This window comes from Pelobates fuscus, chromosome 1 (genome assembly GCF_036172605.1).
Source record: "Pelobates fuscus isolate aPelFus1 chromosome 1, aPelFus1.pri, whole genome shotgun sequence".
Lineage (NCBI taxonomy): Eukaryota > Metazoa > Chordata > Amphibia > Anura > Pelobatidae > Pelobates > Pelobates fuscus.
This window is the reverse complement of record NC_086317.1, coordinates 399,389,286-399,677,643: the sequence shown is the minus strand read 5'-3', so window position 1 is coordinate 399,677,643 and position 288,358 is coordinate 399,389,286. Positions and strand designations below refer to the sequence as shown.

Genomic DNA, 288,358 nt, shown 5'->3' with positions numbered 1-288,358 from the left:
TTTGAATATTCCATTGACTACAACCCTCTGTTGCCGGTCACTCAGCCACTGCCTTACCCATTCAACAATATTGGAATCCAAACTTAAAGATTGCCGTTTATTGATAAGCCTTCTATGTGCAAGTGTCAAAAGCCTTACTGAAATCTAGGTAAACAATGTCTACTGCACCACCCTTATCTATAATTTTAGTTGTCCAATCAAAAAAATCAATACGATTACTTTGGCATGATCTCCCTGAAGTAAACCCATGTTGTCTCTGATTTTGAAATCCATGTAATTTTAGATGTTGAAGAATCCTATCCTTTAACATGGTTTCCATTACTTTTCCCACTGAAGTAAGGCTTACTGGCCTATAGTTGCCCAACTCCTCCCTACTACCTTTCTTGTGAATGGGCACAACATCCACTAACTTCCAGTCTTCTAGGACTACTCCTGTTAACAATGATTGGTTAAATAAATCTGTTAATGGTTTTGCTAGTACACCACTAAGCTATTTTAATAAATTTGGGTGTATTCCATCAGGTCCCATTGACCTATTTGTCTTTACTTTTGACAGTTGAAATAGAACCTCTTCCTCGGTAAACTCACATGTAACAAATGACTAATTTGTCTTTTTTCCTAACTGAGGCCCCTTTCCTTCATTTTCATCTGTAAATACTGAACAAAAAAATTTATCAATGCAATCAGCTAGATCTTTATCCTCTTCTACATACCTTCCTTCTTGTTTTTAATCTAACTAATGCTTGTTTTACTTTCCTTTTCTCATTTATGTATCTAAAAATGTTTTGTCCCCCTTTTTTGACTGGGCAATTTTCTCTTCTGTGTGTGATTTGGAAGCTCTTAACTTGCTTAGCCTCTTTCTGCCTAATCTTATAGATCTGTCTATCTTCCTCACTCTGGGTTTTTTAGAATTACTAACTTTTAGTGTTTTACTATTTTGGCCATATATGCGCAGTACCACAGTGGTTTCTTGAATTTTTTGCTTTTACTGAAAAGCCTTATGCAATTTTCTTTTGTCTTCAGCAGTGCAACTTTTAAATAATCCCATTTCTCTTGGACTGGACGGGCGGGCGCAAGCCGGCGGTACCCCTGCGACTGGGTACCGCCATCACCATTTGCAGCCCCGGCAGCCACCGTCCAAGGAGTCCATCGGGTGGCCCATGCTGTCAGGGCCACCCGATGGATGTGGATTGTAAGGGGGCCCGGTCAGCGCTGGGCGCTTTAAAAGCGCGACCGGCCCCCTGTGATTACATCACAGAGCTGGAAGGAAGTGACTGCACATCACTCCTCCCAGCTAACACACAGACCTCACATGAGGAAGCAGAGGGAGTCAGAGTGGGAAATCTGACTCCCATCCACCTGAGCCACCACTGGACCCCAGGGAATGTCACCCTCCTGCACCTAGAAGGTAGGAAACAGGAGGGTGACTAAAATATTTTGTGTGTGTGTGTGTGTCTTTGTATGTATGTCTTGTGTGTGTGTCTTATTATTATTATTATATTATTTATAGAGCGCCGTCAAATTCCGCAGCGCTTTACAATGGGTGGACGAACAGACATGTAGTTGTAACCAGACAAGTTGGACACACAGGAACAGAGGGGTTGAGGGCCCTGCTCAATGAGCTTACATGCTAGAGGGAGTGGGGTAAAATGACACAAAAGGTAAGGATAGTATTAGACTAGTGACAGTTGCAGAATAGGAATCAGTTGGGAGCTATTAAGAGTTTAATTGATACGCTTTTATGAAGAAGTGGGTTTTTAATGATTTTTTGAAGGAGTGGAGACTGGGTGAGCATCTAACGGAGGAGAGAAGCGAGTTCCACAGGAACAGCGTATGTGTATGTGTCTATGTATGTCTTATGTGTGTGTGTGTGTGTGTATGTATGTGTGCCTGTCTGTTTGCATGTATGTTTCTTGTGTGTATGTGTCTGTATGTATGTGTGCCTGTCTGTTTATATGTATGTGTCTTGTGTCTGTATGTATAGATGTGTGCCTGTATGTGTGTCTGTATGTGTCTTTATATCTGGTCTTGTGTTTGTGTCTGTATGTGTGTGTCTTGTGTGCCTGTCTTTTATAGTGGGCTATAGCAAGTGGGCTACCTAGCTCAGCCTTCCTACTGGGCATTGCTATAAGGAAGGTTAAAAAATAGAAAAAAGGGGGGGGGGGGGGGGAGGTGGGGAGGGGAATTGAGGAGGGAGAGGAGATGAGCTGACGCACAGAGAAGTCGTCTGAATATCACGAAAGAGGAGACCTCTTCCTTACAAAAATCAAACCAGATATCAAATATTTAGTCTCGCAGCATCAGCCTCAAGGATCTCATTAATCACTAGTAATGGTAATTTCAATTTACTTTATAGTTTTCTCATTAAACTTTATAAAGTTAAAAACATTATAAACATGAATTAAGTTGAAATAAAAAGATAAATCTACGTACAGTTATTTTTTCTTTAAAACACCCTCATTTCTAAAAAAAATTATTCTGCACTTATGTGAAAACTGGTGGGTGGTAAGGACATTTTTCCATCAAAAAAGATGCATTAGTGGGCGGTAGGTAGACAAAGGTTGACTACCACTGACCTACAGTAATATCGGATACCAAATCTCCATTTGTTAACACTACATCTAGTATGGCCACTTTACGAGTTGGCACCTCAACGACTTGTTTTAGAGACAATCCCAGTAAGGAGTTTAGAATATGTGTGCTCCTGGCACAAGCAGCTATTTTGGCTTTCCAGTTCACATCAGGAAGATTAGTCACCCATAATGATAGCTAAAATGACAATGAAGGAGGAAGTTATTTCTTGAACTAGTAGATTATCTAACTCTTCTATTTGTCCTGGGGGCCTATAAATCAAACCTACAAGAGTTACTGTGTGATTACCAAACACTAACGTAACCCAAACTGACTATGTTCGCCTCACTAACTTTTATTAGGCTAGATTTTATGCAATCCTTCACATACAGGGCCACCCCTCCGCACTTCTTGCCTTCTTTGTCTCTTCTATATAAAGAGTACCCTGGTATTGCTATGTCCCAGTAATTTTTTTTCATTATACCATGACTCTAAGCATATCTTTTTTTAAGCACACTTGCTACAGGCACCTTCTGTCCTTGTTTTGAGACCTCATATGGAGTACCTATGTTTTCGGATCACCTGATAAGGCTGTATACAGCTAAGTCTACTGTCCCCCATATACTTGCTGTAGTAAACAATACACTTCAGTGTTCCAACTACTCAGTTCTTCCTCTGACAAACACTGACACTGTACTTTTTTTGTGCATTGTAGACCGCATATACACATCTTTCTTATCTGTGAACTGAAGAACAAGCACCTCATCCTGGCATAGAGCTGAGGAGGAGCATCTACTGATTCTGCTGCTTGTCAAGCTTTGGAGGGAAAACTCTGCATATTTTATGCACGTACCACATGCTAGGGTTTTGAAACAAATACATATTTTAAAAAAATCAATACTGGTATAATATTTATCAACCCAAAGATTATTATTATTTTAATTGTTATTTATATAGCACCATCAAATTCTGCAGCGCTTTACAATGGGTGGACGAACAGACATGTAGTTGTAACCAGACAAGTTGTACACACAGGAACAGAGGGGTTGAGGGCCCTGCTCAATGAGCTTTCATGCTAGAGGGAGTGGGGTAAAATGACATAAAAAGGTAAGGATAGTATTAGACTAGTGACAGTTGCAGAAGAGGAATCAGTCAGGAGCTACTAACAGTTTAACTGATACGCTTTTATGAAGAAGTGGGTTTTTAAAGGAGTGGAGACTGGGTGAGCATCTAACGGAGGAGGGAAGCGAGTTCCACAGGAACAGTGCAGCCCTCGAGAAATCTTGAAGGCGAGCATCAGAGGTGGGAGTACGGACAGAAGATAGACGTAAGTCTTCAGCAGATCGTAAGGGCCTAGACGGGACATACTTGTGTATAAGAGAGGATAGATAGGTGGGAGCAGCATTATGTAGCGATTTGAAAGCAAGAACCAGAATTTTAAATCGAGCTCTGTATTTTATAGGAAGCCCATGTAGGGACTGACAGAAGGGTGAGGCATGGGAGGTGCGGGCAGACAGGAAGATGAGCCTCGCTGCCGCATTCATTATGGACTGTAACGGCGCAAGTTGGGAGCACGTAAGACCACTGAGAAGCGGATTACAGTAGTCAAGGCGAGAAAGGACAGTGGAATGGACCAACAGCTTAGTCGCAACTGGCGTTAAGTACGGGCGGATGCACGCAATGTTTTTGAGATGGAAATGACAGGATTTGGCGATAGATTGAACATGAGGCTTGAAGGTGAGGTCAGAGTCAAAGAGAACACCTAAGCAGCGAGCCTGCGTGGTGGAGCTGATGGTAGCACCGTTGACTTGGAGGGAGACAGACACAGGAGTAACAACACTTGAGGGAGGAAAGACCAGAATTTCAGTTTTGGTCAAGTTTAGTTTAACGAAGTGGGCAGCCATCCAGTTAGAAATAGCAGAGAGGCAGTCAGAGACACTAGTCAAGAGGGATGGGGAGAGATCAGGAGAGGACAGGTAGATTTGCGTGTCATCTGCATAGAAATGATATTGGAAGCCAAAGGAGCTAATGAGTTTAACAAGGGAAGGATCAGATCCCACCCAATCTTGCCATTTGTGCCCACAAATCCCAGTGAATCAAGATGGCTTTCCTTCCCTTGATAAATCCAAAACGTCTATGTATAGCCAGTAGTGACTTTGCATTTTTTTATTGACTTTAATGCCATATTGTGACAATTTTGATAAGATATATTGTTTGAAAAGCAGTCTAAATTAAAATTTCATAAGGGTTTAATCGATGCAAATGTTTGGTGTCGCATATAATTTGGGAAAAAATTGTCACAAATAAGATGAAAAAGAGGGCCGAATTTTGTAGAGGCTCTCAAACAATGGATACACTGCATTATTGTTAAAATAGAGAAATTGGCAGGGTGGAGCTAGCGTGACCTGTCGATGGATATTACTTCCTGACAGCATGTGTGGGGGGGGGAGGGGAGGGAGAGTGAGTCATAAGCCTCAGCTGGACAGAAGCAAGGGATCTAGTGATGTCTCAAATCTGCTCCACACTAGGCCACAAACTAGGATGGAAGCCACTCCGCAGAGACGCTCCAGACCTGAGCAGGGTCTTCTTCAACCTATTGTTCCTGTAAGTTTTTGTTTTTATTGTTAAATCTTCACCTCCTATAATATTGCAAAGCACTATAGGTGTGCACTATATAAATGCCTATAATAATAATGATGGATAATAAATCCCTACAGTCCAGAAACCAACGGTTTATATTATATTAATATATTTGAGGCCAATACAAACCATTGTGTGGAAATCTATTCACAAACCGGACTTTACATAGGACACGAGGTCATGCGTTTAGACTAGAAGAAAGAAGATTTCGTATAAGCCAAAGGAAAGATTTTTTTACTGTAAGAACAATCAGGATGTGGAATTCTCTGCCTGAAGAAGTGGTTTTATCAGAGAAAAAGATGTATCATCCATACAGATGTTCAAACAGCTACTAGATGCATACTTGCAAAAACAGAATATTCAAGGATATAATCTTTCAATGCAGGGTAATAACTGCTTGATCCAAGGATAAATCTGACTGCCATTCTTGGGTCAAGAAGGATTTTTCCTAGCTTGTTGCAAAATTGGAAGTGCTTCAAACTGAGTTTTTTGCCTTCTTTTGGATCAACAGCAAAAAACATATGTGAGGAAGGCTGAACTTGATGGACGCAAGTCTCTTTTCAGCTATGTAACTATGTGACGGTGGTGGCTGAGGAAAGGCCTGCAATAGGAGAGGAAAATGCCCTAGTGATGATAGCAGATCTTAGAAGCCTCCTGCATGACGTTCCAAGGAAGGAAATGCACACCATCGGTTGGATAAAAGGCTGTGAAGGACGTTCCAAGGAAGGAAATGCACACCCTCATCGGTTGGATAAAAGGCTGTGGATGCCTGCCAGGCACAGCTCAATAATGCCTTACTTACCCAGCAATTAACGGAGCAGCATGTCAGTCTCACTCACCGCTAGCCTGGAGGATGCTATGAGCACAACATGAAGATCATGGGTGTGGAGGTCACTGTTGGCACTGAGGAACTGCCCCAGTTTGTTTGTTACTTGCTTTCCACACTGGTACCACCTAAACAGGTGAAATCAGTACAGCTGGATTGAGTGTTCATAGTAGGCAGGTAACAGGGATTTATGGCTGCTCAGTTGAAATCTCCAGCCTGTCCTTTTTTTGAAGATCTTAGCATAGCATCTCTTTGGCCTGTCACACATCTACAAGCAGCAAGAATCAAGTACATGTGGGACTTGCCTTACACACTTTTTGTATCCAGAGAGGGCAAGGGACATAAGATGGACACACTCTCCCTCAAGCCTAAACCTCATCTTTTGAGTGGTACATTGCCAATGTTGTGGCATTCACATCCAGAAGTGCAATTGGAAATACCTGAAGAGTACATTTGATGCCCTGCGACACCGTGCAGGCAATCAAACTGCTCCCGCAGTTCATTGTTTTTGCCTTAATCCGTTGGCTCTCATATATTATAAAAACAAAAGTAAAAAGGAGCTCTGCCTCCTTTGCAATCTCAGCCAATCCAATACAGACTAGATGGGCCGAATGGTTCTTATTTGCCTTCACATTCTGTTTCTTTCCTACAGGAATTCACCATTTCTGATGTCAGCCAAGAAGGCAGATCGGGGGCTGAGCCAGAAGTCTGGAATAAAAGGTAAGAGTTCACTATATTTAAGGGGACATGGTAATGTGTTTAACACTATAGGTTCAGGAATAGGTTTGTCTTCCTGAACCTGTAGTGTTCCTTTAAAGGTGGGTGTTCCACTGTTATGTCATATATAGACACTATGAACGGTTGTGCAATATGCGCTGCATTCGGTGTACACGGCTTGCTCTTTGCCACAAGGATGGTACAAGCGGGAGCTTTAAAATGTGAATACCCGTACTTGATCCCAATTGTATTTGTTTTTATACTTGTGTTTTGGTATGGTTTTTTGCTTTTTGTTGCAGCAGGCTACTATAGTAAACAACATCAGAGTCGGCAATCATGTGACACCATACTCATGTTTGAGCTACTGTTTGCAATCAGTCCAGCCTAGGTGTCCTCTGAGCAGCTAGTGTTACCATGGGCGGAGAGTACATGTACATGTTTTGTGTTATAAATTGTCTGTGTTGCACTGTATTAGCTTGGGCAGAGGGAAAGGGGAGAGAGAGATATTTTAGTCTCCCCTTGTCCTGTATCTATACACCAAAATGATTCATCTTTAGGCTAGTAGTACCCAATGCATTGCCTTAGTGCCTGTCCCTCTAGTGGTAATTTTTAAATAGCATGAGTTAGTTTATTGTGATTTTTACAGTCTTGAGATCTTTACTGTACTATTTGCAACCCTAGTGAACTTGTACAGAGATTTTAACTAGACTGATAAGGAAGTTATTTTGTAAATATCAAGGTTTCCTTTTCTTTATATTATTAACGCACAAAAATTATTTCCACCTTTTTTTTAGCACCCAACTTCTGTGTATCACAATAAAATGTTAGTTTTAATTAGCATGCATTTTTCAGTTTTAAAGCAATAAACATCATTGCACATGCTGAATAAAGTAAGACCAATCCTTTTGATTGTTTCTAGACTGATTTGTTCCAAAATGGATGCACCTCAATAGATGAAAATAAGGGAAACGCATACCAGCTAGGGAACCAGGTTGACTGCAGTAAAGGCCTACATCCATCTTTCACAGTTTTCCCCAACTTGCATTACCTTTTCATGGACCCTAAACTACACAAAATGTCAAGCACTTTCCGTTCTTTCAGCAACTATACCATGTACTATTGTTAGGGATTTTGTTAAGGAATAAGAAAGATACAAATAAATAAATAAAACGGTACAATTGATACAAAAGATTTAAGCCGTTTACTCTTTCAATAATTCCTGAGCTATACAATAGCAAAATTAACATTTGAAGATATCCAAATTCTAAAGAAAATTTGTAAAATGTACATTATAAGGAATTAAGTGCAAGGGGAAAAGGAAACATTATTTCATGTAAAGGGAACGATAGATAGACAGCATTTGTTTTACATGAAGGTTTCCCTCTCACTGTGCTCTTAAAATTAATTTTAACTTTACATTTTATTTTTTTATTTTTTGGAAACTCCAACCATATTAAACACATTCAGAATGAACACTTCCAACATTTTTCACATAAAGCTTTTTGAATTAACTTTTAACATGGCTAGTGCACACAGGATAAGAGGAGCAAGGGAAAGAGAAATAGAGGAAAAACACAACCTCAATTAGCCTTAAAGTAAGACCTTTCAAACAATAGGAGAGGCTTTTTCGTGCATAGTTAACAGTTTGATGGACACATTGTACAAGCAAATGTAGAGAAGAAATGTTTGGGAAGGGAGAGGCGGGTTAATATACACTCACAAAACATTTGTAACATTAAGGTCACTTTAGTGGTTATGTTGCCATCATGCTTGATACAATCCTCAGACTTCTTTGTCAAACTATATGAAACAAAGTTTTTCCGCACAAACCTTTAGGGTCCTTCCTGCCATTGTGAAGGAACCAGTGGACAGCAGCAGAAGCATGTTGGCACAACAACCACTACAGCAGACAAGAGTCGTTATAATGCCTATTTAACAGAACTTTCACCATCATATATTATATACAAACAGCACTACATGAATGCAATGCAAAACACCTACAAAAACGTGTTGATAAATGGGCAAGAACAATGAGTGATCAAGGGTTTTACTCACTTTAAAATGTGAACTGAAAAACTGAGGCCAAACTGAAGACTTTCCAAGTAAGCATTGGGAATTTATTAACACCACAATGAATTCTATAAGACGTCAACACAACCTTTGCTGTACAGTCATGTTTCTTGAACTAGTATTATATAACCTGTCCATGTTTTTTTGGAGGCCCAAACATAAGTGGTGGGCCTAGATTGTCCTTAGCAAGCTGCAAGGAATATTTCACACAGCATTCTTGCAGCCCACTTCATGGCTGAATAGTGGGCAGAGCACAAAATTATGATAGTTTAACTCTGTCATAAGGTGTGTGTAGCTCACTTGCCAGGAACCTAGGGCCTTCTTCCTAGAAGAAAGGTAGACAACTGAAGGGAGGTTCTGGAGGGTGCCATATTTCAATCCTCCCATGAAGCCACATTTTCCATATTACCAGTGTGGTGTCTAACCGTGTGAGATTCTGTCTTAGACTGTGCTTTTAATGATAAAGTGGTATGTTTTATTTTTCTAATGTTTGCCAAAGGGTTTAAGCAGTTGTCAGCCCTCCTCAGGTACCACCAAGATAATGCAGAAGTTCCTCTTAGCTCAGTGCTTGTTATCATTGCTATCTAAACACAATTCGACTTGTACAGATAACAAGCAAGTGTAAGGTCTGCTGAGAGGCAGTGCTCAGGGAGTGAGAAGAGCCTGGTTTGTTTTTTCCCCCCCAAAAGTGCTAAAAAAACTGATTAACCTGGGGAAACAGGATCCAAATAATACTGCTACATTACTACAGTAAGCTGTAATGGCAACAGTGCCTAAAATACCCCTTTAACTCTTTGACAGTCTTGACCATTTTACTGACCATTTCAATTTGATCACACCATCATCAAAATGCTTCCTATGAGAAATCAAAACAAACAAAAAAAAAAAAAAAAACAACACACACACACATTTGTACATAAAAACCTACCAATATTGCTAGGCAACATCCAGCACGCCTTTTGTGTTTAAAAAGACTGCAGACAAAACTGTGCCACAATTTTCAAAATGCAGGATTTTAAAAATTTGTTATGAAGCACAAGATCAAGGGAGCGCGGGGGGAGTCATCTGCTGTCTTTTAAGGAACAGTCTAGAACTTAATGTTAAAATTCCACATCATCAGAGTCTGTAGCAGCACTTGTGCTTTTCGAATCATCTTGATCTTGTTTCCACACAAAACGGTAGTTGTCCTCCAGTTGCTGTTGTCGTTTCTGTTCTTTATGGGCCTCTTCTGAACCTTGAACCTGGAAAAATTTAATTCAGATGCACGTATACTGAAAATAAGTAACTTGGTTAAACAATGTATTAGTATCATGTGTGATTATTTTGTAAATGCAGCTGTTAATAGTCAGTAACAGGTACAACCCCTCATTTCCACTTTTTCAATGTTGGTCTAAAATTGCTCTTTATCAACAAAACACCTGATTGCCTTATTGTTACCTGCTGCTTATGAGTAGAACAGACAACTTTGAAGTCTGATCTTTTCCTGTCCTCTGCTCGTACCCATACTTCTAACTTGCATATGTAGGACTTCTCTCAGGCATCTCTACTCCATTGGAACAGCCTGCCTATTCCCATCAGACTCTCCCCTAGTCTTCAATCATTTAATAAGTCCCGCTAAAACCTCTCTCTTCAAAATTGCCAAAGGTCTCCCAGGCAAACTAATCTCACAAAAAAATTTCTTGCTTGCTCTTATTATACCAAACTCTACTCTAACGTTCCAATTCTGCGACATTCCCATCCCATCACGTGGTTGCTATCCCCCACGATACCCTTCCTATTGTGTTTTTATGGACTACCTCCTCTAGGTTTTAAGCGCTTTTTTTCAGGGTCCTCGTCAACTTATTGTTCCTGTAAATTGTCTCATGTATGGTTAGATTTTTTCCCCTCTTTCCATTATTGTAAATCACGGTGGAATAAGTTGGAGCTATATAAATAATAATCATCATCATCATCACTTCTTCACAAGGAGGATTACGTTGCACTGCGGCAAATAGCAAGAGGCTATATATTATAGGGACATACCAGTATATTGAAGACAATATCTTTCAAGGTTTTGGTATCCTCGTCTGAGAGTAAATGTCCACCATCCTCCCCAAACGCATTAGTTGTAAGTATCTTTATTTCAATTTTACCTTAAAAGAAAAAAACAAAAACTATATTAAACCATATGAATACATTTGCTATGCAGCTTGACAAATATTTCAGGTGAAAAACCTAGTGCTTTTAGCTGGGATTACATTTTCATCCTATATCAAAACCATATACACCATATATACACACACATCAATACATACTTTTTTCATTTGTTTCCCCTAAGACGCCTACTGCCTTTAGCAGGACTAGGTTTAATTGTGTATATTTGTACTTTGCAGATCACACCAAAGGCTTCATATGGAGAATTATAAGAAAATGTCCCCCCATGCAGGACTGCATAACATGTGTGTGCCATAAGCAACATGACATTCCTTGCTACTAAACCAATCCCTTACTGTACAGTGGGGATCATTAAAAACTGCAATGCATGGTGTAAGATACTGCAGTGACACTCCTCTCCAGGACATACATTTCTACCTGCCCAATATTAGCAACTGTTAAAACTACAGGGCAGATGTTGCCATTAGCAGCTACCATAATAATTCACTCTCCCAAAAACAATGCACTTACCTCAGCACTAAATTTAAATAAATAAAAACTATACAGGGAAGTGTGTATAAAATAAAATAATGGCAATCCTGGAGATATAAATCATTCTTCAGCCTTGTGATTTATTAAATTCTAAATATTTACAACTGCATAGAGACAGACAGTATTATTGCTGCATATATCTGGTTTACTCATACAAATGTTTTAAGATCCGTGAAAAGTGACATCAGAGGCACACCGAGATTTGATTCTGAAGAATAACACTTTGTGCTATGGCAGGATTCTCTGTAAAAATTACATTTTATGAGCACAATGGCATTTTTTCCCAGTTAAAGAGAAGAAAAAATTAAAATAAATAAAAGTACAATAAAAGTGCCATTTGATTGTTTCAGCGTCAGACAGAAGCACCTTATAGGACTATAGATTTTAAAGGAAAGCACAACCCAAATACGCAACTATAAAAGGGAAATTATGATTACTAGCAAGTCAGCAAAGTAATAGGTAATATGTTAAAAGAAAGAAAGGGTTTTTTTTTTTTTTTAAATAAATTGACTACACAGAAATAAATGTATTGATTGCTTAACACCCCTTGCCACATACAGAATTAAAGCACCTTTAGAAACACAAACACACAAGGGAGTTAAGAGTGCTCCTACAACAAGGTGCAGAAAAAAGTAAAGGTAGTTTAAGCACATGGATCCACAATGCATGTATTAGTAGTGTGAGAATTGATCTCAAGAATAAGGAATCATAGTAGAACCATAACCAAGTGGACGGTGGACATCAACCTGTACGTGGGGGCATACCTTCTGCCTTTAGTCCTTCCTTTTCAAGCAGGTCTTTAATAACATTTTCAATGTGTTTCAGTTGTGAGTTCTCGCTGCTCACTTCGCTCACCTTCCTCTCATTCTGCTCAGGACTGCCCCGTTGTATCCTAGTGACCCTGACTTTAACACGACCATCAGCTTGTTCATCTAATGTGAAAAGGTCATAGCAAAAATTAACCCATCAGTCAAGATGTCTATTTCTTTCTTTATTATTTGAATTATGAACATGTGGATCACTAGTCAGCCCGTTCTGAATGTCCATGTGAGAACAGATTATTAAAAGCTTTCACAGTTAAGAATGGCATTGGACAGTAGGAAGTGAATCATTCAGTTAAGGTCACTGTGCCGGAGGAGTTATGCCTATGTTTATTACCACCCATATGAATCCTTAAGGAAAGATTAAAGAGGCTCTGTCCCCCTCCCGTGCACCCCTCCAAAATGAATATTTAAATTAACATAAAATCTTTATGAAATACTCACATTGACTGTGTCGGTATCTAACTGAAATGCCAACACAGTCCAAAGATAGGAACAAGTTTGTCTTTATATTTCCTACAGCTGACAAGACAGATATTAGTGATGGCTATAAGGAAAAAGGCGCTGTATATGGAGGATCCCGCTGTCACGGTGATGTAGGCTCCTGGGAGATGAAGCTTCAGGAGCGGAGGAGGACTGAACAGATTAAGATGGAGGCAGCCGTGAGTGACAGGTTCAGGAAAGGAAAAAAAAAAAAACTCACCTTCCCAGTGTCTATTGGATACTAAACGCAGCAGTCATCATTGGGGATCTTTGCAAAATATGCTAAGATCACAGACTGTGACAGAACGCTTTATAGTTTACAATCCTGTGGAAGTCTAGCATGTTCAGTTATACTAATAAAAATAAATTATAAAAAAATGTAAAGTAAATATTGGCTTCCATTCTGTTTGACACTGAAACAGCTTCCATCAATGGCAGAAATGAAGGTAGTGTATGGTAAGCATCAACACTTACTAGTATTCATTTCAAAGACAACTGTTCGCTTTTAATATTGGCGTGGTTTATTGATATGAAAAAGTTTACACTTACACTTTTAGCAGCAGTTCCCAAGTAAAGTAACCAACACTTACAAATATGCATGAATTCAGCTACCAAACCTTTTCTATGGTAACAAAGGAAGAAATAAAAGTATGATAAATCAGTGGTTCTTATATGAAGTGGCACAACATCGAAATCAATGAACTACCATCAAGATTATTATTTTTATTTTTTTAAGTTCAACAGTAGAATATTTACTATAAATCAATCTGAATAAAACGTTTAAATTTTCTAGAGAAAATTGGAGATGGAATTTGTCAGGGGCTCTTTTCCCACCATTTAAAGTGGGAGTGAACGTGGGCAGTGCCAATGTCAGAAAACCATATACATACCAGGTGTTTTATCACTTGGTTCTGTGTCACTTTGTGTCATTTCTTTTTCACTCTCCAGAGTTTCATCATCATCTTTTTCATTTACCGCATGGTCTAGTTTGTCTATTAATTTGTTCAGTGTAGTCACTAGGGACTTTGATGCATGTTTCCTATCAAATTCTCCTTTTAAACCTTCAGTTTCCATCTCTTCTTGAGCCTGTGGTAAAAAAAAAAAAAAATGTCAGCATAACAAAATAAAAAAAATTGAGAATAAAGGTTTGTACAAGATAAAGGGACACTAAACAAGAGAACAACTTTAACATAATTGAACAAATTGGTTGTATAAATCATACCCCTGCAGTCTCACCACTCAATTATCTGTCATTTAAAAGTAAAAATCATTTTGTTTATGTCGACCCAGCCAAACCTCCCCTGACTGTGACCCACACAATCTCCATTTAAAAAAAAAAACAAAAAACTTTTTTTATGGAGGCTATTCAAGTCTCAGTCAAAGAGGTGTGGCTAGGGCTACATAAACACAACACAAAGGCAAACCGTCTGAGGCAGTGTTATGCTCTGGGCAAAGTTCTGTTGGGAAACCTTTGTTGGGCTCCAGGCATTTATGTGGGTGTTACTTTTACACATACCACCTATCTAGAGATTGTTGCAGACCATATACACTGCTTCATGGCAACTGGTGCATCTTATAGCAGGATAATGCACCCTGCCTCACTGCAAAAATTGTTTAGGAATGGTTTGAGGGACAGGACAAAGAGTTCAAGATGATTCCTTGGCCTCCATATTCCTCAGATTTCAATCACATTGAGCATCTGTTGGATGTGCTGGAACAACAAATCTGATCCATGGAGGTCCCACCTCACAACTTGCAGGACTTAAAAGATTGTCTGCTAAAGTCTTAGTTCCAGATACTACAGGACATGTTTAGAGGTCTTGGAGTCCAATTGCATCTGAGATGTTTTGGCAGCACGAAGTGGACCTACATGATATTAGGCAAGTTGTTTTAGCCCTTTAAGGATGGAGGCAATTGTAAAAGTTCTGACCAAAACCTGGAATTTGAGCTATATGTCTGTTCAACCATAAACGTACCTCTTTCATATTAACGGATCACTATAGGGTCAGGAACACAAACATGTATTCCTGACCCCTATAGTGCTAAACCCACTATTTAGGTGGCTTGCCATCCCCTTAGTCCCCCCTATAAAAAAAAAAAAAAAAAGAAAAAAAAAAAAAAAAAAGTTTAAAACTCACCTTATTTCCAGCGCCGCGCAGGGCAGATGGCTCCCCCCCCTTTGTGAAATCAAAATGGCTGATTTTTAGCCAATCCAATGCTTTCCCATAGGAAAAGCATTAGATTGGCTAAAACTGGCATGGGGCGGGGCCAAATGCAGTTTTGATCAATTAGGACCTCCTCATTGAGATGCATTGAATCAATGCATCTCTATAAGGAAAATTCAGTGTCTCCATGCAGAGCGTGAAAATGCCTGCAGTGAGCCATTATACTCACCAGAACAACTACATTAAGCTGTAGTTGTTCTGGTGGCTATAGGGTCCCTTTAAGCGCGCCCACACTTATATATAAAATTTGTTTGCAATAAAGCTTTCATTTCACATCAAATATGTATACAGTGGGACCTCGGTTTACAAACGCCTCGGTTAACATAATTTTCAGTTTACAAATGAAAATCCATTGAAAATAATGCCTCGGTTTACAAATTTGTTTCGCAATACACAATTGCACCTGGGAGGTTTATAGCACCGCCCCCTGCATGCTGGAGCCTGTGGGTAGCACGTGGCGTCGAGTGTGGAGGTGTTGGAGCGGCTTTTGCATCGAGTTTTGGTGCCATTGTGGAAATTGTTTGCAGTGGTTTTGGGACTTTTTGGAACTTTTTTGGTGCATTTCTCAAGCTGTGGAAAGGTAGGGAGCTGAGCTTCATTGTTTGCATGCCTTTTATTGTGTGTTCTGCATTGTGGGTTGGTTTCCATGCCAGCTCATTTTGACTTATTTCAGACCTCCAGAATGGATTAATTGGTTTTCAATGCATTCCTATGGGAAACCGCGTTTCGGTTTACAAATGTTTCGCAATAAGAAACATCCCGGAGAACGCATTAAACTCGTAAACCGAGGTCCCACTGTATATGAAAAATTATTTAATCAGAATAAAATATGAAAGAGTGTGTGAAAGAAATGTAAAAGTTCTGAATGGTATTTAGCTGTACATTTCATAAAACGGTTAGCTTTTTCTGCAAGAAAACATTTGTATGCCGTGATGACCATGAGTACAACTATGCCCATCTTGTGCAGGTTTTATGGGACTTTAGAAAGTTACAGGGTCATATAAAGGGCTTTAATTTATATTTATTTCAAGCGCATTTTTATATATTTCATATGATTTTAATGATTCTATATTGGGGTACCTGTCAGACAACCCGTAACAGATATTTTAACTTCTGGAATTAAAGGGAATCATGACATGTCACACGTCATGTGTCAAGGGGTTAAAGTCACATTCATTTACAGGCAGACTACAGTAGAAAGAGGAGTACCATATTTGGAATATTTTACAAAAGAAGAGCATTTAGTTATAAGGACAGTATCAGCACCAAATCAACTTCAGCTTAATGAATCAATTTTGGTGTATACAAGACACTCCGCTAGTGGAGTTACAAAGTTTTTCTTGTTTTATTTTGGTTTGTATATTTGCTTAAAAATGTGTTTGCTTGCTGGTTAAAAAATAAATAAAATAATTAAGTAAATAATGGCAAGTGATGAACGTCCCTTTAAATTTACAAAAGGCATAAGAAATTATAAAATTTTAACTGAGAAAAAAATAAAAAGCAAAGCTGCAAAACAGAGCTCATTTATCCAGCGCAATAATTCTGTCCTAATTAGATAAGTTTTACAACGACTTCGATCAAATCATGCACAAGGCATTGAAAACCTTTTTTCTCCTTTTCTTACTTAAAATCATCTTAAAAAATGTGCCACCATTTTCAAACATAGCTATTTGGCACACATTCTGCAGTAGTTCTAATTAGAAATATATCAAAAATATAAACAGCATGTTAGATTTGAAAAGGCAGTAGGAGTACAATTCATTGATTATAAAAGTGAAATATATATATTTTTTAAAATTATACAATGTTTCATTAGTGGACAGATATCGAAAGCTTCTAAAGTACATCAATAAGCTCGGAGACGCAATAACTAAAAAATTGGAAACACTTCAATGAAGTTCTGCTTCACATCAACCCTGAAGTAGATGGACTACATGTATTGTGGCTAGAATGCGAAAAGGCATGTACAAGCCGAAAGGGCTTGATCAAGATATACACCTCTTTCCAGTAGGTGAACTATATATTCCAAATGTATCTGTACCTCATCAATAATGTTTTCAAATTCTTTCTCCATCTCCGTTTTCACATTTTCTTTTATCTGAGGCAAGTCAGACTTTGGTAGCAGGATGTTTTCTAGCTCTTTTTCGAACTCTTGCAAGAGAGTTTGTTCATCTTCTACCTCCTCTGTTTGTGTTTCTGATGCAGAGGTGGAATCTTGTTCACTATGCAAACTTTGCACATCTTTGTCCTTATCCTTGTCCTTATCTTTCTCCTGTTATGAACGAATACAAGCAACATTGTAAACATATTTTAACAAAAAATATGTATAGTACTTGCTAAAAGATGTAAAATTAAATTAACAGGGAATTAGAAGTTATAAGACTCCTTTTAGTATGCTCTATGCTATAATTAGAGAAGGCCTGAAATATAACATCGTGGTCTGAAATATAAGAAATGAGTCAAAAGCAAACGGTTATATGCAGTTCACCCAAAATAAATCACTCCCTTTGTTAAAACTTGCCACCTCCAAGGCAAACAGATTTGCTTTTGACTCCTGGTCTGTGTGACATGGCATTGCATGTATCACAAATGTACATATTTAGGGGCTGTGGTAATGAATGCAGTGAGTGAAGGGTGTGAATACAGATATATGCATGTGGAGCGTCCATGTGTGTATGTTGGCTGGCAGTCCATATGAACACAGGGATATATTTGCATGGATAGTCAGTTTATTTTGGAATGTGCTGGTGGTTTTGCATAAACTTGTCTGTAAAATGTCCCCTTATTTCACTAGTCTACTCTCTGTTCCATGTCACCTCCAACCAACTGCCCCATGTCACATCAACAAACTTTCCTTCCCCTGTCATGGTCACATCCAAAAATTATTTCTCTTGCCACATCCAGCACCCCCTTTTTCCTCCATTTCATTAGGTCAGTTACACCCACTCAGATATTCTTCTTTGATATCCAACAACTTTTCTCCACGTCATTTAACAACCCATATTTCTCCCACTTCGCTTAAAATTCCCTTTTGCATCCCTGTCACATCCAACAACCCCTACCCATGTCAACCCCACAAATCCCTAGCTGTCCCTGTCTCACGTCTCCCCACTTCTAACTCCTCAGTAGCTTGGGTTGGGAGGATGACATTTCACATCTTAGAAAGCATTAAGCTGCACATTTTTTATGTAGGCAGCTTCTGTTGTCTGTGTCTTTAGGATACGCAAAGTTACCTTTGATGCTACACTAGGAGACCGCAGGTGAAGTCAGACAGAGGCAGGGCCTGACTCATGCTGATCAGTCACATCAAGAGTGTCCTGGGAGAAAAAGCAGTTTTCTGCCCATTTAGAAGTTTTTTGTTTTTTTTTTATCTAAAGATACCGCACATTCAAACGGCAGGGGCTACTCTTTTTCTCTGTAAGTCTGTTGCGGGACACATTTCTGAATATTTGGGGCATATTTTGCCAAGAGACCTGCCTGGGGCCGGTCCAACAATATCAGTGTGGGAGAAGTGGTCAGTTTCTCCTCACATTTGCCCTGAAGCTAGAAGACACAGCACATATCCAGTTTCCCCCTCCTGTCAATAAGGATCTCTAGGCATATTATACTTTACTTTTCTCAAGAATTATTGGCAACGTTTAAGCCTACTTGACAACTAAGCAATGCAGGTACACAGACCTGCCTAAGATGACGGACGCCACAAGCTGCTTTAAACCTATAGGACAATTACATAATGTAATGGCTTGCCGGGACAAGCAAATCAACACTTTTTGGCTGAAATCAAGCGGAAGACTGCATGTCAGAGAACAGGAACTGGTTCATGATTCCTAAGAAGTCACTGCAGAGTGTTCCTTGTACGTTGGATGGTCTTGTTTATTAAATAAAGGCATTTGCTCTGAGTCCTGGTAAGACTACTATGCAGTCTTTTTTCAACTAGATCTCTGGGAGGTTCATTGCCCACTACCACATACTGGGGTTGGAAGCACAAACTTCCCAAACATGGGTATGCAGGAGAAGCGTGTCTTAAAGCAAGTGAAACACCCACTGAAGTATTTACTGAACTTTTAATAGTATGAACATTTAATTATATAACCTGAGTCAAACCAGATGGTTAAAAACTACATGCCCATATCTATTATAAGAGGTTCACTTGACACCGCCCCCATCCTTCCATTTGGCAATGTCAGTATAACCATGATTTGTTGCATAAGAACTCTACCTTCCTGGAAGATTTTAGTTCTGTAATAAACTTCACTAGATCTTCTGGATTCCTTATTATCTTATAACGAAGAGAATTCGGTAAATCTGAGAGAAAAAATATAAATAAAATTAAAATTAAACAAAAAACAAACATGCATTATCCTATAATTAATTGGTAAGAAATTAGTTGAATGGTGACCTAGCAATTTCCAAAATTCATTATTAAAAAGGAACACCAATGCCTTCTCACCTTCAAATGTTAAACCGTTTCTGACCAATTCTTCCTCACAAAACACATGAGAATGTGTAGGAGCTGAAGTGATGGGCTGAGAGCGTTAGCGGACACTCTCAGCTTATCACTGGCACCTGTAGCGAGTAATGCTTCAAAAATGTACACACAGTTTGTGCCAAGCAAAAAAGGTGCAGACCAGTTTACATGCAGAAGCAAAAAACTTCAGATGGATGTATTTACAGAAAACCTACCTTTTGGTGGCTCTGGTGGGTTGTTCGAATTTGGAAATGTATCCTACAGGAAAGAAATGTATTTTCTTATTTTTTTGGTTAACAAAGTATCAACATTTCAAATGCCTTTAAAAACTAAAACTATACAATACCATTAAAAACTTAACTATACATTTTCACCACAAGTAAAAAAAAAACAAAAAACTATTTTACATATTTTTCAAATATTTATCATATATCGTTGGGGTGGCGTGGATATAATCATAATTTTCATAACTCCTGGTTTAGTGAATGAACAAGGATATTATAGGAGGTCAAAATACCCCCCCTCTTCCCAAAAATAAATAAATAGAGGAATTATGCAACAATTTACCTGTTGAGGTCAAGTACACCTTTCAGCCCAATTCACCTCCAGTGACATCACTACCCTTAATTGAAGGTGAAGGGATGTCAGGGAGAAGAGTATTAGGGAGAAGACTAGGGCAGCCATTTGTTACGGTCACTAGCATGCTGCATGTGCAGACAACAGATGTCCAACATGCATTGATGTAACATAATTCTGGGCTGGCCAATGACACCCTAATCATGTAGCTAGAAGTTGAACAAGGGAAAAGTTATTTATTTCAAACAACTGTGCAGATTCAGTTCTAAGCAGACTGCAAGCAACATGACCACTTCAAATAACTGAAGTAGTCATGGTGATTAGAGCAACCATTTATAGTAAAGTAACCTGCAGATATCCGACTGCACTCGTTAGGCATACAATGTTTCTTGCAGCCATGTAAACCTGCACAAATAAATAATTTTAAAATGCTTTGGGACTGAATGAGAATCTTCTGGAAAATGAGGCATTAAAAGTCACACTGCATTTTGCAAAGTTACATACTACCCTGTCATTTATTACTTTTTCATAAAACGTAAACCCCTCAATCATATTTCAATAGAATTCAAACTGAAAAGATATACATAATACAAAGTATGGACCACTGAGTTTTCTATGCACAGCTTTTACTTGGCGCACTTTGTGATTTCCCAATTTCCCATTAACAATTAATCACAATGTGATTTTCATAGGCTCCATTTTTCCCAGGTAAAATAATCAGGATAGCAAAAACAAAAACCAAAGCAAAAATAAAATAAAAACACAAAACCAAAAACATTTCTTAAACCTTTCTATACCATTTTATCAACATCTGCAGTTTCAGTTTCTCCATTTCGCTGTCCTAGAATTTTATTCCAGAAATCTGTCTCTGTATGCTCTTCATCAAGAACGACATTCTCCCCATCTTCCTCTGTGGTTATATCGCCCAAAGATGCTTCAGATCCTAAAATGTAGAACATATGATGCATATAAAACTCAAGGTAAAAAAACAAAAACAAAAAAAACCTACGAACTACAAAATAATCACCACTTATGTATACCTATAATGTTTCTTTAGGTATATTTATATCTAAGACATAATGAAATACACACACACCCGACAAGTATACCACTGCAGCAACTACACACAGCTCACAGAATGTAATAGAATAGAATGTAACCTAGGCAAAAATAATGTGAGTTTAGTTACAGTATATAGAAATACATACATTAATAAGAAAATAAAAAGATTACATCCTGGTAGCTTCGAAATTGAGGTTTAGCGATCGAGTGCGTGTTATGGATCTAATATGTTGTGTACATGACCCTAGTGGCACCCTTGTGGGGTGTGCATGTTCAGATGAGTGCAGCCCTCTTGATTGGATATTGCATTCCTGTTTCCATAAAATCAGATCACATGGATTCATAGGACAATTTTTTTATGTGAGTATATGTATGACAACATGCATTTGTTTTTCTTTCTGTAAAGCTGTAAAAGACAGGAAACTGGGTGAGCATTCTCAGCATTTTCATGATTAACTAGAAAGTCATGAGTTTACATTCCTGTAACACCTGTGAATTTATTTATTTTCCAATAAATATGTGTATGTATACTTTTTACTGCATCTATATAGTGTCCCAAAACACATGTTGGAAATTCGATATGAAGCACCAAAACAACTTTAGCTTGATGAAGCACTTTTTGTGTGTAGATCATGCCTCTGACATTTCACTGCGCAATTCTCTGACATTTAGAAGTGAAATCACGGTTTCTGTTTAGGCAGCACTAGCCACATCTCACCTGGCTGTGACTGACACAGCCTGCATGAAAACAAAATGGTTTCATTTTCAATTAGATGTAACTTATTTTAAAAGTTTTTATCTCCTGCTCTGTAAATTGATCTTTAATTACATAGAGGATGCTCCTGCAGGATCTAGCAAGCTAGTAAGAGAGCAAGAGATAGGAAATACTAAAATTAAACAGAATTTGCAATAAAGGAAGTGTAGACATTAGATGACTCTTTACAGGAAGTGTTTAGGAAGACTGGGTAAGTCACATGCAGAAAGGTGTGCATATGGCTGCATAAACAAAGTGATTTAACTCCAAAATGGCAGAGAATTGAGCAGAGAGACTGCAGGAGCATGCTCTATACACTATAACTGCTTCATTAAACTAAAGTTGTTTTGGTGACTATAGTTTCCCTTTAAATAAATTTTTCATGTTCATTCGTATACACAGATTGTTTTACCAAGAATTTTTGGATTTACTGTCTATCAGTACAAAGGGCTTTTGTGGATTTTCTTGTTTACATATCTTACCAATCTCATCTTTTTGCTGTTCTTGCTCTGTAGATATTGACTCTTCAAAATCATTTCTATTCAAGACGTGATTTAAAGAAGACATTTTATTTGATGATGTTCTCAAGTCCAGGGTCTTGAGTTCCTCTGACAGTTCCTCCACTATCCTCTTTGTGTCAGCTGTAAAACACAACCATGACTAAAAATGGTACACAAACATTTGTAGGAGTTATGGTGCTAGGAACCATACCATAAATACTTTAAAAATTAACCCTGAGATTTTAAACTTCTCTTGTGCCCAGGCTACATTCAGTTAACAATGATTACATAAAGAGAAGTCTACTTTTCACCACTAAGTTGTTTGACTAAATATGTAGCATAAGCCTGCAAGGGCTTTCCTGTGAGCCTGTGTCCAGCAGTTCATTTTTTTTTTTTTTTTTTTTACAACTTTATATTCAAATTTTTTTCTTATCAGATTATTGTATTATCTATGAGACAGAGTAATTACATGACAGGGAGAGAAGACTTCTAATCTTTTGTGTCCAGCAGTTGCCTGGCTGGCTCAGAGTGCTGTGCAATGAAGCAAGCAGGTAACTGATGTATGTGCTCTCACACATCAAATCTGGAAAGCAAAAGAGGCTGATCTGGTGTGAGCAGGCTCTGCGAGTTCAGGACGTGCAAATACATGAATGACACACTGGTAAACCAGACTGTCTTTTTTATTTTATTCCAATGCAAATTGCAGGTGAGATTTCTTGCTTTAAGCAACATAATACATTATGTACAACATAATACATACAGAACATTTAAAGTTGCTGACCAGACTGACTATATGCTAGAGCATGATATGAAGGCATAGGGGTATAGTTACCAAAGTGTCATCAACACGTATGTCTAGTTTTCTCTGAATTTTAGCATCCTTTATTAAAATCTTTTGTATGCCATAACTAATTTTTTAAATGTACGTTCATTTTCTGGCTGTGCAACAGAATTATGAATTTTACTGCCTGCTGTAATGCCTGCTGCTATGAAATGGAAACTTCTACGAAAACTGACAGAATTCACAATAAAGAAAGCGATCACTATTTATATCACTTTGATAAAACTCCCTTTGTCTTGATTTTCCAGTATCTCATCTAGAAGAAGATTTAGTTCGAGTAGTTTTACCTTGAATTTGAAATTCCCTTCTAAATCACTTTAAATTCTCACTTTAGTAAGCAAGTCTGTTAGTTTTCCAAATTATGTAATACCACTACTAAGCAGATATCTGAAAATGGATACTACTTCTGATCACTCATACCAACCATGTATTTGCTGTGGCCTAAAAGATGTGCAGTAGACTGGTTAAAGATATTTTTATTTGTTTACCACCAACTGTACATCAAGTAATGGACAAGTAACTTTTTAAGATATTAGTAATTTCATTTATTTTGCATATGCAGAGGTCACAAATTGATAAAGCCATTTCACCCTCTCTGCTTAGCTAGATCTGTAAAAGCAGTGTCTAGTGTGTGTGCACACTGTACAAAACAGACTGTCCTGTTAAAGCAGCACTGTCATGCCGAACTTGCCTTTCTTTAATCTATTCCTTTTTCAGGATCTGTTTTCTTTATTTCTTCCTGTCTGCTCTAGTTTTCTTTAAAACATTAGACAAAGTAGGGACTACTTGTCTTATGGAAGTTTCCTACGACTGACCATCTCTGACCAGCGCAGAAGCAAAGTGTGCTTCATTTCCGGTGGTCAGAGCAATTTTCCCACAACTCTCACCTTTCCTCCGTGTTCCCGCGAAGCCTCCTTTCACTTTTCTCAAACATCCTTTCGCGACTTTGTTCGGATCGGAATTTCATTAGAATGAATGAAACTCCGATCCTATTCGTGCTGCGGCTGCATCTTGCAGTCGCTTAGTAGATCACTCTCTAATTCCCACGGTATTAGGGAGCAATCTACCAAAAGGCTGAAAAATGTAATTGGTCTTCCAGCCAAATTTACTAATTCTAAGTAAAGATTAAAAGATTACTTAGGGGGGCGGAGCCTAGCATCTGGACGGCACCTAGCATGCTGGGGAAACTCGGGGGTACCGTCCGGTACCACACTCTGACCCGTCACCTCTTGGAAACCGGGCAGAACACTCGGAGGCCTACCGGAGACCGGGCAGCAGGGAGACGGCCGCTCCCCAGTCTGTCCGACCCGGTCAAGGATCCCTCGCAACAGTCATCTCCTACCCCCCCCCCCCCTCTGGACCGATGGGGGACATCTCGGTCCAATCCCAACGACAGGCACCACAAGCATATCACGCAGTCCTGTACTCTGCAACTCCAGACCAGCCTAACGCATGGGGAACCCAAAATGGCGGCGGCAAGCGACCCCCGCAGTTCAAACAGCATGCCTGACACAGGGGAGCCCTGCGATATACACCAACGTATAAACGCAGCATTTGCAAGATTCTGGCACAAGCTGGAGCAGAGGCTTAAAGCCCAGAGGACAAGCAGGCTATCCCAGCCGGCAGCTAACCAGCAGAACCGACCTAGCAGCATGCAGACAAAGGCGAAACCGCAACCAAGGCCAGACCGCAAACTTGAGGTGAGAGACACGAGGCAGAGGCGCCCCACTCCGGGCACAGCAGCTACCCACAAGAAAACCGCGCAACCACGCAGCCCACCCAGCCCGGGTGCCAGGAGGGATATACCTCCACAGCATCAACCACCCTGCAGGAGGAATGCCCGCCGCTGGCGGCGAAAGAGATCCGGCACCAACTGCACCCACAACGGGATTGCCTCGACCTCACAGAGCCATCGAGCCAGTGGTCAGAAGATGCCACCCCCCGAATGGGCCTGGGGCAGGAGGGGGCCCGCGCCCTGTGCCGATCGCTCCAATGCATGGGACTGTTCAGCATGTGCCTTACCAATGCCGACTGAAGGTATAGGATGACTCCCAGCAACTACCACTGCCGCACCGCGGCCTAGACTGCTGCCACGCCACCACAGCAACGCAGCTATAATGGACTATGTCCTGATAGACTTTTGGACCCCTATTTTATCACACATCTAAACGGGACTGAAACTAACGTTTTCGCTACTAGCCTAGCATGCTTAATGTCATGTCGTTAATCTTGATTTAATAGCCTGATTTAATAGCCTGATTTAATAGCCTGACTTAATAGCCTGACTTAATAGCCTGACTTAATAGCCTGACTTAATAGCCTGACTTAATAGCATGATTTAATAGCCTGACTTAATAGCCTGACTTAATAGCTTGATTTCATAGCCTGATTTCCTAGTCCGATTCATAGCTTGATCTACTAGCCTGATCTAATAGCCTGATTTACTAACTTGATTTCAGAGCCTGATTTAACTGCCTGTACTAAAATCCTGTTTTCTATGATTGATTTATGAACCTGTTTTCTCAACCTGATTTATGTAATAGCCTGAATTAATAGCCTGACTTAATTGCTTGATCTCATAGCCTGATCTCCTAGTCAGATTTCATAGCTTGATCTACTAGCCTGATTTAATAGCCTGATTTACTACCTTGATTTCAAAGCCTGATTTAAACGCCTGTACTAAAATCCTGTTCTCTATGACTGATTTATGAACCGGTTTTCCCAACCTGATTTACGAAAAAAATCAAAAAACGAAGCATCGTTGATTCCAGAAATGTAATAGTATCAGGCCGACAATGTTTAAACCCTCTACTGTACTCGAACTATGCGTTTCCCCCCCCTTCTCTTCTGTACCCTATCAAAAATGCTTCAATAAAAGAAAGATTGACAAAAAAAAAAAAAAGATTATTAGTATTAGTAAATTCTGCCCCTACTCGCTATACCGCGAGAAGGGGCATGTCTAGTAAACAGTGAGCAGCCTGTACCTCGCGTGACACGGGTGGGGGGGATATATTATTTTTTTTCTTTTGTGTTTAACAGTGAGCAGCCACAAGCTTCTCACTGTTTAGTAGACATGCCCTGACTCACAGCATAGTGAGTAGGGGCAGCATTTACTAATACTAAGTAATCTTTACTTAGTATTAGTAAATTTTGCTGAAAGACCAATTTAGGTCTTTCAGCCTTTTGGTAGATGGCTCACTGATACCGTGGGAATTAGGAAGCTATCTACTAAGCCGCTGCAAGATGCAGCCACGAGACGAGTTGTGGTGACATTCTGTCAAACTAACATGGTGACCAGGGGTCATGTGATCAAGTTCATGTAGATCTTTCTTACAGGGGGATAAGCTTTACTTGGATGTGGTAATTGATATGGTAATTTACAAGTCAGGAAAGAGATAACCACTCCCCCCACTATCCTCATTTCTCTCTGTTCCTTCTTGGCTCTGCTGCTGAGCAGATGTGCAGACGCCATGTGCTATCTTGGTGAACCATGTTATACTCTGTTGCTTCCTTTTCTTCTTTGGTGGATGTGATGTTGGACTTGCAGCAGTGAGCCATTACTAGATGTGAAGGCCTAACCGTGGGTGAGATCAAACGTGTGGGGAAGGGGATTACTATATAGATAGATAGATTTAAAAGGGTTGTTGCTTCGTGGGTCTGGGCTGTGTGTTTGTGATACATTTATAGTATTGTGTTGTTGCCTTCTAAATAAATACCTTTTAATGTAGACGAACCTTGTGTAATATTTATATTAATTTGGTGATACACCACACGAGTAGGATCGGAGTTTCATACATCCGATCCTAACAAAGTCCAGAAATGCGTCCTAACACGAACGGAGAAACTGTTCTCATTCTGTTAAGACGCAATTTGGTAGTTTTGCCGGCGTTCTGTCTAAATGACAGGACGTTCGGGAAAAGTGAAAGGAGGTTTTGCAGTAACATGGAGGAAAGGTGAGAATTGTGGGAAAATTGCCTTGACCACCAGAAATTAACCACACTTAGCTGCTTCGCAGGTCAGAGATGGTCAAGCGTAGGAAAGCTCCATAAGACAAGTAGTCCCTACTTTGTCTTATGTTTTAAAGAAAACTAGAGCAGACAGGAAGAAATCAAGAACAGATCCTGAGAGAGGGAGAGAAGAGGAATCGATTGGGGAAAGGTAAGTTCGGCATGACAGTGCTGCTTTAAGCTAGGCCAACTTACATCTTTTTAAAATGTAGACTACAATACAATGAAAACCTTTAGTATCCTTTGCGGTTGTATGCCTAAACCGGTTTCAATAATTACTTGTTTTTTTTACTTTGTCGTCTTCTGTATGTGGTTGAAACATAGAAAAGACTATTTTAACCCAATACTTATATGCAAGTCACATTAACAAGTAAATACAACCAGCAATTGCTGCACACTCATAAAATTGCTACTTTCTATGTACATCATTTCAGTTTCCAAACGCCCACAATCCATGGTTTTTAAAAAAAATACAGCAAGACAGGAGAAATAACCTAGAAATATTTAATTCACTTACAGACTTGAGCCTTCACATATTCAACATATTGTTCTGGGGTGAGGGCTGGATGGCACCTTATGGACTGAGGTATCCCAGTGGAAGGCATGCGAAGAAAAGGATGATGGCAAATGCGGGTGGTGTGCACAGTGAGGACATAAGTGCAAGACTGTGGTTCATCAACACGTGCTATATAATCACCAGAGCCTTCTTCACACATGAACTACAAGGGGGATACAAAAAAAAAAAACCTATACATTTATATTGAGAAGGAGTACATACGGTATACAAACAGTGCCACAATACTATAGACACCAGAACAACTGTGCATGGAGACGCTGAACTTTCCTCATAGAGATGCATTGATTCAATACATCTCTTTGAGAAGATGCGGATTGGGATAGTCGGCTTTGGCCGCGCCTCCTTGGCGATTCCTAATCTTTCAAAAGTCATATACAAGTACTTACCCTAACTTCAGTTTCCCTGGACTTTCCATTCAGATCACATTTGGAACCATTAACATATAGCTGACTATGATAACGCTTTAATCTGTGATGCTTTGAAGCCTGGAAAATAAAAATTCAATATTTAGTACAGTTATAGTTTTCAGTGATGTAAAAAGTCATTAGATTCTTCTACTGATTTCATAACCTCAGTCCTATGCAATCTGTACCATTTCTTAAAGAAGTGTGCAAGGAATGTAAATATATATACACACATACACAGGGTTAGTGTAATGTTGCAAGTGGAGCCCTATGCAGAACAGTATTTGAAATTAAAAATAACTTGATGGAAGGTAGCCAATGAGTTTACCAAGGGAGGCAGTATAGATTGAGAACAGGAGGTGACCAAGGACTGAACCTTGGGGGAAAGAAGTTGGGGAGAAGTAGAGCCAGAGAAAGAAACACTGAAAGAATGCTGGCAGAGGTGGGAGGAGCACCAGGAGAACGCAATATCTTGTAGACCGATATTGCGGAGGATGAGAAAAAGCTGTTGATTAACAACAGTGTCAAAAAACGCAAAAAGGTCAAGGATAATTAGGATAGAGTAGTGACCACAAGATTTTGCAGCGAGTAGATCATTGGATACTTTGGTCAGTGCCGTTTCTACAGAGTGCTTAGCGGGGAAACCAGACTGAAGCGGGTCTAGCAGTGAATTGGACTCGAGGAAGTCTGTCAATCTTGCATACACAACTCTTTCAAGGATCTTGGATGCAAAAGGCAGTAGCGAGATAGGACAGTAGTTAGATGGGACAAGGTTGGGCTTCTGTAGAATTGGGGTTATATTTGCATGTTTGAAGGGTGATGGAATATGCCAGAGGAGAGAGATTGAGAATTTTAGTGAGAGGTAGAGAAAGAGAAGACAGAGTACGGATGAGATGCGAGGAAATTGGATCTAGGGAGCAAATGGTGGGACGGGAGGACTGGAGCAGAGCAGAAACCTCTTCCGCTGTAGCGGGTGCAAATGAACATAGAACAGCAGAGGGAGTGAGGTTAAGTGAAGTATTATAAGGGGAAGATGAAAGATCTCTTCCCCTGATTGTAGAGATCTTATCAGTGAAGTGAGTTGCAAAGTCTGAGGTGGTCAAGTTAGTAGGTGGAGGAGGAACACTAGGGTGAAGAAGAGCGTTAAATGTGTGAAATAGTCGTTTGGGTTCACAGGAGAGTGTGGTTATGAGGGTATTAAAGTAATTTACTTTTGCAGAGGACAGAGCCAAGCTGTATGAGCGCAGCAAGACTTTCTCCAACAGCGTTCAGCAGCTCTAGAGCATTTTTGAAGATATCTCCACACATACGCTGACTCACGGCGATACGGTCAAGCGAATACCAGATGCACCAGCCATGCAAGACATTGTGCCTGTCGCACCCAGAGCAGGCCTAGCTCCAGGTAGAAATCTTTTGTTCCATGCAGCACAGAGTAAGCCTACTCGATTCGCAGTTAACGTCCCCTATCCTCAGCATCGGCACGCTACCCGACCACGTTGGGTACGACATAGCATAGAAGATCAAGTCCTCGAACCAAACTGTCCCAGCTGGATTGGCTCTATCGAAGCCACATCATGGGAGAAAGCAAGGGGCCCTGCTGGACCTTGAGCAGAAGGCTAGTAGGCATCAGACTACTCCATGGGACTATGCACTGCCAATACAGGGTGTGGGCTGAATGTTTCGGCGATTATCAGTGCATTAGGCCACTACATGGGAGGTTGCTCTCAGCCATTTTTTACCTAAGCCTTTTTGGGTCCCAATATACTTTGCTTAAAATACACTAAATAATCCATGACTGTGTTTAGACCTAGCTTGTTTAAACGTTCGTTCACATACTAGTTTGACAAGCCTAACTAGTTAATATTTTTATATTATTATTATTTATAAAATATTTTACCAGGAAAGATACATTGAGATTTCTCTCGTTTTCAAGTATGTCCTGGGTCCACAATTAGAAAAACAATGCACATTTTTATAGTATGTCACACATAATCTCTGCCATTATATTATTTGCATATGCTGTCGTGGCATCGCAAATATGTCGAACTGCTATTATGCACAGAAAAAGGTTTAAAAAATTAAATAATTTGATGATTTCACAGCCATTAATTGGCCTCTTCCTCTATAATTTTAAAGAAGATCTCAATGTTTGAGTTTTGGCTTAATCTCTGTAGGACTGTTCACAAATAAACACAACAGACACCAAAACAATAAATTTCAGTTGTAAAATCTGTATGTAGAACTTGGAAAGAGCCGTCTCCTGCCAGAGATGTTTAATAGTGAACATGGTCTGTGAATATTTACAGTTCGTTTTAGAGCAGTATCCTTTATCATAACTGCTATTTGGGGATAAACTACTCATACTATAAACCATGTGAAGTGGTTTATGAAATAATAGCAAAAAAAGAATAGTTTAGAACCAGCGCTTGTTAATTCCAAAATTCAATAAATCAATATGACATCAATTTAAGTTAGCTGCTGTACATTCAAGTGTTTCCTTACAATAACACCGTAACAAGAAATATATAGCAAAAGAAAGAATGTAGCGCTTATTTAAGTACAGATGAAACAAAATGAATCACCTGTTTAAATTCTGATAGAAGTTCTCATTTGAGGGAACGAAATATACGTTGATATCTATAAAAAATTATCGAACATAGTGCAGATTATACAAAATAAATTATAAATCCTAGTATTAGAAGAAGTATTGCACTCACAAACAGAGCTGTTAACTCAGCTCTGGTTGAAATCGCTTCCGGGTCCGTTTAGGCGACCCACCCCTATTAGCGATGTAATTCTTCTCTCTCTATGAGGAAATAAAAATGCACACAATTGCGCAGTATTGCTGGTACAATGCCCAAAATTACAAGAAGGGAAATCCCAAGTGCGTACTTACAAATCTAGAGTCATCAAGTAATGACTCAATTTTCAAACGATATGGTTAAGGACTGCACTCCCTTCTTTTAGAATATCAGTGGATGGAAACCAGGATACGAGATTTAAATTTAAAAATAATTTTAAAATAATACATTTATTCACATGAATTAAAATTGACAAATAGAATTGCAACAATGCAATTCCCGGATTTGGCACATTGTTGCAATTTTGTCAATTTTAATTCATGTGAATAAATTTATTTATTGTAAGCGCTACATTCTCTCTTTTGCAGTTTATGAAATAAGACCAGATCCATAGGATAAGAATAAGCTGCTCCGGACTTCCACTTTTCAGATCTGATGGAACAGCTAAATATGTGAACTATTAGCTAATTGACTGTCTCATTCGTAGTTGTGTGAAAGTCGCAGTACACAGCATTCAATAAAGGAATAGCTCAGACTGACAGGTAATTCACTACAATTTGCCAAATAGTGAAGGGGGAGGGGGTTGGATATATCTCTAAATGAAAATGGGAAGGGGTGGGGACATACTAATGTCATTGCTATGCCCACCAGTTGTCAGCAGGTGGGGCTACTAACCGTATAGGGTGGGCAGTCCCCACCAATGGGCGCTACTATAAAATATACAAGGGAGGTGGACTTAACATTGTCTTCCACCTTTTCCATTGTCAGGGGTAATGCAATGGAAAGTCTCAAGATAAGTCAACCAACCAGAGTGTTCTACTGAGAATAAGTTTTTCAGTCTGAGTGGATGATCATATGATCTCCAAAGACAGATGGTCCAGCCTTTTGTTTTCTACTTGTTACTCAAACCAAAATAGTGTGTAATGGCAAATTGCTTGATGACCTACAGTAGTTATAGCTTTAGTAATAAAAATATAAAAGGGTCTGACGAGAAAGTAATGAATAGCTTTAAATAGTTGACCTATTATTACTACATTATCACCTTCCACTCCTGTCTCTGCTGAGCTTCCCCCGCCCCCCAGCACTCCGCAAGTAAAAAGTTGCTACTTTTGCAAAGAACAAATTCATGCAATATATTCCAATATTGTATTTTTAACATGTTTGACTAATTTAACCAAATATTAGGTAAAAAAGATTGTATTTCAGATATTGCATACCTTAGCAGTCTCATTGTTCCAGTCAAACTCAGATTGATAATATCCGAGGTATAAAATATCACCCTTCAACTCAGATTCTGAATGAAAAAAAAAAAATATATATATATATATATATATGATATGGGTGACACATGCCAACAGAAAGTCGGTATTAGTAGATTATACAATAAAGCTAAGAAAGAACCAACAATGTGACAGGAGATTTTGCTTCTGTGACCTACCTTCAATGTGGTATTGTTGTATATGTTTTCCATAACAAAACTCATATGTCCACCAATCTTTAGTCTAAGGAAAAATAATATATATATTAAAATGGGTGAAATAAACAAATTGGAAAACTAAACCATATGCATGTGACCATTTAGCGGTGTCAGGCTGTGATGTAGGAAGCAACTCTAAATGGAACAATAGCCTCATTTGTCGCAACCTCACATACTCAAACTTTGACAAGAATATAGAATAAATTTTACTACTAATTTTTTGTTGTAAAATGTTAAAACTTTAATAAAAAAAAATTTGAAAAGAACGCTGCGTTCCTTAAGCCACGCAAATGAACATTTCATGACCTGCTTCCAGACCATGTTCATGGGTTAACCCCCTCACGACGCTTGACGGAGATTTACCGTCAAGGACACATGACTGAAAATTTCCGTCATTTACTAAAAAGTTAACCCCAGATTGCGGCATTAATGCTCCTCCGATCTGCCTCGGTATTCGAGGCAGACCAATAGCACCCGATCGCGCTGTCCCTGCAGCTGTGATCGCTCTGACAGCCTGTCAGAGCGAGCACATTTGCTGCAGGGACTTCTGATTCGCCTCCCTGTGCTTCCGCATTCAGTGTGAAGTGCAGGGAGACGGATGAGCAGTGATCTCCCTGTGTGAAAAAAAATAAAGCTAGTTTAAAATCCCACCCTCCCTTTACCCAGTCCTAATAAAAATTAACCCGTTCCCTGTCAGTTGATCACTGCCTACAGTGATCAAAATACAGATCACAATATTAAACTGTGATCTGATTTTTTTTTTAACCCTCAGGTGTTCAATTTATTTAATTTAAATTATATATTATGCTAGCTGGGGTGGGAGTTATGGGAAATTGGAGAATGTATGGTTAGTGCTGCTTACTGCTAGTTCGGGGATAACAGTAAAAAAAAAAAAAAAAAAAAAAAAAAAGTGTAAAAAAGTTTTAAGAAACGACGTTTACAAAATGTAATAAAAAAAAAAAAAAAAAAAAAAATGCCCACCACTACACCTGGAACAAACTAGCGAAAAAATGATTCCATGCGAAGGTTTAAAATATGCCTTTTGAAATACCCTGGGATGTCTTCTTTAAGAAATGGTATGTCTTTATGGTGTAGCTGGAATATGTAGCCTGCTCAAGTGCTCCAAAGTGGGACACGGACGCATCAAAACCCTCCATGTAAGTTCCCACTAAAAAACCTTAACTTTTCACGTCTCTTTTACAGCACTGAAACACAAAATAGTGTCTAGGTCATATTTACAGAGTTTACAGATGTAGAAGAGTGCATTGCAAAAAAAACAAACTCTTCCTAAACACTGACAAAACTGTCACAATGATCTTTGGAACAGTACCTAAATTACACAATTTACACCTATCCATCAAAAATTCAAATAGCACACTGACCGCAGTCCACTTTTTTAAATACTTAGGTATGTTGTTAGACCACAATCTATCTTTTGGCCTCCACATAGAAAAACTTGCATCTAAACTTTAGCCAAAACTAGGTGCCCTGTACAGAAACAAATCCTGCCTAAGACCTACAGTAAAGGAAAAGATTATACAGCAAATGCTGATGCCAGTCATTGATTATGGGGATGTATTATATGCACCGACAACGCAAACCCACCTTAATAAACGCAATACATTGTATAACTTGTTCTGCCTATTTGTGCTACAATGTAATTACCCACCCTTGTGACATGCTAAAAGAACTAAACTGGCTGTTGACTGGAATCCATCTTTCCAACCTTGTGTTTAAGAGCTTTTCTGGAAAGCTCCCAACCCTACCTGAGCAGACTGCTCTTTCCCGGCTGTTACCACCGCCTATAACCTCTGATCCAGTACTTTATTTAGTCTACCTCAATATAAAAAGAAAGCAGCCCGATCCTCCTTTTTCTACAGAGCGCCCTCCCACACACTTTCAAATCTTCCCCAAGCCTAAAGTCCTTCAAGAGATCCCACTCTACATACCTCAAAACAGAATGCTCCTGTCACGGTTGATTATATATTTCCTACCTGTTCAATGTTTAATTGTGTATATATTGTTTTTTGTATTTTACTGTACCCTTTTGTATCAATGCAATGTTTTGTGGACCCAGGACATACTTGAAAACGAGAGAGATCTTAATTTATCTTTCCTGGTAAAATATTTTATAAAGACAGTGGTACATATTAAAGGACCCCTATAGTGCCAGGAAAACACACTCGTTTTCCTGGCACTATAGTGCCCTGAGGGTGCCGCCACCCTCAGGGTCCCCCTCCCGCCGGGCTCTGGTGTGAGGAAGGGGTTAAACTTACCTTTCTCCAGCGCCGGGCGGGGAGCTCTCCTCCTCCTCCTCCTCCTCCTCTCCAATCCTCCCTATCGGCTGAATGCGCATGCGCGGCAAGAGCAGCGCTCACATTCAGCCGGTCTCATAGGAAAGCATTTACAATGCTTTCCTATGGACGCTTGCGTGCTCTCACTGTGATTTTCACAGTGAGAATCACGCAAGTGCCTCTAGTGGCTGTCAGTGAGACAGCCACTAGAGGATTTGGAGGCTGGATTAACCCTATTATAAACATAGCAGTTTCTCTGAAACTGCTATGTTTATAATAAAAAAGGGTTAATCCTAGAGGGACCTGGCACCCAGACCACTTCATTAAGCCGATGTGGTCTGGGTGCCTAGAGTGGTCCTTTAAAGTGTAAAAAATACTCAGCAAAAATGCAACATGTATGTAAAAATCAATTTTTTCCTCCCTCATCACAAACATGAGATAAATTAATGAGAAAAAAAAAAAAGGGTGACCAGTTAAGGCAAAATATACACCATATTAGATATATAATTGGGTGTCTGCTTTATCAAATGGAAGCCCTTTGTGGTGTTATTTGAACAGTCAAACAGCTATTCAGGTGATCCTCGAAAAATTAGAATATTTTGCAAAAGTTAATTTATTTCAGTAATGCAACGTAAAAGGGGAAACTAATAAATGAGATAGACGCATTACATGTAAAGCAAGATAGTTCAAGCCGTGATTTGTCATAAGTGCAATGATTATGGCTTACAGCTCATGAAAACCCCAAATCCACAATCTCAGTAAATTAAAATATGACATGCAATTAATTAAACAAGGAGTGTACATAGAACAATATCGGACCTCTGAAATGTATAAGCATGCATATGGACTCAGTACTTGGTTTGGGTCCCTTTTGCCGCAATTAGTGCCTCAATGCGGCGTGGCATGGAAGCTATCAGCCTGTGGTACTGCTGAGGTGTTATGGAAGACCAGGATGCTTCAATAGCGGCCTTCAGCTCTTCTGCATTGTTCGGTCTCATGTCTCATCTTTCTCTTGGCAATGCCCCATAGATGCTCTATGGGGTTCAGGTCAGGCGAGTTTGCTGGCCAATCATGCACAGTAATCCCACGGTCATTGAACCAGGCTTGGGTGCTTTTGGCAGTGTGGGCAGGTGCAAAGTCCTGCTGGAAAATGAAGTCAGCAACCCTATTAAGCTCGTCTGCGGAAGGAAGCATGAAGTGCTCCAAAATCTCCAGGTAGACGGCTGCGTTGACCCTGTACTTAATGAAGCACAGTGGACCAACACCAGCAGATGACATGGCTCCCCAAATCAACACAGACTGTGGAAACTTCACACTGGACTTCAAGCATCTTGCAGTGTGTGCCTCTCCATTCTTCCTCCAGACTCTGGGTCCTTGGTTTCCAAATGAGATGCAAAAGCTGCTCTCATCAGAAAAGAGGACTTTGGAGCACTGAGCAACAGACCAGGTCTGTTTTTCTTTAGCCCAGGTAAGACACTTCTGACGTTGTTTGTTGTTCAGGAAAGGCTTGACAAGAGGAATACGACATCTGAAGCCCATGTCCAGGATCTCTGTGTGTGTGGATGTATGTCTGTGTGTGGTGGCTCTTGATGCACTGACTCCAGCCTCAGTCCACTCCTTGTGAAAGTCCCCAACACATTTGAATGGCCTTTTCCTGACAATCCTCTCCAGACTGCGGTCATCCCTGCTGCTTGTGCACCTTTTTCTTCCACACTTTTCCCTTCCACATAACTTTCTATTAATGTGCTTTGATACCGCATTTTGGGAACATCCAACTTCCTTCGCAATTACCTTTTGAGGCTTTCCCTCTTTATGGAGGGTGTCAATGATGGTTTTCTGCACAACTGTCAGGTCAGCAGTCTTCCCCATGATTGTGATTCCTACTGAACCAGACAGAGACCCTTTGCAGGTGTTATGGCTTACTTAGCTGATTAAAGTGGGACACTGTGAGCCTAGAATATTGCACCTTTTTACAATATTCTAAATTTACTGAGATTGTGGATTTGTTTTTGTTTTTTTCTGTGATGGCTATTAACCCCTTAAGACCGGAGGGCCTACTATTACGCCCTATTCTAAGCGGCTCTAAACGCCGCCGGGCGTAATAGTACGCCCTACGTTTTTTTGGTTTTTTTTAACTTACCTGGTCGCCGGCGATCGCGGTTGGGGGGGACTCCCAGGGAGCCCCCAGTGGCACATCAGTCCTCCTGGGGGCCCCCCCGGCCATGTGAGAGTGAGGTCCTTGCGAGGACCTCACAATCACATGGCCGGGTTAGCTGGCTGCTGCATTGCCAGCAGGGGGACTGCCTGTAATGACAGGTAGTCCCCCTGCTGTCTGGAAATAAAATAAATGAAAGTTAAAATAAGCGTAAAAAAAAAAAAAAAATTCTACATATATTTATGTCATATTTTTACATAATTAGGTATCTTAATTAATTACAATTAGCGGGACCTGCCTGACAACCCATGCCGAAAGTAAAGGGAATTTTATTTTCTAGCACTATATTTAACCCTATAACTTTCCAAGACACCATAAAACCTGCGCATGGGGGGTACTGTTCTACTTGGGAGACTTCACTGAACACAAATATTAGTGTTTCACAACAGTAAACAGTAAAATGTATTACAACGATGATATCGCCAGTAAAAGTGACGTTTTTTGCACTTACACGGACGATATTATTGCTGTGATACTTTTTACTGTTTTGAAACACAAATATTTGTGTTCAGCGAAGTCTCCCGAGTACAACAGTATCCCTCATGTACAGGTTTTATGGTGTTTTCAAAATTTACAGCGTCAAATATAAGGCTTGTGTTTCATTTTTTTCACATTAAAATTCGCCAGATTGGTTACGTTGCCTTTGAGACCCTATGGTAGCCCAAGAATGAAAATTACCCCAATGATGGCATACCATTTGCAATAGTAGACAACCCAAGGTATTGCAAACGGGGTATGTCCAGTCTTTAGTAGTCACAAACACTGGCCAAAATTTTCGTTTTTTTGCATTTTTCCACACACAAACAAATACTAACGCTAACTTTTGTGACCAAATGGCTACTAAAAAAGACTGGACATACCCCATTTGCAATACCTTGGGTTGCCTACTATTAAAATGGTATGCCATTATGGGTGTAAATTTTATTCCTGAGCTACTATACAGTCTCAAAGGCAACGTAACCAATCTGTCAAACTTCAATTTCAAATGTAACGTGCTATATTTGACCCTGTAACTTCCCAAAACACCATAAAACCTGTACATAGGGGACTGTTTTACACGTGAGATTTTGCTGAATACAAATGTGAATTTTATTGCAGTAAAAGCAAAGAGTTTTATAACATTGACAGTTAAAATGTCATGTAGAACTAAAAAGAAATAACATTTCTTATTTTCTCCCATTTTTTTTCATATTAAATTGTGTTTCATAGCTAAATATTTGATATTAAATGAAAGCCCTGTTTCCCCTGAATACAATGATAAATAATAAGGGGGGGTGCATTTATTATGAAAGAGGTGAATTACGGTTGGACAGACATATAGCGCAAATGCCAGGTTTTGTTTACGTATTGTTTTGTTCACAAGATGTACATTTGGCTCAGTCCTTAAGGGGTTAAACCTACAAGACAAAACATACCAACTTCTAAAATTGTTGCAAATTGAAATTTTATTTCAGTCCTTTTATTTTGTGACCAATAACTTTCAAAAGAGGAGACTATGGTTCAAGCAGTACACACCTCTAAATGCGCCATTTAACTGGATGGCATAACTCCTTTTCATTTCACAGAGCTTGTAGACTTTATACTAGGGCAACTAGTACTACATTTATGTACCAGAATTTATTCAGAAACAGCCACAAAGTATGTGCTAGGTAAGAAGGGTAGGGTTTCCAAAGGCTGCAGATAATACTAGATCTGTGGTCAAACCAAGATTTCATATCTCTCAAAAATAAAACCACAAAAAAAAGTTTAAATTACATGCATATTTTCTTTGGGTTCATCTACCAAATTATTTTATTTTCAAGTTGAGTTTTCCCTTCAATCAAACAAGGAGAATTGAAGGGTAATCATCTCAGGCCAAAATAACCAAAATTGTATTGAAAGTTGAGATTTTATGCACAATCACTCATGGTTTACTTAAAACTATTATGACCACATTTTGCTACACTGTACTGATAACATCACAAACCCTGGCAAAGATAGACATGTGTTATGTAACAGAACAAAATATTTAGTTGCGATAGCACACATTGGGGTAATAACTCACAGCGATGCTGAAGTGCATGTGTGTAAAACACACCAGAACACTAATAAAACTAATATTAAAGAAACACTATAGTCAGGAAAACAACTTTAACTTAATGAAGCAGTTTTAGTGTATAGCTCATGGGCAGCGCGAGGCTGACAAGGCATTTGCCTTGGACGGCACTTTGAGGGGGGTGGCTTTTTTTGCAGCCCCCCTGAAACGCCCTGGCAGGTGCCTTGTCAGCCACTTTTCCTGTAGGGACCAAGGAGCTGGCCGGCTGCCCACATTGGGCCCCATCCCAGAGGCTGGCATCTGCATGGGATGGAGGCTGGCGGTGAGGGAGCACTCTCCCCTGAGCTTTTCCTGCTCAGCTCCCCTGCGCACCGCAATGATGCCGGAGCATGACATTACTGAGAGGCACGCAAGCGAGCTGGGCATGAGGTGATAAGTGTGGTTCCCGGACAACTTGATTTGCGGTTTTGAACCACTTATGAAATACGCCTGGAGAGCGCTTTTTTGGAGGGAAGGTGCCTGAGACTAAGGGGAACAAATGCAGCACCCTGAATTGCGGCCGCAGGAGCTCCCAAAAGTTGACCAGCAAAGCATCAAAACGGAATAGGACCACATGTGCGGCCAGTCAGAACTTTAACATGGTGGCGTTTCTCATACACTGCATGGATCTGAGCGCTATTTGAAGAACTTGGGCGCTCAGATCAGGATGTGTGTTTTTTGGATTTTTTTATTTTATTTTTTGTACTGGAAATAACATCACGCTTGTAAAGCCACAACAGCTATAAACAAGTCTCAGAAAAAACAAGTGTGAACATTAGTATACTAATTGACAGCACAATTTTAAATTATGTGAGAATTAAGGTCAGGTTATAACATCACATTCTGATTGAATACGTAAGAACAAAGAGAGTCAGAGGAGAAACTGAATTAATTACACTTAGCTTGTGTGCTAAGTGTAAGAGTGATCAATGGTAATCAATTAGGGCTTTATATGAAGGCTCCCTGCTGTATTCTGAAAAACCCAGTAAGAGAGAAAGCTTATAGGCAGGTAAAAGTCAGAAAGGAAAACAGAGAGAAACATCAGGATATGTAGTAAAACAAATGGTTTAAGCATTATATGACATCTCTAATATCAGGTGTATCTCGTTGTGCAGCATCCGCCACCACCAGGAGGCTTCTCAGGTTGTGGGCTCAGCACTGCGGTCATCCGATTCCGGTCAGCAGCAACTGTGGAGCATGTGTAGGAAAGTTCAGCTGGCCTTTGAGCCCGTTGGGTGCCATCTGTGTCCCTTCACCAGGTGGGAAAGAGCGGGGAGAGCTTACGGTAGTGGTGCGTTATCTTGCCCAGCATCGGGTGGCTGCTTTTCTCGTCCGGGTGGCAGGAGTGCTGCTGTGTACTCAGACAGTGGGTGGTCAAAATCCTGGCGCACCTTCTTATCTGCCTCTCTGCGTGAGTGCCGGTAGACCCACTGAATCTTTCATGATTTTTGCGGCAGGAGGGTGGTTGTTGAGGGGCCGATGACCTGGAGCCAGAACCACTGGAGGGGGCAGAGTGCTCAGGGTCCGCTTGTGTGGTGTTAATGCCCGGATTCTGCGAGGCAGGTGCTTGCAGTCGGCAGTTTAATTTAGCCCAGAAGTCCGCATTTTGTCTAGCGTTGTTGCTTGCGAGGCCGTAATGCTGGGCGGTGCTGCGCACATGACGTCTGCCATCTTGGGTAGGTCGCTGTGCCTTCTACCTTGGGAGGTCACAGTACAGTGAGGCCTGTCTCAGCAGGGATGCCTCCTGGACCAGGATATCTCCCACCAGTCCAGATGTGGGGAAAATGGGTCTCCGGAAGGCGATTTCAGCCGCTTACTGGATCGTCCGCTTCTCCAGGGGACACCAGGCCGCAGAATCTGCTCTCTGGGAGCGTGTCTGCACAAGGTAAGTTACTGTCACTTATATTGAGCTCGGGCACAGCTAAAGAGGTTTGATGTCGTAATGAGTTGCTTTTTCGTCGAGTTTGTAGACATAAAACTTCAATTTAGTGCCTAAAAGTCCGGAGCTCATGCAAGACACATCTGCCCGGCATGGCAGTCAGGTCCCGCCCCCATTTGTGGGGTTATTTTATGTTTTTGGCTCTCTGTTTCTGGGCGATAACTAGCTTACCGGTCTTTAACGCAAATATCTCCCAAGTCCAGAGATTCATTTGAGGGGCTTGTGCTGAATACAATGGAGACCCCCTGCTGGGGTCTGTGCATAAAAGGTCTCTCTTATACTCCCAGAACTATGTGTCGTCTAGTAACTGGGAGGGAAAGGGCTTTAGTCACTGCTCAGTACCTTGTTCCAGCTTATGGAGGACTCAGCGGGGAAAGTCCTTGTAAGGACTAGAGCTCCCAGGACAAGCCACAGTGACTGGGGCAGAAGCGCTGAGGTTTTTTTCCTGTTCCAGCTAGGAAGTGGGCCTTGGCGGAGGTACCCAGCCAGGGTACAGGGAGCTCCGCTACAATATAAATTCTCTTACAGGTGCTTGCCACAATGGTTGTATGAGTCTCTTGTCATAGAGAATCATTGAATGAAATAAGGCAAGCTGTGACTGCACTACTAGGGTAATAGCACAAGCTCTTCTATCCAGAGTGCTTGGAGGCATAACTTTAACTGTGCTTCCAAACCCTCAAATTATAAAAAAAAAAAAAAAAAAAAAAAAAAAAAAAGCCAGTTCAAGGGGAACAGGAACTACAACAACAGAAATAAGATGAAGTTTGTTATATTGAGTGCAGTGTTCCTGAAACAACATATTTGAAAGATGTGTGACATGGGATACAAAAAGCAAGAACTGCCATTAAAAATAATGAATGCACACTACACCATAAAAAGAGACAACCCTGCTAGACAAGAAGCATGACAAGCAAACATGCCATCATTGGTACTGAAAAAGCCAAAACCCTTTAGTATTTAGCATTGAATATTAATGTCAATGCTAATAAAAAGCATATATAGTGTATTTTTCTTAAAGTAAATTCTTTATGTAAAATGCTGCAAAGATAAAAAAGTTATTTAGGGTCCAGTGTTGAAAAGTTACCTTGATGAGACATGGTGCTGCCTCCATGGGCTTGAGTAGATCAGATATGCCAAGTCCCAAGTATGCCTGCTCTTCATCTTTGTCTTGGTGGAATTTCACAGCAATAGCTGGAAGCTTGCATTCATAATTCTGCTTGTATTTGGAGGAGATTGTCACTATGTTGTCAGACTTGCTCTATATTCACAAAAAGATAGGCATAATGTAGAACATAAATGCAATATATAGTATAAATTCACACACAAATAATGGAAGTCCCCTCACAGAGAAATGCAGTAGTAGTTATGGTGCTTTCGTGTTCCTTTAAGTGTTATATTACATTAAGACCTGGAGTAATGTTTCATTGCATAGTATTTTCCAACAAATGCATTTTTATCGCTGATGCTTTTGAAAACTATTTCTAAGATAAAGTCTTGTGAAATTCTTTAATGACAATTTTCAAAACCTTTTTGTAGGTCTTGTAAGAAAAAAAATAAACATAACCAAAAACCAATTGCTGCAGCACTCTAACAATTAATGTTAAAATTTACAAAAATAATAAATCTGGAATAGCATATGAGTCTACTTGCCTAAATACTCCAGGTCCCCCGATGAAGGTGCAGTGACTATTTTAAAATTATGACAAAGACCTTCATTAATTTATTAAAAGCCTGAGTGAGGTTCTTCATTAATTGTTCCATTGTATTACTCACATACAGTGCTAGTTTCTTTCCTTTGGACAGGATAATAGTGTCACTCAATGTCCTCTTTAGTTATACTGTACAGATGGCCATTACATATACTGAACTACCTTTATGCATGGGTCAATTTACCACAAGGCAGGACCATCCTATTCATATGGGACTAGTCCACATTTCTTTTATCATCAACTACTAGCACTAGTCAATCTGTCGGGTTCTCTGCTTTTCTTGTTTGTTTGTTTGTTTTTTTAAAGAATATTCATAAGCTGCTAGAATGTGCATTTATTATTAAAATCACTGGAACAAATGCATGTTAAACATATGTGACAACTAACTAGCTTTTTTTAAATGCTTATTATTCATCCATTAACTTTCAGATTTTAATACAATTATTGTTTAGGTTAGATTAAAAAAAAAACAAAAAAAAAACGAACAAATAGAACATTAGAGGTAGGTGTATCCTTAAAAATCAAAAGGTCTAGTTTGGGCACTTTGTTCCAATGCCAGATATCACGGTCCATCCACTTGCCCACAGTAGCCCTATATATTTCAATTTTAAAGCATTTCAGCAAGCAGAAAGACAAAGGGGCAGAGAGATCCAAAGCTGGAACAAGAATAATTTAACGCTAAAGGTTAGCCAGTGCCAGGGATTCTCTGGCATCATAACCTCATCTCAAATTGTGCCCAGAGTGTTCATTCAAGAAGGAGGGGAAAGGGGACAGGCAAGCAGACACACAAAATCCACCTACGTCACTCGAAAATATTATGACTTAAAGGGACACTAGATGAAATACCGGCTTTACCACACTGAAGTGATTACAGTTTCAGATGCCCACTGGTTCCAGCCTTCTATTCAGCAGTAAACTGTTTTTAATGGTAAATGTGAATCGCCAGCAGCTATTACCCTCTGTACTGCTTAGGATGATGATGAAGCATTAGCCTGAGCAGCAATGAGTGGCTGTAATTAGCTGAGAGTATCAGCTGAATGTTTACAGCTTATCACAATGACCATTGCTGGATTGAATTAGTATGGCTAGAAGGAAGTATGTAACCGCTGCCTTAGTCATACCGCAAGTAGGAGCTCGATTTCCAATAAGGCCACCAAGATCATAGCCTCAAGGTGGCACCCAGGAGTGGCAATGCTGGTCTCTTTAACTTTGGTGAAACATCATGAGTGCACAGGTGAGAAAGAATAGCTCTTTCCCCTTCTGCATGCAAACACTGGCACTCTGTAAAGACAACGCTATATTCATACACTAGAACTCTACACCTTTCATTCACACTCACTAAAGCTCCAGTCAAATATAACCCTACATACATATTGCTAGTCACATACTAATATCAGATTATGTTCCCTGAGAAACCCAGTCATATAATCCCATCTCACCTTCCAGTTATATTTATTCACCCGGTCAGTTTCACACACTTGGCCACATTATATTTCACCTAACTCCCCCCCTCCCCCCTGCGCCACTTTTTGCCTCCAACCACCTAGTCACAATTACCATACAGTCATACCCAAAACTAGTTACATTAATCCAATCACATACACCAAGCTTCATACATAAGACTATGGCACATTGAGGAAAATGGTCTTGGGGCATCAGAGATGGTAAATCCAGCCCTAAGCCCAAACTCCAATGAAAGTTCCATGATATTCTTTTAGTTTAATACAATTAAATTGTTATAGAGCCTAAAGCATCACCTTAAGATCTCAAAGTTCAGCAGAGTAAGCAATTTGTTAAAATGATTTACTCACAAATGTTCAGTGTGCAGTGGATTTGCTGGAAACAGAATATAGAACATAGCACATTCTACTAAATTAAAATAATCAAATATCTAAACTAGACATAGCAGATATATGGATTGGAAAAACTGTAAAATAGTAACTTTGAGATACTACTGTGCCATTGGTTTATCTAATAATATAACAAAGGAACATCTGGATGTTAAAAATTACTGTCACAGAGAAACAGTAAATCTGTTCAGTGCTTCTCTATGAAAGCAATGGACATGTTTTGGGTCTCCATGTAGTGTGTAATGATGCCAAGCACAGAATCCTTCCTTTTTTTTTTTTTTTTTTCAAATTAGGAAGAGTCTATAAATGTTAGCCGTCTGAAAGCCACTAAAAGGGTGGTTTCAGATATAGGTAAACATTGTCTGTTCTCAGAAATGCAACGTTTTACACAGTCTGAACCCCCCCCCCAAAAAAAAAAAAAAAAAACAACAGCATCTATGAGACAAAATGAAGGTTTTTTGGTGCTAAGAAAGTCCCTTTCAGATGTTAAAATCATTTTAGCTATAATTTAAAAAAAATAATAATGAAATGAAACATTGTGGTATATGCATCAACACTTTCATTTAAATGTGGAACTTTATGAAGTGCACCTGGCAAAAAAAACAAACAAACAAAAAAAAAAATACATTTTGGCACTGCATTCAGAATAGCATTGTATGCATACCTTATGGTAGCAAAATGAGACACAATTGAATTTCTACTCAAATGTGTATTTACAAAGAATGCACAGCAAATCAAGCATTTAACATTATCTAACACAGAGTGAATATGAGACTGACTTGCTATTTATTGGCCGCAGCTTGGTAGTGAGCTTCTCAACTTCTGTTCCTATTAAAAAGGTATGCTATAGCACTGCCAATTATGGTTTGGAGTTTTTGATATCCTAAAAACAGGAACCTAAAATACTGCCATCCCCCTCTTCATGAAACAAAGAAATAAAGTATATACACTAGGAAAATACACATATACTGAGATGGTTTCAGGTGAACTTCACAACCACCTGTGGAAATATGTAACAAGAGAACAAAAGTGGAAACCACCCAGAGTATGTATAGTGAACAAAATACAAAAGGACAACCTGATATAGGTCAAATATCCTCAAATGGAATCTGTGTAAGAATAGAAAGCACTTTCATAGCGTAAAAAAGTTAATCCAAGTAGTGTTTAAAGTGAGATTAGAAATACACTCACAAACAAACGAATATTCAGGCCTTTCACCCTCTCAGGGGTAGTGTGATGAGCAAAGAAGTCCTCCGACACGATATATGTGGATGTAAAAAATGCAATATAGTGAAGATTGTTTATAAATATATAAATTCACATTTATTCATTGCACTTACAAATTAGCAGCATAAAACAGGCATCTCTCCATACATATATGGAACTCCTGGTGATGATAATCGAGTATCCACAGTCCAGAGGCAGGGAGAAGATACAGCATTCAAATAAAAATAAATAAAAAAAAATAAAAACAAATATAAGTACATTAGAAGTAGAGTTATCCAACGCGTTTCGTCCTATTTGGATGTCGGACTTCTTCAGGGATAGTTGTGGATCCACTTCTAAGGGTTTTTTATACCCATCAGCATCATCTTCTTAATCCGATACACATGTGAACAAACATACGTTTCACTGTGGAACGCAGAAATCCAGCGTGGAATGCAGAGAGCTTGTCAAACAGTTCCGGGTTGTAGTGCGCATGCGCGCGAAAATCGCGCATGCGTCAACTAAAAAGACCATTGCCTGTAGGGGACAAAAGGCATAGAAAGGCGAAAAACGCCTGAGAACAAAACCGATCATGTTTTGCTACAGATTTTAATAGAGTGGGAGAATTCCCAATAATATTACAGCAAATATTTTATAGATATGTCTCCACATCCCAGTATGAATACACATATCTATACATAGGCACAAAATTAACTCCATAATGTAAATTATACATATATATACACACAACCATATGCAAGTGTAAGTTTATAGAAAAGAAAGGGATTAAAGTCCAATTAATATGGATCAAATTAAGGGCATGTAGCCCCATTTATAAAATATTGGTGTGCAGAAATATTAAATTATAAACTTATTATGCGTGAAATAGAGAGTTAGACTCAATTAAAGGGTCATGTATACCCATAATATATTATTGATGTGTATGGAACTATAAGTGTCAATTGAGTAAGTTAAAGAACTTCCTACAAATGAGTTGGGAAATAGAACTATAATAAGGGATAAAATAAAAATTAAGTATAAAAATAAAGAATATACAAGTTGAGAGGAGTTAAACTCAATTGAAGGGTCATGTGTACCCATCATATATTATTTTATATGGAACTATAGGTGTCAATTGAATTGATTAAAAAACTTCCTATAAATGGATTGAGAAATTGAACCATAGTAAGGGGTCGAAATTTTTTTTTTTATATAAAAGAATATATATATAAAAATATAATAACAAAATTATTATATACCATACACTTACATATAGGTTATATATACATATGTAAACAAAGAAAAACCGTGGCATCCAATTACAGAGACTATGACAGCAAAGAGAACCTTTTAGAAGATGATTAGATGAGACCCTGTAGATCTATTTCTTGGTTGAGCCCCATATTCAAGGTATTTAAATTAAAAATCCACCAGGCCTCCTTCCTAATTAATTCCTGTAGTTTATCACCCCCTCTCCATCCTAGTTGGACCGAGTCTATTCCATAAACTTGCAGAGTGTTCCAGGTGAATGAGGGGCAGGAATTGCAGTGTCTTGGTACACTATGGTCAATTTTATTTTTGCGTATGTTGTTATGGTGTTCCAATGTTCTGGTGTGTAACTTTCTGGATGTACGTCCGACATATTGGGCACCACAGCCGCATTGCAATAAATAGATTACAAAAGTAGAAGAACAGTGGATATAGTTTTTTATTTTATATGTTTTTTTCGTGTATGTGCCAGTGAAATCTTGGATTTTCCTTTTGAGGTGTGTGCAAGTAGAACAATGGCCACAGCTGTAAAACCCTTGTACTTGGGTCTTGGAAAGGTTATTGTAAGAAGGAGTGATAGGTAATAGACTGGGTGCCAATTTGTTTTTTAAATTGCTGGATTTTTTGTAGATTACTGTGGGAAAGTCTGGTAACACATCTTTTAAGATCTCATCTCTCTTTAAGATGTACCAGTGCTTCCTGAGGATTTTTTCTACCTGTCTAGCTTGGGAATTATATTGAGTAACAAACGCAAATTCAAATTTGCTAATGGTATCTTTTTTATTGCTGTTATTTTTTCCCTTATCTGTATTATCACTTTTCTCCTTATTTTTGTTTTTCCATCTGAATCTATTTTTTATTTTTTGCTCAGCTGTTAATAGTTCTAGACCCTCTTCACTTTTGTTAGTCAGTAACAATGATCTGTCAAAATTTAGTATTTCAGATTTCGATGTCTCCATTTTTTTCACATTATACCCTTTGTCAGTGTATCTTTGTTGTACAATCTTAGACTGTTCTAGGAACATATGGTCGTCTGTGCAGTTCCTTCTGAGCCGGGTGAATTGGCTCTTAGGAATGTTAGAGAGCCATGGAGGATAATGAGTACTGGAGTTATCAATGGCTGTATTACAGTCTGTGGGTTTAAAATACGTCTTGGTTTTTAGTTTATTGTGTTCTACATATATAGTTAAATCCAAGAAATTAATACTGGAGTTACTGGATATCGAAGTGAATTTTAAATTATATTCGTTGTCATTTACTTGACCCAAAAATAAATCCAAGTCTTCTGTGGACCCATCCCAGATAATCAGGACATCATCGATGAAGCGCCGCCACAGGACCAAACCCCCCCCACCAGGGTCCGCCAACTTGATGTGTTGGCGCTCCCAATGGGACACATACAAGTTGGCAAAACTGGGGGCGAATTTTGTTCCCATGGCGACGCCACACCGCTGAAGAAAAAACTGACCATTGAACCAGAAGAAGTTTTTGGCGAGTACGAACTGAATACAGCTCACCAGAAACTCAATCTGGGCATCCTCTAAAACTTGTGGAGATCTGAGGGCATCTTGAATGCAAGTAATACCTTTCACGTGGGGTATGTTAGAGTATAGGGCTGTGATATCTGCTGTCGCTAGAATGTAGGAGGACTTCCACTCCATAGATTGCAAATCTTGCAGAATATGCCTGGTGTCTTTAATAAAAGTATCATGTAATGGGACATATGGCTGTAAAAATAAATCCACATATTCTGATAATTTGCATGACAAGGAATTGATTCCACTTATAATGGGACGTCCTGGGGGTTTTTGAGTATTCTTGTGAATTTTTGGCAAAAAATAAAAAACTGCCACTTTGCAATTTGGATTAAAGATGTATTTGAACTCATCCTGGTTTATAATGTTATTGTTTAAACCAGTGGTCAATAATGTATGTAATTCTGCCAAAAATTCAGAAGAAGGATTTTTGTCCAAAATTTGATAAGTGTTAACGTCATGTAAAATATTATAGGCTTCCTGTAAATAATAAGTTTTATTCATAATAACAATCCCCCCTCCCTTGTCAGCTTCTTTTATAACCAGATTGTGATTTTCTGTAAGTGTGGTTAGAGCTAGCTTTTCTTTTTTGGTAAGATTGGGTTTGAATTTACTGTCCACAATTTTATTTAAATCCTCCTGTACCAGGTCATTAAATACCTCCAGGAATTTCCCCTTAGCTGCCCATGGAAAAAAATTTGATTTGGGTTTTAAAGAGGTATGTATGATTTTCAATTCCGTATCAAGTGCCTCATTCTCTGTATTTGAGTCTAGTGGGATATTACTTGGACATGGTTCTGACTTGATCAAGTTCATTTCCTTACTTTTAAAGAATCTCTTTAATGTTAATTTCCTTAGGAATTTCTGGTTATCTAGAAAAAGGTTGAAGGGATTACAATTGGAAGACGGGGCAAAATTCAAGCCTTTCTTTAATAATGACAGTTCTTGTGGTGAAAGAGATACGTCAGAAAGATTAAAAATACCTACAAATTGGTTTAATTTTGTCTGTGTGAGAGGTGGAGTGGAGGGTCCTCCTCCTCCACCTCCAGGTGTGGTCTTTTCTTTATGGGAGATTTTAAGTGCTGGAATCTGTTTTGGGTGTGTATGGAAAGCGGAGTTGGATTTAGTTTTTGGTTTGGCTCCTTGCCTAAAAAAACTTCCTGGTTGTTTTTAGAATATCTGGAGTAATTGGGAGAATAACTACCTGTTGTTCGTGTGGGGTATTTTTGATACTGTGTAGAATTGGTATTCTCATGCGAGTTTTTTCTAAATGGAGGCTTAGAAAATGAGTTGAAATTGGAATTAGAGTTGGAAAAACGTCTAGTGTCTAATCTTTTTGGATGGGAGTCTTGAGATCTAGAGTTGAATTGATTTTTATACGAGTATCTAGAGTGCCCCTGTTCAAGTTTTTGCCTGGGCCAATTTCTTTGATTGCCTTTCCGGTAATCCTCCTGATCCCTCCTGAACCTTCTTCTGGTTCAATGGTCAGTTTTTTCTTCAGCGGTGTGGCGTCGCCATGGGAACAAAATTCGCCCCCAGTTTTGCCAACTTGTATGTGTCCCATTGGGAGCGCCAACACATCAAGTTGGCGGACCCTGGTGGGGGGGGTTTGGTCCTGTAGCGGCGCTTCATCGATGATGTCCTGATTATCTGGGATGGGTCCACAGAAGACTTGGATTTATTTTTGGGTCAAGTAAATGACAACGAATATAATTTAAAATTCACTTCGATATCCAGTAACTCCAGTATTAATTTCTTGGATTTAACTATATATGTAGAACACAATAAACTAAAAACCAAGACGTATTTTAAACCCACAGACTGTAATACAGCCATTGATAACTCCAGTACTCATTATCCTCCATGGCTCTCTAACATTCCTAAGAGCCAATTCACCCGGCTCAGAAGGAACTGCACAGACGACCATATGTTCCTAGAACAGTCTAAGATTGTACAACAAAGATACACTGACAAAGGGTATAATGTGAAAAAAATGGAGACATCGAAATCTGAAATACTAAATTTTGACAGATCATTGTTACTGACTAACAAAAGTGAAGAGGGTCTAGAACTATTAACAGCTGAGCAAAAAATAAAAAATAGATTCAGATGGAAAAACAAAAATAAGGAGAAAAGTGATAATACAGATAAGGGAAAAAATAACAGCAATAAAAAAGATACCATTAGCAAATTTGAATTTGCGTTTGTTACTCAATATAATTCCCAAGCTAGACAGGTAGAAAAAATCCTCAGGAAGCACTGGTACATCTTAAAGAGAGATGAGATCTTAAAAGATGTGTTACCAGACTTTCCCACAGTAATCTACAAAAAATCCAGCAATTTAAAAAACAAATTGGCACCCAGTCCATTACCTATCACTCCTTCTTACAATAACCTTTCCAAGACCCAAGTACAAGGGTTTTACAGCTGTGGCCATTGTTCTACTTGCACACACCTCAAAAGGAAAATCCAAGATTTCACTGGCACATACACGAAAAAAACATATAAAATAAAAAACTATATCCACTGTTCTTCTACTTTTGTAATCTATTTATTGCAATGCGGCTGTGGTGCCCAATATGTCGGACGTACATCCAGAAAGTTACACACCAGAACATTGGAACACCATAACAACATACGCAAAAATAAAATTGACCATAGTGTACCAAGACACTGCAATTCCTGCCCCTCATTCACCTGGAACACTCTGCAAGTTTATGGAATAGACTCGGTCCAACTAGGATGGAGAGGGGGTGATAAACTACAGGAATTAATTAGGAAGGAGGCCTGGTGGATTTTTAATTTAAATACCTTGAATATGGGGCTCAACCAAGAAATAGATCTACAGGGTCTCATCTAATCATCTTCTAAAAGGTTCTCTTTGCTGTCATAGTCTCTGTAATTGGATGCCACGGTTTTTCTTTGTTTACATATGTATATATAACCTATATGTAAGTGTATGGTATATAATAATTTTGTTATTATATTTTTATATATATATTCTTTTATATAAAAAAAAATTTTTCGACCCCTTACTATGGTTCAATTTCTCAATCCATTTATAGGAAGTTTTTTAATCAATTCAATTGACACCTATAGTTCCATATAAAATAATATATGATGGGTACACATGACCCTTCAATTGAGTTTAACTCCTCTCAACTTGTATATTCTTTATTTTTATACTTAATTTTTATTTTATCCCTTATTATAGTTCTATTTCCCAACTCATTTGTAGGAAGTTCTTTAACTTACTCAATTGACACTTATAGTTCCATACACATCAATAATATATTATGGGTATACATGACCCTTTAATTGAGTCTAACTCTCTATTTCACGCATAATAAGTTTATAATTTAATATTTCTGCACACCAATATTTTATAAATGGGGCTACATGCCCTTAATTTGATCCATATTAATTGGACTTTAATCCCTTTCTTTTCTATAAACTTACACTTGCATATGGTTGTGTGTATATATATGTATAATTTACATTATGGAGTTAATTTTGTGCCTATGTATAGATATGTGTATTCATACTGGGATGTGGAGACATATCTATAAAATATTTGCTGTAATATTATTGGGAATTCTCCCACTCTATTAAAATCTGTAGCAAAACATGATCGGTTTTGTTCTCAGGCGTTTTTCGCCTTTCTATGCCTTTTGTCCCCTACAGGCAATGGTCTTTTTAGTTGACGCATGCGCGATTTTCACGCGCATGCGCACTACAACCCGGAACTGTTTGACAAGCTCTCTGCATTCCACGCTGGATTTCTGCGTTCCACAGTGAAACGTATGTTTGTTCACATGTGTATCGGATTAAGAAGATGATGCTGATGGGTATAAAAACCCTTAGAAGTGGATCCACAACTATCCCTGAAGAAGTCCGACATCCAAATAGGACGAAACGCGTTGGATAACTCTACTTCTAATGTACTTATATTTGTTTTTATTTATTTTTTTATTTATTTTTATTTGAATGCTGTATCTTCTCCCTGCCTCTGGACTGTGGATACTCGATTATCATCACCAGGAGTTCCATATATGTATGGAGAGATGCCTGTTTTATGCTGCTAATTTGTAAGTGCAATGAATAAATGTGAATTTATATATTTATAAACAATCTTCACTATATTGCATTTTTTACATCCACATATATCGTGTCGGAGGACTTCTTTGCTCATCACACTACCCCTGAGAGGGTGAAAGGCCTGAATATTCGTTTGTTTGTGAGTGTATTTCTAATCTCACTTTAAACACTACTTGGATTAACTTTTTTACGCTATGAAAGTGCTTTCTATTCTTACACAGATTCCATTTGAGGATATTTGACCTATATCAGGTTGTCCTTTTGTATTTTGTTCACTATACATACTCTGGGTGGTTTCCACTTTTGTTCTCTTGTTACATCCCCCTCTTCAGTTTGACTGCATTCTCACTAATGTAGCGAGGCTGGGTGGACTTAAAGTAAAACAAATATTAACTTGAGTATGTGAGAATGTGTGTTTCAGTGAATATGTCTGCTTAGGTGACTGGTCCCCCCGTTGATCGCATGGGAAAGAAGTTGTTTTTACAAACCTTTTCCCGCCGTAGCTGGCCCTGCTCCATGGCTGAGATAATCAATCTTGATGATCTCAGCCAATCCTATACGAAAGCATTGGGAGGCTATTGGGCATATGCAGCAAAATGCCACGCTGCATCAATCAATGCATCTCTATGGGGGAATGTTCGGCACCTCCATGCCGAGCGTAGTGCAGCACTGGCCTAGGAAGCACGTTTAGTGGCTGTCTGAGTGTCTGTTACTAAAGCTGTTACCAGGCAGCAATGTAAACACAAACATTGCCTTTTCCCTGAAAGAGCAATGTTTACATTGAAAAGCCTGCAGGGAAAATCTATAGACACCAGAACCACTACATTAACCTGTAGTGGTTATGGTGACTATAGTGTCCCTTTAAAAAAAAAAAAAGCTTTATTATAGTTACTGAAAATTAAAGGGACTCTCCAGGCAGGTCCCTTCTCCCTCCCACCCCCATCCCAAGTTACTGAAGGGGTTAAAACTCCTTCAGTGACTTACCTGTATCCAGTGCCAATATCCCTTGGCGCTGATTCAGGGTCCACACACGCTCCTCCTCCACAGACATCATCCAGCAGGGGAGACATTGAGCATGCGCGGCCGCCAGCGGGGTAGACCTAATGCGCATGCACGGCAATGATGCGCACACGCATTATACCTCCCCAAAGGAAAGCGTTTAAAAATGCTTTCCTATGGGGATTTCAGCAACGCTGGAGGTCCTTACATAGCGTGAGGACGTCCAGCGATGTCTAGTAGACAGCCACTAGATGAGGAGTTAACCCTGCAAGGTAATTATTGCAGTTTATGAAAAACTGCAATAACAACACTTGCAGGGTTAAGGTGGAGTTGGCACCCAGATCACTCCAATGGGCAGAAGTGGTCTGGGTGCCTGGAGTGTCCCTTTAACCCCTTAAGGACACATGACATGTGTGACATGTCATGATTCCCTTTTGTTCCAGACGTTTGGGCCTTAAGGGGTTAAGCTTTGTTTATATTTATTAAAAAAAAAAAAAAAAAACAACAACACCTGGCTCCTAACTATTTTAGCTGGCTCCTAGATTCAATGCAAGTTAGTCAAGCCCCAAATTTTTTATATTTATATTATTCTTCCATCGATGGTATGCCCAGTTTCGTAATATGTATAAAGCCAGACTCACATATTAATATGAAGCTAATTTAAGGCAATACAGGTTTCAGGTGCAGCATCCGATGACGATACTGGTGCCATAAGCGAACAGCTGTTCCAGTAAGTCTCACTTACCTGCCCTTTAATAACCGGCTCTGACAGGATCTCTATCCCGTACTTCATCTCTGTCAGCTCCTCCAGGTTGAGGAAGCCCAGAGAGGCTGAAGTGACAGCAAAGAGCACGACTGACACAGTCAAACTAAACCCAAAGCGCACACACACCGCCATCTTTGCAGCCTTTACCCATCAACATGCACCTTCCTGTCTAAAGTCACTCAGCGACTAACCACGCCCACCTACGCTCGCTGATTGGACACTACACTGACAGGCTGAATGCTGATAGGGTGGTACACTCACACATTGTAAGTTGATTGGTCCAAGTAGCCGCTTCTCGTTGTCTTCCTCATGAAATTCACTTCCTTATCTGAAGACCCACCCACTCTTCCAAACCGCAGAGCAAAAGTGTGTGAGGAAAATATTCTAATCCTATTGGTAAATACGGCTATCAATCACAACACCCTGTCACTCCTGATTGGCTGGAGGGCGTCCGGCGTGCGCGTGTTGTGACTGTTGGCTAGATGGCTTGTGATTGGCCGACATTAATCGGAACGTTGAACAGTCAGGTGTAGCTGCTCGCAGTTCCGCCAGCAGTAACGGTTTTCTGTCAGAGCAGTATTGGGGTTAGGGCAGTTTAAGGTTAGCCGAGGTGGTTGCTGGTTCTGGGGGGCTAGATTTGTAACAGACACTTCTCATGTCACTCGGTGAAAGGCTGAGCCAGACCAATAGAAGGCCCAACGTTAGGTTATAGTAACAGGGCAAAGTCATACCGTACTTGTATGGTGCAGGTCCAGCTGAACTGGGCTATTCTAAATAGAATAGTGCAATAATCAGGAATATTAGAGGCAAGGTGTACCTTAGAAAATAGATTTTTTTTTTTAGCAGTTAAAATTGTTGATTGTTTTTCTTGTCCCAATATTTCTTTAACCCCTGAAGGACTGGACTGTTTTTGCGATGTTGTACATTTGCGACCAGGCCTCTTTTTACACTTTTGTGGTGTTTGTGTTTAGCTGTAATTTTCCGCTCTCTCATTTACTGTTCCTATACAAATTATATGTTGTTTTTTTCTGGACAAAAAAGGCTTTCTTTACATACCATTATTTATATAATCTCATGTAATTTAATTAAAAAAAAATGATGAAAAAAATACATGTTTTTTGACTTTTACTTGAAAAATCTTTTACTCATCTACAAAAGCGAATAAAAAAACTGCTAAATAGATTCGAAATTTTGTCCTGAGTTTTAAAATATCCAGTGTTTACATGCCTTTTTTTTGCAAGTTATAGGGCTATAGGTACAAGTAGGATATTGTGGTTTCAAAACATAATATTTTTCAAATTTATCAATAGTGACATTGTAACACTATTCTGTCAAAATTCTCTGAATAACACCCCACATGTACATATTTTTTTTTTAAGTAGACAACCCAGGGTATTCAATATGGGGTATGTCCAGTCTTTTTTTAGTAGCCACCTAGTCGCAAACAATGGCCAAAGTTAGCGCTCATATTTGTTTGTGTGTGAAAAAGTAAAAAACTAAATTGAACGCAAATTTTGGCCAGTGTTTGTGACTAAGTGGCTACTAAAAAAGACTGGACATACCCCATTTGCAATACCTTGGGTTGTCTTCTTTTGCAAATGGTATGCCATCATGGGGGTAATTCTCATTCTTGGACTACCATACGCTCTCAAAGGCAACGTAGCCAACCTGGCCATTTTCAATGTAAAAATATTTGACCCATATATTTGACCCTGTAACTTTCAAAAACTCTATAAAATCTGTACATGGGGGTACTGTTAAACTCGGGAGACTTTGCTGAACACAAATATTAGTGTTTCAAAACAGGAAAACGTATCACAACAATTATATCATCAGTAAAAGTGCTGTTTGTGTGTGAAAAATTTGAAAAAAGTCACTTTCACTGACAATATCATCGCTGTGATAGGTTTTAATGTTTGGAATCACTAATATTTGTGTTCAGCAAAGTCTCCCGAGTAAAACAGTACCCCCCATGTACAGGTTTTAGGGTGTCATAGAAAGTTACAGGGTAAAATACAGTGCTAGCAAATTAAATTCTCTGCAATTTCGGCCTGCGTTGGCAGGCTGGTCCCTCAAATTGCAATTAATAAAATTATTTATGTAAAAATATTACATAAATACGCACGTAGAATTTAAATATATATATACACATTTATGTATTTGAAGTCTACGTGTATATTTATATAATTATTTATGTAATTTTGTATTTAAACAAATGTATATTTCGTATTATTTTTATTTATTTATATATACATAGATAAATATACAATTTCATTCTAAGTGTATTTTGATATAAATGTATATATTAATATCAAAATACAGTTAGAATAAAATTTCATATAGATATATAATTTTAAATTTTTTTATTATTATTTAAAAAAAATTTATTTAATTTAATTTACTTATTATTTGTATTTTATAATAATATATATATATATATACAATATATATATATATATAGTTATTATATATATTATATATATACGTGTGTAATTTAATTATAAGTGTATTTTTATAATAATATATGTACATATTAATATAAAAATACACTTAGCATGACATTATATATATGATATATAGACATATATTATATAGATATAATATATGTCTATATATCATATATATATACACATATTTATAATTTTTTTTATTAACATTAATTTTATTTTATTTTTATGATTTTACAGTTGCAGGGAGACTGCCTGTCAGCACAGACAGTCCCCCTGCAGGCAGAAACATGGACACCTATTGTGACCATGTGGTCGCCCTGTTGAGCGATTACATGGCCCCAGGGGTCCTAATTCGCCATGGGGCGACTGTCTGGGCTGCAGGCAGTCTCCCCACAATGGGAGCACCGCCGATCGCCGCCGGGGGAACGACAGCGATCGGGTAAGTACATCTTAAAGTTAGGACGGTTCAGGACCGTCATCGGTCGGCAACGCAAAAATGCCGATGACGGTCCTGAACCGTCCTAAGTCCTTAAGGGGTTAATAACTTCAAATCATGTGTGTAGGTAGCAGGGGAAGAGGGCAGCATCAGGTGTACTTGTTGAGATTGCAGTTGAGGCTGGGGTTAGTACAAAGCCAAATTAAGATTGTACAGGGTGAGCCATAAGTCCCTACCCATCCAGCACACAGATACTCTGGATACATAAGCTATATGGGATGGCTAGGGACTTCTGGGCCACTCTGTACAGGACCCTCTGTAAGTGCCAGGCCGGGACCCCCTCCTAGAGCCTCTGGTACTGTTTCTGATTGTATGTCGTGGCTGCATTTTGTGCTTGGAGGAGTCTAACAAGAAAGTGAGAATTCAAAGGAATATACAATTTAAGGCCAAAGCAGCTGAACTAAAAGAGAACATTTCCAGTTTGACTATTTTGACCTGCAATTTGAAATTCACGTTGAATTCTCGCTTTCTTAAAAAACGTTGTAAGTGTAGTGTTTGTATGTGTGTGTTTTGCTTGCCTTTCCCCGGTGGTCTGTTGGAGGGTGAGCAGGGTCCCTGGTGGTCCGGTGGGCGACACATTATGGTCTAGACCAGTATTCAGTGCAGATGACTTTAAAAGCTCCCTTGTGATTTTTAAGACTCTCTTAATAACTGTAAATGAGAGCATCGGCTATGGCACTCTGATTTATTGAAAAGCGCCAAGTATTGAACAAATTTTTATATACGTAAAATAGTAATTTTTATTTTCTTAATGTAGCAAAATTACAATCCTCAATCCAATCAGGGACCTCCCGATCCAACTAACCATTGACGTTGCCCAAGTCCCAGCATTGAGAATGCTGCTTTAATTCAGAGCATTTTCTTAAAGACATACAGGGGACGTAACATAATTTCTGACTCGGCTTGGTGAATTATCAAATCACACATAATAAAAATACAGGTTTTGTTCTCGGTACTCTTTTGTGCATTCTTTGTTATTTGATATTGTCATTGGCTTTGTTCCTTACCCTGAGTTTATCTGTAACCCTTTTCTGACTTGTTTACATATTCTATTGATATACGTTTACCTGACTATATAGTTCTTGTTTTCTCTGTCTCTCTGTTATCCTCACCTTGGCTTGTATTTTACTATGTCTCCTCTCTATTGTATGTTATACCCGGCCACTCTAAGGACTGGTAATATATCTATTTTAGTCCTGTCTGTTACTGTTATCCTGAACTCTGCACGTTGAGGTTATTCTTCATGAAATAATGATAGGGCCGTGGACCCTGCAGGTTTAGTATCTTATGATGCAAGTTTACAGGAACATTATCACTGTATGGATCAGTTTGCTCAGGCACTTCAGACACTCCTATCCAGAACGACTTGACTATTCCCTGAGTCACAAATTTCCCATTTATTGCATCTAAAAATAACACCTCTGTGACTCTGACCTCTCCGCCTAAATATGCAGGTGATTCCAAGACTTGTAGAGGGTTTATTAATCAAGTAGAATTTAATTTAAAAATGTCTCCCTTTCCTACAGATAGATCTAAAGTAGAATATATCATGAATCCGCTTACTAACCAGAAGCTAGATTAGGCTAATCTCCTATGGGAAGCTAATATACATTTGGTCAACAATTACCACGTCTTTTTCAGGGCATTTTGTAGGACTTTTGAAACTCCTGGCAGGGTTAAGAATACAGCCAAAGTAGTAATGAGGATTAAACAAGAGTCCTGGTCCATTGCTGATTCTGCCATCCAATTTCATACCTTGGCAACTGAAGTGGATTAGACTAGACTGCCAATGGACCTATTTTGGCACTCATAGACGGTTTATCAGATACTATATTGGATGAGGTTGCCGCCAAAGATTTACCTGAAAGACTATAGGATTTTATAGACTAGTTGAAAGAGAGAGGGCGTATACCGCGCTTATAGTATTACAAATAAAATATACAAAGATACATACATATGTTCTTGAGTATTTCAATTAGTCGTGACCTCAAAGGGAAATACAAATAGAAAAACAATAATAGCGCAATACAGCAAATATATTTATAGAGATAAATGATAAGAAACTAAGTACAGTCCACTCACATGAAGTAGAGCTATAACAGAGCTCTACTGTGAAAGCGCTTGGACGGTACAATCCCCGTCTTGGGATTCGTGGTGGTTGCCGCAGTTGTATTCAAAGGTGCCAAATATGGAGTTGGTATAAAAAGAAAAAATAGCAGCAATATGGTGAAGTAAGTCCAAGTGGTAGAGTAAAATAGTAAAAAGTAATGTACTTACACTTTCTAGAGCATGAAACCTGCTCTAGTGTGAACAGCTTGGGTGGTATGATCCCCACCAAGGATATACAGGATACCAGGAAATGAAGATAATAAAAAAGTAACTTAAAAGTATACTTTAATAGAACAGACTAGACAATGAATATAAAATATAGATATAAAATATAATATATAAAATAAAGTCCCACTTAACGCGTTTCGCCTGATAGGCTTCTTCAGAAGTGTGGTGTAGAGTTCAAACAGTCCGTTTATATATCTTCTTTGATGATTAGATGAATTCCTGGTGAGATGACTTCCGGGTTTCGGCTTTGTGATGGTGCGCATGCGTCAGACCGGAAATGGCGCGACATCCGTGTCGCACCGGAAGTGATGCGTTGTTGTGATGCAGGCCGGAAATGGCCGCGATTTGTCCATAAGGGAAGGGGGAGGGTGCTGACGTGACACTCGTGGAGCGCACGCACAACCAGGAAGTGGTGTGCGTCGCGTTCCAGACGTCACTCCTAAGTCCAATCTTAAAGGGAGTATCGGTTGTAATGACCGGGTAATGGCGTAGCGGCCATATTGGATAAGGGCAATAGTCCATAAATATATGAAAGACATAAATAATACATGATAAATATCACAAGCAATGATTAAAGGGAAAGTTAATATTCTGTTAGTGTATAATCATAATAAAAAACAGAATAAAAGGGCAGTTTTACTAAATAGCTAAAAACCTTAAGGTGAATAAAGTGACAGTAGCTTTGCAAGCATAATTAGCAGAGTGTAGATATTGCAAATAGGTGCACCTAATTGGTGGAGTATACTTTGAGAGAGGGTGGACAATTAATAATTAAAACACATGGCTTAAAAATTGGAATATGAATAAAAATATATTTGGGTACTTGATAAAAATCTAATATGAAAAAGAGGGAAGATAAAAATTAAACCATACGGAATCTATAAAATATAGAGTGACTAACTAAACTTTTAAAAAATATTATAAAAAATTAAAAAGGTCGAAATCCACATTTAACCCCTTGGGGTGTAGGGTATCTAGTTGATATACCCATTGCATTTCTGTTTGTCCAATCTTTCTTATAATATCTCCTCCTCTCCAGTGGTTTTTCACTATTTTAATACCAATAAAAGTAAGGTGCTTAGGATCATTGTTGTGCATGCAGAAGTGTGCTGGTATTGAATGGTTTTGTACACCTTTTTCTATATTTCTGCAATGTTCTGCAATTCTGGTTTTCAGTGGTCTGATCGTTCTGCCCACATATTGAAGGCCACATGAACATTCTAATAGATAAATCACGTTTTTACTGTTGCATGAAATGACATCTTTAATATTATATATTTTATTTGTATTATTTGATTTAAACTCAGTAATGGTTCTTTTAGTAGTTTTTGTTTTCTTACATGCCATGCAGCAATTACATTTATAAAAACCCTTTTTGTCCATAAAATTGTTTATCTTATTGGGACTCTTTTTTGTAAAATTTTTTGTCAAATGCATTTTAAGGTTAGGAGCTCCTCTGAATATTATTTTTGGTTTATCAGGGATTAATTTACCTAGAATTTCGTCTTCCTTCAATAGGTGCCAGTGTTTCATTAAAATTTTCTTTAATTGTCTGTTTTTGTTATTGTAATCTAGTACGATTGGTAGGGTAAAATCACAATTGTTCTGATTGGCTGGAGTTTTAACCTTATGTATAAGTTGGTTCCTATTGGTTGTGGTAATTTGGTTAATAGTTGCATCAATGTGGTTACCATTATAGCCTTTTTGTATAAAACTTTTTTTCAATGTATTTGCTTGCTCTAAAAACACAGAATTATCTGAACAATTTCTTTTTAGGCGCATCATTTGGCTTTTGGGTATGTTGTCCAGCCATATTTTATTGTGACAACTTTCAGTGCTTATATAGTTATTAACATTTACATCTTTAAAATGTGTCTTTGTTTGTATTTGATTGTCTTTAATGTATATATTTAGATCTAAATAGGTCACTGCAGTACTACTAAAATCAGCTGTTAAAACTATTCCTTCTTCATTTATGTTTAAAAAAGAGATAAAATCCTTGGCCGAACTCATAGAGCCTTTCCAGATGAAAAAGAGGTCATCTATATAACGAGAGTAGGATACCAGGCTTTCCACCCAGTCATGCCCCCTCCACACGGCTCGGTCCTCCCACTCCGCCATATAGAGGTTGGCATAACTGGGTGCAAACCTGGTACCCATAGCTGTGCCGGTTTTCTGTAGGAAGAAGCTATCTTTGAACCAGAAATAGTTATATTTTAAAATTAGATCTATGCCTTCAATAATAAAATCAGTGTGTTCTTGAGGCATAGAGTCATCTCGTTCTAAAACAGATCTAATTGCTTGGCATCCCTTATTATGCTGAATGATCGTGTATAGTGACTGGACATCACACGTAATGAGTATATAATCATTGTTCCAGGTAATGGTTTCCAATTTTTTCAAAAGATCTATTGTGTCTTTTAAGTAAGATTTTGTTTTTTTAACGTACGGCTGCAGCATTATGTCAATATACTCAGATAGGTTAGAGAGAAGGGATCCTATTCCTGACACAATAGGGCGTCCAGGTGGGTTATTTAAACATTTATGAATCTTTGGTAAAAAGTATATCACTGGGGTTTTGGGGAATAGTATTTTTATATAGTTATACTCCTTCTCGTTTAAAATTCCAATTTCCTTACCTCTATTTAAATAGTCAAAAAATTTTAATTTGATATCTCCTATTGGATCACTGTCCAATTTAATGTAAGTGTTAGAGTCGTTGAGCTGTCTATAAGCTTCTGTTTCGTATTTATCTTTAGATAAGATGACGAGACCTCCGCCTTTATCAGCTGGCTTGATTACTATTGAGGTATCGTCATATAGTTCTTTTAGTATTTTTATTTCTTTTCTGCTCATATTTGGTCTATCTTTTATTTTTTTAGTGTCTAGGATTTTTAAGTCCTTGACTACTTTCTTTTCGAATATATCTAAAGCACTCGATTTGAAATGTGCCGGGTAGAAGGTGGATTTGTTTTTTAGTTCACTATCTTTATAAACTTTTGGATTTGTATTCGCTGTATTAGCTGATAGATTGGTTTTGCTTTTATCAACGAAAAAGCGTTTTAAGGTCGCATTCCTAACGAATTTATTTACGTCAATGTAGGCTAGGAAGGAGTTGTATGACTTTGTGGGGGCAAACTTTAAGCCTCGTTTTAAAATGTTTGTTTCTGTTGTGTTAAGAATTTTATCAGATAGATTAAATATGCCAGTAGGTGTCTTCTGTGTTTTTTGAACTAGAAGCTCTCTAGTCTTCCTTTTTTGGTGTCTTCTACCTGATCTCCTCCCTCTAAGCATCTTTTGCGATTTTTTATAGGTGAGATATTGAGTTGGTGAGTTTGTCTCTCTCTGTTGGAGGGGATCTCTAAAAAAGATGTCTCATCAAATTGGTCACAAAAAGATAAGACATGATATTTATTGTTCTTAGTTAGGTCTTGTGGTGATGGTGGTTTGTTTTCGTCTAATCTCTTGTAGGTTTTTTTTGGGATTTCCCAAGAGTACTTTCTATTTCTTAATTTATGTTTGGGGGAGTCTGGCACAAATGTGTATCTGTGAGTTTTAGGTCTGACAACAAGGGGTGATTCTTGAGCAACGTGGTGGGTGTGATATTTGTGTTTGGTACGATCTTCGTTTATTTCTAAATCGTGTGAGTTGGAGGATTTGTAGTGGAAACGAGTGTTCGGATAGTGAGTATTCTGTTGATATCTAGTATTAAATTTATCATATCCTTTGTTGTGCCTATTTTGGCACTCATAGACGGTTTATCAGATACTATATTGGATGAGGTTGCCGCCAAAGATTTACCTGAAAGACTATAGGATTTTATAGACTAGTGCTCCACAACCTTTTTTCACCAAAAGCACACCAAAGCTCTTACCAGAATTGCACACCACATGCAAAAATAGATACAATTTATTATTTATCCCCATAAAGGGGACAAAACGAGGAGAATCCCTACATTTATTATTCCAATATCTAAATGAAGTGGTCTGGGTGCCAGGTCCATCTAGGATTAACCCTTTCTGCTGTAAACATAGCAGTTTCAGAGATACAAGGCGTTCGCGGGAAATTTGCCAAACGCTAGGCGTTCGGCAAAAGAAACAAATCTATGCGAATGAATGGTCAGATAGTGCCGTTCACGAAGCAAAAAGAGCATGCGAATGACGGTGAAAGGCGGGAAATACCGCAAAGAGAGATCTGGCTCTGGGGAGTAGAGGTGAAGACGGCAAGAATGCCGGTAAGACCTCCTGTAAACGAGATAGGGCTAGAAAAGCAGTAGAAAGGTCCCATAGCCGGGGGGGGGGGGAGGGGGGCAGAAATAGAGGGGAATAGCCCCCAAAGGGTAATAATAACAGAAATATAGTAAAATAATAGTTACAAAATATGATATGAAACACAGTAGAAGTGTAAGGACAGAGAGGATAAACCAAAATCTGTACTTATCTTTTGATGGAGCAGCAAAGAAAGAGGAAATAATGTCATATGTTACACCTCTTCTACTCTATACTGCATTGTGATTGGTTCTCAGTTATGTCACTCTTTTCTTTGCTGCTATGGAGTTAGTACAGAAAGATTATGCAAAATACGAAGCCTCCTGTCATGTGATAAAATAGACGCCACTCTGATACAACAAGAAACTCACAACATCCCCAACCTGCTCACACCCATAACTAATAACCCGACACTGGCAGGAGGACTTAGCTCCACAGACCTACGGAACTTTGGAGCAACGGACTGGGTACACATATGCCAATGGTGCAACGGACCGAATCTGAAGACCCTGGCAGAACTACTACAAGACCGCAGACCAAACAGACTAGATGAATTCCGTTACCACCAAATAAAAACGTACGTCAACGCTGTGAAAGGCAAAAACCACCTACATCGCCCGCTGCTGCAACTAGAACACATCTGCACGACCAGACAGCACCTCGCACATGGTGTATCGCTCCTATACACCACACTACAAAATAACGGGGACAAGAGCCCACTAGGCTTCACGGAGCGATGGGAGAGGGAGACAGGGGTTGAACTGACGGACCTCGAATGGGGTAACATCTTCCAGTTGACACACAAAGGATCTATATGCACTAAATTCCAAGAGTGCAATTATAAAATACTAACGCACTGGTACAGGACCCCGGATGTACTACGGCACGTACACGAATCGATCCCAGGAGAATGCTGGAGATGCGGCACAGAAGAGGGCACAGGACTCCACATCTGGTGGACATGTTCCCATATCGTACCATACTGGCAAATGATACACCGAACAATCAACTAAATCACGGGAATGGAAATCCCTCTACAGAAGCTACCGATGCTACTGAATCACACACACATCCCGCGAAGAAATACAAAAAGGGCCTCACCATACACCTGCTCACGGTGGCGAAAACGCTTATACCAACAATGTGGAAAAGCCCAACAATTCCCACCTTTCAACAATGGATAGACAGAGTGGAAGCAATCTACAACCTGGAAATGATGACGGCCTCACTGCAGGGACGTTCGGACAAGTGTGCCCTGACATGGTTCCCTTGGGCTGACTATGTGTCAAAAAGAGCTGCGCGAGCGGCCGCAGGAGGGAGCGGGGTTAACGCGGCGGCGGCGCAGGCTTCACGACAAGACAACGGACAGTTACAATAAACGCCACAACTAACAGAACCGCACACCTGAACATACCCCCCTTCCCCCCCTGGGACTATAGACGTACAACAGAGACGCACACCCGCAGCAGCCCACAAAAACTACAGCTAGACCATAACGAACAGACACATACGAATAGAGAGGACGGACGGTCAGAGAGGAGAAGGCAACGCGATCGGAGTTCAAAGGCTAGCTGACCTAGGTCTCTCATAGCCACATACGAGAAAAGATAGGAACAAGGGGAAAGCCACCAATAGGGACAAAGCCACCCCACGCAGGGTAATAGGGCTTCAAGACACCTTAGAACAGATGACTAACATAGGCACCTTAAAGACAGACCAAACCCCGTCCTACCTACAGCCAAACACGATGGACACCCTCCACACCCGACAGGGAACACGACAATACACGAAAAGTAAGACGCGATTACCCCACAAGGGAAAACGAAATGACTACCAACAACGGGAGTAACATTTGAAGATACACTAAACCGATAGGGACCAAGATACCACAAATCGAACATAAACCCAACTCAACGCCATGAACAACCCTATAGAGATGACACGATGACAAATGTAGACAACATCACACACACGGCCTACACCCAGAACTTGACACAATGCACATTAAAAAATTGTGAATGAATACAACGCCCACCTGAGCTCTCAGGGTAAAGAAAACAAAAGGGTAAAAAGCCAAACGGGGATGCACGCTAACACCTGGCTGCACGACCCGGGAATAAGCTATATAAACGAGACTCGAAAAACGCCCACCACTAACCAAAACTCACACAAAACGTAGCTTGAGAAGGGGTCACATTGCAAAATGAAGACATCAACTGTGAGGAACTGACTCTGCTGGGTTTCGAACCCTGGTTTACATGGTGCTAAACCTCTTCCTTACCAGTACACCAGCCTGCCTTTTGCAAATTTACCTGAGATCTGATACCATTGCTTGTAGAGTTAAGGTTATCAGTGACAACTCTCTTCAGCTGTGTCTGGTCAGGTGTCTGGTTCTTGGCCTATAAAAGCCACTTCCTGTCTCTGTACCTTTGCCAGATTATTGTGGTTCCTGTACTCTCTAATCAAGCTTGTTCCTGTTTCTCCTACCTGTTGCTAAATTTGGACTGTTTTGACTTTGCTGCTTCTCCTTCCCACTGACCTCGGCTTGCCTCACTACGATTATCATCTTTCTGTTCCAGTCTCCCATCTCTGCTTAAGACCAGATGGCCACTCAAGGCTCAGGGTCTCAACCACCTGGGTAACGAGTGGCTACCTCTGGCAGAAAACATTGCTGATCTGGCTACTGGACTTTGTAACATCAATATCATTACATCAACATTCTAACAAACGCTGCTCACGCGGCATCGCGAACTGCACCCGAGCTCTCACCCTACACGAACCTACTGAAACAAAAACAAAAAATAAATACATCCGAATACCCGCAAACACAGACACAAACAACAGGTAGCCAACACGGTAATACGCTCTACACTCAACACAATAGAAAAGAATATACCTAGTTCTGATTGCCACTAAAAACTAAATGTTTAACTGTTGTAAGAATGTTCATCCGCATATGTTCAATGCAATAACAAGATCTGTATGTTAAAAAAATAAAGAATGTAAAAAAAAAAAATTGTGCATGTCTCTACAAGTACTTCAATTGTCATACATAATGATGAGCATGAGGAATGCTGTCGGGGCGCCTCAAGCTTGTATGTAATGTTATGCACTGTAATGTTATGCACTGCAAAAATACAAAATGTAAAAAAAAAATTACAAGTTCACATCTATATATAATGTGTGTGTGTATATATATATATATATATATATATATATAATATATAAATAAAAGTCCAGATTCTGGCACTCAACCCCAAATGAAAAATCAAAAATATTACCCGGGTGCCTCCAGGCCAATAGATACACAGGTTAAGACAGGAGCACTCTCTTGGATTTTCCAATAGTGTATTAAAGCATCTACATAAATCTACATCAAAGTTTCGACCCTTCAGGGTCTTTATCAAGATAATGACAGTGCACAAAATATACATATATATATACAAAATATTAACAAGCAAACTTATGTGTGTAAAGTGATTCCCGTTTGTCATCAAGTGAGAAACTGCCGAAATGCGTGCGTGGTGACGTGGGCGTGTGCGTGATGACATGTACGGACACATGATGACGTGACGTCATCGCGTGTAAATAAACCGTAACTATAGTGACCCCACCGTGTACCAGTGCTACTCGTGCTTCATGGAGGAGAAGAGTACATCAATACCATGCAAAATAACCTAACACAGGAGCAATAATACAGTGGGAAGTGATCGTCCCAAAGCTACAGGATAACCTAATACACAGTAGAGGTGTACAAGTGTATATAAGCTATGTAGAGAAATAAAAAAACATGTGTATAAACTATGTGAAAGTAATTAGTGTAATGTAATAGAGAAAATGAATATGTCTGTAAATGACAAATGTGAATATGTACATGTGTGTGAATAGATATGTGTAAATAAATAAACCACAGAAACCAGCCAGTGTTGGAAAAAAAGAACACCACAAACATGTGACCCAACCCCATAAACAGTGACAGAAAAGTGCATAAAGTACACATATGTACAACAATACCATATAGGACCATCCCAACAACTGAATAAATCTGCAACGGTACCCCCATAACCTGGGCAACCACAAATAACAGTTGTTACCTATATGTATACCTGCAAAAAGACCCCTTAATAATAATAATAAGTAATAAATATGAACTGTATAGGTCTATCCCCTAGATAAATAAAAAACATATGGCACTAATGTAACGTCTGCATATATACATATCTAAATCCCTCCCACTAATTAAAGCTAATCCTGAATAAACATATGTGTCTATACATAACCGGACCTGACCGATGAGAAGATATCTATATAAAGCTAATAAGAGAAACAATCGAAGAACTATCAGTATCCAAACTATCAGGTACAGAATGCTGAGGGTGAATAATAGCCCCTAGTAATAATAGTAAAAAGTAATCTAATCTGGGCTCTAGTGATGTCCCGAACGGTTTGCAGGCGAATAGTTCCTGGCGAACACAGCGTGTTCGCGTTCGCCACGGATGGCGAACATATGCGATGTTCGGTCCGCCCCCTATTCGTCATCATTGAGTCAACTTTGACCCTGTACCTCACAGTCAGCAGACACATTCCAGCCAATTAGCAGCAGACCCTCCCTCCCAGACCCTCCCACCTCCTAGACAGCATACAATTTAGATTAATTCTGAAGCTGCATTCATTATTTTTTTTATATTATTTTTTTTTGTGTGTGTTTGTGTTTATTATACATTATCCTCCATAGTCAGTAACCTGTGTTTATTATACATTATCTCCCCATAGCCAGTAACCTGTGTTTATTATACATTATCCCTCCCATAGCCAGTAACCTGTGTTTATTATACATTATCCTCCCATAGCCAGTAACCTGTGTTTATTATACATTATCCCCCATAGTCATTTATCATTGGACCTAGGCAGCATGATGTCTTAGGCCGGCCCAGAGAGTGAGTGAGTGAGTGAATAATATAATATATATGCTCAGAAACATATTAGTAATATTTGTAAATCGGGTTCATGCAAAGAGGGTGAAAAGGCATTAAAGAAAAACACACTTATTGCATCAAATTTACAAAGCCAAACTTTTAAAAACTTTCCTCATTTCTTTCTCGGGATGAGGAATATATCGGTTGTAGACTGAGGATTTCCATCTGCCCAATCTTTTAATAATATGCACTGGAGTGTCAGTGTTGAAGGAGGCCGAAGCCGCCCCTATTCTAAATGAAAGACCTGAGACATGGATACAACCCAATCTTAGGAGTAGTGTTCTGATGTAGAAGATGAATTTAGCCGTAGTGTAGCGGTACTTACCTTATCCGGGGGCCGGACGCGGTCCTCTCTTCAAGCCGCGCGCTCGTCCGACTGTTCAGACAGGAAGGCGGGCAGTGACCGCGAGAAGCGGTCACGTGTCCCGCCTGCAGCTAAGAGCGCGCCGCGAATCTCGGGCGCGCTCTTAAAGAGACAGTGGGAGCCTAAATTGCAAAAAGGCTCCCATTGGCTCCTGTCATGCCAATCACCCCATACACTTACCTGTTGGGGGAGTGGAAGTGACAGGAGCCAATCACATTAGTTTGAAGGCTACTTATACTTACCCTTTTCCCTTAGTTCCTTGCCCTATCGTGGTTTCTGCTACAGTTCCCTTTAGTGCTTGTTGTGTTCAGTTGTGTTTCTCCGTATTTGACCTTGGCTTTGTATTCTGACTTCGTTTTCGCTTTATCCTATTCTGTACTGTTTGCCGGCTTGCTGATTCCTGTGTACCAGTCCCCGGCTAGTTCTCGTTTACGCTGTCTCTTTGTGCCCTTGACCTCGGATCGTTCCTGACTCTGTCTTATCCTATTACGTCGAGTCCGGCCACTCTAAGGTCCGGTAGACGTATCTCTCCTCTGTACTGTCTTCTGTTAGGCTGGATCCTGTGTGTAGGGGTATATACTCGTTACATTACGATAGGGCCATGGACCCCGCAGATTTAGCTCAACAGATGGCGACCCATGAGGCTAGATTTGTAGAGCAGGATCACCGTATGGATCAAATATCTCAGGCTCTCCAGACGCTCTTAGCTAGAACCATTCCAGCAACCGCACCTAACCCTCCTGCACCCCTGCTTCCTGAAGTATCGACTATGCCTAACGCTACAGCACATTTAACGCCTCCTCCTAGGTATGGAGGGGATTCTAAGACATGCAGAGGGTTCATTAACCAAATAGAGTTTCATTTTGAAATGTATCCACGTTCATTTCCCACAGAGAGGTCTAAAGTTGGGTTCTTTATGCACCAACTTACCGACAAAGCACTTGAATGGGCAAACCCTATTTGGGAGGCTAATGGACCTATTGTGCATAACTTTCACAGTTTCCTAACAGCTTTTCGCAGAACTTTTGATACTATGAAAAGGTCTAAGAATGCCGCTAGAGCATTAATGAGGGTTAAACAGGGTTCTAGGTCTGTGGCTGATTACGCTATACAGTTTCGTACCCTTGCCTCACAGGTCGATTGGACCAATAATGGGTTAACTACGGCCTTCATGGAAGGTTTAGCAGACTCTATATTGGATGAGGTAGCAGCTAAGGAGCTTCCTATTGCCTTAGAGGACCTTATTGACTACCTCATCGATATAGATAATAGGATTCGTGACAGGCTCTATACTAAGAACAGGAATAGACGTTTTGTTACACCTATTCAACCCAGAGTTAATATACCGGAGAGTGTTAAAGTATCTGAAGAGGAACCTATGCAATTAGGGGTTGCCAAACTCTCAGATACTGAGAAATTACATAGGAGAAGGGAGGGACTCTGCCTATATTGTGGTAAGAGAGACCATATGGTAAAGGAGTGTCCTCTGCTCCCGGAAAACTCTCGCACCTAAGACCTTATAGGGGACTGGCCTTGGGTGTGATTTCTAAGTCTCCTACATTGCCTCCTAACCGACTGCTTCTCCCTGTTTCTTTACATATGGGAGAGAGTTGTATAGTTGAAAACATAGACGCCCTGGTTGATTCTGGGGCAGCCGAGAACTTTATAGACTCTGGTTTTGTAAAGAGAAACAATATTCCCATCAGAGAGAAGGAGATACCCTTGGCCGTTGAGGCCATAGATGGTAGACCATTGATATCTCCTGTTGTTACTCACGAGACTGCACCGCTACACATGTACACAGGGGTTCTACACTATGAAACCATTCGGTTCCAGGTCATCACCTCTCCCTCTTCACAGTTGGTGTTAGGGTATCCATGGTTACGTGCCCACAATCCCATTTTTGACTGGGAGACAGGGCAGATAAAATCATGGAGTGAAGCCTGCCATGAGTCATGTACTATTGAAGTCACGCCTGTGAATTCTATTAACGTTCCTACTGTTCCTCCTTTATCTACGACAATACCCTCTCAGTATTTAACTTTAAAGACTGTCTTTGATAAAAGAGAGGCTGACAAATTACCGCCTCACAGACCCTACGATTGTGCTATTGATTTGTTGCCTGGTACTATACCTCCTAAGGGCAGGGTGTACCCCCTATCGGTTCAAGAAAACCGTGTCATGGAGGAGTACATTAAAGAGTCATTAGACAAGGGATTTATTAGAAGATCCTCCTCTCCGGCTGGAGCGGGGTTCTTCTTTGTATCAAAGAAAGAAGGTGATTTAAGACCTTGCATTGATTATAGAGGTCTTAACAAGATCACCATCAAAAATGCTTACCCTATACCTCTAATAACAGAATTGTTTGACAGGCTCAAACATGCTACGGTATTCACCAAATTAGATCTTAGAGGAGCATACAATTTGATACGTATTAAAAAGGACCACGAATGGAAGACAGCCTTTAACACTCGGTCAGGTCATTATGAGTATACCGTCATGCCATTTGGGCTTTGCAATGCCCCAGCAGTGTTCCAAGAATTTATTAATGATGTCTTAAGGGACTTTATTCACTCATTTGTTATTGTGTACTTGGATGACATTTTAATATATTCTACTGACATTCACGCTCATCACAGACATGTTACAACAGTTCTGAAGACCCTTCTTGCTAATGGTCTTTATTGCAAATTAGAAAAATGTCTATTCGACCAGTCCGAGGTCCAGTTTTTAGGGTATTTGATTTCCGCCGAGGGTTTTCGGATGGATCCCCAGAAGCTCGCTGCAGTCATAGAATGGCCTCTGCCGCAAGGTCTGAAAGCCATCCAGCGTTTTCTGGGTTTCTCTAATTATTATAGACGTTTTATCAAAGGTTTTTCGTCTATAGTAGCGCCTATTACTCGTATGACTAAAAAGGATGGCAATACACGTGTCTGGTCTACTGAGGCACTTCAGGCTTTTGACTTTCTTAAAACTATGTTCGCCTCTGCCCCTATTTTACAGCATCCTGTCCCCTCATTGCCATATATACTTGAGGTTGATGCTTCCGATATAGGGGTAGGTGCTGTCTTATCCCAAAGAGAGTCTCCTGACAAGCCATTGCATCCTTGTGGCTTCTTTTCTAAACAAATGTCCAAGGCAGAGAGGAATTATGATGTGGGTAATCGCGAACTCCTTGCTATCATTTTAGCACTCAAAGAATGGAGACATTTGCTAGAAGGAACTAAGGATCCTATTCTCATATTTACAGATCATAAGAACCTATCCTACCTTAGCGAAGCTAAAAGATTGTCTTCAAGGCAGGCTAGGTGGTCACTGTTCTTGTCTCATTTTAATTATATAATCACCTATAGGCCAGGTGACCGGAACACCAAAGCGGACGCTCTGTCCAGACAATTCGAGACTATTGACAAACAGGAGATTGATGTCACTCCTGTCATTCCCCCAGACAGGATAATAGCAACTACTATATTGTCTATTTCCTCGTCCCTCTTGCAGGCCATACAAGCGAAACAAGGCATGGCACCCAGCGAGAGGCCTAATGATAAATTGTTTGTTGACATTCCCGAGAGACGGGATATTCTGTCACTTTATCACGATACTAAGACTGCTGGACATCCTGGTATTTCCAAAACAGTGTCAGCCGTTTCTCGGTATTTCTGGTGGGATACCTTACGTAAGGATGTTACTGACTATATAAGTGCTTGTACTACTTGTGCATGTATGAAAACCTCTCGTAGAGTTCCTTGTGGGCTGTTGCATCCGTTGCCCGTTCCCGAGAGACCTTGGTCTAATCTATCCATGGATTTTATTGTTGAATTACCCCCTTCGAATGGTAACACAGTCATCCTAATGATAGTAGATCGGTTTTCCAAAATGGCTCACTTTGTGTCTCTTCGCAAGTTGCCCACTTCCAAGGAATTGGCTCTTATCTTCGCTAGAGAAGTGTTTCGATTACATGGTATTCCCTTATCTATTGTATCCGATAGGGGTAGCCAATTTATTTCCAGGTTCTGGAAAGCCTTTTGTTCGGAGATGGGTATTTCCCTCTCATTTTCTTCCGCTTACCATCCCCAGTCTAATGGAGCTGCTGAACGTGCCAACCAGTCTCTTGAGCAGTACCTCCGTTGTTTTGTGTCTCACCATCAGGACAATTGGTCTGACCTGCTTCCTTGGGCTGAATTTGCTCGGAATAATGCCACTCATGATTCTTCCGGCAAAAGCCCTTTTTACGTTGTCTATGGCCAGCATCCCGTTGTTCTTACGGCTGCATTCTCCTCTCAGGGCATGCCAGTTCTGGATGAGCATTTGGCTGGTTTGCGTAATACTTGGGAGCAGGTTCAGCGTTCTTTGGTGGACTCTGCTGCCCGCCAGAAGGCTCAGGCTGACAAGCATCGCAGAGCGGCTCCTTCCTATGTTGTGGGGGACAGGGTTTTGCTTTCCACACGGAATATTCGCCTCCGGGTGCCTTCTATGAAATTGGCTCCCCGCTTCATTGGTCCTTATCGCATTATACATAAGGTTAATCCCGTTTCTTATGCCTTGGGTCTGCCTAAGAATCTGCGTATACCCAATGTATTTCACACCTCTTTGTTGAAACCTTACGTACGCAACCGCTATACCCGGCATACTCCCCCTCCCCCTCCTGTCTCTGTGGAGGGTCATGAGGAGTTCGAAGTATCTGCTGTTATTGACTCTCGTTTTCTTAGGGGTCGGCTTCAGTACTTGGTACATTGGAAGGGTTATGGGCCTGAGGAGCGCAGTTGGATTTCTGCGGATGCTGTTCATGCTCCCCGCCTTGTACGTTCTTTCCATTCGCGTTTTCCTGCCAGGCCTGGTCCTGCCCGCCCGGAGGGCGTGTCCTCAGGGGGGGGTACTGTAGCGGTACTTACCGTACTTACCACGTTCATTTCCCACAGAGAGGTCTAAAGTTGGGTTCTTTATGCACCAACTTACCGACAAAGCACTTGAATGGGCAAACCCTATTTGGGAGGCTAATGGACCTATTGTGCATAACTTTCACAGTTTCCTAACAGCTTTTCGCAGAACTTTTGATACTATGAAAAGGTCTAAGAATGCCGCTAGAGCATTAATGAGGGTTAAACAGGGTTCTAGGTCTGTGGCTGATTACGCTATACAGTTTCGTACCCTTGCCTCACAGGTCGATTGGACCAATAATGGGTTAACTACGGCCTTCATGGAAGGTTTAGCAGACTCTATATTGGATGAGGTAGCAGCTAAGGAGCTTCCTATTGCCTTAGAGGACCTTATTGACTACCTCATCGATATAGATAATAGGATTCGTGACAGGCTCTATACTAAGAACAGGAATAGACGTTTTGTTACACCTATTCAACCCAGAGTTAATATACCGGAGAGTGTTAAAGTATCTGAAGAGGAACCTATGCAATTAGGGGTTGCCAAACTCTCAGATACTGAGAAATTACATAGGAGAAGGGAGGGACTCTGCCTATATTGTGGTAAGAGAGACCATATGGTAAAGGAGTGTCCTCTGCTCCCGGAAAACTCTCGCACCTAAGACCTTATAGGGGACTGGCCTTGGGTGTGATTTCTAAGTCTCCTACATTGCCTCCTAACCGACTGCTTCTCCCTGTTTCTTTACATATGGGAGAGAGTTGTATAGTTGAAAACATAGACGCCCTGGTTGATTCTGGGGCAGCCGAGAACTTTATAGACTCTGGTTTTGTAAAGAGAAACAATATTCCCATCAGAGAGAAGGAGATACCCTTGGCCGTTGAGGCCATAGATGGTAGACCATTGATATCTCCTGTTGTTACTCACGAGACTGCACCGCTACACATGTACACAGGGGTTCTACACTATGAAACCATTCGGTTCCAGGTCATCACCTCTCCCTCTTCACAGTTGGTGTTAGGGTATCCATGGTTACGTGCCCACAATCCCATTTTTGACTGGGAGACAGGGCAGATAAAATCATGGAGTGAAGCCTGCCATGAGTCATGTACTATTGAAGTCACGCCTGTGAATTCTATTAACGTTCCTACTGTTCCTCCTTTATCTACGACAATACCCTCTCAGTATTTAACTTTAAAGACTGTCTTTGATAAAAGAGAGGCTGACAAATTACCGCCTCACAGACCCTACGATTGTGCTATTGATTTGTTGCCTGGTACTATACCTCCTAAGGGCAGGGTGTACCCCCTATCGGTTCAAGAAAACCGTGTCATGGAGGAGTACATTAAAGAGTCATTAGACAAGGGATTTATTAGAAGATCCTCCTCTCCGGCTGGAGCGGGGTTCTTCTTTGTATCAAAGAAAGAAGGTGATTTAAGACCTTGCATTGATTATAGAGGTCTTAACAAGATCACCATCAAAAATGCTTACCCTATACCTCTAATAACAGAATTGTTTGACAGGCTCAAACATGCTACGGTATTCACCAAATTAGATCTTAGAGGAGCATACAATTTGATACGTATTAAAAAGGACCACGAATGGAAGACAGCCTTTAACACTCGGTCAGGTCATTATGAGTATACCGTCATGCCATTTGGGCTTTGCAATGCCCCAGCAGTGTTCCAAGAATTTATTAATGATGTCTTAAGGGACTTTATTCACTCATTTGTTATTGTGTACTTGGATGACATTTTAATATATTCTACTGACATTCACGCTCATCACAGACATGTTACAACAGTTCTGAAGACCCTTCTTGCTAATGGTCTTTATTGCAAATTAGAAAAATGTCTATTCGACCAGTCCGAGGTCCAGTTTTTAGGGTATTTGATTTCCGCCGAGGGTTTTCGGATGGATCCCCAGAAGCTCGCTGCAGTCATAGAATGGCCTCTGCCGCAAGGTCTGAAAGCCATCCAGCGTTTTCTGGGTTTCTCTAATTATTATAGACGTTTTATCAAAGGTTTTTCGTCTATAGTAGCGCCTATTACTCGTATGACTAAAAAGGATGGCAATACACGTGTCTGGTCTACTGAGGCACTTCAGGCTTTTGACTTTCTTAAAACTATGTTCGCCTCTGCCCCTATTTTACAGCATCCTGTCCCCTCATTGCCATATATACTTGAGGTTGATGCTTCCGATATAGGGGTAGGTGCTGTCTTATCCCAAAGAGAGTCTCCTGACAAGCCATTGCATCCTTGTGGCTTCTTTTCTAAACAAATGTCCAAGGCAGAGAGGAATTATGATGTGGGTAATCGCGAACTCCTTGCTATCATTTTAGCACTCAAAGAATGGAGACATTTGCTAGAAGGAACTAAGGATCCTATTCTCATATTTACAGATCATAAGAACCTATCCTACCTTAGCGAAGCTAAAAGATTGTCTTCAAGGCAGGCTAGGTGGTCACTGTTCTTGTCTCATTTTAATTATATAATCACCTATAGGCCAGGTGACCGGAACACCAAAGCGGACGCTCTGTCCAGACAATTCGAGACTATTGACAAACAGGAGATTGATGTCACTCCTGTCATTCCCCCAGACAGGATAATAGCAACTACTATATTGTCTATTTCCTCGTCCCTCTTGCAGGCCATACAAGCGAAACAAGGCATGGCACCCAGCGAGAGGCCTAATGATAAATTGTTTGTTGACATTCCCGAGAGACGGGATATTCTGTCACTTTATCACGATACTAAGACTGCTGGACATCCTGGTATTTCCAAAACAGTGTCAGCCGTTTCTCGGTATTTCTGGTGGGATACCTTACGTAAGGATGTTACTGACTATATAAGTGCTTGTACTACTTGTGCATGTATGAAAACCTCTCGTAGAGTTCCTTGTGGGCTGTTGCATCCGTTGCCCGTTCCCGAGAGACCTTGGTCTAATCTATCCATGGATTTTATTGTTGAATTACCCCCTTCGAATGGTAACACAGTCATCCTAATGATAGTAGATCGGTTTTCCAAAATGGCTCACTTTGTGTCTCTTCGCAAGTTGCCCACTTCCAAGGAATTGGCTCTTATCTTCGCTAGAGAAGTGTTTCGATTACATGGTATTCCCTTATCTATTGTATCCGATAGGGGTAGCCAATTTATTTCCAGGTTCTGGAAAGCCTTTTGTTCGGAGATGGGTATTTCCCTCTCATTTTCTTCCGCTTACCATCCCCAGTCTAATGGAGCTGCTGAACGTGCCAACCAGTCTCTTGAGCAGTACCTCCGTTGTTTTGTGTCTCACCATCAGGACAATTGGTCTGACCTGCTTCCTTGGGCTGAATTTGCTCGGAATAATGCCACTCATGATTCTTCCGGCAAAAGCCCTTTTTACGTTGTCTATGGCCAGCATCCCGTTGTTCTTACGGCTGCATTCTCCTCTCAGGGCATGCCAGTTCTGGATGAGCATTTGGCTGGTTTGCGTAATACTTGGGAGCAGGTTCAGCGTTCTTTGGTGGACTCTGCTGCCCGCCAGAAGGCTCAGGCTGACAAGCATCGCAGAGCGGCTCCTTCCTATGTTGTGGGGGACAGGGTTTTGCTTTCCACACGGAATATTCGCCTCCGGGTGCCTTCTATGAAATTGGCTCCCCGCTTCATTGGTCCTTATCGCATTATACATAAGGTTAATCCCGTTTCTTATGCCTTGGGTCTGCCTAAGAATCTGCGTATACCCAATGTATTTCACACCTCTTTGTTGAAACCTTACGTACGCAACCGCTATACCCGGCATACTCCCCCTCCCCCTCCTGTCTCTGTGGAGGGTCATGAGGAGTTCGAAGTATCTGCTGTTATTGACTCTCGTTTTCTTAGGGGTCGGCTTCAGTACTTGGTACATTGGAAGGGTTATGGGCCTGAGGAGCGCAGTTGGATTTCTGCGGATGCTGTTCATGCTCCCCGCCTTGTACGTTCTTTCCATTCGCGTTTTCCTGCCAGGCCTGGTCCTGCCCGCCCGGAGGGCGTGTCCTCAGGGGGGGGTACTGTAGCGGTACTTACCTTATCCGGGGGCCGGACGCGGTCCTCTCTTCAAGCCGCGCGCGGTCCTGCGGCCGCACGAGCCGCGCGCGGCTCGTCCGACTGTTCAGACAGGAAGGCGGGCAGTGACCGCGAGAAGCGGTCACGTGTCCCGCCTGCAGCTAAGAGCGCGCCGCGAATCTCGGGCGCGCTCTTAAAGAGACAGTGGGAGCCTAAATTGCAAAAAGGCTCCCATTGGCTCCTGTCATGCCAATCACCCCATACACTTACCTGTTGGGGGAGTGGAAGTGACAGGAGCCAATCACATTAGTTTGAAGGCTACTTATACTTACCCTTTTCCCTTAGTTCCTTGCCCTATCGTGGTTTCTGCTACAGTTCCCTTTAGTGCTTGTTGTGTTCAGTTGTGTTTCTCCGTATTTGACCTTGGCTTTGTATTCTGACTTCGTTTTCGCTTTATCCTATTCTGTACTGTTTGCCGGCTTGCTGATTCCTGTGTACCAGTCCCCGGCTAGTTCTCGTTTACGCTGTCTCTTTGTGCCCTTGACCTCGGATCGTTCCTGACTCTGTCTTATCCTATTACGTCGAGTCCGGCCACTCTAAGGTCCGGTAGACGTATCTCTCCTCTGTACTGTCTTCTGTTAGGCTGGATCCTGCGTGTAGGGGTATATACTCGTTACACGTAGTCAGAGGGATTCAGTAAGAGTAGTGGTGAAATGTGTGTGGCATGACTGAGTGTGGGTAAGTAAGAGTCAAGTATTTTAACTGGGCACTAGTTCTAGGTGGGATAAAGTGGTATAGCGGATGGATGAGTAGTTTGGTTCGTTTAGAGGTTTGTAGAGAAAGTATATAGTGATCGTGATTTTTAGCGATATCCAATATTTTTAAGGTGGTCCCAGTGCCACCACTCATATCTGGTGTCACAATAGCTTGCATTTAAAAAAAACTACTTTTTGGACTGTGAAATAATAGCAGTCAGTTTCCTTCACACGTGTGCATTTCAGGGCCTGCCAGGGCACAGTGTCACACCAGTGCAACTCATATCTGGTGTAACAGTAGTGTACATTTAACAAAAAAAATACAGGGGGCTTGTTGTCACCTTTTGGGGACCCTTGGTGTTGTACGTGGCTGGGTGGAGGAAGAGACCCTTAATGACATCAGTGAGGACAAGGAACGGGACATGGCTAGCTTGGTATCCAACCTTGTGCAAATGGGGAGTTTGCGGTTGTGCAAATGGACTGTTTGCGGTTGTTTGCGGTGCGTTAAACGGGGAGTTTGGTCTGTCACTGTGAAGCGGGCATAACCCTTACACTACCTGATCGATACAACATCATACCTGATGTTTTAAAGCAAGTTATTCCAAACAATTTAGGAATGTTAGGTGATTTATGCCCTTTATGGATTAAAACCAGACTCTGCATCAACTATGTAATTTTCCATGGGAGTTTTGCCATGGATCCCCCTCCGGCATGCCACAGTCCAGGTGTTAGTCCCCTTGAAGCAACTTTTCCATCACTATTGTGGCCAGAAAGAGTCCCTGTGGGTTTTAAAATTCGCCTGCCCATTGAAGTCTATGGGGGTTCGCCCGGTTCGCCCGTTCGCGAACATTTGCGGAAGTTCGCGTTCGCCATTTGCGAACCGAAAATTTTATGTTCACGACATCACTATTCCTAGACCTTTTATATGTCATAATTGGTCTATCAGTAAAAAGATCACAAATGGTTGGATCACTCTGTAAGATGTGCCAATTCTTAAGAATAATATGTCTCACGAACCCAGAGTAAGTGGTAACACAAGGGATTCAGTTGGTAGTTTTTTTCTTCTTACACTGTGATTGCAATAGGGTTGTCCTTGCAATGGTTTTAAACTTTTCGAAGGCTTGGTGTAAGGAGGTGTCATTATAACCTCTGGAGCGGAAATTTTCCATCATCTTGCGTACCTGTTTGTCAAAGTTCTCCTCCTGGGATACAATCCAACAAAACCGTAACAACTGGCTGAATGGTAGACTTTGAATCATGTTAGCAGAGTGGAAGGAGCTGGCTTGTAAGAATGCAACCTTGTTAGTGGGTTTCCTAAGCAAATCAAATGTTAAACCATCTTCAGTGTTGCTTACCACCACATCCAAAAACTGTATGTTCCAAAGTAAATTGAATGCTTGGGACACATTGCATGTCAATATTATTCATTTTGCATTATATATATTCACAATGCTCTTAAAAAAGATTATTTAAATACACCTTAGCTTAGATAACACAAGCACTATATAATTGGTTTCCCACATTGGAACTAGTGTAGAACTCCTCTTCCTGGAGTACTGTGAAGTAGTGGTGGGCTTAACATGATATGGTCATATAGTGGAACTAAATCCCTATATATGTTTGCTATGATAGGTGATTTTAAGTGGCCTTATAAAATGTAAAACTGTATTTTTAATCTTGCGCTGTTCCTTAAACTGTATATTGTATAACCATGCACTAAGACACACTAAAACACACACACATTGAAAGTCATACATAAACACACACACTATCAGACATACTAACAATCATGAGTTACACACAGATACACATTGACAGTTATAAACATGCACTAACACCATGGGAGCAGGAATTCCCCAAAAATCTGGAATAGCAGCTGTGTAAGAAAATCTGATGCTGCCTTATTGAGTTAAAACATATCAAACAACATGACAAAACACACATTACATTAAATAACATGTAGTTCTACTTTTCCCCGTAAGACTATCTTTTGCTTCAAATAGGCTAATACTATGATCTAACCATATATTATCTACTATTTTTATATTTGTCATATTTTCAACCAAATTCAGATTTCCCCACACCATATCAATTCTTGAGTATCTGAAATAAACCCTAGACAGGTGTGTATTATCCCCAATACAAAAAACTTCAAAAGAAACTGAATTGGAGTACACAATAACTCTGTGCAAGAAGGAAAAATGAAATAATAAAAAGGGCTGCGTCACATACAAAGGAGCGACTAAACAACTAAATAAAATATAAACCAACAATGGTATGTGAGCGCTTCAAATCAAAATATGACCACTAGAAATTATACTCCAAAGCAGCAGCTGTTGTACAAGAGGCATCTTCAAAAAAATGGGCTACTAATCCAAAGTAACGTTTAAGATCTAAAACTATACAAATTGGTGTGTATAATCCCTAAAGTCTGGATTAAATACTCGCCATACACTAAAGAGATCAAAATTATTTAAAGTATTAGTTAATGATCTAGCATATTTTATTACTTTATTATTTACAACACTCCCTTTTAGTATTTTGTCTATCTCTGGATCGAGGACACAGTTGAAGTCACCAGACTATATATATCCCTGTTTTAACCAATTCAGACTTTTCTAATATTTTATTTAGAAGTGGTACTGGGGCTACATTGGGGAGATATATATTAACTAAGGTGTATTTCACCCCATTAATCATGCAAACTAGAATCATAAATCTTCCTTCTGGGTCTAGTTCTTGGTAAAGGGACTCCCATTTAACATTTTTGAGATTATTATAGCCACCCCTCTCTTTTTTTTGAAGTAATTGAAGCATGAATAATAGTTGGGTATCTCTTGCCTCCCCAGCTTAGTTTCTCCTTCTGGTGCCAATGCGTTCCTGTAGCATGCATACATCGACTTTCTCTCTCACCAAATGATTATATACCTGAGATCTTTTGTTTATAGTGTTCATTCCCTGAGCATTTACTGATAAAAACCTAACCATATTCATACAACTCAAAGAAACAGTCCCCAACCTCCCCTTCTCGACATCGCAGATTACATAAAACATAGACACCAGACATTTTAAACCTCAGGGAAAACCTGAGTACAGCAATAAAAATCTTACTCTGCCAAGGGCTCGGAGCACCCTTTTTATAGAGTCCCAATCTTGTCGGTACCCTACCTTTACGAGTCATATGTCTTTTACAGACATCAAGTGAAGCTATAAGGGTCCAAGATAGGCGGAGACCAAGAGAAAAAAAAGAAAACAAAGCTTAAATTCAATCATATGAAAAGGACTAACTAAACAATAAGCCTCATTAGATCTTCTGGAAAAGAGGTCCTGGTGTCGTCACTCCTTATCCTATCACTAACTTGCTAATATAATATGCATCAATTCCAAAAAGAATGAAAGGTCAGACAGTTAGTTAATATTAAAATTTTTGTATCCATCCTTAAAAATTTATGAAAAAGTATCAAACAGTAGACTTTCCTTATAATCAAACCCAGCAATTCTTATATCCATGTGTAGGATGAAAAAAAAAAAGCCAAAAAAACCTTTTATCGGCATATATATCTATATACATATGTATGCATACATATATATAGATCCGTCCATACATACATCAACACCACTTATCCAGTGATCCTATACCAACTATTATGTTATAAATCAAAGAGTTACAGTTATTCTTTATATCATAGATTGTAAAGGTCAATGATATCCATTCATATCATCTCTCTTAAAAACACAATCATAGCTTCTATTTTGTGATGTGAATGCTCCAATTAGTCATACTGGTTAAAGTAAGTATAGAGTTTGATTGTCATTTACCATCTAAATAAAAAAAAATATTATTTCCTAATCTATGGTCATATAACCACTTTTGCACATACATGCACACACAGATATTTTGGCACAAGTAAGCATATTGATATACTTATGTCATCCTCTCTTTTCTATAGAACTATCCACCCTTCCTTTTAATCTTAGTTGAAAGTGCCCCAGGACAAAGCTAGTAGCATTCTTTCTTCCCTCTCTTCTACCCTTAGCCCCTCTTTCCTCTCTCTCAACTGCCTACCTTCCTCTTCGTCATCACTATTCTATCATAGTTCAAATATTGTCCGAATTGTAATTGTACGTCACAATGCCAGGAAAGAATAGTAAGTTGTAGCCTTCTACTGCATCAATTAAAATAAAGCCATAAGGAGAAAAAAAAACACAAAAATACATGAATGAATATATATATATATATATACACATCGTAGTAGCTTGCACTCCAAGAAGACTTTTGTAGTGCCCGGTGCTGGTTGTGGCAAAGGTAGATATGGGTGTAGAAACAATCGCACTCCTGGGACTTGGTTGAAGTAGTAAAATTTAGCTTTTATTTATTCCATATAAAATATCAAATATATTTTAAATGGAATAAATAAAAGCTAAATTTTACCACTTCAACCAAGTCCCAGGAGTGCGATTGTTTCTACACCCATATATATATATATTTGTGTTCAGGGCCTTAAAAGCCGTAGATTGAGTAACATAAAACATATAGGGGAAGGGGCAAAGTCAGTTGTGGTGTGCCGGAACAGACTATGAGGTAGGCCTGAAATAAACGAGGGCCTTCCTCATGTAAAGATAATTCAAAGGAGGAGTGGTGGGTGGGGTAAATCGCCAACACTAAAACTGTATTGAGGAGGGGCTGGTGCTCCTTAAGAAGGGAACCAGGCCCCTCCCACAACTTCAGGCCCAGCCTTTCATTTGTGTTCAGGGCCTCAAAAGCCGTAGATTGAGTAACATAAAACATACAGGGGAAGGGGCAATGTCAGTTGAGGTGTGCCGGAACTGACGATGCGGTAGGCCTGAAATAAAAGAAGGCAAAAAGATATAACAAGTTTATTCGGCCTACAATACAACATAAGTATATCACATAATCATACTCCTGAATGCTAGGTGTATCTCTTGTACTGGTTGAGGTATGTATCTGGTGTACGCCGCGGATTTCCATCGCCCTAAACGTTTGATGATATGTGCTGGAATATTCCTTTTGGATGCTGTGGTAGCGGCTCCTATACGAAATGAATGACCCGAGTATTTGGCTGGATTAAGGCCTAAACGCACCAATAACATTCTTACATAGAGCATGAACCTGCTAGTAGTAAGGGTATTGTCGTGCAGAACCAGAAGTGGTTGATGTGGTGCATTTTGAATGGAGGAAAGTTAGTGATCGAAGACTTCCACGGGGCACCATTTATTGCTTGTGGGGTAATATGTGATAGTTATCGTCTGTCCCATTCCACCGGTTTTGGTATTATTTAGGGACAGTAGGTAGTGGTCGTGTGATTTAACTAACTGTGCCCTTTTGATGAAGTTTGGGGATTTAGTGTTAGAGGTGGTGAATTCTCCAGGCCGAAGAAATCTGTAAAAAAAAAGCTACATAGAAGGCCGTTTTAATCACATAGTTTTTCTGTGTTTCAATGGTGAAGTATCTAGGAGGTCTGACAGTGACTGGAACACGTGATTGTGAGTGGGTAGTCTATTAGGTGTGGGAGAAGGGGTGGAGTCCTTAATACCATTCAATATGGCTTTTACCTGGTAAGATGAAAGGAAGCGTTGCTTATTAGGCCAAGTGGTGAGGATGTGGTGTTGAATACCAGTAAGATATAATTTAATGGTGTTGAAAGATAGCCTTAGGTGAATGTGGCAAAAGGAAATGAACGCAATCAAAGTCTCCATTGAAAACATGTCTATTATGTGAAATTCCCGCAAAAATCTGTTGTAAATATGAAAAGCTCTGTCATATGATTTCTTAGTGTTAACAGAAAGACCTAGTTGTGAGAGGTGACGCCCGTGAGTGAGTAAACTGTCTAGTCCATAACCATGTCCTGCCACCGTGGTGCTGGAGTAGGTCTCCGGGCCGCTGTTGGTAGTGCCGCGTGGAACTCCTAAATACGGGATAAATGATCAGCTGTGATGTTCAGGACCCCAGAAATATGTGTGCATGTCAGGAAAAAGCTGTGCTTAGCAGCTTGCCATGTCAGATTCCTCATGAATCGCATAATGGCCAGTGAGGATGAACGTCCCTTATTAACAATATGGCAAGTTGCCATGTTGTCAGAAAAGCATTGTACCGTGTTACCTGACCAGCAAGCGCCCCAACACAGACCAAGGTGACCAGGTAAGAATCCACCTGACCTGTGAGTCTGTGCACGGGGGCTGCCTGGATGTCACGGTGAGAACGAGTTTGCTTTCCTGACACTATAGTGGTCCTTTAACCCCTTCAGGACAGAGTCAATAGTACACGTTCTGATCAAAACAAAATGTGAACAAAAACTGGAATTTTCACTATATGTCTGTTCAACCGTAATTCACCTCTTTCATATTAAGTGCACCCACACTTATTATATATCATTTTGTTCAGGAGAAACAGGGCTTTAATTTATAATTAACTATTCATATATGGAACATAATTCATTATGAATAAAATGTTAAAAAAAATGTGAGAAAGTACGATTTATTTTTGAAGTTAGCATCGATAACCTGGCATTCTACCTCCTGGCACACCCTTCCCCTCACTTCGTCGACTTCCTTATTCAAGGCTTCACCGAGGGTTTCCACACGGGTCTAGTCACACTTCCCACAGGTGTTCTAGAATGTCCCAACTTACAGTCAGCTATCCTTGACCAATCACCACACAGTCACTACTCATGACCGAACTGACTAATGGGTTTATCATAGGCCCCTTTGCTCACCCTCCATTCGCCAGCTGGCGTACCAACCCCATAGGTATTGCCACTGGGAAATTCAACAATAAAAAAAGACTTATTTACGACTTGTCCGCTCCTCATTCTTTGGCAACCCCCAGCATCAATTCATTAATACCCTCGGAAGAGTTTTCCCTGCAGTATACCACAGTAGACGACGCCATCCAATCCATTCTCAGGGCAGGGGCGGGAGCCTGGTTGGGAAAAAACGATATTTCCAACGCATTCAAGCTCCTACCCATCCACCCGTCCCTGTGGCACGTGCATGGCATCAAATGGGAAAACAAGTACTACTTTGCCACCCGCCTCACCTTTGGAGCAAAAAGTAGCCCGAAATTATTCAACATATTTGCCGACACTCTATGTTGGCTACTCCTCAATGTCACTCACTGTCCCGCAGTTCTACACTATCTAGATGACTTCCTTACGATAGAATCACCTCGATCCTCTCCAGTTAGTCTCCAGAAGACCTTGGCCCTGTTTACAACATTAGGGGTACCACTATCACAAGCAAAGACAATAGGCCCTACTACAAAACTGACGTTCTTGGGTATTCAACTAGACACCATTACTTTACAGGCTAGTCTTCCACGGGAGAAGGTGCAACATATCATTGAGGTTGTACAACATTTTCTAGTAAAGGACACGTGTACCAGGTCAGACCTACACTCCTTACTGGGCACGTTGAACTTCGCCATGAAAATTATTCCTCAAGGTCAGGCGTTCATCTCGAGATTGTTGCGCCTTCTCCCGTTACTCAGCACGGACTCCAGCACGATATCACTAGATACTCACGCAAGGGCAGATCTACTCATGTGGCTACGGTTCCTAACTCATTGGAACGGGATAGCCATGTTCATCATACCTTTAACAGATTCCTCACCCATCATCTGGACCGATGCAGCAGCTCACACTGGGTTTGCAGCAGTCTATCACAATGATTGGTTTAGTGATTCATGGCCAGCAGAAACCCTAGGTTTACCCTCATTTCCCACTACATCAGCCCTATTCGAGATCTATCCAATTGTGGCAGCAGCAAGAGTATGGGGACACTTATGGCGGGGGAAAGCGGTAAAATGCTTTTCCGACAACAAGCCAGCCTGTGACATAATAAACAAGGGTAGATCCTCATCACTCACCATCATGAAATTAATCCGAAGGCTAACTTGGTTAGCAGTGACACTACAATTCCACATCACATGCATCCACATTCCAGGGAAAACCAACACAGCAGCTGACGCATTGTCTCGATTTGACTTACAGGTTTTCTTCAGGACACACCCCACAGTCAACTCCAGACCGGTCAGCACCCCTCCATTCCAAGACCTCATCCTGGACTAGAAAGACTGCTATCTCACAGCAGATACCTAGCCGGAGCAGCCCTATCCACAAACACATCCCGTGCATATAATCGAGCATTTACCATATACACCAAATTCACGACAGACCATCAGATAACTGACACACACTCTCTAGATTCCATTATTGCCTTTATTTCCTTCTGCCACCTTAACCTAAAATTATCATTGAACACCATTAAACTATACCTCTCGGGTATACAACATCACATAATCAGTGCCTACCCTAGTTCTAAACCTTTTATGTCTTCCTATCCCGTGAAAAACATATTAAAAGGTATACTAAGATTAGACTAACCCACTACCTCTACTAGACTTCCGATAGACGGCCCCAAGTTTCGCGCACTCTCCAATATTTTGGATTCCAATCCTTTTGAAACCCATACCAACCTAGTTATCAAGACAGCGACCTACCTAGCTTTCTATGGGTTTTTACGTCCTAACGAGTTCACCACCAATAGTGTTTTTGGACAGCAGCAGATCCTCAACATCACAAATCTTCAGAGACACACAGATCACTACGTACTCACCTTAGGTCACACAAAAACTAATCAAACAGGCCCACCTACCAAGATCTGCTATTATCCCACAGGCAATCAGTGGTGCCCCGTCGCAGTATTTGACACCTTTTTGGCTACTCTCACAGGTCTCAATCAAAACACCCCACTACTCGCATTACAAGGTTTACCCTTAACAACTGCCAAGTTCATTCAGTACGTTAGATCTCTGTTCATCCGTCTTGGCCTCAACCCTACAGGGTTTTCTGGTCACTCTTTCAGAATCGGAGCCGCTTCGGCAGCCTCTAGTCATAACGTACCCTCTCACATAATTAAAAGATTAGGCCGGTGGAAATCTGCGGTCTACGCCACTTACATTCCACAACCAGAAATTGAACTAAGATCAGCATTCAAAGGTCTTGCTATGTAACCTGTGTATAATAAAGTGATTTGTTTACTCCAACCTTTTTGCCCTCTTTTATCACAGGCCTAGCCCATACGTCGGTTCCGGCACACCACAACCGACTGTACATATTCTGGTGTAATGATTATACTTACGGCTTATGTCCCCGACTACAAATAGAAAGGCGTAGCCTGTAATTGTGGGAGGGGTTACCCGGCTATAAAAGCTCAGGCCCCACGCTAGTTCAACACTGGAATAGCTGGGTTCATCCCTCCCACCACAACCCTCTATAACTATTCTTGGGTGGGCCCTCTTTTATTACAGGCCTACCCCATACGTCGGTTCCGGCACACCACAACCGACTGTACATATTCTGGTGTAATGATTATACTTACGGCTTATGTCCCCGACTACAAATATATATATATTTGCGGTTATTTGCATTTTATATATAGATAGATATATATAGAGTGTCATTCTAAGTGTATTTTGTTACCAATATATATATATTAATAACAAAATACAGTTAGAATGAAATTACATATGTATATATAATTTATATTACATTTTGTTTCAATATTTTATTTATTAATTTTATTATTTTATTTATTTATTATTGTAATTATACGTATTTATATATATAATATATGTGTATATATCTATTATATATATATATATAATATATGTATATTATATATGTAACGTCATTCTAAGTGTATTTTAATACTAATATCTGTACTTATATTAGTATTAAAATACACTATGTATGACGTTAAATATATATAATATACATATATATTATATATATATATATATATATATATATATATATATATATATATATATATAAAAATATATATTTTATTTTTAAACATGTTTAATATTTTTTTTTTTACAGATCCCACCAGCAGGGGGACTGTCTGATATTTTAGACAGCCCCCCTGCTGGCACATCCATAACCAGCTATAGGGGGCCATGTGATCGCTCTTTGAGAGCGAGCACATGGCCCCCGGGGGCCTGATTTGCCATGGGGGGGCTGCCTGGGCTGTGAGGCAGTCCTCCCGAAGCGGAGCGCCGGTAAGGTAAGTATACCGGGCGCTCCAGGGCTCAAAGCCGTTACGGCGTTCTATGCCGCCGCAACGGCTTTGAAGCCCACTTAAAGCGGGACGGCATAGAACGCCGTAACGGCGTTAAGGGGCTAACAGTACTACCCCCAGAAAATTGATGACAGTATCGGGACCTTTAGTTTTGGTAGGTGAAACAGAAACACCCAACCTTTTAAATAATTGTAATATAGCCTGAAGGCTATAGGGTGGAAGCAGGTTACTCTCTATGGCAAGAAAATCGTCAAGGTAATGGATTATGCTGGGGTATCTACAGATGTTAAGCAGCATCCAACATAATGTCTCAGCAAACATAGCAAAGATTCTAGGACTGCTCTTTGAGCCAAAAGTGAGTTGCGTGAAAAAATAGAAGGACTCCTGCCACTTAACACCATGTAGATGCAACAGGGAAGGGTGGATAGGGAGGACCTTGAATGCGTTTACTATTAGCCATGCACGATACCTGCTGACAGAATAGCATGTATGGCATTGTCCACAGTCGCATATTGGAGTGAAAAATCCTCCGATGGAATGAGCGAGTTAAGACTAGGAACGATTGTAGCATGGGGAGCAGAGAGGTCAACGATGAACCTTTGCTTATTAGAGGATTTACTTGTGACCATACCTAAGGGGTTAGTTCTCCATACTGAAAAGGGAGGAGAGTTGAATGGGCCTAGTAAAAACAGACAATCTATTTCCTTCTGGAGCAGTATATTAATGGCATCAGCGTCTGACAGAGCAGTCTGCAAATTTTTACATTCAATGATTCCTGTTGGCATATAAATGATACCCGTGTGAAACCCTATTGTGAACCCAGACACCAAAAAATCTACAAGATGTTGTGAGGGGTAATTACCCAATAATTCTTGTAGCATAGAGACATTGAGAGATAACAGGTAAGGCTTAGGGTACCATTTATCTGGACACATTGTCTTAGAGTGAGCCCTGAAACGTTGGGAGCATATATGTAATAGTCTGCAAGCGCTGTACCCGCAAGTGCCAGCGTTGAAATTGTTGCAGACTTGAGATTTTCCCCAAAACATTATATTGCATCCCAACTTGTCTTTAAGAACCCTGTTTGGTCTACCTGTGGGTATCGGGTTGGTAGTGGGGTGGAAGGTATTTACTTCAGGGAATTTAGGGCATAAATTAGCCGTGTGTGAGTTAGCAGAACAGATAGCACAAACTGGTGTCTTCAGGCCCGCAAAGTGTCTACAAAAAAGTTCAGAATCCAGTATGCATGATAATTGAACTGGGATAGTGATGCAGACGACTTTGCGGACAACGTACGGTGGTTGTCATAAAAAGACGTGCCACCGTACTTGTGCCCTAAGTCCACCAGCTTTTGGAGGTAAAGATCAAACTCTTCCCTCCTGCCGGGATAGACTGCACACACCACGTCCCTATAGATCCAAAAGGCCAAAACAAATTCAGGTATAGACAGTTTACGGTTTAGCTTGGGGTCCCTGGATTTCAACACAACAGACACGTCACCGTATGAATATGTTTTGTTTTCAAGGACATCTTGGGAGGCAATGAGCAGCGAAACCAAATTTACATCTTTCCCCTCCAAGATGTCCTGTTTAATGTTTGCTGGTACCATGTGTGCCGGGTTAATGATATGCGGATTGTTTGGAACAATAGGGTTGTTACCAGATTGGGAACCGGGGAGAATGGCAGCGTCAGGATTAACCAGGGTCGCTGGTGAATTAAGCTGTTTTCCTGAGTCCATCTTATCCAATTTGTCGGTGATACGACCTAATGAGGCTAGAACCGAGGACAGGATAGCGTGAATATCAGAAGCTTGACCACTACTAGACCCTTCTCCTGCCCCAGTGTTATCAGTCTGGGTGTTAAGTTGCCTATATAATTCGGCTTTCCTGGCCGTAGCCGGGTATGGGATGTTCCTCTTGCGCAATTCTGCCGTGATCCTTGGGATGGTCCAGGATCTGAGGGATGAAGGGCTTGCGGTATCACCCTCTTGAGACAGGTTAATAGATCTCACTGGTGTACTATGGATAGAAAGATCCTCCACGTCTTCAGGTAGTTGAGACATACTAAAATCAAAAATAGGGGTTATGTGGGGTCTAAACCTCTACTGGCTAATTTAGCTACTGCCAAGCGGCGAAACATTAGTTTTGATGGTGACACCCTAATTTCCAAGAGGCTCTATCTATGAGTTGGTGCGGGTGGGCTAGGTGGCCACCAAGTCGTGGCAGAGTGATGGCCTCTCGATGACATGTACAAGCATAAGACAGAATGGGAATGACAAGTGAGGCCCTCACTATGCAACAAGCGAGGCGACTAACTATGCATGGCCCGAGGGACAAACATACCTCTACGATGAGGATGGGTGATGGCCTCGCGGGATTACTAATTTAAGGCTTAAGAGGCCTTGGAAAACAACTCTAGAGGCCCCTATCCTAGTAAGCCAGTAGAAACCTATCTTGGTAAACATAAATGATAGGGAGGTATGACAGAGAACAGATAGACATACTTGGTGAAACAACAAGATCAAAGAGGAGTCAGAGTAGGAAAAATGATCTTCAGTAATAACCTATGAGAATAATGGTAGTGATGTAGTATCTATTAACGTGAGATACCTTCAGATATGTATAAATAGGGATACCTACCGGTATGACACTTGAAAAAAATCGACCGGTACTAAATGACTTGTCAGGAAAACTGGATGGCCTAGTACCTAGTAATGTAGAAAGATAACCATAAGGACCATAACCTAGTGGGATCGAGAGTAGCTAGAACAACCATAACTACTAACCTATGTAAACAGTGAGAATTTAATGTCTGTAATGAAGTTGTTCAAAAATGCAGAACGTTTCATGGAACTGAAATATTTAACAGTATGGAAATTAGTGCCTGAGCAGAAAGGTATTTTGCCGCAACATACCCCTCCATAAAATGACCAGAAATCCATAACCAATATACTGAATAGTGACGTCTCCAATCTAGAAGGAAAAAGAACGGGAAAACCCATGTTCCTATGTGATCTAAAAATTACAAACAGCCTTAGTGGGGTGGCTTCACATAATACCACAAGTAATAACAAGTATGACCACCAGAGGTCGCTAGCCAACATAATGTATTCCTAAATTAAACTAATCGGCAGTTTGACAAATACCGAAATAGGATGTTTGTTAAAAATATGCGAACGGCCCATTAGAAGGCTATGTGTACATACCACCAAACACTACCAATATAACGAACGCAAGCAATATAACGAAACCATATGAACAGAGAGCATGTATGTTAGTTTGTGCGTTAAACAAGGCGTTCGTGCGCAAGCTCCCGATAGCCCACCATACGAACCATACGAAACAAGACACGAACAGAGATGCATGTAAAATCATAGAGCCAACCCAGGATGAGGCCGAGCAACTGCGACAGTGGCACGACGGGCGGCCTTGACTTATGGTTTGAATTCAAATAGGCATCAGTCGGAGAGCGGTTGGAGCGGTAAGGGAGACCTGATGAGTTTCCGAGGAGTCAGAACAGCATGGCAGCTGACCAGGAGCTGCAGGACCAGGTAAGTGTTTCCATAAGTTTGCAGGATAGAAAATGGAGATTTGCCCGGACCGGAAGTGAGGAGGGGCTGGTGCTCCTTTAGAAGGGAACCAGGCCCATCCCACAACTTCAGGCCCAGCTTTCCATATATGCACACACATATATATCTACTAATGCCAATTTTTTCCCCCTTTTCTTCCTACCCCCCTTTTCATTTTATGTGCATCAACAGCCCTATCTTGTATATCTCTATATACTCTCTGTTGTTGCAGCGTGAATATTAATATGTCTCTATTAATAAGTGTTACACTCTTAGTAATCTGCATATATAGCAGAAACGGTGCTAAATTGTAAGTGCAAAGAGGAGAGAGAGAACAAAAAAAGCCTATAATACAGTAGGTCCCCCTTCATTATTTTTATGGCCCCCACCCACCGCGCAGGGGTGGGGGCGGGGGGAGGACAGTTGGTCCTCCCCCATTGTGATTTATGGCCCCCACCTAACGCGCAGGGGTGGGGGCGGGGGGAGGACAGTAGGTCCCCCCCTCATTATTTTTATGGCCCCTCCCACCACGCAGGGGTGGGGGTGGGGGGAGGACAGTAGGTCCCCCCTCATTATTTTTATGGCCCCCACCCACCGTGCAGGGGTGGGGGCAGGGGGAGGACAGTAGGTCCTCCCCCCATTGTGATTTATGGCCCCCAACCAACGTGCAGGGGTGGGGGCCAGGTAGGTCCTCCCCCCATTGTGATTTATGGCCCCCAACCAACGTGCAGGGGTGGGGGCCAGGGGGGAGGACAGTAGGTCCCCCCCTCATTGTGATTTATGGCCCCCACCCACCGTGCAGGGGTGGGGGCCAGGGGGAGGACAGTAGGTCCCCTCCTCATTATTTTTATGGCCCCCCACCCACCACGAAGTGGTGGGGATGGGGGGAGGACAGGTGTCAATCCATATCTGCCAAGTGACCCTATGTAGGGGGAACAGTCCCTATTCTGCTCTATGTCAGTGTGTATCAGGGATCCTTGGGATAGGTGTCAATCCATATCTGCCAAGTGACCCTATGTAGGGGGAACAGTCCCTATTCTGCTCTGTGTCAGTGTGTATCAGGGATCCTTAGGATAGGTGTCAATCCATATCTGCCAAGTGACCCTATGTAGGGGGAACAGTCCCTATTCTGCTCTGTGTCAGTGTGTATCAAGGATCCTTAGGATAGGTGTCAATCCATATCTGCCAAGTGACCCTATGTAAGGGGAACAGTCCCTATTCTGCTCTGTGTCAGTGTGTATCAGGGATCCTTAGGATAGGTGTCAATCCATATCTGCCAAGTGACCCTATGTAGGGGGAACAGTCCCTATTCTGCTCTGTGTCAGTGTGTATCAGGGATCCTTAGGATAGGTGTCAATCCATATCTGCCAAGTGACCCTATGTAGGGGGAACAGTCCCTATTCTGCTCTGTGTCAGTGTGTATCAGGGATCCTTAGGATAGGTGTCAATCCATATCTGCCAAGTGACCCTATGTAGGGGGAACAGTCCCTATTCTGCTCTGTGTCAGTGTCTGGGATGAGTATCTACAGTAATACAGAGTGTCTGGAGGGAGTATCTGCAGTAACACAGGGTGCCTGGGGGGAGTATCTGCAGTAACACAGGGTGTCTGGAGGGAGTATCTGCAGTAACACAGGGTGCCTGCAGGGAGTATCTGCAGTAACACAGGGTGTCTGGAGGGAGTATCTGCAGTAACACAGAGTGTCTGGAGGGAGTATCTGCAGTAATACAGGGTGTCTGGAGGGAGTATCTGCAGTAACACAGGGTGTCTGGAGGGAGTATCTGCAGTAACACAGAGTGTCTGGAGGGAGTATCTGCAGTAACACAGAGTGTCTGGGGGGAGTATCTGCAGTAATACAGAGTGTCTGGGGGGAGTATCTGCTTGTAACATTTATATGCACTGAAAAAAATAATAATAATAAATTGAAAAAATAAAATAAAATGGTTGCAGCTTCCGAATGAATCTAAAATGGATGCTGTCCAGTAGGTGGGAGGGTCTGCTAGGGATGGTGTGCTGCTGATTGGCTGGAATGTGTCTGCTGACTGTGAGGTACAGGGTCAAAGTTTACTCAATGATAAAGAATAGGGGGCGGACCGAACATCGCATGTGTTCGCCCGCGGTGGCGAACGCGAACATGCTATGTTCGCCAGGAACTATTCGCCAGCGAACCGTTTGGGACATCACTAGTCCTGAGGCAAGATGCTGGCCAGAAGGTCCCTCCAAGAACCTGTGACGAGGATCAGTTCGTCACAATGTATATATCAAATATACAATGCATGTTAACTATGGGGGTTGACTCATTAAAATCCACATTATGAAAATTTAATTGGCAAAATGAAACTAAAAGAGCCATGCTCAGAGTTGGACTTGGAAATTTTTATTCAAAATCAGGCATTGAAAATCAGATTTCAGTACACTACAATTATTTGTTTAGTGAATAAACCCCTATGACGTGTATTCACTAAGCACTGTATTAAAAAAAAGAATCAAAAATTATGCCAAAATTGCCAAACTAGAAAAATTCTCCAATCTGTTTTTCTATCTCTGATATATTGACGTAACAGAAAAAAAATTGTTCCAATTTGTTAATTTTTAAATTTCAGAACTAAAACAAAGTTTGGACACCATTATTTCCATTATTCCAAAGGGTAATTTGGAATTCCAATTTAGGGTGCTGTTTAGCAGATTGCTCCTTAATTTGGTATTTTTAAAACAGTAATACTATGTAATGATACCAAATCATGTAGCTATCTACAAGCTACAGCTAACACACCTATTTGAGAAATCAAAAAGAAAACAGCTTTTTTTCTTAATTTTGACATTTCAGCTATTTTGTATATAGCTCATTCATTTCATATCCTTATGTGGGTGTGCCATAATTAAGCTTACCAAATTAGGGATTTATCTAAATCTACCAAGCAACATAAGCAACTAAATCAGCAAAATTAAGAAAAGGGCTTTATCATGTCAGTTTTCACCTTTCAGATATTTGGTAGGTAGCTTTCTTATTTGGTCCACAATTTAATATTGTTGGACACATTTTCCAAATGATTTGATATTTTTGGATACACTTTGAAAAATATTTAATAGTGTGAAAGATATCCTAATTTTGTAATATTCAGATTTTTTTTCTACATCAAGCATGTCAAACTCAAAGTGTGGCATGGACCACATAAACAAGGTTTAAGTTTATGTGGGCCGCACACACACATACTCACTGACAGACACGCACACACACACACTGACAAACACACACACACATACAGACACACTGACAGACATACACACACACACATACTCACAGACAGACACATACAGACACTACAGACACACTGACAGACACACACATAGAGACACACTGACAGACACACACACACACACACATACTTACTGACAGACAGACAGACACACACACACTCACAGACGGACACACACACACTCACTGACAGACATACACATGCACATACAGACACTGACACACACACACTGACAGACACACACATACTTACTGACAGACACACACACACATACTCACAGACATATACACACATACTCACTGACAGACACACACATACTCACTGACAGACACACACATACTCACTGACAGACAGTCACACACATACAGACACACACACACACACTCACTGACAGACACACACATACTCACTGACAGACACACACATACTTGTTTATAGACACACACATACTTGCTGACAGACAGACACACACACTGACAGACACACATACTCACTGACAGACACATACTCACTGACAGACAGACACGCACACACTGACAGACAGACACAGACACTGACAGACACACACACACACTGACAGACACACACACATACAGACACACTGACAGACATACACACACACATACTCACAGACAGACAGACACATACAGACACTACAGACACACTGACAGACACACACATAGAGACACACACACACATACTCACTGATAGACAGACACACACACACACTCACAGACAGACACACACACACACTCACTGACAGACAGACACACATACAGACAGACACTGACACACACACACACACACTGACAGACACACACACATACTCACTGACAGACAGACACACACACATACTCACAGACAGACACACACATACTCAATGACAGACAGGCACACACAAACAGACACACACACACACACTGACAGACACACACATACTCACTGACAGACACACACATACTTGTTTACAGACACACACATACTTGCTGACAGACACACACACTGACAGACACACATACTCACTGACAGACACACACTGACACACACATACTCACTGACAGACACGCACACACTGACAGACAGACACACACACACACACTGACAGACACACACATACAGACACACTGACAGACATACACACACACACACACTCACAGACAGACAGACACATACAGACACACTGACAGACACACACATACTTGTTTACAGACACACACATACTTGCTGACAGACACACACACTGACAGACACACATACTCACTGACAGACACACATACTCACTGACACACACATACTCACTGACAGACACGCACACACTGACAGACAGACACTCACACACACACACACACTGACAGACACACACATACAGACACACTGACAGACATACACACACACACTCACAGACAGACAGACACATACAGACACACTGACAGACACACACATAGAGACACACTGACAGACATACACACACACATACTCACAGACAGACACATACAGACACGACAGACACACACACACACACTCACAGACAGACACACACACACACACTCACTGACATACAGACGCACACACATACAGACACTGACAGACAGACACACACACAAACTCACAGACAGACACACACATATTCACTGACAGACACACACATACTCACTGACAGACAGGCACACACATACAGACACACACACACACACACTCACTGACAGACACACACATACTCACTGACAGACACACACATACTTGTTTACAGACACAGACATACTTGCTGACAGACACACACACACACACACTGACAGGCACACATACTCACGGACAGACACACACTGACACACACATACTCACTGACAGACACAAACACACACACACACACACACACACACACAGACTGGCACACACACACTCACTGAGTGGGGAGGATGGGGAGGAGGGAGAAAAAGGTGAGTTGGAGGGTGGGGGGGAGGGGGGGGGGCTACCCAATTATTTACCAACCAAAATTCTAACAGCCAGAATATTAATAACTACATGTAACATCAAGTACAAAATATTACAGTAGTAAATTATACATAACAGTGGTAGTATCATTATAGTAAAGTAATAATCTAGAACCAAAATGAAAGAAACCTGGTTGAATATCAGTACCTTACAGCTGCAGTGCTCAAAATTAAAGGCCTTAGCATTAGGAATACATATTTGTATTCCTAACGCTATAGTGTTCTATTAAATGGAGGACTTGGTAACCTTAATATATCAATCTCACACACACATGCTTCATTATTTTGGTCTTTCAGGTATCTAAAAGACCAACGTTTAAAAAAAAAAAAAAAAAAAGCAAGCTTTTTAAAATTTTGATCTTTCAGCTGTTTAGAAGATAGCTTCCTAATTTGATATCTTGTGTATATCACATACATTGTATATGCATACTGTGTATATCACATACAGTTTATACTCATGCAGCGCATACATTCACCGTTAGCCTCTACCACGTTCAATGGAAGACTGTTCCAAGTATCTACTACCATTTCTTTTCCACTATTAGTCTTTATTGCTTCCACTAGAAGGCTGTACCATGTATCTACTACCCTTTGTATATCAGTGTTAGCCTCTACCACCTCCACTGGAAGGTTGTGATATAGAAATGGTAGTAGATATTTCTAGCAGCCTTCCAGTGAAAATAGTAGAGACTAACAGTGCTAAGCCCACTTAAAAAAAGTGATTTTGCTAACATTCATACCTTATTAATAAGTCCTATTTCTGACAAATTTCAGACAAACTGAAAATGATGAGATCAAATTGGAACAAAATATTTAAACAAACCAAATGGGAATTAAAAGGTAGAATGAATGAATCACATTTTTCTTTTGTGTCATGTAACCACACTGCAACTTTTCGAAATGTTCTAATTTTTTTTTATCATAATGATTTTTTGTGGTGGAAAATCAAGACAGCAATAACTGTTGTCAACAGATATGCATAATTCTATCTTTTTTATGTTGTGTCTTGTTTTCGTCAGTTTCCCCACATGCAGTACATAATACAGGGAATTAATGGAGATTACAAAGGTACTTTATAAATAAATAATTGTACAATTGCTGGATTGATTTAGATTGCTTTGAGGACTAGGGAGTATTTTTTAGAAAATCAGAGTGACTGCTACTTGGAACATCTGCTCCCTATATACTCATGAGAATTACACACAAAAAGGAATGAATGCTCACAAAGGCTTTGTCATCACAAAGAGATGTCAGAACAGATGATGCAGCATCTTTAACATATGCTGCTGTTAACCCATACAATGCCAGAGCGACTTGTAATACTCTGTTGGTGCATGTATTTTCACACAGCAAGGTTATTAAGTAATAAAGATATTTTAATCTAAGATAAGGAAGTGTTAATTCACATGGATATGATGTGTTTCTCAACCAATAATTCTTAACCTTTATTGTCAGGGACCCATAATTTTGTTATGGGATAAGCATAGCAACCCACTATTCAGTTGTACAATTCATCAATTAATGTAATGCATAACACTAGACATTTTGCATTAGACACTATAATTGCTTGGGGTTCTGGATTCAGGGTTTAAGAACCACTGCAGCTCTAAACTGTCCTCATATATAACCTCATTGTGCTCACTCAAAAATAGTTGTCAAATTGAGACTTTTTAGGAAAATATAATAACAGTATGTAACACAGAAAATGCCAGATAAAAATGTATTAAAGAGAGCCAGTTGGATAAATTCATACAGGACAGCATTAATATCAATACCTATTTCTCCTTTAAATACTATATATAATATGTACGGGAGAGCTAGACGAAAAAGAGGGCAGTTATGATTGCACACATTGTAAAAATAAAATTGATCTGGGCCAAAGTGATTAAAGGGACACTAGATACTATAACTATTTCATTTTAATGAATTAGTTATAGTGACTGGAGTCGTTCAGCATTGCACTACTTGTGAGCAGTTTCATACTAAATTAGGGTTCATGGATCACAGCTCAGGACCCCTACTGGAGCTATGGCTAAGGCAAAGAATATACACTTCCTTTGATGCAGATCAATGTTGTTATTTTTCCAATGCAACACTAAAATACTCTGAGTGTAAAGGATTTAAATGATTGTTTCAATTTAATTCTGTACTGCAGAGCACACCTTTTCATGTGCTGCTCACGAGCATGAAAAAGGGAAAACAAAATGGTTCTTGCAAATCTATATATAAATTAAGCAAAAAGGTCAGTAGGAAGTTTTCATCAGCAGCTACAATGTTTCCTGTCCACTGTCCCCAATGCAAGTTTGAAATCTAGTGGTTTAACCTTACACAGAAAGCATGATTGCGGTCTAAGTTGTTCAAACGGTCTGTAGAATGACTCACTTGAAACCTTCTGCCCGTCTTTGCCTGTTTTTAACACCAATTTATTCATTTTTTTTCTTCAACTCTGATAACTTTCCAGCTTGCCAAAAATGGAATATAGAAAAAAAAAAGATGATTAAGGAATTATCAGTAAGTATAAATCTGTTGGGAAAAAAAAAAAAAAGAAACAAATACACAAAAGGTTAGTCAATAAAGTATGAATTCAAGGTGAATTAAAAAATTTTGGCCAACATAACAGAATTGGAAATGTTAAGGGGAAACTATAGGCTAATATACAAATTTCTATTCCTAGCACTATAGCTTCCTTTACTGTCCCCCTCGCGCACATGACCCCCCTCCTCTGCAGCGCAGAACCCTTTTGTCACTTACCTGAACATCGGGGACTTCTTGTGTATGCTTGTCGAGTACCATCAGCGCATTAGCACAGACTCAAAAGAAAGCATTGTATAATGCTTTCCTATGGGGTTTTGGGTGATGCTGGATGTCCTCATGCATAGCGTGAGGAAGTCCAGCGTCAGTTGGGAGACCAAAAGTTACCTAATGGCTGGAAATCCCCCTAGTGGCTGTTTGCTAGACAGCCACTAGAGTTGTAGTTAACCCTGGATAGTAATTAATGCAGTTTCTCAAAATTAATTCAATTAGCTGAAGTGGTCTGGGTGCCTATAGCGTCCATTTAACCAAGTCAGGTATGTAATCAGATCAGTTATTTAGGACTAAAAATTTAAATAGATTTTGTATAGCAGGCACATAGCTGGGTAACAGTGGAGCGAGGAAGCAGGGGGGAGGGAAAATCTTGATCTTGTGCAGCAACTGATTTGCACGTTTGAGTGAAGATGTTGGAAGCATCAGCTCAGGAGTAGCTGTACTGCAGGAAGTTGTTCCTTCTAACAGCAGTGGGAACAGCCCCTCTAGTACGGGTGGGGTTGAGAGGGTAAAGAAGGCTAGACAGGTTGTGGTGGTAGGGGACTCTATTATTAAGAGAGTAGATAGGGTAATCTGCCACTCTGATCGTCTCATCCGGATAGTTTGCTGTCTCCCGGGTGCTCGGGTCCGGAATGTTGCAGACAGAGTGGAGGGATTATTGTTAGGGGCGGGGGATCACCCAGCTGTCATGGTCCATATTGGTACCAATGACAAAGTCAGAGGGAAATGGAAGGTCCTAAAGAGTGAGTTCAGGGATCTAGGAAGTAAGCTAAAGAAAAGGACCTCCAAGGTAATATTTTCAGAAATATTACCTTGGCCATGCTCTACACCAGAAAGGCAGCGGGAGAATAGAGAGGTCAATGCGTGGCTGAAGTCTTTGTGCAGTAAAGAGGGTTTTGGGTTTTTAGAGCACTGGGCCGATTTTGCGCTTGGGTGCAACCTGTATAGTCGTGATGAATTGCACCTAAACGGAAGAGGGTCTGCTGTGCTGAGGGATAGGATGGCTAGAAGGTTGGAGGAGATTTTAAACTAGTAGTAGGGGGAGTGTCAAAGCAATCTAGAAAATGGAGATAGGACAGAAAGGAGATGGGCTTTAGCTCAGTGTAAGGGTGGTGGAGATGGGGAGGAGGGCAAAGCTCAGAACAGAGCAGGTATGTAATATTGATGAAAATTCACAAAAAGTACAAATGGCTCATGATAATATTAAATGTATGCAAGGAGCCTATATAACAAAATGGGGGAACTAGAGGCAATAGCATGCACAAAACAATATAATATAATAGGCATAACAGAAACATGGTGGGATGAGACAAATGACTAGGCAGTTAACTTAAATGGGTAAACATTATTTAGGAAGGATAGAAAAAACAAGAAGGGTGGTGGGGTATGTTTGTATGTCAACCATGAGTTTAAGTCAAATCTTAGGCATGTGGAGTGTGACGAGGAAAATGTGGAAGCTTTATGGGTAGATATCTGCTTGGGGCAAACAAAGGGAAATCAGTTATTGGTTGGGATATGTTATAAACCACCAAATGTAAATATTAATGAGGAAGAACTGCTGTTAGAGCAAATTGGGAAAGCTGCAAATCAGGGTAACGTTAATTATTGGAGATTTTAATTACCCGGACATAATGTGGGATAGAGTGACTAGTACTTCAGCAAGGGGAATCAGGTTTTCGAATGTGTTAAATTACACCTTTATTTCACAACTGGTACAAGCCCCAACTAGAAAGGATGCTTGTCGGGATTGTTATAACAAACAATATTGATCTTTTGACCAACATTCAAGAAGGGGAGCATTTGGGAAATAGTGATCACAATATGGTAATTTTTTTAATAAACTCAAAAAAGCACGTGGGGTATACTAAAACATATAATTTTAAAAAAGCCCATTTTAATAAGATTAGGGCAGCTCTACAACTAATCGACTGGCATAAACTCCTTAGTGAAGAAAACACAGAGGATAAATGGAAACTTTTCAAACAAATATTAGAAAGAGACATTTCTCTGTATGTATCATTGGGTAATAAATATAAAAGAAACAAATTGAAACCAATGTGGCTTAGTAGAGAAGTGAAACAAGAGATTAAAACTAAGAAAAGGGCATTTAAAGCATTTAAATCGGACAAATCAGAGGCATCCTATATAAGATATAAGGAAGCCAATAATGCTTGCAAAAAGGCAATTAAAGTGGCTAAACTAGAAGATGAGAAATTGATAGCCAAAGAATGCAACCCCAACCCCCAAATTTTTTTCAAGTACATCAATTCTAAAAAAATAAAAATTAAAGTGTAGGTACAGTGGAAACAGAGATGGGTCTGTTAGCTAATGAAGACCAGGAAAAGGCAGACATTTGACATACTTATTTTTATTCAGTATATATTAATGAGGATCCTATGGCAAGAGATATGCAAATGATTGCTGCAAAAAACTTGCAGATAACTTGTGATTGGATAACTCGAGAGAAGGTGCTACAGCTGTTAAAGAAAACTAATGTAAATAAATCTCTGGGGCCTGACGGTATTCACCCACGAGTACTTAAGGAGCTAAGTGGGGAAATAAGCGAACCTCTGTATTTACGTTTTCAAGATTCTTTTGTTTCAGGTATTGTACCGGAGGATTGGAGGGAGGAAGGCAGATGTCGTTCCTATATTTTAAAAGTGTTCAAAATCCTTGCCTGGAAATTATAGACTTGTGTGCTTAACATCTGTGACTGGGAAAATAGTTGAAGGGCTATTAAGGAATAATATTCAGGAATTCATTGGGAAGAAGTTTGTTATTAGCAATAATCCGCATGGTTTTATGAAACATAGGTCATGTCAAACTAACCTTATTGCATTCTACGAAGAAGTAAGTAGAACTATAGATCGGGGTGTTACAGTGGATGTGATCTACTTGGATTTTGCCAAGGCATTTGATATGGTTCCTCAAAATAGGTTAGTCTTCAAACTAAAATAAATTGATCTAGATGATTATTCTTGTTCTTGGGTAAAATATTGGGTAAGGATAGAGTTGTCATTAATGGTAAATTTTCAGGCAGGACAAAAGTGGTAAGTGATGTCCCTCAGGGTTCTGTTTTGGGACCGCTGCTATTTAACATATTTATAAATGATCTTGAAACAGGCATTGAAAGCCATGTTTCAGTGTTTGCAGATGACACAAAACTTTGTAAAGTAATAAAATGTGAGCAGGATATTGCTTTGCTGCAGAGGGATTTGGGTAGATTGGGGGGACTGGGCACTCAAATGGCAGATTCAATTTAACGTAGAGAAATGCAAAGTTATGCACTTCTGGGTCAAGAATGCACAAGCAACTTTCACCCTAAATCAGGGATAGACAACCTTTGGCACTCCAGATGTTTTGGACTACATCCCCCATAATGCTCTGACACCCATAGTGCTGGCAAAGCATCATGCGAGGTGTAGTCCAAAACATCTGGAGTGTCGAAGGTTGCCTATGCCTGCCCTATATGGTAGTGAATTAGGGATAACCACACACGAGAAGGATTTGGGAATTGTTATAGACAACAAATTAGGCAGCAATATGCAATGTCAGTCTGCAGTTGCTAAGGCCAGTAAGGTTTTGTCATGTATAAATAGGGGCATTAATTCTCTGGATGGAAATTAAATTTTGCCTCTTTATAAATAACTGGTAAGACCACTCCTTGAAAATTTTGGGGACCTGTTCTAAAGAAGGATATCATGGTACTAGAAAAAGTGCAGAGACGAGCTACAAAATTGATAAAAGGAATGGAGCATTTCAGTTATGAAGAAAGGGTTACAAAATTTACATCTCTTTAGTTTGGAAAAACGACGCCTCAGAGGGGATATGATAAAATTATACAAATATATTCGGGCCAGTACAAACCATTATCTGGAATTCTTTTCATAAACAGGGCTATACATAGGACACAAGGTCACACATTTAGGCTGGAAGAAAGGAGATTTCATCTAAGGCAAAGAAAAGGTTTTTTTTTTACAGTAAGAGCAATAACGATATGGAATTCTCTGCCTGAAGAGGTGGTTTTATCAGTGTCCATACAGATGTTTAAACTGCAATTGGATAAATACTTCCAAAAATATAACATACAGGGATATAATTTCTAATTACCATAGTGGGGTAATAGCTGCTTGATCCAAGGAGACATCTGATTGCTATTTTGAGGTCAAGAAGGAATTTTTTCCTCGTTTCTTGCAAAATTGGAAGCGCTTCAGACTAGTTTTTTTTTTGCCTTCTTTTGGATCAACAGCAACAACATATGTGAGGAAGGCTGAACTTGATGGACGCAAGTCTCTTTTCAGCTATGTAACTATGTAACTATGTATTCTTGACAATGAATCCTTCATTGAGTAATCCTGTGAATATATTAAAATGCTGGGTTTATTCACGGGACACTATAGGAATTATAACCTTTCATCTTAATGGATGGTGTTAAACTATTTTTCAATCAGTTTAACTGAATGAGGGTCCCTGGCTTCCCACAGACCGCCCCACTGGAAGTGTGATTAAGACAGCGCTTACACACTTCTTTCTAGCCAGACAAGGATTTGCCATAAGGCAACTTTAGGTGGCCACCAGGACCCAGGGTTTAGACTTTGACCCTGGAACCATGAATGGCTCCATTTACCATCCCTAAGTGAAGAATAAAGGAAGGGTCTCAAAGAGGAGACCTGCCTGGGGCCCTGTCGGATATTAATCCTTCTCTGCTTCTAGTTGTACTAACATACCTGAAAGGGAAACAAAAATGGTTTAACTTTGGATTGAAAGATCACTGTTGTCGCTTTAACAAGATGAAGCAGTTACAGCGCCTAGTGTCCTATTGTTTAGTGAATGAATCACTGTATGTGTTTATTTTTTTATTTTTTATTTTCTAAAAGTATTTGCTTAGGTATGGTAACATAATGAACTCAAGAGAAGGCTATAAATAGGCAAAAAATATAACAAAGAAACAAGGAATTACCGGTTAGACTCTCCTTTGAATAAAAAGATAGCTGTAAAAACAGATTTTGGAATTTAAACTTCAGCCAGCCCTTACTTGATGGTCTGTCTGTTTATGTAATTGCTAATAGAAGTATTAAATATACAAGAGAAAAAATATACAAGCAGTATTTGCAGTGGTGTAAAATACTTTACCTTTCATTTAAAAACTCTGAACTGTTCTTCATATGTTTTTCGTCTAAAGAAACCACATAGCACATAATTCCAATAGTCATATTGCATTCTATTTTTTTTTTTTAATCTCACTAAGACATTTTGCTAAATATAGATGAAAGGTCATCATAATATTGCAGATCCCAGGAAGTGATGCATCCTCTTTAAACACATTTTTTTTTAAATATGGAGTTCAAAAAGTTACATGATAATATAAATTCTGTGTGTTTTTTTTAACTTTTGGGTAGTTTTCACAAAGTTGATCCCCATTAAATTTTTGTTGTTCCGAGTAGCTTAGAATTAATGGCTTACTAGTGCTACTGAGTCACCAAACTAATACTACATAAATAACTTGGTTCCTTGAGAAAAGAGTTAGACTTTCATCCAGTCTCCATTCCTTCAAAAAATATGTTAAATCTTACTTCTTTAGGTAAGCATATCAATTATACTGTGAACAGTTTTCACTCCGCGCAAGCAGTTTCCTCTCCTGCAACTATCATCAAAATAAAACACTAAGCTGTTAATGAACACTATCCTAGCAACCTACTTTTTACACTACCCTTACCTGTTGTGTCATTATACAACACTCCCTCTAGCATGCAAGTTCATTGAGCCAGGGCCCTCAATCCCTCTAATTTGTTTGGTTGCAAATATGTGCCTGTTAGTCCACTCATTGTACAGTGCTACAGAATTTGTTGGCGTTTTATATAAAAAAAAAAATAATAATAATAAAAGGACACTATTGTGTGAATACAAAACTGTCCCTCATCCCGCACCCCTCCACACTATGGAAATAAAGGGTTAAAAACCCATTTTACACTTGCCTTATTCCAGCGTTGAGGTCCTTCTCCTCCTCCAACGTCAGCAGATGGGGGAACCTAAGGCGCATTTGCGCTCCACGTGCATTAGGCCTTCCCCATAAGAAAGCATTGACTCAAAGGGGATTTGGAATATGCTCGATATCCTCAAGCAAAGCAAAGTCAAACTCCACGAAAGGCCAGGAAGCTGCTGATAGACAGTCACTGGAGGAAGGCTTAACCCTGCTATATTAGCATTGCAGTTTCTCATAAACTGCAATATTTGCAGCTGCAGGGCTAAAATGACAGGAACATTGCACCTAAACCACTTCAATAAGATTAAGTTGTCTGGGTGCCTTTAAGAACCAGCGATACACATAACACTAACACATACAGTTTCTATAAAGGGAGTAAATTTTCTTTGATATATAATCTGAAACATGCTAATATAATTCCATTTGATGTGCCTACTGTATGTAAAGTTTGCTCTGCATGTAGATGTGTATTAGTTCCTCGTCCCCTCACTCACCTACCTCGCGCTCCCACACAGCATCTCTCACTCACTCCATGAGGACGCTGTGTCGAAATGCGACCCCCCAGGCAGCGCGGTCGTTTCAATCACCCACGACGACCGCTCACGTTTATACATCTCTGTTCGCAGGAACGCCACTTACCAGAAACAGAAGGAAGAACTCCATGCGTACGATCGCCACCTCTGTTCATGCGAACGCTACTCACCTATACTGCAGACAAAACTGCGCTTGTACGGACGCCGGCTCCTGAACACAGCACGAACAGAAGTCTGTTCGTGAGAACGCTGCTGCTTCCACGTGTGATCACACAGAAGGAAGAACTTAAAGTGAATCAAAGGACGTGTGCTCGCTGACACAGAGCCTTTTAAAGGTACAGGGGGTAGAGACAGTGGCGTACATACCGGGGTCGCAGGGGTCGCGGCTGTGACCGGGCCCGGCCCACCAGGGGGCCCGGCCGCCCTGCGACCCAGGTATGTACCCACAGGGCCAGCCTCTTCTCCTGGGGGGCCCAAGAGCCGGCCACCTCAGGGCCCCCCGAGGCTGGCCCTGCTGTCACCGAGCGGGCGCGCGAGGGAGCACTCTCCTCTGGGTGCTCCCTCTTCAGCTCCCTCGCGCACCGCACTGATACCGGAGCCGGAAGATGACGTCATCTTCCGGCGCCGGTATCAGTACGCGGCGCGCGAGGGAGCTGAAGAGGAAGCACTCAGCCAGGGAGAGTGCTCCCTCGCGCGCCCGCAGAGCCAGCCAGCCAGCCGGCCGGGTGACACCACTGGACCCCAGGGAATCCCCTCAGCTCTCCCACAGGTAAAGAGGCTGGGGGGATTAAATAAATAAAATAAAAAAACGTGTATGTTAGTGAGTGTATGTTAGTGTGAGTGTATGTTAGTGTGAGTGTATGTTAGTGTGAGTGTAGGTTAGTGTGAGTGTATGTTAGTGAGTGTATGTTAGTGTGAGTGTATGTTAGTGTGAGTGTATGTTAGTGTGAGTGTATGTTAGTGAGTGTATGTTAGTGAGTGTATGTTAGTGTGAGTGTATGTTAGTGAGTGTATGTTAGTGTGAGTGTATGTTAGTGTGAGTGTATGTTAGAGTGAGTGTATGTTAGTGAGTGTATCTTAGTGTGAGTGTATGTTAGTGAGTGTGTGTTAGTGTGAGTGTATGTTAGTGAGTGAGTGTGTGTTAGTGTAAGTGTATGTTAGTGAGTGTGCGTTAGTGTGAGTGTATCTTAGTGTGAGTTTATGTTAGTGAGTGTGTGTTAGTGTAAGTGTATGTTAGTGTAAGTGTATGTTAGTGAGTATGTGTGAGTGTATGTTAGTGAGTGTGTGTGTGTGTGTGTGTGTTAGTGTGTGTCTGTGTGTTAGAGTGTGCGTGTTAGAGTGTGTGTCTGTGTGCGTCTGTTAGTGAGTGTGTATGTATGTTTGTTACTGAGTGTGTATGTCTGTCACTGAGTGTGTGTCTGTCAGTTAATGTGTGCGTGTGTGTCTTAAGCACTTACCTTTCTCCAGCGCCGGACTCCCTTGGCGCTGGGGATCTCTCCGCCCCGATCGGCCTCTCAGCTCCGAATGCGCATGCGTGGCAAGAGCCACGCACGCATTCAAACCGCCCATAGGAAAGCATTACTCAATGCTTTCCTATGGACGTTCAGCGTCTTCTCACTGTGATTTTCACAATGAGAATCGCAGAAAATCCTCTAGCGGCTGTCAATGAGACAGCCACTAGAGGCTGGATTAACCCTCAGTGAAACATAGCAGTTTCTCTGAAACTGCTATGTTTTCAGATGCAGGGTTAAAACTAGAGAGACCTGGCACCCAGACCACTTCATTGAGCTGATGTGATCTGGGTGTCTGTAGTGGTCCTTTAAGTGTATGTGTTTATGCATGCACTGGCGTACATACTGCGGTCGCAGGGGTCGCAGCCCTGCGACCAGGTGCCCGCCGCCATGTGTTGCGGCCCCAGCCCGCGCAGAGTAAGCACGCGCGCGGGGGGGCCCACGGATCAGTTTTCGCACCGGGGCCCCATGGGTTGTGTGTACGCCACTGGGTAGAGACCAGGGTAGAACCTCAATTATCAAGACTACCCACTTTCCCTATTTAAGTTGCACACACCCTTCACGCTTCCCTCAATTGTACTGTGCTCCTGATTGTGTAAAGACTGTAAGAGACTCTCCTGCTGCATCCTGATCTTGTTCCTGATTTTGACCTTTGCCTGTATCATCGCTTCTGAACCTGTGCCGCCTGTCCTGACCTTTGGCTTCCCCGACTATTTTCTTCGTCTAATCCTTTGGTACTGCGAACTTGGTTCTTTGCCTTCAGCATCTATCTGCATATTGGGCTCTGTCCACTAAACTGTGTTCCCGACAATGTGATGTGTTGATAGAGTGCCAAATTGTTTTCATTCAGAGTTTCAACATAACATATAAAGACTCAACTCAATTAGTTGTTTTTTTAACCCCTTAAGGACGGAGGACGGTTCAGGCCCGTCATCGGCATTTTTGCGTTGCCGACCGGTGACGGTCCTGAACCATCCTAACCGTCCAATGTACTTACCCGATCGCCGTCGTTCCCCCGGCGGCGATCGGCGTTGGTCCCGGTGTGGGGAGACAGCCCAGACAGTCTCCCCATGGCGGTTTAGGACCCGTGTGGCCATGTGATCGCTCAACAGGGCGACCACATGGTCACAATAGGTGTCCTAGTCTCTGCCTGCAGGGGGGGGACTGTCTGTGCTGACAGGCAGTCTCCCTGCAACTGTAAAATCAAAAAAAAATTTAAAGTGAAAGTTAATAAAAAAATAATAATAATTATATATGTGTATATATATAATGTCATGCTAAGTGTATTTTTATATTAATATGTACATATATTAATATAAAAATACACTTGTAATTAATTTACACACGTATATATAATATATATAATAACTATATATATTGTATATATATATTATTATAAAATACGAATAATAAATAATTTAAATTAAATTAAAAAAATTACAAATAATAATAAAAATTTAAAAAAATTATATATCTATACGAAATTTTATTCTAACTGTATTTTGATATTAATATATATTTATATCAAAATACACTTAGAATGAAATTGTATATATATCTATGTATATATAAATAAATAAATAAAAAAAATGCGAACTATTCATATGTCCATATACAAAATTACATCAATAATTATATAAATATACACGTAGACTTCAAATATATAAATATGCATATATATTTAAATTCTACATGCGTATTTATGTAATATTTTTACATAATTAAGTTATTTTATTGATTGCAATTTAAGGGACCTGCCTGCCAACCCAAGCCGAAAGTCCAGAGAATTTAATTTGCTATCACTGTATTTTACCCTGTAACGTTCTACGACACCCTAAAACCTGTACATGGGGGGTACTGTTTTACTCGGGAGACTTCGCTGAACACAAATATTAGTGATTCAAAACAGTAAAACATATCACAGCGATTATATTGTCAGTGAAAGTGACTTTTTTTTGCATTTTTCACACACAAACCGCACTTTTACTGATGATATAATTGTTGTGATACATTTTCCAGTTTTGAAACACTAATATTTGTGTTCAGCAAAGTCTCCTGAGTAGAACAGGACCCCCCATGTACAGGTTTTATAGCGTTTTTGAAAGTTACAGGGTCAAATATATGGGTGAAATATTTTTAGATTGAAAATGGCCAGGTTGGTTACGTTGCCTTTGAGAGCGTATGGTAGCCCAGGAATGAGAATTACCCCCATGATGGCATACCATTTGCAAAAGAAGACAACCCAAGGTATTGCAAATGGGGTATGTCCAGTCTTTTTTAGTAACCACTTAGTCACAAACACTGGCCAAAATTAGCGTTCAATTTAGTTTTTTACTTTTTTCACACACAAACAAATATGAACGCTAACTTTGGCCAGTGTTTGCGACTAAGTGGCTACTAAAAAGTCTGGACATACCCCATATATATGAATACCCTGGGTTGTCTACTTTTAAAAAAATATGTACATGTGGGGTGTTATTTAGCAATGTATGACAGATAATAGTGTTACAATGTCACTATTGATACATTTTAAAAATGTATGTTTTGAAACTGCAATATCCTACTTGTACTTATAGCCCTATAACATGCAAAAAAATAGCAAAAAGCATGTAAACACTGGGTATTTTTGAACTCAGGACAACATTTTGAATCTATTTAGCCGTTTTTTTCATTCGCTTTTGTAGATGAGTAAAAGATTTTTCACATAAAATTCAAAAAATGTGTATTTTTTTCAATTTTTCATCATATTTTTTCATTTTTTTTTTAAATTAAATTACATGAGATTATATAAATAATGGTATGTAAAGAAAGCCCCTTTTGTCCTGAAAAAAACAATATATAATTTGTATGGGAACAGTAAATGAGAGAGCGGAAAATTACAGCTAAACACAAACACCACAAAAGTGTCAAAAAGATGCCTGGTCGCAAATGTACAACATCGCAAAAAAAGTCCGGTCCTTAAGGGGTTAATAATGTAAATGTTTATTTAAAAATGTTCAGTGCTCTCGGTGCACATTGTAACGGTCTATCAGCAGCCATGGAGTGGAAACCAATAGAACTGAACCCTGAAATGCTGAACAAATTCATGTCACAGTTGGGTGTCTATGGTGACTGGTAGTGTTGTCGCGAACCCGAAATTTTCGGTTCGCGAACGGCGAACGCGAACTTCCGCAAATGTTCGCGAACCGGCGATCCGCGCAAACCGCCATTGACTTCAATGGGCAGGCGAATTTTAAAACCAACAGGGACTCTTTCTGGCCACAAAAGTGATGGAAAAGTTGTTTCAAGGGGACTAACACCTGGACTGTGGCATGCCGGAGGGGGATCCATGGCAAAACTCCCATGGAAAATTACACAGTTGATGCAGAGTCTGCTTTTAATCCATAAAGGGCAGAAATCACCTAACATTGACACCTGTCCTCAAAGCCCCTGATACACACTGACACAGAGCAGAATAGAGACTGTTCCCCGTCCTCAGAGACCATGATACACACTGACACAGAGCAGAATAGAGACTGTTACCCCTACATAGGGTCACTTGGCAGATATGGCGGGGTCGTGGGAGGGGGAGGATGACTTTCACCTCTTCCCCTGTTAGATTCCCGTTGTGCTGTGACATCACCCTTATACGCTGTGTAAAGCATACTTTTTAATTTGATCAGCATGGCCACTTGAGTTTTTATAGTTTTCACGCTGCTTGTAGTTTATATATGGTTCACAAAAATCAAACAAACGATAAAGTAAACATGTAAGGATTCAGAATATTCTTTCAAACCCTTACACATTGTGTGTACGTATTTTTTGTCTTAAGTTTGTGGCTTTAAAGAGGTTCACGTTGTTTCTATGATGTGCATAACATGTTCTTGTAAATGTTTGTTAAATTTTTGAATCTGAATAAAGATAGTCAAATCCCTGATACACACTGACACAGAGCAGAATAGAGACCGGGGATCTAGTAGCGTGGACACCCAGCACAGGTTGTTCTCCTTCAGCCTTTTTATACGAGGGTCCCTCAACAGGCACGACAGCATGAAAGACCCCATTTGCACAAGGTTGGATGCCGAGCTACTCATTTCCCGTTCCTCCTCCTCACACAGAGCAGAATAGGGACTGTTCCCCCTACATAGGGTCACTTGGCAGATATGGATTGACACCTATCCTAATGATCCCTGATACACACTGACACAGAGCATAATAGGGACTGTTCCCCCTACATAGGGTCACTTGGCAGATATGGATTGACACCTGTCCTCAAAACCCCTGATACACACTGACACAGAGCAGAATAGGGACTGTTCCTCCTACATAGGGTCACTTGGCAGATATGGATTGACACCTATCCTAATGATCCCTGATACACACTGACACAGAGCATAATAGGGACTGTTCCCCCTACATAGGGTCACTTGGCAGATATGGATTGACACCTGTCCTCAAAACCCCTGATACACACTGACACAGAGCAGAATAGGGACTGTTCCTCCTACATAGGGTCACTTGGCAGATATGGATTGACACCTATCCTAATGATCCCTGATACACACTGACAGAGAGCATAATAGGGACTGTTCCCCCTACATAGGGTCACTTGGCAGATATGGATTGACACCTATCCTCAAAACCCCTGATACACACTGACACAGAGCAGAATAGGGACTGTTCCCCCTACATAGGGTCACTTGGCAGATATGGATTGACACCTGTCCTCAAAGCCCCTGATACACACTGACACAGAGCAGAATAGAGACTGTTCACCGTCCACAGAGACCATGATACACACTGACACAGAGCAGAATAGGGACTGTTCCTCCTACATAGGGTCACTTGGCAGATATTGATTGACACCTGTCCTCAAAACCCCTGATACACACTGACACAGAGCAGAATAGAGACCGGGGGTCTAGTAGCGTGGACACCCAGCACAGGTTGTTCTCCTTCAGCCTTTTTATACGAGGGTCCCTCAACAGGCACGACAGCATGAAAGGCCCCATTTGCACAAGGTTGGATGCCGAGCTACTCATTTCCCGTTCCTCCTCCTCACACAGAGCAGAATAGGGACTGTTCCCCCTACATAGGGTCACTTGGCAGATATGGATTGACACCTATCCTAATGATCCCTGATACACACTGACACAGAGCATAATAGGGACTGTTCCCCCTACATAGGGTCACTTGGCAGATATGGATTGACACCTGTCCTCAAAACCCCTGATACACACTGACACAGAGCAGAATAGAGACTGTTCCCTGTCCACAGAGACCATGATACACACTGACACAGAGCAGAATAGAGACTGTTCCCCGTCCACAGAGACCATGATACACACTGACACAGAGCAGAATAGAGACTGTTCCCCCTAAATAGGGTCACTTGGCAGGTATGGATTGACACCTGTCCTCAAAGCCCATGATACACACTGGGGGAGAGCTACTGTCCTCCCCAACCCCTGCGCGGTGGGTCGGGCCATAAATCACAATGGGGGGACCTACTGTCCTCCCCCCCTCGGCCCCACCCCTGTGCGGTGGGTGGGGGCCATAAATCACAATGGGGGGGCCTACTTTCCTCCCCCCCGGCCCCCATCCCTGCGCGGTGGGTGGGGGGCATAAATCACAATGGGACGGACCTACTGATAGGAGTGGAGTATTGTTCATATCAGTTTAATACCTTCCGCGTCTCCTATCAGTGGACGTGTATATGGCAGCCATTTTAGGAACCACACACCTGGGACCCGAGCAAGGTCACCTCGTTCAAGCTGCTCTGGTTCCTTGATGAGCCAGCTGCCCGTGAGTTAACATGTCTCGTGGAGAAGCACTCTGTCCTGTAAAGCCTCACCACAAAAAAATTAAATAAATAACAGCACTCGGAGTGGTGAGTTTAGTAAATGCTCATATCATTTTAATACCTTCCGCGTCTCCTATCAGTGGACATGTATATGGCAGCCATTTTAGGAACCGCACACCTGGGACCCGAGCAAGGTCACCTCTTTCAACAGGCGACATGATTTGGCCCTGTAAAACTATCCTGGATATTCTCTACAATTTCTATGGATATGGCATTGATTTATGTAACAGGGAGATGGAAGAAGATGCTTGGTCGGTCCTCTTACTTTAAATTTGGGGCACTGCGCGGGCAAGCTAATGTGCCACCAGATAGGAGTGGTGAGTTTAGTATTGTTCTTATCAGTTTAATACCTTCTGCGTCTCCTATCCACGATTTTTAATTGTGGAATCAACTCCCCTTTTTAGGCCAAGGTGGGAAGATGCTTAGACCACTGGTATATTGGTGCCATCTTGGAGGATTTCAGTCAATTGGTTGGAGCCGGGGGTGGGCTGAACTTCACTGGTGGTAAAGTGACCCATAGTAATTTTTCCCCTTTTAGAAAAAGAGGGTGGTGAATTGTATGACTTAATTTACTTTAAAATATAGAGACGGCTACAGTTTTGCGTCTGTTTATTCAGTGTTTTTTGAGTGGTGGTGCTAATGTAACTTGTGAGTTTGCATGTTTATTCCATCTGCAGTTTTGCCTCATTGACTTGGGTCAGATTACCATACACACCAGGTTTCTAGAATCGAACAAGGGTTTTTTTTTTTTGGTGGGATCTCCTTCTCTAAAACATGGTTAATCCTGAAATCCTTAGCTTTAATTAGCCATTTGTACCCTGCTTGTGATTTATTTTTTCACTAATTTTTACTAAAGGTATTACAACATTTTGTCAAATACATCTCTTCTGGAAGGATATCCTGCTGCAAAGCAATCTGATGTTATTATAACATTTAACAGGTTTTTAAAAGCACGCTAAAGAGACACCAGATATGATTGGCAACTGTCAAAGTATGCTGGCACAGGTCTGCAGAGCACACGCTGAAGGAGGCCTGACACCCAGACGCTTGCAGACAACTAACTGCTCTTCTATTACAGTGAAAAAAAATTATTTCTTTTAAATCTAAAGCTTAACCTATTGTAAAAACAGATATGAGTGGTGGCACTGGGCAAAGTATCCAATGTGAACCTCACACAGAAGCTGGCAGGCAGGCAACTGCTCTTCTATTACAGTGAAAAAAAATATATATTTTTTTAATCTAAAGCTTAAGCTATTGTAAAAACAGATATGAGTGGTGGCACTGGGCAAGTGGGCACAGTATCCAATGTGAACCTCACACAGAAGCTGGCAGGCAGGCAACTGCTCTTCTATTACAGTGAAAAAAAATATTTCTTTTAAATCTAAAGCTTAACCTATTGTAAAAACAGATATGAGTGGTGGCACTGGGCAAGAGGGCACAGTATCCACTGTGAACCTCACACAGAAGCTGGCAGGCAGGCAACTGCTCTTCTATTACAGTGGAAACAAAATTTTGGTTTTAAAAACACGCTATAGAGACACCAGATATGATTGGCAATGTGCACTTGAACAGTTCTGGAGAGCACACACTGTAGGCCTGACAGAGCCGCTTGAAGGACACTGACTGGCTGCTATTAGCTTACACTGGAAACCTTTTTTCTTTGTAAAAGCACGCTATAGAGACACCAGATATGATTGGCAATGTGCACTTGAACAGTTCTGGAGAGCACACACTGTAGGCCTGACAGAGCCGCTTGAAGGACACTGACTGGCTGCTATTAGCTTACACTGGAAACCTTTTTTCTTTGTAAAAGCACGCTAAAGAGACACCAGATATGATTGGCAACTGTCAAAGCACGCTGGCACAGGTCTGCAGAGCACACGCTGAAGGAGGCCTGACACCCAGACGCTTGCAGACAACTAACTGCTCTTCTATTACAGTGAAAAAAAATTATTTATTTTAAATCTAAAGCTTAAGCTATTGTAAAACCAGATATGAGTGGTGGCACTGGGCAAGAGGGCACAGTATCCACTGTGAACCTCACACAGAAGCTGGCAGGCAGGCAACTGCTCTTCTATTACAGTGGAAACAAAATTTTGGTTTTAAAAGCACGCTATAGAGACACCAGATATGATTGGCAATGTGCACTTGAACAGTTCTGGAGAGCACACACTGTAGGCCTGACAGAGCCGCTTGAAGGACACTGACTGGCTGCTATTAGCTTACACTGGAAACCTTTTTTCTTTGTAAAAGCACGCTATAGAGACACCAGATATGATTGGCAATGTGCACTTGAACAGTTCTGGAGAGCACACACTGTAGGCCTGACAGAGCCGCTTGAAGGACACTGACTGGCTGCTATTAGCTTACACTGGAAACCTTTTTTCTTTGTAAAAGCACGCTAAAGAGACACCAGATATGATTGGCAACTGTCAAAGTATGCTGGCACAGGTCTGCAAAGCACACGCTGAAGGAGGCCTGACACCCAGACGCTTGCAGACAACTAACTGCTCTTCTATTACAGTGAAAAAAAATTATTTCTTTTAAATCTAAAGCTTAACCTATTGTAAAAACAGATATGAGTGGTGGCACTGGGCAAGTGGGCACAGTATCCAATGTGAACCTCACACAGAAGCTGGCAGGCAGGCAACTGCTCTTCTATTACAGTGAAAAAAAATATTTCTTTTAAATCTAAAGCTTAACCTATTGTAAAAACAGATATGAGTGGTGGCACTGGGCAAGAGGGCACAGTATCCACTGTGAACCTCACACAGAAGCTGGCAGGCAGGCAACTGCTCTTCTATTACAGTGGAAACAAAATTTTGGTTTTAAAAACACGCTATAGAGACACCAGATATGATTGGCAATGTGCACTTGAACAGTTCTGGAGAGCACACACTGTAGGCCTGACAGAGCCGCTTGAAGGACACTGACTGGCTGCTATTAGCTTACACTGGAAACCTTTTTTCTTTGTAAAAGCACGCTATAGAGACACCAGATATGATTGGCAATGTGCACTTGAACAGTTCTGGAGAGCACACACTGTAGGCCTGACAGAGCCGCTTGAAGGACACTGACTGGCTGCTATTAGCTTACACTGGAAACCTTTTTTCTTTGTAAAAGCACGCTAAAGAGACACCAGATATGATTGGCAACTGTCAAAGCACACTGGCACAGGTCTGCAGAGCACACGCTGAAGGAGGCCTGACACCCAGACGCTTGCAGACAACTAACTGCTCTTCTATTACAGTGAAAAAAAATTATTTATTTTAAATCTAAAGCTTAAGCTATTGTAAAAACAGATATGAGTGGTGGCACTGGGCAAGTGGGCACAGTATCCAATGTGAACCTCACACAGAAGCTGGCAGGCAGGCAACTGCTCTTCTATTACAGTGAAAAAAAAATTATTTCTTTTAAATCTAAAGCTTAACCTATTGTAAAAACAGATGTGAGTGGTGGCACTGGGCAAGTGGGCACAGTATCCAATGTGAACCTCACACAGAAGCTGGCAGGCAGGCAACTGCTCTTCTATTACAGTGAAAAAAAAAATTATTTATTTTAAATCTAAAGCTTAACCTATTGTAAAAACAGATATGAGTGGTGGCACTGACTGTGCAAATGGGCAAGGCATCCAGCCTGACACAGAAGCTGGCAGGCAGGCAACTGCTCTTCTATTACAGTGAAAAAAAATTATTTATTTTAAATCTAAAGCTTAAGCTATTGTAAAAACAGATATGAGTGGTGGCACTGGGCAAGTGGGCACAGTATCCAATGTGAACCTCACACAGAAGCTGGCAGGCAGGCAGGCACCTGCAATTACATTACACAGGAAAAAAAAAAAAGCAGCCTGATGTTATTACCATTCTTATGCTAATTAAGAGTGTGAGGATGTCTGTTGGCACAATACTACTTTGAACAGGGTATTTGCTAGCTCAGAATAGAATGGGTTTATGTGTGGACAGTTGGGCTGTAATCTCGATGATCTCTAGAGCTAGACTGGTGTAGTGGGATATTTCCTGATTTATATGTATCTGACCATTCTGCTAGACTATAATGGGTATATATTATGTCACTTGAGGTATTTACAAGTGACTTCATGGTGTGTTTTGGTTGGTGTTACCCCTCGTTGCCTGGTGTGCCCACCTGGCAAAACAAAACAATAAAGGCTAAAACTAACCACTCTTCCAGCACTGAGGCCATGTTCTCCTTGAGTCTGATCTTCCTCCACTGATGTCCCTCCCTCTTACCAGAATGGGAGGTATTTCAGGGAGCGTGAATTGAGGGGCAGCTTGGGGCAGTGGTGTCACAGTTGGCAGATGTTAATTCTGTGCAAAATTAACATTAGCCAGAATTCTTTTCCAACCATAATTATAATTCAGTCATACATAGAGAAGACTGCCTGTGATGTTTTTTGGCAATGCAGTAGACTACGTGTGCCTAAAAGGTAGATCCCCAGATGTTTTAAAACTAGAACTTCCATGATGCTTTGTCATTCTAAAAGCATTCTAAAGGCATGCAAAGCATCATGAGAGTTGTAGTTCTCCAACATCTGGGGATCTACCTTTTGGGCTCCTCTGCAGTAGACAATATGAGACTGGGTGTCCACATTAGAAAGCTAAATAATCGTTTACTGTTGTCATGCAAATTCACATTTGTCATGCAAATGCAAATTCATGATGCAATCACTACATTTACCACCTTCGGCCTGGTGGTTCTTAGGGGAAGGTGACTTTATCCCTATTCACCAGGCGCTACGGGATGGTCAACTCCTTGCGCTGGATGTGTTACTGGAGGGGAAGCCACGAACCTCCTTGATCACTCTCCAGTGTATTCAATTACAGAACTATATCTGTATGCTACCACAGAGGGAGATTTTGGAGAATTGTACACAATTTTGGAGAATTGTACACAATTCTATCCCTATATATGCTGTTAAAACATAGACTACTCTTGCCTGTGTATTGCAAAGCTGATTTTCATTCAGCAAAGAAGTTAATTTCTCTACTAGAGCTCCATCCTGTCCTCCTGCATCTCAATAGAGGACTGTAAATGGTTTCCCTGCCCCCTACGAACAGTATACTCAAATACACTTTAAATAGGAACCGAATCAGTAGAAACCGAGAAAGATGTATTACCGGACCTTAGAGTGGCTGAACATAACTTAATAAGCAGTCAGAGAAACAAAGTCAATAAACAAGTTAAAGTCACAAATACAGAGAGACAGAAATCGATATAACAAGTCGGGTCAGGATAACTAAAAGTTTACTATAAAGTTTCTATAAAGGTCTATAAAGGTCTATAAAGAAAAAAAATCGAGAAATACACAAGAGACTCAATGAATTGCCTGTTTGTTGCGGGGGGACACAGCCGCGTACACAGGTTTATAGACTGCGGCAGTCATCGGGGTGGATGTCGTCTTTTCCAAAAGACATAGCTGAGGAATTCCAGTCCTTCTATTCTTCCTTGTATAACTTTTATGAGCCAAACGAAATGGATGTGAATAGCTTCGCACTGATAGATAACTACCTGCAGACATTTGTTTAGAAAGCTGTATCTCTTGATGCGGCAGAGGCAATTGATGGCCCGATTACTGAAGAAGAATTAGAAGCTGCAATGAAGGGGACCAAAGTGAGCAAAACGCCAAGCCCAGATGGGTTTTCGGCCAGATATTATAAGAAATTCTCGGCTGCACTTATACCGCAGCTGACAAAGGCTCTGAATGATGTTGCGGGGAGGGGGGAGTTTGGAGCGGAATCACTGGCGGCTACGCTTGTGGCTCTGCTCAAACCGGGAAAGGACCCTGCACAATGGGGCAGCTACCACCCAATCTCGCTGCTTAATGTAGATGCAAAACTCTTCTCAAAGGTCCTGGCGACTAGGCTGCAGTGAGTTCTGCTGCACCTGATCCACGCGGACCAGACTGGTTTTATTCCTGAGCGTGAGGCACAGGATAGCACCTTGCAACTTTTTGCTATACAACATCATGCGAGAAAGATGAACGGACGCATGCTCTTGCTGACAATGGATGCCAAGAACACTTTTGACTGTGTTCACTGGCCATATATGATAGCTACACTGAAGTGCATGGAATTGGGCACGAGATTGCTTACTTGGATAGCTGCACTATACAGCAAACTACGTGCTTTGGTGAGAGTGAACGGGGCTTTGACTGTTGGCTTTGACATCTGCAATGGGACATGCCAGGGTTGCCCGCTCTCTCTGATACTTTTTGTAATGTCCTTAGAACCCCTGCTTCAGGCACTCCGCCAAAACCTGGACATTCAGGGATATGCACTGAAGGGGATGGAACATAAGGTCGTTGCTTATGCAGATGACCTCCTCTTCTTTGTGACGAATTCGAGGATCACGTTGCCCTGTCTCTTGTCAGAATTCGGGAGGTTTGTTATCTGGATTTAAACTCAATCTGTCGAAATGTGAAGTGTTGAACGTCACGCTCCCAGCAAGTGAATATGGATACGTTATTTACGTTCCATTGGTCCTATGATAAAATTAAATATTTAGGAGTTTGGGTCACCACCGATCCGCAAGATTTATATCAAAATCAATTTCCTTCCCCTATTGAAGACAGTATTGGTGGATTTGCGGAAATGGTCGTACCCCCATGTGTCCTGGCATGGTAGAATGGCAGTAGTTAAAATGAACATGCTCCCGCGGGTGTTATACCTATTCCAGATGGTCCCACTCGCCCTGCAGGCTACTTTTTTCTCCTCCTTGAAGTCAGCGGTGATTGGCTATGTCTGGCGAGGGGAGCATTCACGTCTGCACCATGATTTGCTTTGTTTACCCAGACATAGGGGAGGTTTTGCGCTCCCTGACTTTAAAAGATACCATCAGGCCACTGTTTTACAATGGATATTGAATTGGCATCTGCTATCACTGCCAAAACAACGGGTGATAATGGACAGGGATGGAATGAGAGCTACCTTGTAGTCGACTGTATGGATGGGGGGATCTGAGGGCATGGAGCACAGGGATAAGACGGTGCCAGTTTTCGCAAACACTCTGCACATGGCGGGAGGTCCGCGAACTGCCCTATGTCTCACCCACACCTAGCCTCCTCTTACCAGTGTCTGATAACGTTAAACTTGGCGGGGGTAACCACCTTCGGCCTGGTAGTTCTTGGGAGAAGGTGACTTTATCCCTATTTACCGGGCGCTACGGGATGGTCAACTCCTTGCGCTGGATGTATTACTGGAGGGGAAGCTGTGAACCTCCTTGATCACTCTCCGGTATATTCAATTACAGAACTATATCTATACGCTACCACAGAGGGATAAACTGCACAGGAGCCTCGCGTGGTTTGAGGAGCTCTGCTTGCGGGGTTCAGTACTAGAGAGAGTGGTCTTGAAGCTTTACCAATACCTCCTGGTGGGAAACAGCCTTGTGAACAATAAGTTCCAAAGGCAATGGGAAGAACTAATTGGCAAATCTTTTTCGGCTACACAGTGGGATAGGGTGCTGTTGTGGCAACACAAGAGCTCCATAAGCTCACAGTACCAGGAAATTAACTATAAGATACTATCGCTCTGGTATAGGACGCCGACCATTCTTCATAAGATATTTCCTTTCCAGTGGCCCACCTGCTGGAGATGTCAGTCCGATAGAGGCACGATGGAGCATATATGGTGGGAATGTCCGGTCATAATTCCTGTAATGGCCACCCGAGTATAAAGGGGTGTATGCCGTTAGAGATGTCCTTTTCCCTCTATAGAAGCAGTGCTGTAGTATTCCCTCTTGTTTATTTTCTTCTCATTTCTCCCTAAATTATCTTTATTTACGCTGCTCTCTGTCGTCATTCTTATTCTCATGACCAGTGCAGGGAAGGATTGACACTCCCTCCTAATATTAATATTAGCCTAACTAGTATAGTAAAGGAAAACTTATGCTACTGCTGGGGTGCACTCGGTGCATCATGTTTCCAAACTGACTGTCACTTTATGGCAGGTTTGAGTTGAGGGATGGCTGTTGTTGGTGGGCTGCTCAGGAGAATGAGCTCTTGTACACTGTAGCTATCTGTTTTACTGATCGGTTTGTACAGCATGTGGCCTACATGCCTATCAGCTCTTGCTTTTGTGAATACCATTTCTATGTGAAAGAAATAGACAGATTTCGGGGGACGGGGGGGGAAGAATGAAAATACTGTAGCAACTTCAGTACAAGTTTCAGGGGAGAGACAGGAGAGTGTAGTTGCAATCTGGCTTGCTTTTAAATCTGAATTATTGGAATTATCATATATGTTATTCATTTAGCAGTAAACTAAAAAAAATGCAAGTTTTACATGAAATAATTTTTCCAACACAGCTACTTTGCTGTAACTTAGCAATTTGTCTGCAAACTCCCAGTTTGAATAAGAATAAGTCACTCAGTTGCCATTACCTCCTCTGGCTTCTGCTGAATTGCTCTGTCAGGCAGTGGCATCTCTCAGCATGCCAATGCTTTCATGTTCTAAGATCTGCTCTTTTAAAGATGCCTCTTTCTTGCGAATGGCACTAACGCTAGCTACTCCATCAGGCTCATGCATAGCAGCATACAGTTTCTAGAAGTGGCGTAAACCATAACAAAACATTCACAAAGCCCAATTAACAGTTAACTTTGCGGCAATTAAAATCATATCACAACTTCAATGGAAAAACAGTGTACACATCCTTATTTTTACAGGTCATATAGAAAACTGTTGACAATTTCTTTTTCAGTTTAGCAACCAGACAAATTAATGCTTGCAGCTTATAATGTACACTGTACAACACAGAGTTATATACAAAATACATAAAAACGTTAGGAGCTGGGAGTAACATTTTAGTTACTGTAGTTTACTTGTTCCTCAACTACTGTTAGAAAAGCTTAGCTGGATTGCATAGCAAATTACCTGTGTAATATGTAATAACTGTTTCATAATTTTCACAATAACCATTGTATAACTTCTGCTTTGTTGTGATACATCTACTGTTTCATATTTTAGTACAAATTTCAGGTTTTGAATGCTTGAACAGATAGGAGACACAGAGGGCTTGCGGGGGACTCTCTTTCCTCTTTTTCTCTTCGTCTACTTATATACTTTTTCTTTCTGTCTAAGCTGTCCTCTCTCGCAGGCCTTATTTCTATGATAAGAGATGGGAAGGATTGAACTTGACAAACAGCACGGGATATCTTATAGTAACACAGGAAGGCACGGACAAAAGTTACTAATGGGGAATGTTCTGCATCTCATGATACCATAATATAATTATAATGCGTCTCTGGAAAAAATGTCCACAGCTATTTCAAATCTGACAATATATCTGGATCTATACAAGATGTATATTTGTGTCTTATCTGCATATATGTATGTATTGAGGCCTGCATGCCTACAACTCTCTCTTCTTGAATGCACTAATAAGTTACTACGGCAGGTATGACTCTGATTGGTCCACATCACCCTTGCGACTACAAAAAGTGCTGAAACGAGGTTGACTGGGCGACAAGATCAATTCCGAACTGTAATGACATTCCGCAAACGTTCAGCACTTAACCCCTTAAGGACCAAACTTCTGGAATAAAAGGGAATCATGACATGTCACACATGTCATGTGTCCTTAAGGGGTTTAAGGACTCACCATTCAAGTGCACTGCATCTGAATTGCTATGTGGAGGCAGACCGTAAGACCAAATGGTGCATTCGACATGTATGACCTGCAAGGAAGCCCGAATCAGTGGCGTTGAGTGGGTAAGTATCATGACAAAAATACAGCTTTATAGATGCAAGCTCATAGGTGGATACTAACAACGCAAAAAGGAAGAGGGGAAGCTTAAAGGGATTCTATAGTGTTAGGAATGCAAATCTGTATTCTTTATGCTATAGTCCCACCTTTCCCCGCCTCCCTTTAAAAAACCTTTAGTCACTGACCCGATTTCAGCATCGAAATCCCTTGGTGATGGGTCGGTGCTGTGCCTTGTTTTAAAAAGAATTATGTCCACATACAGCTATATGACTGCACTATAGTGGCATAAATAGGAAGCTGCATTACAAAAACTAGAGGTCTCTCTATAAGCAGGGCATTTGGCCATTTTAATTTATCTTTGCTTCTCACACCTACTGTATATCAGCAACAGTATATGCCAACTTTTACATTAATATGTCAGACCACAGGAAGGGAAGAGAAAGTCTATCATATAACACTTAAAAGGGTTAATAACAGCAAAGAATTAATTTAAAAATGCCAAAACAGCTAATACAATACATAACATTACATAGCCTAGTGACAGGGTTCAATAGGCTGCCTGCAAGTGCATATACCAGTCTATAGGGTGCAGCAGGGTATTCATTAAGTGAGGATTCAAGGTGAATTTAAAGTGAATTTGAAATTTAAGGTCTAAATGGCCAAAAATCCTCTAAGGCAGCTATCAGTTCAACTGTTCTGACCTTAAATGTGAAATTCTCTTTGAATTCACTTTCAATTTTCAGTTCATCTAATGACCTTGTAGAAAGACTTCTAGAATTTAGAAGGAATGAGGTGGAGGCTGGTGTTTTGGAGGAGAGGGGAAGATGTCCCAAAATGTACACTGTACAATTTAAATTTTTGTTATAACTGAGGTACTTACAGCCTTCTCAATCCTGTCAGGTGTAATTACTAAAGTCTTCAAGGTGATTCAATTCAAAACTGAATTAAAAAAAAAGCATTTCAAATTTAAAGGTCAGACCAGCAAAAACTTGAAAAAGTCTCTAACTAAACTATGCTTTCAATTCGACAATTCCGGACTTAAATGTGAAATCCTAGATTCCCCACTTTCTTAAATAAACAGTCGAACAAATCCTGTAATCATTTTTTGCCACAAGGGGCAGCCGTCTGCAAGGCACAATAAAGGCTATGCTGTCTGCACAGAGAATGCAGATATCCACATAGGGGTTGATGCTCTGATTCAAGGTACACGTCTTATTTTTCTCTTCACTGGAAAGCGTTGCTGACAGGATTCAAGGTAAGCCCTGGCACATGCCAATTATGATAATATTTGATGAAAAAAAAAGCTCATGTCATATGTAGTGGAAGAATATGATCTACATCTCTTCATGGACTTTAATGGCTATAACATTTTGGGCGTAGTTCACCTTATTTCCAGCGCTTGAATATTAGACTTGAAACTAGTGCTGTTTTCACGGATTATAGTATTAGCAGTGATACTGAGGTTTGTGGGTCAGTTCAATGGTTTACATTTAGATTTAAAGAGACAGTCGCTGGGTTAATAACGTAAGGCCATTGTGTACCTACAGTGTTGCTTTGTGTGCTCCCTGATGCTGTGTGCTTGCTAGCACTGGGGTGGGCTGACAACTAGATACATAAAGGGAATGATACATTTAGAGCAACATCAGGACTGAGCTTATTTGAAGGATTCTATGCAGAGAACGTCTGAAATGCTAAGGATCAGTAGTCATTTTATTTTAGATTTGTATAATATTCACGCACAACAGACTTGAATCACAGGGTGACAGCCTGATTTTCGCATTGCTTGCATGGCTTCTTGAAAATACCCTGCTGCTGGTGTTTAGATCAGCGCATGAGCATGGCTGCCATTCAGTATGGGGTTCCTGCGTCAGGTTTATCCTTCGAGAAGATAAGACATCATACAACATGGGCCATGTGGACCGATCATCTTAGCCGCTCTGCTTATATCTTGGGATTTACAAAGTGCTGGTGTCCTAGCCAGGGCCCACTGATGTGTATCGGAGGGTGTCATATACAATATTCAATGAGCAATGTAATCATGTTATCATTTTAACACTCGGATATCGTGTGCTGAAGAGAATGTCATTCTAGAGATGTAGGTTTGGTGTTGTAAGTCAGCCATACAAAAAATAGAATCATGCATATTGCTAGAATGATAGAATGAACAGAATTAAAAGTGTAGCTATTGAATGTGGTTTGCAAATGAGTGTTCAAGGAATGGGAGAGAGAGAGGGAGAGAGAAAGAGAGAGATAGTGTTTTTATATATATATATATATATATATATATATATATATATATATATATAGTGGTGTTGCTTTGGTGAAAGCATATTTTAAACCTTTACTCCCTCTTCCCAGCCCTGCATTGCTTCATGTTTTACTCTATAAACAACACAATCTCCCATATTCTTATTCCCCTTCCCTGTTTATTATTTCAGTCCATACACCCATTATCTCGTTTTATTGAATTCATTATTCTACACTTCGTAATGTCTTTCCCCTCATCTGTACTTGTGGTGTTTGTGTATTTTCCATCAGCAGTTTGCTCACTCCCCTCTTCACCAGTTCACCATTCAATATTCACTTCCTGTCATTTTGACATTAAATAGTCATTTAGTTAATAGTTTGAATAGAACCAAATTTACAAAGGACATTTATAATAGTTTCAGATGTGCATTAGGTATGGCCCATAACATGTATAACCAACAATATAGGGATATAACTATATAAAAAGCAATATATGGATACAACTATATATAACAAACAATATAGGGATACAGCTATATATAACCACCAATATAGGGATACAGCTATATGAGCCATTAATGCTTATGATTGATTTGGCACATATTATTATTATTATTATTATTATTATTATTGCCATTTATATAGCACCAACAGATTCCATAGCACTTTACAATATTATGAGAGGGGGGTTGTATTACAAGAAAACTTACAGGAACGATAGGTTGAAGAGGACCCTGCTCAAACGAGCTTACGGTCTATAGGAGGTGGGGTATAAAACACATTAGTACAGGAAATAGTAATCAAATAAGGTGGGAGTGAAGCTGGAGGAGAGACCTATAAAGAGAAAATAGAAGGGGACCTATGATTTGCTACTACTCTTACAGACACTTTCAGTTATATAATTAATCTATCAAACATAAAATAATACATATATATTTGTTTACTAAACATTGAATTGTGGTGAATTGAAAACCTGTTTGCAAAACTTAGGGAAAAAAGAGATGATTTGGTCATAATTCTTCAGCTCAATGACAGCTATTTAAGACTGAATGTTGCAATTCAGTTTTCATTTCATCACAGCTAACACAAGGTTACTTACTAAACTGTGAATTGTCAGGAATTAGTAAAGTAACATTCTAGACATGTTAAAAATTGTAGATTATACTAGCTTTAGTGTAACTATAATTAACATTTAGCTACATGGGACATATTTCATACATTTTGACCTAAACTTTTAATTGAATTTGTGCTTTGAGAGTCTTTTGAACGCATTTAATTATTTATACCCAGGTATTAAGGACCCAAAACTCAGTTATTTAGAGCCTGTGAAACAGTTTGAGATGGGCCTGCTGTATGGTAACCAGGGGCGTATTAGCCGCGAGGCAAACAAGGCACTTGCCTTGGGCGGCATTTTCCAGGGGGCGGCAAAAAAAGCCACCCCCCAAATGCCCAAGGCAAATGTCTTGTTAGCCTCGCGGCTAACAAGACATGCTGGGCGGTCGGGCGGCGCTGGTGGGCGGCTGGCGAGGGAGCACTTCCTCTGAGCTGTCTGCTCAGCTCCCTCGCGCGCCGCACAGTGAGGCTGGGAGCCGGAATATGACGTCATATTCCGGCTCTGCCTCCCAGCCTCACTGTGCGGCGCGCGAGGGAGCTGAGCAGACAGCTCAGAGGAAGTGCTCCCTCGCCAGCCGCCCGCCAGCGCCGCCCGACCGCCCAGCAGCCACTGGACCACCAGGGAAAAAAGATGACCCCCCCACCCCCCAGCATTCCCAAAGGTAAGGAGGCTGGGGGGGGGGGGGGGGTTAAAGTAAAAAAAAAAAAGTGTTAATGTGAGTGTGAGTGTGTGTGAGTGTGTCTGTTAGTGTGAGTGTGTGTGTGTCTGTTAGTGAGTGAGTGTGTGTCTGTTAGTGAGTGTGAGTGTGTGTGTGTGTGTGTGTGTCTGTTAGTGAATGTGTGTCTGTTAGTGAATGTGTGTCTGTTAGTGAGTGTGTGTGTGTCTGTTAGTGAGTGTGAGTGTGTGTGTCTGTTAGTGTGAGTGTGTGTGTGTGTGTCTGTTAGTGTGTGTGTGTGTGTGTGTCTGTTAGTGAGTGTGTGTGTGTGTGTGTGTGTCTGTTAGTATGTGTGTGTGTCTGTTAGTGTGTGTGTGTGTGTCTGTTAGTGTGTGTGTGTGTCTGTTAGTGTGTGTGTGTGTGTGTCTGTTAGTGTGTGTGTGTGTGTCTGTTAGTGTGTGTGTGTGTCTGTTAGTATGTCTGTTAGTGTGTGTGTCTGTTAGTGTGTTTGCCTGTGAGTGTGTGTGCCTGACTGTGTGTGTGTGTGTATGTTAGTGAGTGTGTGTGTCTGCTAGTGACTGAGTGTGTGTCTGTTAGTGTGTGTGTCTGTTAGTGTGTGTCTGTTAGTGTGTGTCTGTTAGTGCGTGTCTGTTACTGAGTGTGAGTGTGTCTGTTAGTGTGTGTGTGTTTCTGTTAGCGAGTGTATGCGTATCTGTCAGTGAATGTGTGTGTGTGTATTTAGAATGCGGGGCGGGGTAAAGGTTGGGAGGGGGTGGCACGCGGGGGGGGGCGCCTGAGTTTTGTCCTGCCTAGGGCAGCACAAAACCAGGATACACCACTGATGGTAACAACGTGATAGTTGCACATTGCAATGTTCTGGTAAATGTTGTACAGAACTGGAGCAATCAGTGCACTGCTAATCGACCTCTACCTTCCATGTGACTACTCGTGCATTGAATTACATATGTGAATATGCCTGCAGAAATATCCGATGCTGGGGACATTGTATTAGTCTCTATTCTCTGCCTTACTACTTACTGTGCACCTAAGGCATTCAGAGACAGAAATATGTGCAAATGTGCTAAAACTTTATATTTTCTTGTTACAATATATTTTTTAATAAAATAACATATTGGTAATCTGGTACAGTAGTGATTTTTTCACCATCTGAAGTTTTTTTTTATTAACTAGCTTAGTATACAATATATTACTTAGTATCTACTATGAATATTAAACATGAGTCTCCTAAGCTTTCAGGAAATGCTTTAGGAAATACATCTGTGGTCTCTTTTATCAGTTCTACACACTCTACATGCATTAAAGGACCACTCTAGGCACCCAGACCACTTCAGCTTAATGAAGTGGTCTGGTGCCAGGGCCAGCTAGGGTTAACTAATTGTTTTATAAACATAGCAGTTTCAGAGAAACTGCTATGTTTATCAATTAGTTAAGCCTTCCCCCTAATTCTCTAGTGGCTGTCTCACTGACAGCTGCTAGAGGCGCTTGCGTGATTCTCACTGTGAAAATCACAGTGAGAGCACGCAAGCGTCCATAGGAAAGCATTATGAATGCTTTCCTATGTGACCGGCTGAATGCGTGCGCAGCTCTTGCCGCGCGTGCGCATTCAGCCGACGGGGAGGAACGGAGGCGGAGAGGAGGAGGAGAGCTCCCCGCCCAGCACTGGAAAAAGGTAAGTTTTTACCCCTTTCCAGAGCCGGGCGGGAGGGGGTCCCTGAGGGTGGGGGCACCCTCAGGGCACTCTAGTGCCAGGAAAACAAGTATGCTTTCCTGGCACTAGAGTGGTCCTTTAACAAACTGGCAATATGCTTGACAAGTAGAGAAACCAACATATAAAAAAAAAAAAGGCAAAATAAAATGTAGCCAAAAAACAAACAAAAACGAGGTAAAGGTTACTGCAGTAAGTATAAAGTGGTAAGATTCCCAATAAATGGGATCTATAGTGTGTCCACAGAATCTAATGTAGGGGTTAACCCTTTGAATATATAGCAAAATATGGGAACTGGAGGTGGTCACGAGCCCAAATAGGCTCAGGAGCACCAAGATAGATTCTGTTAGTCTACCCTTGCTGGACAAAAATAAAAAACACCTTTATTATAGGGTATATATATGTTCCCCAGAAGAAGAATAAAGGAAACTTATAAAAGATACTAACACATCTAATAAAGAAAATAATAAATAAATGTTGGGGAGATAGTAGTGTATATATGAGATAGGAGTGAGCAGTTAAATCCTTATAACCATACAGCTAAAGGTTCCTTTGAATCTCCATATAATCTATGTGAGGCGTGAACTGTGCCTACTAGTAATAGTTGGGATTAGGAACGCTATATGGAATAAGGCTAAATAATATCATTTGTAGATAGAGCAATTACTTAGTCTGATATAAGGTTATAAATGATATCTCGTTATAGACATAAAAGTCATAAACAAAGTATCAGTCATATACACCGGAACATCAAAGTCCTATATGGTATACTGCTGTTTCTTAAGATAGTAAATTATGAACAAGATATCCAAGACCTACTGCCTAAAGAGGGAGGCTAATTGCTCAAAAAAATGCTTGTACCCTGTATAGTATAGCTGCTTACTAAGGAATGATGAAAGCTTGCTTTAACAGAAATAGCATTGGAACGTGATATCTACCTCGGATAGGTTACTCGACAAAAAAACCTGTAGCGTCGCCTTAAAAACAGGTAGTAGATAGTAGGTTAAACAGGATATCAAAGACGTGCTGTCTAGAAAGGGGCTATATTCCCCAGAGCAGCTTTGAACCTGTAGTCTATTGCTGCTTACTAACTGAAGGCTTACATAACCATAATTAGGTCTAAGAGGTATGTCTAACCAAGGTAGAACACTCCAAGCGTTTCTGTAGCGTAGCTTCAAGGCAGGTTGCAATTATGGTAACCACGGATACTATTATTGCTAGCACTGTAGCTTGCAACTTGTAGTCTATTACTGCTTGCTAACTGAAGGCTTGCATAGCAGGAATAATATCTAGGATGTATGTCTAACCACGATAGATCACTCCTAGCATTTCTGTAGCATAGCTTCAAGGCAAGTTACAATTATGTTAACCATGGATACTATTGTTGCCACCACCGTTCAAAAGTAGCTGCTAACAGTGTTACAGAGTAGGCTGAGCACAGCTGTCCCAACAGTACTGACAGTTAGATACTAATAGCTCCAAACTGATAATGCATCAACTCCTATAAATCTCATCTAGCTCCCCCCACCAAGTGAACACACAAAGTGCCAGTGATCAAGTTAAAAGCATAACCTAACACACGTTTCGGCGCTATGCAAGCGCCTTTCTCAAAGGTAAAAGTGACACTGCCGCTGACTTGGTTAAATATCCTGTTACCTTCGACAGGTATCCAATCGCAGGGCACATCCCATTAGCATTTCGCGCCAAAATTTCGGTGAGTGGTCCAGGTCTCTTAGCTCCGCCCTTCCACGTCATCATGGGGGTGTGTGTTAGCGCGAGCGCATATTTCGGTAGTGACTTGAGTCCAGATGTGATGGCTGGGAAATACCAGGGATTGCAGACGGCTTTATTGTATACAATGTATCTATACATATGTTTTATGGACGCAATGTATTAAATAGATCCTGAGGAACAACCATATGCTTATTTATTGTCACTGAAAGACATGATGTGTTTCTAAAGCATAAAGTAATGGAAATTGCCTTATTACAGGGATACATATGTACAGTCAGTCCAGTTTACAAAGATACAGTGCTATATATGTACAATGGATATTATTAAAGGGGATGGTATCACCAAATAGTAATAGAGCCCTGGGCAGTGCCTAATATTATTGCACTCTTATTTTACCCTTGCCTTCTTATCAAAAAGATAGTCACTACTATATATGGATCCCCATCATAGCCTCTATAATCTATGTACCCTAGGGTGGTGTCGCGATGTGTCACAATTTATGTTAGCATTATGTAAATAATATATCCCTCTTGTATTACTGGTGTCAAGTAAAAAAGTAGTGAATCCCAGGTAGACAAACTCTTATATATTTACATATTTACACGGATTACCTTGAATCACTCACCCAATGAAGGGAGTAAAGGTAAACCCCTCATTGAGTCCTTTTGGTGATAAGGTGTCCAATTTGTGGATCCAGTAGCATTCCCTTCTTTTGAGGGCCTGGTCCAAATCTCCTCCCCTCCTACCCATCTGGATCTTTTCGATCTTTGCCACATTTACATGTTAGTAGATAAACCATGCCGGACGTATTGCAGTTAAAAAACTGCTTTATGGGGATTGTGGTAGTGTCAGCTGAATCTGTGATTGTCTTGGATCCTTTGGCAATGAAAATGCACGCTACACACCTCCCACATTGATATGTGCCCTGCACTGTGATCCAGTTCTTAGATGTATTCTTAGATGTAGAAATATGGCTGGGTACTAGTGATGTATCCTCCATTGCTACATCACCTGTCTGCTCCCTTACCTGCCCACCCCCGCTTACTCCTTCCACCGATCCCTCCCCTTCACCTACAGTCTTCCACTTTCTCCTCCTACTCCTCCCTCTACTCCACCTTCTCCTCTCTCCTCCTACTTCTCCTCTACTCCTCCTCCTACTCCTCCCTCTACTCTACCTTCTCCTCTTTCCTCCTACTTCTCCTCTACTCCTCCTACTCCTTCCTCCTGCTCTTACTCCTCCCTCCTCTTCCTACTCCTCCCTCTACTCCACTTTCTCCTCCTACTCCTCCCTCTACTCCACCTTCTCCTCTCTCCTCCTACTTCTCCACTTTCTCCTCCTACTCCTCCCTCTACTCCACCTTCTCCTCTCTCCTCCTACTTCTCCTCCACTTTCTCCTCCTACTCCTCCCTCTACTCCACCTTCTCCTCTCTCCTCCTACCTCTCCTCTACTCCTCCTCCTACTCCTCCCTCTACTCCACCTTCTCCTCTCTCCTCTTCCTACTCCTCCCTCTATTCCTCCCACTTTCTCCTCCTACTCCTCCCTCTACTCCACCTTCTCCTCTCTCCTCCTACTTCTCCTCTACTCCTCCTCCTACTCCTCCCTCTACTCCACCTTCTCCTCTTTCCTCCTACTTCTCCTCTACTCCTCCTACTCCTTCCTCCTGCTCTTACTCCTCCCTCCTCTTCCTACTCCTACCTCTATTCCTCCTTCTCCTCCTCCTACTCCTCCCTCTACTCCACTTTCTCCTTCTACTCCAACTTCTCCTCTCTCCTCCTACTTCTCCTCTATTCCTCCTTCTCCTCCTCCTACTCCTTCTTCCTGCTCTTACTCCTCTCTTCTCTTTCTACTCCTCCCTCTACTCCACCTTCTCCTCCTCCTACTCCACCTTCTTCCCCTCTCGCTCTATCCACTACTCATTCTTCCATCTCCCCACTACCATATCTATATCCTTTATATGCTTCCTCCCTTCTTATTCCTTACCAATTTCCTCCGCTCATAGACAACTCTGCCTCTACCTGACAACATTATATTTTGAAGAAAAGTTGCTCTGGCCACTCTTCCGCCACTTCCCAGGGGGGAATACTACACATTATTCAGACTGGTGGAGGTGCACTTCCTCATGAAAGAACTGTTTTGGGCACTCTCAAGGAAATAGTGCGGTCCTGACCCAGATTCCCATGGAAGTAAGACACCTGTAAGGGAGGTGGCTGTCCCTCATGTTTTTTCTTCACTAAGTCCCCAGAAATCTCATGAAAGGAACCTGACTCATTAGAACAAAACATGAACAATCAATTTACAACTCTCTACAGAGGGGGGTCAGCAAGAGAACTGTAAATAGAAAGACAAATACCCCCCAATCTCACACAGAAATAGGTGAGGAAACCTATTCTACTGCTCCTCATGGTTGCTTTGAACAGATGAAAGAAGAAACAAGACACCTTTCAACAGAGCATGCAGTAGCTTTACCAGATCCTGACTCCACTCTGTTTGCGGATAAAGAGGGAAGGTACCATACTGGATTTGCTGTTGCTACAGAAGATCAGGTACGTCAAGCATCTTCACTTTCCTCACCCACATCTGCTCAAGACGCTGAATTGACAGCCTTCTCAGTGGCATACAAAATGCCTGAAGGAAGACATGCCAATACCTACACTGACTCAAGATATGCCCTGGGTGCAGCACATTATTTTGGATCAATCTGGAAGATAAGAAGCACCACTCAGCTGATCAAAAGCTGCCAACCAAGCCACAAGTGCACCAAGGGAAGTGGACAGAAGGGTGTCCGCTGAAGAAACTTCTATACTCACCATGTAGATCCTACCCACAGATCTCAAGCTTCTGAAAGAATGACAAGCAGCTGCTGACCCTGAAGAATACAAAGCTGGAAAAACAGAAAGGGGCAACCCTTGAAGACGGGCTGTACTCCAACACTCTCAAGTTCTGTTTACCCAAAAACATGTACTGGGCAGTGGGCCCATGGAACTTTATACCTATCCAAGACCCTCATGAACTCTTTGATCTCTAAATACTCTAAAGCACCTAGAATTACTCCTCTAATCATCAGTTACTGCCGATCCTGTGTCATTTGTGCCAAGGACAGCTCAGGCAGAAGAGAAGGAGAATCCAAAGCACCTAGCTAACTCTCACTACCCCTTTCAAGAATCCAAGTGACTATATCCAGGTGCCAAAGAGCTGCTGGGTCAAATATGCACTAGCCGGTCATCAATGTGACAACAAGACCATATACCCAATAGTGCATTGTGAAAGTTGCAGAGATCACTCAGTGGATTCATTGTTCCAGATTCAAGACTCTCTGCAACATGGGAAGTAACATTCGTTGATTTTGACACACTTTTGACTCTAAAGGAAAAATGACTTGTTAAAAAAATAAAATAAAAAGATACCAACAAGTAGGTGTTTGATGGCCATAATAATGCCTGACCACCTGCCATCGATGGAAAGCCGAGGACCCCAAAAGGAGACCTCGTGAAGCTAAAAAGATCCAAACGCCAAGCTTCCTCAGGATTATTTGCCCATCCTGAGTTTGTGGTGATATTAATATTGACTAAATGATCCTAGTCCACCTACGCTGATGTAGCGTGGGACAGGTTTAATACTACAATGCATAAGCAAATGTGCCCTAGCCAAGGTTATTATGTCCATACACATAATACATGACTAGGTACTCTTGACACACCACATTCATGCTTCAGAACACAAAGAGGAGCACCCCTCTAAAGGGAAAGTTTGACACATATATATTGATGCCATAGGTGTGCCAAGGGGGGTACCAGATGATTTTGCAGTAAAAGGAAAGTTTGAGTCCATTTTCCCAACCGTCACTGCTAATAATAATAATATTTTGATTTGCATTTATTATATCTATTGCAACCAACAACGTTTACCTGTCACCATGACTTGTTGTGCCTATACTCCAGATAACACAGGTCCATATGGTAATGTAAGCTTGTCTATTTTATGATGTCCCTCTGAAGAACTAAGAAGACTTTAAGAACCGTTACTTCATAGGGTTTTGTGCCTTTGGGCTAACCTGTCTTCTGGAACTAACCAATAAAGTTTATCTTTTTTAGAATCTAACATTTCATAGGGGGGACTGATGTAGAATTATTTAAAAATCTTTATTGCACCTGTATTGAATTATTGTACTAACTCCATTTTAATCTCACATAACCTCACATTATGACAAACCCTCCATTTTGTCTACATTACATGACAGAATTTCCTAACAGCATTTAGTATAATGAATAGAGACTGTATTTTCTAAAAAGACATAGCTGACTCCGGAATTATTGAATCTCCTGTAACATGCAACAAAGTATAACCAAGGCCAGAGCCAAGGCCATGAGAACACTGTACTAATGAAATGTTCTATTCATAAAAGAACCTTGCACCTGACCACAAGACTGACATCACTAACTACGTAAAATGACGCCCAAGCCCCCCTTTCCACCGAGTAAACCTCATGCTGGGAAAGATGGCGCTTGAGCCATCTGTCCACACCCGTGTCCAGAACAATACCACCTCCCGGTGGGAGGACAACTAGCTAGTCACTCAAATCCCTGAGCCAATTAATAATATTGATGGGTGGACACTGATATAGCCACTTAACATTTAATCCAATTAATGATGTTTATTTGTTATTATCTGATATTCAATGATGATGTCATTTTGTCTTTAAAAGGGTCTGCATACCCGTTTTCTAACCAGATGCCATTAAATTTTCTGAAGTGCTTTTAACCTGAACTCCATGTGTCAGTGTGAACTTACTTCTGCGTATACGCAATTTAATCATCTCAGATTTGGACAGGAACAGATAGACATTTAAACATATTTGTTTATTTCTAAATTAATCTACATCACTAGCATGTCTTTTATGTTTCTACCTCTTCTGGCCGTGATAGACACTCGAGGAGGAATAATATCCTTTAAGTGTGGATCTTGTGTCAACAGTGTCCAGAATCGATTTAAGATCCGTTTTGCTTCATCCCAGCCTGCGTCATAATTGGCTATACATCTGATTTGTTTGTCACCCTCAGGTTTATCATTAAGTAAAAGGGTTTCACAGTCACTCTCCAATGCCCTTTGGTACGCTTGCTTTAGGCATCTAATTGGATACCCCTTTTCTCTAAATCTTTGTCTTAATTCCCTGGCCTTAGTCTTGAAATCCTCAGTTGACGAGCAGTTTCTTCTTAGCCTGAGATATTGTCCCACGGGAATGCCCCTTTTGAGGGGGATAGGATGATAGCTTTCCCATCTAAGCATATTGTTTGTTGATGTGGGTTTACGAAAAAGGGTTGTTTTAATCTCCAAGGTTTCAGTTATTGTGAATGTACAGTCAAGGAAATTGAGAGCTTGATCCCCAAATTCCATAGTGAATTTCAAGTTTATGCTATTCACATTCAGTGTTGCTACAAATTCCTCAAACAGTCCATACCACTAGGATATCATCTATGTACCGTTTCCATACAACACCACCTCATTTTCCCACCAACCCAGGTGCAGGTTAGCATATGCTGGGGCACAAGATGTCCCCATAGCAGTTCCCTGCACCTGGTGGTAGTACTTGTTCCGAAATTGGAAGAAGTTGTGAGTCAAAATGAAGCGTAATAGGTTTAACACAAACTTTGTACATCATGTTCTGAACCTCTTTTCTCCAAAAAGTAGCCAACATGATCAAGCTCACTTGAGTGAGGGATAGATGAGTATAGGGCTTCTACATCTAAACTGCAGAGTACTGACCCTCTAGGTACCTTCAATGATTTCAAGCACTTCAAGGTATCTTTTGTATCCTTGAGATAAGATGGTAAAGTTTCTACATACGGTCGTAGTATTCTATCCACATATATGCTTCCCTTGCTAGTGAAATTATTGGATCCCGAAACAATGGGTCTAGCTGTAAGCGTTTCATATTGCTTGTGGATTTTTGGGAGGCCATAAAATGTGGAAGTAGTTGGATATTTTATGAAGATGCTACAGTATTCCTCTTTTGTCAGGATTGCATCATCATATGCTTGATCTTGGAGCGTTTTATACTCCATTTGGTACTTGGTTGACGGGTCATTAGTGAGTACTCTGTAGGTTTTTCCATCGAGGAGGATGTTCTCTATTGTTTGTATGTAATGCGGTCTGTTCATTATCACCACATTACCACCTTTGTCCGCCGGCTTGATAATGATTTCATCATTATCCTTTAGGCTGCAGAGAGCTTTCCATTCAGTCTTGGATAGATTCCCTTTGGGTTTCATTTTTAACATATTAGTGGTGGACTCAACAAACATGTCAATATTCTTAAACTCCCTTAGGTTGGGGGTAAATTTACTCTTAGGGCGCAGGTTTGTATATGGAGTAGTTGTGGTCGCATTGTCATTCTCCTCTAATAAGGTAACCAATTCCTGTAGGCATTGATATTCTCTAAGATTGAAGCCCAATTCTAAAGAATTTATGTAGGGCCAATCTTCTGCCAAATAAATTGATGTCTTTAATCCGTTCAAAGTGATTGAACGGAGGAATCGGAACAAAAGATAGTCCTCTCATCAGGACTTTTATTTGAATGGAGGTAAGAGTGATGTCTGACAAGTTGACCACTCTCATATCTTTATTTAGTATCTCCTGCGTGCCCTGCCCCTGTTTCTGGTTTGTCTGTAATTCTGTGTTTCCCCTTCCCGAGGGGGCTGCCCTAAAAAAGTTACTCCCTTTTTAAGGATTCCTTTGTTGCCCTGTTGGTTCTGGGTGTTGTGGGTAGTGGGGGTTTGTTCGTTATCCGTGTCGGACGTTTCATAATCAGATGTCTCATAATTGTCTGAGTCCATCCTCATAGTTTTTCTGAAACGTCTGTACACGTTACCTTTTTTATAATCATCATTGTCTCTCACAAATTTTCCGTGTTTACGGCTTTTTATATTATTCTGATACTTGTTCAGATTTTGTTCTAACTTTTGTTCTTGCGCAGTGAAAGAGGGGTCATCTTTGCAACTCTGAATATCCTCTATTGCTGTCTTGACTTTTTCATTAACGGTTTTTAACCTCTCTGCTTCAAATCTTTGTAAGATGTCCATAAACTTTTTAGAACAGGTATCGGCCGCTTCCTCCCACTCCTTTAATAACACAGGGTCATCAATTTCTATGTTGGGTGTAGTTTGGATCCTTAGCCCCCTTGGTATCATTGATTTACTTTGATACTTTTGTAAAGAGGTTACTTCCCACCCCAACCTTATTTGTTGTTTACACATGTTTGATAAATTCCTGAATTTAAGATTTATGTTGTCATGTTCAGGTAGGTATGTTACATCCTTATCTGAGAAGACCGATTCTACATCTGTACACCATTGATTGGGTTCTTTAATTTGGGACAGGAAATTAGCCATATTAAAATAATATAAACAAGGACCGTATGTATAAGAGTTGACACACCTAAATGGTATTGAAACCTCTATTAGATAGAACGAATAAGTATAAAGTGGTAAGATTCCCAATAAATGGGATCTATAGTGTGTCCACAGAATCTAATGTAGGGGTTACTGCAGTACCAGAGAAAAAGTACTTAGAGGTGTGACATAAAATATAAATAACTCAAATGGATCTGGGCGAGAAACTGGAGGGAGAGGAGTGGCGAGACATATGGGAAGCAAGCTCCAAGATATCCATATGCACCACACTACAGGAACAAATGTATAAAATTTTATTCCGGTGGTACACCACCCCGGCAAAACAATGCCACATGGGACTAAGCCCATCAGACACATGTTGGAGACTGTGCGGGGAAAAAGGCACATACATCTACATGTGGTGGCAATGCCCCAAAGTTAAAACTTACTGGAAAGAGGTGACAGACCAGAACTCACGCATACTACAGAAAAAACTGACAGCAGACCCATGGGCTTGCCACCTGTCCAGGCCGACTGAAGGGCTAGACAAATATAGCCAAAGACTATTAAACTTACTGAACCTGGCAGCACGCAGGGCTTTGGCACAACACTGGAATAAGTCAGACACCCCACCTATAACACTAGTACAGACGAAAATTAGAGACAACTGCCTGATGGACAGATTAATGGCCCAGGTGCGAAACACCACACCCACTTACCAAAAAGTATGGGAATTATGGGAACAATTCGACACCTGAAAGCTGGGGAAAACTCACACAGTAGAGACGAACCCAACAAAGAGACAAAACTAACCGCAACACAGAAGGGTATAACAAGACCCAAGCACAGGCGGCACTTACACACAGGAACACGATAAGCGGATCACTCATCCCTATAGAACACCACTACGTGACATATGTTAACTGAGTTTCTTACGTTTATTCTTTGTATGCTTTTATTATATATGTAACACATGATACAAAAAAACAGACAGTTACCAAGACACCACCGGGCTTCTGCGCAAGCCAAATAATGCACATTTGTCGCTATGTAACTGTCATCACCAAAATAAAGAATTGAAAAATATATATATATATATATATATATATAAATAACTCTAGATTGTGCTGCAAGATCCTCTCACTGTAGCTCCAGGGAGTACAGAAGTATATACAATAATAAAGAACAAATGAGGTCTGCGCCAACAGATGCTTTGTGCACACCACAGTGTTACAATCGTTTATTGAAGAAGCAAATGTTTTGGGCACAAGCCCTTTATCAATGCAATGTCCTTAAAACCACAGTGTGAACTCACCAGCAGGGCCGCCACCAGAAATGTTGGGGCCCCTGACAAAGCACAAGTTCTGGGCCCCCCCGCCCCATCACCCCGGCGCCCGCCTCATCCCCCGAGGCCCGCCCACGAGTCCGCCCACAGGACTCTTACCTAGTCCGCAGACAATGATGCAGGACTGAATGTGGTGTGTATAGTGGAAGTGAATTAGAATGTGTGTAATGGATGTAGTGTTTGTGTGTATTAGATACTGTTTTTGCAGTGAATGCAGAGTGTGTGTTTGTGTAGCGGATGCAGTGTGTGTAGTGGATGTAGTGTGTTTGTGTAGTGGATGTAGTTTTTGTGTGTACTAGATGCAATGTGTTTAGTGGATGTAGTGTGTGTTTTAGACGCAGTGTCTCTGTATAGTGAATGCAGAATTTTTAAATGTGTGGTGGATGTAGTGTGTGTACTGTGAATACAGGATGTTTGTGTAGTGGATGCTGTGTGTATAGTTAATGCAGAGTGTGTGTCAGTGTAGTGAATGCAGAGTGTGTGTCAGTGTAGTGAATGCAGAGTGTGTGTTAGTGTAATAAATGCATAGTGTGTGTGTCAGTGTAGTGAATGCAGAGTGTGTGTGTCAGTGTAGTGAATGCAGAGTGTGTGTGTTAGTGTAGTGGATGCAGTGTGTGTTAGTGTAGTGGATGCAGAGTGTGTGTCAGTGTAGTGAATGCAGAGTGTGTGTCAGTGTAGTGAATACAGTATGTGTGTGTCAGTGTAGTGAATACAGTATGTGTGTGTTAGTGTAGTGGATGCAGTGTGTGTTAGTGTAGTGGATGCAGAGTGTGTGTTAGTGAAGTGAATGCAGTGTGTGTGTGTTAGTGAAGTGAATGCAGTGTGTGTGTTAGTGTTATGAATGCAGTGTGTGTGTGTGTGTGTGTGTTAGTGTAGTGGATGCAGTGTGTGTGTTAGTGTAGTGAATACAGTGTGTTAGTGCAGTGTGTGTGTCAGTGTAGTGAATGCAGTGTGTGTGTTAGTGTAATGAATGCAGTGTGTGTGTCAGTGTAGTGAATGCAGTGTGTGTGTCAGTGTAATGAATGCAGTGTGTGTGTTAGTGTTATGAATGCAGTGTGTGTGTTAGTGTGTTTACTAGTGTATGTAATGTAATGAAAGTTATTCCCCCCTCCCTGTTTCTTACCTGGTTCAGGGAGTGGGGAAGATTCTTTGATCCCTGGTGGTCCGATGGCATTCTGGCCCCCCCCCCCCCCCCCCGGCTCCCTGTATTTGCAGAGGGGGCCCAGCGGACTGCAGGAGCACTTTCCAGCATTTCCCTGTCTCTAACTCCCGCGAGATGGGGTGCGCGCGTCGCGTGGAGCATTGCCATGGTAACCCATGGCAATGCTCTACCGACCGCACATCTCGCAGGAGTTAGAGACAGGGAAATGCTGGAAAGTGCTCCTGCAGTCCGCTGGGCCCCCTCTACAAATACAGGGAGCCGGGGGGGGGGGGGGGGGGCGCCGCGGCTGCACATATATATATAGCAATGATCGCTATATATATGTGCAGAGTGTAATTGTGGGGCCCTGGACTGCCAAAGCAGTCCGGGCCCCCCAGGACCGCCGGGCCCGTGACAACCGTCACAGTTGTCACCCCCTGATGGCGGCCCTGCTCACCAGTATATATACAGCGGAACATGAACAATAAAGTGTACAGGATTCCCATGTGCAGCCCCTCTGGAAGTTTGCCGCATGTTTCCGCCATCTTTCCGACGCACCCAGCATCCGACGCAACCATGTGTTACATTGTGACATCGTACGTCTTTATTATTCAAAATAAAATGTAAGATTGGTATAAAAATTAGATTTGTGCTTTCAGCTTCAAATGAATTGTGATTCATCTGAATTTTGTGTGATTGGTGGTTCTCTCGAAATTTCAGACTCTGAAACGGACAATGAACAAAACCATTCAGTTTGTATATTGATTCTGAGAGCCATCTGTAGCTCCCCTCTTCCCCCCCCCAAAAAAAAGATTATTGATGGATGAAAAGATGATTGATGGTAATTGGACAGCCACTGTATGAGGGGGACAAGGTGGAGTAGCATAAAATAAATATATATATATATATATATATATATACATTGAGACAGAGAGAGATTTTTTTGTTTTGTTTTACTTTTCTTAATTTTTGCCTTTATTTTTTTCCTCCGTTTCTCACTTGATTTGTGTACCGATTGGTGCAAAATTATAAACATAACATATATATTTGCCGTACGTTGATTTGCCTGTTTTTGCACCCTTTGGCTCATCTGGATAGTTTTTCCTAATTTGTTTTCATGGAGGAAACTCACCAAAACACCACATGGACAAATCTCAAATCTGCTGAAACAATCTTTTTTTTTTCTTCACACAAACTACCGGTACATTTTGTTTGCTGTGCCCAATATAGAAAACCAATATTTATATTGCTCTTTTTCCTTGGTTTCTCTGGTCTCTTGTTTCTACCTTTGGGATATTTGAGAGAGATAATGACATAATCCCCAGGGAAGAACAGAACAGACTTCCAGCAACATATTGGCTGGGACTGTAATATTTTTTCTAGAGTTATTGCGTGGCCTGCTCACAACAGAATATTGTTTTCACTGAGGAAGACAAGTGTCTGCCTTTTATTTTTCATAAATATTTATGAATGGCACATTGTGGAATGTATACCCATTCGGTATTGAGAGTGCTCTTGTGGCTATTTTGTTGTTTCCATATTTGTGATAAAAAGCACCTAGAGAAAAAAAGGCTTACAGACATAAAGTGATACTCTAGAGAACAGCACAAATCATAGCTTTTAACGAAATATATAACTGCTTTTTTATTTGCATGTCCAATTTTGTATGGTTGGTTTTGCAAATAAAAACACCTGTAGCATTCTGTATACATTCACGTATTTAAGAGGCAGAGCAAATATTTCTAGAGTTGGTGTTTAGGTAATATGTTTCCCAGGGCCGTCTTTAACGCGGGGCAAACGGGGCAGCTGCCCCAGGCCCAGTTGCTCCTGGGGGGCCCAGAGCAGCTGCCCCGTGGGCCCCGCGATTTGCGCAGCCCCCCTTGGACCCGGCGGTGCGGCTGCACAGAGCCGCACCGGCCCGCACGCTGAGGAGGCTCCCGGGTGGCTCATGCACTAAGGGCCACCCGGGGAGCATGTGTGAGCAGGGGCCCGGTCTGGCGCTGTGACGCTGAAACAGCGCGACCGGGCCCCTTCCTGGATGGAGAGCACAGCCGCGCGGGAGGAGAATGGCAGGGAGGGGAGTTCCAGAGGAGAACTCCCATCTGCATCAGCCTGCCACTGTACCCCAGGGAAACCACCCTCCAGGAAAAGGTAAGAACCTGGAGGGTGGCTAAATGTATGCTTGTGTGTAAGTATGTCTGTGTGTGTCAGTATGTCTGTCTGTGTATGTATGTGTGTGTGTATGTCAGTAGGCCTGTGTGTGTCAGTATGTCTGTCTATGTGTATATCAGTATGCCTGTGTGTGTGTCAATACTTCTGTCAGTGTATGTGTCTGTGTGTGTCAGTGTATGTGTCTGTGTGTGTCAGTATATCTGTCAGTGTATGAGTCTGTGTGTGTATGTATGTGTGTGTCAATACGTCTGTCAGTGTATGTGTCTGTGTGTCAGTTTATCTGTCAGTGTATGTGCCTGTGTGTGTATGTATGTATGTCTGTGTGTGTGTCAGTATGTCTGCCAGTATATATTTGTGTGTCAATGTATGTGTGTGTCAGTATGTATCTGTGAATGTTTTAATGTCTGTCTGTGTGTATGTGCCAGTACGTCTGTCTATGTGTATGTCAGTATGCCTGTGTGTGTGTCAGTATGCCTGTGTGTGTGTGTGTGTCAATACGTCTGTCAGTGTATGTGTCTGTGTGTGTCAGCATATCTGTCAGTATGTCTGCCAGTGTGTGTCTTTGTGTGTATGTATGTATGTATGTGTGTGTGTGTCAGTATGTCTGCCAGTATATATTTGTGTGTCAGTGTGTATCTGTGAATGTTTTAATGTCTGTCTGTGTCTGTATGTGCCAGTACGTCTGTCAGTGTGATTGCGCATTGGGCGTAATTGGGGGGAGGGATAGGAGGGGCAGGGCCCAGGGGGCCCAAGAAAATGCATTGCCCAGGGTCCTAATCATATTATAGACGGCCCTGATGTTTCCTCAGAAGTACACTAATAGATATCTATGAAATCTGCAATAAGCCCCACCCTAGCAGTGCTAGGTTAACCACCACAGTTCAGATTCCGTAGATCAAAGCTGTGCCTAGTTTACACCGACACGGAACAGTAAAAATTTTTTTTATATTTCCTTCTGCACCACCCCCAACACTTTGTTTTTTAGGGAAATTGCACACACATGCTGACAGTGGTGTATTTTGGTTTTGTGCTGTGCTCTAGACATGACTAAACTTGGGCACCCAACCAATTTAAAATTTGCCCCGCTCCTTCTTGTCAAAGGTGTACCGCTTCCTCTTTAAGACCAACTCAAGTATTTTTGCCGCCCTAGGCAAAACATTTTTTGACGCCCCCCCCCATATGTCCTGCCCACCATGTGACATCACAATGCCCCGCCCATATGCTCTGCCATGTGGGCCAACGCCAGTCTTCACAAAGTGTCTTTTATCTGAAAAGACAGTGTGTTTACATTAAAAAGCCTACAGGCACAGGCTATAGACACCAGATCCACTACATTATGCTGTAGTGCTTCTGGTGACTATAGTATCCATTTAATGTGAGGTAAATTAGAGATTAGTGCCACTAATAATATATTGGATTGCCTACTTACCACCAGATGAGGACAAGAGGCTGATGATGGGCCCAGTCTGGCTCCACAGGTCTGGTGTAGAAGAGGCTCTCTGGAGACTGTTTTTAACAGTGCTCACAACAATTAAACAGGAAGCAGCTCCATTTTTTAGGGCCCCTTACACAGCTCAAGGTTTGGGCCCCAGGGGGCATACGCCTACAATGCCCACCCATAAATCCACCTACATGGCCCATCCATGAGTTGGGGATGTTTTATGTGTGCAATTTGTGTAAGGGATGTAGTGTGTTTATAGGGGATGTAGTGTGTGTTTGCGTGTAAGGAATGCATTGTATGTTTCTGTGTGTGTGTGTGTGTGTGTAAGGGGTGCAAGGTTTGTTTCTGTGTATGTAATTGAATGCAGTGTGTGTCTGTAAGGGGTGCATTAATTATGTAAAAGAACGTAAGGGATGCATTGTGTGTTTCGGGTGTGTCTGTGTGTGAGTAGGAATGCATTGTATGTTTCTGTGTGTGTGTGGGGGGGATGCATTGTGTATGTGCGTAGTGTAAAAGAGAGGGTTTGTGGGGTAGGATAGGGACTGAGAGGGGAACAGCTCTTTATTTTTTTTTAAAAAATTCATAGTGCTCTCCCCTCCGGTCAATTATTGATTTCCCCTTCCCTTCTGTCCCTCCGTGTTCTCCCCTTCTGTCACTTAGTGCTCTCCCTTGGCCCCCTGTCCCTCTGCAGTCCCCCCTTGGTGGTCTTCTCACTCCCCCCTCCCCCCCTTAGTGGTCCTCCCTCTCCCAAACCCCTTAGTGGTCCTCCCTCTCCCAAACCCCTTAGTAGACCTTCCCCTACTCCCCCCACCCCCTTAGTGGTAATCTCCCCCCCCTTAGTGGCCCTTACCCTCCTCCCCTCTCCTTAGTAGTCCTCCCTCCTTACCCCCCTTTGGTGGTCCTTCCCCCCCTTAGTGGTCCTCCCTCTCCCAAACCCCTAGTGGACCTCCCCTCCTCCTCCCTCAGTGGTCCTTACCTCCCCACCCCCGTTCCCCCTGTGTTCCTTCACCCCCCTCCCCCAGTCATCCTGACTCACCCCTCTCCTAGTGGTCCTTACCCTCCCCTCCCCTAGTGGTCCTTACTTTCCCCTCCCCTCCCTTAGTGGTCCTTGCTCCCCCCTCCCCTCCCCTCCCCTCCCGGTCCTTACCTTCCCCTCCCCTACTGGTCCTTACTCCCCCCTCCCCTCCCCTAGTGGTCCTTACCCTCCCCTCCCCTAGTGGTCCTTATCCCCCCTCCCTCCCCTAGTGGTCCTTATCTCCCCCCCCCCCTCCCTCCCCTAGTGGCATTAATGACAACTCTCTGTACTCTATCTGTAAGCCAATGTTCTACCAAAGAATTTTTTTTTTTTTTTATCTAGACCAATTTCTTTTAGTTTGAAGACTAACATATTGTGAAGAACCGTATCAAATGCCTTTGCAAAATCCAAGTAGATCACAACCACTTCAACACCCTGAAAGTAGAAATTTTCTTCTTCGTAGAATGCTGTTAGGTTTGTTTGACATGACCTATGTTTTCTGAAACAATGCTGATTATTACTAATAACAATGTTCTTCGAATGAATTCCTGAATATTATCCCTTAGCCATTCAAATACTTTCCCAAAAGAGGTAGGCCGCCGGGCTGAACGGCGACCATCTTCTGTGGCTCTGTTTATCTACTAAGTGATGCTATGCAATGATATTTTTTTTCCTTTTTATCTAGAGCTATATTTCCATATTTGTTTTGTATATATGTATTTGCCATAGACACAATACAGGAAGTTCTCAGGGAAGGCTGCTGCACCTATCTCTAGCTATAAAAGTTAAGTAATAGTGCATTACATATATATCACAAGTGCTGGAGGAGTTTAATACATAAATAGAGACACACGTGTGTTACATATAGATGTATGTGTGTATATTTATATATATATATATATATATATATATATATATATATATATATATATATACATATATACATACACACACATCTATATGTAACACACGTATGTCTCTATTTATATATTAAACTCCTCCAGCACAATATATATATATATATATATATATATATATATATACATATATATATATATATATATATATATATATATATATATATACATATATATATATATATATATATATATATATATATATATATATATATATATCTTGTGGAGTGCAGTCCCCTACATTAATACTTATCATCGAAATCTGTTCTCTGCTCTTCATGAAACTGGATACTTGGACACAAAGTCCAGGATACACTAATGAGATATAGGTCTGAGTAACCTGTTACTTTAAAAATATATACATTTATTAAACAAGAACAAAAAATAATAAACAAAAATAAACACACTCCAATAGATAAAGAGGAGATATAAGAAGCTTAGGGAGCTAAGGGGGGAGCCTGTACAGAGAGTAATAGGAGGTATCTATAGTTCATAGCAATAAAAATGCCCAAAATAGAAAAAGAGAGAGATAGACTAAATGTGCCTCTCAAAAAAACGGGCAGTAGCTATTACAAATTCTGATAAAGATACCCTCCAGCCCCAGTATGGCTACACTTAAGGATTCTAACTAGAGCAGCTGATACTCTATGCTACATAGTAACACACGCTGGCTAGTGCTGTCAGATATATCCTAAGTGAATAAGAGCCATCTAATAAAAGCAGGCTAACACTCTCCGTAAACTACGCTCCAAACAGGCTTCAACTCCTCTTACCCTAAATACACACCCCAAACAGTGTCAAAATAAAAAGTGCTGTGATAATAAAATCATAATTCGCCTAACGCGTTCGGCGCTAAAACAAGCGCCTTTCTCAAAGGCTATCAACGAGGAAATACACTCGAGCTCGTGTTAAATATGTTCAGCGGCATTGGTGAGCCAATCGGAGGAGAATATGGGCGGCGTTACATTTACACGTCTGCCTATCCAATTGGCCCCGCCCCTTCCGTCATTCATATAGACTTGCTCCAATCAGAACAGGGGGAGGATATTGTGGGGCGGAGCTAAGTGCCGATCACGGAAACGCTTGTATAATACGTTGCCATGGGTACTAGCTCACGCATCTCCTGCAGAAAAACTAACTTAAGCAACAAATCGCAATAAAATAATAATAATGATAGTAAATATTGGGAACCACTGTACATCCAGAAACATCATGAACCTGTTGTGAGGGTGCACTAATAGCATTGTACATATAAAAAATTACGGCTAGACTTAATACACACAGAGATAAGAGTACATAATCATATGCACTGAAATCATCTGTATATATATAAGGCTTCATCACAACAGAGGTCAAGGCAATATACTGCACCTTGATAGAAAAATAGCATTATAATTCCGGAAAATGGTAGTAAATAAAGCAACAGCGTTCCTATTTTAAAGTTGTATCACAAAGAATTTTATTTAGATTTAAAGCAATATGATGCTTTTGATATAGCTCAAGTTAACAGCCGATTGGCTCAATGGCTGCATATATAATTCATGCAGCTATTATTCCCTCGGTAGTTCATGATAATGACAATTTTAATTATAATATATACAGTAAATGTACTTAATAACAAATAAACTAATATATATACATAAGAAGGGCTGTTATGATGCAATAAAGGGGGTGAAGGTAAAACCTTCATTAAGGCCATTTGGGAATAGGGTGTCTAATTTCTGAATCCAATAACATTCTCTCCTTTTTAGGATCAGATCCAGATCACCTCCTCTTTTCCCCAAATTTACCTTTTCAACCCCAGCAAACTTAAAGCATCTAGGTGCGTCACTGTGATGTAATCGAGCATGTCTAGCAACGGGGGTATCTCTTTCAGATGAGACTGAATGGATATGGTCCATCAGGGGTCTCTTAACCCCTTAAGGACACATGACATGTGTGACATGTCATAATTCCCTTTTATTCCAGAAGTTTGGTCCTTAAGGGGTTAAAGGGACGTATTGTTTTCCCTACATATTTTTTTACCGCATTTGCATGTGAGAAGGTAGACTAACCCCGTTGACTTGCAATTAAAAAACAGTTTGATTAGAATTTTTTGTGTACCAGAAGAATCAGTTATGGACTTAGAATCTCTATCTATGTAGCGACAAGCTACACAGCATCCACATTGATAGGTACCCTGTACATTAAGCCAACTTTTCTTATTTACATTGCGTTTGGAGAAATGACTTGGTACCAACAAATCCTTCAGATTTTTGCCTCTTTTTGCTGTTATTGAGACACGTTGGGGGATCACATCTTTAAGATGTCGATCTTGTGTACGTAATGGCCAGAATCTTGCCAAGATCTTTTTGGCTGTGTCCCACCCTGCGTCAAAGTTCGCCACACACCTGATTATTTTGGGGGGGCAAGGTTTGAGACTATTATCTAGAAGGACCTCACGTTCACTCCGAAGTGCTCTTTGATATGCCTGTTTTAGGCATCTGTTCGGATAGCCTTTAGCTTTAAATCTGGCTTTTAGTGAGGCCGCCTTCTCTATGAAGTCATCAACCGATGAACAGTTTCTTTTGAGTCTCAAATACTGTCCCACTGGGAAACCCCTCTTTAATGGGTTAGGATGGTAACTACGCTAGTTGAGCATGTTGTTGGTCGATGTGGGTTTGCGGTATAAAGAGGTCTGAATCTTAAGTTTGTCCGTGATAGTAAATGTTCTTCCTTAGTGAGTACACCATGATCAAATGCCCTATCTAGTAGAGTTTTGAATTCAAACAGGAATTTAGATGAAGGGTTGGACGTGAGTACTTTATATGTATTCTCATCATTGAGGATCGTTTCAGCCATCTGAATGTAATGGGGTCTATTCAAAATGACAATGTTTCCCCCCTTATCTGCTGGTTTAATAATAATATGTTATTTGTCCCTTAATTCAGTTAGTGCTTTCCATTCATTTCTTGTAAAGTTGTCTCTGGGTTTAACCATAAGTGTATCCATATTAAGGTTTGTAATCATATTGGTAGTAGACTCAATGAACATATCAATATTTTTAAATTCACGAAAATTGGGGGTGAATTTACTTTTCGGATGCAGATCTGTGTATGGTGGGGGGGAAACATTGTCACTTGACTCTAGAAGGGACACCAAATTAAGAAGGCATTGATATTCCTTTGTGTCAAAGCCTAGGTCTTTGGCCTTTTTCTCGTCTCTCACTTTAAAGAATTTATGAAGGGCAAGTTTTCTCCCAAACAGATTGATATCTTTAATCCATTCAAATTTACAGAATGGTGGAGTTGGGACGAAGGATAAACCCTTCATAAATACCGTATATACTCGAGTATAAGCCGACCCGAATATAAGCCGAGGCCCCTAATTTTACCCCAAAAAACTGGGAAAACTTATTGACTCGAGTATAAGACTAGGGTGGGAAATGCAGCAGCTACTGGTAAATTTCTAAATAAAATTAGATCCTAAAAAAATTATATTAATTGAATATTTATTTACAGTGTGTGTATATAATGAATGCAGTGTGTGCGTATGAATGCAGTGTGTGCGTATGAGTGCAGTGTATGAGTGCAGTGTATGAGTGCAGTGTGTGTATGAATGCAGTGTGTGTGTATGAGTGCAGCGTGAGTGCAGTGTGTGTGCGTATATATTAATTGAATATTTATTTCCAGTGTGTGTATATAATGAATGCAGTGTGTGTGTATGAGTGCAGTGCGTGTATGAGTGCAGTGCGTGTATGAGTGCAGTGTGTGTGTATGAATGCAGTGTGTGCATGAGTGCAGTGTGCGCATGAGTGCAGTGTGTGCGAGTGCAGTGTGTGCGAGTGCAGTGTGTGTATATGAATGAAGTGTGAGTGTGTGTGATGCAGTGTGTGTTTGTGTATGTGTTGGTGGGGGTGGGCATTTTGATATATTATTAATTATTTTATTAATTATTATTTATTTTTTTATTTTTTAATATTATTATATATTTTTTATTATTTTATTTAATTGAATTATTATTCATTTTTATTTTTTTTATTATATTTTTTTTTCGTCCCCCCTCCCTGCTTGATACATAGCAGGGAGGGGGGCTCCTTCCCTGGTGGTCCAGTGTCATTGGCAGTTCAGTGGGGGGAAAGGGGGGCTGGCAGAGCTGTACTTACCTCTCCTGCAGCTCCTGTCAGCTCTCTCCTCCTCCGCGCGGTCTGTGCAGCTCCCTCTGTCAGCTCCCAGTGTAAGTCTCGCGAGAGCCGCGGCTCTCGCGAGACTTACACTGGGAGCTGACCGAGGTGCTGAACGGACGGCGCGGAGGAGGAGAGAGCCGACAGGAACTGCAGGACAGGTAAGTTACAGCTCTGCCAGCCCCCCTCTCCCCCGGTCTGTATTATGGCAATGCAAATTGCCACAATACAGACTCTGACTCGAGTATAAGCCGAGTTGGTTTTTTTCAGCACAAAAAGTGTGCTGAAAAACTCGGCTTATAATCGAGTATATACGGTACTTGTCTTTGTATAACAGTGAGAGGAGTATCTGAGATATTGATTATTCTGGTGTCGCTCTCTAGTAACGTTTGCGGGTTCTCCCCCTGTTGCGAGTTTGTCTGTACTGCATTTGTTGTTCCCCCTCTCGGGGGGGTTGTCCTAAAAAAGACACTCCCTTTTTAAGAATTCCTTTACCCCTCTGTGTATTTTGCATGGTTTGGGGCACTGATGCTTGTTCACTATCCGTATCTGACGTTTCATATTCAGATGTTGTGCAATAATCAGAGTCTACTCTTGTAATTTTCTTAAAATGTCTATAGATTTTTCGGGATCTATAGTCATCATTGTCTCTAACAAACTTCTTATGTTTGCGAGACTTGATTATATTCTGATATTTATTTAAATTATCTTGTAGTCTCTGTTCTTGAGTTTGAAAGGAAGGGTCAGTTGTACATTTTTGGATATCTTCTACAGCCATATTAACTTTTTCATCTATCTGTTTTAATCTCTCGGATTCAAACTTAACTAGAATTTCCATGTATTTTTTAGAGCACATATTGGATGCATCCTCCCATTCTTTCAATAGGCCAGGATCGTCCATTTGTGTATTGGGTGTGGTTTGTATCCTCAAACCCCTTGGAATCATTGATTTACCCAGATAGTTTTTTAATGATGTTATTTCCCACCTAATTTTGATCTGTTGTTTACATAGATTACTTAACGTCCTAAATTTGTAATTAATGTTATCATGTTCTGGTAGTAGAGTAGGGTTACTATCTAGATTCGGCATCTAGACACCAAGAGTTAGATTCTTTCAGCTGGGACAGAACATTAGCCATGGTCTATGGAGTTATTAATACCTTCAAATGGATATATATTGACACACTAGTAGGTACTAAAACCTCTATATAATAGATAACTAAAAAAGAAAAAGAAAGTATCCCTTGAACAGGGACTTTTTAGTGTGTCCAGACCATACCTCGAAAGGGGGTAACCCTTATAATGTACTACAGAAAGAAGATAAAGTGATCCTTGGACACAAAGTCCAGGATACACTAATGAGATATAGGTCTGCGTAACCTGTTACTTTAAAAATATATACATTTATTAATCATAAACAAGAACAAAAAATAATAAACAAAAATAAACACACTCCAATAGATAAAGGCTATGGTAAGTAACCTGTGTTTATTATACATTACCCCCCCCCCCATAGCCAGTAACCTGTGCTTATTATACATTATCTCCCCCATAGCCAGTAACCTGTGTTTATTATACATTATCCTCCCATAGCCAGTAACCTGTGTTTATTATACATTATCCTCCCATAGCCAGTAACCTGTGTTTATTATACATTATCTACCCCATAGCCAGTAACCTGTGTTTATTATACATTATCCCCCCACAACCAGTAGCCTGTGTTTATTATACATTATCCCCCCATAGCCAGTAACCTGTGCTTATTATACATTATCCTCCCATAGCCAGTAACCTGTGTTTATTATACATTATCCCTCCCATAGCCAGTAACCTGTGTTTATTATACATTATCCCCCATAGCCAGTAACCTGTGTTTATTATACATTATCCTCCCATAGCCAGTAACCTGTGTTTATTATACATTATCTACCCCATAGCCAGTAACCTGTGTTTATTATACATTATCCTCCCATAGCCAGTAACCTGTGTTTATTATACATTATCTACCCCATAGCCAGTAACCTGTGTTTATTATACATTATCCTCCCCTAGCCAGTAACCTGTGTTTATTATACATTATCCCCCCATAGCCAGTAACATGTGTTTATTATACATTATCCCCCATAGTCATTTATCGTTGGACCTAGGCAGCATGATGTCTTAGGCCGGCCCAGAGAGTGAGTGAGTGAATAATATAATATATATGTTCATAAACATATTAGTAATATATGTAAATCGGGTTCATGCAAAGAGGGTGAACAGGTATTAAAGAAAAACACACTTATTGCATCAAATTTACAAAGCCAAACTTTTAAAAGCTTTCCTCATTTCTCGGGATGAGGAATATATCGGTTTAAAATGAGGATTTCTATCTGCCCAATCTTTTAATAATATGCACTGGAGTGTCAGTGTTGAAGGAGACCGAAGCTGCCCCTATTCTAAATGAAAGACCCGAGACATGGATACAACCCAATCTTAGGAGTAGTGTTCTGATGTAGACGATGAATTTAGCCGTAGTCAGAGGGATTCAGTGAGAGTAGTGGTGAAATGTGTGTGGCATGACTGAGTGTGGGTAAGTAAGAGTCAAGTATTTTAACTGGGCACTAGTTCTAGGTGGGATAAAGTGGTATAGCGGATGAATGAGTAGTTTGGTTCGTTTTAGAGGTTTGTAGAGAAAGTATATAGTGATCATGATTTTTAGCGATATCCAATATTTTTAAGGTGGTCCCAGTGCCACCACTCATATCTGGTGTCACAATAGCTTGCATTTAAAAAAAAACAAACCTTTTTTGACTCTAATATAATAGCAGTCAGTTTCCTTCACACGTGTGCGTTTCAGGGCCTGCCAGGGCACAGTGTCACACCAGTGCAACTCATATCTGGTGTAACAGTAGTGTACATTTAAAAAAAAAAAAAATACAGGGGGCTTGTTGTCAACTTTCGAGGACCCTTTGTGTTGTACGTGGCTGGGTGGAGGAAGAGACCTTCAATGACATCAGTGAGGACAAGGAACGGGACATGGCTAGCTTGGTATCCAACCTTGTGCAAATGGGGAGTTTGCGGTTGTGCAAATGGACTGTTTGCGGTTGTTTGCGGTGCGTTAAACGTGGAGTTTGGTCTGTCACTGTGAAGCGGGCGTAACCATTACACTACCTGATCGATACAACATCATACCTGATGTTTTAAAGCACGTTATTCCAAACAATTTAGGAATGTTAGGTGATTTATGCCCTTTATAGATTAAAACCAGACTCTGCATCAACTATGTAATTTTCCATGGGAGTTTTGCCATGGATCCCCCTCCGGCATGCCACAGTCCAGGTGTTAGTCCCCTTGAAACACCTTTTCCATCACTATTGTGGCCAGAAAGAGTCCCTGTGGGTTTTCAAATTCGCCTGCCTATTGAAGTCTATGGCGGTTCACCGGGTTCACCCGTTCGCGAACATTTGCGGAAGTTTGCGTTCGCCGTTCGCAAACGGAAAATGTTATGTTCGCGACATGACTAGCCAGCAATGTAAACACTGCAGTTTCTTTGAAAAGGCAATGTTTATAGTGCTAAGACTGTAGGGACATGCTATTGACAGCAGAATCATTACATTAAGCTTTAGTGCTTCTGGTGACTATAGTGGTGCCGCTGATCGGTTGAGAATGGTCAGCTGATGACTCCCCATTTACTAAACTGGCTTGGAAAGAAACTTACCTTTTCCATGCCATTTCTAAGTGTACATCGCCTAAGGAGACCACTCTAACAAGGTTTAACCTCTTGAGTTAAGGGCCTCCTGGCACCATAACAACTTTATTTAGATGAAGTTGTTTTAGTGCCTGGAGTGTCCATTTAACAACCAGTGGTTAGTAACAGCTGCTACTTACCAACTAGTTTTCAGCCTCGCTATTTTTTTTTGGTTGACTGCCAATAATGTCTGCTCACAAACATACTGACCACTGCTCAGCCACTCGCTGGTTAAAGAGGCAGACTCATAGTGCAGCTAAACATTCATTTATTAGGTACAAAAACTACAAAGATTTCAGCATGCAAAAAAATAAGAAAGATACAGCATATTCATGAGACTAATACCTTTTCAGTATTGAAGTTATATTGGTGCCCTGAGAGTTCCTTTAAATTATCTCTGTATTTAACAAATATGTGTTTAGGGAGGCCTGGTAAATTAGGCTAGTTTTTTTTGCACTTCCTGCGGCACAGGTGGACGGTAAAGAAATGTCACCATAAAAAAAGATACATAAGTTGGCGGTAGGTATTACACGTTTGGCTATCCCTGTGTTGGATATTAAAACATAGTATGTTATTTATATGTTATTGTTACATTTTGTGAATTTCTTGTAATAAATGGACATTTAGAGATGAGTAAGTAAATACTAAATACTAGTAAATACTAAAATAAGATGTATATGGGAACAACCAGGCTGTTATCGTTAATGCAAATAATTTATTTAAATCATTAATTTGAATATATTTAAAAAAAATAAAATATGCTTTTATTACAGTGCACAAGGCAACCACAGATAATATTAACACAAGGAAGAAGTCAAGGATAATAAAACAAAAAAAGGACCACTATAAAGGTCAGGAACACAAACATGTAATCCTGACCCTGTAGTGTTAAAAACACCACCTGGGCCCTCTTAATATAGTAAAATCTTACATTTACTCCAGTCTGCTGCTGACTCTGCTTATGATCTGCCGCCTTGGCTGACATCATGAGAAGTGGTGGTCTCATTGAATTGGCTGAGATTGCCAAGCAGGCAGATCAGTGGCAGAGCCAGCACAAGCCAAACACAACCCTGGACAATCAGCATCTCCTCATAAAGATGCATTGAATCAGTGCATATCTATGAGGAAAGTTAAGTGTCTCCATGCAGAGGGTGAAGACACTGAATGGCAGTGCTGCCCACTATGCAGCACTACCACAGGAAGCACCTCTAGCAGCCATCTGAGGAGTAAAGGTATCTCTAGTCTCCAATGTAAATACTGCAAATACTCTGAAAAGACAGTGTTTACTGCATAAGCCTGAAGGGACTAATTATACTCACCAGAACAAATACAATAAGCTGTAGTTTTTCTGGTGACTATAGTGGCCCTTTAAGTTAGTTTCACAGCCACACCTCTCAATGTCAGCAAGTAAGCATCCAGGTCTGGAATTTTAGTTTTATCAATGCCTTTATAAGAGAAAACATGATGTATATATGTCTGCATACAAATAAGACAGGGGATAGCAACTTATAGCATAGGTGCCATGCAATGCACACAATATGCTTTTGCAGAGCGCTCTAGGCTGCCAGTGGCTAGGGACATCTAAGGATCTCTCCTGGAGCTGGCCTAACAGGCATGCCTATGGGAATCTTCAGATATCTGCTAGTGGCAAATGATCAGCACTAGTGGTAGCAGCAGGTGGTGAGGGGTAGTCTTCAATTTACTCAATGTAATGCTTGGATGAAATTCATTTAGATTCCTTTCTCCCTGCGATTGTGAAGGGGAATCCATACTGGGGGAGAGCAGTCAGCAGCAGCCATGGCAGCCCAAGCCCTTAACCTATACTTGGACAGCCTGGTCTCCACTTTAACTCATGGAGGCAACTTACACAGCTAAGCATACATACACAGCTGTCGAAGAAGCCTACCCAACACAAATACTACAAACAGCCTGTGGCGGGACTGGTGCCTGTCTGTGAATTGCCTTTCTGATATTATATGTGTATCCCTATATCTTCATATATTGTGCCTGCACAATGTTCGGGAGTGCCTCCACAATGTTCGGGAGTGCCTCCACAAAGGGGATTAATTTGCATCCCGAATGGGGACCACCCCGATACCTAATTTAGAATGTTAGTTTAGAACCTTCACACCTCACAAAATTAGTGTCAAACAGCAAACCATAAGGTGAAAGAATTAATGAGCGCTTCCCTGGGTGGCCGCCATTCTTACAGACGAACACCAGCCAGGGTAAGCGTTCGTGGATTGTTTCCCAACCCATTCAACCTCTCCAGTGCCCCATTAGAACGCTCACACCAATTCATCAGAACGTTCTCACTTGCAACCTATGTGTGAAACCGCAAGGGAAGTAATTAATGAGTGCTCCCCTGGGTGGCTGCCATTTCGTATAGACAAAAGCCATCCATGGGGAACATTCGTGTCCCAAAAGGAGGCGCTTCCCTTGCAGGATTTCACACAGGGACCTCGCGAGCAGAGACCGGTCAAGGGAAGTACCGATGTGAGCGCCCCTGAGATCCGTGTGGGCACTGCTGGAGGACTGGCGAGTTAGGCGGGCTTTGTGGTGCCTGCAGGGACAAAGAAATCAGCTATTTTCCTGCGGGCAGGCTTTCTGTTCCTGGCTGACAAAGGGACGGTCCCTTGTTCTCGCACCTAGACTCCCAGGCACAGAGGCTCCTGGGAAGAAGACCCCCCTGGTGGCGGGCGTGGGAAACCTTATACTTTTCGTGGCGGGAGTTGGGGACCCTGGGAGGAAGTGGTTGTTGTACCTCCAGGACTGTGTGTCATCATGTTACTGGGGAAGATGAGTCTCTTTGTATTTTAAATGGTTCCTGATCGGCTGAAGGAAGTGAATCAACGGAGGTAACCGGTCGGGTTACCCATGGTCCACTACGCAACCCATGTGCAAACACACACAAACACCAAAAAACACATCACTGACAAACCACATAAATTCACACAACCACACAAGTAGTCTTTCAGACGCAATACACAAGTAGCTCCCACATATAGACACATCACACACAAAACAATATATCACCAAACAAACAATTCCATGCCTCCCAAGTGTCCCTATTTAGTAGGGACAGTACCTTATTTAGGCCCAAATCCCCCTGACCCTCTTTTCTATCCTAATATTCCTCTTTTCTAGAGGGTCCATATAATTGGTGTGTCTGAGTGTATAACAGAGCTTCACAGCAATAATAAGAACAGTAATGTGTCTTTAAACTACAATAAAGGTAATTAGAGTAAATAAGAGACGTTAATCAGATTTGCGCATTGACATTTTCCATCTGCTGATGCAAGAATTGCAGAGCATAAGTAGGAACAAAGTCATCATTTAGAAAATATGAAGATAAACTAATGCAGTGAAATATATTGACATTTTCATAATTCAGAGGAATTTGAACTCTTTCATTTAAATTTTATCACAAGACATAAGGTTCATATTGCTTAACCCTTATTGCTCCGACCTGTAGGGAGAAAAAAAAAAGTCATATACTTACCTTTTCTCCTTATGTGACTGTCCCTGCCTGTTTGGCTGAGATCTAGATCCCATAGAAAAGCATTGGAAGGTCAATGCGCTTGCGTGGTACAATGTTTTGCGCTCGGGTTTTTTATTTTATTTTTAGTTCGACGGGTATGATGTTTTTTATTTGGCCTTTTTTGGGGCTGAAAAATTAAGATTTTAGAAAAAAGAAGACGTTGAATGGTAAGTTTAATTTTACTTTACAGATTAGCAATTTTATTCCCCCCTCACTATTTTTTAGGGTGAGGGGGGTAGGTAGGGGCATTTTTATTTGGGTGGGGGGTGGGTGACTAGGGGCTTGGGGACCCCTAGTCACCTTAATGGGGGGGGGAATTTACTTAATGCACCCACCCGCCGCCCAGGGGTGGGGGCGGGGGGAGGACAGTAGTTCCCCCCCCATTATCATTATGGCCCCCACCCGCCGCCCAGGGGTGGGGGCTGGGGGGGGGGAGGACAGTAGGTGTCCCCCCTTATTACCATTATGGCCCCCACCCGCCGCCCATTAAGGGATGGGGGCCTGAGGGGGAGGACAGTAGGTCCTCCCCCCCTCATTCCCATTATGGCCCCCACCCGCCGCCCAGGGGTGGGGGCCGGCGGGGGAGGACAGTAGGTCCCCCCCCCCATTACCCTTTTTTTTACAGTGAGCAGCCACAGGCTGCTCACTGTTTAGTGGACATACCCCTACTCGCGGTATAGCTAGGCATTGGGGCATTGGGGAGATTTGAATCTCCCTTATGCTATTATGGGGGTCATATTGACCCCCATAGAGTGAGGGGAGGACCCGGGGGGCTAATGAAGTGGTGGGGAGCACAGCTCCCTGCCGCTTCTGTCTTTACATATTACAAGGAGGGAGCTGCACGCCGGTAGCTCCCTCCTTGTAATAAACCGAACAAACAAACGAACACTGATATTCGGTGTTTGTTTGTTCGTTTGATTTTTTCTATTCATTCATTCGTCTGTCTGATGAATGAATGAATAGGTGAAATTCCTGTTCGCATGTCCAGGTGTTTCACTGGGCATGTGCGGGAATCTCACAGTCTATCTAGTGTGGGCAGATGACGTGTCCCACAGGGACTTCACCTACCCACACAAAGATGGCGGCGCCCTGAATAAAGATCGGGGCAGAAAATAAAGAATAAAAAATAGGTAATGTGGGGGGCTTAGGGGCATTTGGGAGTGACTAGGGGGTCGATTGGATGTAGTGGAGGCGGGAGGGGGGTTAAAAAAAAAAAACGGGATTCGGCATGACAGTGCCGCTTTAAGTATTTCCTTCTCATTCTCTGAACAGAAGCTTTAAAGATGAGTGATTTTTCTTGCACATTTTATAGTGCAGTGAATTAACAGCGATTGAACTCTTGTCTGGAACGTCTCTTTACTGCAAAGTAGATTGTGGAAGAAGCAGTAGTTTTAATAAAATATATATTCTAAAAATCACATTCTGACAAGCAAAGGAAAAAATGATAAAAACAAGTATTAAAGTGGTCTTTATTTATTTGTTGGTTCCTGCGCATGGTGTAGTTATCGATTATATCATTTAATCATTCAAATACCATAGGTACTTATTGATTTAATGTTTTCTGTTTTAGATCTGTGTTTAAAGATCGGAAAATTTTGCCCTGCACAAATGAGGTAAATATGCCTACTTATTATCATTTTTCTTTAGTTCTGTCATTTTTATATACATTACAATTTACCTTTTGACTAGGGGCAATATGATAGGTTACAATTAGGTTACAATAAACAGATTGAACACAGGGTGGATAATGTACTATGTCTCTATATACTATGCCATGTTCTGTCGACCATGGATTCAGAAGTAATTTAAGAGTGCCCAGTGGCATATTTGTCAGCAGGTCAGTACAGTAGTGGTTTGTAGACAGGCTTTAATATTAGAAAGGTTTTCACAGTACAATCTCAGAGTTATTTTTACTGAAGTGAGAATTGTCTGGAATTCTGCATAAATCCAAATGAATAGCATGGACTGAGAGCCAAAAGTGTCCTTGTACGGCAGTAGCTGGAGACAGTGTGGGCAGAGGTGTCAATACTTGCCCGGGTGAGGAACAGAAGACTTTAAGGGAACGATACCTGTCTGGAAGAAGATAGCTGCAGCCTGGTCCAGTGGAAGAGATACTGAGAGGCTCTAGTCAAGCTTCCGCGACTGGGTCAGAAGCGCAACAGGTTCCCTGATTGCAGCTTGTGCCTCGTTTCCACTGAACGGTATGGCTTGGGTCGGTACGGTTCGGAAGGGTTAGAATGGTCCAGCCTATTCAGGTGAGCATTTCCACTGCAAGTCGGACCGTCAGAGGGCATGGAGGGTTTAGACCAAATGCCTAGCATGTCATTTGTCGTGAGCATTGAAGTTTTCCTGTCCTGCTTTTATCGTGTGACGCCAGTAGCTCTGCCCTAACAATACCATATCATTTCCTATGGACCTACATCTGAAGGGACCCAGGAATGGTGCGGTTTGGTTCGGTTACATGGGCCACTTTCATAATGGAAACACGCAAAATAGCGTACCAGACCGTACCGACCCGAACCGTACCGCTCAGTGGAAACGGGGCATTGGAAGCTGACCTTGCAGAGGTACTCAGTCAGAGTACGGGGGTTCCGTCACAAATGTTTTATTATATCTACATATATGAATACCCCTGATGCAGTGCACTCGACGTCACAATGTAGGAAGAAGCAGATGGAGTACACTCACTGGGTTTGTGTAAAGAACAAGTCAGAAACTTAGATCTGAGATCTGAAAATCTGGATATATGCCCCAACAAATATATCAGTGGAACAAAGTGCAAAGGGATCAAATAATCATTTACCTGTTTTAACACACAAATCTGCAGATCTGAAAAGACTCCTCTAAATCTTCATGAACATAGTATATATATTACAGTATACAGAAAAAAAGAATAGAAAATCACATGGTGGATCTCTAAATGTGTCTGTATGAGTATGAGTGTATGTGAGAAATGTATGTCTCCAAGTGCAGTATCTATATGAGTGTGTGAATATGTTTGTGTGAGTGTGTTTCTATAGAACGGACTGGGGCCATGGCTCCAGACAGCAATTTCACAGGGGCAACATTTTGCTGCTCCAGTCGTTAGGTGCCCGGGCCTCCTCTGCTACATAGGAGGGAGCCCGGCGTCTTGCCCTGTCTGCCTCCGGTATGCAGTTTGGGTGCAGAGCTGCAGACCATGTGATGGATGTCTCGCAAGCTCACAGAGCATTAACATGGGTTAGTATGGCAACGTTCTAACCGGAGCTCACGAGAACTCAAACACGTGGTCTGCAGCTCACACCTGGGGGCAGTGGCGTACGCACAATCCATGGGCCCCCGGTGCAAAACTGATCCATGGGGCCCCCCCATTCGCTCCCACCCAAGGTGGCAATGGAAATATAAATGTGTAATTGGTTTGGTATTTTAGCAGAGTAGTGTAATATGCAGTATATTATAGTGCTCTGTGGTAATGTGCAGTGCCTATGAGTGTATTATAGAGCTCAGAAGTAATGTGCAGTGCATATGAGTATACCTCCCAAGTGTCCCTATTTAAGAAGGACATTCCCTAATTTTTGCCAAAATTCATCTGTCCCTCTTTTCTATTCTAATTTCCCTCTTTTCTAGAAACTCCATATTGTTGGGGTGTCTGAGTGTATAACAGAGCTCAACAGCAATACAATTCACAGTAATGTGTCTTTAAACTACAATACATGTGTTTACAAATTAATCTATGTAAATAAGATACATTGTTCTTATTATAAATTACATTTTATTTGCATTGTTATTAGGAAGTCACATACAATGTCCCTGGTCAGAGCCTTACTCACACCCCTAAAATAAAAGTGTTCCTTTGAAATGTTGGGAGCCATGTACAAGAGCATAATTAAGCTCTGTAATAATGTGCAGTACATATCAGTATATTATAACGTTCCACAGTAATCTGCAGTACATTTGAGTGTGTTATAGAGCTTTGTAGAAATGTGCAGTGTGTTTGAGTATTACGGAACTCCATGATAACGTACAGGGTGTATGAATTTATCACAGAGCATAAACAGCACTGTTTTTTTCTGTGAGCCATAATACAATCTGTCTGTGCCCCTCCTAAGATTAAGCTCTGGATCCGGAATGAATTTATTAAATATAGGGATAAATGAACATAATATAAATAATTCTTGAAAATTACAGTTCCCATTTAAATCATTACATTTATTTACAGTTATTTACTAAAGTGTAAATAGTGACTATAAAGGGAACTTGGTTATTTTGGCATAACGTGAAGCAAATTTGTTTTTGCAACCAGGCACTTTTTAATGGTTTGTTTGCTGAAGTCCAAATGAGACAAAACCATTTGGATCCATGCGAGGCTATTCGGGCATTGTCCACATTATTCAACAATGTCCAGGTTTTGCATAAAAAGGGTCTGAATGAGCCTGAATTTTGATTTCAGACTGCCCAAATGGTGCCGGACAGCTGAAAGCGAGCACAAATTTTAAGTCTAATCTATTTGAGCTAAGTTATATAGTGGTTAGCCAGCCTGTAGGCACTATTTCATCTCAGTGCCTTGGGTCTTCTGGCGCTGTTCATTCAGTTTTAAGCCATTTATTTTTGCAGTTTGGACAAAATCGTGTAAAAATTACCCAATTCTGACTGCAATGTCAATTCTCATATTTACGAAAGCCAAGTGCGGTCACAATTTGATCTCCCCGAGCGAATCAGCAATCATCGCCTGGATGCATTCCGTGTCCCTATTAAAAGTGGAGCTTTCTCAAGATGTAGTACTTTTGATGCTTAGTGTGTTCATTTACACCAGGCTTCCCCAAACTCCGGCCATCCAGATGTTGCTGAACTACAACTCCCATGATTCTATGATTGAAATAGCTGATGATTATGGGAGTTGTAGTTCAGCAACATCTGGAGGGCCGGAGTTTGGGGAAGCCTGTTTTAAACAGACTTTCTAATTTGCCTCATGTAGTGTGGATTTAATTCCAAATGTACCTTTAAAACAGTGCTGTCAATGTAATGATAAAATGTTAAATAGATTTTGTTTTGTATTAAAAATGAATAAATAAAGAAACAGATTCAACTTTCATTCTTCAAAAGTGTCTTTTAAGATTTCAAAATTGAAGAATGAAAAAAACGTATCCATATAAAAGATGTTTACAATCTACAATGCTTTGATTTCTTCTGTGGGTCTTATCTAGGTATGCTAAATATCGATTACATTTTTTTTCAAAAAGTTAAATATTAAAAACATTTTAATTATAATTTTCATATATTGTCCTGCAGTTACAGGATGTGTTTGTTGACATTTCCTTCAAAATATTTTACGCAGTCAGTGCCGGCGTGTCCTATGGGCGATTAGGCGACCGCCTAGGGCTTTTGTTAAGGGTGGGTCAAATTGTGTGCCACAGGTCATGGCACCAGGCGCTAAGGTGCACTTACATAGCTGCAGACTAGCGCCCAGTGCACGCAAAGATCAGAGAGCCCCCCTACCCCAACACACTTCTTATTTGCCGGCAGCCCACGGGCCATCTTATGATCGCTCTGCCCCTTCCTCTGTACTCGAAGTCAAGTGGGTGTAGGATAGTGTGAGGCGGAGCTGAGAGGGAATCAAGGAAGCCAGATGCAGTCCACAAGCCTGTGACCCACGGAGAGCTAACATTAAATGGTCACTGCATTGTGTGTACATTGGTCACTGATTGTGATTGTGTGGACCATTGAGTGTGAGTGAGTGTGTGCATCAGTTATTGCATTTGGGCAAAAAGGACCATTTTAAAATAAAAAATAAAAAAGATCAATACTTTTAAAAGAACACTACAGTGTTAGGAATATAAACCTGTATTCCAAACACTACAGTGTCTCTGTTCCTACATAAATGTAAGCCTCCCCTCTGCACTGATTGTCTCTATATCTCACTCAATGTCACTAATGGGCAACGCTGGTCCAATCCAATGTTCCTCACTTCCAATGCTTCTCGTAGTTAAACATAGCATTGTAGCAGAGGTGTCTCTAGTGGCTGTCGGTGTGATAGCTACTAGAGACTTGTTTAACGCTTCAAGGTAAGGCAATGTTTTGACTTGTGGGGTTGAACATAACAGGACCCATGTGGAGCAAATGGGGGCAGCATTTTTTTGCCTAGGGCTGCAAAAATCCTTGCACAGGCCCTGCCTGCAGTTGTGTAAAGCTTCAACAGTTCGGTGTCTACAAAACACGTAATTCAGCGATATGAATAACTATTTCCTATAAGTTAGAAAAAAAACTTCTGAAAGCAAAACAAAACTCAAAAAATATATACTAATCAGTTTTAAAAGTACATTCAAATGTCACTCTTTTGGATGGAGAGTCACTTATTAAAATTCCCCTTAGTATACTTCCTAAGCTAAGGAAGCTTAGAATGTTGTGTGTATAAATGCAGACTAGTCTAATCATACAACTCAGTCCTCCTGATCATTTGGCATCACAGCTCTGTCACCTAGCGTGTGGAGGACTCAAGGTAAGTGCACTGCAAGCACATATTTAACTGAGGTACATTTACAGGGTTATTCACTAAAGTCTGATTTGCCAGGAATTCAACATACATTTCAAAATTTAGGCCAAAATAGATGAATTTGAAAACTTCTCCACGCCCATTCTGTTTTCAGTTTGAGTGTTTTGGCTTTAAATTTGAATTTTATATGGAAATGATGTTGAATTCCAAGCAATTTTCTTATTACAGGATTGTTTACTAAAGGAGAATTCAAAGTGAATTCAAAATGAATTCCAAATTTAAGGTCAAGTAGCTGACCTGGAAAATCTAAATCAGCCGTGCTTTCAGTTTGGCTGCTCTGGCCTTAAATTCACTTTGAACTATCACCTTAGAAGTTAACCCTGATAGTAAATAACCCTGTCTGAGTTTAATTCAGGGCTGAGTGCTAAAGCAGTGCTCGGCAGTGCTGGCATGTCCCCTTTGTGGGTGAGGATGTTGTCTGTGCTGCTGATTACATCATTGACACATCTACTTGTTGACCCCACTCTCATGATATTAAACCTGCCAATATTGCAGTCCTGTAAATGCACTTAACAACTTTAGAGCAATTAATATCACAGTAAAATCCCATGTATGTGGGTTTATTACAGAGTGACATAATAATATAATGAACAGTGGCATGCAAGAGTATCACGGAGCTCCATAACAATACAATTTGTTTTTATAACGTAAGTCTTGTGTGAGTGCATCCCAGAGCTCCGCAACAATAAAATACACTTTCAGATTTATTCGCTGTAATTGTTGAGAATTCAAAATTAATTCAAAGTGAATCTTACATTTTAGACAGAAATAGCCAAACTGAACCCAAAGGTGACTTTTCAGAATTTATCCTAGTTGGCAGCAGCAATAAAACAAATATGAATGTGAGGTTATCCATGGCTCTAAAACATCAATAAATATCCCAGGCACTTGGCCATGCCTCCAGTTACCACTCCTGAATCATACATTTCTCACCTTGGCCATATGAAATGTTGACATAGTTTATGACAGTCCCATATCATTATCAGTTCATACTGGGTTAGCAAACCCATCTGTGTAAAGAAAGCACTTGTTCATATTTACTTACTCAAGTGCAGAAACAAATATGCATACATATTTCTCTTCAGGTGGGATATATGTGACATTTTAGTCAATTCTGTCTTGCTTGCTGCCCGCCGAATCCTCCAGGTTCCGCTTGATTCTGCGGCCAGAGTGAAGCCTCTGAGCAGGGACTGTGTAGACCGGTTGAGCCTTGGAACAGTGTGAGTTTATGCTTCTGACTCTCTAGTTTGTCACAGAAATGTTGGCAGGTGGCACTGAATGCCTCTTTCCAGCTCAGTACCCAAGAAGTACTGGAGGAGGGTGCCAGTATAGGTACGTCAGGATTCGGGTTTTGTCACCCTCAAAGTCGCTTTAAAGGCAGATTCAGGCTTGAGCTCAAGTGATTTGCAACTTTCCAGTATGGCATCCAGGCCCTGCCCACCGGTTGTATATTTATCTTATGCAAAGCGATCAGGTTGATGAATAACAATATTCTTTTCTGATCTTACCATGTACATTTCTTGCAATTAGTAACAAAAAAAAAAGAGCAGAGCACAAATAAAATAAGATACTAGGGAGCCAATACTGAGAATAACTCCTAAGTGGGGGGGGGGGGGGAACAAATGAATGAAACAAATAATGCTGGTATGGTTTAATTAATCAGATGTAAGTGGAAGGATACCTAATTCAGTTCTAATTGACTGAACAAAAATGTAATAAAACTTAACTTTTAATTAAATGCTAGTATAAAACGCGGGATATTCACAGTAAAGAAATACCCACCGATAGGAGAAAACACACAAACAACAATACATTATAAACAAAAAAGGGGGAGGTGGAGGATCTCCTAAGTGCAGAAAGTCTTTCTATATAAATATAAATTAATGAAATGTAGAGTATGAAGGGTAAGTTCACTAAATGGGGTTAAGTGATTAGACCTACAATCCTCCAAATAAATTAAATTAATCAAACTAAAGAGGTAAACGTATCTTAAAAAAAAAAAAAAAAAAAACTTTAAAAATGTCTAGGTAAATGCTAGATTTGACTAACAGACTAACAGACGCTGTAACACACTAACGCAGTGAAAGGTAACACTGGACAGTTTAAAATGCAATAATGTAACAGTCAGGAATAAAGTAAACTAATATAAGCAGCAAGTGGTAAAGTAGCTATTCTGAAGAAAATAGAGCACACACCTCACTGCTATTGTGGTAAAAAGCCTACAGTAACAGCTACTAGATATACCCTAATGTGCCTTCGAGGGCACCCCTTAACAAAGACTGTCCCTAACTCTGTGGATACTAGAAAATATACCACCCCGATTAAAAATAGAAAGGAGAAGAGACACACTTGCAGTGTACAGAGTTATTAATTAGCTCTACTTTTGTGCATTTGGGCGGTATAATCTGTGCCATGGGATATGTGGTGTATCTCTGGGCCCAGTGGCATGTGGTCCAGAAGGTATGCAAAATAAGCAGAACATACACCAATATAGTGTAGTATGGTATATGAATGAAAATGCACTCACATAAAATGGAGCCTCCTAATAGCTCCTAATAAACAGTGTGAAGTGGTACAATCCTCACTCTTAGATATGTAAGTGGCTGAAGTTCCCATGGGGGAATTATGTGAACAAAACAAAAATAGAATATAGTGTTTATTGTAGTATAAAAAGTACAAATAGTAGAGGTACTCACTGGTGTAGAGCAAAATAACAGTTTTACTCAATCCTCAGGTCATAGGCGGTATATTCCTCATCAAGAAGAATAGTGTCCAAACTCCCGGGAAGAGACAGGAGGGTCAAATAATGTTAAATAATTCACTTTTTTTTTTATCAAGAATCACCTATTCCCCCCAAAAAAGAAATGTGATTAAAGCAAATAAAACATATAAATAGTAACACAAAAACATTTCACCTATTGGCAAGCTTTTCTCTAAAAAAATTTTTTTTCGGGGGGTGGAGGGTGGAGAGAGCATGTGAGAGTGGTTTGCCAATGCATGTAGCAACCTACACATGAAAGAATTGATGAGTACCGGAGATCCTGTGCTAAAACCCCTGTGTTAATACACAGCTCATGTGTATTAGGGAAAAAATCAGCTTGTTTAATTATTGTACCAGTACCTACGATGTGAGGGAATAGAACTGCCTATCTGGTATTAGGGAAATAGCCTCAAATTTGATTTAATTTAGTTTTTGTAATCTTTTGTCTGTCAGTTGCTTGTGCAGGAAGAAGTGATAATTGTCTTTGCCAGAAAACAATCAGTCAACGTTAAATCCATGAACTCAAAATATGGAGGTAGTGTGGGGGCAGCTTTAGTATTTAGTGAAGGTTTTGTTATGACATTTAGATCATTCTTGTTGTTTTTAGAAGAGTAATTTTAAGCTTAGTAAATTACTCTCTATGAGATCACTTTTTCTGCTTTCATAAACAAAGAAATCAGGTTTTATAGAAAAAGTTAAACATGCCCAATCTTCCTTAAAAACATTCAATACGTATCACTAAAATTGAAACGGCTCTTTAAAGAAAATGACTCTTATGAGCCTATATTAAACACATAGACAATGGAAACATTGTTTTGTTGAAATGTGGCTACAAATACAGACTTGCTGAAAATAGCTTACTGACTGTAACAACAGGATTATTCACTATTGTGAACTGTCGAGAATTCAAAGTGAATATAAAAATCTAGACTAAGACAGAGAAACATATACAATATATATGGAAATATATATATATATGTATATATATATATATATATATATATAAACAAAGTCATATATATATATACACGTGTGTGTGTATATATTGAATGCAAAGATGATAAAGCACAGAGCACGCTGCACTAATTCTAAATGTTTGTGGCTTATATTTTCAGTGTTTTGCAGTCAAAAGCTCATTGATAACGGCAGCCAGGGCAGCGCCCCAACAGTTTTTATTGCAATTAAAATAAATAAACATAAATAAAAATAAATAAACTGTATATATATATATGTATATATTTATGCTGGGTTTTTACTTTTTTTTTTTCAATATATAGATTTTTATTGATTATATAAGGAAATAGCGAGAAAGAACATACAGTGTACATACATATTGCAACATTAGAAAACGTACGTAATACATACAGGTTTGGTGGTAGTCGTCACGTTAAAGTCTTCTTAAATATTGCCGTGCAACTGTACATATACAATGGTTAAGTGTTGAAGAAGATTTTGATTTACACGTTCTTATAATATGTACTGGGGGAGTATGTATACTCTGTTGCATAGGTGTACAACAAACAGACAAGGCATTGAACCTTGCAATTGCTTAAACTGTACAGGGCACCGGGTAGTGACACTGCATGATGTACCAACGTGTTTAGTAGTGGGTAAAATGGAAAAATTTTAAGCGCTACGAGTCGGTTGCCACTGCAGCGACCAGTTTTATTACAATGTTGTGTACGATAGTGCATCCTTTATTCACCTTAGCGTTGATACTCAGCACCATATGTGGGGAACATTATGTTACTTGGAGTAAAGTGTAAAACAATAGATATAGTAGGGAACACAAGGGAACACAAGATATGGTTACCCCAGAATTGGTATATGCCCGTTTTATACACCCTCGTCAACTATGTTACACGTGGGTTTGCCCGATGTCAGGGTAGCATGAAGAATGTAGAAGTGTTGAGGCGTTGCCCATTAGGTGCCCAAATTTAGGGTACGGAATTATGCCAGTCTACACCATCCTAGTGCCCTGTAGCGTGTGGTTATACATCACCCACAGATTGCAATAAAAATGTAACAAAATGCAGACAAGTATATATATGTACCAAAGTAAAATATATTACAATACCATACAAGAGGAGGAGGGAAGGAAGAGTGGGTATGGGGTTGTGATGATCATCTGAGCATGTAGGGGAATCTACATTTTACATAGGATCTCATGTATATTCGGACTTACTGAACTTCAACCTTACCGGCCCGTGATAGGGTGGAGGTACACGGTGCCAATTCTAGGGCTTGTGGAATGTATAGAGTGAATGTTGAATAATTCCTACCCCATTGCAGAGTAGGATTCCATGAGTGAAGCCCAATTGTGCCATCGGGTCAGGAAAGCCAGTGTATTGCCTCCTTTCGCCCATTCAGATTCATGATGGTATGTCAGGTCTACCTTGCGCATATCCTCTAGTAATGAGGGGGTGGTGGTGCTATTCCAATGGGAAGCTATACCCGATTTTGCTGCTACCAGTATATTTAGTACTGCATCCCTGGACGGTATATCACGTAAATTTGGGATGAGGTGGAGAAGATAGAGCTCCGGGCGCATTGGTAAGGTAGTCTTACAAAGCGCTTGGATGTTTTTCTGGATGAGTTGCCAAAAATTTGTCAGGTTCGGGCAGTACCAGAATATATGCTCCAAGGAGCCCAAACCCACCTGACAGCGCCAACATGTAGGGGGGGATGTCGGGTATATTTTGTGAATTCTGCTTGGCACTAGATACCATCTCGCTATCATCTTAAAGTAAGCTTCCCAGAGCGTGACACAGTTCGAAGATTTTTTTGTATACCTGAGAGATTGTTCCCAATCCTCGAGAGACGGGGTTATCCCTAAAGAAGTTTCCCATTTCAACATATACGGTAACTTGGAGGGTTCGTGATAGTCCATTAGTTTCATATAACATAAGGACAAGGGCAGAGTACCATTGCGTGCCGATATAACTAAAAGAGAGCGGGTCAATGTACCCAATCGCTTGAGAGAGTAGGATATGTTTGATGCGTAAGTACAGGAACACATCCCTAGGTGGCAAATTGTATTTGTTCTGCAATATAGGGAATGGAAGTATGCCTTCCTTGTTAAATAGTTTGTGGACATGAGTCACTCCCAGGGACGCCCACTTGGACGTTTGGAGATTAGGAGATAGGGCGGAAAGGGCTGATATGGGAGCGAGATATGACGCTTCCGGTTTAGACCACAAATTTGTGCTCCAAGAGGCCCATGATTTTGTTAGGAATCGGGTAGTTGGAAGAGTTGAGGTCGAAGTTAATGTGAGGGATGCCCATAGGGTGCCTGATAGGGTTTGCGTGCCTCCACAGGCTGATTCTAGTTCAACCCAAACCGGTTTATGTGATCCCATCATGAGACCTAAGCCCTGTGACAGTAGGGTTGCTTTGTAATAGAAGAGAATATTGGGAACATTGAGACCACCTTTTTTGAATGGGTGCCATAAAGAGCGAAATGAAACTCTTGGAGGTTTTTTTCTGCCGATATGGGCGTTGATGACTCTTTGAAAACGTTTAATGAGGGAGTTCGGTAGTTCAATAGGTAGTGTTCTAAACAGATAGAGTATGTGCGGCAAAATCATCATCTTAATAGTGCTTATTCGACCAAACCAAGATGGAAAGAGTTTGTCCCAAGACTCCAGCTGCCTAGAGATTTTGGACAAGACTTCTATGTGATTAGCTTTTATGGTTTGGGGTCTCAAAAGTGTCAGTTTTATCCCCAGATAAGAAATTGCTTTCGTTTGCCATGCAAAGGGGTACGTCTTTTCTAGGTCCTTTATTAATTGCTTATCAAGCCGTATGGGGAGGATCTGGGTTTTACTGATATTGTTCCTATAATAGGAGACATCTCCATACGTAGTTAATGTGTTTAAGAGGTGTGGGATGGATTTTGAAGGATTGGCTAAAAAGAGGATAACGTCATCGGCAAAGAGTGCTATCTTTTTTTCTCCAGCCGGAGTATGTAGACCAGGTAGTTCTGTGTCAAGTTTTATCGTTCGAACTAGAGGTTCTAAACATAAAATGAAGATCAAGGGTGATAATGGGCACCCTTGCCTTGTGCCATTAGTTATGCGAAAGCTCCTAGAAGTGAAGCCCGAGTTGAACACTTTAGCGGAGGCGGCGGAATAAAGGGCCAAGATGCTGGTGATAAAGGTTTTGGTGAAACCAAAGGCCGATAGAGTGCTAGACATATATTCCCAATTCAGGCGATCGAAAGCCTTTTCTGCGTCTAATGCCAACATTACGCCCGATTTGTCGTTCAGATTGGCCCAGTCAATTAGGTCCATGCAATATCTGGTGTTGTCCCCAACTTGTTTGCCGGGAACAAAACCAGCCTGTTCTTCCGAGACCAGTTCGGCCAGCAATGGTCGGAGCCTATTGGCAAGTAATTTGCCGTATAATTTGACGTCGGCGTTAAGTAGTGAAATCGGCCTTAGGTTTCCACAAAGTGTTGGTGATTTATTTGGTTTTGGCAATGTGATAATGTAGGCTTCTAACATTTCTTGTGGGAATTTACCAGTCATTCTAATCTTGTTGAACAGTTTTGTGAGATGTGGGATTAGTCGTGGGGCCAATTTTATATAGTAGTAGTTCGAGAGGCCATCAGGCCCAGGCGCTTTATGTTTGGGCAGGGAGTTGATCGTGGAAGCTACTTCTTGTTCTGTGAAAGGGGCATCTAAAAGGCTGTTATGATGAGCCGAAATTTGAGGGAGCGAAATTTGAGAGAGGTATCGTTCTATGTCAGAAGGATTTGGATTGGTCGTGTTCACGTTGTTGCGGAGATTGTAAAGTTCTTCATAAAAGTGGGCTAATTCGTCTACTATGTTAGTCGGATTGAATATTTTAACATTGTCCTTGGAGTATATATATGGAATTTTGGTTTGTAGATATTTCATCTTAAGCTGAGCTGCCAATAACTTGCCAGCTTTGTTCCCTGAAACGTAGTAGGTCTGTCGGGCTTTGCGTGCTTGGAGGGTGTATTTTTGCGTTTGAAGAATGTGTATTTCGTTTTGTATTTTAGTGATCTGTCGGGAGAGTGATTTAGTCGGGGAGCGTTTGTTGGAGTCTTCTAGTGTTTGGAGTGCATGATGGAGTGAGGATTCTTTCGATGTATAAGTTTTTTTTTCTATTGAACCTAATTTAATGAAATGGCCCCTAACCACTGCCTTATGTGCCAACCATTGAGTTTCTACAGTGGTGTCAACCGTCGTGTTGGTATTAAAATAATTGTCTAGCTCCATAGATATGTGTTGAATGGCAGGAGGGTTCTCAAGAAGAGATTCATTCAAACGCCATTTGCCCCTTCCTGTTGTGGGATATGGTGCGGGTAACGTGATTAAGATAGGGGCGTGATCGGACCAAGTCCGAAGGCCGATAGATTGGTCTTTAAGGTGAGGAAGAGTTTTTTTATCAACCAGGCAAAGGTCAATTCGTGTGTACGTCATGTGGACTTGTGAGAAGTAAGTATAGTCTTGAGCCGTGGGGAATAAGTTTCTCCAGGTGTCATAAAGGTCTTGTTCATGAAGAAGTTTGGAAAACAATGTACCATTGTGAATGGAAATTTTGCTGGGATGTTTATTACCAGCGCGCTTGATATCTAAAGATGGCGTAAGAGTGCAATTGCAATCTCCACATATAATTACATGACCTCGTTTAATGGAATTTATTTTTTTGATTGACTTGTTGAGAAATGAGAATTGAGCTTCATTAGGTGCATAGAGTGATACTATTGTCACTTGTATGCCATTTAGGTCGCCCACCAGTATGAGCAGTCTGCCAGCCGAGTCGACATATCGTGTATTGACTGTGAAGACCCAATCTTTGTGAAAGAAGATTGCAACTCCTCTAGATTTGTTCGGGGAATATGCGTGGTATGCGACTGGATATTTTAAAGAACGAATCTGAGGAGGGTTGCGTGTCGCAAAATGAGTCTCCTGAACACATACAATAGCGGCCTCCGCTTTATGCATATCTTTTAATAGCTGCTTACGTTTGTAGGGGCTATTGAGTCCCTTGGCATTAAGAGAAAGGATTTGTAGTGTGTGAGGTGTCATGAAGTCAATTTAAAAGATAGCCGCGTAAGCATTGCGGTATTGAGTATATCGCAATGGGTTCGGTGCCTCTGGTCACATATTGCCGTCGCCAGACCTGGGCTAAGGGTTCTAAAAGGGCGTTGTGGTGTGTTGTACTAGCACCTGTGAGGTGGGGAACATCGAGCCCTAGGAGGCACTTCGGTGGATTGAAAGTCATGAGGTCCATAAGTAGAGGCGGGGGGGGAATGGGAGCAGTAGGGGGAGGGATGCAAGAAAATGTGGGATACAAACAATAACAGTAACAGAAACATAAGTATATACAAAAGGAACCTTGGCCAAGGTTCACACAAACTGCCATCTAAGGGGTAAGAAAGTACATAACCCTAGATGACTTAGGGAGGGTCTACGGGGATCCTCCGGACCATTGTCTCATATATATCGTAATACCGTATTAAACATAGAAGGAACATCTTAATACACTTTATAGAATTATTCTGAGGATTGTAGGATAGTGTGACACGTACAAGCATTATTGATTGCCAACTGGGCAGGTCATGCATGCAATGTATCATAAGGGACGAACTGTGTGAGTTCGCTACAAAGTACTTCAGCGAAAAAGCGCTGCTATAACGGGGGCTAACTCTATTGGGAGCGTGAGTCTCCGCGTCTTATACATAAGCCATTGTTAGTAAATACAGCGTATAAGCAGGATGATGAAGGGTAGGTATTCAGGTTTCGACTGTATGTGCCAACGGTAAGATCCAATATGTCTTATAAGTATAGTGAGTATTACTTTCCCTGTGGGGGAGAGCAAGAAAGGCTGTAATGAAACATATTGAGCCTCATGTGCCATGCGGTCTAAGACGGTGGCAATTTGTAACGTGGGTGATCCCTTGTGTGGGTACAATACGATACAGTCGGCTAAGAGGGTGAGCCTCTGGAGGCGAAACATAGCATCCTAACCGGCATTAAATGTGTCTAGAGGTGAAAGTCACCGGTGGAATTGCATTAAGTATGCATGTGACACAGCATGGTATACAAATGTACAGTATGAATGGAGTAGAGAGCGGTTATTAAAGGATTGGGGTAGGAAATTGCTCAGCCGAGTGTTAACACTGAGCCAAGCATCCACCAATATACTGCTGAGTGCCCACTACTCACTGAACACAGGGGGGCTCTGGGTATAATCTCACCACGGTATAGATGAAAGTAGGGCCATTTTGCCTGTGCCGCCTATATTATGAGCATATGTCTCTAATTGTGTGGAATTATCACATATTACACAAACCCTACTATAAACTAAGCCTCCGGGACATAAAGTTACTGCACGTCGGTGACACCGTGGCTCAAACATAAAAGTAATGTAACCGAAAGATGGGACAGGCATAAAGGGAAATTCTCTACATACTAACATATACATAGGATATGTGGTTCCGATTAGTCATTTACAAACACAAAGCAATAATATTAGCGGTGTACATGACAAATTAAACTAGTAGCCCAAATCAAGGTAAACTAAATAGTATAGTCAGCCAATGCTAGGCGGCTCAGAGAGATAGGATCAGAGACCCTGCCACGGCCCGCCACCTATACAAAATACTTATCGAAATGTCCGATGGGTAGAGAAAACATATCCCGAGGAAAATCAAGGATTGCCAGTTGGTGAGGTCGCCATTTGCCATTCCACTTGTAGTCGTCTCGGGGAAGCATTATTTGATGCCGTGTGTTGGTTAGGTGCTCCTGCCCATAGGCCCCAATTGGAAATCAATTTCATTCCTTCAGTCGGATCTGCTACAATATGATTGCGGCCATGGCGCCAAATGAGTTTAGTGGGGTAGCCCCATTTGTACGCTACGTTGTGGTTCCGCACGGTTTTGGTAATCGATACGAATCCTCTTCTTTTCTCCATCGTAGCCGCTGACAAGTCTGCAAAAAGTGCGACCTTTTGATGGGGTTCCGGAATTGATTGAGCTTTCCTCGCTGCTGCCATCAGGGTCTCTTTGTGTGCAAAGTAGTGGAATCTAACTATAACGTCCTTAGGGACATCAGCCGTCAGGCGAGCAGGCCGCGGAAGCCTATGCATACGGTCATAGGCCCAAGCGGAGTCAGGTAGGCCTGGAACCAGGGCTTTGCAGATAGATAGGATATGGGCCGGTAGTGCTTCTCGGGTGATATCGTCCGGTATCCCTCTGAATCGCACATTTTGTCTACGGGATCTATCCTCCATATCAGCAAGCTTGTCTTTCAATATAGAGTTGTCCTCGGACAACTTCTGGACTTTGTCCACCATTTCGTTGTGCGCCACACAAAGCTCGTCGGTCTTATTTTCCAGATGGTTGGTCCTGTCGCCAATATTAGATATTTCTTTCCTTAAGTCACCGTCTATTTTGTGAAAGTCGGCGGTTATCGTGGCCCTTAACTCCTGTAGCATTCTATGAAGGCTGCGCTCAGTAACTGGCGTGTCGGAGTATTTTGCCGAGCCGGATTCATGATCAGATAGTCCATCGGACAAATTAGACATATCGTCGCCATCTTGGATTTCTTTCCGGCGCTCTGATTTTTTCGATTTCGGCATGTCGGACAGCTTCAGCTGCTTGGGCATGATATGCTTCAGTGGCACTTCGGGAATGGTAAGTTAATCGATATATAGTCGATCAGTTGCTAAACGCTGTGTAAATAGTCGCTCGTGGTCGGGTTGGCGGCGGTGCTCCTATTCCATGCGACTCTCACCGGAAGTCAGGCACGCCCCCGTTTTTTTACTTTTTTTATGTGTAAACTTACACTTTTTTTCATTTAATTTTCTTTTATTGATTTTATATCTCAGAGAGATAAACAAAGAGATAAACAAACGCATATTGGTTACAGAAGAAAAAAAAGTGATGTTTAGAACAAGCATACAGTATGTACGTTATCTTAGATGTAACACTTTCCAAAATTGCAATACAATGATGCTATAATACCAGACAATGCAAAGCAGTATACAGTCTGCAATGGGTGCGACAAGGGATAACTCAAGTGACAGCGCACTTCTGTCTTCAAGTCTTCTTATTGTGCTAGACAAGAGTCTAAACATGTGTATAGAACTGGGGGGGGGGGAGGAGATAACTCAGGATGGTTGGGGGAGGGGGGAAGGGGGGTTGTTCTCGTCATTGTGTGCCGTATTCTTGGAAGATAATGCGTGCTTGATTAGATATGCGTGGCTAGATATGTGTGTTGTGTGTTGTCCAAGATATGCGTGTTTCTTAAAAATAAACAGGTTCTAGGTATAAGAGGAGGCATGGGCTTTTTGGGAGAGGCTTGTCACACCCCTGTATGGTCGACTTGATTCCCACAGTCTCCAAGCCTCTTTCCAGAATGGTTTGGGGGGTCTAGTCAGTCTGGCCATGGTTTCATATGACTTGGTGGACTGTAGTGTTTGTATACATAGATCAATGTTTGGGGGGATGTCAGAGAGCCAGGCTTTGCTGATTGTAGAGAGAGCTGAAATCATGATATGATAAGAGAGGTATTTTTTAGTTTTTGGTATATCAGTGGGGAAAAGTTGCAGTAAATAAGTCTCCGGACGCAATGGTATTTTTACCCCTGCTGAGCCCTGTATTAGTTGCCTCACTTCATCCCAGAACTGAGTTATCTTGTGGCACGTCCACCATATGTGGTACATAGTTCCCAGTGCAGCTTTACTCCAACACAAATTTGATTTGTTAGGGTCCATATGTTTGAGCCGTGTAGGCACCATATATCACCAGTAGAGAACCTTTCTGGTTAATTCTATATGTGTAGCGCATAGGGTGAGTGTCTTGTTTGCCAGGAAAATTTTTGACCATTGTGTGTGGTCTAATGTTTCTTGGAAGTCCGATTCCCATGCCCTAACACATGGGGGTTTCCCTATGCGGGGTTGTTTTGTAAGTAGAGTGTACAATGAGGAGATCGTTTTTTGGGGGGTTCTGCTTTTGAGTGCAAAGTTCTAGGATTTGTGTTATGTGGGAGTTCGTTGCTCTATCCTTTTCAGCCGCCATTGTGGGTATTTGCTTTGTGAGCCAAGATCTTATTTGGAGATAAGAGAGGAAGGCAGAGTTGGACAGACCAAATGTAGTTTGAAGATATTGGAACGAGTGTACAGTTTGTTCGTCTAATAATTGTTGGATTTGGGAAATCCCGCATGCGGTCCAGAGTGCCGCGGAGAAGGTGGGAAGTAGAGGCGCAATTGCAGTTAGGGGGGTTGTCGGTGTTATAGAATTTTTTTCCTTGGTTTGTTTTTGGAGTGCATCCCATGTCGAGAGAGTTAGGGATGTGGTAGGTAGTATCTGGTCGTATATGGGTCTGAGATGGTGCGGGAGCCAGGTAAGTTCTGTGAGTGCATGACCGTCTGTGAATGAAGCTTCGATATTGAGCCATGTTGGTTGGGTTGCAAGGTGATGTGCTGAGATTAATGGGCTCAATTGCGACGCCATGTAATACTTGGCTATGTTGGGTACTCCCAGCCCCCCCTCCCTGAACGGTCTGTGTAGAATTTCAGCCGCCACCCTAGGTTGTTTATAGTTCCAGATGTAGTCGCTAAATGTTTTTTGTATAGTTTTCAGATAAAGTGGTGGGAGTGCGATGGGTAGGGTGCGGAATAGATCCTGTAGTTTGGGAAGAAGAATCATTTTTATGGCTGCTATGCGGCCGAGCCAGGATACATACTTTCCTTTCCAGGTAGATAATCTTTGTGCAATTTCTTTGGCTATTACTACATAATTGGCTTAAAAGAGGAGTTTTGGATCGGTTGGGAAGTCTATACCTAGAAAAGTGAGGCTGTTATTGTCCCATTGGTAGGCATACGTGTTTTTTAAAGTGCGTAATGTTTTATCCGGTAAATAGAGGTGCATTACTTTTGTCTTGGTTATGTTCAATTTATAATATGAGCAGGCACTATATGCTGTTCGGTGGGTTTTGATATGTAGTAGTGACACGTGTGGATTTGTGAATGTTAGCATGATGTCATCTGCAAACATTGTAATCTTGTGTTCGGTTTTCCCTATCTTGATTCCTTGTATACGTGGGTCGTTCCGTATTAGATGTGCTAAGGGCTCTAGGGCCAAAACGTAAAGGAGGGGGGATAGGGGACAACCTTGCCTAGTCCCATTTGTGATTTGAAATTGCGTGGACTGAAACCCGCTGTTTGCTACTTTGGCGCACGGAGCGGAGTACAATGCTGATATTAGAGACATGAACCTCGGGGGGAAATGAAATTTTGTGAGGACAGCAGCAAGGAAGCCCCAGTGCAGTCTGTCAAAGGCTTTTTCAGCATCCAGTGACAGAAATGCACTGGGCCTCCTCCCTCTTCACGCGGTGTGCAGGAGATTGAGTAATTTCCTTGTGCCGTCCTCTCCCTGCCTGCCCGTGATAAACCCCACTTGATCTTCATGTATCAGAGAGGGGAGCATATGTGATACCCGATTTGCATAGATCTTTGCTAGAAGTTTCGTGTCTGTGTTTAGCAGGGATATGGGTCTCATGTTTTGTGTTATAGTTGGGGGTTTGCCTGGTTTTGGTATTGTTGCAATATGGGCCAGGAGCATTTCTGGTGGCATAGTACCTGTGTCTATGATTTGATTCAATGTCCTGAGTAGGTACGGGCCTAAGGTGTCGGAATATGCTTTATAGTAGGTGTTCGTGAACCCATCAGGGCCCGGCGATTTCCCCGACGGGAGGGCCATGATAGCGTCTGTAAGTTCTGTGAGTGTAATTTCGGCTTGTAGAGCGTCTCGCTGACTTGTGTTCAGCGTGGGGAGAGTGGATTGCAACAGGAATGATTGTATTTCTTGGTTTGTCGGTTGATGCGTATTAGAGTCATTTTTGAGATTGTACAGTGATGTGTAATACATTGCCATGTTGTTATTTATTTCTTCTGGATCAAAGATTTTTGTGCCATCTGGCAGGTTGAGATATGGGATTTTAGACTGGCTTTGTTTGTGTAGCAGGAGAGAAGCTAAGGCTTTGCTCGCTTTGTTACCCTGACAGTATGTGTGGGTACGGAGTCTTTGTAGTGTGGATGTTGTTTTGGCCAGTAAATATTCATTAAGTTTCTTGGTGGTGTGCGATATAGCGATTAGTCCCGTCTCTGTTGGGTTGAGCAGTTGTTCGTTGGTCTGGTCTCGTAGTGTTTTTAGGAGTGCATTGTATTCGTGATGTGCTGTCCGCTTGATGTAGGCTGCTTTACTTATAGCTAGGCCTCTGAGAACCGCCTTATGTGCTTGCCATACTGTCGCGGGGGAGATGTCTGGAGTGTCATTCATGTTAAAGTATGCAGTGAGTTCTGACTGTAGCGTCGTTTTAAAGTCCTGGTTGTTTAGTAAGTAGTCAGGGAGGCGCCACGGGGTCTTACCTCTGTGCGGGAAGGTGTCTGTTAGTATTAGGTCGATTGGGGTGTGGTCCGTCCAGATTATGTCACCTATGTGACATTCCTTGATAGAGGGTAGAAGTGTTCGGGCTACTAGTGCGTAGTCTATTCTCGAATGTGTCTTGTGCATGGGGGAAAAGTAGGTGTATTCGTGGTCATTGGGGTGCGTAGTTCTCCAAGCATCATATATGTCGTATTCCATGAGTAGTTTTGTGAGCGCTTTGCATGTGGATGTGTGTCTACGGGTTTCTGGAGGTACCGTCGTGTCTAGTTGGGGGTGTAGTATATGGTTTAGGTCACCACACATGATCAAGTAGGGCAATTGTGGCGACGGTATCTTGGAGAGCACATGGTGAAGGAAATTGCGTTGATTCGAGTTCGTACTATAAATTGTAACAAGTGTACGTCTTATTATTGATAGTGCAATGTAAAATGATGTATCTTCCCCGCTTATCTGTTTTGATTTGTAAGAGTTCGAATGTGAGGGAGTGATGTAAAAGTATGGATACCCCTCGTGACTTGGATGAATGGGATGAATGGTATTGGGTTGGGTAGTCCCTGAGTGCGAATTCAGGTGTACGGTCCTGTACAAAATGTGTCTCTTGAATGCATATGATATCTATCTTTTTTTATATTTTTTTTCGCTGATTCCAGTAGGACCCGCCTTTTGTGCGGCGTATTTAGTCCGCGAGCATTAATGGAGCGTATTTTTATGAATTTTTAAGGTAAGGAATCATGCTTTTGGAGATCTTGGTGTTGGTAGCAGGTGTATATAATCAGCCTTTAATGACGAGTAATGTAACTGTGAGGGGGTTTAGAACTTTGTTAGGGGATGTTAGGTTGGGTGTAAACATAGGGGTCAGATATGTACAAGATTCCCCGATAGGGGATATGGTGCATGGGTGGTGCACCATGGGGTTAGGAATGGTCAGTTCCAGTGCATGTGGATATTGGGCTGTGATTTCCGTCTGAACAGAAAGAGTTACATATAACAACATGTAACAGGTAATGTCCGTAATGCAATGGTTCGTGGAAGTATAGCTTGTGTCAGCAATCGGTCGGTTAGGGAGTTATACCGCTAATCTAGGTTTCAGTGACTACCCAAAACCTCCCCTCTCGTTTTCCCGTATCTTGCCAGAGTGCGGTCATGTCAGCGCTACCCCAGTCTGCCCCAAGCGGAAGAAGGTAGGCCAAGGCCCCCGCTCTCCAGTCTCCCCTCTCCCCCCCTCCGTTTCAACGAAATAATCCATAATCAGATGGAATTCTCTCGTCTTCACGCTGTGATCCCCTGCTTCGGAACGGGACAGTAGAGTTCAGATAACCTATCAGACATTTGCTCTTTCTTGGTCAATACACATTCAATATACAATATACAATATACAGTAAGGCACACAGTGTTTATTGAACAGCGAGGTTGGTGTGCGCTGGAAGGCTCACAACTCAGAGCCGCATCCGGCTTGAGCGCGGACGCGTTGGCGCCACCTCATTCCGCCACAAGCGGAAGAAGGTAGGCCAAGGCCCCCGCACCCCAGTCCCCCCCTTTCCCGTCCCAAGGTAGTTGGAGCCCATATCAGGTGTAACCTGTTTTTCTCCTAACTGTGCGTCCCTGTCTCGCGACAGGACAGGAGAGCCCAGGTATCATATCGAACATTTGCTGTCGTTATAACAGTACACCTACAACCTACAATGAGACATGCTGTATTTGTGGAGCAATGAGATAGGTGGGCGTTTGAAGGCTCCCAACTCAGAGACGTACCTGGCTAGAGTGTGGTCACGTTGGCGCTACCCCAGACCGCCACAAGCGGGGGAAGGTAGGCCAAGGTGTCACGCTCTCCGTCCTCCGCCCCCTCCCCCCCGTCTCAAACTATTTAAGCCCATATCAGATGCGGTCTATCCATCTCTAAACATTGCATTTCTGCCCCTCAAAGGGACAGGAGAGCCTAGACAACACACCAGACATTTGCCCTCGCTAGATCAATACCCATTCAATATGCAGTAATACGTGTTGTATTTGCAGAGCAGTGAGGAAGGTGGGGGTCTGAAGGGTTCACAGCTCAGATACAACAGCCAAGCCAGGAGGCTTGTAGTGGATTCCTCGACAGCAGGGTTGCTTAGTTGAGGCGGTATAGTCCCGCTCCATCAGAGCATGGCAACTCCCCTGTAATTGAACTCAGTCAGATGTGCAGCGAGTTTGCAGATAATACAGTAGGGGGGAGCGTCATTTGTTAAAGAGTTCAAATGGTCTGGAGGCCCAGGCGGCATTTGAAGGTGCTGTGAGCTATCAGGCTCAGAGTATTTGCGGGTTTTCTCCCAGAATCAGCGTCCGATTTTAACGTTTGTAGGGTGACTTCATCCACTCTAGACGGAGTCTCTCCACTCATGCGTTGTCTGCTTCAGTACTATCCGGCACGTTGATGCCCCAAGCTTTTAATTTCCTGAGCCCGTCATCCGGTGTCAAGATCGCTTTGAAATTACCATCTTTGTACGCCAGTAACTTGGTGGGGAATCCCCATCTGTATCTTATGCCATTTGTACGGAGAGCGTCGGTAATTGGAGCAAAGTCCTTCCTTCGTCGAAGCGTGGTTGCTGACAGGTCAGCGAACAGTTGAACTGTGGGGAAGTCGTCATGCGGTTTGTTTTTATTCCTACTTTCACGGAGTATGTGCTCCTTAATGTGGAAATAGTGGATGCGGGCGAGGGACCCGGTGTGCTCGATCCACTAAGAGCATATCAGATGGCACCTCAGGGCCATAGGCCCGAAGCAGCCTTCTGACATAGGCTGGTAGCTCCGCTTGTGTCACTGATTCTGGCACACCTCTCAGCCGGAGGTTGTTTCGCCTCGAGCGGTCTTCTAGATCTGCCAGCTTTTGCTCCATAAGCTGAATTTGATCTTCCATACTTTCGGCATGATCAGCCAGATCATTGTGGGCCGTCGCGATGTCGTCCATTTTGGATTCCACATGTGCCGTTCTGCGGCCTAGCTCCTGGACATCCTTTCGGAGGGAGTCCATGGAGTGTTGCCAAGCGGTGATGAGCTTGTGCGATAGTTCGTCCAACGCTTTTGTGAGGTGGCTTGGGGTGAGCATATCATCTTTGCTCAGAGTAGTCGGCGAGAGATCGCTTTTTCCCGCGTCTTCTCCACCATCTTGTATGGCCGTCCGGCAGTCATTCCCGAGTTGATCGGGTTTTTGGCCGAAGAAATTTAGTTTTTCTGCTTTAGAGGCCGTCTTACTTGCCTTGGGTTGTGACATCTTGCTATTTTGAGTTTTGCACTCCTTCTGTGTGCTAGGATGGCGCTGGATTGTTAGCCCAGATGCCGGAGCTCAAGGATTAAGCATCCATCTTGTCCGGCGGTTAGCCACGCCCCCCCCTAAACTTACACTTTTAATATGTGTCTCTGTGTAAGAAAGTATGTTCTGTCCCATTAAATATTAGAACTGCAATTTGCCTTCTTATCCCCCTCTGCTGTTGCTAGGGGAAGTAAAAATAAAATATGTCTGTCTCAATGTTCCTGGGTTTACATGCAACAGGAAAGAGTGCAACAATCATAGCCGCACACCTACTTTACTTGGTGCTTTTCAGATTAGCTACTCTATGTTTGAAGAACACATCATCAAACCCTAACCATTTTGATTAAACCTAAATTTAAAAAAAATGTATTGAAATTAAATCAATGTGCTCAGTGACATCTGTCTGTGCGTGAATGGATATGTGTATAGATACATAAATACATATAAAATATTTAAATATTTATAAAAATACAATATTCTGCAATATAATCAACTACTTGTCAGAACGTAGATAATTACACTCAAATGGCAGACAGTTAATTTTTAATTTTCTGCAAAGAATATAGAATGTTTTCATATATTTTGTTCTCATTAGGTTGATGGATGTTTTATGGGAATTTTGACTTGCTATATCTGGAAAAAGATATGACCATATGTATGCTTAATATCTGCCCTCTCTTTGGAGATAAAATAATCTTTGTTTTGAACTGACTGAGGGAAGCCAAGAGTCACACACACTGAGTGAAGGACTTTTAGTGTCGTATCTGGATGTAGCTAAATTTCTCTAATTTGTCTCATCTCATTTCCCTCTAGATGTATGCATCTTTTATATACACCCACCTCCCTTTTTGCAAAAATGGGCTTAAGTGGAACCATAGTCCTCAAAAAAAAAAATGTGGTGACTAGTAACATTGATTAATCGTGTCACTGCAGATGTTTGTGTAACACACTTCGCATTTCTAACTTTCTAAAACTGCTTAAAAGTGTGAATTTCTTACAAATATCTGTATGTTACTGTAATATAATTTGTGTGCGAAGAACTGTATATAATGTGCATATGAGGGCTTGTATACAATATGAGTATATTAACTTTTGCATAATGGATTTAGAAAATGCTTGGTGAGTGACTGGCGATGAGAGACTCATGCGGGTGAGTTGGTTGGTAAGTGTAAGCGACCCGCTGGGTATGTGGGGTATGTATGTGTGAACGGGAAGTAGATGATGGGTAAGATGTGTCAGGTGGACAGGTGACAGTGTACATCTAACTAAATAGGGGCTGGTGAGAAGCATAGAATGTGTTTACATTTTAGTCACATTACAATCTATATTGGATTGTAGCTTCGGGCGCTCCCGGGGGTCAAGATCTTTCCCCCTCCAGGAAAGGCATGGGCTCTGAGTGATGTGATCTGCCATTGGTGCTTAATCTTTTGCGCTTGTGGTTGCTTTAACGGGGCAGCGCCACGTGAGGTTTGCTGCTCACGGAGGTAGGGAGCCATGGTGTAGGGCACTTGTGAGTCTGGTGCGCCTTGGACGGCTCCCAGTTGCTTCGACTTTGGAGCCTGAGGAGTATTCTGCCGCGGTCGCATGCTGAGGCGATGCCAGAACTCCTGGCAGAGTGCCTCGAACCTGGCATCAAATGATTCCCTCGATTGCTGTACGTCAGGGCTCGGTCTGCTGTGCAGAGTTGTCACTGCTGCGGCCATCTTGGCTTTGCCACGCAGCGTTAAAGCTCCGTTAGTGCTCATCGGATGTTAGATCTGTATTCCCAGTGGGGACCGGGATAACCCCCACCGGTCCAAAGGGAGGGGGAAACGGGGCTCCTGAGGTGAGGCACTATGTGGCAGGCACCGCCCGAGGAGATCGTCCGCCTCTCGTCCCGGTCAGCGCCCGCTCAGGTAGGCCTCAGATTAGATTGCGGGCGTTGCTCATCCCGGAGTGCAGTCCAGTTCAGACAGCTTGCTCTTGGCTTAGTAGGTAGTCAGCTTGGAGCTTATAAGCCCTATTAGCAGTAATTTTAGCTTAAAATTGCTTGAGTTTAGCTCAATTTAGCAGGAGCTAGGGAGAAACACGTCCAGCAGGCTTGGACATCAGGCCCTGCCCCCCGTGTGTGCTACACCTTGTGCATCTTCCTTAGCAAGCACCTAAAACATCTCTACTATAGGAACTGACCCTCATGAGTTTATTTGTCAAATCTGACTGGAGACTCATGGCTACATTCTATTTCAAGAGATATGCAATACTTTGGTAAATGAATAGCAATTTCCCCATAGATATCAAAAGATGTACTAATTATAATGGAATCCCACTCTGGGCAAGGGTGTGAAAATTAATTGAAAATCCACAAAAAGTGGTGGAATGAAAAAGGGTGTGAGTGAAGATAAATATAGATGCATTCACCTCTGTGGGAGAATACACTTTTTAAGCATATAAGTCATCTTTTGTCTTGTTTAGAACTGCACCCATGTAATTTTCCTTCATATACTGGAGAAAAGAGCTATGTCATGTTAGCCTATAAACATGTATTGTATACAAAGCCACTGTTGGTAATCTTTGTGTTTTTTCTGTATGTCTCTGAGCAATATATAATTATTGTCCTGAATATGTCTCCTGATTCTTGATCCCTAAATTAGACAGCACTTGGACATATAAACAGGCACACCGAAAGCTAATAAATTTGACATTTCTTGAAATATTTTTTCCACAAATTATCTGATGAAGATATTGCTCAGTGATGTAACCACTATTGCAGGGGTCCCAGCTGCGACCAGGCTCGTAACTCCAGGGAGTCCGGCTGCACTGTCAACCCATGTGACCTTGGGTCGCCAATCGCCATGACTACAGGGCCGGCGCATTCGCTAGGTGTCTGAATGGAGGAATAGGACACATGGAGGGGCTAAGGGGTAGAATAGGGGAATAAGACACATGGAGGGGGTGGGGAGGCAGAATGGGGGAATAAGAGACATGGAGGGGCTGGTTGGTAGAATTGGGGAATAAGACACATGGAGGGGCTGGGGGTAGAAAGGAGGAATAAGACACATGGAGGGGCTGGAGAGGCAGAATGGTAGAATAAGACACATGGAGGGGCTTGAGGGTTGAATAGGGGAATAAGACACATGGAGGGGCTGTGGGGTAGAAGGGGGGAATAAGACACATGGAAGGGATAGGGTGGTAGAATGGGGGAATAAGACACATGTAGGAGATAGGGTGGTAGAATAGGGGAATAAGACACATGGAAGGACTGGATAGAATGGGCGAATAAGACACATGGAGGGGCTGAGGTTAGAATAGGGGAATAAGACACATGGAGGGACTGGGGTAGATGGGGGAATAAGACACATTGAGGGGCTCAGGGGTAGAATGGGGGAGTAGGGCATATGGAGGAGTATGGACTGTTAGCCTGAGTTTATTCAGCACATAGTGAATGTATCTAATTATGTGCTTGTGCCATACACCCCAACATTGGCATATCATATAGCAGGACATTGGTGGGGTAAAAGGAGGTAGGTCAGTGAGATTAGTCAAGTCTCTGGCTCTACCAAAAGGAGGGTGGATTCCCCAGAAGAATAAGCAGATCAGCCTTTCATAAATGCATGCCAAGCACTCTTCCTGCACTCTCTGCATGGTCCTAATGCCCTGAGTGTAGCCTGTGAGTGTCTAATGATGCACTCAGGTACTTGGTGTCTCATGTTTGGGGATGGACGGACAGAGCTAAAAAAACAAGGACTGTATCGTCAAAATCAGGATGTTGTACTGTGCTAATTGGGAAGGTTTCCCTGGCGTCCCCAGATGCAGGATACCAAGCAAAGGAATAACTTGGGACAAAAGGATAGGAACCCAAATTTAGGATGGGCCTGCCAAACTCAGGATAGTTGGGGGATATGACTATAGATGATATGCACCATAACCAATACAAAATGATATACTGGATATTGCGCTTAAAGTGCCCTTTTAAACAGGAGACTCTAATTTACACTTATGCTTGGTAGAGTAGTCTGTATTTAAAAGAGGGTTTCAACTGTGGAATAATGGAGAAACTTATCCTTGACTTTGAATCTTGGAGAACCTGAATTATATATAAAAAAAAAAAAAACACACATTTCAATGCACAATAGAATGGCACAACTCTTAGTCATACAGAATGGCTGTTAATACTATTGCAGAATTTTCTTGGTGCAATAAAGTGTGAAAAAAATGTCTCAAGTACATACAAGTTAGTCTCATCTTATGAATTGTGTGAGGGATTTATCTTCACGGTAGTGGTGTCACATTCTGCAGTACTGTAGAAATAAGAGGTTGATTACCAGTCTTAATAACCACAATTTGATTTTCACATGGTAACAAAAATCGGAAAGACTTATTGTAAATGATAAGATATTAGTAATGTTAAATCTATAAAATTCAGTATTTTAAGGGAAAACACAAAAAGTCATTTTTATTTTATATTACAGCAGCCAAAATGTCAACTATTTCCAGTTTCGAAATTTTTTGTTCCTTTGCTACATTTTGGTATGTGTGAGGTCCTGGTACGTTTTCATTCCCATTGTACAGCGCTATGGAATTTGCTGGTGCTATATAAATAATAAAATAATAATAATAATTCCCCCTGATGTTACTTGGTTCTCCATTTCCTTTGCAAGTGAGGTATTGGGAACTCTCAGTGCGCAGACAACAATTTGTGATTTTCCCCTTATAATAATAATAATTATTATTATTATATTTATATAGCGCCAACAAATTCCGTAGCGCTTTACAATGACTGGTCTAAAAAACATGTAATTGTAACCAGACAAGTTTGACGCACAGAAACAGTGTGGTTGAGTGCCCTGCTCAATGAGCTTACATGCTAAAGGGAGTGGAGTAAACTGACACAAAGGTAAGGGAAGTATTAGGGAAGAAGATTGGTAGAATAGTATTCAATAAAGACTCAGTGTGTTTTTTTTTTTTTTTTTGGAGCCATTAACAGTTTCATTGATAAGCTTTTGTGAAAAAGTGAGTTTTTAATGATTGGAGACTGGGTGAGCATCAAACGGAAAAGAAAAGAGAGTTCCACAGGAATTGTGCAGCCCTAGAGAAGTCTTGAATGCGACCATTAGAGGTGGCAGTACAAACAAAGGATAGACGCGGGTCTTCGTCAGAGCGTAAGGGCTTAGATGGGACATACTTGTGCATTAGGGAGGATAGATAGGTGGGAGCAGCATTATGTAGAGATTTGAAAGTAAGAACCAGAATTTTATATTGAGCCTGTTGGGGATAAAATCAGCCCGGGCCCTTTGTGGATGATGGATATTTGCCAACTCATTCAGAGCTCTGGAAATTGGAAATGAATAGCAGAGACGTGTTCAATAACCAATTCAAATTTTATTATACGTCAGTTATATTTATACCCCATTTTCATAGCAGGATGGGAGAGGGAAAAATGAGCATTAATGACATAGATTGTTTTTCACAAGTTATAAACAGCTGTTTCTATCTTTTGTTATATAACAGATATTTACAAATACCAAAATCTTGGACAATTAACAAGAACATTTCGATATCAGTACTTTTCCGGTAACTAGGATTTTAGATAAATTGTATCTCCGAGAATCTGAGATACAATTCCAAATGTATTCTTGGTTCAAATTAACCCTTATATGAACAGCTAGGATAGATAGCGAAATGGATATTCATATCTACAGAGCCCTATATCTTACAGGAAGCCAATGTAGGGACTGACAGAGGGGTGAGGTATGGGAGGTGCGGGCGGCAGGAAGATGAGCCTCGCCGCCGTATTCATTATAGACTACAATGGGATGTACTGGGAAGTTTGGGCAACTAAAAAAAACAAAAAACAATTCAAATGTTTTCTTTATATTTTAAATCTTTTACTGTTTTACCTTTTAAGATTTTGCTATGAAAAAGTATACATACATGTAACCAACTAAGCAGGTATGTTGGACCGATCAAAAGACAACAGTTTGTTTCTTTCTTCACACATAACTATAGCTCATCAGGCTCTTTATAATAGTTAGAGTGACTTGTGCAAACAATTTGCAAAATTTATGCTAAAATAACCAAGTTAAATAAAAAGTAATTCACTAATATTTACTCATTGAATCGTGTACACCACATGACATTTAAACAAAGAAGGTTTGTGTAATCTTTAGTATGTGTCATGGTTTAAGTATTTGTGTAAATATAATTGTGCAATTTCTGTTGAAAATTATTCAGTTCTATGTATTAAAACGTTTATGTGGTCACTTATTGTTATGGTTGTATTGTTATGTGAAACTCTTACTGTTATTATTTTATTATTATGTTAAGCCAGTGGTGGAACCAAGGTAGAGATGGCCCTGCAGGATTTTCTTAGGCCCCTCCATCACAAGAAAGGCCAACAGGTAGATCCATATCTGTTGTAGAACTCCCACAATGCTTTGCCAGCTGAGGATCTACCATTTGCCCTATCCACATACAGATACACAGACGCACAGATAAACACACATGAAGATACACATACACACACTAACACACATACAGTTAAACAACACAAATGCAGATACACAGACACACAGATACACAGAATAACACAGATAGATATACACACACAGTGACACTCATGCTGATACACAGATACACAGATACAATGACACTCATACAGATACAAGCACAGATACACATGCAGATACACAGACACACAGAGGCGCATACTGACACACATTCATATACACAGAAACACACTAACACACATACAGATATGCAGAAGAACAGATACACACTGACAACCATCAGTGGTGTATTTAGGATTTGTGCTGCCCTAGGCATGAAGGTGCTCAGACCCCCCCCCCCATAAGTGACATTTTCCCCACCCCTTCCTGTCAAGGCCGCACTTTGACTGACAGACGCACACTCACTGACAGAGGAATACACTCATTGACAGACACACACTCTCATATACACTGACAAACAATGACATACACACACACTCACTGATTTGACACACTGATAGACAGACACACACTATTACTCTGACACACACTTACAGACGCTCACTCTCACTGAGAGACACATGCACTGACAGATGCACGCACTGACAGACCGACACACACACATATTCACTCACAGACACACACACACTCACTCAGAAACACACATTTACAGACACACATACTAACAGACACACATTCACTTAGACACACATTCACTTAGACACACACACACTTACACACACACACACATTCCCCCCAACATTTACAAATTATTATTTTCATTATTATTAATTATTATTTATTTATTTATTTTTTAAATCCACCCAGCCTCCCTTGGAGAGCTGGAGTGGATTCCTTACCTGGTGGGGTATACCGGTGGGGCTGCTGGGCGGGCAGGGGGCGCACAGGCTGACAGGCTGAGTAGGTGGCGAGAGAGCTTTAATCTTGCTGCTCAGCTCCCTCACGTGCCGTTTAGTGATGCCTGGAGCCAGTCTGAGAAAGAGAGTGGGGAGGGAGGGAGGGAGGGAGGGGGAGAAAGAGAGTGGGGGGGGGGAGGGAGGGAGGGGGAGAAAGAGAGTGGGGAGGGAGGGAGGGGGTGAAAGAGATTGACATCCATCACACACACACACACACACACACACACACATAATCATGCAACCCTTACACACACAAAAACACACAATGCATTCTTTACAGACACTCAATGCACCCCTTACAGATGCACACACTGCATCCCGTACATACACAGAAACACACCTTGCAGCCCTTACACATACAAACACAGATTCACACAATGCATTCCCTACACACATATCAGGACATCCCCTACACACTCCACCCCCTGTGAACAAACTCATTGGTGGAACATGAAGGTGGACCCTGAGCTGTGTAAAGGGCCCCCCAAAAAGGGAGCTGCTTCCCGTTCTCCCAGAACATTGATTTTTGTGACCACAGTTACAAACAGCCTCCAGAGAGATCCTGTTCTACACCAGACCAGTGGTGCCAGACTGCAGCTAGAGCTCGTCATCATCCTCATCTGGTTGTAATTAGGCAATCTAGTATATTATTCGTGGCACTAATCTCTAATTTACCTCACATTAAAGAAACACTATAGTCCCCAGAACCACTGCAGCTTAATGTAGTGGTTCTGGTGTCTATAGCCTGTCCCTGTAGGCCTTTTAATGTAAACACGGCGGCACTGCAGCACTGGCGTTAGTTAACATGGCAGATCGTATGGGTGAGGCATTGTGATGTCACATGGGGGGGGGGCGGCAAACTTTACTTTTGCCTAGGGCGTCAAAAATCCTTGCACCGGCCCTGCTGACGACCATGCCGATACACAGACACACACTAACACACATACAGATATACACACACAGATGCATACACTGACGCATGCAGATACAGAGACACACAGAATGACACACAGATACACAGAATGACACACTTTCAGATACACAGAATGACACTCATACAGATACAAACACAGACAAACACAGATACCCAGGGGCACATGCTGACACACATGCAGATACACATACACACAGAAAGACACACATGCAAAAGGTATATATTTTAGCAACCCTCCTGTTTCTTTTTAGCTTCCTTGTGTGCCTGTGCAGACTCAGGTGACCAAGATAATGCAGGTAACCAGTTGATCTGGGAGAATGGACTAAATATATAGACTTATAGGCAGAGACGTAACTAGAAACTACGGGGCCCCGGTGCAAACATTTCCCAGGGCCCCCCCCCCATAGTCTACCCCCTGCTACCCCCCATACATCTATCCTCCCTCTTCCATATGCACCCCCCCCGCCACCTGCCATACATCTATCCTCCCCCACCACACATGCAGACAAACAGATACACATGCAGACACACACAGAGACACACACATACATATACAGAGACACACACCGACACACAAATACACACAGACACACACATACAGGCACACATTCATACAGACACAAATACACAAACACACACATATACAGACACATATACAAAATGCTTTAGTCACCCTACTGTATCCTACCTTTTAGATGCAGGAGGGTGACTTCCTGGGGTCCAGTGGTGGCTCAGGCTGATTTGAGTCAGAGTTCCCCGCGGCTCCCGGTGGTTGCTGGGAGGAAATGAACGGTGCAGTCACTTCCTCTAAGCTATGATGTCATCTCAGGGGGCCCAGTCGAGCTGTTAAAGCGCCGCAGCGCTGACCAGCCCCCTGGAAATTCATTGCCATCTGGTGGCCCTAACAGCAGGGGCCACCCGATGGGTCCCTGCAATGCGGCCCCGGTGGTTATACCGTGTGAGCCAGGGCCGCAACATGTTGTGGCGGGCACCTGATCACAGGGGGCTGCAGGGCTGCGGGGCCCCTTGGAGTGGTGGGCCCAGTCGCAGCTGCAACCCCTAAGACAGCGGTAGTTCCGCCACTGCTTATAGGGAACCATAACCCTAACTGGCCATATTAGACTAAGAAGCAGCTGTTAGTTCCCAAATCCTATCCAGGTGCACTAATAAAAATGGCTCACAAGATCCCACTCTCTGGGCATCTTGGGAGGAAGCGTACCCAAACCACCTGTTATAGGCATTTTTCTGGCCAGGAGTGTCTAAGTAGGTAGCTGACTTTTGCCGATCCTGTGAAACTTGTCAACGGGTTTGTAAACATGGTGATCATTCCCGAATGCCTCTCCATTACGGAACACTTTCATGGTTGGCTGTAGATATTTTCTGCCCTTTTGCCAAACCTAGTCACTCAGGGAAAAGGTATATACTAGCCATGGTAGACTATGATACCTGACATCCTAAATCAGTGGCATTATCAACTATTTCTGCCAAGAAGTTTGAGAATGCACTAGTAAACATTTTTACTCGAGTAGGATTCCCAAGTGAGATCCAGTACAACAGGATATGCGAACCATTAGATTAATGGTAGGAGAATTGTGAAAGATTGTGCTCTTCAGAGGAGACATTGATAGTTTCCCATGTGCTAAAACTTAGGGAAAAGTTAGAAACCTTTATAGAGTTGGTAGAAGAGAACATTCAAGTGGCCTAGAACAAGCAACTAGTCTGGTGTAATAGGAGGGTTAGATATAAAGAATTCTAAGTAGGACAGTGATAGTGAGGAATTTTCTCTGTCAGGAATTTCCCCTTGCCATGGTCTCAATTTGCAACTCTCTGTATTTCTCCTTTTCCCCAAACCATATGGCGAGTAGCCCCAATGGACGATACAAGACAAGGTTCAAAGTGACTTCTGATAACACTTAGTAGTTACTTTATCTCTAATTAATACACAATCTAGGTTTACCAAGGAACTCTGGAAATATACAGTGATGTAGATTTGCTACATAGACAATTTGATTACAAGTATCTCTAAAAGGCGGCGGTTTTCAAAAATGTAAAATCAAGAATTCAAAAATAAAATACAACTTAGAATTAAGAAAGTGTTCTCTTATACTTACCTTGTATGAATTGCCCGCACAATTTTCTCCTGACACATATACACATTTTGTTACAATAGCTATCAATTGATGCAACTTTGTGAATGGTCATCTTAAGGGACCATGTCACCTTTGTTAAAGCAGTGGACTATGCGTGTCTGAATATAATCAATGGATTATTATTTTTTTTAAATCGGGTTGTATCATAAAGTATGATATCTAACTTCCTTATAACAATAGGAAGTGTATTTCAGTGCTATTGCTTAAGAAGTGATAGAGACAATAGTGGTTTTATTTTGTCCCTTGAAGTCATAAGACTTAAACAAGTATGCATATGTGGGAAGGAATGTTGTTACAAAAATTGTACATTCCATGCCAAAAAGAGCACAAACAACTTAAAGGTCAACTAACACCTCAATACTATTAAATATATTATAATATATATATATATATATATATATATATATATATATATATAAAAATAATCTTTTTAACCTATATATATAACCTATTATATATATATATATATACATATATATATATATATATATATATATATATATATATATATATATAATAACCTTTTCATCAAGTATTGATTAGGATTTGTTTCCCCTTATTTATTAAGATTACATCCCACACCCACCCTCTATAGGTGGGGGCACACTAGGTCCTCTCCATTCATATTAATTGTAGTTCCCACCTGCTGTCCATTGGCGGGGGCAGGGAGAGACAGTGGTGCTTGGGGGCATAGGGAAGATTTTTTACCTCCCTTGTACCAATGTGGAGTCATATTGAGTCCCACAGGGTTTTTGAAAAACAACAACTATGTGCCTGCTTGCTACTAAACCAGCCAGCATGCAAAAAGTAAAAAAAATAAAATTTTCAAAGGCATTTACAGATATTATTCAAACTGATATTTATTGGCTCCTGGTAAGTCTTTAGCTGTGGGAATTAAGTTTGTTTGAACTAATAAAAAAAAAAAAGATTTATCGAGAGCCAGTGAACTGTGCATAAATGTTAAGGGCAGGAATGCAATCAAGGCCTTTGAGTGGGAGATAGCCTATGCCATTAATCCTAGTGTGAGACTGCTTAGGTTACAGCTGTGTCAAGCCAAACAAAAATGCAAAGTGTATACTGCACCTCCGGAATATATTTTTGAATAGTAATGTAAATGTAAAAATAGATGTATGCAATATACTATCCAAATTAGTTGTTTTCACAATCAATCAGAAAAAAACACTACAAAATCATCGAAAATGTATGTACATTATACATGCACTCAAAATAGAAATGGCATCACAGTAGTTAAAATGTATCACTTTCCTTATTAGCATCTAAACAAAATAGTAGCAGCTGAAAAAATAGCATAAGCATAATTACTGGCCTGTGATGTGACGGACAAGCAGGATGGGCATATGCCCAAGAGGCTGAACACATTACACATATAAGTCAACAATTCCTTAACAGCTACTTTAATTTTTAAATTCTGTCACTTTTTGTGATTTATTTTCTTTTTTATATCATGTTAAAAACAACGTTATTTTGACCACTGTGATGCTGTTTCTAGTACCAGGATACCTTATGTATATTTATTATAAATGTGCGTAGTGGAATATATTTGTGACATTATTTATTTTTTCGGCTCGTTCAAATTTCCTGGAACAAAAAAAAGATTTGGAACAAGAATCCGACTAACTAAAAAGAAGCCAAGCAGTGTACTGTAAATATAAGAATATATAATGTGATCTACCATTAGGCTCACAGATCAAGTGAGAAAAAGTAACCAATAGAGTGAAAAAGTGGAGGAACAGTAAAAAAAAATAATCTATAGTTAAATATTAAATATATTTTTTTTTCACGTCTCTTTTTTTTCTCTCCTCTGTTGTTCAATTCTCATTTGATGTGTGAATAAAATTAACATTTAGTGATTGTCTCATGTCATCAGTCATCTTTTTCCCACCAATCCTCTCTTTTTTTAGTGTGGAATTCAGAAACAAGAATGAAAATGAACATGCTCAGCCATTGTGCTTTTTATTTGGTTCGTGATTTGGCCAGATTTCTGCTCAATAGTTTAGGAATTTGACCGATTGCCCTACATTTGGATAATTTCAGAAATGAATCTATTAATCTACTGAGCCTATCCAACTAACACCGACTTTGAGTAAGACTGTCATAGTGTGAGACTGGTTAGGTTTCTGCTCTGCCTGGACACTGCTAGTGCCACTTACACCAACTTTGATCAATTGATTTGGAAGAATTATTTTACTGATTTGTTATTTTTTTATATACTATATATATATATATAAAGTGAGGGAAAAAGTTGCCAAAGGTCAGCCTCGAAACCTTAATGACTTGGAGAGGATCTGCAAGGAGGAGTGGGACAAAATCCCTCCTGAGATGTGTGCAAACCTGGTGGCCAACTACAAGAAACCTCTGACCTCTTTGATTGCCAACAAGAGTTTTGCCACCAAGTACTAACTCGAAGGAGTCAAATACTTATTTCACTCATTGACATACAAATCAATTTATAACTTTTTTTAAATGTGTTTTTCTGGATATTTTTTTGTTATTCTGTCTCTCACTGTTAAAATTCACCTACCATTAAAAATTATAGACTGATTGTTTCGTTGTCAGTGAACAAACGTTCAAAATCAGCAGGGGGAGCAAATACTTTTTTCCTCACTATATTTCAGATACCGTGAGATACAGTGTAGCTGGTATTTTTTTAAAACTCTTTGTAGAAAGAAAGCCCTTTTTTTCTGTGTGCAGTCCAATGTGCTGCAGCAACAATAGTAGTATTGTAGGCAGAGTACATTGAAAAATCAGTTTTAAAAGTGTGCTGTGTAAGTGTGCAAGCTCTATGCACACAGTGCACTGTGTGCTGTGCGAATGTGTGAGCACTATCCAGTGCAGTGTGTGCTGTTTAAGTGTGTGAGTCCTATGCAGTGCATTGTGTTCCATCTAAGTGTGCCAGCACTATTCAGTGCACTGTGTGCTGTGTACTTTTATCTAAAAGTCTAAACTCCTCCAGCATGTAAGCTCATTGAGCAGGGCCACCAACCCCTCTTTGCCTGTGTGTCCAACTTGTCTGGTTAAAACTACATGTTTGTTAGTCCACCCACTGTAAAGCAGTGCAGAATTTGTTGGCACTATATAAATAATAACATAATAATAATAATAATAAACACTAATACACAAATACCTATACACACTTATACATGCACATATATTGACACAAATATTGACTACAACAGACATACAGTCACAATGTGTATTTATCTTGCTCGGTGTATTTCTATATGTGTCTTATTAAATGAATTATATATGCATTGTCTACCTGTGTATGTGCCTAAGAGTGTGTGTCTGACAGTGAGTATCCTAATATGTGAATGTATGTTTATGTGAGCATGAGTATGTTTGTGTCTGGGACCGTATGTGTGTTGTAGCTGCTTGCGGTGTTTTGTATATATGGGGGCTGCCTGTGGTCTTTGTGCACTTTGTTTATGGTGAAGCTATGTTTTATAACTTTGTGTGTATGATGATTGTCTTCAGAGGTGACTGTAACAGTGTGAGTAAAGGGATAACTGTGTCAGGATGAGTGTGACAGGGTGAGGGGGTAAATTGAACAGGGTTGGGGGGGGTGAGTGTAAGAATGAGGGTGGGCAAGTGTGACATGGTTGGGGAAGGGGGTGTTACAGGGTGAGGGAAGGTAAGCATGACAGGATTAAATTGTTAATGTGACAGGGTGAATGTGGCATGGTTGGGGAGGTATCACAAGGTTGACTTGTATATGGCATTTTTGTTGTGAGTGTTATGGGGCAAGGGGAGGTGAATGTAACAGCATTACGGGGGTGAGTGTGGCAGAGTGATGGGGTGTGACAGGGTTAGAAGTGTTAATGTTACAGGGTGAGTGTGGCAGGGTTAAGGGTGAGTGCAGCAGTGTTGGGGGTGAGTTTGGCATGGTTGGAGGAGGGAGTGTGACAGGAAGAGGAGTGGGGGCATGACAGTGAGAGAAAAAGTGAATGTAACAGGAGGGGGGCTAATTTGAGTTTAGCAGAGCAAGGGGAGGTGAGTTCGGTTGGAGGGGGTGAGTGTGACAGGATCAGGAGGGGTTAAAGTGAGTGTGGCAGGGTTAAGGGGGTCAGTGGTGTATCCTGGTTTTGTGCTGCCCTAGGCAGGACAAAACTCAGGCGCCCCCCCTCCCGCCCGCGCCACCCCCATCCAACCCTTCCCCCCGCCCGCACCCCCCCCACCCTTCCCCCGCCCCGCCTTCTAAATACACACACACACATTCACTTACAGATACGCATACACTAGCTAACAGAAACACACACTCGCTAACAGAAACACACACACACTTACAGACACACTCACTAACAGACACACACTCACTAGCAGATACACACACACTCACACTAACAGACACACACACACGCACTAACAGACACACACTAACAGACACACACACACACTAACAGACATACACAGACACACTAACAGACATACACAGACACACTAACAGACATTCACACACACACACACACTAACAGACATTCACACACACACACACATTAACAGACATTCACACACACACACACATTAACAGACATTCACACACACACACACTAACAGACACACACACACACACTAACAGACATTCACACACACACAGACACACTAACAGACATTCACACACACACACACTAACAGACAGACATACACAGACACACTAACAGACAGACACACACAGACACACCAACAGACATACACAGACACACTAACAGACAGACACACACACTAACAGACAGACACACACACACACAGACATTCACACACACACACACACACACACACACATATTTAACACATTTTTATTTTAAATTTACCCCCCCCCCCCCAGCCTCCTTACCTTTGGGAATGCTGGGGGGGGGTCCTATTTCTCCCTGGTGGTCCAGTGGCTGCTGGGCAGTGCTGGCGGGCGGCCGGCCGGCCGGCCGGCGAGGGAGCACTTCCTCTGAGCTGTCTGCTCAGCTCCCTCGCGCGCCGCACAGTGAGGCTGGGAGGCGGAGCCGGAATATGACGTCATATTCCAGCTCCCAGCCTCACTGTGCGGCGCGCGAGGGAGCTGAGCAGACAGCTCAGAGCAAGTGCTCCCTCGCCGGCCGCCCGCCCGCCAGCACTGCCCGCCCGCCAGCACTGCCCAGCAGACCGCCCAGACGGCATGTCAGTTAGCCGCAAGGCTAACAAGGCATTTGCCCTGGGCGTTTGGGGGCGGCTTTTTTTGCCGCCCCCTGGAAAATGCCGCCCAAGGCAAATGCCTTGTTTGCCTCGCGGCTAATACGCCCCTGAAGGGGGTGACAGTCTGTGTGGAAGGGTGACTGTGTGGGAGTGTGGTGACAGAATGTGTGGGGAGTGGTGACAGGGTGTGTGGAGGGGGTGAAATTGGGTGACAGAGTGTGGAGGTTGGGTGACAGAGTGTCAAAGCGGGTGGCAGAGTGTGGGAGGGAGGGGGTGACATGTAATAGAGCGTGGGAGGGAGTGACAGAGTGTGAAATGAGATAACAGAGTGTGAAAGGGGTGACAGGTGGCAGAATGTGGAGGGGGAGACAGGTGGAAGTGTGTAGGGAAGGGGTGACAGGTGGCAGAGTGAGGGAGGGAGTGACAGAGTGAGGGAAAAGGGGGTGACAGATGGCAGAGTAGGGGGTGACAAGTGGCAGAGTAAGGGGTGCCAGGTGACAAAGTGAGGGATGGGGTGACAGATGGCAGAGTGTGGAGGTTGCGGATGGCAGAGTGAGGGAAGGTGGGGGTGGCAGAGTGAGGGAAGGATGGGGTGACAGGTGGCAAAGTTACAGAATGACAGGTGGCAGAGTGAGGGAAGGAGGGGGTGACAGGTGGCAGAGTGAGGGAGGGGTGACAGTGGGCAGATTGAGGGAAGAGGGGAGTGACGGGGCAGAGTGAGGGGATGACAGGGTGCAGAGTGAGGGAAGGAGGGGGTTACAGGTGGCTGAGTTAGGGGCTGACAGTGGGCAGAGTGAGTGGTGACAGGGGGCTGAGTGAGGGGTGACAGTGGGCAGATTGAGGGTGTGACAGGGGGCTGAGTGAGGGTGTGACAGGGGGCTAAGTGAGGGGTGACAGGGGACTGAGTAAGGTGGTGACAGGGGACTGAGTGAGGGGATGACAGGTGGCTGAGTAAGGGGGTGTCAGGGGGCTAAGTGAGGGGTGGCAGGAGACTGAGTGAGGGGTGGCAGGAGACTGAGTGAGGAGATGACGGGGCTGTGTAAGGGGGTTACAGGTGATAAGAGGGCTACGTGGGGGGTGACAGAGGGCTGAGTAAGGGGATGACAGGGGCTTAGTAAGGAGGTGACGGGCTGAGTAAGGGGGTGACAGGGGGCAGAGTGAGGTGTGACAGGGGGCAGAGTGAGGTGTGACAGGGGACTGAGTGAGGGGGTGACGGGGGCAGAGTGAGGGGGTGACAGAGGGCTGAGTAAGGGGATGACAGGGGCTTAGTAAGGAGGTGACGGGCTGTGTAAGGGGGTGACAGGGGGCAGAGTGAGGTGTGACAGGGGACTGAGTGAGGGGGTGACGGGGGCAGAGTGAGGGGGTGACAGAGGACTGAGTGAGGGGGTGACAGAGAATTGAGTGTGGGGGTGACAGGGGGCTGAGTAAGGGGGTGATTGGTGGCAATGGGAGGGAAGGTGTACAAATACCTTTTTTTCCCTTGTGGTCCAGTGTCCTGGCTCCCTGGTGGTCCGGTGGGCTTCCTATCCGGTCTGCAACTACGCCAGGTGCAGAGCTGCAGTCCACGTGATAGGAGCCTTGTGATCTCCAGAAGTCAGAGCGTTGCAGTGGTAACCCGTGGCAATGCTCTGATTGGCTGAAAGTCACAAGACACTTCACAATCTGCTGCTCACACTCGGTGGAGACTGCTTGGAGGGGCCTCGCACCCGGTGGCATAATGGGCAAGCCGCCGGGTCTCCTACCTATGTCAGTCTACCTTATGGTGATTTAGGCGGCCGCGAGACCCCAGCCAGCGCGAGGCCTTAGGCGGCTGCCTAAATCACCTAATTAGAGAGCTGTCTCTGCTTGTGGATTATTATTTTGTTTATTTTGTAATATTATAAATTTATGCAAATTGTTCAATTTTTCAAGTACGACAATGTCGCCTTTGTTAAAAGCTATAACAGATTATTAACAGTCTGCTTATTTTTCAGGATGCGTATTACCCGAAAACAGTGCCTTTTTATAGTGACGGTGTTGTCATTGTCTTTTATCTGCATTCATTTATTGACCAAATCGGGCAAGGTTGTAGATGTCTGGAATAGAGAAGCTCTTGAGGATTTGCTAGATAACACACTATTACAACCTGCGCAGAAGTTTGCTCATATACCAGTGAAGTGGAAAGATGATATTTTACAGTACGTATCTTTATTAATTCATTGATGTTTAAAATGTACCTGCCTTACAAACATGACATGATTGGACTTTGTGGTGACATTATTTCATGTACATATTTAGCTAGATGAATGCTGGCGAATATGTGGATAAAACTATAGGGATTTCTCCTGTCCTATTGTGTTTTACCCCCGACCTCCTACAGACTATAAGCACGTTTGAGCAGGGTCCTCTTCAACCTATCGTTCCTGTAAGGTTTCTTGTAATTTTCCTATCTATAGTTAAATCCCCTCTCTTATAATATTGTAAAGCGCTACGGAATCTGTTGGCGCAATAAAAATGGCAATAATAATTATGTGATATCCATACACGGCACTCTTAAGACTCACAGAAAAGATTAAACAAAGTATTCTTGCTGTGCCGATTTAACAGAAATAGTGCATACATGGCATATTCTGTCCAAAACAGAAGCAAAGATAAACACATATAAAAAAATTATCTTTGCACTGGATTGTATTAGCAGGGAGTGGGGGCGAGCAAAATATAAATCCTAAATAATAAAAAATACCTTTGTTGCATTGTTGACACAAACCGTCTGTATTTGGACGCAAAATGGGTTCATTGTTTCTCTAGGATTTATTTTTAGGCTTCTCCCTCTTCTATCCCGTGCAAACGTTTTTTTTTTTCAATATGTGTTTATCTTTGCTTCTATTTTGGTCGGAATATGCCATGTATGCACTATTTCTAATAAAAGAATGCTTATTTTATCATTTTTGTGAGTCTTCAGAGTACGATGATAACATTTAGCACTTTGTGGATCACAAGAATTGAGACACCAGCACCAAAGACATTAAGTATTTTTGGGGTCCTTCTAACAAGTAATTAGAAAGATTTTTCATTACAGCATTGTCCTGTTTTAATTACTCCTCCCATATGTGATTATAACGACTGGGGCAGTGGCTTCATTTCTCTTTTGTTGCATGTTTTATAGAACTTATGTATAAATAACGGTGCAATGTTGAAAACTCATATGTACAATCAGGTCCATAAATATTGGGACATCGACACAATTCTAATCTTTTTGGCTCTATACACCAACACAATGGGTTTGAAATGAAACAAACTGCAGATTTTCAGCTTTAATTTGAGGGTATTTACATCCAAATCAAGTGAACGGTGTAGGAATTACAACAGTTTGTATATGTGCCTCCCACTTTTCAAGGGACCAAAAGTAATGGGACAATTGGCTGCTCAGCTGTTCCATGGCCAGGTGTGTGTTATTCCGTCATTATCCCATTTACAAGGAGCAGATATAAAGGTCCAGAGTTAATTTCAAGTGTGCTATTTGCATTTGGAATCTGTTGCTGTTAACTCTCAATATGAGATCCAAATAGCTGTCACTATCAGTGAAGGGTATTTGACGGTATTTATTTAATTTGAGGGTATTTACATCCAAATCAGGTGAACGGTGTAGGAATTACAACAGTTTGTATATGTGCCTCCCACTTTTTAAGGGACCAAAAGTAATGGGACAGATTAACAGTCATAAATCAAACTTTCACTTTTTAATACATGGTTGCAAATCCTTTGCAGTCAATTACAGCCTGAAGTCTGGAACACATAGACATCACCAGACGCTGGGTCAGGCGTCACCACTCTGCCAGGCGTCTACTGCAACTGTCTTCAGTTCCTGCTTGTTCATGGGGCATTTTTCCTTCAGTTTTGTCTCCATTAAGTGAAATGCATGCTCAATCGGATTCAGGTCAGGTGATTGACTTGGCCATTGCATAACATTCCACTTCTTTCCCTTAAAAAACTCTTTGGTTCACCCAAGGGCACAGAGGGAGACTCCACACGGGGACCCTCGGCAGCCCCTACACAGAAAAGACCGCGACCCTCGTCAGAAGCACCCGACACCGCGATCCACTGAAGCAGACGACCAAGGGCCCCGAGGAGGGCTTACTAGAACTCTGCCACCGGGTCTACTGCAGCCCTCTATGCCCACTTCCAAGCCGAGGCATCGGCTAACACTGGACGCTTCCTCTGAACTCTATGATGGACACTACACACACAGAAACAGATGGAACCCACAGCCCCACATACACCCTGACTCACCTGACAATCATGAGGTAGTGTAACTCACAACCGATAACACGACACAGTACCAGGCAGACACATACTACCACAGATGATCCTACTGCACACAAGCCCTGACATGTAGACCCCCGACCTGTTTAGGGGACCGAAGCAGATCAACCTCACGAACCTCCACACACTTCAAGGTGGCGCCCGAGGCAGACCAAACTAGGAACCAACTGTTCAGCCCAAACTTACGCGACTATAGCCTGCAAACACTTAACCTGATTAAGCTGACTGAGCCTGGATTAAGCCTGCAAACCCTTAACTTGACTAAGCTGAACATACACCACAGAAGCGAAAAGTAATTCTAAGCTATGCCTGTATTACACTTGAACATTATCTGTATTACACTTAAACATTATCATTATATAAAAATTGTGCAGACCTTCTATGTGCCATATGTAAAATGTACGTTAACATTGTGCTTGTGACTGCTGTTGTGGCACCACAGCCCTCTTGTGACACCTTGCACACAAAAATAAAGAATTAAAAAAAAACAAAAAAACTCTTTGGTTGCTTTTGCAGTATGCTTCGGGTCTTTGTCCATCTGCACTGTGAAGCACCGTCCAATGAGTTCTGGAGCATTTGGCTGAATATGAGCAGATAATATTGCCAGAAACACTTCAGAATTCATCCTGCTGCTTTTTTCAGCAGTCACATCATCAATAAATACAAGAGAACCAGTTCCTTTGGCAGCCATACATACCCATGCCATGACACTACCACCACCATGCTTCACTGATGAGGTGGTATGCTTTTTTTTCATGAGCAGTTCCTTTCCTTCTCCATACTCTTCTCTTCCCATCACTCTGGTACAAGTTGATCTTGGTCTCATCTGTCCATAGGATGTTGTTCCAGAACTTTGAAGGCTTTTTTAGATGTTGTTTGGCAAACTCTAAGCTGGCCTTCCTGTTTTTGAGGCTCACCAATGGTTTACATCTTGTGGTGAACCCTCTGCATTCACTCTGGTGAAGTCTTCTCTTGATTGTTGACTTTGACACACATACACCTACCTCCTGGAGAGTGTTCTTGATCAACTGTTGTGAAGGGTGTTTTCTTCACCAGGGAAATAATTATTTGGTCATCCACCACAGTTGTTTTCCGTGGTCTTCCGGGTCTTTTGGTGTTGCTGAGCTCACCGGTGCGTTCTTTCTTTTTAAGGATGTTCCAAACAGTTGATTTGGCCACACCTAATGTTTTTGCTATCTCTCTGATGGGTTTGTTTTGTTTTTTCAGCCTAATGATGGCTTGCTTTACTGATAGTGACAGCTCTGTGGATCTCATATTGAGAGTTAACAGCAACAGATTCCAAATACAAATAGCACACTTGAAATGAACTCTGGACCTTTTATCTGCTCCTTGTAAATGGGATAATGACGGAATAACACACACCTGGCCATGGAACAGCCGAGCAGCCAATTGTCCCATTACTTTTGGTCCTTTGAAAAGTGGGAGGCACATATACAAACTGTTGTAATTCCTACACCGTTCACCTGATTTGGATGTAAATACCCTCAAATTAAAGCTGAAACTCTGCAGTTAAAGCACATCTTTTTCATTTCATTTCAAATCCATTGTGTTGGTGTATAGAGCCAAAAAGATTAGAATTGTGTCGATGTCCCAATATTTATGGACCTGACTGTATATTTATAAATTTTTGTCTGTACAGTATGCATGTGTACAGATGACTAAATGGGTTTTATACATCAGAGCAAAATAGGGCAAACTTGAAACGTTTTATTGTCTTGTTTGGGACTTTCTAATCTCCCATTTGCTATGTTCCTTATTGCACAGATAATGACAGGTCCAGGATAACAGAGAACTGTATTTCAATAAAGTGATCTAATAAATTGCCCCATTTTGTGCTAGTTTTATACACACTCTGCAACGAAATAAACAAATAATATTTAGTTTTCTGTTGTGCCCCAGCTAACTCATAGTGATGTTCTTCTAAACGGACTCCTTGATGCAGTCACTTTTTGTATCTTAATTGTACCACTTTTCTCCCATAAACATTTTATAAATATCTCTATTTTTACTCTACAACTTTAGCCTTTATCTAGTTTCCTTTTATAGAAATATAAACTTCAGGTCGTATGATAGCAATAGGAGTGCATGTATCCTTATTCCTTAGAATGCAGCCAGACAATTTATGCAGTAATTTATTAGGCAGTGTGGCATTGGGTAGATCGTAGATGCAAGGCTGTCCATTAGCACGGCCCAAGAAGACAATAACAGGTCAAGAACTTTATTTTTACATTTTCTCATTAGGTAAACTGACAGTTGTAGTTAGAATCCAGAGTAGTATGATTGGCTTGGATTTGGATGCCTACTACCAGAATACATTATAAGTAGAATAGACTTGATGCTTGTAATTCCCAGATATAAAATATGCAGGATAGCTAGAGGGTTTCTCACTCACATACACCCCATGTTGAACAAAATATTATAATAAAAAATGGTGAGCACACAAATAAAAACACATTTTACCACAGGCTGTACACACAACAGTGGAATCTATATATCAAATATAAGGCGAAAAACACATACATAGGGTAATATAGTTATGGATAGCTGCTTATGAAAATATATTTTGGTCTCACTCACATGGTTCTGAGCCACTCCACAAGCTGGCTCAGACTAAAAGCTCCAACAGAAAATTATGGTGGTTACATAGTTACATAGGCTGGAAAGAAAATGTGCCCATCAAGTTCAGCCTTCCTCACATCAGTTTTTTCCTGTTGATCCAAAAGAAGGCAAACTTCCCCCTCCCCCCCCAAGTTTGAAGCACTTCCATTTTGCAATAAAATAGGAAAAATTCCCTCTTGACCCCAGAATGGCAGTCAGATTCATCCTTGGATAAAGAAGCATTTACCCTACATTAAAAAATTATATCCTTGAATATTCTGTTTTTGCAAGTATGCATCTAGTTGCTGTTTAAACATCTGTACTGACTCTGATAAAACTACTTCTTCAGGTAGAGAATTCCATATCAATATTGTTCTTACAGTAAAAAAAACTTTCCTTTGCCTTAGACTCAATCTTCTTTCTTACATTCTAAACGCATGTTTAGTCTAAAAGATTGTATCCAGTGTACCGCCAGAGAACGCAGGTTCAGGGGGTTACAACACTTTTTATTGATCCAATAACAGGAAACAAATTAAAATGATACAAAGTAAAAATAGGAGCTTTTGGACTTTCTATTTAAGGGACTTTCCTTTTTTTTTTTTTTACTTTGTATCATTTTAATTTGTTTCCTGTTATTGGATCAATAAAAAGTGTTGTAACCCCCTGAACCTGCGTTGATACACTGGATACAATCTTGGGAAAGGACCCAGCTGAAGTCCAAATGGTGATATATTTAAGGCATGCAGTTTGAGCCAGCTTTATAAGTGGCTCCACTTATGTGAGTGAGACCAGTATAGAATCTTAAGTTTTTATTTCAAACGTTATTACCCTATGTTTTTTTCCATTTGTGTTTATTTTCAGAATCTGATTCAGTTTGGGTAATATTATCCTTATTTATTTGAGTGCTCTCACATTTCTTTTTTAACTTGACCCAATGGTACATACTGAGAAAATATATTAATTTATCCTCAGTGTTCTTTTCACTAAAGAGTTTATGCCAATCAATATATTGTAAAGCTCCCCCTAACTTATTGAAATTGGCCTTTTTAAAATTATAAGTTTAAGTATACCCTATGTGCTTTTGGTTTTTTTTAAGTTTATTTCAAAGGACACTATATTGTGATAACTATTTCCCAAGTGCTCACCTACTTGAATGTTGGTCAAAAGATCAACGTTGTTAGTTAGAACCAGGTCCAGACAAGCGTCCTTTCTGGTTGGTGCTTGTACAAGTTGTGACATGAAGGTGTCATTTAACAAGTTCAAAAACCTAATTCCCTTTGCTGAACTACTAGTCCCTCTGTCTCAGTTTATGTCCGGGTAATAAAATCTCCAATAATTAATGTTATATTCTTAACCTTTGTTTCACCGATATTACACGAAAATAAAATCCAGGATGCAGGATTTAGGTGAAACGACAACAAAAATTATATTGATAGGAACATTAAACAAATAAAGTCTAGCACTTTACATAACATTCCACCTCCACTTGACGCGTTTCGTATTGTTCACCTTTCTCAAAAGTGGTTTGAAGTAAATGTTCTCCATAGTCTCCTCTTTTTAAACCACATTTTGGTGCCTTTTTCAGACTCATCCCGAGTTCCTGCTATATGCTTCCGCTTTTGTCATAATCCCTCGCCTGACGCACACATTCTTACGCATCCTTGCATCAGACATAGCACGTGAGATGATGTGTCTGTGTATGTGTCGGAACTCAATCCAATCATATTCCTATCAGGCATTGCTCTAAACACCCTACATAAAGTCTTTTGGTGTACCCAGGGTCCGCCATATTTATGGAGTCTGTTTATTCCATTAAATATTCATAAGAATACACCAAATTAAGGGAAAAAATTAAAAAAAAAAATTACATATGACAAACTAAAAACATGTAATATATAGATATCCTCATAAACACTTACAATATGTTACGTTCTTCTTACTTTTATTCAGGGCCAGACTGGGGATACAAAGCAGCCCTGGAAAAAAAAAAATCTATGCCAGCCCCATAAGTCATTGCACCTTTAATTGTCGCATGTAAATATGTATATGTCTTGCCACCACAGATGATTGAGTAATATATATATATATATATATATATATATATATATATATATATTGCTTTTTCTAATATAAAATATTGGTCCTTTCAGAGTAAAACATTTAATTATACAGTAAGCATACTCACATGCAGACACAGACAATCTCACTGACACACACAAGCTCATTGATACACAACCTCATAGAAAAACAATTTCACTAATATACGTAAGCTCATTGACATAAAAACACAAGTTCACTCACTAGCAGGCACACACACACATGCAAGCAAGCTCACTCACTAGCAGGCGCACACACACAGCTTAATGTAGTGGTTCTGGTGTCTATAGCCTGTCCCTGCAGGCTTTTGAATGTAAACACTGACTTTTCAGAGAAAAGGCAGTGTTTACATTGCTTCCTAGTGACACCTCTAGTGACAGACACTCAGACGGTCACTAGAGGCGCTTCCTGTGTCAGTGCGGATTGGCTGAGATCATCAATCATCAAGCTTGTCATAGAGGCAGAGACCAGCACAACGTTGGAAAAAAAAAAGTGAGTAAAATACTATTTTTAAAAACACACACAGACACCACGACTGACACACACACACACACACACACACCATGACAGACATACACACACCATGACAGACACACCATGACACAGACAGACACACACACCATGACAGACAGACACACACACACCATGACACAGACACACACACACACCATGACACAGACACACACACACACCATGACACACACACACCATGATACAGACACACCGTGGCACAGACACACACACACATGACACAGACAGACACACACACCATGACACAGACAGACACACACACACACACCATGACACAGACAGACACACACACCATGACACAGACAGACACACATAAACACCATGACACATACAGACACACAGCATGACACAGACAGACAGACACACACAGCATGAGACAGACACACACAGCATGACACAGGTACACACACAGCATGACACAGGTACACACACACAGCATGACACAGACAGACACACACACAGCATGACAGACACACACACAGCATGACACACACACAGCATGACACAGACAGACAGACACACACACCATGACACAGACAGACACACACCATGACACAGACAGACACACACCATGACAGACACACACACAGCATGACACAAACAGACACACACACAGCATGACACAGACAGACACACACAGCATGACACAGACAGACACACACCATGACAGACACACACACACACCATGACAGACAGACACACACAGCATGACATAGACACACAAACACACACACACAGCATGACATAGACAGACACACACACACACACACAGCATGACACAGACAGACACACACACACACAGCATGACACAGACACACTCCCACTGACATACATACTTGTTGCTACCTGTGTGGGTGGGCAGACTGATAGGTGTGCTGGCGGCCGCAGGGAGAACTTGAATGGCGGCCGCAGGGGAAGCTCTTCTGGCGGCCGCTGGGGGAGCAGGCTGTTCTGTCTCTGCTCCCCCGCCCTCGCGCGCAGCTTAATGAGACCGGGGCCGGAATATGACGTCATATTACGGCCCCGGTCTCTTTCTAGCGCGCGAGGGCGGGGGAGCAGAGACAAAACAGCCTGCTCCCCTAGCGGCCGTCAGAAGTGCTTCCCCTGCGGCTGCCATTCAAGTTCTCCCTGCGGCCGCAGGTCACCTCGGCCCCAGGTGCCGACGGCCCACCGGGAAATTTCCCGGTATCCCGGTGGGCCAGTCCGGCCCTGCTTTTATTTATTCATAACATTACTTAAAAATATCCTTCGGAGAAGAATACATTTAAAAGGGAAACTCTCTTATGTACTATCAATAATAAATAAAGTATAATTTAAATATATCTATATTCAAATAGAAACTCATAATTAGAATCCAAGGTATCATCATAGGGAAAAAGGAAAAAAAGCATAAATATAAAAATAGAGATTCAGATAAAAGAATTTATTTCAAAGTCGTCAGTCGACAGTTTGAAACTTCCTTTGGTCTCCCAGGTGACTGCAGTCCTGTCATTAGGGCTTAATTCATTGGCTGAGAGTGCCATCTGATGTTCTCGTTCTCAGCAATGGGATTATGTCTAAATAGACACAAAATTGTACTGTAGTGTTAATGGTGATAAGAGTGTCCATTTAAATTTGAATTTTTATGCATATTATTGCAATTACAGGCTTCTTCCAAAAAACAACTGTAAATGTGAGGTGGAACCTACAATGGACATTCCTTTTAGGCAAGAACTCTTTGGGAAACCTTATGCAGTTAACTTTGCTTCTGATATGGATCCCTCGGTGTTGGAAGAAACTTACAGAAGGAGAGAGCAAGAATATAAGAAGTTTAAGATGAGGTAACACTGTACATTATACACAGATACTGCTCTGATATTACTCCTTCTAATAAACATTTCTGGATTACATTGATTTACCCGGTATTTTTAATGATTCAGTAAAGAGAAGATGCATTCCTCAAGCATTTCATCTCGTATGTGGTTTACTCCAAATATCAGACAAGAGCTGTAGTGTTCTACAAAGTAAAATGGCATGGGTTCAAAGAAGATAAATAGTCATTCACAGCATTAGACAAGGCAATGGTATAACTCAGGGGTAGGCAACCTTCAGTACTCCAGGTGTTGTGGACTACATCTCCCATAATGCTCTTACAGCCATAATGCGGGCAAAGCATCAGGGGGATGTAGTCCACAACACCTGGTTGCCCACTCCTGGTAACTTATACTCAATTCTGCAGCAGCTTGTGAAGAACACATTATGTTCATGTAGTAGACACAATATATGGGTTTCTATTGGCAACAGTGGCAAGTGTAATAATTGTTACAAAGAAGGTATACTATGAACATTTCAGATATGTTTTATCCTTGTAATATATATACATACACATACACACACCATATTGTTATTGTTTACCATTCAGAGAGGAGTTTCATGGTTGTGAGGAAGGAAATCCCCAAAAGGGACTCCACTGCCATAAAACAGAGCCATTTTATTAAGGCTTTAGAAAATGTAAGTGTGCCACATTACTATTTATTTAGATAGACAGGTCTGTTTTTATTTCATATTGGCTGCACAATTGTCTGTTTTCCATTTCTCTCTTTGAGGTATTAGTGTACAGCTGTTCCAGAGTGATTGGCATTATTGTGTGTCACTTCACTTCATAGGAATATATGCTGACTTCATATAAATTGCAGAAAAAAAAAAATAATGAGGATGTTTAACTCCACAATAGGGAGAGAAACCAGCCCCACAGGAATTACCTCTAATTAAAATTCAATATTGGGCAATACACTTACATACAAAGCAAAAAGGTTGCTTGTGCAACCTAAATGTGATCAAAATAAAATAAAATGTATATACAGTGGTAATATGTTGCTCATGCAACCCAAATGTGATCCAGGAAAATTATACAATGATAGTAACAGGACTGCTAAAATGGTATCATAAAAACTCCCTAAAACACTGTGAATTCCACAGGTCACATATGTTGCAGTATAAGGTTAGATATAAAGGTAGCAACCTGCTTTCTCTAGTGTCCTGTGGATAGATTGTGCTCTATATAGGATCAGTTTTGTATCAAGCTATAAGCTCTGCAAGCCACATATGTAGAAAGCGTGTGAAAACAATTTAATAGATTTGATACAAAGGTAGCAAGCAGCTTACCGGAGTAACTTGTTGATGGACTAAAGTCTATATTGGATTAACCATGTCTATAGGTAGTAGATGGTATTAGGGGAAGGGGGAGAGGAAATCAAGATGGTAGGACAAGCAGCTTATATACATTTTAGATATCCTTCATTTATAGGTGAACTACCTTTAACCCCTTAAGGACCAAACTTCTGGAATAAAAGGGAATTATGACATGTCACACACGTCATGTGTCCTTAAGGGGTTAAACAACATTTAATTAGAGAATTAGAGGGGAGAGTCTGGATAGTCCCAGGGTGCACACTGGGATCTGCTTGTCCTACCCTCTTGATTTGCTCTCCACCCCTTCCCCTAATACCATCTACCTATACCATACGAGCTACTTGTATGTGTACTTTTAAATATGCATACTTATTATCCCGAGACTAGTAGGCTTGTGTCGTTCCTATTTTAGTCTAAGGGTCCATCTAGTACCATCCTGCAACTGACTCATTATTCCACTACCTTCTACTTTATACGTTTAAGAAGTAGTTATTCCAATATAGACTTTAGTCCATCAACAAGTTACTCCGGTAAGCAGCTTGCTACTTTTGTATCAAATCTATTAAATTGTTTTCACCCGCTTTCTACATATGTGGCTTGCAGAGCTTATAGCTTGATACAAAACTGATCCTATATCGAGCACAATCTATCCACAGGACACTAGAGAAAGCAGATTTCTACCTTTATATCTAACCTTATACTGCAACATATGTGACCTGCGGAATTCACAGTGTTTTAGAGAGTTTTTATGGTACAGATTTAGCAGTCCTGTTACGGATGCTCCTAGTGCTTTCCGAGGTCTCCAAGCACTCTGCCTGACACCATAACCACTGCAGACCCCACGAACCGCCGCAGCTTGCTTGGGGTCTCGCTGACTCCACCCACTCTGGACCCAAGACCAGGGTCCAGCTTCCAGCAGGTGGACCTCTCCGAATTCCAGAGAGCAGGAACAGGAACAAGCTCTTAGCAGAGCTCAGCAATTATACCCTGGGGAGTATAGTGATTATAGCAATCCCCAGAGTGTAGTTCTCCAATCCCCCAAACATGAGCCGAAACTTCATGAAGGTACAAGATGATCTGAGGTGCTGGCACACCCAATCTGGTTTTTATTGCAATCTTTGCCAACACAGGGAAGTATAAAACAACAAATAACATCCCAGTTACAACCCACGGATTCCCTCCCCTTATCCTGGGACGTAACCCAATTACACATACAGTTAAAACATACTTTTTACCCAACTTTCATAACTCTAAAACCGAACATCCAATCTCCATAAAAATTACATATTCACAATCAATCCATTCAGGGGAACAACATATTAAAAATGGCACGAATCAGACCAGTGGTTCAAAAGTTAAAGGGACACTATAGTCACCTAAACAACTTCAGCTTAATGAGGTTGTTCAGGTGAGTGCTACAGCTACCCGGAGCCTTTTTCTTGTAAGCACTGTATTTTCTGAGAAAATGCAGTGTTTACATTGAAAGCTTGGAACACCTCTTGTTGCAGTCAATCAGACGGCCACCAGAGGGACTTCCGAGTTCAGAGGCCCTAAAAAGGCCTCTCGTCCGATGCATTCTGGGTGAATACATCAGACGGGCTATCAGCACACAAAGCACTGTGAACGCGCTTTGTGTGCTGATAGCCTGTCAGCACTGCTGTGGGCGTGGCTTCAGCTGACAGCTGAAGCCCGAACCCACAGGGATGCTGTCTGTCCACAATTGTGGTTGAAGGGGGGCGGGGGGAGAGACCTACTCTCCTTCCCCCCCTGGCCCCCACCCCTGTGCGGTGGGTGGGGGCCCTAAAATTATCAATAAGGGGGGGACGACCTACTGTACCCCCCCACCCCCACCCCTGTGCGGCGTGTGGGGGCCCTAAAATTATCAATAGGGGGGGACCTACTGTCCCCCCCGGCCCCCACCCCTGAGCGGCGGGTGGGGGCCCTAAAATTATCGATAAGGGGGGGGGACCTACTGTCCCCCCCAGCCCCCACCCCTGTGCGGCGGGTGGGGGCCCTAAAATTATCAATAAGGGGGGTAAGGGGGGCTTACCCCCTTATTGATAATTTTAGGGCCCCCACCCGCTGCTCAGGGGTGGGGGCCGGGGGGGGGGACAGTAGGTCCCCCCCCTTATTGATAATTTTAGAAGGCGAGCTGAGCTGTCAGTCAGACAGCTCAGCTCGCGAACGCGCATTCCGCGCACATGCACGGTATAGCGCTGACTATCTTCATAGGGCGGCATTCAATGCCGCTCTATGAAGAACGCGATTGGTGCAGCGCGAAGCCGCGCATGCGCACCAAATCGCGATGACGCTTCTCTTAGAGAAGCGTCCTATTGGGCCCCGCGATTTCGTCATTTTGACGAAAAAGGGGGCGCGGCATGGCTGGGAGCTCGGCGCTTGAACGGAGGTAAGTTTTATATATAAAAACACCTCGAAAATACTTTTTTTTTTCAGTAAGTACATATAAAAGCAAGAAGGAAGGCTGGGGGACCTGTCTTTCTTGCTTTTATATGGTGACTATAGAGTCCCTTTAAGGGAAAGTCCTTTGTGACCAAATGAAGCATGGCTTTTCTGCCCAAAACAAGTTCCACATAGTCTCTATCCTGGAGATAATTGGGAAGTAATCCAATTATCTCCAAGGACAGAGGCAAAACTCCATTAGCCACATGGCAGACAAAGGACAATAAAAGACATAAAAATACATACTGTTACATTTATCACATAGAACCTACACATTTACAATTTACCGAACACATAATAGCATACATAATATTGAAGACAGCCTGAATGCAATCTGCTACACAGTCTTAAAGGGACATTGTTTCTAAAAGTCATAATATGTCCACGGTTGGTTTTTAAAGGGCCAGCAGCAGCACCATACAAATCCAATATGCCCAAATGTTGCACCTGAAGGGCCAAATCTCCCAGGGACCATAGTCAACAGGTAAGAGGCTGGCAATCAGGCTCCTCCAACAGCCAGGGGTAAAGGGCAGCTTGTCACCAATAAACCCAGTGACAAAAGGCATTTCGTCACAGGCTTGTACCCTGTTTTCATGTAATTTTTTTTTCTTCATATAAATTGCATTTTCACTCCTAAAACTTGTGAAAATGCTGGTTTATTTTTTATATGCACTGTTAGAAAGATTATAAGCACTTAATAAATAGTTTTCATACACTTTTGCGATATAGCACTGTCACTTTAAAGGTGCCTCTGATACTCTGATACTAGACTAGAGATTTTTTATTTTTATTTTTTAAAGTGTTTCACCTTATTTGAATTTATTAACATTGTACTATGTAACCATGATGTTGTTTTAGTATATACTTTTCCAAGTTGTCTGTCAATATCAGCAATACTACAGGCAAACCTTAAGAAAAATCAATTAGAGATACAAATAGCGTATTACTGCAAATCGATTAATATTAACAGATAAGCAATTAAAGACACTCACGCAGGTGTGGCATGACTTATCAACCTACAAAAAGGCTTGGATCTGTCAGGTTACCATTATTTAGCAATGGCAGGTTCGTGCTGTACAAGTGTTCCACGCTAGGAAGAAGTTGCACATGGTGGCTGAAAACATTTGGTTATATTTACATGCAAGTTTATGTCCATTGAATGCATTTCACACCAATTCAAAGAGTTTTTTCAAAAAGGGTGCAGCATTCACATTAATTCAATATTTACCTTAAAGTCTTATGGCTTGACTGCAGATTTTTGTTTAACATTGTATTTACTATCCACAGACTTCAGCTGGAAGGGGTTTTCAATCAAAAAAATTTCCCCACCATAACATTTTTGGTTTTTGCTTCCCAAGCACTACCAAGCCTCAATAGCAAACTAGTAACCAACTTCATGCTGATGATTTGCAATAATAATGAAACAGCTGTCTGTGAGTGGTTCACTGGCTTTGCATCTTCTCCCAAGTTGTGTTTCAAAGTTGTTGAATACAGCAAACACAGACTCAAAGAAATCCATGTTTAAACCCTTAAGGACACTGGATGGAAACTTTTTGTCCAAAATGAAAAATTAACCCCTGATTACCACAATCGTGGGGTTAATGTTCCTGTAGTGTGTCGGAGGCACACTACTGCGGGCAGGTTCACGGAATCAGCCCATGTGATCGTTCTGACCGGGAATCAGAGCGATCACACGTGCTGCAGTGAAACCCAATCTGTTCCCTGCAGCTCTGTGTGAGCTGTGAACTGCAGAGAGACAGATCAATGCTGATCTGTCTCTGGCAGTCCCTATTCTGCTCTGTGTCAGTGTGTATCAGGGATCCTTAGGATAGGTGTCAATCCATATCTGCCAAGTGACCCTATGTAGGGGGAACAGTCCCTATTCTGCTTTGTGTCAGTGTGTATCAGGGATCCTTAGGATAGGTGTCAATCCATATCTGCCAAGTGACCCTATGTAGGAGGAACAGTCCCTATTCTGCTCTGTGTCAGTGTGTATCAGGGATCCTTAGGATAGGTGTCAATCCATATCTGCTAAGTGACCTTATGTAGGGGGAACAGTCCCTATTCTGCTCTGTGTCAGTGTGTATCAGGGATCCTTAAGATAGGTGTCAATCCATATCTGCCAAGTCACCCTATGTAGGGGGAACAGTCCCTATTCTGCTCTGTGTCTGTGTGTATCAGGGTCTCTGAGGACAGGTGTCAATCCATATGTCAAGGTGTCAATATGTCATATGTCAGGTGTCAATCCATATCCATTGTGATTTAGGAATGTTAGGTGATTTATGCCAGACTCTGCATCAACTGTGTAATTTTCCATGGGAGTTTTGCCATGGATCCCCCTCCGGCATGCCACAGTCCAGGTTTTCGTCCCCTTGAAGCAACTTTTCCATCACTATTGTGGCCAGAAAGAGTCCCTGTGGGTTTTTAAATTCGCCTGCCCATTGACGTCTATGGCGGTTCGCCCGGTTTGCCGGTTCGCGAACATTTGCGGATGTTCGCGTTTGCGAACCGAAAATTTTATGTTCGCGACATCACTACATATGATGTATTATACTGCTGTAGCACACATAAGGTTTGCAAAATATATATTACAAACTCATTGAGTATGTCAAAAAGGCATAGAAAATGCTTATTACCACTACACTAGGTATAAACTAGTGGGAAAATTATTTCACGCTAAGGTTCAAAATACATTTTTTGAAATACCCTAGGGTGTCTTCTTTAAGAAATGGTATGCCTTTATGGTGTAGCTGGAATAATTAACCTACAAAAAAAACTCCAAAGTGGGTTTTGGACACAGCGTAAAAAAGTAAAGTTTGAAAAAATGTAAATGGCTGTGTCTCAAATGTGCCCCTTCAATGTCCACATATACCTGGCAAAGGTACATATGGGGGTATTGCTGTTCTCAGATGACATAGTTGATAAATATAGAAAGTATCATATAGCCGTAGCACACATAAGGTTTGCAAAATATACAGTACAAACTCACTATGTGTGTCAAAATAGCAGAAACAAAATGCTTATTACCACTACACTTGGTACAAGCTAGCGGAAAAATGATTTCACGCTAAGGTTTGTGGAAGTAGAAAATAAATATTACCAGGTTCAATAAAAGCGTTTTAATTGACCATTACATACACAGAGATATCTCATGGAGATTGGCAAGAAGCAATCTAACATCATGTTACAATTCCTCATATTTTACACATATGACCCGGAACTGGCCTTTCGCTTAGCTTGAATCAGAACTCCAAATATGGTCTTATTTCCTATTGGCTAAATTCTAGCATAACTGACAAATTCAAGGTTCAAAGGTTCAAGCATCCCATGATCTTTCTAACAGATAACTTGACCACAGTCATGCCTCTTACTTCCCTAAAATATCACCTGTCTATGACAAGAGTTAACACATATAAGCCTGACTTCCTCTTTCACAAATTAAGCACACATTTCAATTCCCCCCCCCCCCCCCCCCCCCGGCAACATCTTACAAGACACGCTTTCAAAATAGCCTTTCCTTTTGCAATCCAAAAAAACAGTCCAGACATCCATTAGTTTCTTCTTATTTCTTAGAGTAAATATTCTTCTTTGATTATATTTTAAGATGATGAATAAACAGCAAAATGGCTGACAGCATGTCAGTAGCAGGTTACATATGTTCACAGGTTCGAAGTATGTATTTTGAAATACCCTAGGATGTCTTCTTTAAGAAATAGTATGCTTTTATGGGATAGTTGGAATATATAGCCTGCTACAAAACTCCAAAGTGCGGTAACAACACAGCGTAAAAATTCAAAGTTTGAAAAAACCTGCAATGGCTGTGTCTGAAATGTGCCCCTTCAACGTCCACATATACCTGGAAAAGGTACATACAGGGGTATTGCTGTACTCAAACAACATAGCTGAGCAACATATAAAGTATTATAAAGCCGTAGCACACATCAGGTTTGCAAAATATACAGTACAAACTCACTGTGTGTCAAAAAGGCAGAAAAAAATGCTTATTACCACTACACTTGATACAAGCTAGCGGAAAAATGATCCCACGCTAAGGTTCAAAATTTGCCTTTTGAAATACCCTCGGTTGTCTTCTTTAAGAATTGGTATGCCTTTTTGGGGTAGTTGGAAAAAGAAGCCTGCTAACATATTTCAAAGTAGAATACGGACCCATTAAAACTCTCCAAAGAAATTCACACTTAAAAACCTGAACTTGTCACGTCTCTTTCACAGCACTGTAACTTCACAAAATAGTGTCTAGGTCATACATTGGGCTTATTGTATTACTCAGAAGAGGTAACTGAGCATACTTAGGGGGAATTTATGACAGTACCACTTATCAAATGTAAGAAATACCCAGCGAAAATGCAACATGTATGTAAAAAAAAAATTACAAACTTTTTCTCTCACCACAAAATTTTTAAATAAATTGGTGATAAAATGGTGGCAAGTTACAGTATAATATATGCCTAATAAGATACCCTGGAGTGTCTGCTTTCTCAAATGGAAGGCCTTTGTGGGGTTATTTGAACAGTCAAATGGCTATAATGCCACAAAAAAATCAGATATATGACCATCTATGAAAATTCCAACTATTGAAACTGAAATAGCATGGTCTCCTATATGGCATTGTAACTTCACAGAATAGGGGCAAATGTATACAATGGGGGCATTGTTGTACTCAGCAGATGTAGCTGAACGCAATATGGGGTTCTGTACAAGGATAGCACTCATTAGGTTTACGAAATACACATTACAAAAACCTTGTTATATGTGTATATGCCAAAATAGAGAAAAAAACCACAATCTTACTCCAATATTTAGCAAAGATTGGCGGTGAAATGGCTAAAAGTGTCAAAATAACCTTAAGTAAATAGCCTGTGATGTCTACTTTATATAAAAATATAATTTTGTGTGGCAATTTTGTTTCCTGTAATGGGTATTAAACTTTCAAGACGAACATACCAACTTCTAAAATTGTTTCACATTGAAATGTTATTTTAGACCTTGTAGTTTGTGACCTGTAACTTTCAAAATAAACTGAAATCCTACACATATTATGTACTTTGTAAATCAAGACTCATAAATGAATTGATTTTTAATTACTTTTCCTAAGCTGGACATATTATGCACACATTATTATTGCCTAAACTTGGGGGAAAAGGCAATTTTTAGTTTTTCCTCCCATTATTTTGCATTTGTTTTTGTAATAAATGAGAAATTACATATGTATATGTCACATCAAATTAAAGCCCTTTTTGCTGTCTAAAAAACAGTATATAATATGTGTTTGTACAATAAATGAGAGAGATGCAAATTGCAACTGAATACAAACAGCAAAAAATGCAAAAATTGCTTGTGTCCTTAAGGGTATGTCCAGCTTCTGAAGCTGTGTCCTTAAGGGGTTAAAATGGAATGAGACACAAAAATGTGATTCTTTGTTAAAGAGACACTGCAGGTCCCCTCTACCTCCCACCCCTCGTCCCATATTGCTGAAGGGGTGAAAACCCCTTCAGTGACTTACCTGAGACCTCCGCCGATGCCCTTCGGCGGTGGTTTAGGGTCTGCCCACGCTCCTCCCCCGATTGCGCATTCACGGCTGCCAGCAGGATGAGACCTAATGCACATATTTGATTATTTTATAAATATTGTCTAATAAATCAACATTTTTTTTTTATATTTCAACCCTTTGTTATTTGTCTGCATGTGCTACCAGGGGGCAAATAAAGTGGATTTCTGTAGGTTCATGTGTAAAAGGCAGGTGGATATATTTTTTGCAAATTTGCCTTCTACTGGATTTGTTCTACTTAAAGTTAGTTTGAAAGCTATGCAAACCCTGTATTTTATGAAGGATTTGCATGTCAGCCTGAGAATTATTGATTTTAAAGCATGTATTTGCCTTCAGTAAATAGTTTGAAGCAAGTATTTTTTTATCAATTCGGGAAACACTCCCTGTGTAAGGGTTAATCTCCTAAAACATACATTAATGTATACATTTTTCACAAGGGATAGGTGCATATTTTCCTTGAATGTTTTAGCAGTGATTCATTATTCTCTTCCTATCTAGCATTTCTTTATGTTAATTATGTGGCGTTATCTTTCCATCTACTTGACTAGAAATCACGAGATATTTAGCCAAATACAATTAAGGCTGTGCTGGATTGGGCTACTGTAGCAACAGTTTGTTTTGCAGTGCACATATTGTAAGAGGCTATTTTGTATCCTAAGGCTCAAATGACCAGTTCAGTAACAAAAAGGTGACTTTGCAAAGCCTTAGGCGTAACTTGAACATGAGGCCCCCAATGACACCCATATTAAAAAAAAAAAAAAGTAACCGTCCAAGGTCCCTGTTACCCCTCTGCATGTGGCACAATTTACAGCCAGAGGGTGCTGGCATGTAACTGTGCATCCACTGCCCCAACTCTCAGTCCACCCTGCAGGACTGATATCATAACAATTATGATACAAAGAAGTCCAAAGATAGGAGAGTGACAGAAAAATATAAGGTATGCCCTACCTTGACTGAATGATTCTAAGGATAACGGAGGAATCGGTGGATAAAAAATCAGTACATAGGGAGAGACTTGAATATACAGCTGAAAGGTGAATGAGCATACCTAGGTCCGACAGTGAAGACACATCTGGTGTAAATAAAACACAAACCAGATGTCGGAACTAAAGCTCAGCACAACCCTAGCATGTATTGCAGTGGCAGGTATAGCAAGAGGTAAAAGAGAGGGAGGTGGGACGGGGGCCAAGCCTCAGTAGTTATGAACCAACAGGTCTCTAAGAACTCACACATACACACACTAACAGACACTCACACACTGACAGAGACACACAAATGCAAATGTTGAAATGTGATATGTTCTAGTCACGCTACTCTTTGCCCACCTTTTGTCAGGAGGGTGGCTTCCCTATGGTCCAGTGGGGATGTGGCACCAACTGTGGGCTGTTCTCAAGGAGCTATGATGGGCAGTTTCTGTCTTCGCACATGGCCTCCTCTGAGCACTGGGAGGAATAGATTGGACATCACTTCTTCACAGTCCCAACATGCATGTGGAGCAGCTGTTCCTTAGAAATGGTCTGTGTCATCTCTGGATTACTCAATGGGGTCCAGTGCCCAACTGAACCACATAGCATTGCAGGTCTACTGGTGGATTCCAAATCATGTCCGGTCCCCTTAACAGATTATGGGCTGTACCCTCATGATGGTTGTCTTTCTACTCTTGAAGTCTCTGCTTACAGGCAGCGTCTCTCACACTTGCCACAGCTCCATCTCCTTCTGCCCCCAACTCCAGCTCTCTCACTCCCCAATCTCCGTCTCCCTCTCTTCCCCTCCATCTGCCTCTCACCACTCAACTCCATATCCCTACCTCTCTCTATCTCTCCCCTCAGCTCCATCTCCCTCTCCCCAATAGCTCCATCTCCCTCTCTCTCCTTCATTCCTCTCTCCCCCCCTGCTCCATGTGTCCCCCCCAACTCCAAGTCCCTCTCTTCCATCAGGCTCATCAACCTCTCTTCCATCCCAGCCACATATCCTCTTTCCCTAGCTCTGGTTTTCTCCCCCAGGCTACATTTCCTTCTCTCCTCCTATACCCATATGTCTCTCTCTCACATGCTAGGCCACTTACCCTGGTGGTCCACTTCTACTGACTACTGGGAACTGCATCACTTTGCTTTCCCTCCAGAAGACATCAGCTCCCACATGGTGTGAATAAGCTTTACTAAGGGAGGGACTGGACATTTTATTTCCTTCTCCCTCCCTCTTGATGTATTGCAGTGTGAAGAAGTTGGCCAGTGCAAGTAAGTACAGATTAGCGTCTTCACAGATACAACCTTCACCCAGGCTTTCAACTGTAGTGCAAGAGATCACCTAATTCTTGTCGACCGTCTTCAATAATATCTGATTGGCACCCATGCTAGTGCTCCCTTTCCCTCCCCCATATCTGTGGCAGTGTGCTTGCTGCTGTCACTTATTGCACCTCCTACTAGTGGGTAGCCCTCTGCTGCCTGCCCCATACTACAGGCCCTGTTCTCCAGTTGGCTGAGTTATGCGGCTGCGATGCCTTAGACGGCCACATATAGTGCCTAATAATAAGCTGCCTATGTTTATTTAATGTTTAAAGAACACTATAGGGTCAGGAACAGAAACATGTAATCCTGACCCTATTATGTTAAAACATCTTGCCCCCTTGGTCCTCTCTTGCCTCCCTAAATATAGTAAACTGTTACTTGTATTCAAGCCGCAGCTGCTGGCTCTGCCCATGTCTGCCTCTGAACTGTCTCTGTCTGCTGACATAATCAGAAGTGGTAGTCTGAGCCTATCACAGTGCTTCCCCATAGGATTGGCACAGCCAGCACAAGTCAAACACAGGCCTGGCCAATCAGCATCTTCTCATAGAGATGCATTGAATCAATGCATCTCTATGAGTAAAGTACAGTGTTTGCATGCAGAGGGTGGAGACACTGAATGGCAGTGTTGCTCACTGTGCAGCACTGCCCCAGGAAGCACATCTAGTAGCCATCTGAGGAGTGGCCAGTGGAGTTTTCCCTAGGCTTTAATGTAAACATTGCAGTTTTTACAGCAAAAAGCCTGAAGGGAATGATTCTACTCACCAGAACAAATACAAAAAGCTGTAGTTGTTCTGGTGACTATAGTGTCCCTTTTAAGAATTCAGAGGACAAATCATCTTAGGGGTGCCTCAAGTTAAGAAGACTTTTAAAAAAAATAATTTGGGCAACTGGAAATGGCTTAGAAAATAACTAATATTGGAATGGTTCATCATTATGGATTTTGTACCTTTTTTAGTTGAATTAAAAGTTTACTGTAAGCACCATAACTGCTGTAGCTTATTATACTGGTTTTGTTGCCAGGGTTGTCTTTACACATGGGCATGCTGGGCATTTATCCTGGGGCCTCACAAGCATAGGGCCCCCACCACGTTGCCCATGTGCCAATGTCGGCAGGGGAGATCCTTTTATCTCCCCTGTCGTCCCACGCAAAGATGGCCTTGCTGTCTGCCTACCTGCCAGTGGGGAGATCAAAGAGCTCCCTCACTGGCCTCCAGGCACTTTGAGCAGGAGGAGTCAGGATGCAGTTCATTCCTCGAGCCATCAGACTGTGTGGAGCGTTGCACATGGCAACGCTCCGACACAGTTCGTGAGAGGAGAGACGTCAGTCTGCAGCCAAAGGAGCTGCAGGCTGAAGTTCCCGCTCCTCCTCTAGACCATCATGGTTTTCAATGTCACCGGTCCCCCTCTGGCCAAAGGTAAGAAGAAGGGCTGATGGGGACATACAATTCTTTTCTTTCTTTTCTTAAATAATAATAAAAAAATAATTTATTTTGCTCACTATCAGACCCTCCCCCCCCCCACCAGGGGAGGGCTGGCAGCCTTAGGCCTGGGGGGGCAAAACCAGTCAAGTGGCCCATTGCACCACCAAATCAGTTCATCATCCATGCCCACCTTTTCCTGGTTTTATAATGGATATTGATGTTATACTAATCAGTAGCTCTTTGCCATACCCGCTCCTTCACGGCTCTGGCTTTCAATGTTGTCAGAGCGCAGGCTGAGAATCTCTGAGCCTGTGCTCTGACTCACTAACTGAGCACCGGAACCACGAGGGAGAGGATATGATCTGACTGCACCTACTGCTGGTGCACACCAGTGGACCACCAGCGAATCGTTTAAATTACCGTATATACTCGAGTATAAGACAAGTTTTTCAGCACATTTTTTGTGCTGAAAAACCCCCACTCGTCTTATACTCGAGTCAATTGTCTGTATTATGGCAATTTACATTGCCATAATATAGACAAGGACCTGGGGCTGGCAGGAAGCTGTAACTTACCTTTCCTGCAGCTCCTGTCAGCTCCCTTCTCTCTCCTCCGGTCCGTGCAACTCCCAGGTCAGCTCCCTCTGCAAGTCTCGGCAAGAACCGCGGGGTCAGAGCGTTGCCACGGGTTACCGCGCGGCCGCGAGACTTGCAGAGGGAGCTGACCTGGGAGCTGCACGGACCGGAGGAGAGAGAAGGGAGCTGACAGGAGCTGCTGTGAAGGTAAGTAAGAGCTCTCTGCCAGCCCCCCTCCTACAGCCCATCCACTGGACCGCCAGGAAGTAAGAGCCCCCCTCCCTGGCCAGCTAACAAGCAGGGAGGGGGGACGAAAAAAATAATTATCAAAAAATTATAATAAAATAAAAAAATTAATAATATAAGAAAAAAAAAATAATAATTACATAATAATACAAAAATGCCCACCCCCCACCAATGCCCCCATCACACACACACACACACACACACACACTGCATTCATATACACACTGCATTCATATACACACTGCATACACACACACACTGCATTCATACACACACTGCATTCATACACACACTGCATTCATACACACACACTGCATTCATTATATACACACACTGTAAATAAATATTCAATTAATATAATTTTTTTAGGATCTAATTTTATTTAGAAATTTACCAGTAGCTGCTGCATTTCCCACCCTAGTCTTATACTCGAGTTAATACGTTTTCCCAGTTTTTTGGGGTAAAATTAGGGGCCTCGGCTTATATTCGGGTCGGCTTATACTCGAGTATATACGTAAATATGCTGGTGTACCCAACTTGTGAGCTGTGTTGGCCGCCGGGCGCCTCTATTGTCATGGCACCCTGCGTGACCACACAGCTTGCACACCCCAACGGCTGGCCCTGCCGACACACACTGATGTAACTACTTAGACAGCCCTCAATATTAATACAGACATCAGAGTAAACACCAATAAACTGTGGAAACAGAGCTGATCCCCCCAAATTTATAAAGATTTGCTTAGTGGATTTATTGTAAGATTAAATCATGCCTCCTCCTCTCTCTCTCCCATGCGCTGCTCTGTAGGCTGGGAGGAAGTGAAGAGTAATCACATTCTCCCAGCACAGCGCCACCTGTGGCCTGCATGGGGAACAGCTGTTTAATGTAATGCTTGCAGGACAGCCAGCTGCCGCAGAACCTCTTTGTTCCCGTCTCTGCAAAGGGCTCCAGGCACTGCTTGTTGTGAGTGTGAGCCACTGTAAATTAGGGGCAGAGGGCACTTGCACTGCGGTAAAGACGGGTCTGGGCAGGAGGAGAGTGCAGTGCAATCAGTGCACTCCCCTCCTGTGGGTCTCCAGTAGACTGGTGCACCTGCCCAGGTGGTGACTGGTGCAAGGATTTTTGCCGCCCTAGACAAAATAAAAATTTGCCGCCCCCCCATGTGACATCACAATGCCCCACCCATATGATCTGCCATATGAACTAACGCCAGTGCTGCACACAGTGTGTGTTTACATTAAAAAGCCTGCAGGGACCAGCTATAGACACCAGAACCACTTCATTAAGCTATAGTGTCCATTTAATGTGAGGTAAATTATAGATTAGTGTGACTAATAATATACTAGATTGCCTACTTACAACCAGATGAGGATGATGATGGGCTGCAGTTTGGCTCCACTGGTCTGGTGTAGAACAGGATCTCTGGAGGCTGTTTGCAACTGTGGTCACAAAATTCAATGTTCTGGGAGAATTGGAAGCAGCTCCATTTTTTGGGGCCCCTTACACAGCTCAAGGTCTGGGCCCCAGGGCCTGACGGTGAGCATGCCCATAAGGCCCACTCATAAGTCCACTTATATGTTCCACCCACCCATGAGTTCGCTCACAGGGAGTGGAGTGTGTAGGGGATGTGTTATGTGTTATTGTAGAGGATCTAATATGTGTGCTTATGGTATGTAGTGTATAGGGATACCAGTTTGTGCAGGTGATGCAGTGTGTTTGTGTGTAGTGGAAGCAGTTTGTATTTGTGTATAAGGGATGTATTATGTGTTTCTGGTTGTGTGTAAGGGATGCATTGTGTGAATCTGTGTTTGTATGCATAAGGGATGCAAGGTGTGTGTCTGTATGTGTGTGCATTGAGTGTAAGAGATGCATTGTGTTTCTGTGTGTATGTAAGAAAGGCAGTGTGTGTGTGTGTTTGCATTGTCTGTTTCTGTGTATGTGTGCAAAGGATGCATTGTCTTTGTGTGTAAGGGTTGCATTGTGTGTGTATGTAATGGATGCATTGTGTGTTTCTCTGTGTGTAAGGGAAGCATGTTGTGTTTCTGTGTATGTATAGGGATGCATTGTGTGTTTCTGTGTGTGTATAGGGATGCATTGTGTGTGTGCGCATAGTGTGAAAGAGCTCCCTGTCTTGCCACCTGTCCTATAGAGCTGTCCCTTCTGCCCCTTAGAGCTCTCCCCCACCCTCCCTTAGCGGTCTCTTCTCACACTCACCCACCCTCCCTGTGCTCTTCTCATCCCCCCTACACCCTCCCTGTGTTCTTCTCACTCCTCCCTCTATGTGTTCTCCTCACCCCCCCTGTGTTCTTCTTACGCCCCTCCTCCCTGTGTTCTTCTTACTCCCCCCCTTCTTCTTCTTACTCCCCCTCCTTCTTCTTAACCCCTTCTTCTTCTTACTCCCCCTTCTTCTTCTTACTCCACCCTTCTTTTTCTTACTCCCCCTTCTTCTTACCCCCTATTTTTCTTATCTCCCCTCCTTCTTACTCCCCCTTCTTCTTCTTACTCCCCCCTATTTTTCTTACTCCCCCCTTCTTCTTCTTACCCCCCTTCATTTTCGTATCTCCCCTCTCCCTCTTCTTACTCCCCCTCCCCTTCCCCCCTCTTTTTCTTATCTCCCCTCCTTCTTACTCTCCCCCTCTTCTTACTCCCCCTCCCCCTCTTCTTACTCCCCCTCCCCCTCTTCTTCTTACTTACCCCCCTATTTTTCTTATCTCCCCTCCTTCTTACTCCCCCCCTCTTCTTACTCAACCCCTTCTTTTTCTTATCTCCCCTCCTTCTTACTCCCCCTCCCCCTCTTCTTATTCCCCCTCTCCCTCTTCCTACTTCTCCTCCCTCTCTTCTTCTTACTCCCCCCTCCCCTTACTCCCCCCTCCCCTCTTCTTACTCCCCCCTCCCCTCTTCTTACTCCCCCCTCCCCTCTTCTTACTCCCCCCTCCCCTCTTCTTACTCCCCCCTCCCCTCTTCTTACTCCCCCCTCTCCTCTTACTCCCCCTCCCCTCTTCTTACTCCCCCTCCCCTCTTACTCCCCCTCCCCTCTTCTTACTCCCCCCCTCCCCTCTTACTCCCCCTCCCCTCTTCTTACTCCCCCCCTCCCCTCTTACTCCCCCTCCCTTCTTCTTACTCCCCCCTCCCCTCTTCTTACTCCCCACTTCTTCTTACTTCCCCTCCCCTCTTCTTACTCCCCCTTCTTCTTACTCCCCCTCCCCTCTTCTTACTCCCCCTTCTTCTTACTCCCCCTCCCCTCTTCTTACTCCCCACCTCCTCTTACTCCCCCTCCCCTCTTCTTACTCCCCCCTCACTCTCCCCCTCCCCTCTAACTTCCCCCATCCCCTCTTACTCTCCTCCTCCCCTCTTCTAACTCCCCCTCCCCTCTTCTTACTCCCCACCCCCTCTAACTCCCCCTCCCCTCTTCTTACTCCCCCCTTCTTCTTACTCCCCCTCCCCTCTTCTTACTCCCCCTCCCCTCTTCTTACTCCCCCACCCCTCTTCTTACTCCCCCCTCTCCTCTTACTCCCCCTCCCCTCTTCTTACTCCCCCTCCCCTCTTCTTACTCCCCCCTCCCCTCTTACTCCCCCTCCCCTCTTACTCCCCCCTCCCCTCTTCTTACTCCCCCTCCCTTCTTCTTACTCCCCCCTCCCCTCTTCTTACTCCCCACTTCTTCTTACTTCCCCTCCCCTCTTCTTACTCCCCACCTCCTCTTACTCCCCCTCCCCTCTTCTTACTCCCCCTCCCCTCTTCTTACTCCCCCTCCCCTCTTACTCTCCCCCTCCCCTCTTCTTACTCCCCCTTCTTCTTACTCCCCCTCCCCTCTTCTTACTCCCCCCTCCCCCCTCACTCTCCACCTCCCCTCTAACTCCCCTCTCCCCTCTTACTCCCCCTCCCCTCTTCTTACTCACCCTCCCCTCTTCTTACTCCCCATCCCCCTTCTTACTCCCCCCTTCCCCCTTCTTACTCCCCCCTTCCCTCTTCTTACTCCCCCTCCCTCTCCTTACTCCCCCCTCCCTCTCCCCCTCTTCTTACTCTCCCCCCTCCCCTCTTCTTACTCCCCCTCCCCTCTTTTTACTCCCCCCTCCCCTCTTCTTACTCCCCCCCTCCCCTCTTCTTACTTCCCCCTCCCCTCTTCTTACTTCCCCCTCCCCTCTTCTTACTCCCCCCCTCCCTTCTTCTTACCCCCTCCCCTGTAGCGTGGCCGAGCTGCTCTCCGGTCCGCGGTGCCCGGCCGGAGTGATAGGAAGGTGCACGCTCAGTGTGCACTTCCTGTCAGTCCGGCCGGTTACAGGAAACAGAAACACCGCGAGGAACAGGAGTTTATGTTTCCTGTAACCGGCCTGCACCTTCCTATCACTCCGGCCGGGCACCGCGGACCGGAGAGCAGCTCGGCTACGCTACAGGGGAGGGGGGAGGGAGGGAAAAGCAGCTGCAGCCACCTGAGGCTCTTTACAGAGCGCTCAGGCGGCTGCAGCATTTAAAGGGCCGGCCCGCCGCGGCCGGTCCTAAAAGAATTTCGGGCGGCCTGGGGGGCAATTGCCTCCCTGCCCCCCGGCCCAGCCCGCCCCTGCTATGCACACACACTACACCCCCTCTCACACACACACACACACACTGCACATCCTCACACACAATACACTCCCTCACACATACACAAACACACACACTACACCCTGTATTTAGCAGTCTGTGTATGTATTCAACAGTCTGTCTGTGTGTATGTGTGTGTGTGTATTCAGCAGCCTGTGTGTGTACTCAGCAGTCTGTGTTTGTGTGTGTGTTTGTGTGTGTGTGTGTGTATTCAGCAGTCTGTGTGTCTATTCAGCAGTCTGTGTATGTATTCAGCAGTCTGTCTGTGTGTGTCTGTGTGTGTGTGTGTGTGTGTATGTACGTGTACTCATCAGTCTGTGTGTGTATGTGTATTCGGCAAACTAAGTGTACTCTGCAGTCTGTCTGTGTGTATTCAGAAGTCTCTGTGTATATGTATTCAGCAGGCTGTGTGGATGTATTGTGTATATATGTAATGCATTTGTTGGAGGTACCAATAAATCTAAGCTTAATTTTATCGATAATTTAGACTTTTATTCCTGTGAGTGGTTTTGTAGGCAAGGCCCCAGTGCACTGCTTTGCCCAGGGGCCCATAATGCTGTTAAGATTGCACTTAAGATTGCATCTTAAAAAAACAAAAACAAAAACAAAAACAAACTCATCTTCTACACATGCTTGTAGATACTTCAGTTATCAATTTTTTTATATTCCTTTTTTCTATGGACATTTATTTTATTTATAATTTATTTTATGTGTAATATATTAAAGGTTAAGTTGTAACTTTGAACTACTTTTCAATCTATTTCTCTCTTTCTAATTTATATAAAAATAGCACAAAGCCGTTTTCATTCAAAATTATCAATATTCTACGGCAATGCATATTAATATATGAATTGTGACAGATGTACCATATTGCTCTGAATTTTACATGTAAGGCAGAAGGAAGGTGTTCAGATTATAGTAAATCAGCCAAGCTGTTATTAAACCTTTGTTTTTGTTTTATAATTAGGACATACCACCCAACAGACAGAGTGATTATTGCAAAAGCCAATTCTCCACTTGAGTATCCTGTACAGGGAGTTGATGTCCGACCGCTGAAAACAATCCTTATACCAGGTTAGTACAGATTTGCTAAAGTAGGGGTTCAGAGTGTAAATGAGACATTATATTCATTTCCATGGTGATTACTCATCATTTAGCTCTTTGCCCACAGAATAGCACCTGTTGTTGCTTAATAAATCTCAAAAATAACCATGTTTTGGACTTAAAAAAAAAAAAATTGGATATGATAGTAAAATGTTCTGGTTTATTTCCAATACTTCTTTGTTTAGTGAATAATCCTTCATGATTTTTTTTTATCATGGAGCTACTGTAGCACAATTAGTTCCATGTTTGGACCATCATTACAAATTAACCATCCCTGTTACTTCCTTTCATATCAGTTGTTACTTTTCCATATCATAAAATGTTTTTGTCAAAGATATATTTTTACATATATTTTACATGTATGATTTTTGTATTTTATCATTGGCAGCGTTTGTTGCATTTACATGCGTGTGTGTTTCTGTTTAAATATGTGTGTGTGTGTGTGTATGTATGTGTGTGTGTATATATATATATATATATATATATATATTTGTGTACGGGATTATGGAAGGGGCGCACATTAAACTGTGTGTAATTTTAATATATGAAAGTCGGTTGAGGTGTGCCGAAACCGACGTGAGGTTAGGCCTGCAAAAGAGGGCCCACCCAGGTATAATGATATATGAAAAGGGTGTGGTGGGAGGGAATTTCCGAAATCGTCGCAGACAGGTGAGTAAGGGGATTTGCTGGGTTTAAATAGCCATAAAATCCCTCCCACAATTTCAGGCATACGCCTTCTATTTGTGTACGGGATTATGGAAGGGGCGCACATTAAACTGTGTGTAATTTTAATATATGAAAGTCGGTTGAGGTGTGCCGAAACCGACGTGAGGTTAGGCCTGCAAAAGAGGGCCAAAAAGTGTGTGACATTTATTAAACATAACAAAACATTTAGACATATTATAGAAAGCGAGCCTGATTTCTTTCTGGATTTGGAATGAACCGGTTGTATGCCGAGGACTACCAGCGACCCATCTTCTCTACAAGATGAGTTGGAACTGGATGACTTGAGGCTGCTGTGGCGGCCCTAACACGGAATGAATGTACCGAGAAGGAACTTCGGATTGAGGCCAAGACTAACAAACAAGGAGCGAATGTATAGCATGAACTGTTTGAGAGATGTGGCAAAAATTGTACGAGCAACCATTATAATCGGAACGCATTTAGCATCTTGAACCACATACAATACTTACACATATCGTAAGCCGTAGAGTACGTTTGCTTAGTATTAGTGGACAAATCTTACCTGCATAGACTCTAACTACAGGCATGATTGATACCTTTTTTGACCTGCAGAGGAAATCTGGACTGCATGTTCTTTTATCTCAACCGTTACGTTTAAGCAAGGTCCGACTTCAGGACTTCGGAAGTGGCTAAAGCGGAGGAAACTGCAGGGGAACTTGAGACGTCAGGGTTAGCGTTTATTAAAGATAATACGATACCTGGAGCTAGTTCTTGTAGCATGCTGTGAGGAGGAAGGAAACGTAATAGGTTTAAATTATGCAAAACTCAGAAGCTCATAGAGCTTTCTCGTGTAGTAGAGCCGCTAGCTAATGGGAACCAATAGGTGAAGATAAGGACTATCCCGTAAGAGTTGAGGCCGTGCCAGTAGCCCTGTGTTTGAGAGAAGCCCTACCTACGATTTAGGCCATGTGGACTTGTACCATCTAAGCGCGGCAGGGTATTAACCTCTTGTGGAAAAGCGTTAACCTGACCGAGCACGTGCGATTACCTGCATTAAACCATAGCGAAAGGACTGTAACAGGTGCCTGAAGAAACTGCCGTGACGTGAATCGAAGAATAGAATGCAAAACCGTGACCCACCGTAGGGAAATGTTTGCACGAGAGAGGAACCTGAAGAGGAGCTTTGACAAAATTTGAAGACGATATGTGTTCGTATAGCAAGTACCCTATAGCAGTTACTTGGTAGGCATGAGATCGTGAAAGATTGTACGACAGGATGCATAAGGTGTTACGCCTTAAATTAAAACATCCAGCATGACTGAAAGTAACTCCCGATGGACTACTTAAGCTTACATAAAGAGAAGCGTGAACAACGACAAATGCGTGACAAATTAATTGACTGCGCATGGAGGACCCTGAGAATGTCAGGCGTGCAGACAAGTCCCTAATTAGTAGATTAAGGATTCGAATGGTATTTGTTTGGCCAAAAATGGAGGCGGAGTGATGCCTCGATGTTCGATATGAAACAAGTGGGAATACTGTTCACCCGGTCCCATCAGATCGTTAAGCTTATCCTGCATTGCTTGTATAAGCGACGCCGACGTGAAAATTGAGTGATAGAGTCGACAAACGGTTATTGGGAACCCAATGTACCAAAGTGTCCCCAAAACATTGCGAAGAAATAAACGGTAAATCCGTAATACATGAGACCGGAAGCAGTCACTGTGCGTCACGTCAGCGCCTGGAGGACCCGACGATGGTCCAATACGAGGCCAAATCTGAACAACGTGCAATGTGGAGGGCAACGTGAGACCCAACAAACCAATTCGACTGAATATAAGTAAGAAATGCCTGAAACAAGTTGTTGGAGGAACCGCTGGACTTTGAGTCTCCTAGCTTGGTTTGGGCACGTAGTGTACGCGGTACCTAAGGATCGCCAGTGAGCGACAGGTTGGGGTAACATATGAATGTATATGTCTATGTATAGGAATCCTCGAACTGCTAGCATTAAGCATCCAGCAGACCCATTGCCTGTAAGAGATAACGTATTGAAAGCACCGGAGTAGCCGAGAACGATAGTCCTGAAATACCGTTTAGCATCGATGTAGGAGTATGTAACGCACGATCGAACCTAAGGCGGGAAATAAAGCGCTAGGATACCTGAAGCGGTTAAGGGATCTAAAACATAGTGACTATGCTTGACGGGTCTGGGGTGCGCCGCCCCCCCCCCAGCTTACCAGGAGCGCGAGCGTGAGTGCGTGCGTGCTGGCTGACTAGCTAGTGCCGCAATGCGGCGAAACGATTACACTAGGTTGGTGACGGGTGAGGCCCTGCTAGTTGCCAAGCGGCTTGAGAGGCTCTATCTATGCGTTGGCGTGAGGGGGTAGCGTGGCCACTGAATGAGGTGGCGGGGTGTCGGCCTCTCGGTGACAGTCAACATAAGATAGACTGGGAGTGACAGATGAGGCCCTCTCTATGCCACAATGCGAGGCGACTAGCTATGATTTGGCCCGAGGGGCGTAGTACCTCCGAGTATGAGGATGGGTGTTGGCCTCGCGGGACCACTAACCTATGGCGAAGAAGCCAGGGGGAAATAACAACTAGCGGACACCTGGGAACCTAACAGCCAGCAATTGCTAACTAAGAAGGAAGGGTAGGTAGTGAGAGAGGACATACTACAGAAAGAAACGTGGGTAGCAAAGAGTTAGGAACGTATGGTTTGACCGAAACCGGAGTGCCCAGTGAGCATGTGGGGTCCGGATGGTCGGGACGTATGAGCTAGAATGCGTATACAATCGTATGTATGGCCCTCGGGGCCCGTGGTGCCTGACCGTGGCCACGATTCGAAATGCAATACGAATAGACGTGTATATCATTCGTTTATTTATATGGAAATATATGCAGATCCTGTTCGTAGTATTGGTAAACGCGTACTGCCGTAGCCGAGGCTCGCTCGCCAGAACTGCAATATGAAAGTAGACGCATTTGTCCGGTAACGTATGTGCTTGTCTGCGTAGGAGTACGCCGGGTATCACGCGTAACGCAAATTGCCGCACTGACTGAGGACGAATTAGGGCTGGTACAGACAATGCCTCGTTTGCTGCGTACATACAGCGCTTCAAAGACCCTCACAACGACGAGCAGGTTAAAGAGAGTCAGAATAGCCGTTTATCCAAAAATTCAGCCATAACCAAGCGAGCAGGCAAATATCCGTAACCGCCAATGCGTGTCACTGTATATCTGTATATCAGTGTTTATATTTGCGTATGTGTGCGTACGTGAACGTCAGGGATAATATATTAATATAATTACATAATTATAATAGTAGCAAATTTTTTTTTTTTTTTATTTTTTTTTTATGAAAAACTTGTGAAAGTTCACTTACGAGGGTGTCATACTATAGTCCTCACAAAGCACAGTGGGGTACCATGACCCGCATTGACAGAGGCTATATAATGCGTGATACAGATAGTACGGTAAAACAAAGCAAAAAACTAAAACAAAACTAATTACTACGAAAACAAGATATATATATATATATATATATATGATTTCCAGCAAGTCCCATGCCAGGCCGCATCTGCAGCGACCCCCCTCCAAAGCTTATAAGAGCCGCCAACCGCCTAGCACAATCTGGGCCAGATAGCTAAGTTTAGGGACAAAATGAACACACTGTTTAACGAATAAGCCCCCGAATGACCAAACGGTGAAATATGCTGAGTGTTTAAATCTCTTAGTTATGAGGATCGTCAACCTAGTACCACCAATCGTGCTCCCAAAGTGTATGTGGGGGCGAGGTTTGACGTCCCCAGGCCATCTTTAAAATAAAATAAGAGTGGAGAACACTGTACGGGGTTATTCACTAAGGACCAAATGTGTGAAAGATGAGTATTTAAAATAACAACATTGCAACTGAATCTTCAAAACCTTCTACTAAAGGCAGAACTGGTTAAAATAGAATCGGCACATTCCATGTTAGAACACCTAGTGTGTCTGCTTTAATATCACAATTCCTGAGTGCAAAATCCATAGAAAATATCCTGTCTTTATGGTTTTCAAATTAAACCTGTTAGAAGGCAAATTTGATAAATAAAGTCACAATCTTTTTGCAGGCGAACCTACAGAAGTCCAGGGATAGTTACCAACCTGCAGGCAAATAGGTGGAATAATAATTCCATCAAATATTATCACGTTAACATAAATGTAATAAACGACATGTTTTATTCATTTTAATTATTTGGCGTCGGAGAGATGCTGTATGTAGAAGAGAGTTTGAACATTTCTAACGTTTAATCCTATCCCAGCTGCACTTAATCACTGGTCGCGTAAGTGCCGAGTCACATCCTGAACCGGGAGCGCTTTACTCTTAATGGTTTTAGGATATTAACCCTAAGCTGCCCTCAGTCATTCGGTGGGGTGCAAACATTAACCGCAACATGGGTAGTACGAGGCAAACACTTCCCGGAACCACAACGGCTCTCCACAAAAAGGGGATACATGTATATACGTGTACGCCGAACAGTGAATTGAGACGAACTGGCTGAAGAGAGAATTGCATACTGGTGAAAGATATATGCGCACGGAATGTAAGTTAGAATGAAGAGTACTCGAACGGACTTACGGTTTGGATGAACCGACGAATGGTTTCCAAGCGTATGGAAAATACTCACGAAAAACCGGCGGGCTGTGCACGAGCGTCGCGGCAGATGGACGTCAGAGGTCTGTGAAAAACGGAAATGAAAGCGAATTTCCGAAATCGTCGCAGACAGGTGAGTAAGGGGATTTGCTGGGTTTAAATAGCCATAAAATCCCTCCCACAATTTCAGGCATACGCCTTCTATATATATGCCACTTATATAGACCACTTGTGACAATAAATTTCTTGACTGTAAATCCAGGAGTGCCGGCAAGTCTTCTATTCCTAATATATATATACATAATACATATAATATATATGTATGTATGTATGTATATGTAAAAAAACAGATAGAATTTGTATCTTGTAAAACCTTGTATAACTACATACATACGACATACGTGTATATGTATACATATACACATGAATCTCACTTTTTAACTACTGGTATGTATGTTTTCATGTTTTAAATCTTCAAAAACAGATAAAGGTAGAAATTACAGAACAATACCAGACTGTCTTACATAATGCCATATAAAATTAATCTTAGAAAGCTGTTTTTTTTGTTTTGTTTTTGCAGGACTTGGTTTACAGGATAGTCTTAAGAAAGTATATAAGGTGAGTACTGTCACACAAAGTGATATATTTGGTTGGGTGAGAACCAGAGGTGTTCATGGGTTACATGGCACCTGCGGTGGAAATATATTTTGACAATCCCATGACATGAACGGTAGTGTTTTGTTTTTTCTCACTGTGCACTTTCCTAACTCTGCATCGTTATGGAAATTTATTTTTATTCCATTACTAATACTAACTGTAACAAACCTAGTGTTATGTGATACAGGTAATTTTTGTGTAGTTAATAGACTTGTGCACTGTGAAAATAATACTTAGGAAAAAACACTTTGGGGGGGGGGGGGGAGGGAGGGGGCGACACAACATTTTGGCAATATGGTAGTTCAAGTTGTCCAAAATTTGTTAATGAAAAAAGATTTGGAAAAAATAATAGGACAATATACATAGTATAAATATTATGTATATATATTTGCAGTACGCTGATACATTTTTCCACCATTTGGTTCACTGATCAAGTGAGAAAAAGTAAACAATAAAGAGAAAATGAGGAGGAGAAGTAAAAAATATATTTTTTGTATATTTATTATATTAAATATATATAGGGGCAGGGCCTGACAGCAATGGCGACTGGACGTGTTCTACTTAAGCTCCATGCATACCATGATATGGAGGCAACCGACACAAAGCACCATGCTTCGTTACCCCCCATCCTCTGGGCTGGGGGGAGTAAAAACTAGCCCATCCCAGAAGGCCCCCCCGCCCGTATCAGGGACAAATTGCAGCACTGCTATCATAGGCTGTCATTGTGCAGGTTCTCCCAAGATAATGGATGCCATGTGTGCCCTCACTTTACAGCGACTGGATGCAATATTTCCAGCCTTCTAGGATCCACTACACTCCAGGCTGATAGCACAAGCTCCACAGGCAGACCGTGCGCCTGTGAGTCCACCCGTTGCACCAGGTGATCCGACCAGCAAACCACTGAAGAGTTCATGGCATTAAGGCAGTGCAGGGGCTAGCAGAACCATTACCTGACGAGGCCAGAGCAGTAAGACAGAGATTTAAGAGGCCCATCTCTGAAAAAGCGACACATGGTCCCTTAAGGTCCTGCGATGTGCTGCAGCTTTGCTTTCCTGCGTGGTGGAGCTTAGGGGGCACCAGAAGAATCTCTGCCAACCCTGCAGGGCTTACTGATTTGCCGCAGAGAGATCTTATGCTTCTGTGGGCTTTTGGGTCAGACCTGGAGGTTTGCATGGTAGGACTTAGCTTGGCCCCAGGGCATCAGCTAATTTGGGCACTAGGCTCGGGTCTCGCTATCTCACCTTCTAAGCTGTGCTTTTGATCTGTATTTTTCTTTTTTTTCAAGGTGTGGCACTCACTTCTAGCCTAAATAGGGGACCACCTGGGTGTATAACTCTATGCTAAGCTGTTTTGGAAAATGTTTCAGTTCCACCCTGTTTATTATTCACATCTTCAATGCATGTTTACTAGCTTGTAGGATAGGTACCTACCAAGCAACTACATACTCACGTCTATATTTCTGCCTAAAAAATTCTTCTAAACATGTGAAGATACATCTAACATTGCTTATTATCTTGTTATTTTACTAAAATTTTGCAGTGTTATCATGACATGACATTGTTTGCTATGTATTGTCTGGTGGCATTGCAGGCTTGTTTGTTTGAGTTTGTTTGAGTTTCCAACAATACATAATTTAGTGATACACGATAAGTTATTTTTCTTTCTTGTAAAGAAAGTATGTTAAAGGTTATTCCAACTTTGTATTCAAAGAGGGTGCATTTTTCAATTTACAATGTCCTATTGGGCACTAATAAATAAGCCCCTCTCTACATTTTACAGTATACCTGCAAAAAAAGGATTTTTACTTACCTGGACAACAGCCCCGGGCACTGCCTTCCATGCTTCCGCCCCCCATCACCTAAGCGCTTCAATGGATCCTATCACAGGCTCCTCATAGAGAAGCCTGTGATTGGACTGTTTCACCGGCACAGTGTGCGTGCTCAATTTAAAATTCTGGTACTTGCCTACAAATCTCTCTATAACACTGTTCCTACCTACCTATCCTCCCTATTACACAAGTATGTCCCGTCCAGGTCCGTATACTCTGCCGAAGATCTGCATCCATCCTCTGTTCGTACTCTCACCTCTGATTCTCACCTTCATGACTTCCATGGGCTGCACCTGTCCTGTTAAACTCCCTTCTCTGCTCTGTTAGAATTCTCTCCTAGTCTTTGTTTCATGAAAAAAATCATTTAGAACTCACTTCTTCAGGAAACCATATCAATTGGACTGTTAATAACTCCTTCCCCGTATCTTGTTTCCTGTCCTGCAAATTTAATCCAAAAAAAAACAAAAGTAAACCCTGATTGAAAACAATTTTTCTACTTTTGTACTCTAACCTTACCTTTTGTTTCTCTATATCCCACCCCCTCTAGAATGTAAGCTGATTTGAGCAGGGCCTTCAACTGTCTCTGTACTTGTGCATTCAACTTGTCTAGTTAAAATACTTGTCTGTTCGTACACCCATTGTACAGCGCTCCAGAATTTGTTGGCGATTTATAAATAATAATATTAATGCAGGTGTTAAAATGAGAGTTTAACAGTGCATGCAAATGTATGTATGGCAGTATGGTAGACCTTATATTTTTTATAGGTAGGGGCTTTAGATGTAAGTGTATCACTTTAGTATTTATCTACAAAATCCTGTGAACTAATCAGATATGTCATGGAGGAAAATATGACTTATCTGTGCTTGAAAGAAAAATAAAAAGCCTAAGTGATCACATTTTACAAATAGGGTTGATTCCTTGCAATTTTCATGTAGGATGCTTGTATTTTGCTAATGTAATTGTGTTTTTTTTTTTTGTTTTTTTTTGGTGTAGGTGAGCCTCTCATGTTCTATGGGAACATTTGACGTTGCAGCAGAAGTAGAAGGTGTAACAGTGAAAGGTGCTGGAGAAAAGCACATCACATTATCCAGTCCTCTAATGGACAACTTAAATAGGCAGCTCCAGTTTGTTTCATACACGAACACCGTGTTCCATCCAAACACAGCGGACACAGGTAGGAAACTCAAATATGTACGTTATGGAAAAATAAAATAATATAAATTTGGTTTGTATGCTCTAAAAAAGTTACGTAGCATATTACAGGCTGTAAATTAGTGAAAGGGATGTGCAATAACTGCTGTAATTATACAGACCGCGTAATGCAGGTTTCTGATCCATGGAGCTTGCAGTCTTCGTAACCAACTGTTAGTAATATCATAGTTAGTATTACAATCCTTATCCATAGTTAGTATTACAATTATACAGACCGCGTAATGCAGGTTTCTGATCCATGGAGCTTGCAGTCTTCGTAACCAACTGTTAGTAATATCATAGTTAGTATTACAATCCTACTTCCTCATTCTGTCCTATAAATGAGAGCTGTATTTGCTATTGATGATTATTAATACCATCCGGTGCTATGTGTGATATGCAAGGGTGTAATACAAAGCAACTTCTTATGTCTCCTTTTTCTTTCTGACATGGATAAAAGACACACAGAGCGAAGAGGGCAATATGATAGTTGTGGTTTAGGATGCAGGAAAGCGTCATCCAGTAGCAGGTGCTGTAAGACATGTTTTCTGCACCAGTGTGTTTTCTGGTGTTTGGCTTTATCCATGGTCAGAAATAGTATAATCACCGAAAATTTGACTTTCTGGAAACTTAAGAATGGTCTTAACTTATCACCAAAACCACTTTATTGGTGACATTTTAAACGACTATGCAATTGGTTGCAATACATATAATGAAAAATGCATTACATTTTTGTTTACGAAGATAAAGCCAAAAGACATTTGCCTTCATTGTTCAGTTGATTCATAGGGAAAATTACAAATTCATTGAGAATAGTTTATGCATAGTTAATGGCCTTTGTCATATCACAAGGTAGTATGTCCTTTTTATACTCTAAGGTGCTAGATTTTGCATCTGTCTTTGTTCACTGATCACTTCTCTCCTCTCTTGGATGTTGTCACAGCTGCTTTTCCCCAATCTCTGACTAGGTGAAGGCTTTCTATACCTCAATGTCACCAAACATAACTTCTTGTTTCTCCTTCATCAAGCACTACTTATCTTTTGTCAGTATCGAGTCAGATCAATGGTGTTACCAAGGACTCCACTCCACTGGCCAATGCCTTTTTGTTCCCGTTTTTTCTGACCGCACTTTTCAAATATTGCTGTTTTGATTTTAAAACATAACTTATATTTAGACCTTCCGAACTCCAGACACAACTAAATTCCTTCGTTTCCAGTCTTAATTACCGCAGCCTGCAGATAGGAGTACAGTTAGAGGAGTTAATATTTACTTCTTCCAATTCCTTGCGTTTCCAGTTCCTCTCTCTCTCTTCCACTGTGTCAGCTCTTACACTGTAATTCTATGATATTTAATATTCAATTTACGACTCAAGTACTCAAAGAGTACTTCCCCAATTTTGAAATATTTTACTAATAGGCATGCATACTCCAAGCCAGCCCCTCTCCCACTCTGCCAGCAACCATTGTCCATCTGTCCTTTATCTTTTCCCATTCACACCTTCAGCTCTCATCTATTGGACTTCACTTTTATTGACTTCCCTTCCATGCCAAATTAATGAGTGTTGCTGTCAGGCATATGTTCTTTACCCAAATTTCCTCTAACATTTTTTTAGAGTTCAATTCTTAATTCTAGTTCTCACCTACATATTTCTGCAACTGAACCTCAAACTACATTTCATATCTAATTAGCAAATGAAATAAAAACAAAAAAACACATAACTCATTTCCTTCTCTATCACATACAATGTAATCTGTCCTCTGCTCTTGTCACCATCTCTCATCCCACATAGTGAACTTCTCTAGTGTTGTCCTAATCTTATGGAATAGCAAGGTCACCTTCACGTCATATTTTTCTCTATTGAAATTTTGTTTTAATTTACTTTAAGCAGTGCAGAATATGTTGGAACCCTACAATAAAATATTATACATGTATTATCTGTTATATGTCTCCCAATATGACTCTATCAGACTATTTGCTCTTTTTGTGATATTTAGTGCACTTTCAGACTGATGACCACGTAGCAATCTTTAACATCAAAATCCACCATCCTGTTGTGCCTAAAATGTACAACCCTGGATCAAGTGACTGTAAGTAACACAAGGATTATTGTATGTGTTATATCTTTATTTTTTTTATTAGCATAAATATCTATAGGTGTCAGAAATGGTACATGTCACCAAATACATTATGAGCAACAAAACAATAACATTTCTAAAATAGAGTAATACTATGGAATTAGTGTGGGAAACGACAACCAGCTTAAATAGAACCATCTTTATACTGTTACCCAGTGAAAACCCTAGAAGATTGGGCAATATGCAGGATCCGGCAGCACAGAGCCAATGATTGGAATTATTTTGGAGTAGACTAAGCATGCCTTGAAAGTCTATGCCAAGAGAATGGGGCATTTTGTTTAAGCGTACCTCAAACCATTGACATGATTACATTTAATTTTGTATTTTAACAAAAACTGGAGGGTACCACCCCACTTTCCGCAATGGACCAGCTTTCATTGATTAAGAACCTCTTAAATGTTTAAATTTATTAAGCTGCCAAATTGTCAGAGTTGTCTGTAGTATTTTCCACAAACCTCATTAGCCGCACCAACTTCCGAGTACCTTGCATATTTAACATAGACTTTCTTTGGCATAGGACTTTGGCATTCTGTATTAAAGAACTGGCCTTTGGGAAAGCTACTGCAAACACAAGTTTAACCCCTTAAGGACCAAACTTCTGGAATAAAAGGGAATCATGACATGTCACACATGTCATGTGTCCTTAAGGGGTTAAAGCAATTGCTTCCTATTTAGTAGAAATTGGCAGCATTCGTTCATTGGCACTCACAGATTGTGTCCAAATAAAACAAAATCTGGGAGATACTTTGTTATTTTTGTTAGATCCCTGTAGACAGTATAAATCACCCAGGTGGCAGTGATCTCTGCTGTATTTGAAGAGGTAGCTCTCAATATGGAATTGGCAGCCGAATCTTCATACAGTACCATATTTATTTTTTGTCTTTTTTGGACAGGAGATTTTAACTCATGCTAATGCTTTTTTTTTTTTTTTTAAATGTTTTTAGCAGATAAAATCTAGAATAAAAATACTTGTCACAACAAATATACAGAAAATATTTACTGTAAGACAAAAGCAGGTTCTCCGTCTTTTGTATCACTGCCCCTTGTGGAATCTCATGTGTCTTTATGCTTTGTTGTTATTATACACAAAGCATTTAAAACATGTCCAACTCATTTTCTTTCTAATTCCCACATGTGTAATATTATTAATATCTGTATTTTTTCTTTAATTATACAGACACACTAAAAGGATTATTCACTAAGGTGTAATTCTTTTTAGGAATCCATTGTGAATTTCATATTTAAAAGCAAGAGTCTAACTGAAACATTGCTGACACGGAGAAATTACAGATTCTTTTTCCAGTTTGTGTTTTTTTTTTTTTTTTTTTACTTAAAATTTAATATTCACTTGCAATTAATATGAGAATATGAGACAATTAATATATAAGGGAATAACCATGAATAGGTTGCGTTAGAGTTCTATATTCTGTTTGAGTAGATTGCATAAGAGAAAAACCTATGAACCAATGATGCAAAGTAATATCCTCATTTTTCAGAGTTCAGCCTACTTCAAAAGCAGTACACAAAACACCACTACAGCTTTCTGTCACCATCCCACAGTAAGGTTCAAAACTATTTTTCACCTGTCCCCTGGTTGTCTGTGACGGTATTGAAGTTCTGGTTCTGCTTTATCAAGATAATTTTTTTGGAAAATTAAAGTCAAATCTTTTACTTCTTAAAGGACCACTATAGTTACCCAGACCACTTCAGCTCAATGAAGTGGTCTGGGTGCCAGGTCCCCCAGGTTTTAACCCTGCATCCTGCATGTGACAGCACTCAGCTGTCAATCAAACCTCATGGCAGGCTGGATAGACAGCCACAGGGACAAAAAAAAAAAAAATAGTGTCCTTCTTAGCCAATAAGAGTGCAGCCAGCTCTGGTCCAAACTTTCCATCTGGACCTCCTGCCTCTGCTCCCTCAGCTAAACTTACACTAGTAGAGATCCCACTCCACCAAGCCACTGCCCCAGTGCTGCCCAGTAACCTAATATATCACTGAGGCCATTTCTTTAACTTAGAAGCAACACTGAGGGCTTTCAGCACCACCTTCTGCCTCATCTTGCGTCTGGTCCCTGCAGTCAGTTCTGCCATTACGGAATGTTTGTGTACCCCTAGAGCAGCGTTTCCCATTTGGTGTTCCGCGGAACACTAATTGGGATTCCGCAAAAAAATTTCAAAATAAAATGGCTGTGGGCGCGCGAGTGAGCAGTGATTTCCCTAAGAGGTGCGTGAGGGAGCTGAGCAGGGAGATCACTGCTCCCTTGCCGCCCGCACACCAGCCGCTTAGAAGCCCCACTGGACCCCAGGGACCGCTCAACAGCCTCCCAGCAGCCCCACTAGACCACATGGACTCCATGTTAGCCACCCAGCAGCCCCACTGGACCACAGGGACTCCATGCCAGCACTCCTAAAGGTAGGGGCGCGCCGCAGAGTGATGCCGGGAGCCGAAATATGACGTCGAGGGAGCTGAGCAGAGGCAGCTCACTAATCAGTGCTCCCTCGCCAGCGCCGCCCAGACCGCCCGCATGGATTCTTAGTTAGCCGCCCGCCTGCCTCCCTTCCTTTCAGAAGGTACCCCAGGAAAAAAAAAAATCTACCCACCACTCCCAGAGGCTGGGTGGATTTAAACTAAAAAAAACCAAAAAACAATCGGTTCATATTTGGGGTGGGAAGGGAAGGGGGGGGGGGGGGGCAGCGGTCAGTGTATGTATGTCTGAGTGATTGTGTGTGTATGTCTGTCAGTGTGTATGTCTGGCTGTCAGTGTGTATCTGAGTGATTGTGTGTGTGTCTGGCTGTAAGTGTGTGTATGTCAGTGTGTATGTCTGGCTGTCCGTGTGTGTTGGTCAGTGAATGCGTGCGTCTGTCAGTGTGTGTCTAAGTAATAGTGTGTGTGTATGTCATTGTTTGTCAGTATGTATGAGAGTGTGTGTCTGTCAATGAGTGTATGCATCTGTCAGTGAGTGAGCGTCTGTCAAAGTGCGGTCTTGACAGGGAGAGGTGGGGAAAATTTATATTGTAGGGGTCTCTGAGCACCGTCCTGCCTAGGGCAGCCCAAATCCTAAATACACCACTGTCTGTGTGCCTGTGTGTGTGTGTGTGTGTGTATATCTGTGTGTCAGATACGTACACACACACACACGCAGATACACACTGACAAGGAGATACACACTGGCCCATACAAACAATGATAGACACACCTTGACACACAATGGCACATACAAACACAGATACACACACCTTGATACACAGATACATACATACATACACACACACACACACTGTGTGTCAGTGTGTGTATCTGTGTGCCAGTATGTGTGTGCAGGGCTGCCATCAGAAATTTTGGGGCCCCTGACAAAGCACAAGGTCTGGGCCCCCCCCGGGCCCGCCCACGCCCTACCTAGTCCGCTGACAATGATGCAGGACTGAATGTGGTGTGTATAGTGGAAGTGAATTAGAATGTGTGTAATGGATGTAGTGTTTGTGTGTATTAGATACTGTTTGTGCAGTGAATGCAGAGTGTGTGTTTGTGTAGCGGATGCAGTGTGTATAGTGAACCCAGAGTGTGTTTGAGTAGTGGATGTAGTGTGTGTACAGTGATGTAGTGTGTGTTTGTGTAGTGGATGTAGTGTTTGTATGTACTAGATGAAATGTGTTTAGTGGATGCAGTGTCTGTAGTGGATGTAGTGTGTGTATTAGACGCAGTGTCTGTGTATAGTGAATGCAGAGTGTTTCAATTTGTGGTGGATGTAGTGTGTGTACTGTGAGTACAGGATGTTTGTGTAGTGGATGCTGTGTGTACAGTTAATGCAGAGTGTGTGTCAGTATAGTGAATCCAGAGTGTGTGCATAGTTTAGTGAATACAGAGTGTGTGTTTTATTGTGTAATGAATGCAGAGTGTGTGTTAGTGTGTAGTGAATGCAGAGTGTGTCAGTGTAATGAATGTAGTGTGTGTGTGTGTGTGTGTGTTAGTGCAGTGAATGCAGAGTGTGTGTAAATGTGTAGTGAATGCAGAGTGTGTGTAAATGTGTAGTGAATGCAGAGAGTGTGTTAATGTGTAGTGAATGCAGAGAGTGTGTTAATGTGTAGTGAATGCAGAGAGTGTGTTAGTGTGTAGCGGATGCAGAGTGTGTGTTAGTGTAGTGAATGCAGTGTGTTAATGTGTAGTGAATGCAGAGGATGTGTTAGTGTGTAGCGGAAGCAGAGTGTGTGTTAGTGTAGTGAATGCAGAGTGTTAATGTGTAGTGAATGCAGAGTGTTAATGTGTAGTGAATGCAGAGAGTGTTTGAGTAGTGGATGTAGTGTGTGTACAGTGATGTAGTGTGTGTTTGTGTAGTGGATGTAGTGTTTGTCGGTTTCGGTGATACTTCAATTTTGATAGTTATGGCTCGCTTCAGGTATGATGTGGACCTTTACCGACAAAAGGTCACTCCGGGTCATTCTAAGCTTAGCGTGTCTTTATGCAATCTATAGCTATATACGGAGTAGACCTTTCCGTTTCCAAATTACTTATAAATACTGTTTTCTTTAACCATTCTAGATGATAATTACCACTAGAATAATTCAGTGTCGGAAAACCCAAACGGCACTGTAATAATATTGTAATAAATGAAACAATGACTCAAATAAATATAAGATAAAAGTGTATTGGATGAATGTAACAGAATGCAAAAATAGTCAGTAAATAATTAATCTTACCAAAGTATTAGTGATCACAGCATATGTCCTTGTGTATGATGCTCTGCGTGCAAGTGAGAATGGAATAATGGTTGAATGACAACATCCTATCCTTTCTCCTTCAGTTAAATAGGCATTTTGTCCTCTATAAAGCAGCCCCCACCTGTGTGATTTTCCCAAAAAGGTTTTCTAACTTGTTACATGATGTAATGTATTGCATATCTAAGTTTGGGATATTCCCTAAATGGCTCGAGCTTGTAATTAGCTTACGAAGTGTTTTTGTATACATTTAACTGACAGCACATGTGTTTGTGGAATATTCTCTAGAAGGCTCTTGCCTGTAATTAGCTTACGACGAGTTTTGTATACATTTGACTGACAGTACATGTGTTTGTTCTAATTTAACTTTAACCTTGTGGAAATGTCATTGAAAGTGTAACGTTTTCAAATCTAAGCAAAAGGGCCTGCAATATTTCATACACCTATTGTACATTAGTATTAAATATATATACATATATATTGCAAACTGCACATTAAATAATGATCCATACTCCACAGTGTTTGTATGTACTAGATGAGATGTGTTTAGTGGATGCAGTGTCTGTAGTGGATGTAGTGTGTGTATTAGACACAGTGTCTGTGTATAGTGAATGAAGAGTGTTTCAATTTGTGGTGGATGTAGTGTGTGTACTGTGAATACAGGATGTTTGTGTAGTGGATGCTGTGTGTACAGTTGATGCAGAGTGTATGTTAGTGTAGTGAATGCAGAGTGTGTGTTAGTATAGTGAATGCAGAGTGTGTGTATAGTTTAGTGAATGCAGAGTGTGTGTTAGTGTGTAGCGGATGCAGAGTGTGTGTTAGTGTAGTGAATGCAGAGAGTGTGTTAGTGTGTAGCGGATGCAGAGTGTGTGTTAGTGTAGTGAATGCAGAGTGTGTTAATGTGTAGCGAATGCAGAGTGTGTGTCAGTATAGTGGATGTGGTGAGTGTGTTAGTGTGTAGTGTATGCAGAGTGCATGTTGTATTAGTGAATGCAGTGTGTGTATTGTATTAGTGTATGCACTGTGTGTGTTAGTGTATGCAGTGTGAGTGTTGTATTAGTGTATGCAGTATGTGTGTTGTGTTAGTGTATGCAGTGTGTGTGTTGTGTTAGTGTATGCAGTGTGTGTGTTGTGTTAGTGTATGCAGTATGTGTGTGTGTTAGTGTATGCAGTGTGTGTGTGTGTTAGTGTATGCAGTGTGTGTTAGTGTATGCAGTGTGTGTTAGTGTATGCAGTGTGTGTTAGTGTATGCAGTGTGTTTTGTATTAGTGTATGCAGTGTGTGTTGTATTAGTGTATGCAGTGTGTGTTGTGTCAGTGTATGCAGAGTGTGTGTTGTGTCAGTGTATGCAGTGTGTGTTGTGTTAGTGTATGCAGTGTGTGTTGTGTTAGTGTATGCAGTGTGTGTTGTGTCAGTGTATGCAGTGTGTGTTGTGTCAGTGTGTGTTGTGTCAGTGTGTGTTGTGTCAGTGTGTGTTGTGTCAGTGTATGTAGTGTGTGTGTGTTGTGTCAGTGTGTGTTGTGTCAGTGTATGTAGTGTGTGTGTGTTGTGTCAGTGTGTGTTGTGTCAGTGTGTGTTGTGTCAGTTTGTGTTGTGTCAGTGTGTGTAGTGTGTGTGTTGTGTCAGTTTATGTAGTGTGTGTGTAAATGTGCAATCTGGGGGAGGGGGAGGGGGAGGAAGGGGCATTTTAACATAATAAAAAAAAAAAATTAATTAAAATTGTTTCTCCCCCCTCCCTGCTTACCTGTGTCCAGGGAGGGGGGAGATTCCATCCCTGGTGGTCCGGTGGGGGGCCCCCTGGCTTCCCTGTTACCGCAGAGGGGGCCCAGGCAGCACACAGCCTCCTCTCTCCTCTGTTCCAATAACTCTCGCGAGACCCGCGGAGCGTTGCCATGGCAACCGGGTCTCGCGAGAGTTATTAGCAGAGAGGAGAACAGGAAGTGTGCTGCCTGGGCCCCCTCTGTGGTAACAGGGAGCCGGGGGCCCGGGGTGTTGTGTTAGTGTATGCAGTGTGTGTGTTGTGTTAGTGTATGCAGTGTGTGTGTTGTGTTAGTGTATGCAGTATGTGTGTGTGTTAGTGTATGCAGTGTGTGTGTGTGTTAGTGTATGCAGTGTGTGTTAGTGTATGCAGTGTGTGTTAGTGTATGCAGTGTGTGTTAGTGTATGCAGTGTGTTTTGTATTAGTGTATGCAGTGTGTGTTGTATTAGTGTATGCAGTGTGTGTTGTGTCAGTGTATGCAGAGTGTGTGTTGTGTCAGTGTATGCAGTGTGTGTTGTGTTAGTGTATGCAGTGTGTGTTGTGTTAGTGTATGCAGTGTGTGTTGTGTCAGTGTATGCAGTGTGTGTTGTGTCAGTGTGTGTTGTGTCAGTGTGTGTTGTGTCAGTGTGTGTTGTGTCAGTGTATGTAGTGTGTGTGTGTTGTGTCAGTGTGTGTTGTGTCAGTGTATGTAGTGTGTGTGTTGTGTCAGTGTGTGTTGTGTCAGTGTGTGTTGTTTCAGTGTGTGTAGTGTGTGTGTTGTGTCAGTTTATGTAGTGTGTGTGTAAATGTGCAATCTGGGGGAGGGGGAGGGGGAGGAAGGGGCATTTTAACATAATAAAAAAAAAATAATAATTAAGATTGTTTCTCCCCCCTCCCTGCTTACCTGTGTCCAGGGAGGGGGGAGATTCCATCCCTGGTGGTCCGGTGGGGGGCCCCCTGGCTTCCCTGTTACCGCAGAGGGGGCCCAGGCAGCACACAGCCTCCTCTCTCCTCTGTTCCAATAACTCTCGCGAGACCCGCGGAGCGTTGCCATGGCAACCGGGTCTCGCGAGAGTTATTAGCAGAGAGGAAAACAGGAAGTGTGCTGCCTGGGCCCCCTCTGTGGTAACAGGGAGCCGGGGGCCCGGGGCTGCACACATAGATAGCGATATTCGCTATCTATGTGTGCAGAGAGGGAAAGTGGGGCCCAGGACTGCCACAGCAGTCCGGGCCCCCCAGGGCCGCCGGGCCCGTGACAACCGTCATGGTTGTCACCCCCTGATGGCGGCCCTGTGTGTGTGTGTGTGTGTATCTGTGTGTCAGATACACACACACACACACACACACACAAGCACATATATACACACCTTGACACACACCGACATATACAATAAAAAAAGGCACAATTTGAATTTGATACACTATGTCAAAGAGTTCCACAGGAAATATTAATTGGGAACCCCTGCCCTAGAGGAACTGGCTCGTAACCCTTGGGGCACACGTACCCCTGGGGGTATGCATAGCAGAGGTTGGGAACTACTGTTGTATAATAATGAAATCTAAAGTGTATATATTCATTGAAAAGAGAAACATAGATACACACACCTTGACACACAGATACATACATACATACATACATACACACTGTGTGTCAAGGTGTGTGTATCTGTGTCAGTGTGTGTATCTGTGTGCCACTATCTGCCAGTGTGTGTATCTGTGTGTCAGATTCATACACACTGGCACATACAAACACAGATACACACACACCTTGATACACAGATACATACATGTTCACACACACACACACACAGATACACACTGTGTGTTAAGGTGTATATCTGTGTGTCAGTGTGTGTATCTGTGTGCCACTATGTGCCAGTATGTGTGTGTGTGTGTATCTGTGTGTCAGAGACACACACACAGAAGCACATATATACACACCTTAACACACACTGGCACATAAAATAAAAAGGCACAATTTGAATTTGATACACTATGTCAAAGGGTTCCACAGGAAAAATTAATTGGGAACCCCTGCCCTAGAGGAACTGGCTCGTAACCCTTGGGGGTATGCATAGCAGAGGTTGGGAACTGCTGTTGTATAATAATGAAATCTAAAGTGTATATATTCATTGAAAAGAGCTGATTAATATGGTCCCTGGACTGTAGTGCCCATTCTTGTGTAACACAAGCATTAACAAACCTAACTTAATAATGTTTATTTTTATAGAAAATAGGAAACGATTAGGGCAGCGCTACTAGATGCATGTGGTAATGCTGCCTTAATTTTTTTGTGATAACTTTTCCTTGCATAAGCAACAGTGGGAAGTACATGCTGCACAGTGACCATTGTTTGTGATTCAAATTGGTTTACTTTAGGTGCTGCAGTAACCTTTAATCGGTCTCTTATGGGGCCACAATAGCGTTTATTCTTAAAATGATTACAAATTCCTCCCATACCTTGAATGGTTCTCTACTCTCACCTTTGTGAGAGGCATCATCTTTTTAAGGCAATAGCTGTTCAAACACAAGCAAATTTATGTATGTAACAATTTAAATATACTAAGGTGTTTAGCTTGCTTGCTGAGAATTCTTTCTTTATAAAAAAAGGTAAAAGCTAAATATTTGTTGCTTTATGCACCTCATCTTAGAAGAATCAGAGCCTTTTCACAGAAATGCTACCTATCTACTTTTATTTGAAGACAAAACATTGTTCAGTTTAAAGAAACTTAGATAAATATTATTTACACAATAACTTGAGTTGTTTCAACATGAATGGAATGTTCAATATGACCTTCATATATTGATAAGCTTTTTCTTTTCTTTTTTTCCTCATTAGCAAAATACAACATCAGTGCCCTTGTCACCATAGCCACCAAGACATTTATTCGTTATGACAAGCTACAGAATCTGATAGATAGTATTAGGAAATTTTATCCTACTGTCACCATTATCATTGCGGATGACAATAAAACTCCACAGAAGGTTGATGGACCCTTTATTGAACAATACTTCATGCCATTTGGGAAGGTACAGTATACAGCTTTTCATTGTGAAAACCATAATTGCAGATAGAGAAATGCTTTAACAGCAGCTGCATATATTCAGTTACTGAAGAGGTCGTCTATCATGTGCAAGACATTATGACGCCATTTATCAATACATTTACAATCACACGTTTTAGAACTGGTTTTAGGCTTGTGCACAGAAAAAAAGTACATGGTTTGTCCGAAATGTATTCTTCCAGGGGAAAAAAAAGAGTTACAATGGTCCAAAATTTGTTCATAGGGCATTTAGGTTCATAAGAATTTTGTTCAAGGAATTCTGGCCCTGTATGTCTGGGATCCATCTTTGACCCAGCAGGGAGATCAGCAGATCTCCCTGCATGGCTCTAAGTTCACAGGTGGATTGCTGCATGTACCACACTGCCCCACCATACCACAAAGAAGCCACAAAGCACAAAGATAGGTAAAGAAGAGGGTGGCTAAAACAGAGATCAATATGTGTGTGTGTGTGTTTTCCACTCCTTACAGGTGTTTTTTTTTGCATGGTGGTGGAGAAAGAGAAACAGAGAAGGACCTGAAGGGAAAAAGACAAAAGATGAGCGAGACACACAGATGGGCCTGTGATGAGCGAGACACACAGATGGGCCTGTGATGAGTGAGCCACACAAATGGGCCTGTGATGAGCGAGACACACAGAGGGGCCTGTGATGAGCGAGACACACAGAGGGGCCTGGGATGAAAGAGTCACACAGAGGGACCTAATGGGGTAGAAAAACACACATAGGGGCTTGGGGGAGGGTGACACACAGAGGGGTTGAGGGAGGGAGACACACAGATGGTCTGGGGGTTAAAGAGACACACACAAAGGAGCTGGGAAGGGTAAAAGACACAAAGGGGTTGGGAGAAAAGGAAACACACAAAGGGGCTGGAGTAAGACACTCAAAGTGGTTGGGAGGATGTAAGAGACATACAAAGAGGAGGATAAGATACACACAAGAGGGGTAGAAGAGATACACACGGGAAGTGCAAAACACACAATGGGGAAAAATAAGGGATAAGATACACTAAAGGGGGTACAGCTTTTAAAAGAGGGGATAAGAAACACAAATTCTTTGTTTGGGGGTGGAGGGCAGCAAAATGCATTTTCGCCTGTGTAGCCAAAAATCTTTGCACCGGCCCTGCTTGACTAGCGCTAATAAAAATGATGATGGCTGTGATGGTAACAGAGTTTGTAAGCTACTTGTAGTACTAGTAGCAGACAATGTCACATCGGTTTCATTGTTAGTTGGAAAAAATAGTGCCACTGCCTGTCCTCTCCTTAATTTCCTCTTGTAATTACTTTGACTCATATAAGAGCTCCTCCTGGGTCAGAGGTAAATAAGTTTTGTCTGCAGTGATGGGGGAAAGAGAGTTATTATCACCAGATTCATCATTACCACCATTAAGATCAAACCTTAGGGGCACTGCTTTGGTACTCTGCTGTACCTCTTGAGTAAGGGCTGTCTGCAATAGCACAGAAAAACTTGACTCTGCATATCTCCACTAGTTGATTCTTTTGGGTTCTAAAAAGGACAAAGGCTAAGTACATTATTTACAAATACGCTGCTACCAATTGATGGCCAAGCTGACTCCTGCATCATATTATTTTGATACTTTAGTCACCAAATGCAGCATAAAAGAGAGAGGAAAAAAAACAACAACATTTGCCTCCTGGTTGGTGAATCGCATGAAATGGACATGCTACTCCCACTATCCTGAGGCTGAATACTACTACTTGTTGAAGTGGTCGAGACAGCAATGGCAGAGGTGTGAGCAATCCTTTTGATTGAGAAAGAGGTTGTAAGGTGCTGGGAGGTCATGGCATTACTGCTGATGGTAACTTGGGGAACACAAACCTTAACTACCCCCCCCCCCCGCCATTTCTTCTTCGGAATCTATAATGTCCCATTGGTGATGAATATAACACAACTTTATTATGCTAAAATAGAAGTTTGTGTGGAAAGAAAACCAGAATGCTACTTGGTGGATATTCTACTACTGTAATGTTATTGTGTGTGATTTTTCAAGGATGCTATACTCTGCCTGTAACACTACGACTGCTGAAGCACACTAAAATAAATACATATTGATTTATTTATTTTTTACTACAAAAGCAAAAAATGATCTGCCATACTCTAAATCAAGGAATCATAGCTGGTGTAAGTGGCACTGGCAGTGGCTTTGCAAAGCAGTAACCCAGGGGTCATGGCACTTGAGATGCTTTTGCACAGTACTCAAAGCTGCCAGAGACAAACAGGCTTTGGTCTATGAGGAGTCCCAGTGGGATTTCAGATATCTACCAGTGCAAACCGAGCAGTGATTGCATGTGGTGGGGGCCAATCCTCAATTTACGCATAGCAACAGTTAGAGGAAGGGATCACTTGTGAACTGGAATCCACACTAGAATAGAAAAGCCTACAGCAGATATCACAGCTCCTGCCCTTGACCTGTTCCTGACCAGCCCAGTCCACACCAGTGGCGGATCCAGAGCCTTATCTCGGGAGGGGCATTTGTAGATTATTTAACCCCTTAAGGACCAAACTTCTGGAATAAAAGGGAATCATGAAATGTCACACATGTCATGTGTCCTTAAGGGATTAAACAAATAATCCAGGCACAATAACCACTACAGCTCAGTGTAGTAGTTATGGCACCAGTAGTGCCAGGATCCGATCCCCGAGTAAGTAGTCAAACCGTTTAAGAACAGTTTGACAACTTACCTGGGGTCTGCTGGGATATAGGGCATAAGAGCAGTGGTATGTGTTAGGGGTGAAGTGTGTGTGTGAAAGGTGCAGTGTGTGTGCGAGTGTGTGAGGGCGGCAGTGTATGTCAGGGTTGCAGTGTGTGTGTTAGGGGGCAGTGTATGTGTAGGGCAGTGTGTGTGAGAGAGCTGAACTGTGTGTGTGTTAGCGGTGCAGTGTGTATGTGAGGGTGGCAGTGTGTGTGAGAGTTGCAGTGTGTTTGGGGCAGTGTGTGTATGGGGGCAGTGTTTGTGTGGCAGTGTGTTTAGTGTGTGTGTATGGGGGCAGTGTTTGTGGGGCAGTGTGTGTATGTGGGGCAGTGTTTGTGGGGCAGTGTGTGTAGTGTGTGTATGGGGGGCAGTGTTTGTGTGTAGTGTGTGTCTGGGTGTGCAGTGTGTGTATGATCACCCTCCCCGGTCCGCAGGCACATTGCAGGGCTGGCGCTTGGGCCCCCCCCGGATCCGCCACTGGTCCACACTAGACCCCAGATAAACCACCTTAACTGCTAGATATACACAGGCAGGGCTGCAAGAGAAGCCTCCCCTCATACAAGAACACTCACAGTGCCCAGAAACAACACCACTAATAATGCACACAACCTCACAAGAAGCCTCTTGTGTGTGTTATCACAAGCAACCCCATAAATACACACACCAAACACATATTGTGACAAATTATCCAGACACACAATTCCACAAGCAGCCCCAATTCATAGGTATCATACACATTACCACAAATTACTCATGAACATATGCAATATAACAGCCCACATAAACACAGATACAATGTTCCAAAGCAACTGTAGCACCCATAAATAACACAAGCAGAATACTGCAACATACACCCCACAATTTAACAAAAATTGCACTGGCACTCCAAAAGGGTTTCAATATCTTATTTTGGTACAGCACTACTAAAAGATGTCCTACCTGTGCAGTAACCTAACCACCTCACCTGTCTCACACTTGGACCTTTTTAACAATTGCAAGGGCAAGACACATGAGTACCAAACAAGTCCCAAACTAGGAGCAATGACCCAGGCTCTCTCTTCCACTCAGAGTTTGTGTAGGTGGCAACTGGTATTGAATTGGCACATCAGTAACCTAATCAGTCTCACCTAGGATCAATGACAGAGGCAGAGATCTCTCACTCCAATACAGGTAGCTGGTCTGTCTCCATCAGTAGCTGATATCAATAAGTCTGGAAGAACCATGCTTGAAAATATAAAGATTATTAACTTTGTTCCTCTATTGGTCACTTATTACTTGATTAGTGAATAAAATAAACATTTAGTGTCTGTCCCTAATAATCAACTTATTTTTACCTCTTAACTAGACTAGACATTACTGAGCAGACCTCAGAAATTTTGTTCATCATGGTAAACTAAGCTGCTTACTTACCCTTGCTCAATGGCAAAAAAAATGAGCTTCCTCTTTTATCCCCTCCATTTTTTAGGTGCCACGGTCAGAAATTCAAATCATGAATTAAACAAAATGGCTTCATTTTCATTGTCCTTTTTGTTTGTTTTGTAATTATGGAATTTGGGTAACATGCCAATCGCCCAAAATTCAAAGATATCTAATAAGGCTGAAACCAAATGCACAAGTCTAATAATTAGAAGAAAAAAAATGTGGTTACATTCTCTGCACAAAGTATGTTTTGTCAATCATTAAAATCATTAAACAAGTCATAATGCCGACATTGATCTCTGTTGTTACCACATATGGAACACATTGTGCCTATCGTAATAGGTGCAGGAATGATTAACCTATTATTCCACAATGAGTCATCTATAGAATCAGCTCACAGGTTTCCTGAAACCTACATTAGTTGCAGCTTGCTAGCCCTGGGGAAAATTAAGCAATATCCTAAAATGGGTATAAACATGCTTGCATGAGGATTTTCTCATGTACAACTCCACATTCAGTAGATGATTAACAAATAAAAACACATTGAATAAACAAACATAAATGTTTTGATCCAAGGTAGTTTTGGGTGCAAAGGGAAATATCATCAGTATAATTATATTTAATATCCTTATTTTGCCAATGTTGTTCTAGTGCAACTCTAAGAAACAACCGCATGCATTTATATGTGTATATATGAGCAGTATAACATCAAATGCACCAAAAAGGCAGTAAGATGGACCAATCGATGTACTGCAAGCATAATCTCTTTTTTTTTGGTGCCACAGAAGTAATTCAGAATCACTTATCAAAGCAAAACATTTTCTGATTCGGTATATTTTTTCTTTTTGGAGTTTGGGAATTCGACTGATAACACAATTGGCCTAAATTAGGATGTATTTTAAATAAATTCCCTAGTCTAATTTATGGTTTATTTTTTGTACAGTTGTGTGATTGTATTACAATCCACAGCAGCAGGAATGACAATTTTTAACATTTAAAAATTGTTAGGGCAAGGGTTTGATTAACTGGCACATATTTGTTTCAGATTTTGCCGCTCTGGGCGGATTCTGATTTTGCTGCCCCCCTTTCAATACACAACTATTATTATATAACAAAACGTCTAAGTGTATTCAGATATAAATATATGTATTAATGTCAAAATTCATTAACAATGAAATGATATATGTATTATATGTATAATATATTAATTACATGCTTGAATGAACTTATAATATATTATACATTTATATTACATGTATAATATATATTTTTAAATCTTTATTCTTAAATCTTAAAAACGTTAAAAAAAAAAAAAGTTATAAGGGGCAGGAAACGGTGAGTGGGGGTTAACTAGAGGGGTAATAAGGGGAGGCCAAGACACGAGAATGAGGAAACAGTGTGGAAAAAAATCCTTCAAGGGCGGTAACTTGATGGACGCAAGTCTCTTTTCAGCTATGTAACTATGTACCTTTGTAACGCACGGAAGAATGATACCCATACTGTATATAGTTAAGACAAATGATGCTTGTTAGTTAACAGCCTAGAATAACAGGAAACACACTGGGTAAGATAACCCTCAAGGGGAGGACATGGGAGGAAAATAGAGTTATACCAGACATATCACTGTCAGGGCTCCGCGGGCAGCTGTGAGGGGAGGCTGCAATCCTTTCGCAGCACTCACCCTCGGTCCATCGCCGCCCGCGGTCCCCTCTCCCCTTGCCTGTCAGCGAGTGGCGTCCTCTCCTCTTGACACGCCGCTCGCGTCCTCCTCTCCTCCTCCCAGCGGCAGCATGTATAACGCTGCACGCTGGGAGCCGGCACTTATATCTGAACGCCGGGGTCACTCACGTGACCCGGCGTTAAAGCTACAGCACAATAGTCACAGTGGGGGGGTTTAGATATCCCCCACGTGTAATTGTTAATTCTGATTGGAAGTTATCCAATCAGAATTAAGCTCAGGATTTATATACTTACTTTTCCTGTCTCTCAGTGCCCTGTTGTGGTCTTTGCTTGCTAGTATTGCTACTGAACTTGTGTTTCTGGTTACGTACTCTCTGGCTTGTTTATCTGTGACTTTCTCCTACCCTTTGACCTCGGCTTGTTTCTCGTTATTCTGTCTTCCGGTTTCCCTTACTCGGCTTGTCTCCTGACTATTCTTTGTGTGCTTAGCCCGGCCACTCTAAGGTCCGGTACTGCACCTGTTCTGTGTGTGTGTTAGTGTGTTTGGTTCCCGGAATCGTGACAATCACATAACCATGGAAGGCATTGCTATGCCTCAGGAATGCTGGCTGTTGAAGTTAATTATTTTTGATGTCTTATCCCTATCCCTTTTTTGTTCTGTATGCCATGTTTTACATGTTTGAAAATCGATAAAATAATAATGGAAAAAAAAATCACTGACTCTCTCTCTCACACACACACACACACACACACATACACACACACACACACACACACACACACACATTCACTGACAGAAACACACACATTCACTAACAGACAACCACACACACATTAACTGATATACACACTCACTGACAAACACACACACACACACACACACACACACTGACAGACAAACAAACACACACTCACTGACAGACCCCCTCCCCCCTACCTCTTTTTTTCCCCCCCAAACATTATATCCTCAGTCTGTTGGGTGTGTTTAACCCACATCTACAAGTTTTAAAGTGTGTAGAGCTAGCATTTCAAACTCAAAATTACAGTATAAAAAGAAGTTGCCTATCTGACACTGGATATCCTCACGCTCGTGGGCTTCAAAGTAAACAAAAGAGCTAATTTGTTTTAAGGAGATGAGCATTTGTTAACTAATGTTTCAGTCCAACTACCTTGACATATTAGGAAAATTTGGTAATGGGACTGAAATAGTGAATGTACGTACAGCTGTAAATAACAAATTACATTATCTTGTTGATTTTGTATTCCTATGAGTGTGTTCTTCACTTTGGCTGAGATTATCAAACTTGATGATCTGAGCCAATCCAATCTTATCCCATAGGAAAGCATTGGAAGCCTATTGTCCATGTGTGGCAAAAAACTGCATGGCCCCCATTCTAATACACTACCCACAAATCGTCCTCCACTCTAATTGAATACACTGCCCACACTCCCACCACACTAATTTAATACATTGCCCTACTTCCCCTCAATTTAATACACTGCCCCTCCCTCCACCAATTTAGCACACTGCCCCTTCCCCTAAAATTAATATGGTGCCCCCCATTCCTCAAAATAATACACTGCCCCCCCAAATTAATATGGTGCCCCATCCCTCAAATTAATACGCTGCCCACTCCCTCCCCAATTTAATACACTGCCCCCTCCTTCTACAAATTAATACACTACCTTTCCCCAACTTAACACACTGCCCCGCCTCCCACCACTCTAATACACTGCCCCCACCCCCACATTTAATATACAGGCCCCCTCCCCCAAATTAATACAGTGCCCCCTCCCTCCCTCAAATTAATACACTGTCCACTCCCTCCCCTAATTGAAGGCAGTGCCCCCACTCTACCCAAACTAATACACTGCCCTCCCCCCAATTTAACACATTGCCCCACTCCCACCACTCTGATGCACTGCCCCCCCTCCCCCAATTTAACACACTGGCCTCCTCCCTACCCCAAATTAATACAGTGTCCCCTCTCTCCCTCAAATTATTTCAATGCCCACTCCCTCCCCCAATTTAATACACCTCCCCTCCCTCCCCAAATTAACACTGTCCTCCCTCAATTTAACACACTGCCACCGCAACACACTAATTCACAGGCCCCACACTCCCCTAAATTAATACGCTGCCCTCCCCCATTTAACACACTGCCCCCCCTTCCACCACTCTAATACATTGCCCTCCTCCTGCAGTTTAAAACACCGGCCGCTCCGTCACCCAAATTAATACAGTGCCCCCTCCTTCTCTCAAATCAATACACTGCCCACTCCCTCCCCCAATTTAATACACTGCCCCCTCCTTCCCTAAATCAACATACTGCCCTCACTATAATTTACACTCTGCCACCACTCGAATATACTGCATTGTTCCCTCCCCCAAATTAAAAAAAACTGCCCCCTCCCTCCCCCAAATGAATACACTGTTGCCCTCCCCCCTAAATTAATACACTGCTTCCTCCGTCACTCAAATTAAGTCACTGTCCTACCCCCAATATAACACACTGCCACCCCACCACTCTAATACACTGGCCTCTTCACTCTCCCAATTTATTACACAGGCCTCCTCCTTCCTCCAAATTAAGTCACTGCCCTCCCCCCATTTAACACACTGCCCCCCCTTCCACCACTCTAATACACTGCCCTCCTCCTGCAGTTTAAAACACCGGCCCCTCCGTCACCCAAATTAATACAGTGCCCCCTCCTTCTCTCAAATCAATACACTGCCCACTCCCTCCCCCAATTTAATACACTGCCCCCTCCTTCCCTAAATCAACATACTGCCCTCCCCTCAATTTAACACACTGCCCCCTGCCACCACTCTAATACACCCCTCCCTCCCCCCCAATTTAATACACTGGCCCCCTCTCTCTCTCAAATAATACACTGCTCCCCCTCCACAATTTAATACACTTGCCCCCTCCCTCCCTCAAAGTAATACAGTGTCCCCTTGCTCCCTTTAAATTAATACACTGACCACTCCCTCCCCCAATTTAATACACTGCCTCCTCTCTCCCCAAATGAATACACTGCCCTCACTATAATTTACACTCTGCCACCACTCGAATATACTGCATTGTTCCCTCCCCCAAATTAAGAAAAACTGCCCCCTCCCTCCCCCAAATGAATACACTGTTGCCCTCCCCCCTAAATTAATACACTGCTTCTTCCGTCACTCAAATTAAGTCACTGTCCTACCCCCAATATAACACACTGCCACCCCACCACTCTAATACACTGGCCTCTTCACTCTCCCAATTTATTACACAGGCCTCCTCCTTCCCCCAAATTAAGTTACTGCCCTCCCCCCCAATTTAACACACTGCCACCCCACCACTCTAATACACTGGCTCCCTTCCTCCCCAAAATTAATACAGTGTCCCCTCCCTCCCTCAAATCAATACACTGCCCATTCCCTCCCCCAATTTAATACACTGCCCCCTACCTCACCAAATCAATACATTGCCCTCCCCCCAACTTAACACACTGCCCCCTCCTATCACTCTAATACACTGCCCCACTCCCTCCCCCAATTTAAAACACTGCCCCCCCTCCCAAAATTAATACACTGCCCTCCGCTCAATTTAACGCACTGCCCCCTCCCACAACTCTAATACACTGCCCCACTCCCTCCCCTAATTTAACACACTGCCACCCTCCAACCATTCTAATACACCCCCCCCCAAAAAAAAATACACTGGTCCACTCCTCAAATTAATACAGTGTCCCCTTGCTCCCTCAAATTAATACACTGCCCACTCCCTCCCTCAATTTAATACACTACCCCCTCTCTCCCCAAATGAATACACTGTCCTTCCCCCAATTTAACACACTGCCACCCTCCCACCACTCTAATACACTGCCCCGCTCCCTCCCCTAAATTAATACACTGTCCCCTCCCCACAAATAAATACACTGCTTCCTCCCTCACTCAAATTAAGTCACTGCCCTACCCCCAATTTAACATACTTCCACCCCACTACTCTAATACACTGGGCCCCTTCACTCCCCCAATGTATTACACCACCTCCCTCCCTCCCCCAAATTAATACACTGCCCCCTCCCTCCATCAAATTAATACACTGCCCCCTCCCCAAATTATTACACTGGCACCCTCCCTCGCCCAAATTAATACAGTGCCCCTCCCTCCCTTAAATAAATACACTGTCCCCTCCTCTCCCCAATTTAACACATTACACCACCCTCTTCCCCTACCTTAAGATGAGCCGCCCATCCTCCAGGTCCAGCTCTGCTCTTCTCTGCTCAAGCAGGCCAGACGCTCCTCTAGCACTGTGAGCAGGTGGAAAGGACGTGTGGCTGGCCTGTACTGCAGACAGACAGACGCTCTGCCCTCTTACGGCCATGAGATGGAAGACAAGTATCAGACATAAATTATTTTTCCTGTCTTGCGGCTGGTCGCAGCCACAGCACAAAGCGGCCCCAGGGCAGGTGGGCTGCAAATATATTCATTGTGGGCCGCAAGTTTGACATGCTTGCTGTAGAAGGTAGAGGTAAGAGTTCATTAGCCGATTTCAAATTTCCCTGTGCACAATCTCCCTTCTGTCTAGTGAGGGCATTTCTGAGACTTGCACTTAGTTTATTATCTTTATGCTTGAAAACGATTACCCAATCTATGACTTCTAGAAACTGTGCTGTGCTTACTGGAGATATGTAGCATTCTTTATGGCAGCAGGCAGTAACAGAAAGGTTTCTGGACTCAGGTATATTAACCAGCAATTGGAAAGTTCATGATAAAGATATGCTTTAAATCATTTTTTTTTTTTTTTATTTTTTTTTTTAACTTTACAAAATTTCAAATACAGGTAATTATGTAGACAGTAGATTATCTAGAAAGCTATAACATATTTAAAAGTTGTATTTATCTTTAACCGTATTCTAAGCATATGAAACATGTATACTTACATATACATACAACTGAAACAATAAACAAATATGTAAAAGTATATCAAATATGCTACCTATATGCAGATGTACATACGTATTCCCCGATATCAAACATACATCGTATCTAACTACATTTATAAGAAGAATCATGTTGCCTGTCTTCTAATGCCAACAAAATGCTAATATCTGGGTGGGGTCCACCTGTAATATTTAACCTGGGGCTCAGGAATTTGTGGTTACAGTTGTGTACCAGAATGCCTTTGCTGTGATGCAACCATCGTTTTTAAAGTCAAAATAGTTTATAACAACAACATATGTATATAATCCAAGAATATCACAGGGTTTACTGTCAACTATGTGACATGATTTCCATAATTAAATACATTGCTTACTGCAAACTTTTTAAATTAAAAATCTTAACCCCTCAATGAGCATAGGATTACTCTTGCTCATTAAGAATATAATCGGCATTATTTAATGGGCTTTACAGCCCTACAGGACATCATGCAAGCGATCAGATATGATGGGTGATCAAAGCAAATGCTAATATATCCCATCGAAATATGTGTTTAAACAATATGGGTAATTTAAATATGGCGTTTGGCTTTCTAGTGCCATTGTGCTTTATTTTATTTCTGTAATTTTTTTTTGGTGGACGAAAACAAAAAACAAAACCACAAAACAAAAAAAACTAACTGTGTACTTTCTGTTCAGATTGTATTTTTTTTATTTTTTTATCAGATGCATAATATATTAATTATATTTCATTTCCTTTCAATTTTAGGGTTGGTTTGCAGGGAGAAACTTGGCTGTATCCCAAGTGACTACAAAGTATGTCTTGTGGGTGGATGACGACTTTATATTTTGTTCTCAGACAAAGATTGAAAAACTGGTTGATGTTTTAGAAAAGACACCTCTGGATTTGGTGAGTGCATTCATTATAGGACTGTGACATGTTAATATGACTGACAGTTTAAATATACATAGATAGATAGATAGACATATCTATATTGGATTTCCTTACCCATACTTACCAGAATTTTCTTTTCTTGACCATTTCCATGGCAGGATCACTAATGGGTTGAATACCCACTCATCAGTCAGGACACATAGTCTCAATTAACAAATCTTTATAAACTCCCTTTCCACACCAGCCCAGTGGACACAATCTAAGTTTGACCGACAGGAGGGGAGCCCACTGCGCAACGCTCTCACTCCTGCTGGTCACTTCACGTAGAGTGGCTGAGTTGACTACAGTCAGTGGCGTACACACAACCCATGGGGCTCCAGTGCGAAAACTGATCCGTAGCCCCCCCTAAGCGCGTGCGCGCTTGCTCTGCACGGGCTGAGGCCGCAACACATGGCGGCGGGCACCTGGTCGCAGGGGTTGCGACCCCTGCGACCGCGGTATGTACGCCAGTGCATGCAGATACACATACACTTAAAGGACCACTACAGACACCCAGATCACATAATCTTAATGAAGTGGTCTGGGTGCCAGGTCCCTCTAGTTTTAATCCTGTAGCTAATCCATGCAGGTTCATAAAATATAGATAATTTGTAATCAGCAGATGATTCCTATAGGTAGCGATGCAAAACAGGTGGAAACAAAGATATTATGGAAGTACACTAACATTTCAATAATGATACTGTAATCCAAAATCAGATATTTAGAGTTGATAATACTTAGGTCAAACACTAAGATGAATAAGATGTTAAGACTAAACACTGGATTCAGTATAACTATATACTGTCAAATATATTTAGGTTAGGTTATTTATAAACAACATACTAGAATCCCAGTACACCTATACAGACTTTGTCTAAATTATAGTCATGTAGGACTTACCTTAGAATGCATAACCAAGAACCATTTCCTGGACCCTTTTTGACATTTAAAGACATTAACATTAGTCAATAAAAATTAGCATTCCAAAGACAGATGTGGAGATAATGCATTTAGTTATAAACACAGCGGTTATATGAAATACTAACCAAAAACATACCACCCACATTTTAAGTGGACAAAGAGGGACACCGTAATCCTAGGGGTAAGGCTATTTTAGGTGTCTTACTAATAATGTTTGCAATTAAAATGTAATTTGTAACAAGAACAGTGTAACTTAATTAGACAGATTGATTTCTAAACACAATTTATGTAGTTTAAAGTAGTGTTCCCCAACCCAGTCCTCATGGCCCACCAACAATCCATTTTTTGGCAGTATCTCCATTGGAATAAAACAGGGAAATGCATAAATCCTGGACTGTTGGTGGTCCACGAGTACTGGGTTGGGGAACACTGGTTTAAAGGACCACTGTTACAAACTCCCCTTTAAAAATGAGTTTGCCACAAGCTCTTGGAGGAGCTCGAGCCTCCTGCCCACAGACTATTCGTGTATTTGGACTATACGGTTCGGGAACCAAACAGCCGCATAAACTGGTGACCACTCTGGAGTTTTTTAAGCCTAACTGATACTTTTTAGAAATTTCCACCGAAGTGTTCATCTGGGTGGCCGCATTTCTCATTTGGATGACCACGAGGTGGCGGCCATGTTGTTCGCATGAACACAGGCAGCGGTGTTTGGTCTTTGAGTTCATGGAACTATTTTCGAACACTGAAACTCCCGAACACCGCTGGACTTCCATGATCACTTGTGTTCGGTTTTATAACACTTAGGAAGACACTGTTCGTTGGAAATGTTTCATCCGAACAAAATGAACAAACTTGAGGGTAAGAACATTGACTATGTTCGGTAGTTTGTTTGGTTTTTTTAAACTACCGAACTAGATCGAACGCAAGCCCTGATTATCTGGAACTGTTTTGGGCATGGGACCATGCGTGCGGTCGGTCAAATTATGACTTCCAGGAAATTCCTGAACCGATCTCGGTGATTTTTGAATATGTTGGCGCCCAGATCGGGCCCACTTTTGTGGGGTTTTATGTATTTTTAAGGTACTTTTGGGGTGTTTGGGAAATGTGTAGGTTTTTCTTGCTGGGAGATAATTGAGTTTAATACAGTGCTTGACTCAATTATCTCCCAAGCAGAGGGGAGGGATTATCTTGTTTTGTATGGGAGTTGTAACGGACCGTTAAGCATAAAAGGGGTTAAAAACCGTTTAGGTGATATTCCCCTTCCAGATACACAGGCAGCTACTGCAAGCACCAATCTCCTGAACAGGAAACACACAAATTCCCCAACTCCCGAACTGGAACCATTCGAATGCTGTAAACAGCCGAACAGGAAAAACCATACGAACAGTTTACACTCCTGGCAGTCGCACTGTAACAGCATACAATCCAATTCCCCCTAAAAACGAGACGACACTTAATTTGAGGGTCAAGCAGAACTGATTTGCTTGGGCTACCTGCCCGGCTTTTATGCAGGTCTTCCACCTGGTGGACACTCCCCTAGGGGACCAGATGGAAAACTGGGATACATAGTGGATATTGACCAATCACAAACTTACACATTTAAATAATCCCATAATGCATTATAATCCCTCATCTCTGTCCTGGAGACAATTGGGAAGTAATCCAATTATCTCCAAGGACAGAGGCAAAACTCCATTAGCCACATGTTAGTAAAAATACATAAAATTACAGTGTTACAATTACTATATAAAACATATACATTCAACATATGCCCAGATCACATACATATAGTTCAATCGCCATGGAGCCAAAGTCTTACACATAGTCTTTTGTTAAACGAATGGGCTTCATGGCATAGCTATCTGGGGTAACACTGCTCACATAGGGAAAGTACCGAACGGACGGCGTTCGTATGAATTGCAGGAGAAGGGATGTCGGCGGCTCAGCGGTGCTTGTGCAAATAAGTGTCTGTTTTGAGTTCCATAGATTTGGAGCTGAACACCGCTGGCCGTTCCGGAGTTTAAGATGGCCGCTGCCGCGTGTTCAGTTATACGAACAGCGGCCACCCAGCGTTCACCAATTAAGCTGCGGTTAACCGCAGCTTCTGGGAGGTAAATCCCTGGCACACTCCTTGCCCAGGTGGTCCCTTCATTCATGCTTTGGTTCGGTAGATTTAATCTACTGAACGCCCAGGCAGAAAGGCATGAACAAGCATGGGAAATAAAAGGTTTTTAATGCTGGGCCATAGTCCAAAGGCAGCAGGCAAGCAACCAGGCTTCTCCAGTGCTTCGTGGCGAGGTTGGTTCCGCCACAGGAGTGTCCTGGACCTGAGAGCCAATGTAATCGTGTGTGTATGTTTTTACTGTAGTCTACTCTCAGGTCGAGGGGGAGGTACCCCTTGCATAGGGTCCTGCATATAAGGCCAGTTGTGGCTGCCAATAAACATATTCCAGTTTGTACTCCCAGAACTATTTGTTGTCTTGTTACTGGTAGGGGAAAGGGCTACTCTTTAATCATTGTTCCAGTGTGGAGAATTCAACGGGGAAAGTCCTTGTAAGTACTAGAGCTCCCAGGACTGAGTGTCATCCAGTGCCTGGGGGTGTCTAGAGTGAATTCCCCAGTCAAGCCACCGCGACTGTGGGCAAGAGTGCTGAATTTTGTCCTCTGTTCCAGCTAGGAAGCGGTCCTTGACGGAGGGAGCTTTGTTACAACCACTATAGGCACCCAGACCACTTCAGCTCAATGAAGTGGTCTGGGTGCCAGGTCCCCCTAGTTTTAATCCTGCAGCTGAAAACATAGCAGTTTCCGAGAAACTGCTATGTTTACACTGCAGGGTTAATCCAGCCTCTAGTGGCTGTCTCCCTGACAGCCACTAGAGGCCGCTTCCACGATTTACAATGAGTAAATTGCACTTATTTGACGATGGACATCCTGACGGAGTCCAGCATCAAATAAGATCCCCATAGGAATTGGCCCGGTTTGAATGTGCATTTGGCTCCGCTCGGAAGATGACATCGGGGGGGGAGGAGTGCCCGTCGCTGGATTAAGGGTTTTAACCCCTTCAGAGCTGAGGGAGGGGGGCCCAGTGGGAAGGAGGGGGGGGGGGGGCACCCCGAGCCTATAGTGCCAGGAAAATGGGTTTGTTTTCCAGGCACTATAGGATCCCTTTAAGGACACATTGCTGGGAGTGTTATAGCTGTGGAGGTGTGACCCACCCTCAGACTTTTAGAAAAAGATGAACATCAGCAGAGAAGGATTTGCATTCAAACCCTTGACTGTCTCTCCAAATGAGGAGACTTGGTAGCTATGCAAATTACTTTTAGTCCAGGACACAAATAACCTTACAGGACCAACAAAGAGGGACTATATATTGCCATTTACCATATAAATGTATCAGATATATAAAGGATATATAGGAGACCTAAGGACCAAAACACATTGTGCAGCACTGACCCTTTCTATGGAAAGGCAGTGTTTACATTAAAATGTCACCAGGGAGAGGCCGTAGACTCAAAAACAACTACATTAAGCTGTAGTTGTTCTGGTGACTATAGTGACCCTTTAATACACCTCGACTGTTCATGAAAATAAATAATATAACAGCATTGGAAGACCTTATGTATGTAATGAAAAACACAGTAAGGTTCAGCCCGTATGTTCAAAATTTGGGCATAACTGCAAAAAAACTACGTATGCCTTTTTAACCTCAGATATGTGAAAATATAGTTTTAATCCAGCAAATGTAGATTGCGGGACTTGTTGTAAGAGTAGTCAAATCAACCTCCATTAGATAACAGGTCTAATGAAAAGCAAACTCGTTAGGCTAAGCAGCACCTGCCTCACATCCTAAGTGGCTAATTACTTTTACCAAGATTAACCCATTAGAGAGAGAATAGCGCCAATGCAAAGCACTTTCTTGCATGCTATATATGCAAGCATGTGATTATTAGGAAAAAGTAAAGAACAGATATCACACTACATAATAGTCAAAAACCTAATAGATGTACATATTCTTCTGTTGGGACTGAAGGTTGTTCACAAAGTCATACACATCATTTATGTCCTTCAAAATTATAGTAGGGACAAATGTACTTACAGTCTCATTCTGTCTCAGTCTTCCCCAGAATAAGCTCAGGGCTGTAATATACAGACCTACCTCCATGAAGCACAGCCATTAGCACTGTTATTGTTAGTTATTTCTGGAATTGGATATTATGTCCATAGACCTATAGATATACGTGCAGATATCCCCTAAAGTTATCCATTAGCCCTGGTACAAGACTCTCCTTCTGTCCTCAGGGCTTTAACATACAGTTATACTTCTGATGAAGTATAGCCATTAGCTGCACTCATATCCAGCTCCAATACTGGACATATAAAACTTACCTAGATGCTCACTGCTAACCTCCTAAATGTGACCCATTTGTTATAAGAAAGCCTCAATGGAAGTGTTAGGGAGTACAGAGAATCCATAGTCCCTCTACATATGTTAATCAGTAATATAAACTTCATATGCACTTACCTAAGATGGAGATGGAAACCAAAACTAAATAGCCTGGATGAAGGCAGATAAGCTGCTGCATGCCTGGAATCCAATGTAATATGGGGATTTTACAAACTAACAGTTGAATCTGCTTAAACTAGAGGCCTCCTTATGCACTCCATGTACCATTGTCATCACCTCCAGAAAAAAAAGGTTAATTTAGACGCCCAATCACTAAAAAGGGTACACTCATGGAGTCACCTTGCATAAGCTTTTAAACATATTGGCCTGGTGAGCAAAAAAAGATTATGGCCGGAGGAAAAAGAGAAAAAAGAAAGAAAATGAGAAGAAGAAGAAGAAAAAAAAAAGCCTTGAAGCTTCTACAGAGAGAGCGAAATGTATTAAGATTTATTGATTGATTTCCTGTCCTGACTGCTGAGTAGGGATTTTACCCATTATTGATGCTGCCATGTTGGATTTATTATTCTAAGATTTATTATTAGAAATATAATCTATTTGCAAACTATACAACCTTTATGAAGTCTTGCTTAAGAATGTTTTTAATTGTATTCAAATTGTATTCAGCTGTTATTTGACTTCATAAGAATCGATGTTAACTTGAACTTTAATAGAATTGATACGAAAATGATCAGTTATACATTATATTTTTTAGGTCGGCGGAGCTGTAAGAGAAATTACAGGATTTAAAACTACTTTCCGTCAGAAAATAAATATTATACCTGGAGGCAAGGATGGTGACTGTCTTATGACACGTCTGGGGTACCACCATATAATACAAGGATTTCCTAACTGTGTGGTAGCAGATGGAGTTGTCAACTTCTTTTTGGCACGAACAGAGAAGGTGTTACAAGCTGGCTTTGACCCTAGGTTGTCTAGAATTGCTCATCTAGGTAAGTCAACATTTATGTAAGTTATTCCTAATCCAGTCCTCATGGCACACTTGCAGTCCAGAATTTATGTATTTCCATGTTTTATTCTAATGTAAATACTGACAAAACTAGGACTGTCTTGAGGACTGGTTTGGGAAACACTGGACTAGAGAATTCAAAATTTTATGATAAAATAGCAAATGGAACATAAAATTGACTAGTTGACCTGTTAAAAAACACTGACTTTATAATTATTCAAAGTGTGTTTACATTTCTCGGACTATATATATACATTAATGTAACATTTTATCTTTAGTTAGATTGAGTATGTATGTTCAAGGTTTAAGGTCATTTGATAAAGGGATGGTTATTTCTAAAAAATACTTGTCGTGTTTATGGACCAACAAATGGGGGTAAACCAGAAATATAAACATTAAACAACTAAAGTCTGATATTCCCTAGAGCAGGGCTGTCCAACCTAAGGCAATCTGAGGGTCGCATTAAAAGAAAAAAAAATATGCAAAGTAGTAAATTTATAACATACTGGCATATCTTATTATGACACCATAACTTTTATGCTGACTTAGAAATTCCAACAGTTAGTAGCTTTTAATGACAGCTCTGCAGTAGTTCTGCTTAAAGTTGCTATATCAATTTTGATACTTGTAGTTGCTAATCACAGTGATTTTTCTGTCAATGAAGATCCGTATTTTGATTTAATACATTTAATCGCTGAAAAAGTGTTCTAAAAAAGATAAGTGCTCCGAGCATTAAGCACATTTTGAGCCCAAAGTCCCTCAATTTCAGGTTCCTCTCTTTTGGTAGTAATTTTTACAAAATCCTCTCCTTTTTCACTTCTGTTGGAATAAAAATTATCTGACTGCAATTTCCACAATTGCAGCTGAAGGTCCAGTCTTGTTAATTTTTCAATGCTGACCGCCATGGATTTAGTAAAAATGTAAACATCTTATGCAATGTTCTTCAACTCATCAAATCGATTCTCAAAATCCTCAATAATTATTTCAATGTAGTTAACATGACCAGATTTAAAAAAGCTTTCATTTACTTTTAAAAACATTTAAATGGCCATATAAGCTGGCAATATTACCGTATATACTCGAGTATAAGCCGACCCGAATATAAGCCGAGGCCCCTAATTTTATCCCAAAAAACTGGGAAAACTTATTGACTCGAGTATAAGACTAGGGTGGGAAATGCAGCAGCTACTGGTAAATTTCTAAATAAAATTAGATCCTAAAAAAAATATATTAATTGAATATTTATTTACAGTGTGTGTATAATGAATGCAGTGTGTGCGTATGTGTGTGTGTATGAGTGCAGCGTGTGTGTATGAGTGCAGCGTGTGTGTATGAGTGCAGCGTGTGTGTATGAGTGCAGTGTGTGTATGAGTGCAGTGTGTGTGTGTATGAATGCAGTGTGTGAATGCAGTGTGTGCAGGGCCGGTGCAAGGATATTTGCCGCCGTAGGCAAAAAAAATGTTGCCGCCCCCTCCCCCCCCATATGTCCTGACTTCCCCTCCTCCTCCCTCAGTGGTCCTTACCTCCCCACCCCCGTGTTCCTTCACCCCCCCCCCCAGTGGTCCTGACTCACCCCTCCCCTAGTGGTCCTTACCCTCCCCTCCCCTAGTGGTCCTTACTTCCCCCTCCCCTCCCATAGTGGTCCTTATCCCACCCCCTCCCTCTCATAGTGGTCCTTATCCCCCTTCTCCCTCCCATAGTGGTCCTTATCCCCCCCCATCCCTCCCATAGTGGTCCATATACCCCCCCTCCCTCCCATAGTGGTCCTTATACCCCCCTCCCTCCCATAGTGGTCCTTATCCCACCCCCTCCCTCCCATAGTGGTCCTTATACCCCCCCTCCCTCCCATAGTGGTCCTTATACCCCCATCCCTCCCATAGTGGTCCTTATACCCCCCTCCCTCCAATAGTGGTCCTTATCCCCCCCCTCCCTCCCATAGTGGTCCTTATCCCCCCCTCCCTCCCATAGTGGTCCTTATCCCCCCCCTCCCTCCCATAGTGGTCCTTATCCCCCCCTCCCTCCCATAGTGGTCCTTATACCCCCCCTCCCTCCCATAGTGGTCCTTATCCCCCCCTCCCTCCCATAGTGGTCCTTATACCCCCCTCCCTCCCATAGCAGTCCTTATACCCCCCTCCCTCCCATAGTGGTCCTTAACCCACCCCCTCCCTCCCATAGTGGTCCTTATACCCCCCCTCCCTCCCATAGCGGTCCTTATACCCCCCTCCCTCCCATAGTGGTCCTTATACCCCCCCCCTCCCATAGTGGTCCTTATACCCCCCCCCCCTCCCATAGTGGTCCTTATACCCCTTTTTTTTGTTATTATTAATTTTTTTTTATTATTATTATTTTTTTATTATTATTTCGTATTTTATTTATATATTTTTTTTTTCGTCCCCCCTCCCTGCTTGATATATGGCATGGAGGGGGCTCTCCTTCCCTGGTGGTCCAGTGGCAGTTCAGTGGGGGGGGAGAGGGGGGCTGGCAGAGCTGTACTTACCTGTTCTGCAGCTCCTGTCAGCTCTTTCCTCCTCTGCGCCGTCCGTTCTGCTCTTCTGTCAGCTTACACTGTAAGTCTCGCGAGAGCCGCGGCTCTCGCGAGATTTACACTGGGAGCTGACCGAGGTGCTGACCGGACGGCGCAGAGGAGGAGAGAGCTGACAGGAGCTGCAGGAAAGGTAAGTACAGCTCTGCCAGCCCCCCTCTCCCCCCAGTCTGTATTATGGCAATGCAAATTGCCATAATACAGACCTTGACTCGAGTATAAGCCGAGTTGGGGTTTTTCAGCCCAAAAAATGGGCTGAAAAACTCGGCTTATACTCGAGTATATACGGTATGTTGCTTGCTCTGTAGTTTCATTAACTAATTCAAATGGTTGGTCATCTATTATTTGTTATAAATGCAAGATCTGATAAACCAAAATAAATCGAATGTGGTGAGGCACCATAGAATAATTATTCCTAAAATATAAATTTTTATTAAATATAGTTAAAAATATCCTAAAAAGGAAATATAAGTAGAATCCAAATATGGTGTACTCCAAAATAGCAGGAGGACATGAAAGTATAAAATAGAATAGATATTAGAAATGCAGAGAAGGAATAATAGATAAATGATAAAAGATGAAGTAAAAAAAGACTGTAGCAGTAGAATACCTGATTCTAAAGAAAGGGGTATAATAAGACTTAGTATAAGTACTGGCTAGTTTCTCATATGGGGTGTGGGGTGCTACAAATAGCAAGAGTCAATTGATACAAAGTATATAAAGTCAGTTAGTGTGTTAGTTATACAAATAACTATCCATACATTGAAAACCCTATGGGGGATAGATAGTATACCATGTAGGTTGAAATTTGACCCATAAAATTATTTTGGAAGAGATGAAGAGATTTGATATTGTCACTTTAAGAAAATAACATTTATTGAAATAAAGCAATTTTGCTCTGGCAATCTTCTGTCGCAATAACATTCTAAATTGACAATGCATGAGCAAAGATAATCTTTCAGGTAATTGCTTCAATCTGAATACTGTTTTGGCAAAATTAAATTAAGTAAGGAAACTCATTAATTAGCAACATATATAAAGTCCTTTAACTTCAGCAATAATAACACAAGCTAATTCTTCTTAGCAACTGAAACAGAGTCCTTTAGGTCCTGACAGAAGCAATTAATAAGGAGATGAGTAGCTGCCCCAGAGGACAGACAATTATATTCCTCCTTATCCTTCCCAAATACTTCAGGTGCGAACCTATTAATAATCCAAATAATTTATTTTGCTTACTGTGAATTATGTTCATTGAAGTCCTTTTCCAGAAATGATGAAGGTTACAGTTCCTTGAAGTATGTAGAGGAATAGAGGAAGTGGTGATGTCTGTTCCAAAGTCTGGGAGTGGAAAGGTCAACATTATCAGGAGTAAGCCGGAGGGTTCAGTATACAAAGAAAACAGCATTGTCAGGAGCATGCCAGAGGGTTCAGTACACAAAGAAGACAGCATTGTCAGGAGCAAGTCAGAGGGTTTGGTACACAGAGAAGACAGCGTTGTCAGGAGCAAGCCAGAGGGTTCAGTACACAGAGAAGACAGCGTTGCCAGGAGTAAGCCAGAGGGTTCGGTACACAGAGAAGACAGCATTGTCGGGAGTAAGCCAAAAAGTTTGGTACACAGAGAAAGTGGTAGTAAAGCTCAGAGGTCAATCTGCAACGAAGTAGTAAGTATGCGAGAGGCACAAATTGATTGAGCAATCTTGATTAGTTTGCGGCTTCCTTTTCAAAGGGAAGCGCGTGACATCAGACGCATAGGCAGAGTCAGATCGGCTAAACCTGGAAGTCTTACGAGTAATGCCGATCGGAGAGGAAGATATGGGGGAATCCTGATAGAGGGAGCATGTGCCGTCTGTCAAATATGTAGGGATTAGAAATCTCCTATCTTCTTTTGTCATTTGTCATATTTCTTTCCGAATGACAAAGAAGCGTTCCAGACATTTTTTGGCACTCAGCCAGGGAACATCAGAGTGAAGAGTCAAGAAATCGCAAAACTTACGATGACTCAGTGATCTTTTACATCCTCGTATATTATTAGTTATTTTTACTGCTACTTTCATGGCATTAGCATGACGTAAACATTTTCCACAGTTCTTCTTGGTGAATAATGCAGTGAATTGTAAGGCAGTTAATAGTATTTTATTTCAGTAGTCCACAAAAGTCGCTTCCAGTCCATAGCTTTGGCTCCTTCTGCTGCAATGCAGGAACATCTACTGAATCCACCATAGCTCATAACAGAGTTTTGAACTGCTTTGAAAATATCACTACCTTTAATAGTCCCATGTAAAGATTCAAGACAGTCATGGGTGGCAGTCCGAAGACCGGGACCCCTGTGTGCCTGATGTAGATGATAGAAGTCTCAGCATGAAAGTGGACAATCAGGGCCCGATGCAGGGTAACCACACGTCCCCTGGTGTTGAGCACCAGCGTTTGTACGGCCACATATCAGAACCCTGATGCAGCTTAGCAGAAGCCAGGAGCTGAATGTTATGCAGATATGTATCCAATACTAGAAACACGGTAAGACTAGAATAGGCACCAAACAAGATAACAAGACAAGACTAGAAGAACCCAGAACTGGAGCAGGGCAGAAAGCAGAACCCAGAACATGTGCACTGTACATGAGGGGAACATGAACAGGAAATGGACAGGGCAGGAATATACATGAACTGGGAATACAAGACAAAATAAAACGAGACAAGAGATATAAGGAAAAACAAGAGGAGACATAACTAAGTACTATATATGTAATAAACATTGGAGCTTCAGACATACATAAATGGCCAAGATTTTTGCAGCCCACCACTGCGCCAAAGTACTCCAATTACGGTGGATCCTAACTGCCTAGATATGCATGACTAAATAAACAACAATAAAACACACACAGTACTTACCTGTAAAGAAGGGAGCAGAGGAAATGAAACCACTGCCTGCAGGAACAGACTGAAACAAAAAGGATTAATTGCAAAGGAATGGATGTGGCAACAAAAACAAACAAACATTGAAAGGAATCCAGGAGACTGGGAATTCCAGGAACGGAATAAAGGAATGAACCCAGAAGGCCCAGCATAAAGAAAACCAGACATAGAATAGAAATCAGAAAAACTAAACAAGAATTGTAAAAAGAGTACTGGATACCAGAAGCCAAGGCCAGATATCTGCACAGTATGGAACAGGACATGACAAAGACTGAGGAGATCTTCATTAATAGTGAACTCCTTTTGAATACTTAGAACAAAAATTAAGTTGATTTATGTCTGTTTGATTAATGCTTCATATAGCACAATGAAAAGTTCTCATATTTTGCTATTAAATCACCCAGCTTTTTTTGAAACATCGTTTTTTATATGCGTCTTGCAGCGGTCTGGTGTGATAATGACACTGTTTCGAACTTCTCTCATAATTTCGGCTCATTAAATTGTTTTACTGCTTCAATTGCACATTTTCTGATTTTTTGCTTTTGCTAACTCCAACGCTACTTTATACGACACAGCAAGGCTAGAGCTTTGTTCAGTGCTAAGTTTTACAAAAAACCTTGTTTGCCGCATCAATTTCTTCTTATATTCTGCAATAATGTTTTTTCTTGTTTCTTCAATATACATATCAATTTTTTAGCTGTGTAGTGTCATTTCACATTATATACTCTTTTAGCACTGACAAAACTTGCATGCAAACAAGACACTGAATTTTGCTATTGTTGTGATAATAGTCTGATTCCCATCAGTACTGATACATTCGGTTTTCATCGTCAATTTTTCCTTTATTGTTAGACATGGTTGTTTGATGATAATTAAAATGTAATAATAATTAAAATAATTAAAATGTGTATTTGTAATGCGATTAGCAGCAGTGGCACAATTTCGATGAAAAACAAACAAAAAGTATTCACTGGATGTTTATGACCTACTAGCAATAATTTATGACTGTAATTTGATAGGTAATATAATTCGAGATTTTTTTTTTACTTGAAAGTCTCGTCAAAGCCATACACGTGTGATGTCACAACACTATATACATAAAATTGAAATAAAAAAAGAACATCCGTATATACACAAATCCCAGTGAAACAAAAGTGTATATGTTTTGTTTCAAATAATACGACCATATACGAATTGTAGATGCCGGGATAATAAATGATGTCTATAACAAAATAACGGAAAACAACATAGCGTGAACTTACATGGCCCAGAACCTTGGAACTCAAACTTAATCCGTCCCAGAAGGCTGTTTGAGTTCCGATTTGTTTGAGAACCGATCAATATTTCCCATAAGAATTAATGTAAATTTGATTAATCCGTTCCAGACCCCCAAAATTACAGCATTTTTAACACAAATTTTATACTTTAAAAAGGCCTTAAATGCATAAAAAACATAAACGAAATTAATAATAATAAACACAATGTACAGTAAATGAAATTAAAATGTAACTTCACTTTACCTGTAATGATGAGAGTTGATGGCGTAAGTGGAAAGGAGAAGATATTATTGTTTGAATGGGGATACGTAACTGTTGCTCTGACATTTATAATGTGTCTAAAGTGTGTCTAATTTAACTTTTTGTGGTATGATTTGTTCGGGTACCGAAGATCGTTCGCGTACTGAGACATTTTTTATTCAAAATTTCTGTTCGACTTCCGTATTGTTCAAGGACGGGACCATTCAAGTTCCCAGGTTCCACTGTACCCAGTTTGTTTCACTAAAAGGATTATATACTAATGTGACAATTCATAGTGAATTTTAAATTTTAGGCTACAGTAGCTGAAATTAAAGCACAGCTGACTTAAAAGTAGGAATCCAAATTGGCTATTGAGTCCTTACATCCACTTTGAATACACTTTAAATTGTCACTTTAGTAAATAACCCATGAACGTTCCAATACACATTATACTTCCTCTTGTTGAGTTGTTTTTTTGTTGTTTTTTTTTACTGTATATACTGTATATTTAGGTATTGTGGTTCCTTAACTCTATGTGCTTTTTTTACATTTATTTTAAAGAGTTCTTTATAGATGGACTTGGAAAGTTGTATGTCGGTTCCTGTGATGATGTGATTGTGGATCATGCTTCAAAAATCCATCTTCCGTGGTCGAAGTCAGAAACGGATAAAGCATATGAAACTTTTCGCTACCCTGACTCCTCAGAGAGTACAGATGTGAGACACATTTTATTTTATTTTAAAAATCGATTTGGATGTATGACTGGAAACTGAATCTCTGCGAGATGAAAATGCCCATTTTACTGTACGGAGCAACAAACTCAATTGTAGCTTTCAGATGCAATTTTGTAATTCACTAAGCTTCCAGTTAAAAAAAAAAAGTTAAAAAAACTTTGACGACAATATTTTGCAGGACATTCCTTAATTTTATGCATAGCTTCTGAACTGCAATCATTCACATTAATTGTGAGATTGTAAGCTCACAGGCTATCTTGCTAAACACTTTGTATAAAAGAACTTAAATGGCTAGATCTCAGCTTACGGGCAGGGCCCTCTCTACCTTTTGTTCTTGTCTGTGTATATTTTACATCCTCCACTAATTGTACAGCACTGTGGAATCTGTTGGCGCTTTATAAATACCAGTAATAAATAAATATGTAAATAATGTGAAATAGCCACAAAACAAAAAATAGAAGTCCTGAGCCATTCCTGAATTTGTGCCAAATTAGAGGAATGGGTCTGTTGACTAGTTTCACAAGCAAATAACAGCAACAATTTTGACATGAATTAACATATTTAAATACAAGTTTATGGATGACCCAATGGGCGCATTCTCTATCCTCTCACACTGTTGGTAGCACAATACTCTCCACAACAATACCACAACACCAAGAAGGTACGTTTTTAAAATTGTTATATTATGACCCGTAATATAATGATTTTATGGCTTTTCACAATTTTTTGTCAGATCTTTTACATTCCCAAATGGCAATTTAATTTTAAATTTGTGGGTTTTCCCAGAATTTTGTAATGTAGACACTCTAAGAACAACTCCAGTGGTCGTACAGCAGCAGGCACTGTTACCATTCTCTGTCTAATGACTATACAGTCTACAAATGATTTCTATCAAGAACAGACTGTTTTGTAGGTCTTCAACTTTTGCATGGCCACCAATCCCCCAGACTGCCTTATATTGTGAATTTAAAAAGGGTTGTATTGTTTTACACAATGAAAAATATGAGCACCTATATGGAAGCCCATGTAGCTAAAATATAGTATGCTTTTATATATTAAGAACATTGACATCCATCTAAATTATCCATCTTAATTATCATTAGTGTAGCTATGACCAATGTATATATTAAAAAATCAACGAATGTGATATAGCATATTTACGGTATACATTTCATGACTAGGTGATTATTATGCTAGTTTTGTTGACCACTACAGGAAGCATAGTGTAACGTTTTTAATGGTAAGGGTTTGAAATTAACAGGTTATGTGCCAGAAGAGCAAGCAACACTTTGTAATGAATGTGCACCTCAAAACTTGTGTAGTGAATTTGTTTGTCCTGATTATTATGCTTGGCCCATTTGTATCACTATTGACAGAGGAACAAAGAGCTTAAGAAGTAAATGACACACATATATGGTCCCACATTTTATACATGTCATGATTCCCTTTTATTCCAGAAATTTGGTCATTAAGGGGTTAAAAAGATGGAACCTATTCAAATGGCTATCATATATCTCAAACCCTCCTTTTTTAAAATAGCCCCATAAATCAGAAGATATTTTGATGTAAAAACAATTCAGTGGTTGGGTTTAGCCTTTGTGTTGCTTACAGCAATTCTTCAGATATTTATTTTATTTATTTATGATGATGAGATGTTTGTTCTTTAAATAAAATATAGAGTGCCACATATAGCAGCCTAACATGTATCTTAATACAATTCTACAATCATTTTGGCTTTCAAGCCCAGTCTGAAAGAACTGATAGTGTTTTATTTTGTTTAATTTCAATCCAATCATAAATGTGAGAAACACTGTGAATGACAGACAATTCAGGCCCATGTAAACTAAACAGCTAAAGTTTTGTCTCTAACAATCAGTACATACACATTTGAATGTATAGTGTGTGAAATGTCAGGAATTGTTTTAGATAATGTCTAGATATGTTTAAGATGTTAGTATGCAAGATGCTAATTTGAAATAGTTTGCTTTTCTCAATATTTATTTAATAAAAGTAATATTTGTTCAAACAATAAATATGAAACTTGAAGACAAAAAAGGGACAAATGCAAATTAAAAACTTTTATTTTATTTATGTTGTGTATATGGTATTCTACTTAAAACACAGTTTGAAAAATAAAGATATAATTTTATAGTAATATAATTTTAAGTCGTGTGTCCTCAGAGTCTGCTTCCTGCTCCCTCTAGAGTGTTTCCGTTGTTTACAGCTTCCTTTGCCTGCAGGATGCATCAGCTGGGCTTACAGTGAGGGAGCCCACCAGGGAATGGCTGAGCTCTCAGTGACATGGAGGGAGCCCAGCAGATGAAGCAGCTGCGCTGGGGGTGGCCAAAGAGATGCTCGCCCAGTGCTCCAGCCCCAAACACGAGCAGCCCACCAGGAAACTTCCCGGTGGGTGCCCCCTGCAGGTCGGCCCCTTTGGCGAATGCCTTAGTCGCCTTATGGTACTGCCGCCCCTGCTCCACAGTGATAGCTCCACTTTGAATAGACATGTGCAATTCATTTTGTTCCGAATCAAATTATGTCTGAATTCAGTAATTCTGAATTTGTACAAATTTCTGAACTCTTTACAAACAAAAATGAAAATAAATTCAAAACAAATTGAAACAAATTATTTCAGATCCATTTGTTTTCCTAAGGATAGGAAATTAGGGATTTATCTACTAAGCAACTGAGAGAGTAAAATAAAGAAATACGCTTTTCTTAATTTTGCTCTTTCATCTGTTTAGTAGATAGCTCTCTAGTTTGCTATTCTTGTGGGGGATTGCCATATTTGAGGATACTAAATGAGGGCTCTGATTAGCAGATAGCCCCCTTAATTGGCATCATTAAATATGGCAATCCCATGTAAGATTAGCAAATTATAGTTTTCTACTGAACAGCTGAAAGTTCAACATTAAGAAAAAAACAAAACATGTTATTAATTGTCATCTTTCAATTGTAGAGAGCTATCTGCTAACCAGCATCCTAATCTGGTGTCCAAATTTTAAAAGCAAAAAAATAAACAAATCATAATTTACATTTTGTTCAGAATCAAACATTTCTAAATTAAAGCTGAATTAAATTAGAAAAGTAACAAATTGAAACAAAACAATTGTTTTGCCCGTACACATCTCTACTTTAGAACTTAGTGCCACTTTTACATAGTTACATTTTCTGTAAGAATCACTTTTATAAACCTTCTCAGTGAATTTTATGTTTGAAATTGGCTTGGTCTTATGACTGGTGAAATGAAGAGATGTTCTTGGGGAACATGATTTTTGCAAAAGGGTCACAAATGCCCCGTTTCCACGTTTGGTACGGTTCGGGTCGATACGGTCTGGTACGCTATTTTGAGTGTTTCCATTATGAAAGTGGCCCATACAACCAAACCAAACCGGTCCATTCCTGGGCCCCCTTCAAATGTAGGTCCATAGGAAATGGTACGTTATGGTTAGGGCGGAGCTACAGGCGTAACGCTATACAATCCATTAATTGGCGGACAGAAAAATGTCAATGCTCACGACAAATGACACGCTAGGCATTTGGTCTAAACCCTGCATGCCCCCTGGCAGTCCGACTTACAGTGGAAATGCTCACCTGAAAAGGCTGGACCATTCTAACCCTTCCGAACCGTACCGACCCGAAACATACCGCTCAATGGAAATTATACATAACGGGCTAGAGGAGATAATGAAGATTATTGCAGTCAAATTTGTACAAGATGCATGTGGCTCAGACATGATTCTTGTTTACTGCTGTTTGTAGTTATTTAAAAATATATTTACATTTATTTTTTGGGTTGCTGCTCACATATTGTTCTACAATTCAGATGACCAAAGAGAAATGGCATTGAAGTGAAAGTATATATGGAAATTGCCATTTATTACCAAGACATGCTAATTTATAATACATGACTGTTTCAGTAGTTCTGCAATCAATTTAAATTAATTGTATTCCATATATATGCATTTCAATGCAGTTTACATACATACTACCATGAGTGTGATTGAGATGTAGCAATGTGATACACTCATATATACTGCAAATGCTTGACTGTGTCTTTTATTGATGTGGACCTGTGATACACTTATAAACACCAAGCATTCTGATTTCCTACAAGAAGAAAATGGCTGTATAAATTTAAATCTCTTGGAGTTTAAGTCATATAAATATTGAAACCCATGCACAGAGGCTTGATCAGGTCATATTGGATGCCTGTTACTACGGATGCGCATTGGTCAAGAGTACTCTAGTCCAGTGGTTTCCAAACCAGTCCTCATGGCCTACCAACAATCCATAATTTATGTATTTCTCTTTCTTATTGCAATGGAGATACTGACAAAACCTGGGCTGTTGGTGAGCTATAAGGACTGGTTTGGCAACCCCTGCTCTAGATAATTATTGCAGAGCACAAGGGCACCCAAAAAAAATCAAATCAGTGTACCGATAATGTGTAGATTTAAAAATGTGGGGTGATTTTATTTTAACTGTGTAGTTATGACAACTATGATATCATGTACATTTTGTAGTTAATTGTATATTTAGTAACACATTTGTGTTTCCAAATGACAAGCATGACTTTGTATTACCTGCACTCAATTTAATGTAAACCTAAATTAAATGTATATTTTTCCAACATCTTGTATTGTACATTTATATTCCAAATGAGTTGTGTTGCTATTTAATATTTTATTGTGACTATAACCAGCATTGCACACAGAGGCGGCTCTAGACTTTATGAGGCCTTAGGCGAAACGCAAACATGAGGCCCCACTAACAAAAAAGTGTCACATATACACATTGATGCACTGTCTAGCTGTGTATGTGCCTGAGAGTGTGTCTGACAGAGAGTATCCTTGTGTGTGTGAATGTATGTCTCTGTGAGCATGTTTGCGTTTTTGTCTGAGACCCTGTGTATGGGGTAGCTGCTTGAAGTGTGTTGTGTGTATGGGGGGGGTGATGGTGAGAGGCGGGTGATGGTGAAAGGGGGGTGATGTGAGAGGCGGGTGATGGTGAAAGGGGGGTGATGGTGAAAGGGGGGTGATGGTGAAAGGGGGGTGATGGTGAGAGGGAGCGGGGGGGTGATGGTGAGAGGGAGCGGGGGGGTGATGGTGAGAGGGAGCGGGGGGGGGGGTGATGGTGAGAGGGAGCGGGGGGGTGATGGTGAGAGGGAGCGGGGGGTGTGATGGTGAGAGGGAGCGGGGGTGTGATGGTGAGAGGGAGCGGGGGGTGTGATGGTGAGAGGGAGCAGGGGGTGTGATGGTGAGAGGGAGCAGGGGGTGTGATGGTGAGAGGGAGCGGGGGGTGTGATGGTGAGAGGGAGCGGGGGGTGTGATGGTGAGAGGGAGCGGGAGGTTTGATGGTGAGAGGGAGCGGGGGGGTTGATGGTGAGAGGGAGCGGGGGGTTGATGGTGAGAGGGAGCGGGGGGTTGATGGTGAGAGGGAGCGGGGGGTTGATGGTGAGAGGGAGTGGGGGGTTGATGGTGACAGGGAGCGGGGGGTTGATGGTGACAGGGAGCGGGGGGTTGATGGTGACAGGGAGCGGGGGTGATGGTAATGTGACAGGGAGCGGGGGGTGATGGTAATGTGACAGGGAGCGGGGGGTGATGGTAATGTGAGAGTGAGGGGCGGTAATGTAAAAGTGAGGGGGTAATGTAAGAGTGAGGGGGGTAATGTGAGAGTGAGGGGGGTAATGTGAGAGTGAGGGGGGTAATGTGAGAGTGAGGGGGGTAATGTGAGAGTGAGAGGGGGTAATGTGAGAGTGAGGGTAATGTGAGAGTGAGGGTAATGTGAGAGTGAGGGGGGGTAATGTGAGAGTGAGGGGGGGTAATGTGAGAGTGAGGGGGGGGTAATGTGAGAGTGAGGGGGGGGGTAATGTGAGAGTGAGGGGGGGTAATGTGAGAGTGGGGGGGGTAATGTGAGAGTGAGGGGGGGTAATGTGAGAGTGAGGGGGCATAATGTGAGAGTGGGGGGGTAATGTGAGAGGGGGGGTAATGTGAGAGGGGGGGGGGGTAATGTGAGAGGGGGGGGGTAATGTGAGAGTAAGGGGGCTAATGTGAGAGTAAGGGGGCTAATGAGAGAGTGAGGGGGGTAATGTGAGAGTGAGGGGGGTAATGTGAGAGTGAGGGGGGTAATGTGAGAGTGAGGGGGTAATGTGAGAGTGAGGGGGTAATGTGAGAGTGAGAGGGGGTAATGTGAGAGTGAGAGGGGGATGGGGAGTGGGGTGAGGCTGAGGGTGGTGATGGAGGGTTATGCTGAGGGTGGTGGGGGTGAGGCTGAGGGTGGGGAGGGGGGTGATGCTGAGGGTGGTGGGGGAGTGATGCTGAGGGTGGTGGGGGGTGGTGGTGATGATGAGGGTGGTGGGGGGTGGTGGTGATGAGGGTGGTGGGGGGGTGGTGGGGGTGAGGCTGAGGGTGGTGGGGGTGATGGTGGTGGGGGTGATGGTGGTGGGGGGTGAGGCTGAGGGTGGTGGGGGGTAAAGCTGAGGGTGGTGGGGGGTAAAGCAGAGGGTGGTGGGGGGTAAAGCAGAGGGTGGTGGGGGGTGATGGTGGTAGGGGGTGAGGCTGAGGGTGGTGGGGGGTGATGGTTGTGGGGGGTGAGGCTGAGGGTGGTGGGGGGTGATGGTGAGGGGTGATGGTGGTGGGGGGGTGAGGCTGAGGGTGCTGGGGGGTGATGGTGAGAGTGGTGGGGGGTGATGGTGAGGGTGGGGAGGGGTGATGGTGGTGGGGGTGAGGCTAAGGGTGGTGGGGGGTGATGGTGGTGGGTGGTGGGGGGTGATGGTGAGGGTGGGGAGGGGTGATGGTGGTGGGGCTGAGGGTGGTGGGGGGTGATGGTGAGAGTGGTGGGGGGTGATGGTGGGGGGTGATGCTGAGGGTGGGGGGTGAGGCTGAGGGTGGTGGGGTGAGGCTGAGGGTGGTGGGGTGAGGCTGAGGGTGGTGGGGGTGATGGTGGTGGGGGGTGAGGCTGAGGGTGGTGGGGGGTGATGGTGGTGGGGGGTGAGGCTGAGGGTGGTGGGGGGTGATGGTGAGAGTGGTGGGGGGTGATGGTGGGGGGTGAGGCTGAGGGTGGTGGGGGTGATGGTAGTGGGGGGTGAGGCTGAGGGTGGTGAGGGGTGAAGCTGAGGGTGGTGGGGGTTATGGTGGTGGGGGTGAGGCTGAGGGTGGTGGGGGGTGATGGTGGTGGGGGGTGAGGCTGAGGGTGGTGAGGGTGATGGTGGTGGGGGGTGAGGCTGAGGGTGGTGGGGGGTGATGGGGAAGGAGAGCCTACCTTTCCCTGGTGGTCCAGTGGGTTCCCTGGTGGTCCGGTGGCCACTGCTTCCGGTCTGCAGCTCCGCATAGCTACAGACCATGTAATCTCGCGAGATTTCAGAGCGTTGCCGTGGTAACCCGCGGCAACGCTCTGATTGGCCAATTCTCGCGAGTCACATGGTCTGCAGCTCTGAACACTGCGGAGCTGCAGACCAGTGTCTGCGATGGTGGCCGGGCAGCCAGGAGGGGCCTCGCACCCGGCGGCATACCGGGCAAGCCGCCGGGCCCCCTCCTGGTGTCAGGTCCTCGGTCACTGACCGAGGACCTGACACACTCTGCTCACAGGCGGTTTAGGCGGCCGCGAGGCCCCCGCCAGCGCGAGGCCTTAGGCGGCCGCCTAAACCGCCTAATTAGAGAGCCGCCTCTGATTGCACATGTTCACCAGAAGGGTAAGTAAAAAAAATGCCTGTGAAACTAGTCTGTTAATTTTAGATGGTACAAATGATAAGTATGTCACTGAGGCTACTATCCTATCGGTCTTTCTGGTGAAATTCTTTTCAGTTTTGAAAACTAGTATTAGTATAGAAATGGAACATAAATGGACAGCCAAGGCACCACAAAAGTACACCGCAGTGTGGTTATAGTGCCAGGAGTCCCCTGGTAATTTTTTATTTTTGAATGGTCTGACAATTACTTGTCCCCTTGGCATCTCCAATCTGGCCCTTTTTCACTGATATATCTAAATAGTTCTTCTGCCAAAAAGATCCCTGTGTGGTTCGATTTATTTTTGTTGGAAGCTTGAAGACATTAACAGTAGGAGCTTCATGAGGTATGTAAAATTTGCAGTTGATTTTTAAATTGCAACAAACAAAACAGCTATCTGGGGGAAAATGTAATTACTTTGTTTTGGAGTGTATTTTGAGTTTGTCTGTTTTGAACAATAATAAACAGAATTGTAGGAGGTGATCGAACAGCCCAAAATCAAGGGGGCTGGTGGACAGTAGACATGTGCATTCGTTTTCGAACAAAAGCGTTTTCGGCCGAAATTCCTGTGGTTTTCGTATTCGTCGGCAGAGACGTAAACGAAAGAGCAACATACGATAATGGAAACGAAAGGAAAGTGGAAATGCCGAATGATTACCTTTTCATTTCCATTTTTGTTTCCATTAGCGTGCGCAAAAAAAAAAAAAGCAAGGAGGGAGCCGGCATCTCTACCAGCTCCCTCCTTGTAAAAAAAATATTACTACCCCCCCCCCCATTAAAATCCATGGGGGTCAATATGACCGCCATATTAATAAATGGGAGGTTAAATCCTCCTGATGCCGCGAGTAGGGGCATGTCAACTAAACAGCGAGCAGCCAGTGACTGCTGACTGTCATTACACACTAATTATAAATCAATATGGGGGTCACTCTGACCCCCATATTGATAACAGGTCAAATCCCCAGGTAAAATCCTGCTGCCCCTACCTGTGCCAGCCCCCACCCCCCTCCCTGCAGTAGGGGTATGTCACCTAAACAGTGACAGTGTTTAACCTCCTTTTTATCAATATGGGGGTCAGATTGACCCCCATATTGATTTCTATTTAGTTTTATGACATCGAGCAGACACTGGCTGCTCGCTGTCATTTAAACTTACATAGAAGTGAGAGAGCTGGTAAGAGTACCGTGCGAAAAGTAGATATTTAGATCTAAATAGCTACTTTTTCCTATTGCAACATTGTTATAGTTTTACTATAACATTTTGTTACATGTACTCACTCTTACCATAGCTCTCACTCACTTCTGTGTAAAATACTGATTTAAATGACCGTGAGCAGCCACTGGATGCTCGCTGTTTAGTTGACATGCATTTAGTTGACATGCATTGCCGCGAGTAGAGGCATTCAGGAGGATTTAACCTCCCATTTATTAATATGGGGGTCATAGTGACCCCCATGGATTTTAATGCAGGGGGGTTAGTAATAATTTTTTTACAAGGAGGGAGCTGGTAGAGATGCCGGCTCCCTCCTTGCTTTTTTTTTTGCGCACGTGCAGTGCTGTTTTCGTCCTAATGGATGAAAACTAACACATTTTTAACGATTTTCGCCCGAAAACGAATGGTTTGAAGACGAAATTCGGGATTGCCGAATTAAATTTTTATTTAAAACTAAATCTTTCATAGAAAACGAAAATTTCATTGGTGCACGTCTAGTGGACAGCCTTCACGTAAACGCCTAAGCTGTGCTCTCCATAAATAGCGGTTAAACCTAATAAATAAAAAGTATCTGGAAACCCCCTAAAGTGGAATAATCCCACTCGGGTGTGTGAAATCTGTCTGATGGATGTTACCCATGTTCAGATCTAAAGGGTCACTATTTATTTTTCCCTTATTGTTTTATCATTGTTGTATACACTGCCAACCACCCTTATTTGAGTAAATAATCTTTTGTGTTCATTCATTTATGAATAAAAGTAAGGGTTTCCTTGCTACCTTATACTGCACTCCTCTATTGATAACCCCCCTCTGGGTGGTATCCAGAAACTTTTTTTTTATTTTTTATAAGGTGTTTTGAACAATATTTTGTTTTTTTAAATATATGATTTTTATTTTCAGAAAAAATATAGATTGGGGATACAGAAGGGAAAAGGCGAGGGACAAATCCAATAAACAATGAACATTTCAACTTGCGTGTTACATTCAGAGTTTGTAAACAACAGCACATGGAGAGACAAAACAATATAAGAACAGCCAGGTGCAAACCATATAAGCACTCCCTCAAGTGCTTTAAATATTCAAATGTATATAGAATATAGAATGCACACCATAACAATCTCAACAAAATATTTAAATTTTATTGTGACAAAAAAGTACCAGAATGTAAACATGTAAGAAAAAATGAATATAAACAAAGTAACAGAAGTAAAGGCAGATACAATAAAATAATAGTAATAAATTGCCACAAAAATCCTTACAAGCCTCAGACAGAAACACGAGTAACCAAACCCCCCAACGTTTCGGCACCAACTGGCTGCCTTTATCAAGGGTACATTCAGAGTTTGAGACATATTTCATGACAAGACAAAATTATGTGTGTGTACATATAAACATCGTTGCTGAACACAGTGTGATAGAAGCTATTATTACAACTGTGGTATTTTTATCGTTCTAAGATGCTTATTTACAATTGATAGCAATCTCGTAGGAGGCCTACGCCAGATTGTAAACAGACCCTCCGACTTCTTCTTGCGAACTACTGGTCTAAACTGGGAGAATTGCTCTGATTCTCCTTCTACATCTTATTCGTTCTGTGAGATAAATAATTCTTAGTTTTAAGCTAGGGTCTTTGCCTGTGTAAGACAAGGATTTTGTCCCTGTAGTTTGTATATAACCATTTATCTAGATTGTCAATAAATGTAGCCGAACTTGAGTCTATGGCTTAATGGGAGGGAGAGGGGAGGAAGGCTTTGAACTGAGAAGGAATGTATATATGTGCATTGAATGTTAGGATTACCTCCCATTTAGATGAATGTCTGGTCAAATTTGTGCGTCTATGTAGTGTGTCTGTTCAGCTGTGCGTTTAACCAACTGTGTGCTATTTGTCTGTCTCTAGGTTGCCTTTGAGTTCTGTCCAGTAACTGGAGGAATGTCTATTTACTTTCCATCTTTCTCAGGTTTATTGCAGTGATAGTGTCTTGTCAGCCACGGCTTCCAAAGAGTCTCTAGTTTCTTTGTCTTTTCGAAAAAGTCTGAGGAGAGAGTTTTGTATCGGTAATATTGGTATGTTTTGTCTATTAGTTCTGTGTTGGTCGGGCAGTACTTAGATTTCCAATGAAGCGCCAGAAGGTTCCCGGCTGCCAGGCAATTTTCCTGCTTTCCAATCCCCAGGTGTTGGGAAATAGCAAAAAGAGACCTATTGTACGTGTAAGAGAGTATGTTACTGCTGTTCCGTCTTGCAATAGTGTGTGTACTTGTGTCCAGAGGGGTTTGATCTCGTTGCATTACCACCATATGTGAGTCATGTGTCCCTCGGCTGTATTGCATCTCCAGCATTTAGGATCTATTGCAGGATATATTTTATGTAGCTTTTGTGGAGTGAGGTACCATCGAAAGATCACCTTCTTGTGAGCCTCCACATGAGAAAGCAAGACGTGTTGCCCCGTAGTGCATTCAGTGCTTTGAGCCATTGGACATCTGTGAGCTTGGGCATTCCTTCTTTAACCCATTGTGCTACATATTTAAAGGATCTAGGTGGAGCTTTATTTAAGAGAGTCTGATAGCAGATAGACAGAGCTTTAGGTTTCGTTGGAGCTGAGAGACATCTATTATGGAGTAGTATTACGGAGTCATTACGTGGGGTGGACACGTCTGTTGGGATCGTGACTTTGGTATTTATGATGCTCTTGAGTTGAAGGTATGACAAAATAAGTGAGTTAGGTAGCTTGTATTTCTGTTGTATATCAGGGAAGGGTAGAACCGTTGATTGAGAGTATAGGTCACAAATTCACAAAGATCTCCAATGTTTCTAAAGGTGC

The 288,358-nt window shown here is 41.7% G+C and overlaps 2 protein-coding genes across 5 annotated transcripts; one reads left to right on the top strand and one right to left on the bottom strand.

The window, feature by feature from the left end:
• Nucleotides 1–7,936: 7,936 nt before the first annotated feature.
• On the bottom strand, nt 7,937–54,628 carry OS9 (OS9 endoplasmic reticulum lectin). 3 transcript variants are annotated; one of them, XM_063427611.1, is made up of 15 exons: nt 54,439–54,628; nt 42,112–42,285; nt 32,467–32,530; nt 32,246–32,322; nt 28,210–28,308; nt 27,764–27,965; nt 22,381–22,539; nt 20,880–21,025; nt 19,722–19,764; nt 19,258–19,343; nt 17,080–17,310; nt 13,704–13,899; nt 12,274–12,441; nt 10,847–10,956; nt 7,937–10,065 (listed from the first exon to the last, which is right to left on the bottom strand). In XM_063427611.1, the coding sequence occupies exons 1-15, from the start codon at nt 54,589–54,591 to the stop codon at nt 9,925–9,927; spliced, it is 2,049 nt and encodes a 682-aa protein (XP_063283681.1). In that variant the 5' UTR covers nt 54,592–54,628; the 3' UTR covers nt 7,937–9,924. The 3 variants fall into 3 exon arrangements, with proteins under 3 accessions (XP_063283681.1, XP_063283688.1, XP_063283695.1); XM_063427618.1 differs by having other exon boundaries at nt 17,080–17,298; XM_063427625.1 differs by lacking the exon at nt 12,274–12,441.
• A 70,830-nt stretch (nt 54,629–125,458) lies between these two features.
• Nucleotides 125,459–277,601, top strand: B4GALNT1 (beta-1,4-N-acetyl-galactosaminyltransferase 1). Of its 2 annotated transcripts, XM_063427650.1 has the most exons (12): nt 125,459–125,565; nt 160,208–160,250; nt 201,257–201,460; nt 210,479–210,652; nt 230,103–230,209; nt 236,140–236,177; nt 239,039–239,219; nt 241,232–241,324; nt 250,663–250,853; nt 262,396–262,536; nt 268,641–268,878; nt 276,428–277,601. In XM_063427650.1, the coding sequence occupies exons 2-12, from the start codon at nt 160,246–160,248 to the stop codon at nt 276,637–276,639; spliced, it is 1,584 nt and encodes a 527-aa protein (XP_063283720.1). In that variant the 5' UTR covers nt 125,459–125,565; nt 160,208–160,245; the 3' UTR covers nt 276,640–277,601. The 2 variants fall into 2 exon arrangements, with proteins under 2 accessions (XP_063283720.1, XP_063283729.1); XM_063427659.1 differs by lacking the exon at nt 160,208–160,250.
• Nucleotides 277,602–288,358: the final 10,757 nt, after the last annotated feature.

What these genes read in the sequence shown, in the direction of transcription:
- OS9 (XM_063427611.1), bottom strand. Translation starts at nt 54,591, where the DNA reads ATGGCGGTGTGTGTGCGCTTTGGGTTTAGTTTGACTGTGTCAGTCGTG. An exon ending in GGAACAATGAGACTGCTAAG is followed by an intron (nt 28,309 to 32,245) that starts GTATGCAATATC and finishes TTTATTTTCCAG; the next exon opens with GCTTCAAAGCATCACAGATT. An exon ending in TTGAAAACATTATTGATGAG is followed by an intron (nt 13,900 to 17,079) that starts GTACAGATACAT and finishes TTTTTACCACAG; the next exon opens with GCTCAAGAAGAGATGGAAAC.
- B4GALNT1 (XM_063427650.1), top strand. An exon ending in GTCTTAAGAAAGTATATAAG is followed by an intron (nt 236,178 to 239,038) that starts GTGAGTACTGTC and finishes TTTTTGGTGTAG; the next exon opens with GTGAGCCTCTCATGTTCTAT. An exon ending in CAACCCTGGATCAAGTGACT is followed by an intron (nt 241,325 to 250,662) that starts GTAAGTAACACA and finishes TTTCCTCATTAG; the next exon opens with CAAAATACAACATCAGTGCC.